We start from the raw sequence: 251,903 nt of genomic DNA, 5'->3' as shown, positions 1-251,903 counted from the left end.
ATGTCTTTATTTCTATGCAATGCGACGTTCAGGCTCGCCGCTGAGGGCAGTGCGGTTTCCGTGATGGTGGCACGCAGTAATCACTGGGAGCTGTTTGCGTTTCGTGGAAAGAGCACCTGTGCTGTTTTCGTCGCCGCTCGGCACATTAACACATGAACAGTTAGCTTTCCCACAGAGACTCTTTGATGGCGTTCTTACCCCTGCGCGCGGGAGCGTAGTCACATCCTAATTTATTGCGGCAGCAAGTATCTGTATACTTCAGGCTTATTTTAAGCGTCGCCGTGATGTTCTGCATAAAGTTCAAGTATGATAAGATGCTATCGCGCCATGCGTGTTAATATCTGCGGGTGGGTGATGCGGGGGCAATCGTTCGAGGGTGAGCTGAGAATGATGGTTGCTTGATGCGTGTCTTTTTCATGCGCGCAGACTGCTGGGAGCAACGGGATCAAGTGCACGCTGAGTGAGGGAGGGGGGGGGGGGGCGGTGCAGAGCGTCTCCTCCAGCCCGGGCGTGGCTGCATGTGGCTGTCCTCATGGCTGGGCGCATACGCAGCCCACGCGCCGTAGTTTTAAGGCAATCAGCGGCGGGTGCTAGTTTAAGGGCGAGCCAAGGTGTGGCTGATGGCTTCATGTGCGCAATATTTCCGCGCGCCTAGTGTTAGAGGTCGTGCAATAAAGTTTTCGAGACGTGAAGCTAGAGGCAGCACGAAGCGTTCGCTCCCCGTTGCCGGCGCTTTTCATCACGACAGCGTTCTGACAACGAGTGATCGTCGCCACTGGTTGAGATATGTTCATGTTTGCCTCTGCTTGCGGGAAACCATGCTTGTTAACGTAATTAGCAAGCGAATGCTTACTGCTATATATGTGGCCGATAAAAGCTATGAATCTTGCCATGTGTAGTAGTCCAATACTTTGCTGTCGTTATCAACAGTTTGTTTTCCCGGCAAAACTGCGACATTTTTTTCATACTTCGCCGGCTTTCTGTCTTTGCCAGGAAACTTAAACACGTGATGTGTACCTGGAAACACCTCATTTTGACGTCCCTTGTGATTCTCTACAACTGCCTCATTGACATTTTGACAATCATGCAATTAAAGTGATCTGGTTACTTCCATTAAACTAGTTGAATCTGAGGAACTAAAATTGCTGATTGTTTCTCGAATGGAGTTCGAGAACTTGGTTTTATTTACCTAGAATGATTCGAATATTTTTAAAGTTTCATGCATGATAGCTGGAACACCTAGCATATGTTTATAGCTTCTCACGGGATATGGCTTCGCCATATGTTATGAGGCTCTCTGAAGTGGTCCCTAATCATTGCACGCTCTTCGATGCTTCAGGTGGACCTTCCTACGTCGGTCTTGTATTGCTGGCGGTAACAGTGATGTAGAAATCATTACCGGCGAAAACCATTTATCGGTACACTCACGGCTTGTTCGCATATTATGGTGCGGTGGCGTAACTTGGCGTTAAATACCAGCTTAGCCATTAACCAAAGCAAGGAAAATGCGAACTTACCACTTAGGGAATACAATGCAGAAGAGTGCTATAGACACATTTCTCCGGCACAAGTACACGGAAACCAAGCCACACGCCCCCGACGATCTTCTTTCACGTCATCATAGTCGCCGTTTGCTGTTTCTGCATCGCCGGAACTAATGCATCACCGGGACTAACACGTGTCTTCTTGTTCTGACGCGCTCTAGGCCAAAGTGGGGAGCAACGCACCGGCGTAGAGTCGCAGGGAAACCCCAACGAGTTCAGATTGAAGCACCATGTCTTCTGATCGAGTGAGTGAAGCTCTAACACAGTTTCCATATAGGCATGTTTATGCTACCCCCCCCCCCCCCCATTCCTACCCTATATATACCTATATACCCTGTATATACCCATACCTACCCTATATTAACCTGGGGAGCACAGAGCGAAACATATTTGACCAGGTCATCGTGCCGCCTAATGCACCACTGAGGAACACTTCCGTATCAGAGAAGCGCGAAGTGAAGCGCCTGTGCTATCATGCCCGAGACTTACACTGAGCAGTGTGCGACTTGCCTTGAGCATGCGTGGCATGTTTTTTTGACATAACACACCTGTCCTTTGTGCATAATATCCACAATTAAATATTCATGCAGGTTAGCGATTATTTTCTTCTAAACCTGGTGAAGGACACAGTTGGGGCGGTGTAACTTCAAAATTTAGTAGCTCTGAACCTGTAACGGCGAACACTGATAAACGAAGCGGATACTTGAATTAAGTTGGTATCAGCGATGCCACAGGTACTCTCCGAAGGTATGAAATGTAGTGGGATAAACTAGCGTGCCAAGCGAAGGAGCAGACCAATACGACCTCCCTAGGGTATTGCAGCGGCTGGCAGGGTGCTGCCAGCCGCCGTCATACTCAGCCGGTCGCTATTTTAGTCCCCGCTTCATCTGAGACGTCCGCGGCGTTGCCGCCTCTTTGTTGACGCACCATGCAGCGCCAGCGGCTCTTGCAGTTTATCGAAGGAATTGTTAGTGACTTTTGCTATAGAATTTTGAATAGAAAGCACCGAGGAGCTTGAGATTCCAAGCGCGTTCCTTAATATATTGCGACGCCACGAGTGAAAAGGAAGGAGGAAACATGTCACTCGCAGCAGGCAGCACTATACTTGAAAATTACATGCCGGCAAATTCTCCGCTCGAGAGTCCCTTACCAAATGTAGTCTAGAATTGGAGTTTTCAAGGCGGTAAGGTTAGTTTCTAGGGCTTGCATTCATATGTGCATCGCAATACTGAAGAAGACACAACCACGAAGAGAGAAACGAAATACACTGGACAGGCGCTGGTCTTTTGTAAGTATGCGCGCAGGCGTGAACATTGTAAGAAGATGGCGAGTCGGGCTAGTTGGTCGAAGTTTAAGTGCACCGAAAGTTGGGCCGGTTGGTATTTATTCATGGTTGGAAAGATACAAGGCAGTGCGAAAGAAAAGCAGGCAAATGGGCAAAGAAACAGACAAGCTTGTCTTGCCTGTTTCTCTGCCCCTCTGGCCGCATATTGTAGTTTGCTTGCTGTTCGTGGCTTCCCAGCCATGGTTGAGAAGTCAGCACAGCGCTTCATTCACAACTGAAACTTTCAATTGCAAGTGAAGCGCTGCCGTGTCTTACTTTTCCATGCTCTTTTTGTGTGCGTGTTGAATGAGCTTCAACATTAGTCCATTATGAACGAACATTGTACACGAGTCTGAGCTTACGGCGAACACAGAAACAAGGATTGCACGCCTTCACTGATGTCCATTGCAACATGTAGAAGACAAACGGAGGTGACTGACGGGGTTTCAGCAACCTTATTTGAGGCTGCGCACCATCTATTCTACCTCATCCCGCTTTCCTGTACACGCAGCTCACCCTTAACTCTCCATCTCAGAGTCACACAGAAGTCAAAAAGAGCTCAATCACCTTCCTCCTAAATATCCGATGCCCTCGCGGCAATACAAGGTCACTTGCCTCCTCGTGTGTGGGGTTGCATGAAACTTTGGTCCATCTCTAACTCGGCACGTTTTGTAACAAATAATAAATGATACTAAGAGCCTAAGAGTGCGCTGGACCGCCTAGATGGAGTTCGCGCTGACCACGTGTTCATGTGATGTCGCAGGGTGACTTCAATTCTCTGGAGTCCCTCATACAGGCACACAAAGGTGATGCGGTAGACGACAGGACGAACGGGTGTGACCTACGCTAGCTTTTTTCATGACTACCTTTCCGTCCTGAAGAGCCTTCTTTAGCCAACCCAAACTCCAATGTCGTTCGAGCAAGTCTGTTTGTATCGGCGCCGACTATACATAACCGCCGATATGTGAGGTCGGCTACTAGAAAATTAGGGCAAATTCAATGCCGGGTAATTACTCAATTGCGTGTTGTGCCCTTGTCATGGTACAGCTCTGGTCGTAATAACTGTAGCGCAACATTGCTGTCTGAATGTAGAGTAACAGGCTGCGGCCGGCAGAACTTCGGCTTCCCTGCTTCAACGGCAACACTGATACTCTAGGGTATATAACTTGACAGCGTCGGAATTTGGTCTCATCAGCAAAGAACACCGCTGAGAAATAGTATCACATATTCACTTCAGCTTCCAGACGGCTACTACTCTTGATGCACTTTCCTTGCCAGCAAAGCCATCAGTGAATAAATGGAATAAATGGTGTGCATTATGTCAAAGTGATCGAGCGCCAGATATTTAGCCTCGCCACGAATGTAATATGCTTGACCCGAATTTTAGGAATATTTAAGGGACATTGAGAGCTCTCTTGCGACCGCGAAGGCTCCTCGTGTGCTACACATACTTCTACAAGAAACTCAGACCAGGGATGCGGAGAGTGCAGAGTGTCAAAAATGCGTGAGATTCACTCCGCCTCCGAAGCAACTGGAGAAGGGCTTTGCCTGAATCAGACTCACTGAAACGGAACAACTAGAAAAGCAGCTTTCAGATGCGAGGAGATGAATGAACTTGACGCCAACAGCTGTAAGTGGCATGTTTGTCAGCAGTGGCAGCATTGACTGTACATGTGCTAAATGGTTCCTTCTTCACATTGAAGGTTTGCCTTCCACAAAAGTACGAAAACCGTATCAGCATTGCGGGTGAACTGGCCTACAATAAAGGTGACGAGCGACAGAGCAGGGCAGCTGCGCAAAGCCGGATGGCTCCGGCTCAGACGCAGCCGGACGCCGGGACCTCTTGACCAACGTACAACAATGATCCAGGGACACATCATTTGGCGGCAGTGACAGCACTGACTGTGCATCTGTTAAACGGCTCCCGTTTCACATTGCAGGTTAGCATACTCTTTTTCCTATTTGAACCTCTTTTGAAAGTTTGCTGCCACTGCTGCCACGTTGTACCACAGTGTCTTCTGTAGTGTTTGCCCAGTTGTGTTGTGAAGTTTGCAAGTGTGCATAGTTAACCGCAGGAATGGCTTCTGGCAAGACTGACGCTCTGTCGGATATTGCTAAGGCCTTGGTTGAAAAGGCGCCAGCTAACATTAAACAGGTATCAAATGTGTTTGTTGAGATGGCATCTAAATTTGCTGAAGCAATGAGAGACCTAGAAAAGAAGGTGAACAAGATTGATGCGACGAATAACTCAACGAAAGCTGAACTCGCTTCCATCAGGCAATCAGTCGGATAAATGAAAGAAAAATTTGAAGAATACCACAAGGAAATAAAAGGACTTCGACTTGAGCCTACCTAAGGGAAAAACCAGGGCCTTGAGTGCAGAAAAGAGAACGTAATAACATAAATAAGGAGCTGCAGGAAACGAAAAAGCAGCTGATTGAGTTAAAGCAGTACAGTAGGCGCAATAACCTTCAATTAAGAGCTATACCAAAGACTGCAAATGGGGGCGTCCTCGGAACAATCACAAAAGTCACATCTTCCTTGTACGTCCAGCTTTCTAACGGTGACATTGACGTGGCTTGCCGCGCCCCATCGAAGGGCAAGGCGCCTCCAAATGTAGTCGTGAAGTTCATATCCAGATCAGTTTGGGACAAACTATTGAAGACAGCTAAAAAGGAGCGACTGAATACAGCCATGCTGGGTTTTAAAAATAGTGATCCAGTATACATAAACGAACACTTGTGCTTCGAAAACAAAATAATTGTAAAGAGGGTTTATTCGAGTCGCAGAGAAGCAGCGACCAACGCAGCAACGGCAGGTAGGGCGCAGCCAGAGAGCGAACTGGGTATGAGCCCCGCGATGGCAACGGTGTTCTTTAGCCTGCCGATCTTCTTCGTCACACATCCAACAAAAATGCGAGAAAGGATGGAAATATGCATGGGCATCTGAGGGAAATATACTAATGCGGAAATCCAAGAACTCTGGAGTAGTGCATCTAACACGTGAAGAAGACTCAGCGGAAATAGTTTAAGTGTTTTCATAACTGTACAGCACACTCCTTAACAATCGCTTTTTTTTTTTATTGCGATAAGGCTTGCCCTTAAGGCATAATTCTTGGACTGTATATGTGTATTATATGTGTGCTGTGAGGCCTGTGTTGTGTATGAATTGGAGCATTGTTTTGTGGAATCTGTTGTCATGTATCCAGCGGTCATAGCTGGTTGTCACACTGTAGCGGAGGCCGGCTTCCAGTAGGAGACGCGAGCGTTCCGATTGTAAACCCGTACATGTCCATATTAGGTGGTATGCATCTGATTCCACCACAGGAACGGAGCAGTATGGACACGTAGCACCCAGTGGTAAATGCGACCAGTTCCACCTTGAGACAACAGCCGGTGTAAGGGCCACCCCGGCCCGAAGCCTCCTAAGCACAACTTCCTCCGCCCTAGTAAGGTGAAGGGGGAGGGAGCAGACACACGGTGGGATAAGAGCGCGTGTGTCCTGCCGGAGAACATTTTTACGGGCTCGCAGCGAGTTACGGGGTTGGGGTGGGAGGGGAATAGGTGGAGGATCAGGATTAGGAGGGCAGTGTGCCTGCTGGTCAGCAGCAATGTTGTGAGGGTTCGCTGAATGGCCTTGAATCCAGTGTACCTTGACGCATGTAGATGTCTTACTATTCATAGTGTGTATTGTCTCGCAGATTTCCATCGCCTTATCAACCTTCTTGAGTTCCTGGATAGCCGCTAAAGAATCGGTGAAGATATCTAGTTGCTTGATGGTAGGCAGCTTAGATGTCGCATCTTGCACAGCGTCGTGGATGGCTTGAAGTTCCATTACTAGAGCGCTGGCTTCTGTAGATAAATAGCGCTGGTGGCCGCTGATGAAATTATGCGTAGTACTCAGGAATGATGTCCTTCCGCCGTCTGGGAGAATGGCAGCATCCGTATAGACTTGGCAGGTGTTAACGCATGATGCATCGACGATGTTGTGTTCGTCAATAATACCTGTTGTATCGCGGCGTCGTAACCTCGTTGGCTTATTAGTTGTGATGCTGGTGAATTCCCAGGGAGGCATTGGATAGGGCTGATTGTCAAGCCGAGAGCCGCGGTGAAAATGAGCATGCAACGCAGCGACAGCCGGAATAAGTTGCTTTTTAATTTCACGTGCTTTTTCACGTTGCAAAATGAGCTCAGCAATTGTGTTGAGCTGGGCATGTTCCTGTAAGGTTGGTATCGGAGTGATGCGGGGCAGTGCTGTGATTGTGCGCATAGCATCACGATTAATCGTCTCCAACTGTGCCAGCTGTGCCAAAGTCAGCCGTTGAAATTGAGCTTGATATAAAATCCGTGGCTGCAAGACTGCACGCACCAACCGTCGAGCTACGTCAGTACGAGCTCCAGCGGCTTTTGCTGCAATGCGACGAATAAGGTGAAGTGTTTTTGTCGAACTCTGTCTGGTTTTACGGAGCCAGTGTGCACCACTGCCGGATTGGTGAATATCGAGACCCAGTATGCGGACCTCAGAAGCCTCAGGGATTGTCACTGCGCCGAGTCTAAATGTAAAGGGGTGCTGCGTGATTCTTGTGCGTCCTTTCTTGTTGGCCACCACAACATAGCTTGATTTTTGGGCGGAAATGTCCAATCCTGCTTTCCGAGCGTAGTTGTTCAGCACATCAAGGGCTTCTTGAAGCTGTTGAGCTTGTCTAGAGATATCTTTATGCACGGACCACAAAGTGACGTCATCCGCATAGATTAAGAACCTCACATCTGGAATCCGATGCAGTTGCCAGGCTAGAGGTATTAGAGCAACGTTGAAGAGAAGAGGAGCCAGAACCGAACCTTGTGGGACTCCTCTGTTCGATGTGAAGTGTCCTTCTTGCCTTCCATCTACTCTAATCGCAAATGTGCGATTCTGAAGGAATGAGTAGATGAATCTTATCACCCGCGGTGGAAGTCCCAGGTCGATGAGGTTGGATATAATGATTTCATGGTCTATATCTGTTCAACTAAAAAGATCGCCAGTCTTTGTAGAGCAAAATCTACTTCAGTTTTTCATTGCAACGTCCGTAGTGTTAATAAAAGCGTAAACTTCCTTTCTGCTTTCCTGTCGCTGCATGCGCATTCGTTCAGTTTCATTGCTACAGCTGAGACGTGGCTGCAAGAAAGTGAAATAATCAGTCTTGCAGGTTTCAGAACAGAATCAAACGCGCGCGACTCAAGTTCACGCGGGCGTGGCGTTGCATTGTTCGTAAAAGGTAATATATCGTACAGTAAAGTTGCAGCGGGCACATATAGTTACAATGACATTGAATTCCTTTTCATTCGGCTTGAGTATGAAGTCATTATTGGTGCAGTCCATCGCCCCCCAAGCGGCAGCCTCGTAGGATTTCTGAGCTGGAGTCAATTTTCTGAGCTGTTTCAAGGCACCTAAATGAACCAGTGGTTATAGTAGACGGCATGAACATAAACACGTATAACATGGATAACCGTGACTATAGCTATTTGTTGCAATCATACAACTATCGTAATTTAACTACGTCACCGACGCGTATAACTAAGGCATCTTCGTCCTTAACTGACCACGTATTAACAAATCTAGATACGCGCTTTAGATTCTTCAACTAGTACCAAGCGGATGAGAAATAACATTTTAACGAAAATAGATTACAAGATATTACGAGAAGAAATTCTTTGCATTAACTACAGTGAAACATACAACGAGAATATCGATATTGAAATAACTAACCTAATTACATATATCAATATTGTTGTAGAAAGAGTAATCGCAAGGTCTCGAAGGGCCGACATGATAAACCCATGCGCCCTTGGATCACAGAGCAGATACTTCAAACACTTAAAGAAAAAGAACACTGGCATCACAAATGGCACCATGAAAAACAAGATATACTACTCACAGCAATTCAATGTACAGCGGAATAAATCTGTCGCTGATTCGATCGCGCAAAAGGGCGTATTATACTCACCTAATTACACAGACCGCTGGTAAGACAAAAAAACTGTAGGAAATTGTAAACAAAATCATCGGAAAACAACGTAAGCTAACTGTACTTCCCGAAACTACTGATGAAGACGTTGAAGATGTTGAAGCAAAGTAAATGAAGGCGAATAAACGTGCATCAAGGTGTATTAAAGTGGAGTAAGGTGGATGCAAATGTATTAAGGCCGTGATACAAGTTAGACAAAGGTGGATTAAGGTGAAGCAAAGTGGATTAAGGTTTGTACAAATGGGAGCGAAGTAGATTAAAGTTGATTAATTTGGTACAAATTAGAACAAGGTGGATTAAAGGGGAGCTTTAATTTGAGGTGATAATTTAGACAAGTCCTCATGCTTTCGCCTTCAAATGACGTGAGGATACTTAAGTGGCCGATTTTATCTCGCTATTTATGCGAAAACGTCAAATAGTTCATTCGGTGAAAAAAGCCGCCGTCAGTCATCTGTAGCAGCGAAACCGCACGCAAACTCCCAGTGACTGCGATATGTGACGAGCGCGCCTCGGCGGAGTTCCCACGTGCTGCGACACCACGTCACGAGCGTGGCTCGACGTAGCAGAGCGGGCGAAAGCGAACATCTGCAATTGCCGGCAGCAACTGCAAGGCTAATCCCACCAGTAGCCTACGACCACTCAACTCAACTCAACTCTGCTGCCGGGTCAGCGCGCCAGGTTTTTTGAGGGGAGAGGAGATCGCCGCGACGCCACGTCACCCTAGCTCTCGCTCTCGCAAGCCTGTGTGGTCTGCATGTTCCTTGTCCGCGCAAGCTCTCGTTTGCGCCTCGGGGAGGCCAAATATGAACGCACCAAATGTCCGAACGCGCTCACTTGCCGTCGAAGAGTTCTTAACTCGAAGGACCGCTCAGCGGCAGGCGTTCAGTTGGACATTAATGTTTTCGCATCCACAACTCAGAAGTGCTTAGGGTTCCTCGGACTTTTTATCTTTCATCCCTCATCGTCTCACCTGGAGTAGCACGATAGGCCTCTCCTCCTCCTCCTCCTGTGGGAAGGCTCACTCTCGATATACAATTAAACTTTATATATATATATATATATATATATATATATATATATATATATATATATATATATGCGACTCAAATGGCGACATTAAAGAGGATTGAAATTGTGGGGGGTTTGCTATCATAGCTGGAAACGCGGCCCCTTGCGTGGGTCAATCTCCTGTTATTGTTTGGCACTTTTCATACTTCAGTCTGAGAAGAGCTAACATAAAGGACATGCGCGGTCGGTGTTTACATTACATTACTCATTATATTTGTCTGTGGGCTTCCGTTCTCAAAATTCTGAGGAATAACTTTGCAAAGAATGCAGTACAAGGTATGAGCTACTTTGGTGGTAGAGGAGCGATTGGGCATGCGTGGTTCGGAATTTGGTTCGGAATTTGGTTCGGAATTTGGTTCGAAATTATTTTTGCCGAAACGACGTGCAACGCCGACGCAGGACGCCATCGCCGGATTTTCTGCGATACGGGGTCCTTAACGCTGTCGCGTTAAACAATGCACGCGCCTTTCTGCGACGCGTGGCTGCTGCCGCACCATTGAGTTTCTCGCTATATTACTGTGAGAAACTCTGTGGCCGGCACCAAGTAGAAGTGGCACGCGTTCTAAGACGTTTGCAAAACGAACAGAGGCCTTCACGTACGGGGAAGGGTGGCGTGTCCTTGCAGCCTGTCAATCACGGTGAAAGAGTAGTTTAGGTGTTGTCACTTGCCTGACGCTCTATCATGATCGTTATGATATGTTGGCGTCCCCTGTGAAAAGGGGCAGTGACAAATATTCACCCAGCCTGCTTGAGCTATTCAGATATGCTATACATGCTTTTCAGTCTAACATTTTGTCTTAAATCTCTTCAATATTTTTTTACCTTCCTTAAAACTTCGGCATCTACCTTGTACCGTTCATTACCTATGCCTCTAACGAATCCAGTCCTATCAATGTGTTCCCTGCTTTTTTTCTCCACCGATACTCTAAACGTCGCTTGCTTATGTCGACTGATGACCAGTTAATGCTTTCATCCGGTTTAAATCCCAGTGCGTATGGAAGGTGTTCTGTAATAGCGTCACTGACACTGCTGCACTTCCTCCGGTGTCCGTGGTCGGCACCTGTACCGCGCAGCGTCGAACATATCAAGGTGGCGGGTTCACCTCCCTGTGACGTTTGCAACAGTTTTGTGTGTGTTATGCACATCCACTGCCCATCTCAGCGCGTTAACTTAAGCTTCTCGTATTCTATGTTGTGGTCGGTTTGCACGTGGAAGTTTTGTTTTCTTTTTTTACTGGCTTCTCAGTCGCGGTTTGGTACCATGTTGTTTGCTATGCAAGCTACAAATACAGAGGCACTTAGGACTCCTGACGTGCACTGATCGTGAAAGCATTCTAACGCCCGATACTTTTCACTTGGTCATGTGTTCCAATTGGGCAAAGTCAGTTTTGAGGAAGGGCCACCGAAATTTTGGCAGTGGGTCAACTCAATTTTGGGTGTGGGCTAGCGAAATTTTGGGGCGGGTCAAGTCAATTTTGGAAGTGGGCCGGGTTGGTTTGGAACGTGAGTAAAAATTGTCGAATTGGGCAAAGTCAATTTTTTGGGTGTGGGCTACGGCGTCCGTCCGACGCCGTGGATGTTCACCGTGGGATTTCACAGTACGAGCCGCAGCAGGTCCAGCGCATCCAGCGCTGGGAACGTGACGTTAGCACTTGGTCACGTAAGCTTTATTGCCATCGGATGTTAACGCCGGACGCTCGCCAGATTTACCGCTTCATGGGGAATATAAGGCATTTGCCTTAATAACGACGTACGCCGAGCCTGTGTGTAGTTGTCGCTGTTTATGCGCCTGGTGGCTGTCAACACCTAAATTATTTTTCCTACATTGTGAAGTGAACAGAAAAGTGTTGACTTAGCCTGGTTAGCCAATATCCATGCTGTGTATGATTGTGTTGTCTACTTCCTCGTCTTCCTGTCTAGTGCAGTTCACAATTTTGAGAAAAAGAAACAGTGCCTAGTCCCGTGTTTTACCTTCCTTTTGAGCCGTGTCTTTTTTGCGCCTACAAATTTGCCAAGAAACATCGCACGCACATGCAAGAAGATGGGAAATAAGCAAACGTTGTTGGTGTGCGTTCAGTTATTTTGTTTCAAGTAGGTTTGTCGCTGCGATATCAGCTTGTGTCTGTGTGAGAGATAAAAGAGATAAGAGCACCCGAAGTGTCAGCGCCCAATGTTTAGAGCAAGATTTATTCGTCGAGCATGCTTTGTAGAAGCAACGACTGATAACCTATAGGAAGAACGTGGGTTTCCGGCTGAACGGTGTGGGCTGTTTGATAGAGTGTAGGATTGCCAGAAGTCGAAAGCCAGTGATCGCTACAGCTCCTCGACCGGAAGCTTTCAACGTTCACGTCTTCGCAGTTTCCGCGGCATCTACTTTACTTTAAGGGATCAAATTGCAGAGCGTTTTCTTCGGCGAGATTCTTCAGCGATGACGAGACTCCGTTCGACTCCGGCTGAAATCTTCCCGATGCCCTCTGGGCGTTTCATGCGTGACCAGCGCATCGTTCCTCTGACCTAGTGGCCTAGCTTCGCAGCGAGCGGCAGCGAACACGGGCAGCCTCTCCGTGCCAGGAGCTCGAACCTCCTCCGCGGTTCGCGTGCGCGGCGCGCACGCGCCCTGGGTCGGTTGCGCCGGGTTCCCACGTGACCGGGCCACGTCACGGACAGCACTGCAGCGTCCCCTCGCTCGGGCTTCACTCCATTCGTCGGTTCGCCTCAAATTTTTTGGAGTCTGGCCAAAATGGCGACGGCGATGGCAGCAGGCGCCACCGCCGTCGTCGTCGCAGCGAGGCGAGCTGCCGGCCGTGCGTTGAGCATCGTCGTCGTGGCTGACTTGCCGTCGTTGCCTCGCCGCTGCGCTCCGAGGAAACCCCGCCGGCTCGGCCGTTGCCGCAGCTGCTGAGGGGAGTTTTGCTCAGCCGCATCGGGTGCAGTGCAGACCTCCGAAGGAGGCGCAGGAGCAAAGGCGCCCCGTGCTGTTGCCGCAGCAGCAGACACACACACACACGCGCGCGCAGGGGACAGCAGAGCGCTCGGCGCAAGTGCGAAGCAGTGAGGGAGTGAGCGCCCCCGGGATATAGCGGCGGAGGGGGGCGGCAGTGGTGGAGATCGCGGCAGCAGCAGCACCAACGGCGGCGCGAGAGCCGTTCGGCTTCTCGCCTTCGACGTCGTGAGCGGTGAATCCGCGCGCGCACGCGCGCGTTTTCTTGGAGTATCGTCGTCGCCGTATATGTTGGTGGCCGCGTCGTGCTTTGAAGGCCCGAGGGCGCCGCGGCGGTCGTCCGTTGCTCATCGGCGTGAGATCGGCGCCAGCGACTACGACGGCGGTCGGCCAACGGCGCGTGTGTGAAGCCCAGCAGGCGACCCGGTGCTGTGTCCGCCGCACTGCGTGGGCCGCCCCCATCGGCGGCGGCGACGACCACGACACCCGGGCCACCACGGTCACTACTGTGTGCTCCCCCAAGGCTGGATTATGCGGGGCTGACGGCGCTCTCCCATGCCTCCACAGTGTGAAGTATCGGGTGCGTGAAGCTCATTTTGTTGGCCTTTTCTCCTTCTTTTATTCCATTATTATTTAATTTTCGGCTTTGTTGCCTGGCGGAATCGTAAGGGTAATAATTACAGGGCGTTGTGTCTAAGAGGCAGATCAAAGCAATTGAAATTGTTAAAGCTGTTCGTCATTCTTACCCAGCGGACCTGCCGCACCAGTTATCTCGGCAGAATGATTGTATGTGTAACGAAGCGCGTGGCATCGGCTTACAGCCAGAGAAAGGATGATGCAGCTCAGTTATTAGCCCCGCTACAGTCGATCGTGATTACCAGGTACTAGACACAAAGGAGCGGCTATAGTAATACATTCATAAGGTGGCACACACATGCACACATGCGATAAGTTACAATATACATTCAACTTGCATGCCTCTTGACCTTTTTGATGTCATTGATAGCTGTGCGACAAGCAGCCGCAATTCGTAGGTGTGTTGAAAACCCCGAGAATTAGCGCCCTTTTGAGGGCCATCGTCGACCTTGGAAGACTACCGAAGCGATGAATTCAATGATTGTGAAGTGCCCCTCTGTCGTAATGGTTATAATTTTGGTTGACAACTTTTTGAGTTCGTAGTAAACTACTTTTGTTTTCAGCGATCACCTAGGCTATAAGCACGGGTTTACACTGTAGTGTATTGATGTAGTGCAGGAAAGCTTTAAAATAATTCAGTATGCGTGTTTTGATATTTTCCCGGATGTGACGTTTGTCCTTCGTATCCAGATGGCTTTGACATTTTCATCCCAATTGCATACCAACCTAGTGCTTAAATGGGGGGGGGGGGGGAAATGAGACACCCACCCTATCGTAGCAATTGCTACATTTTCCCTTAATTAATTACTTCTCTCCACCTTGCGGGCTTCCGCAGAACTATATATTAGGCCAGCCTAGTGCTTGTGGCAATAAATTGTCATCTCAGGGTAATCGTCGAGCTTTAGTTCTTGAACACACAACATTTCGTTAGCTAGCATATAGTAATGCTACGACGTCATAGCTTCACGGAAAATTTTGCAGGCTAGAGGAGTCTACATCAGACCGACGTTTCTGCCCTTTCCTTAGTAAATTTTTCCGCTCTTTTTCACTAGGCCTGTGAGTGATGTCATCGCATGCGTTAGCGGGCAAAATTAGACATGCTTTGCCTCATCCCGTGTCCCCTACATTTGTTTCAGCCCGCGATTTGAATTCGTGCGAAAATCAAAAACCGGAAAAATAAACAGCCAGCGTAGCATAGTTGCTTGAACTGCGGCGCATTGCCAGGTTACAAGGAACGGGGTCAAGGCAACCGACTACCGTCGCATCAGCGTTACGGCGTGCATTTTAAGGGATGACGTAAGAAGGAGAACAGGAAGCTTGCTTCTAGTTTGTCGGCTTCTTGGCAACGTAATCGCAGTTCGCGGCTTGGAGGCGTACAGCTTGCATCGGCACCTCGAACGCTCACAACACACCACGGAACAGCGTAAAAAAGATTACCGCCCCTTCCAGTCCGTGAAGATGGTCGAACAGCGAAGCTGCGTTAGTTAGACCGAGTGTTGCACCATGGAAAGTCAAACTTCGCAAGCAGTCTATATTGTAAATCTTTCGTTTCACCATTCTTTCACCTCATTTTCGCTTTTGCATGCTTTGCGTGGTAAGTATGCTTTAGAGTGCTCTTTTTTTTTTTTGCGGTTCGCTCAGTGTTTTCTTTTTTCCTTTTTTTTCCTTTTCGAGCGTAAGGCAGGCCCTACGACGACGAGCCCATTCACGAGCCAACTCTCGCTGACGCTCGCGGTAGGCACCTTCTTCCTCAGGAATGCGCACCACTCGTGGTCTTCCCATAGTTGTAGCTGGGATGGAATGTGCGGAACCACTAATACGAAGCTCCGTATATAAGGCGCGAAGCTCACCACTGCAGATGCGGGCGCTGCAATCATTTTGACGATTGGTTGGATTGGTTTGACGATTGACGTCTTTGTGTTTCTTAATGAGGTTACACACACGTTCGGCTGCGGCGGAGAGAACGGCGTCAGTGACGGTATGCCCGCAGTGCGCCGTTGTCGCTTGCTTTCGATGTCTCGAGTTTGCTCGGTGGCGTGGTTAGCAGCGTCCGCCCGGCAATGCTGCTTGCGATTCTTCAAAGTTAAATTTGTCCGTCGCGTGAGACAATGGATAGCTCATACCCCCTCAAGCAATTACTCAAACCCCCGTAAACGTGGCCTCCCCTTACGACGACAGAAGTGAAATTCTACGCTGGAATGACGAGCGGCAACGGAACCCGATGTGGAAGATGACGACGGCGCTTGAGTCATTGCTGATGATGATAGTTTTAGCGAACTCCGACAACGACGGCACAGGGTCGGCATAAACAGCTCCGATGAAAAAAAAAAAGGAGGAGAAAAGAACAGAAGCGCCGTCTCGCGGTTCTCCTACCACTGCATGTATCTTATTTATACGTTTTTCAGAGTTTACTTTGCCCAACAGATTGCGGTAAGTTATATTCGACGTCCGGAGGTGGTGAATGGGGGAGCTGTTTATTCCAGGATGGCAAGGAATGCGTATTGATGGGCTCATTAAAAGCGAGAAACAGGGCATTCATTCTGGACGTCCTCTTGCAGGCGAGATAACGGTTACTAGGAATTTAAGAAAGAATAGCAGTAGCATAAAGCACAGTCACAAGAATTCTGCACGTGCCAATATGCAGGGTGTCCCAGCTAACTTTAGCCAGGGTTTAAAAATATGCAAATGCCGCGTAGCTGAACAGAACCAAGGTAATGTTGTTTGCCGTCGCTTGGAGACACTCAAATTACTTTTTCATTCCACCTAATTAGATATTTAGTCCTAATTCGTTAATAAAATTCTCAAATATTATAATTAGATGAAAAGTGTCAATAAGAAAACTGTAGAGCCACATGAAATAATCCCGATGCAGCTTTATGTTGCTCAATACGTGCTACATAAAGGTGTTTTTCTGAGCGTGAAAGAAGCCCGCAAATGCACGCAAAATTGCTCGGCGACCGGCCGCTCGAGACACTTTGCGTGTATTCGCGGGCTTCTTTTAGGCTCGGAAAACACTTTTATGTAGCACGTGTCGAACAACAGAAAACTATATCGAAAGTTTCTCATGTTGCTCTACAATTTTCTCATTGACACTTCTAATCCAATTATAACATTAGAGAAGTTGATGCATAATTAATGCTAATTATCTAATCAGGGGAATGAAAATAAATGTTTTGAGTATCTCCAAGCGACTGCAAAAATTACCTCGGTTCTGGCCAGGAATGTGGTATTCGCATATTTTTAAACCTTGGCTAAAGTTAGCTGGGTCACCTTGCATAGGGTACCTCAACTAACGTTACCCAAGCTGTTTGTTTCATTTGTTTATTATTTTTCCTAATTAGTCAAATAGTAAGCATACAAGAATCACGTTGGTGGCGAAAGAGGACAGATGACCGTTTAACTGTATGTTGTAGCAGCTTCCCCCCCCCCCCCCCTTCTTTTTAAGCTTGCCTAACTCAGCTGTGTTTTATCAGGTTTTCGCCACAAGTGGTAGATAATGCTTGCTAAAACGTGTAAACTCGTCACAAGCTTTAGAGCGTACGTGTGTGGTCCAACACGTTACTGATACTGTGTGGGACAAAGGTCCACACTCTATCGCATAGTGAGGAATTGGATCGCGTATAATGTGGACGGCACTTCGTGGGCCGACCTGAATCATGTGTCGCTGACATAAGAATTGTCTGGTTGCTTATACACCCGTGCCACCAATGCCATTAAGTCATTAAGTTCTAGCTCAAGGTCTTCATGTAATGGCTGCGCTCATTATGTCTGTAGCATTTGCCGAATAATGAAAGCTTGCGAACCATTATGTGCCGGATTTTACCGAATAAAAGGGGCTTGGAACCGATCGAGTGACCGAATTCAAACTTGTATTAAATGAAACAGAGATTCAAGGCAAATGATAAGCCGCCTATATAAGCACATACGCAACAAAATGTACTCGACACGGAGTTCTTCGGTTAGAGCTGCCGTCACTTTCGCGTCGACATGACAGGTGCCGCGCTGTCAGAAAACGCACGAGATAATAGCGATCGCGCTCCAGGAGCCTTGCGCTTTTCTTGGGGCGGGTCATTCCACTAAACAGGTTTGTGTTTTAGGAAAGATATGAATGCGGTGAGGGGGGGGGGGGATCATGCGAGACAAAATGGGATGAAGTCATGGGGTGTCGTCTCTGAATTACAAAAGGAAGAGCTTTAAGCATGTGCAGCCGGTTTGTGGAACCCACCAGGCCACGCTGAGGCAGAGAAAGTGCGACTGTTTGTGTTCGTGCTTGTGCGGGAGTGAATGAAACGCAAAGAAATGAAGAACCGAACGCACAGAAAAGGTAAATTGGGAGAAAGACAGAGACGGAAGCAGCAATTAAGAACTCTCTCATTGCTTAAGGGTTCGATTAACTCAATGCAGCTCTAAACAAACACGCACGGACATGCACGCACAGCTACCTGCCACTCCTCCCTTCCTCCCTCCCGAAAGCATCCCCCAGCAACCAGCGTATGGCGAAGGATGGCGAAGTGAACCCCATCAGAGAGAAGTTACTTTTTTAAAGAGAAGCTCTGCTTTCTCTCTTTCCTCCGCTATGTGTGAGCGGCTGTGTGGCCGACAACGACGTGGTTAGTGCTGTCGAAGGGTGGGCCGACTTGGTGGGCCGACGTTGACACCAGCGCGCCGTATGTGTGCTCGCAAATATTTCAATGAGGATTGTAAGCTCACGCTGATCCTACCGGCAGTGCGATGTCACAACACTCGCACGCCTCACAGCGTCAATCAATAAAGCTGACCAATAAGCGTCTCCAACGACATGTGTCGGCACGTCTACTGGGAAGCTATTTCTTGGTTTCGACAACTATTTTAAGATTACTATGATTTATTATTGAACGCACTTTACAGGTCCGTTCAGTGCATTGGGTAATGGGGGTTGAACGAGAAGCAACATGAAACCTGTAATGTAAAGTGTAAAAATTCTGCTGTAGTACACAGCAGAATAGAAACACGATTATGCAAATCAGTAAACGGTAACAGCTTCCGTAAAGATACATACAATAAAAATGAGAGCAACTAATTTTATTAGACCTGATAAAATGGTTAAAAGTCTAGGGCGCACGCAAGCAGCCTTGTAAGCAGATTTATTATTTGATATATCTTACAGGTCTGTTCAGGGCACCGAGTGAGCAGTGCCCACAGTACTATTAGGAGAACGAGGAGCAGAAATAATACGTGTAAGTTATATATAACGGAAAAGAAACATAACTATACAGTACTTAGCAAATAAAATACTTATTACAATATTTCGACGCTTTCTGCAAACTCTCTCTCTCTTCGCGCAACCATGACAGCCACCGCAGGTCACGGCAGCTCCGTAACGTAAACGTCACAGAAGGCCATAAAATGCAGGCACTTCGTCAAAACAAAAATATATCGACTGCTGCGAGCAAGAGTGTCTCAGTTACGCCCTATTACGGCACGAGTTAGTCATGCGAAGTGAAACATGATTCCCAAATGGCTGAAAGTGGTCCCGGGCGTTCGTACGGCCGCACAATGGGCTGCCCCGAGCAGCTGACAGCTGCGGGGAGAACGAGCTTTGCGGTCCATCGATGCGAGCGCAGAGACGTTCGATTCGCTTACGGCGTGTTCCCGGAAGCACCGTGCCAGCTGCAGACATTTGATGGCCAGAGGGAAGGCAGTCTCTCACATTTTTTCCCCCCTTTTTTTTGCCATTCGTTGCATATACGTATATGCACAGGTTTCTTTTGGGTTGACTTTCTATCGGCGATTCGACTACGTTTCAGCCTCTCTGCTTCCCGTTTTTTTTTCTGGCCTGGCTGCTCGCCGAGCGCAGCCCGAAGAATACAGAAGATAAAGGAACAGCACACGTAAACATAAGTATTGTACGCTGACGAGGAAACAAGTATTCCGAGTTCTGAGAGGTTATTGCGTCGGGTGCGCCAGAAAAGCTGTGAGGTTCTTCGCATGGCTTGCGAAATAATGCGCCAGTAGAGTCTTTTATCTATTCACACATTACGCTGACAACCTCATTTAATTACTCGCAACCCTCAACAAATTGCCTAAGCTGTCATTAAATTTGACAAAACTTAAGGAGTGAATGAAAAACAAATGTGCCACCTATGAAAGTTGTTGCCTCCGAAGTGTTGATGAACATTTTTGGGTGTTTTCCTCATCTTTTTTACAGCGAAGCTGTTAAGGGCTACTTTCTTCATTATCGTGTCCGCGTGTAGAAAGAGAATCCCGAAGATAGTGCAGTGCCGGGCCGACCCGCGGCAGAGGTGCAGTTCGCCATTAAGGGACCCACATACACAGCTTCGCTGGTCATTCTTCTTCACAGAGTGGAAGGACACTGAGTTTTTTTGTTCTGTTGCGTGATTAGTCATATGACACACAAGTGGTTTCAAACACAGTGACACGTACCAAGACAAACAATAAGTATAACTTATTACGGCAAGTAAACTTTAGCGTGATTACGCATATCTGAGGCTTCAGACAAGAGAATTCACAACCATTGCAAGCACTAATTATAGCATCCTATCACTAATAGAACGATAACTTGCAGATTGGTGTTTGGAAGATTGATTCCCTACATTTCATTTCTTGCCTCTTCGGTGACGGCGATTTGTTTTTGAGCAGGTACCGTCCTTCTCAATATAAGTTGCAACATGGTATTAATCTGCCACTCCTTCTCAGCTGAGAAAAATTACAGGTACCATTTTTCTTCTAAATGGGATTCCATTCTGCCATTGGATGAAATTAAAAAAAAAAATTCTTGCGTTACTCCTGCTATACATTCTCGAAACTCCTTCGGTAATGGGCTCCCGCGTTGCAAATCATACTGAGCCCGCTAATATATAAAAAAACACACACCGGGAACTTAGTCTAAAGGCGGAAACTACGCGCAGCTCATGACAGTCAAATATTCGGCGCGGGTTTCCAGTATATTTTCTGTCATGACGCGCTATGTTGACACGTGAGGTCATGACAGTGAAGGATTACGGCCTACGGCCACCTACGCGCTTTTAATATTTTCGATAGCTTTGGTGTTGGCATAAGACAGCAAGCACGTTGAGTTTATCTCCGTTGTCAATCCAGGGTCTGACATCTCGGGTCGTGAAGTGGACACGGCGACTTCACGAACCGCAATGTAGGCGTCGGCGCTTTTGCTGTCTATACTTCATCTATGCATGCGTATTAATTTGCATTTTCTTCTAATAGACGTGTTTCACCAACTAGCCCAACAAGTAGTACTCCTACGGTGTCGACCCTGTGAAGATATGCCAATTACAGGGTCGTCCACATTTAGGGGAAGCACCTTAGTACTTAAGCGTTGATATCACAAGTAAACTAGAATGTGTGCCCCGTAGATCTTCGTGGCAATATTTTTCCCATGACATTTAATTAAAAGAAAGTTAAAATTGATTGCAATTAATACTAATAAAACGTTTCCCTTAAAATTGGAGGTACCCACGAGTCAGATGTGGTGTCCGCTTCAGCCGCGGCTTCTTCGTAAAGCACCGCCGAGGAACAAGGGTGGCTTTCAACGCTTGCTATATTATTATTATTATTATTATTAATTAGTGTTTTATAGCGCAAGGGCTACAACGACCAAAGAGCGCCAGCAACGATGTTGAGTAGCGCGGTAGAATGTTATAAACATGTCAGTGGGTATAATGGGTTGCAATGCCTGTGATGTACTGCGGTGGCTGTAAAGGCCTAGGAATTAAAAACATAAGGCTTGCATTTCTTGGGAAAATTTAAGATGATTATGTCGGATTTCGGGTAGCGTAGGGAAGATGAGGTTAAAGGCGGTAAGATATATTCTTCGAAAAATTAACATCATTAAGATAACTTAACAGCCGGTCGAGGGGGAACATCGGCTCAGCCGATAGGAAAAATGCAGGGTGCATAGGTAAATTGGTGCGGTAAAGTTCAGGAAAGTATTTTTTCGCGTGGCTTCCATGCCAGGGCATTGTATAAGAACATGGATGACTGTGAGTTGATTTTCGCATCTAATGCAGACCGGTGGATCAGTACCGGTTAGCAAGTATGAGCGTGTTGCATGTGTGTGTCCTATCCTCAGTCTCGACATGATTACTTCCTCCTGTCTATGCCGGTGTACAGGTGTTTGGGTAATGTAGGGTTGGATGATGTGAAGTTTGTTATTATTTTCTGTGTCCCAAGCTTCTTGCCATGCGTGACGCAGTATTCCTCGAACGACAGGTTTCATATCTGTATATGGAACATAACTTACATCTATTTGGGGCCTTAGACCTGCTAAGGCCGCATTTGCGTCTGCCGCTTCATTACCAGGTATACTAGTATGGCCAGGTACCCAGCAGATTATAATATGTAGCCCTCTCTTGTAGGCTAAGGTTAAGCTGCTGATGAGAGTGTTTATCACCGGATTCTTTCTTTGTTTTTCAAGGTGTATTGACCGGACCACACTTAAGGCATCTGTGTATATTATCGATTGATTGATCTGTTTTGTTATTTCTTTGACGGCGAGGAGTATAGCTTGAGCTTCAGCAGTGAAGATACTTGTGTATTTGTTTAATCTTAAATGGGCTACAAAATCTGGACCGATTGCAGCACATGATGTTGTTTCAGCAGTTTTTGAAGCATCAGTGTAAAATTCTGGACACTTGTACTTACTCTGTAGTGATCAGAAGTGTTGTTTTATAGCTTCTTGGGGTGTATGCTTTTTGTTTGTTTCTGTGAACGAGAAGTCAGAATATATGGTGACTGATTCCCATGGTGCTACTAACTCGTTAGTGTTATGCAGGTGAACGTCCGACAGCAATATGTTGTTTTCTTGACATAGCGACAGTGCTTTCAATGGAAATGGCTTTGCTAATGATGGCCGCTTTGCAAAGAGGGTTTGCGTTTCTGTGCTCTTCAACATTTGGTAACACGGGTGTTCTCGGTTGGAACTAATCTTAAGTGCGTACATAAAACTACAATACTTACGTTGTCGGTCTAGGTTCCACTGATTAGCTTCTACGTGCAAACTTGGAACAGGGCTAGTACGGAATGCACCTAGGGCTAGTCGCATGCCAAGGTTATGTACAGGATCCAGAATTTTTTAAACAGAACGTGAAGCTGATTGGTAAACAATGTTCCCGTAATCGATACGTGTTCTAATCAAACTGTTATACAGCGAGAGCAAGCATTTCTTGTCAGTTCCCCACGACTGGTGCGAAAGAATTTTGAGGATATTCATAGTTTTTAAGCATTTCATTTTTATGTTCTTATATGTTGCACAAACGAGAGCTTATCATCCAATATAACGCCAAGAAATTTTTGCTCCTTTTTTACACTAAGCACATACCCGTTCATCGTAATATTCGGTTCAGGATGTATGCCTCTTTTCCGAGAAAATAACACGCATGTCGTCTTTTCTTCATTAAAGCGAAAGCCATTCTTGTCAGCCCATTTTGAAAGCCTGTTCACTCCCAGCTGAATCTGCCTCTCGCATATGGACAGATTGCATAGTTTAAAGCTTATCTGTATATCATCTACATAGACATAGACTCCCATCATATAAATGATGGGAGTGTTTTTTGTAGTGTGTTCATTTTAACTAAGAATAGTGTGCAGCTGAGCACTCCTCCTTGTGGTACACCGTTTTCTTGCACAAAGGCTCTCGACACTGCAGTTCCCACCCTTACTCTGTACTTTCGTTCGGACAGGTAGCTTTTTATTATGTTAAACATGTTGCCTGACACGCCACATCCTTACCGACTTCGCGTTGTCAGTATGACACGGGCTTCGTAAAAGCGGCTGCACCGTAGCTTTTCTGGGAAATTCGCAATGACGTCAGTTTGTTAGTGAGTACTTATAGCCAGAAAATCACGTTTGGAAACGTCTCCAGTTATGGATTTGGCAGCTTGTTGCAGCGAAAAGGATAGCCTTAAACACAACGCCCTCTCATTGTATTTGTAATTTATATCGAAATCAAACAATAACAAATTGTAATAGAATGTTAATTACTAGGATACCGAGTAACGGCTGCCGCAGTGCTATAATTGACACGGCAGACTCGTGTTTACTATAAAAGTCCTTCGGATGGCAGTCCCTTTCGCTATGCCCGGTATTGTAAATACCCTGGAGTAGACACATGCGCGATCGCTTTCTTTGTAATGTATCGTGTTTTTTATATTGCCACACTACTGAGCCGCTGTATTTTTGCGCCATTAGTGAGGCTTCACAGCTAGAGCACGGCTGGATTTCTTTTATTGCGATAGCAAATATATGGACACTTGAGGCGTATATCCTCCGTTTTCGTTGCTATTGGTGTCATCGTGATGTTCCATATAAAGTCCGAGGACGATAACATCGTCGCTGGGCGCGGCATGCAATATGTGTGATTGAGAGCGTGCGACGGTAAGCCGACGATCGTGCCTCAATCTTGCGCACGCAGTGGAGGAAAGCGGGGAGGAAGCGCGCCGTCTTCCGTCGTGCGCAAGGCGCTGGGAGGAAGGGAGGGAGGAGACGGGGGGGGAGCATTCTACTGCGGCGGCGGCGGCGTATGGCGCAGCCTTGCGGGCCTTATCTTCAAAGCGATCTGCGGTGGAGACAGAGTACGCCAGGTTCTGAAAGCTTCGTGTGCGCTGGGTTTTCGCCGCTCAGCTCGCGTTGAAGCGAGAGGCAGCACGAAGGTCAATTCACTCGCTGCTGCTGCCGCGCTTCCTCACTCCAGCGTTTTGAAAGCGGGTATCCGCAGTCATCGAGTGAGATTTGTTCGTGTTTGCAAGTGGGCGCTTTACACCATGCTTGTTAATTTAATTAGTAAGTGAACGTTTACAAGTTCATACGGTTGATCAAACTACTATCCTTACTTCGTATAGCTGTCTACTAATTTGCCGTGACAATCGATGCTTCGCCTTTCGGGTGAAACTGCTACTTTTTTCGTTATTCTATTTATACAAACTGTAGGAGCACACTCCTAGGTTTCATCATATTACTTTACCTTCGCACAGTCACAAACGACTGACACATTTTCCCTGATACTAAAGTACGCGTCACAGAGGCGGACGTATCTTCCGTGTCCAGCAAACAGTGCGTAACTTTCGCGCGAACATTGACCTTTATTTTTTCTTCTTTCCTCACCTGCTCTGATGAAAGCCCCGGGACGCCATACAGAATCCTTTTCTCAAGAGAAATCGCCTCTACCCTCAGCCGGCTCCTCTGAAGCATTGTAACGCCCTGTGGAGCTTCCTTAATATTGCTTTTATTTGCGTGACGGGCATTTTTCTCTGTTGTTGACGTTCTTGGGTACTACCTTATTATTACCGTCAGCGCACCGTCTTCGCCAAGCCGGAAGAAGGGGACGCGGAGGAAGGAGGAGGCTTTGCCCCGTGTCAGGGATCAGGAGGCTTCGTGACGCCAAGCCGCACGGCAGCTCAGTTTTGGCGGGTCAGCGAACCGCGAAGAGCATTTTGTCTTCGGCAGCGCCGTGCCGCTGACTTGCAAGCTCTAGCTAGCTGGCGGCCTGCCTGCCTGCCTGCTTGCCTGCCTGACCGATTGGAGGAGTGAGGTGCCAGCAGTGTATCGACACGGCATTTGACCGTTGGCCATTTGGCATCACTCTAATAGTCGCCGCTCACCGTGTGTGTTCTTGTTTCTTACATCCCTCGTCCAAATCCACCGCGTTAGATGCCTTAGGTCTTTGTGAGGTCGCGTTAACTCGTTCCTATTTTTCCGTGTCTGTAGTTGCATCTGCGGGACTTATCTGCTGAGACTTTTGGGGTTTCGTATACCGAAACGATGTATACACGGTGTGGCTGCGTTCTTGATATCATCTGCATCCTGTTCGTTAAGGTGCCTTTTTCGGTACCCGACTTAAGCAAGAAGCACAACCTAATTTACGTGTTCTGCTACGTTGTGCGATACGTCGTACACGGGAATATACCCTCGGCTCGCGCTGTGCTCTATTTATGAAGCCTATTATGTGGCAAATACGGCATCTGTTTTCTTTGTTTTTTTGTTTCAGCGCTTCGTTCTTTTCTCCCATACACATCTCAAGTCCACACGATTTGTGCAGCTGCCTATTCGCAATATCCTACATCGTGTCCACAAATGCGTGCGGACAATAGACAGCTTTAGCTGGGCGTCCGCAACAGCTATGCGACCGCAGGAAGCCCGCAGAGGCGACAGTGCGCATGCGCAATACGCAGGAGCACGCACGTAATCTTGAGTGCGCCCGCAGATTTTCAAAAGCTGCGTAGCGTCCGCTGCTGGCTCTGCGGGCTTTGCAGATCGTTCTCGCGTGATGTCGTGTGTCCACGAGAGCGAATTTTACGATATGGCTCCCGTAGAAGATATGACTCTGGCTTGCGGGTTGACTTCGTGGCGGCTGATATTGGCTACAGTTTCAGAAGCTGGCATATGGCGGCACTGAGTAGCACACTACCGGCTCCTGCGCATGCAGGTCAGCAATCCCCTTCTCTAGTTTTGCGTCCGGCCAGCTATTTGTGCGCGCGCCTTTCGCTACGTACGCACGACCTCACACGCTGCGTGTGTTAGTATCGCACTTTGCGTAAGGTGCGCCGCGTATTGTGTGCATTCTATACTGCACAAAAGAGTGCGTATCTTATGAGCGACGCAAGTATATAGCATCAAAGTATCCACCCTCGTATCCCACCGTGAAATTTCGACACGTGAAACTACATAATTTAAGTTTGGTGTTGGGCTGCTAAGCACGAGGTCGCGGGATCGAATCCCGGCCACGGGGCGCCGCATTTCGATGGGGGCGAAATCCGAAAACATCCGTGTACTTAAACTTAGGTGTGCGTTAAAGAAGCCCAGGTGGTCCGAATTATCGGATTCCCCCACTACGGTGTGGCTCATAATCAGATTGTAATTCTGGTAGGTAACATTCCAGAAAAAAAAATTTTAAATAACTTAATTGTCTTACGGAACGCTGGTGGGCTGTGCTTATCGTGGCTGTACGTAACGTCAGCCCGCGACTTGCAGTCTTAAAGGTAAAACAAAAAGCCCTATAAAACATGCTTTTATGCTCATTCGAAAAAAAGAAAAAGAAAGCAGAAGAAACTGCTCACGAAATTTGAAAGCTTTGTAGATGTATGCCAATCTGAGCAATTAATCTGAGCAATCTGAGCTGCGACGCGGAACCACGCTGTCAGCCCGTTCACCGCCGCAGCCGTACAAACTCCTAGTAGCCACCTCCAACATTGAGCCGGCAAAACGTGTTGCGAGAAACTGGCTGAAAATAACCCCGCAGGAAGAAAGTTATCGCCTATTCGAGTGAGCTATACGCTAGGTAACTTTTATTTTATAATAATTGATAATAGCTTCTCGAAGCAAAAAATTCGGGACTTAGACGCGGGTGGCGTTGCTGCCTGTTCTTTGATCGGCACGCCGGCCTTCATCGGCGCACTTCAGCGGCGGTTTTGGTCGCACGAAAACCGCTTCGGAACTCCCCCCAACAGCTCTTCTGCAAAATAAATGAATGAGTAAATAAGTAAACAAATAAAAGAGAAAGTCTGCACACGCGTGACGTCATTCGCCGACGGCGCAGCAGTTTGTGGAGGACGCCCTCTCGTCTCAAGTTCGAGTCGGCTGCGATCGACCCCCTTCGCAGCCCCGCAGTGGCAGGAAAAGCGTATCGACTGCTCTAAGGCGGAGTGAGGGCTGTTTTCGAGCAAAGTAGCTAAAGTTGGGCGCGCTCGTCGCCGACAGACCGCGTTTGCGTATGCGCAATCAGCGCGGGGAGCCCATCGAACTTCGGTCGGTACTCGCGATGAAGGAGCTCGTTCTTTCACACTCTGTGTCTTTCTCGTTCGCACGATAGCGACTCAACGAGCGAGATCCGAGCTGCGCGCGTACGGTAGACGCAGGGACAGGTTTGACAACGGAGTGTGCGCTGCTAATACGAGGCACGCGAGCAACCAAGTGTGGTTCGATGAGCGCGGCATTTCCGACGACACCTCGACTTCTCCGCTCACATACCGCGATATCCGGCATGTTATCCGAGAACTTAACGTTCAGGTCTGATTCTCGTACGAGTTGTATACATGGGTGCTGAAGCTTTGAGGTATTTAAGAACTTATCGATTTTCGACGACGATATGATCATCATCACCATCATCATAAGCAAACACAACAAGAAAGCACGTAAGCACGTGAAACGTACTTTTAAAAGTTGCCTTATAAGCGGACAGCAGTTAATAATTTTTTTTTTGTTTCCACGGCCCCCTTTATCCTCTGTTTCCTACATTCAGCACATGCGTTCGCGAAGCAGTACGCATGCTGGGGTTGTTCATAAGGGCAGCTGCCGCCGTACAGCGCAGACACTATGGCTATGTGCTGCTCTGCATAAGGTCACGGACACGATCCTCGGCCTCGGCGCCCGCGTTTCGCTGGCAGCTATAGATACAAAAAGGACAGTTCACCGTACTTTGGTTGCGCATAAAGATCCACGGGGGGTCAGCTTGGTTGGGCCCCGCTGTTTCTGTGGTGTGTTAAATACTATGAATGAATCTATCGGTGTCGGCGAGAGAGCGAGACAAGGAATGTATAGGGAGGCACAGAGGTTAACCGGAAGTACGTAGGTCCGCTTTGTTGTCCTACACTGGTGCCATTGCTCCCAAAGTAACTCGGCGCAGTTCATACGGTCTGCGGGCCTACGGGCCTACATGACAGACTTTGGGAACGTTACTTGCTCCGGCTGTATTCTGTGCGCGGGGCACTACGTTTTTGCTCCTTTCTCTCTCACTTGTGATGCCAAACACTTCGATTTTTTTTTTTCAAGGCGACCGGCAACCGGGGGACCCTATATACTTAGGAACGAAAAACTTCAGTTGACTCGGCTCCTACTTCATATTACGTGCGAATTCTTGCGGTATCTATGCACTCCCTTGCTTACTTCGTCTTTTTGTTTCTCTCTTTGCCTTCTTCTTTCTATCTGGAGCGACCGGCGACGGCCGCCAAAGTCCCGGGAGCGGTTGCAGCGCCCGGGCGCGCGAGCCATCGCCGCACACGCTCGTCGACTCGCTGGCGTGCTCCGATCGATGCTTCTCTTCTCGTTTCCCCCGTACTCGCGTCCGCGAGGTGTAGTGCGAGCAACTGGTTTAGCGATAACGCCGAGTCGATCACGCAGGCCTGACAACTTCGGGACTCACGGGCCGTCGCGTACGCGAGCCACCCCTCCTTCCTCCCCATTTTCCCTTACTGGAGCGAACGTCGGCATCGACTGCGCCACGTCGCCCCTTTTGTTTCTGCGGGAAGGATGGAAAGGGTGAAGGAACGCTAATGCGAAAGAAGCTAAAGGAAGAAAAAAGAAAAGAAAGGAAGAAAGGAAAAGGAAGACACGCTTCCTTAACTTCGTTATTTCGCTCCCTTTTTCATCATTACCGCGCATTACATTATTTTTATGCTTTATTGCTTGCTGTTTTTGCTACAATATGCGAAAAGTGTACTCTGAAACGCCGTGCACCTATATTTGTGTGAGCCTAGCGCTGTTATCTTTCGTTCTTTCTTTTTGGAGGGGGCGGGCTTTTCTTTTTTTACTTTCTCTCGTTAATGAAATCCCGTGATTATCGCTCGCCCCGTTCATTCCAGAACGCCGCCGGTGAAGAAAACAACGATGTATGGGATGCGAAAGGTTGGTTGGTGACGAAAAGGGGTGCTAATAATGTACGAGCAGCCTTATTACCTTCTTTAGGCGGCGCAGCATGTAGTCTTACCTCAGCAAAAAGGATCCTGTGCCAATGGTGCGGCGATGATCTAAGAAGGAATTCTCCATAGCACAGCTTGTCAAAGTTTCACACAGTGTTTTGACACCATTCGTGCTCCCACTATAGCTTCCTACACAGCTCCTCAATCCCCAACTTGACAAATAAATCTCCAACGCCCTCATTTATCTCCATATACTTATACAACTTGGCCTTTGCACTGGTTCCTCAAGTGTCTTGTCTGAAGCCTCTTAAGCGTCATATGTGCTTTCGAGGTGTGGGCTTATGGCTTTTTGCTTGTGATAGCAAGTGGTAACATAGCACAAATAGAAAGCAAAAAAAAAAAGAAAAGGGGGATATGAAAGGCAGAGATGTCGGCCTGAAGTAGATTGCTCTAGACAACTGCTCTGAGCTGGCGAAATAGGAAGAGGGAAAGAAAGAGGAGCATGATGGGGGACAATGACAGTAGAAGGAACATGCAAAACACGTGCACACCATCTTAAGCCTAAATGAAAGCCTGGGCCTGTACATATTAATAGGTCGAGTAAGGACAGATCCTCCTGCAAACAAGATATGCAGTCACTCCAAGGGCCCAATATTATTGCCTCTGACAACAGTTGGCTGTCCAGGCAGGCGAAGTCATCAATCAACCTCTGTCCCTCTCCCACGTACTGAGGGAAGCCACATAGTACATGCTCTATAGACTCACACATGACACAGCTCGCAGTCTGCAGAGTGGGTGGATCACATTAAGTGCACGTAAGCACGAGTAAACGCCACTTCCAGGCTAAATATCTGCAAAAGACTGGCATTACTGGGCCATAGCGTTCGTGCTCGTTCGTGTTACCTTATCTATGCAGGAAGAGGATGCTGATAGCTAACGGTGAAACTAGCTTTGCGAAGACATGCTGGCAATCGCTCCGTTCGGACATCCCCTTTTAACGTGTGTGTAAAGATACCGTTAAATGTGACGTAAATGACAACGAATTTTCTGGACCGACGCGTTTCACCTGCAGCTGACGTTTCTGAGACACTGATTTGGCTCAGCGATTGGTACCGTGGTAGCAGTATACTTTCCAATCGTCACCAATAGCTGTGAGTGTGGCGCGAACATGAAGCAGTGGAGGAATCAAACGTTCGCGTTGATTAGTCACCTTGTATATGATTTTGTCTGAAGCCTCTTGTGTGTCATATGTTTGATCACACAAGAAAAAAAAATGTGCCGGAAAAGGACTCAAAATCTTTCAACAAAATCATGGTGGCAATAGCCGTGTATACTAGATTTAGCCACAATACCGTGCCGCATGCGTACGTCAGCAGCACCGTGTGCAAGATTGACCTGAACTTGCTATCCCAAGTACTTTCAATCGCAGATTTGTACGAATGACCTCTAGTGTTTTTCTTTTCCCGTTTCGACATTTAATGGTCTAGTTCTTTTGTGACTAGTGACGACCCAATCCTTCTATCAGAGGGCTTTTTTTTGTTAATCTCTGACTGCGAACGCTAAGAAACGAGATGTGGTACATAAAGCAAATCGGCTTATAGAGCCACAGATGCTGGTGACCGGCGCTATTGTATAAGGAATTCAGCAAAGCTACATCATACAGTACTTAACTATTCTCACTGCGACAAATATGCGCTTCCAATCGCATAAGTCGTTTAATTAGGCGAAGCCTTCATTGCCTTCCTCCCTTGGGTTTGGTGAGCCTGCTCGGGCTGTTTCTCACCCAGTAGTGAGACAGCGTAATCTACTGTCACGTGGTGCGGCCATTGCGTATCATGTGCCGCGCTTTACAGGGTGTATCGCGCACTGTAGCCCTTGCTTCACGTTTTTGGTGGCTTATATGAAACGCGCGTCAACGCAATTTCAGTGGGTTTAAGAGACGTTAGCGCTACCTTCGACAGTCGTTGTCACTGGAACTTCTGTCGCTTTTTCTTCCTCGTGCGGAGAAGGTGGAGAGCGGGATTGTGCGTATGCGCTGCGGAAGCGCACAGTGCTACTAACTGTTTGCGTGGATGCATATTAACGCTGCAACAACCATAAACGACGAGACAGCGCGAATGACGCAGACGTTGAAGCAGTGCAGTATTATACAAGGGCCCCCTGCTGCGGCCTTTTCACGGAGAAACATAAGCGAGGCGTCTTTCTCCGACGACATGTAGGCGGGGATGGATCGGCACTCCGGCGGGCGCATGGCTCCGAGTTTGATGGAAAGGGTTAGGCGGGGCGCAAACGATGCGTTACGCGGCATCACGCCTTCGATGCGACCGTCGAAGGCACCGCTACCTCCCGCCATGATTGAACACGGGCCGGTCTTTGTCTCTTGCGCCGTCTGGCGCCGGTCGCGAGCGCGGGGAGCTGTGCCGGTCGTTAGAGCGCCGTGCAAGTGAGCAGAAGAAAAAAGTGTGCACCGCGTTTGCCGTCGCCATATATGCTCAAGCGAGAAAGAGAGATTGGTGATGCGCGAATATGTACAGGACTGTTTGTTCCTCGTAATGTTCAAAGACGAAATGAAGAGCTAAGTTAGTATAGACTTATACATTGCTGTTTCCCCAACTACTTCTGCATTTTTTTCTTTTTACGGTAGAAAATTGCTCGTCTGTCTGCAAAAAAGAACATTTGGGGCCGCATTTTGTAAAATTTCTTTTATACCCGCTCTACTCATTTATCATCATCTGTCTCGTGTAGTGGCTGATCCTGGCAATAGCAGGTTTCGGCTGCGCGCGGACCAATAAGGAAGAGCTAGCTATGAGAAGGGAAAACAAAGAAAATAATCCTGACGAAATACGGCCGACTGACTTTTTTTTTTCTTTTTAATTGAACGCCCAAACCGCAACGCCTATATGATATCTTGTTGAAGTCAAGGACTCAACGATGCATTCGCGTATTTCAGCTCATTCTGCGCAGAACGCGAGCGTGAGAGCTGACAGTCCGACTGTTTGTTTGCAAATGTATTTGAAATTTGTAAATGTAAATGTTTGTCGTCGTTGTAAAAATAAACCCGGACACCCTGCTCATCGTACCTGCTCTTACGTAATTATTTCGGACGCGTTTTCTTGCACACTGTGTATTGCGTGCTGGCGGAGCACCAAAAGCGTTGCAGATGTTTCTTAAACCTGTACTTTCATAATTTTTTTGGTTGTCATACAATGCGCTGCGTTGCAGAGAGAGTGAGAGAGAGAAGGATAGGTTGAGTGAAAGAGAAGCTCTTTAATTTATCCTGTAGAGAATTGCCTGGCAGCGGCCTCCGAGGTCACACCGGCGATCACACATCTTGGAGTCCGTGGCCTCCAAGATCGCCGGTAGGAGTGGGGAGAAATTAAATAAGCAAAGTGCACATCAAAGACGCTGGACGTGGGCAAAGTACATTGCAGCGCACAACGTACAAACGAGTTAAAGTATCTCATTGAGACCAGTGTCTTCACTGGAAGGTTGAAAATGCCTGCGTTACGCGGGACACACAGGCAGCGCAGTTCCATTGGCCAAATGCACGTCGTAGCTCAAAGCATATTAATTTTCGCAGGAGTGTACGACTAAACGCAAGGACTCGAAGTAACTGGTCGACAAAGAGTTGTTGCGCAATAGTGTCATGAACCGATGCTGCTTGTCTACAGAGGTCAGCTGGCTTAAAAGGGGCGAGCAGAGATAAGCGTTTAAGCAAGGTTAGTAAGGTGAAATTTTTTGTCGTCTACTGATCTAAAACTGCGAGTAGGTCAGTTTGGAAGTTGCGTGGGCGCTTGGTGTGCTGCGAATGATGCGATAACGACTCAAAGTTTCTGCTCGAGCTAGTTGCCTGAGACGCCACATATATATATATATATATATATATATATATATATATATATATATATATATATATATATATATATATATATATATATATATATATATATATATTGAAATACCACGGTCGAGAAGACGCTTTATTCCAAGAAGGAAAAATGGCGTCGATGCAAAAACGAACACGAGCCGATGATTGATGATGTCTTTGTACAGAAGTCCGCATAAATATTTACACTAATTTCCCCTGTGGACGGAAGCGGCCAGCCTGGCCGCACATTAGACAGTGGAACGGAATTAAAGGGCTTCAGGCGGGAAACGTGCACGATCTCTGTTCCGCGGCAGCGTCGGTCAGTTGGGGCATCAACAGGTGTAACGCGATAGTTCACCGGCGAGGTATGACTTTGTAGGGGGCAATATATCGAGACTCAAGCTTCTTACATAAACCGGGTGTTCGTGCAGGTGTCCATAGGAGCACGTCGTCACCAGGGCGGTAGGAAACGAAGCGGTGAGAGGCATCGTACCGATGCTTGCGATCGTCTTGGCTGGCTTCAGTGTTCATACGGGCGCGACGACGACATTGGGCGAGACGAGACACAAGCTGGTCGCAAATGAATGGTGAAGCGGTGACGGGGCCAGAGAAGAAAGAAACGTTGAGTGATGAGGTTGGGTGGCGGCCGTATACTAAGAAAAACGGAGAGTATGGGGTGGTCCGTTGAACAGCCGTGTTGTATGCAAATGTTACAAATGGGAGAATCTCATCTCAGCTACGATGGTCAGGTTGAATATACATGGACAGCATGTCGCACAGCGTGCGATGAAATGGCTCTGTTAGGCCGTTGGTTTGAGGGTGGTAGCTAGTCGTTGTCTTGTGCACGGTGTTGGACGCTTGCAGAACTTGATTGAGAGTAATTGAAAGAAATGCCTCGGTCGCTCAAAAGAACGTGAGGCGCCCCGTGACGTGAGTAGATAGCCTGCAAGAAGAAGTCCGCTACATCTGAGGCAGCTCCTGAACGTATTGGGGCTGTTTCAGCGTACCAGGTCAAGTGGTCAATAGCAGTGACGATCCATCTGTTGCCGTCTGGAGTAGGTGGGAGTAACCCGAAAAGGTCAATGCCGACGACAGAGAAGGGTTGTGCTGGACAAGGAAGTGGTTGTAGCGTCCCGACCGGCGCAGTAGTAGGTCGCTTACGGTGTTGGCAAAGCGTGCACGAGGCAACATACCTAGCTATGATCGCGGAAAGACCTGGCCAAAAAAATCGGCTGCGTATGCGCTCGTGTGTTTTGTGGTAGCCCAAGTGGCCTGACGTAGGGTCATCGTGTGAGGCCTGCAGAACAGCAGCGCGAAGAGAGCGCGGTAGAACAGGAACCCATCGATGGCCTTGCGGGTGAAAATGTACCGGTAGAGCACGTTGTCTTCGAACTTGAACAGTTTGAGCTGTTTCCGTAGCCTGGCATTGGGTGGAAATGAAACACCGCTAAGGCGCTTGATGATACTATGGCAATAAGAATCGGCGGGCTGGTGAGTGGAAAGCACTGAAGGGCGGTTTGATGGAGTCAAGGAAGAAATCGGTGTAATACACGATGCGTCCTCCGTGCAGCCAATTTGACTAGGCGATGTGACGTGTTCCGATGATGGTGGTAATGGTCATCGTGAAGTAGCATCGGCATCTTGGTGCTTCCTTCCGGCCTTGTATATGACGTCGAAATTATACGCTTGTAATCGGAGTATCCGGCGGCCAAGCCGTCCAGACAAGTTTTTGATTGTCGGCAACCGACATAGGGCATGGTGGTCGGTCACAACCGTGAAATGTCGACCGTGGAGATATGGACGAAATTCCTGAATGGACCAGACAACAGCCAAACACTCTTGTTCGGTTATCGAGTACTTCTTTTCCGCGGAAGTGAGAACGCGGCTTGCATGTGCAACAACCTTTTCGCAAAATTCGTGGTCGCGCTGCAGCAGTACGGCACCAATGCCGTGACCGCTGGCGTCAGTATGCACTAATGTGGGCGCCTTGTCATCAAAATGACAAAGAACAGGTGGGGATGTTAGTGCGCGCTTGAGTTCTTGGAACGCGGCTTCACACTGATCGTTCCAATTGAAGGAACTTGAACTAGCAAGGAGGTTGTGGAAGGGCGAGGCAATGCTGGCGAAGTTCCGGATAAAATGTCGAAAGTATGAGGCGAGTCCAATGAAGCTGCGCAGTTCTTTTGCACGAAGTGGGCGTGGAAAGTTGAGCACTGCGGAAATTTTGTCCGGATCGGGCTGTATGCCGCCTTTGCTAACGAGATGACCCCGGACTTTAATCGTTGTGCTAGCGAAACGGCACTTAAATTCCTCGTGTTTAGTTGAAGTCCGGCATTAGAAAGGCATGTGAGCACTTCATCTAACCGTTGCAGATGGTCAGTGAAAGTCGAAGCAAACACGACGATGTCGTTCAGGTAACATAGACAAGTTTTCCACTTGAGGCCGCGAAGAACAGTGTCGACCATTCTTTCAAATGTGGCGGGAGCATTGCATAGAACGAAAGACATTACGTTAAACTCGTAAAGACCATCCGGAGTAGAAAAGGCGGTCTTTTCTTTGTCCGATTCGTGCATTGGAATTCGCCAATATCCGGAGCGAAGATCAAGGCTGGAAAAGTATTGCGCGCCTTGCAAAGAATCGAGGGCGCCATCGATACGGGGCATCGGACATACATCCTTACGGGTGATCTTGTTTAGCGCGCGGGAGTCAACTCAAAATCGTACCGATCCATCCTTCTTCTGCACTAATATGACGGGTGATGACCAAGAACTGGCGGAGGGACGTATGATGTTTCTTTTCAGCATATCGGCGACGTTCTCCTCGATGATTTTGCGTTCGGCCAAAGAGACTCGGTAGGGACGACGGCGTACAATATTCTGGCCATCGGTGTCGATACGATGGAAGGCAACGGAAGACTGTCCGAGTGACGAAGTATCCATATCAAAGGAGGCCTGATGCTTCGTGAGCAATTTTAGCAACGCTTCACCCTGAGCAGCAGTAAGGTCAGGACTTATCACAGAAGCAAGGGCAGATGAAGCAGATTTGCCCTGTTGAGGAAGAGTTTGCGATGCGGCAAGAGGAAGCAAGGAGACTGGTTGGGTATCCATACAACAGGTCACTGCGGAGCCTTGAGGTAGGAGGATTGTCTCAGTGGTCGCGTTTAACGCGATGACTAATGCAGAACTTTCTTTGAACCGCACCAGGCATGAAGCGAAGACAATCCCACGGGCAAGACAGCGGCCGTAAGGAGTGATGAACACGTCGCCATTGGTGATGTCCATTGAAGAGAGACTTATGATTTGCTCGTGGCTGGGAGGCAGTACAGAATCGGCAGCAGTGAGAAAACGCAGTCGTGGCTCATCGGCACTCCCGCTGCAGTGAACAGTCTCGGTCATGTGGACTACACGTTGACGGCAAGAGATTAAAGCGGACTCTGACGAGAGAAAGTCCCAACCTATAATTAGTTCATGATCGCACGGGAATAAAATCGCGAACTTAATGTGATGACGGATACCATCAATGAAGACGCGTGCTGTACGTTGGGCTGATGGTCGAATGATTACTCCATTAGCCCCAATCAGGGATGATCCAATATAAGGCATCTTCACTTTCTCCAGACGAGAGCACAGGTCCGCCCGTATAACAGATATAGTAGCTCCCGTGTCAATCGGCGGTAACAAACGCACAACCTCCACAGACTCCAATAACATGTTCGTAGGACGTTCAGGAGAACTTGGAGCACTTCGCGGCGATGAAGTTTTCCCTCCAAAAACTGCACTCGTTAGTTTTCCGGTCGCTGGACATGGAGTTGGGAGACAGGTAGAAGTGGCGCAACAGAACGTCGGAGCGGCGATGGGGAGCGGCGTCTCGAGGCACGTGTGTTGTGTGCGGTGTTGGAGAAGTCGGCTTGAGAATGGGGGGGGGGGGGGGGTAGATCGGTGAACGGGAGGATTATCGTCGTAAGTGCGGTAGACGCGAGGAGGTGGCTCATCGCGTTCAAAGGCAACGTAACCACGACGTTTGTCTTGCTGGCGGCGTCGGCACAACCGGAAGATATTTCCTCGGAAGCTGCAGTAATAGCAGACAGGCCTCAACGAACGCCAAGTAGAGTAGTAAGGCGGGTTCGGAGCTCGGGCGACTAAAGGTGCCAGGTGATCGTGAAAAGGCGCAGGTGGTGTGATTGGAGACGGCGTGGCTGGTATTGCAGCAACCTGGGCGTAAGAAGCCGGTTGTGGGCAAAGAGAAGCGTTGGTATGATGGGCGTTCTGCAGGGAGGCCAATTACTCCTTAATGCCGCGCATGTCAGCAGAAGCAGGTTGGACGGGAGCGCTGCTGCCAGCCATGCGCTTGCAATTCCTCGCGAATTATGGCTCGTATGATAGACCGGAGCTCAATACTGTTTGCCAGGGGGTTGTCGGAAAAGTCCGGTTGCAAGCGGATTGATTGCAGGGCATCGAGGCGCTGACAGACGGAGACGGCGTCCGACACCGTCGACGAGTTTTGAGCGGCCAGTGCGTTGAAGGCAGTAGATCCTATACCCTTAAGAAGGTGTCGCACGCGGCCAGTTTCTGGATGTCGCTGTCGACACGGCAGCAAAGCGCGAGGGTGTCCTCAATGTACGAGATATACGACTCGCCATAGTGCTGGACGCGCTCAGACAGCCTCTTTATCGCAACTTCGGAACGAACCGTGGGTGTGCCAAAAATCCGCCGTAGCTGCTCCCTGAAAGACGACCAATCACGGAAGTCCCTCTCGTGAGTCAGGAACCATGTCTTGGCTACTTGAGAGACGTAAAATGGTACGTTGTTTAACCTCGATGTCTCGTTCCAGTTGTTGTATTCGCTGACACGATCGTAGTTGTCGAGCCAGTCTTCAACGTCCTCACCAAGCAAGCCAGAGAAAATTTCAGATCGCGATACCGGTTGTTGGCAGGGCTGGGAGGGGGGGAGGTGGCTGGCACTTGAACCGAGATCGTGGACGCTGCGGTCTGGTCTTGCGACATGGCGGCCTCTTGGCGTAAGCGGCGTCCCAAACGTAGCTCCAGGAGAGATCTTGAAGTGGATTGAGGTCGAAGGGATCTTAAAGCGCCTCCACCACTTGAAATACCACGGTCGAGACGACGCTTTATTCCAAGAAGGAAAAATGGCGTCGGTGCAAAAATGAACACGAGCCGATGATGACTTCGTACAGATTAAGTCTGCATAAATGCTGACAATATATATATATATATATATATATATATATATATATATATATATATATATATATATATATATATATATATATATATATATATATATATATATATATATATATATATGACGTAGTAGTTCTGCGGAAACCCGCAAGGTGGAGAGAAGTAATTAATAAAGGGAAAATCAGACATCCACTCGTTCGTAGCAATTGCTACAAAGGAAACCCATACGAGTTCCTCGAAAGAAAAGCCTCAGAGTCGTAGAAAAATTCGTCCTGGTCTCGAACCCGGGACCACCGCCTTTCCGGGGCAGCCGCTCTACCATCTGAGCTAACCAGGCGGCTAGTAGATGGCAGGGCGAAGTCGTATTTGTCGACAACGCACGAAGCAAACGCAAGTGTTTGACGTAGCAGTTCTGCGGAAACCCGCAAGGTGGAGAGAAGTAATTAATAAAGGGAAAATCAGACATGTTTCTACCACTCTGAGGATTTTCTTTCGAGGAACCCGTATGGGTTTCCTTTGTAGCAATTGCTACGGACGGGTGTCTGATTTTGCCTTTATATATATATATATATATATATATATATATATATATATAGCTTGTGGCTGCGTCTGCTCAAGACTGTTCAGTTCTTTATGGAATAAATACAAAACAACATTGCATTGTGCTAGAGTATAGCAAAATAAACCAGCCTGGTGAAATAAAAAAAAATTCGATTATGCGGTTTTGCGTGCCAAAACCTCGATTTGATTATGAGGCACGCCGTAGTTGGGGACTCCGGATTAAATTTGACCACCTGGGGTTCTTTAGCATGCAAATAATTTTAAGTACACGGGGGTTTTCGCATTTAGCCCCCATCGAAATGCGGCCGCCGTGACCGGGATTTGCAACATTTGTGGAAATTTAACTGCATAGGACAAATGCCCTAAAACAGCGCAATGCCTGTGATGTCAAAAAGACGCCGTCAATGAAGTCGCTCGGGAGCAACATTCAAACTAGGGACCCGTGGCTGGGATTTTCACCGCAAATAATCAATTTCCTTTCAGTGAAGATGCACACACGTATTTATTATAGAGTAATCTTAAAAGTCTAAACCGACGTAAGCGTTCCCTTTTAGCATTCGAGCTGTTCAGCGTGCCAGGATATAATATAGTAGCTTAGCATGCCGCGTAGACTCGTAATGCATAACAACGTGCAAGATCGGGAAAGCTGGCGATCTATTATTCCTGCTGCGGAGAGAGCAACAACGCGGACCGATGGAAAGGCGACGTGTACGAGCGATAACACGAATAATTGATCACCAACCGACGCATTCATGGACGTAGCTATTTACACAAGCTGTAGCGCTTGCGTGTGTCGTTGAGTTCCGTTTATCCTTTTTGCTGCTTCTTCGCCGTGCTGCATGCATTAACAGTCGTGTTACCCGACAGAGCGCCATTCGGCGTTTCACACTATAGATCCATTAAAAAAATCCGATATGAGCGATAGTGTTTGTGTTCCCATTGCATCATCTCGCATTTCTGTTCATCTTGAAGTGCACATGTGTACAGATAAATACAAGCCAGGGCGAAATGCCTCAAACGAGATGGCCGACGCTTCGACAGCTAGACCTGTGTCTGCCACCCAGGGCCTTGTCGTCCTAGACGTATTAGTTTTACGTAGTTAGTGAGGTGACGCCGCGTGGTGTCACTGGAATGGTGATTAATTAGTGTTGCTCAAGGACCTGAGAGAGAATGCATGTTTTTGTGCTTTTGAGAGACGGCCGTATCCACCGTCGACATCAGGCGAATTTCCTCCATTAACCACGCTGCGCTATCATGCCGACGTTGACCTAGGCGCCTTTTACAAAGAAGACGCCACCAATCAAAATATTGGTTTGCCTGTACGAAGCACTTCGCCCTGATTCGTCACATTTTATTCGCAGTCTGTTTCAACCTCCCGGATTTTATAGCCTCACTTATTAGTTATTCTGATGGTACTTGGTTGGTGTAGCCTGAATTTGTATTTACGCATCTCTTCCTTATACCATCATCATTCATCAGGCCTTTCCCTCCTCGTCCCTTTTCCCGAGTGTGGAGTAGCAGGCCAGAGCAAGTTATAGCTCAGGCCGACCTCTCTGCCTTTCTGTAAATAAGTTTCTCTCTCTCTCTCTGTTAACGAACACTCCATTTTGATATTGCGTGCTGCCATTACGTATCCTCCCTTCTGTGATGCTATTCGCGTCATTTACTATTGGCCAGCTTGCGAATAAGGGGAAGTTTTTTTCAAATCGTAGTGTGACGCGAGCCTATACTTTCCGTCGGTTCTTTTTTGAAAAGCACGTGTGCTAAACCCTAACGAAAAGCCCCGTATGCCCTATATGCACCGTACAAATTATCTTACATGATCTTATAGGATCCTGTACGAAAGGCTCTAATCTGTATGAAAGCCTCTATTCTAAACATTATGGCAATGTAAACTCCTTACAATGACACGTTTTCGTGTTGTAGGTCAATGACGGCTGGTCGACTGCAGACCTGAACGCCGCTTCAACGGCCGTCAATTTAACCCGTACGCGTCACTGGTGACATATGAGTGGCCCGTAGGAACATTAGAGGCGAGCTTTTTGCGACAGTTTGTGGTCCGTTATCACATTGGCGAGCGGCGAATTTTCGTCACGGCTACGGCATTGGCCACACTGTCAAGCCCGTTAGGTCTAATTGGAGACACATCGTCGGCTGTCGGAGGCTAAAGTTGAGGTTTTATACCGAATCAACGGCACATCTATTCACAGCGGTCACACGAACCTCAGAAAGGCGACAAGCTGCTTCGCCCACGAAAGCGGCCGGGTGCATGGGTTGACCGTTGTTCACGGCCGCCATCTTTGTAAAATACAGTGTACGGTGGCCCCTCGTTCTAAACTCCGTTCGTGGGCGAACAACGGTCTCTTTTCATAGCTTCGAGCGACCCGTGTTAGGGTTGGCGTCTGATACCACGTGACGGAAGGAATTTAAACCGACCCTCTCACCCTGCCTCGTCGAAATGAGGCGTGACTTCGCCTGCTATTGTGAGCGTCCTGATCCACGTGCAGAAAGAACTTTCTCTCACCGGACCTTTTACCAGGCCTCGTCGAAATCAAGCGTGACTTTCTAATTCGCCATGACCGTTTCGAGTGTGCCTGTCTGCCGGAAGCCCCGCAGTGTACAGCCTCTTTTGTGTGTGTATGCGAGTTTAGAGAGGCCCTTTTCTCGAATTGGACCTAGAAGAGAACTTCCACGAACCCGCAAAGCGCAGAAGAGGCGGACAGGCGTCTACAATTGCGGAAGGCGGGACGACTTCTTCCTTTCAGCAGGCTCGGTATAACCAGAGGAGGAGGGGCCCTCTTTCCGTGCCGGTCACGTGACATCGACGGAAGCAGGATCCCGCCCACGATTGTAGAGAGCCTATTTAAGGGGCTCCGAGATGTACTTTTACTGACTTCATGCTCTTTTCATTTTCTTTGATCTACCTTTGAATAAACTGTGCAAGTTTCGCAGTAGAAATCGTCTCGCCCTTGCTTGGTCGCCATGGTCTACCGGATCCCTGCAGCCCACCGACAACGCCACGCTACCCAATAAGTAACGTCGGTCGAGCTTCGATAGGCAGGCGCCGCTACTTCTCGGCAGCAGTACCACACGCTACCCTGGAGTACGCAACACCCGTCACAAAACTATAGCTTTGGATTTACATGGCGGGCTCGAAAATATCATGTGACAGCACGTTGACCACTGGCTGCAGGCGCATTTACACAGATGGCCGATGGATGCGCACCAAAAAGAAATGAGGGGGGGGGGGAAGGACGGGGTACGTCGTGCCATCTTGCCGTTGCCGTGGGCCTCCCGATGCGTGGAGCGGTGTCGAGTCACGTGATGCGCATTCCCCGCTTTTGTCTGCCGCGCAGATTGGTTTTAGCGAGCTGAGGATAACCCGCAGAGACCACCTGCCATAAAGATGGAAGAAGCGTCCTGGTTTGCTCGAGAACTGGAAAGAGAACCTTTTTAAGCAACGGAAGATTGCCAATAAGCACAGTATGGCCCATTATTAAGCCGAAAACCACACTGGTATTTAGCAAAACTTCACTATTTCTTCAGCATCAGTGGGACAAAAGAACTTGATTCTATTTGGCAGACATTCTATCGGTAAAGAAATATTTTCCCGACCTTCGTGTATGAACCGATTTGTTATTAAATCTTGCAAACTATTTTGATGTTCCGTTTAATAAGAATATCATGAGAAGCCAACAAACAAGGAGGAGGAGGAGACAAAGGGCAAGAAAGACAGGGAGGTTAGCCAGTGGAAGTACCGGCTGGCTACCCTATGCTGGGGAAAGGGGCAAAGGGAATAAAAGGAGATAGAAGAATCGGAAAAAATGGAAACCAGAAAATTCACATAGTAACGCGAAACTACGCGCTACAACATTCAAAGGCAGTCGCACAATTCGCGTGTCCTTAAAAACTTCAGCAAAGCCCTTAAGGCCTTGAGTGCCGAAGCCCGTCTGGACCAATGTCCTAGAGCTTTTTCCTCTGTAAAGGGGCGATTGTCCAGTTTTTCGAGCGCGGTCACGAGCACTTTTCTAGGCACTTTGTAACGGGGACAGTCACAAAGGAGGTGCTCAATTGTCTCCTCGCAGCCGCAGGTGTCACAAGTAGGGCTGTCGGCTACTCCAGTGCGGAATGAATAGGAGTTCGTGAATGCCACGCCGAGCCACAGGCGGCACAGAAGTGTTGCTTCCGCTCGTGGTAACCCTGATGGTAGGCGGAGTTGCAGACGTGCATCCAATCTGTGGGGACGTGCGTTCGTGAATTCACTGGTGTTCCACAGATTCTGCGTAAGCTCGCGGGCTAGGGAGCGAACATTTGTGGCTTCATCTGTTCTTGACAGCGGTATGGCTATAATCTGGGCACCATCATGGGCCGACCGGGCAGCGTCATCCACAGTGCCAACAAAGAGACACCAAGGAAGACATAGGGGAAATTACTTGTACTTACTAATTGAATTAAGGAAATGATAAATTAATTGAAAGGAAAGTGGATTCAATTAGTACGTATAAGTAATTTCCTCTATGTGGTCCTTGGTGTCTTTGTTTGTTGGCTTCTCTTGACAGGATTAATAAAAAATCGGGCCTCTCCGATAACGCCCTTTCTTCTCATTCTTTAATAAGAGCAGAGCATACTGTACATCTCGATTCATAGGTATCCAAGTTACTGATGGCTAACAAGATTCTTGTTTAGTAATGTGATTAATAATAATAATAATAATAATAATAATAATAATAATAATAATAATAATAATAATAATAATAATAATAATAATAATAATCGGTCTGTTCACGCCCACTGCAGGGCAAAGGTCTCTCCCATACTTCTCCAACTACCCCGGTCATCTGCTAATTGTGGCCATGTTGTCCCTGCAAACTTCTTAATCTTAAAAAAAGTAATGTGATTAGCGTCCGGCAAATGCGCGGCGCTGTGATTTATGCACGAAAATTTGGAAATATAAATGTTTGTGTCAAATTTTCTGATATTCGATATTCGGCTTTTTTTCTCGATTCGAAATGTGCGATTCGGTATTTGCACACCCACAATTATAGACCTTAATATCCGAAGTCGTCGCCGAAGCCACCGACGCACTTAGTAACTTCCCTGTGTGTATCAACAGAAAAGCTACCAAAACGAGCTCGGCCGAATACTGGACACGACTAGAAATTGCTTGATAAAGCAATTCCTCAAGCAGCGTTCCTCAAAGTTTCATTCATTCATCGACCCGAATGAGGCACCATGCTGTGCGTAAAAAATCTGTTATATATGGTGCAGGTAATCATAAGTGATTGAACAGGTGAAAATAGGATCCTCGCAAAAGTCTCTGTAAGTTTGCTTCAGTGTTCACGGGTGGGGTTCTTGGAGAAGCGGGGTGATATCTCAGCGTCATTTACGGAATCAATATTTTACAGGAAAAGGGCTCAGGCCGACAGTTCGCTTAAAGACTCTGTCGTTTTCTTGCGAATTCCGAGAGAGATAGAAAGGGAGAGAGATATATAACTGCCCCTTTTTCCTCCCTCTCCTCATTAAAATAAATTAGAGCTCCTCCATTCCATGACGTGTTTCAGAGTAAGAAAATATTTTGCGTAGTCGGGGAAGAGAGAAAGAAAATAAACTTTATACAGAAGAACACACGAGCGCAGGTAGCTCCTCTGCTCTGCAATGGGTGGTCCCCTCAGTCCAGGAGTCCAGCGACCTTAGCTGCCCTTCTCGCTCAGTTGACCAGGTTGAACTGGTCCGTCAAGTCGGAGCTGGACAGCGCTGCCTGCCGTTGCCGTGTGGCGGGGTGTGTTACTGGTGCGAGGTACTTGCGCAAGCCCATACCATGTGATAAAGCGTTGCGCATTGATCGCAGTGTGGGCATCTCAGGACGTCTCAGGACGCAGCGTGCCGCTATTGTGCGTTGTAGGCTTTCCTTATGGCTTACCTGGTGGGCCTCTATAATTTCCCGTGCGTTGTTGCACACACGTACCCTATAGGAACACAGCGCAGGGTGTATGGCGTGGTAGACACCGAAGTGTGGATATCGGTTTATTGGGAGCTTCCGCCATATTGCGGATCCCTCTCGCGTCAGAACATTATGAGGCGGATGGTAGTGTTCTTCATGAAAGGCGATAGAGTTGTAGGATGTGTGTGTAGGTTAATGGTATGGGCTCGGCATGGAACTTCTCGGCGCTTCCTTCTCGCGGCTCCAGGTGTGCATGCGGTCGGGCGTAGGCGTGTGCCTGCTCAGTGCCGCGTGAGGATTCATGCCCCGGAGTACGCACGATTTGTATGTGGTGCGCTCCGCTCAGGATGCGATGTGAGGCCCCGAAAGTTTCGGCCCCCGAAAACATTCTGCATGCCGTTTGAGGGTCCGTCAGAACTATGACGCACTCCCAGTGACGTCTTGTCGTGATGGCTAACGAAATCTCTAGTTCCTCTGCCTCAGCAGCTCTCGCTTTGGAAACCAACAACGCATTTATTTCGCTCTCGTGATTGCCGACTACGCTGGGGACGAACGCGGTGCGTCTTTGCGATACTGGCCGCGTCTACGCATACAAGACATTGGTGCGATTCGCATGCTTCCTCGCGAGCGCCTGCGCTCGGTCTTGTCGCCGTCCGATGTGGAAGTTCGGGTGCATGTTGCTGGGAATCGGTCAGATGTGCATAGTTTCCTGCATTCGTGTGGGGATTTTTGTCGATGCGCTGGTCTTCCGTGTGGAATATCCAGGACGTCTCAGGACGCAGCGTGCCGCTATTGTGCGTTGTAGGCTTTCCTTATGGCTTACCAGGCGGGCCTCTATAATTTCCCGTGCGTTGTTGCACACACGTACCCTGTCTCCTCGAGGTGAAAAGTGGCCGTTCGAGGTGGGAGTCCGAGCGCTTGCTTACATGCCTTGCGTATCGGCCGGTCGAGTTCCTCCACTTCCGCATTGCCGAAATTTAGATATGGCGCCGACTACATAATGCGGCTCACAATCAAAGCCTGCACTACTCGGATCGGGTCCTGCTCCTTGAGTCCCCTCTTTCTGCTGGCAGTTCGTTGCATCATGCGCAAGATCTGCGCGGTGGTGTGTTTTAGCTTCTGTATGGCGTATTCTCCGCCCCCGTCCCGTACCATCGAGTGAGCATTTTACCGGGAGCAAATTTAATTTGGTGGGAAAACATCGTTTATCAACGTCTTTTCTGGTAAGCGCTAGCTGCTTGTTATCCTGCAGCGACGATGGCTGTTGTCGTGTCGAGGCTTGGCACTCGACCAAGTTACGAAGTGCGGGCTTCCCTCGGGAAGCCCGGGCATGAGTGGTACATAACGTGACGTGATTGTGTGCTCTTTTCCTGCAAGGGATTAAGCAATAAAAGCATAACAAACAAGACAGACATTTTACAATACGCGAGTCATGAAAAAGAAATACGTTGACACAGAGTTCACAGTTTTACCTATTCTACGTCTTCGTTTCATTTCTGTAGTTCTTATAAGCGCGTTCCTACAAACACCGATCCTTGGTCCATCCTAATTGTTGGTACAGGCGATGTCTGAGGATGATCATCATAATAATCATTATCATTTATTAAATGCATGAAAATTACCACCATCATAATCATCATTATCACCCTTTATTGAATGATAAATTTTCACCTTCCCCCAATCCTAATTTTTCTTCACAGTAATACTTATTTATCATTATTCATTGCTTATTTGTAAGATTTAACACTAGGGCTCTTTGAGCATTTAGCTCCTAATTTCAATTTATACTTCTCGAAATTTCGTTTGGCCCTTGGGGCCTTCCCACCACCCACTTTCTCAGCCGATCTCCCAGAAGTGCTTGCGCCATTACATCGAGAAACAGGTAATCAACCAACCAGCGAAGCAAATCGTACGGACATACGATTGAAATCGTTCATTTAATTTCTGCGCGAATTACCTGCAATTTTAAGATATCTGCTAAATTGTCTGGCAAACAGCACGAGACGTTACTTAAACCAGTTCCTAGAGGCCTGTATCCTGAAATTATACCTTTTGCTGTGCTGTGTTGTTGAATGTGGCAATAAAGAAAAAAAATAGCGATCGTGGTCTAATGATTGCAGCACTGGGTTGCTGTGCTCGACGGCAGAGGTTCAATTTCGCCGTCGGTCCCACATTATTTTTTTAATTAAGAGCAGGTGAGATAGAAACCTACCTACCCGACTCGACCCGACCTGACCCAAACCAAACCGAACAGAACCATGAAGCAAGGAATGCTTCACATTAAAAAGTAATGTTATTACCGTGCGCATTTGCGAGGAAAAAATAAATAACGACAGCAGACCTGCGCGATCATCGAGAATCGCACCTCAATTTCCAGCGAAGCTGCTTATTTCGAACAGTTTCAATGAAAGTGAAAGTTGCGTTGAACATTTTTTTTTAATTATGAGATTTTACGTGCCAAAGGCACGATCTGATTATGAGGCACGCCGTAGTGGGGGACGCAGGAAATGTGGCCCACCTGGGGTTCTTTAACCTGCACATAAATCTAAGTACACGGGTGTTTTCGCATTTTTCTCCCATCGTAATGTGGCCGCCGTGGCCGGAATTCGATTCCGCTACCCCGGGCTTAGCGTAAAAAAAAATTATATACTGTAACACGTTGTGTATATACACAGGGTGTTTCATATAACTTGGGCCAAACTGTGAAAATATGCAAATGCTACGTATATGCAAATTGCCGCGCGACTGGACGCTCGAGGCACTTTGCGTCTATTTGCGGGCTTCTTTCACGCTCGGAAAAATGCTTTCATGTAGCACGTATCGAGCAACAGAAAGATGTATAAGGAGTTTTTCATGTTGCTCTACAACTTTCTCATTTGACAGTTTTCATGTAACTATAATATTTGAGAAGTTGATTATTTAATTAAGGAAAATTATCTGATTTGGCGGAATGCAAAAAAAAAATAATCTGAGTATCTCCAAGAGACGGCAAACAAGATTACCTTGGTTCTGTCCAACCACGTAGCATTTGCATATCTTTTAAAGTTTGGCCCAAGTGAGACACCCCGTATATGCGACTGGTCCGTTTGAAACCTTGCCCACGTATAACGAGTTCAGGCACAAGTGAAGGGTTTTTTTTTTCAGAGGCCGTAACTCATCGGCGCACATTTCGCTCCGTCAGGACATTGGCCGCAGTTACGTTGGCAAGCTTACCAGGTGGATCAACGTGTATGCGACGACAGCAGCAAGAGGACGACAACGGCTACAGTACGACACAACGACGAGATGATTGCGCTGTCTGTAGGATGGCAGCTGGGCCGTGTAACGGCGGGACATGTCGGCAATATCACACACCGAAACTACACCGTGGTCTATCCAGCTCGCGGTTAATCCTATATAGCGCGCCGGTCTTTCCTTGTCATCGCAGTCACGCTTTTCGCGTGGCGCTCGGCAGGCAGGCAGGCAGGCCCGCCCGCGCGGGCGTCTCTCGTTACAACGCCGCGCGGCCGCCGTCTTTCTCGCGTTTGCGCGTTTAACGCTTGCATCGCGCCCTCAAGAATGCTCGGCACGTGAACGGTGCCGGCGTAGCCGGCCGCGCCTAACCGCCGACGCGTCTCCGGCTCGAACGGAGTTTACGCTCTGCCCGGCTATGTAAAACTGTGCAGTGCTTGGGGGCGTTACATTCCGTCCGCTGCTGACTGATTTGCCCCTCGTTATATATTTTTTTACCTTTGTTTCTGCATCATCCATATGCAACATGGAGACAGTAGTTGGATACGCGTGGAGCGTGGACTAGTTCCGCCTCTGCGTCCGGCACTACGAAAGCACTTAACTTTTTTTTTTTCCTCTGGGAGATAATGGTCTCAACGAGTTATAATTTCTGCATGTTGCGTCAGGTGCGTGTCTGTAGTATGTCGTTTGTGCGTTATTAATTTTGCTATCGTATTCATCTCGAGTAGCAGGCTAGACGTGCCGTCTGGTGCCACTCTGCAATTTTCGTTAAAGAGTTTCTCACTAGTTTAAACGTCTTTCCCTTCCCTTACGTAGAGTAGCAGGCCAGATGCTCCCATTATCCGGCCGACCTCTCTACATTTTCCAGTCATTAAAATACTTCTTCTAAACGTGAAAAGCCAATGCAGCATATTCCGACGTGCTTTCTGCAGCGCGTCGTAGCGTCCATTTTACGTCTGACTACGCCGTTAACGTTGCCGATGAGGTATTGGTTTTATCGCTAACCGTGCGGAACAGAGTTCAGCACTCGTACAGTGTGAACGTTGCGCGCCGTAAGAATAGACGCAGTGGTGATACGCCGAACTACGCTGTAAAAATATATGTCTGATATACACTCTATGTAATTAGCGCGTTGAAGTTTATAAACTGCTTAAATTTATTTTTGTGAAAGGTGTTGAATTATGCTACGCACTTTTGTGGAGAGAAATCGGCCCGACTAAAAAGGTAGCATATACTACATTTCTAGGACTTCCTGAGGATTGACAACACACCCGCCGTGTTTGCTCAGTGGCTATGGTGTTAGGCTGCTGAGCACGAGGTCGCGGGATCGAAACCCGGCCACGGCGGCCGCATTTCGATGGGGGCGAAATGCGAAAACACCCGTGTGCTTAGATTTAGGTGCACGTTAAAGAACCACAGGTGGTCAAAATTTCCGGAGTCCTCCACTACGGCGTGCCTCATAATCAGAAAGTGGTTTTGGCGCGTAAAACCCCATAATTTTTTTTGAGGATTGACAAAATTGATCTTCGTAAGATGGCGTTTGACTAAAAGCGGTCCATCTGTCACGGTCATTTCCGTGGATCAAAGACGCGTGATCTGCAGACGCACTGGCCACTCAACAAGCACCAACGATAACCATTTGTAGGAACGCGCACCGCGTCAGTCCGGAACTTTTTCTTATTAAGGGGAGGGGGGGGCGGAGGGGCTGATATTCCGAACGTGCGTCAAATTGCGCAATCTTGTCCGATTCGCCGTCTTATCCTTCCACGATTGGACCACAGGCCTGCTATACGACTTAGCTAAGCATCTCAAAACGTCACCGTGTCGGAATTTCGCAGCGTCGAAATCAACGTCACCGAGACTCTTATCAGTGCTCGCGTATTCACTGAGGGCAGCCCGTACGCGTATAGCTGTCACGGCGCTGCACCGTTCTTTCGCTATACGGCTCACCGAAGAAAGCACGCGGCGTCTTAAGAAGGCAGGGAAGGCAGGGCGCAGCAATAAAGCGACGACAAAAAAAGCGAAGCGGGCTGACGGGGTTCGCTCCGCGCAAAAAGCTGCGTGGCGCGCTAGGCTTCGTGGCTCGCTCTGCGCGTCTTGCGCAGACACATCGTCGTCGTCGGGGAGCCTAGCGTGCCGGCGAAGCATAGCGCCTTCCAAGCAGGCGGCTCAAACCCAGCTTGCCGCCCGTCGCGGGCCTTCGGCAGTGCCCCCCCCCCCCCCTTCTTCTTCCACTCCCAGCCGTTCCACTCTCCTCGCCCCAAAATAGCGGGGCGCCCTTGCTGCCCCAGTCAAAGCTCTTTTGTCTTGTTTCCCGTGGTGCGCGGCCATGGAACGACAGCGGCCTTCCTTCCTGCAGTTCCTCCATCGAGAAAAAAAAGTACTAACGCTGTTATGAAACCAGCTAGGAACGTAAGAATGGGACGTTGACCACAAACATAAAAATGCGCGAGATTTTTTTTTTTTTCATGGTTAACGATGTGGCAACCGGATGAGCATTTACGTTACGCTTTGTCTTAACCTGTTTTACTTTGTAACCATTTATATACCGGTGTAAATGGCTAGGCACATGCTCGGAACACTTGCCTTAGGGGTGGAAGAGGGAGGAAGAAACAATTTTTGCCATGGAACACATAAGAAGCCCGTTTTTCTTCGCCCCACGTTTTTTTCAGTCTTTTTTGACGTTAAGCGTCTTTATTTCTGTCGGCGTAGTGTGTCACTTGCTAAGGCCGCATTTAGCGTGACATCTATGTAACGAAAATATACAATGCTAATATCGCTATCTTTGCAACCGCACTATCCACGCGCCTTACATCGGTATTGTCGTGTAGAGGAAAAAAGCCCCTACACGATCATGCTTGCGTCGTGTGCATAGATGGCGCCATTATCGCACTACGCACGACTCAAGCGGCGCTATATTTAGCCTCTCGCTCGGCGTTCATAAAAACGTAGCTCCGCAGTACGTTTGTCGATTTGAGCGGTACTGAGAGAGCTCACTGTGGCATAGAGATGTAGTCTATCGAAACTCAAACCTGAGCTCATCAAGAGTTATAAGGCTCACGAGAGTGCAGTTTGTTATAAGGCCTTACAAAATTGCAGTTTGTTGCCGAAATTTCACGATTGCTCGGGATACGGCTTCCCCCCGCGTTCGACTTGCAGGGTCCAGAAACTAGCGTGAGGAGGCTCTGTGACAGTGGGATGCCAATTCCCGTTCACCACGTTTGACCACGGCGGGTCCAGTGCAAACAAAGAGCAAGCACGATTGCAAAATTAGACCGTAGGACCGCTACAAGCTCTATCACAAGTTAATCGTGCAAGCTTTGCAATGCGTGGAAAAAGTTACTTGTGTATTTGGCGGCGTCGTACGAGTATCCTAGTGCCATAAGACGTTTCGTGTGCCCCACTGGGGCTGCGTCCCAGACGCAGCCTGCCCAGTAATATATATTTTTTTAAATTTTACGTGGTCACACAGCTTCAGGAGCCTATCATGCTACGAGAGTTAAAAAGCACTGGCCTGTTTTGGATCGCACCGCTAGTACGATCTGTTGGGAACTCGGCGCTGACGCCCGTGGTTGTACCTGGGTCGCAAGCCCCAAGGGTAGCGTTGGCCTGGCGGCCTGGGGTACAACTGGAAGCATCCGAAGGTCCCGGCAAAGCAAGAGTCGACTGGTAACAACAAAACAACTTGTTTATTTTAACATCGCAAAGAGTTGGCGGTCAGGTTGACCGAAGAAGAGAGACGGGAGAGCACTTTACTCAACAGAAGAAATCGGAGCCCTCCTTTTGGCGTCCGGGGGCAGCTGTTTTTATACTCTCGCAGTTGAGGGCAAGAAGGAACCCCTCAAAAGACGAGCACGTGAATGTACAATGGGCTAATGGTGACGCACACTGTCGTAGCGCTGCCGTAGCACCATGTCGAGCACGATCTCGTAGCACCCTGTCGTAGCGCTGCCGTAGCACCATGTCGAGCACGATCTCGTAGCACCCTGTCGTAGCGCTGCCGGTCGGGCACAATGACTGTAATGAGAGGATGATCCTTTGCGGTCGCATCGCCGCAGTCGCGCCTGGAAACACCTGCCGATGAGCGTTGCGGCGACGACGATCGGGCCAAAATGTCTGCCGCCCCGCCGCAGTCGCGCCGGCAAAACCACGTGTCGCAGGCGAAACGCAACAGGCCGCATGGCGACCGGCGCTTTTTGCGTCACCGGAGAACGCTCGGTGAGCGCTTCGGTGACCACATGCAGTCACAATGCATCACAAAGGCTCTCGGTTTTATTGTATACCACAATGCATCAGCTCGGTGTTCCCAGCGCCCACAAATGGCGTAAGAAGCGCCGTCAGCCATGCGCTCCGAGTATATCTTTTCAATCGCCCGAACACTTTACAAAAGACCAAATTCGTGCTCTTATACAAGATTCTCCGTATTGCTTCACCTCCTACCTCGCCAAACCGGACGTCTAGAAAAAAGAAAAACGGGATCGGAATCAGTCCCGTTTGATCATTCAGAGAAGCTGCGTTCGAAGTGGCACAACCGTAGACGGCTGCCTTGTTCACGCAATTCTAAACGTCTAGCATTGGTGATTGTGGCATTGCGGTCTGAAGCCCTCCATTACCTCGTCCATCATAACGCACTGTGTTGTTTTTGGGACATTAAACCACGCAATTTGAAATCAATAAACCAACCAATCATGCACTAAGCTATCGGTCACGGGACGCCATCGGACAAAACGACGTTCATCCCCCCCTCCCATTCATGAGTGGCGCTGGCTAACGTTCCCTGGGTCAAATATTGTGCACACATAAATACCCAAAGGTGTACAATACACGCGTAATTCACGTGCGTCTGCGTGTTGTCTTTTCGTTCGCTTTCCCGTCCTCCTAGCTTATGTATTCTTTATACGTTTCGATTGAAAATATTAATAATTTAATTTCCCCTATTCTTTCCTTGACTTCATTATCTGTTGGTTTCATGTAGTTGGCACTAGCATAAATCGGGACCCTCGATTCCTCCTTCTAGTTCATTGTTAAACTAATCATTTATTCAGTGAATCAAAATTGATAGTCGCCTAAATATTCTTACGTGATTTCAATGCGAAAGCATTAGGACTTGTCTAAGTTACCACCTTAAATTAAAACTCCACGTTAATCCACCTTGCTCTAGTTTGTACTAACCTTAATCCACCTTAATCCAATTTTGCGAGTATGCCATGTCCGACGCCGTGGGTGTTCACCGTAAGACTTCGCAGTGTGAGCCGCTGCAGGTCCAGCGCCGGGAACCCGACGTCGTCACTTGGCCACGTGTGTTTTGGTATCATCGAATAATGACAACGGATGCCCGATTTTCCTCTTCATGGGGCATATAATGCTTTCGCCTTAAGAGAGAGAAATTTATTTACAGAAAGGCAGAGAGGAAAAAAATACGTAGATGTGAGTAGCAGTACCAGCAACGTCTCCTTCAAACATCCGGGCCTTACTTCCGCGCTGGTTCGCGGTTTTAGGGGCTACAGTGTGCACGGGCGTAAAGGGTCCACGGAAGACCGAGCAAAAGAACAACGTAAACTAAGAGAAGAAAGTCAGCTGAAGACATTCCGCTCATGCGTGTGCTTGGCGCCGAATGTGGTGTGGTTCGCAAACAATTGTGCGAAAGGGGTGGGGGAGGGAGAGGGGGCGACATTCGCGGCGAACGTCAGCGGCAGACATCGCAGAGGACTCGATACCGCCGTCGCTTGTAGTACATTGGAGGAACGCAGCCAAGCGGGTTTCAGAACCGCACTTCCGCGATTTCTCAAATGCAGCATTGAATGTTATGAGCAGAAATCGCCAAGGCACGATCACTAAACTTACCCTGTTGAAGCTGCCGTGCTTCCTATTTCTTTGCAATTTGAGCAAAACTCCCTTACCTTTTCTTTTTTTTTAACTTTTGCTTTGGCCTACATACAAGCTCCGTCCGCTTGTAAACAAAGGGACGCTTTGCCGCATAGAAAAGGAAAACTTCTACATAGGGATACTTCAAGTACAATGGAGTGCCTACACTCTAAAAACGGTTGCACCCTTCGGGGTGTATATTTCCCACACAACAATAATCGTCATCCGTCTTGCTCGTATTTCCTTTCTTTAACGCTGCGAGCCCGGTACTTCCAAGTCACTAGCGGCATGCGCGTTATCAGCATGACAGAGCATTCTCGACAGGAAAGTAACGCGCGCAGCGTTTTCAAGAATGGAAATACGGGCAAGACAGGTGACGATTATTGTTGTGTGGCAAATATACACCCCAAGTGGTGTAAACTTTCTTTAGAGTGTAAAACTCCTTAAAGAGGGAGTAACTGCAGCACTGTCCAGAATTTGCACCGCATTTTCGAAAATTCCGCCTTCGCTAATATCCGTGACGTCACGATTGACTGGACTCTGATCTTACGAGCTGTGCCAGCGTAAAAGCCGTCCGCGAGGCGCCCAATCCAGGCAGAAAATGCTCCATTTTGCTGTACGAGGGCTCTCGATAATCAATTTTAAATATGGGATAAGAAGTTGCACTTGGGGGAAAGAAGTCGTTAGCTTTCCGAGCATGAAGTGCGCGTCGTTAAGGGTTGGAGAAGCTGAGTGACTTTACGTCTACAGCATTGGGCCGCAAGAATTCGAGCGTATATCGGATGCCATCCACGAAAAAGGCGAGTTATGCACTGTTCGCCGGAGTTAAACCATTTTAATAAATTTCGGCAAAAGCGCTAGGCTGTAAACATTAGGAGGGCGCACATGCTTGCTTTACTTTCTCTACGCGTCACAGTCAGCGTACTTTAACAGTACTTCGTGTAACCTGTCCACCGGACTCTTCTGGAAAGTCCGCCAATAACAATTACAAGGCTGGACGCAGTTTTTTTTTTTCCTCCAGCGTTTCGTGTATAGTAGGTGTTCCCCTACTGCTATATTATATAAGCTGCTGAGAAAAAAAGTAGGAAGGCAAAATCCATCGAACTGCATAGCCGGCGCCTTTCAAATAAACCTCGCTAATGTGCTTGGCCGTGCCCCGGGGGCGTCGTTTAAGCTGTTGCAGGCGTTTCGGGGAGGCTGCTCGCTTCTTGTTTTGACAAGACGAGTCGACAACCGCATTGAAGCCGTCCCGGTCGCACCTCTTTGCCGCGTACCCTCCCCCCCCCCCCCACCTTCCCCCGAGTTGTCTTTGTATTTACGGATGTTTCTTTGTAGGTTGACGGGCTAGGCGAGCGGGAATATTTGCCTTCAGCTTGAGTTGTGCCAAGTCGGCCGGCTGTTGTTGAAGGCTGGGTTTATTTGCCGAACGTCGGCTGCCGCTCACCGTCGCCTCGGACCGAGAAGTGCAAACGTGTTGTGCGTCTGCGGCGTCTGGGGCGCCTCGCGCGAGATAGTGTTTATTGTTTCACTCCCCCCCAGGGGTGATAGGGTTTTCGGTCATTTTCTTTCTTGTTCCGCTCGCAGTTATTTTGCCTCTCCACTCTCGGGCACTTTCTTTTTTGTGGATTCTGGCCATTTTTGCTTGTTGGTTCGGAAAACGCGTGGTACCTTTAGAGAGCGGCCGTAGAGAGGCATGGTCAGCATGCTTAGAAAACAGTTATATCGTTTGGTGGACGCTGTGGCGGTTAACGAGTGGTCTACCCTTCTGTTTTCCGCGTACAGTTAGCACACCCCCTATCTGAGCGCGTTATAGGGGTTGTTGGGCGCATGCTGACCGTTTACAACCTATAAACTGAATGACTGTCGAATCGCTATCGATGCACACGTGAAAAGAAAGAAAATTTGACCATAGGTGCGCGCCGGACTCTTCCTTTGGGCGGAGGGGGACAAGCTATATTGCAGCACTCCCCCCCTCCCCCCCCCCCCCGCTTCCCATTCACTTTCTTTTCACGTGCTACTCAACATGAGATACAACGCGGACATACAACTAGAACTGAAAAACCACCACAGAATATCTTAATATTTATTCAACAATCGCTTATCACCCTTGTACATTGTCGAGCGTTGCGTTGTTCTGCACTGCATATATTGTCAACATCCTTATCTAAGCGACCAGCAGCCATGCGCCAGCCACTATAATGCAAGCTGGTACAAAGAAACGATAGAGAGTTTACAAGGTGTTGATTGTCGCACATCCATAAATCTTCCGTTTTCTTTTTATTTTCCGCAGCTCTCCTTAGCACTCACGCACTCACAAAATTTCTGAAAAGGGGAATCTTGCTAGAAATAAAAAAAAGAGAGAGAACTCCACAAGTATTCTGCATTGTACTTTTCAAGGCTGTAGGTATTAACAACGCAGGATGCTTACATGGATAGTCTGATTGAAGATTCTAGCGCTCACACATTCTGTCCTCTCCTGTTTAAAGCAACAGCCTGCATTCTTCTGACCAATGCTGAATATTCGAAGCATTGCCGTCAGCGCAATACCCTGCTAACCGTGGAAGACACTCATGGAACATGGAACTGACGACCTTGCACTCCTATGCGTACGCGTATACGAATTTGATAATGGTTCGCGTATCGTTGCATAGATGCCTGTCTGAGAGACGTGAACGGCGTAGTTGAATTGCATCGGCTTGTTTGTTGTTTAATGATTGCTTCGGGGACGGGAAGGTGCGCTACGTCAAAGTCGACTATCCCAGTATACGGTTAAGATATGGAAGCTTCCCCAATCCCTCCTAATACCCGCACAAACCCTACTCATTTTGCTTAGTGGCTGTGGTGTTGGGCTGCTAAGCACGAGGTCGCGGGATTGAATCCCGGCCACGGCGGCCGCATCTCGATGGGGGCGAAATGCGAGAACACCCGTGTACCTAGATTTAGGTGCACATTGAAGAAGCTTAGGCGGTCCAAATTTTCTGACTCCTTCACCACGGCGTGCCTCATAATCAGATCGTGGTTTTAACACGTAAAATCCCATAATATAACTTTTTAGTACTATTCATTACACAGACAAAGAAAGATACTAAGCTTATTAAAAAACGAGTAATAACAAACCATATCTATATCTACAACAAGCGCTTCATAAGCATCCGCATTAATTAATAGAGGTCTATGCCCACTGCGTAATTAAACCACTATTATGCGCGCAAATGAATGAAGAGCATATTGTTCTAGTAGTGATAAAAGGAAACACTTAATCTAAAAAGAGTTCGCAAGAAACTACAAATCAAAGGAAATGTTTAAGTGCCCTAAAAAGAGCTATTTCGAAGTTTTCTTTATTCTTTTTACATGTGGAATGGGCGTGTATACATCTATAGAAACAAGCACACGAAGGGGGAAAACGACAATTATAGAAAATGCAAGAATAAGTATGAATAAAATGAATACACGCAAACAAGAAACATACGGAAACAGAATAATATAAATCATACAGCCCTACAGCCTTGCGCTTTGGGACCTCCTTCTGTATATCTTGTTACTGTGATTTTATTTTCTTGAGTGAATAAATAAAATTCTTCTTCTTCTTCATGAGCATATACAGGGTGTTCCAACTATCATGTACCAGAGATAGAGAGAGAAAGAAACGCTTATTGTTCGAAACATTGTACCGAGCGAGGCTTGGTATCATTCCGAGGTGGGAAGGCTTCTAAGTCCAGGAACCCTCTGGCTTCGACTGCCCTCTTGGCCCTGGTTACTAAGATTTAAAATATGCAGATATTTAAAAATATACAAATACCCTTTTTTCTTGGGGGGGGGGGGGGGGGAGAGGTTTACGTGCCAAAACCACTTTCTGATTATGAGGCACGCCGTAGTGGAGGACTCCGGAAATTTTGACCACCTGGGGTTCTTTAACGTGCACCTAAATCTAAGCACACGGGTGTTTTCGCATTTCGCCCCCATCGAAATGCGGCCGCCGTGGCCGGGATTCGATCCCGCGACCTCGTGCTCAGCAGCCCAACACCATAGCCACTGAGCAACCACGGCGGGTCAGTCTGTAATGAACGTGCCCGTTGTAGAATAAGCATTGCCTGTTCACACCTGGGCACATAAGAAAGGTACTATTAGACTATTACTGCGTGCTAAGGCTTCAAATGTGGCGCGCAATGAACACATTAGCGGCCCTGATTTCTCTTTCGTATCTCTACCCGATCTATCGTACTGAGCGGCCATGATAGCGCATAATCTCACTTTCACTGTCTTATGCCCAAGCGGATAATGAACATAGCGCCCTCTACGAGGCTCTACGCTGATTGCAACGGCGAAAAATACTATCACGACCGAAATTTAAATAATAAGAGAACTTTCCGCAAGCACGGTAGGCGCTAATCCTGAAACGGTCACTTCCATTTAAAGTCAGATCGCGCTGCGGGCCCCGATGTTTGTCGTTGTCCGAAAGTTTGTTGGACGGATGAATGGAAGTATAGATTGACAACTAATAGAAAATCTCCCGCTGTCTATAGACTTTAGTAACAATATCTACAGATATACTTTGGAAGCGGATCTCCACATTTCTGTCGAATATAGCGTACACATGTCTAGAAATCAACTGTTTAAGAATCCTCTGGTAGACCGTACGACATACATTTTGAAGATGTCTGCATGTATGGGTGCGCTGAAATTTTCATTTATGTCCATCAGAAGAATTGAATGGGAAAGCAATAACGTCATCAAGAAATCCCCAGAAAATATTTGGAGGACCTACAGAGCTTGCAGAGTAGTGTTACAAGAAAACAAAGTGGTTTCCTCGCGCCTCGCTGTCAGGTGTTTGGCATGTCGGAGAGCAATCGGCGCTTATAGCGTCATGATTTCTCTCCGGCATGAGGAAATTCACGTTAACCCGTTAGAACAACAGGGGTTTAGCTTCCGTACAGTCGCAGATTTTTTCGAGTCGGCGACAGGTGTGCAGGTGGAATCAGTTCTCCACGGGTGCACATTGCTAGATTACCCGCTGCGGCGCCGGACAACGACAAACATCGGGGCCCGCAGCGCGATCTGACTTTAAATGGAAGAGACCGTTTCAGGATTAGCGCCTACCGTGCTTTCGGAAAGTTCTCTTATTATTTCAATAATATATCGCGTCCAAGAAACTGCGGCAATGACGTCATTGGTTTCCAGGATCTCGGCCATGACAACGGAGTGCCAAAACGCCGGAAGCTATGAGCAAGTCAATGCGTACTGGGAACTTTGTCGCAGTGTATTATAGGAAGCCGGACAGTGCTTTCTAAAAAAATTGCCTGATGCTTCTAGCGTTGAAAGCGTTAGCAAAGTTTAGATTATCGATGAAGCTCTTCGGACGGTGTTCTAAATGTGCCCGGGGCGACATGTTGGCTTGTTGTACCTGGTGTGTCTTGCACGTTGCCTCCTGCGTGCTGCGTCCGGCGTGTTGCACCGGTCATGTTGCATCTGTCGTGCTTGTGTCTGACGCGTCTAGTGTGTAACGCTGTTTATGCTGGGCGCAGAAGAAACGCCGCCCTGTATGTGAAATAGCCCCATCCCGCAGACAGTGCTACAGTAAACTGAGTCGCTCTCAGAGGTCATGTAATCAAAACTGCACCGATTCTGGAGATGGTGTGATCAAAACTAAGTCAATCCCGAGCATTGTGTTATCGAAGGGGGTGACTCGATCGACCGATCCTTTCACCAGTGCAGGATACGTGTGCCGCGCAACGGTTTAAGTGTGGTTTGTATCGCGAGCCTCCCGCAGGCAGTGCAGTAGTGTTGATAATTAACATAACACTACTGCATTACAGTCGCTCAAGTGTAGCGTGTGAACCTGGCTTCTTTGACTTTGCCTGCGGCTTTGATGTCGGCGTATCGCGCCACATGGACCTAAAGGCATGTCTCGCACATAGCTGTGAAGTGGAGAGAGAAAACACGAACAGGGCAGAAGAGGCAATGAGAGAGAGAGAGAGAGAGAGAGAGAGAGAGAGAGAGAGAGAGAGCGAGAGAGAGAGAGATGAATACAACGGAATGCCAAAATTTCGGAGGCTATGAGCAACATAAAGCGCACCGAGAACTTTGTCGCAGTGTATATAGGAAGCCGGACAGTGCTTCATATATAAAAAAATTGCCTGAAGCTTGTAGCGTTGAAAGCGTTAGAAAAATTTAGATTCGCGATGAAGCTCTTCCGACGGTGTTCTACAAGCACTCGGGGCCGTTGTCATGGCCTAAATCCTGGAAACCAATGACGTCATTGCCGCAGTTTCTTGGACGCCATCTATTGTGTAAATAATAAGAGAACGTTCCGCAAGCACGTTAGGCGCTAATACAGATACGCCTCCTCCATTTAGTTTTTCTTTATTTATTTCATACTGCAGACCTAGTTCAGATCCAAGCAGGGTGGTTAAACACAACAATCATACAATGCATTGTTCAATCAAGCAGGGTTGTAAGACACAACAGTAGTTTAATGAATCAGTCAATTGAAACAGGCAACAACGAGTTATTCCAGTCTGTTATAGTTCGGGCAAAAGGGATACTTGAATACATCGGTCCGTGCAAAATAAGGTGTTAGTGAATTCGGAAAATGGTGTCGAGTAAGCCTAGTGGTTGAACTAGACAGATAGGATGCGAGATTAATTGATAAGTCTCCATTAAAAAGCATGGAAAGAAATCGAATTCTTAAGTGTTGCCTTCGCTGCTCAAGGACTTCGATACCATTATCACGCATTATTTGTGAGGAGGAATCATATCGAGAGAATTTTGAATATATGAATCACACGGCTTTCTTCTGTACCCTTTCCAGACATCTAATATTTTGTTTAGTAAACGGTTTATAGTCAGATCGCGCTGCGGGCACCGATGTTTCTCGTTGTCCGGCGTCGTAGCGGCTAATGTAGCAATGTGCACTCGTGGAGAGCCGATTGCACCTGCACACCTGTCACCGACTCTGCAAATATGCGAATCTACGGATAAGTCAAATGCAGGGAGGTTAACCGGGACTGGGCCCGGTTGGCTACCCTGCGCTGGGGGAAGGGGAAATGAGAGGTATCACGTGACCTGTCGTTGGCTCGCAGAGTCTACCTACACGCTGTGCATGACCAGTTGTCACATAAGACATAAAAGCTAAGAACATGTTGAAGTACGGATCCAGCCAGCAGCCGAACTTCAGACCTCTCGATTCCGAGGTTGGCGCTTTATCAAAAGGACGACAGTCGGGCTAAGCGTCACCAGAGTTGCAGGCGCGTCTCCTGCTTGCGGCCAGTTTCGGGAGGGAGTCAGAGGAAGATGATGGTTGAGCGACATTGCTGAGCGACTTTGCTGAAGCTTGAAGCAAGAGCGCGTGTGGGTGGATTTGCTAGAAGATTGAAAGACGGTGAGAATTTTAGGCCACACACGAAGGAATAGAGTTTTGTGAAGATTCATAAAAGGAAGGCGATGGCGTTGGTGTGTGGTTTACTAACAGCGTTCTTACTGATTTGTAGTTGGAGGAAAAGTTGGCTCCTCTAGTGGCGCCGGTTACTCCTATTCGCAGAGTAAGCAAAACTAAGAGCACGAAAACATTGAGACAGTCGAATATCACGAACATTGGCATCATTCATTGTCTGTGAATGTGATCAAGTCAATAGGAGAAATCAAAGCAAAAATGGACAAATGAAAAAAAAAATTAACATGCGCGAACATGCTGGACATAACAAATGCTAACTTGTGTCTCCGGCTCGTCATGGTTCGGAGAATCGCGCGATATATGGGGCTCCGTCAACTTACCTTTGTAATCTGGTGCTGTTCTGCAAAGTGTTTCAGACCGTATTGCGGTTGATAGGTGGTGTTCAGGCGGAGCGATTGCCGGTAACTTTTGCAAGGCTAGGCCCGCCTGCAGCAAGCAACGTTTTCCTCATCCTCCTACTCCTCCTCTCTGTTCGTTTATTCGAGCAATGTAAGCTGGTAGTTGGGAGGTTAAAGAAAGGGGGCGGGTTTACTTTTGCACAACGGCGTGCTCGTAGTTAAGGGTCACTTCATGTTTACACATTTACATAATTTCAGGTACGGGCGCATTTGGGATGCATGCGGGATGCTTTGTACATCAAATGACTTGATGTGGCATGTCTCCTGTGCGTCTTTAGCAATTCGATTTGTTGCTAAATTGCTTGAATGCTAATCGCATTAACCTCGACTGTTATCGTGGAATTGCGTTCTGCTCGAGGTTTTTCTCTTTTTTTTCGTGATTTGCAGCATCGTTTCAGTAAAACATCCGTTTTCTTTTGGCTTTTGCCGAACGCCATGCAAGAGCTTTTTTAGGCACATCTGCTTGGATATGACGGACATATGCAAATAAACAACGCTTCCGACGTTCCAAACCGTCGCAACCTATATGCAACAACATGTCGTGTCTTTGACACTCGAAGCCGCCGTTTTCGCTCACTGAGCTCAGTTGTTGTTTTATTTTCTTGTTTGTTCTTTTTTAAGGAACGTCACAGAGAGAGAGAGAGAGAGAGAGAGAGAGAGAGAGAGAGAGAGAGAGAGAGAGAGAGAGAGACGCACACAGCGTGTCGCTCTCTCGTGTCCTTGTCTTTCTTGCGCTGTGTCCATTTTCCACTGAATCACCAACACGCCGAAGCTTTCACGCTAAGTACTTCGAGAAGCTCAGTAGCGCTTGCGCGGCCTTCTGATGCGATGTTAAGTCGTGCCGATGTTTCAGAATTTTTTCTTCATTCGTCGTCCAACTGGTTCAGCACAACGGAAAGCGACGGTCCCTGCACACTGTACTGCGGGCACTGGCAAAGAACATGACGAGTCGTTTCTGCGTCGCCGCAATCGCCACATGCTGCGGTATCGGCCATCCTTACAATCTTAAGAGCAAGCTTTAGCTCGGGTGATCCTATTTAAATACATGTATAAGGAGAATTAGTTTTTCTCCGCGACCACTTAACCAAATTTTACGAAGTTTGATGCATTTAAAAGAAAAACTTGAAATCTAGTGACTGTTGGTTTCAAATTCTTGACTTAGGTTGGCAATTCTTTATTAAAAATTGGGAGAAATCGCAAATTTTCACAAAACCAAACTATGAAGTTTACAAATCTAACTAAGCAATGAGAAATGATATCACGATTGGGTGAATTGCATCTAATAGTAAATCTAAAGTGGAGAAAACTGATAGGTTAATTGCACATGAATCTGAAAAAAAAATTTTAATACGCAAATACATCGATCGTTTGTAGAACCCTTGTACACATCGTAATTAATTCACGTAAGATGCAACTTGACGCACCCAATTTGTCCGCTTTAATTGACCGAATGGATGCCGTTTACAGAACCGGGCTATCTGTTCTTGATCTAGAACTACTAAATTGCGAACTTCGTGCTTCTATTTTTTTTCGAATTGTCAATTTTTTAAAAACTTGTTGAAAAAAATTCAGGCCCTAAATCAAAATTGCCCTTAGAGCATGCACTAGAACTCAACTTTTTCTTTCAAATGCAACAAATTTGATTAAAATCAGTCCGGAGGTTATCTAAGAAAAGCATTTTTCCATTTTACATGTATTTGAATAGGCCGCGTCAGAGTTGGGCACGAGCTAATCATCATCATCATCATCATCATCATCATCATCATCATCATCATCATCATCGTTGTCGTCGTCGTCGTCATCATCGTCATCATAATCATCATAATCATCAGCCTGGTTACGCCCACTGCAGGGCAAAGGCCGTCCGATCTTTCGAGCAGTCGCCGAGCTCAACGACATGTTCTTCGACATCTGGAGAAGCTTGACAGACAGCGTTGGAGGGCTTTCTGTGGATCCCTAGATCCAAGATAGCCTCTATCTAAGATATGGCGGGTCATACGAAGTCTCCAGGCAACTCCACAACAAAGACACCCATTCCATGCGGTGGCTCTACATCAACGCCGGACCGAATTGGAGGTAGCAGAGGACTACTGTAAACTGATTGTGGACGCATCTAATGCAGTGACTTCATCCCTTGTCACCATCGCACCCCCGTCACCTGATGAGCGGCTCGAAGTACCGTTTACGATGCAAGAGCTTGACGCTGCGCTTTCAGTTTCTCGACGCTCCTCGGCACCAGGACCAGACGGAATCACGTACGCTGCACTCTGCCATCTTGGCACCGAATCACGACGTCTTCTCCTATCTTTTTATAATACGACGTGGGAGAAAGGAAATGTTCCAGATGGTTGGAAATGCAGTCGCTTTGTAGCGCTGCTTAAACCGGGAAAGTGCCCCAACGAGCTCTCCTCCTACAGACCGATCGCCTTAGCCAGTTGCGTCGGCAAAGTTATGAAAAGAATGGTTTTGTCAAGACTGGAATGGTTTCTAGAGAGAAATAATTGCTTTCCTGATTTTATGCACGGATTTAGAAGAGGCCGTTCTTCGATTGACGGAGTTATCGACTTGGTCTCCACTGTTGAACAGGAAAGAAGTCGACGTCGGTTAGTTGGAGCTGTCTTTCTGGATATTAAGGGTGCATACGACAATGTACTCCATTATGCAATCCTTGATGCACTGGAAGATTTAGACATCGGTGGCCGACTATATACATGGGTTGTTAGCTACCTCAGTGGCCGCACGGTGTATATGTCGACAAGTGATGGCGACACCGGACAGTACCATATACATCGAGGTGTTCCACAAGGGGGAGTTCTCAGTCCAACTCTTTTCAATGTTGCATTGATTGGCCTTGCATCCGAACTTCCTAGCACGGTAAAGATTAGCACATATGCCGACGACATATGCATATGGGCATCTGGAGCCACCCGTCCCCAAATGCGTGCTAGGCTTCAACGTGCAGTGACAATCACAGCTAAGTATCTTCGGCGTCAAGGCTTCCGACTCTCAACTGAAAAATGTTCTGTGATTACGTTCACGCGAAAACGAATGACCAGGTATCCGATCATTGTTGACGGCGTAGCGATACCTACGGTTACACACCACAGATTCCTTGGCTTAGTCATAGACCGGGGATTATCTTGGTCAAGACACGTCGCCGCACTGAAGTCAAAGCTGAAGAGTTTTGTTCACGTCCTTCGCGTCGTGGAAGCAACAAGATGGGGCCCCTCGGAGTCGTCATTACTCCAATTGTACCGAGCACTATTCGTAGGGTATGTACGGTACAGCAAGCCGGCGGTCTCAAGCATGGGACTTAGTTGTGTGCGCGCGCTGGAGAGCATTCAAGCTCAAGTATTGCGCACATGTTTGGGCCTCCCACGATGCACGTCAACCAATGGAACAATAGCGGAAGCTCGTGCTTGTCCTATTCGGGTGTACTTGCTCTGCGAGCCTCTTCGAATGTACCTCCGCGTGTTGACCCGACACAGGCACCATCCTCTGTCATCGCTCCCTACCACACACCCAGGTTCCAGCTTTTCAATGACTATATCGCGGCATCAGAGTGTTTTGCCGACGAGATTCTCTCCCGACTGTATTCCGAGAACACCCCCATGGGTTCTGCCTAAACCTGTCGTTACATTGCAGATCCCTGGAATTACTAAAAAGTCTTTCGTTGCATCTATTGGCCTCAGGCAACTCACCCTGTTGCACATTTCTACAGAGTACGGAGATACTGTAAATGTGTATACCGATGGCTCTGTCACGCCATATGCCTCCACTGCAGCCTTCGTCATTCCACATATGATCATCGCTCGCCGGTTTAAACTAGACCATAGCTCAACATCAACTGCCGCAGAACTTGTTGCTATCCGGGAAGCACTTCGATTTCTCTCCGAGGAGCGTCCTCACGCATGGACGATATTCTGCGATTGCAAGCCAGCTCTGCAAACGATTGACTGTGTCCTCAGACGGGGCCCGTATTATTCTATGGCTATAGAAATTACAGAGTATCTCGACCACGCAACAAGAAATGGCCACAATGTCACCTTTCAGTGGATACCATCACACTGTGGCGTGATAGGGAACGAACAGGCAGACGCTGAAGCAAAAACTGCTTTAGATAATGCTTGTGAAGTACGCATTCCGTTCTCACGAACAGACACAAACGCCCTACTTCGTCGCGTAAACCGCAACTCTACGTTGGAACACTGGGCCCAACCAGATCGACGACACAAGCGATTACACAAATGGGACCAAGAAATGAGATTTCGTATGCCTCACAAGTTTAATAGAAACCACACGAGCATGGTGCACCGGATTCGCCTTGGTGTCGCATTCACCAACCGTTATAGAAATATGATAGGTGCGAGTGATACTAGCCCAAACTGTGAATGCTGTGAGGTGCCAGAAACACTTGAACATATATTTTGCGTGTGTCCCGCGTACGCGCAAGAACGACAGCAACTTGTCTCTTCCATAGCAAACATCCATGAGAGACCGCTATCGGACGAGTTTCTTTTAGGTCCTTGGCCTAATGCAACCAGCGTAGCCCTGGTAACAAGGGCCGCTGTAGCTTTCCTCCAAGCCACTGGGCTGGACGCACGCCTTTAGAGATACCACAACTCTGTGACTTTGTCTATACGCATCTCTTCCTTATACCATCATCATTCATCAGCCCTTTCCCTCCCCGTCCCTTTTCCCCAGAGTAGAGTAGCAGGCCAGAGCAAGTTATAGCTCAGGCCGACCTCTCTGCCTTTCTGTAAATAAATTTCTCTCTCTCTCTCCGGTCATGTACTAATTGTGGCCATGTCCTCCCTGCAAACTTCTTAATCTCATCCGCCCACCTAACTTTCTGCCGCCCCCTGCTACGCTTCCCTTCCCTTGGAATCCAGTCCGTAACCCTTAATGACCATCGGTTATCTTCCCTCCTCATTACATGTCCTGCCCATGCCCATTTCTTTTTCTTGATTTCAACTAAGATGTCATTAACTCGCGTTTGTTCCCTCACCCAATCTGCTCTTTTCTTAACCCTTAACGTTACGCCCATCATTCTTCTTTCCTTAGCTCGTTGCGTCGTCCTCAATTTAAGTAGAACCCTCTCGTAAGCCTCCAGGTTTCTGCCCCTTAGGTGAGTACTGGTAAGACACAGCTATTTATACACTTTTCTCTTGACACGAGCTAAAGCTTCCTCTTAAACAAAATTGCACCCTTTGGGTCGTATCTTGCCACAAAACGATAATCGTAATCTGTCTTGCCGGCATTTCGTTTCTTTAACGCTGCGAGCCCAGTACTTCCAAGTCACGAACGGCATGCGCGTTATCAGCATGACAGAGCATTCTCGACAAGAAATATCGAGCGCAGCATTTTCAAGAAAGGAAACGTAAGCAAGGCAGATGACGACTGTCGTTGTGTGGAAAATATACACCCCGAAGAGTGTACATTCGTTTAAGAGTGTATGCGGAACGCGTAGGTATTGGTAAACGCGATGCCCAAACATAGCTTACACTATTGGGTCGCGTGTCTCTGGGGGAGTCTTGGTGGAGGTCGGAGGCTTAAGGTTAAATCCAGGCTGCATAAACGGGCGTGCATAAAATGTGGTTTATTCCACTCTGACGTAGTCAATTGGCGTGCAAGTATTGCAGCATCTGTACTAGACAGCGGGATCGATAAGCGGTTGTCTTCTGCATGGGCTGAACGAGCAGCTTGATCGGCACGTTCATTGCCGATGATACCACAGTGACTCTGTAGCCACTGAAACATTATTTCATGTCATTTCTCAGTCAGGTGGTGTATGGCTTCTGTGATTTTAAATACCAACTGTTCATTCGGACCGCGCCGTAAGGCCGAAAATAAACACTGTGCTGCCGTCTTCGAGTCGTAGAAAATCGACCATTTGTGTGTTGCTTCGTCATTAATAAAATGTAGTGCGACTCAAAGCGCTGCGAGTTCTGCTGGCATCGACGATGTCAAGTGAGATGTTTTCAACTTGATAGTCGTGGCTTTTGCTGGAATGACGACAGCTGCGGTAGAGCTCTTCGGCAGGACGGAGCCGTCCTGAGGGTGTAATACCGGTACTTCTCATATAATAGGAGTAAGGTAAGCTGTTTTGGGGGAGCCGGCGATGACATGTCTGCATTATCCCAGACGCCAGCATTTTCCCTGATGCCAGGTATTGTCAGGTTGTTCTTTGGTTGAATGAGACACCAAGGAGAAGTCGAAGGTCTCGCGGCAGGTGTGAAGCAAGGTGGTAGGGCCTCGCGATGTGCGAATACCGTTCGGCAGAACGAGGCACGTGGTCTCTCCGCAGGTAGAGAGGATATAGATGATGGCAAGGAGTGCGGGCAAGGTGTCTTACGTGCATTCTTAGTGCTTCCACTGTGATGCGGGTCTTGATGAGGTCGTCTCTAGCGATTGCAATAGTTGCCGCCGTTGACTCACTTCAAGGAAGACCTAGGCGAATTCGGTGCACCTGGGCCTGAACACTTTGTATAGTACGTAGGCATGTTTTACTTGCGTTGGCTAATGCTGGTAAGCTGTACCGCAAAAAGCCGATAAAAAGTACCTTGTATAGTTTCAGCATAACGCTTGTGGACATTCTCCAGTTCTTTCTAGTGAAGGACGTGAGAAGGTGACAGATGCCTGTAAACCGCTTCTTCATGTACAATACGGGTACATGGGAGCTCCATGAAATATCTCTGTCAATTATGACACCCACGAATTTGTAAGACCGTACAAATGGTATCGCCTGCCCACCGATTAATACACTGTAGTGCGTCATGGGCTTACGCGTAAATGCCACGAGTGCATATTTATCCTATGAAATCTCCAGGCCTTGATTGCGGAGGTAGAGTGTAGTCTGAGTGGCAGCTTTTTGGAACCTCGCGCGCAGCTGTAAGCGTGTCACTCCGGACGCCCAAACGCATATGTCGTCCGCGAACAACTTAACTGTGTTTGGAAAGTGATCAATTAGGCCAATCAGGATCGTCACAGCTCCGTTATTGAATAATAGAGCTACCATCAGCGTATTTGTTTGTACGGGAAGGCAGGTCACGCACAAAACTCTGTCAGGAAAAGAAAACAACAACATAATGAGAGAATGAGAGAAACGGAGAGAAACAAGCAAAGGCAGGGAGGTTAACCAGACAGACGTCCGGTTTGCTACCCTGTACGGGGGAAGGGGGGATGAGGGAGGAAAAGAAGAAAGGAGCACATGTAACACAGTGTTACAACGTGGTGGCGCATGAGTATCGAAACTGTTCCGTCGTCGGCACCGGGCGAGGGTGTAGGAGAGATTGGCAAGGGTATAGGAGAGATCGGGGGTCACATATGGTGTAGGATAATGGGCGCGTTCTCTGCTACAGATGTATTTTGAATTCGAGGTAATACGGGGGTAGGGCTTCTAATACTTCAGAACATTGTGGGAAGCATTGGTGAATGACACAGCGTTGACAAAATGGTCACAGTCATTGCAGTGAAGTTAAATGAGAGACAATAATTAAAGATACTACATCGTGATGATACCGCAGCTTAATTTGTAGAAAACCGCACGCGTCATACGGATGTTGCGGGTACGGCTTTCTTGATCAAGATTATGTAGCTTGTCGCAAAATTAACCCTCATTCATGCTCAACTCGACATTCCAGGCAGCCGGCCGTGGTGGCGTAGTGGCTTTGGCGTTGCACGGCTAAGCCCGAGGGCGCGATCCTTTATTGGCGTCGGCTACTACTCTTCACCGGACAAGCAAAGCTGAAAGCACGAATAGACAGGCATGCATTCCGGACAATCAAATAGAACGAACATGGGCGATGTTGCACGCGAAAGTAAAGGAAGGCACAGACGAGAGTAGAATGACACTCAGAGTTCTTCTTTACATGGGTTACGGTCAAGAGAAAATGAGTAAAAGAACGGGCTCCCACATTAGAGTGCCTAAAAATCATCTTGGCTCAGCGGGCAGCAGGAGTTCCCAGCGAACTAAGTAGACATGGCAGTCTGGAAGCGCGGGGCGCGATGGGAGGTGGCCCTGCTCAGCTTCGAGCTCGGCGATCAACTGTGGGCCGTCCGGCACGCCGAGAAAGCCTGCCGTGTCCAAGGACTCGAGGCCGTCACCTAGGATGGGGAGCTTATGGCCCCACCTCGCACCAAATCGCAGGACATTTTGAATAAAGTTTTCACTCGCTCCTGATTCTTCTCGTTTCACAGTACACTTTAAAACGAATTTGACTACGCGAGGATGTAACTGCACGTGTGTACGTCTCTGTTGGTTCGTGGCGCGCTTTGCATCCGAGCTGCATTGAACCCTGTCAGCTTCCAAAGCAAAAATATGTGTCCCTGCTAGGGAAGCACAGGGGCGAGGTTAAGTGCGGAGGGCACGCTGGCTGCCGCTTTATCGGGCCCGGGCAGCCGGCGGCCCCTTCGACGCGCCCTTGCACCTCGCCCCCGTGACCCGCCTTCGCTCGAAGCCATCGATCGCCGTGGCTCGGCAGCTCGATGTTAAAAATTACTAAGCGGATATGCGCGCCGTTATCTGTAGCGGGACGAGATAGAATTCGATGTCCCGCCGAGTGTCTCCCCGTCCTCTCCTTTATTTCCGTTTATTTTCCTCGTTTTAATTACCGAAGCGTGTCATCTGTATGGATTAGGTTTCCGTTAGCGTAGAGGAGGCAGAGTTCTCGCTTCAAAACGGAACCTCTTACAATATACACCCTCCCTCCCAGCCTCCTCCCAGCCTCCTGCCCCCTCTCCTTCTCCCACGTCTCCTTTCGCGTCCTCAAGTTTGAGGTAAAAAGAGATATAAAGAGACGACGAAGGCTGAATATTGGAAATGCGTGTCACTCCTTCTTTTTACTTGTATATGTGAGCAGGACTGCAAGATCCTTTCGGTTTTCTCTGGGCTAGTTCGTTTTTCTGTGAACTATTTTTTTTTCTTTTTCAAGTGGTTGCCGAAGTCATTGTGTAAGTTGTGAAGGCATACTTCGCGATGTGTGTTTGAAGATATAAATGCGAGTTGAAAGAGCTTTTGAGTGACTCGTGTTCATTTGGATTAAGGGGAAGAAGAAGGAAATTGATCGCGCTCGAAGATGTTTGTTTTTTGGCAGTCAGCGCTGGGTGGAAGTACACCTCCACCCCTGCCTGCCTTACTTTCTTTCTTTACTTTTGTCCACATTATGGGCCTGTCGCCTTTTACTTGTGCAACGCCAGCAAGATGTTATAGTCTCATCGGAACGGCGGACGCGTATGCCGTTTAAGTTTCGTTTTTAGCTGTAAAAAGATCAAGCTGCGACAATTACGTACTTGATCGTGTGGACAAAGAAAAAAAAAAGTCTGATAATATTCGAGACCGTCCTCAGAGATGCTTGCCTATCATCTGTCGCTCGTTTAGTCAGTCACTGAAATATTGACGGTGCTGACGTTGGCTAAGCGGTTATTTCCTCTGTGTCCCTTAGCGACCGTAGTCATCACGCGTAATGACAGAGGGCAGCTCTGTTTGACTGTCCTCTCTACAGTGCACAAAGGCCGCACTCTCAACCGCACTAGCTCGATTTGATCGCAGCTCATAATCGGAAGGTACCATTTTGGACTGCCGACTTCATAAGCTATCGCAGTTGAGGGCGACGAAGGCACTGCTCCAATTCCCAAGGACATCAGACCTGCACAGACTGCATTAGGCTGAACTGGCTACTCGTGATCCTGGGCTGATAGAATGCAGTGATCGTGACCGGGTGTAATCGCGTGCGTGTGTGTGTGTTTCTCTCTCTACTATCCCCTTATCTTTCTGCATCCTCAGCAGAATGACGGCAACCCGATGTATCGGCGGGGCACTTGCTTGTACTTTCGTGTCAAGGCGCTTTGCTGCACACAGTGCAGCGTGCACACCCAGTGTTTCCTCAGTCTCTCTTTCCCCTCTCTGTCGTCCGGTTTTCTTCCCCCAGTGTAAGGTAGCAAACCGGACGCTCGTCTGGTTGACGTCCCTGCCTTTCTTTCCTCGCTCTCTCTTTGTCTTCTACGTTCTCCTCCCCCGTCGCCCGGTGTCAGGTGGCAAATGGAGAGAATGATTCTTACACGGTTAGATTGGTACTTGGAATTTTACAACGTCTATTCAGATGTAATGGCTGGCTTTCGACGCGGACGCTTGTCAATAGATAGCGTTATTGACCTCGTAACGTATGTAGAGCACCAGAAACATCTTAAACGGATCACCGCGGCTTTATTCCTTGGTGTTAAAAGTGCGTACGACAATGTAGATTATCATGCAATTTTGGACGCCTTAGAAGCTGTAGGGATTGGTGTACACGCCTTTCGCTGGATACGCAGCTATTTGAGTGGAAGAACTTTCTTTATTTTGACTGAAGACGGCCAACGCCGTATAGCCATACCAGTCGTGGTGTATACCGCAAGGCGGAGTACTCAGCCCTACCCAATTCAACCTGGTGTTCGTTACCGGAAACCGTACAACTTTCCACATAGGCAGACGACATTTGCATATGGGCTTCAGGAGTGGCACGTGTACAAGTCCGCGCACGACTTCAGTAAGCTTCAACGGCTATGTCAATATACCTAAGAAGGCAAGGCCTGGAGCTTTCACCTGAGAAATGTGCACTCGTTGCTTTTACTTGCTAAGCGATGGCCCTGTATGCTTTGCGGATTAATGACCAAACTGCGCCATATAAACGAACGCACCGATTTCTTGGCGTCATCATTCATAGAGACTTGTCTTGGTGCCCTCACATCTCCTACACAGCAAAGCGTTTGGCCGCCATTGCGGACCTTCTCGCGTTTCTCGGCGGGCAGTCGTGGGGCGCAAACTACCATCAATGTTGCAACTATGCAAAGCACTATTTTTGGGCTTCCTGCGGTACAGTTTACCTGTACTAGGAAATACCTGCACTACAAATATCCGCAGACTCCAGAGTGTGCAAGCCCAAGCACTTAGAACTTGTCTCGGTCAACCCAAAAACTGCGTCATCGATTTCAACAGTGGCCATTGCCAGAGACGCACTTTTGACAGTCTACATTGCCACAGATGTCCTGAGAGCACACATCTGACACCTGACTCGGATTACCTCACACCATCTCACTTGCTTGCCAGGAAAGAGGCCACATTTAACATTTGGCAGAAGTATTGTAAGACATCAGTCCTACTTACCATCACACTTCACACCCGGTACACCACTATCCGGCCCATTGTGGTGTTTGCACCGGCCGCAAGTGCAATTGACAATTACAGGCATCAGAAAGAGAGCTGGAGCGCCGTTGCAATCTTTGAAACAAGCAACTTAGGAACCCATTCACAACGTGCAGATATTCCGGCAACATGTCTACACAGATGGTTCGGTAAAACTCAACAGCTCTGCTGCTGCAGTCATCATCCCGGCAAAATCTGAAGAAATCAAATTAAAAAATTCATGTGTGACCGCATCGACGGGTGCAGAACTTGCGGCACTCCGTGCTGCACTTTATTTCGTTAATTGGGAACTACCTCAATAATGGACAATGTTTGGTGACTCCAAGGCATTCCTTCATTACATACAAATCCTAATGCGCCGCGTACCCAATGAACAACTAGTCTCAGAAATTCGACAGATATATCATCGCAGCCATGACACGGGGCACAACATAATCTTTCAATAGCTTCCAGGACATTGCAGCATCAGCAGGACTGACCACGCCGACGAAGCCGCCTGATCTGCACATGAAAGTGGTCAACGTGTCTTGATTCCGCTTTCGCGAACAAACGCTGCGGCTGGGCTGCGATTGATGTCCCGTGAATGTACTTTGCCTCTGTGGGACTTGAACGTTTCCATCATGTGTCGTTTGCGTTCGTTATCTCCGGATATACAGATGCACCTACCGACTGGGTTCCCACGACGTGAACAGACCATGCTGTACCGTCTGTGCCTAGGCGTTGCATTTATGAACGCTTATGCCTTCCTTAATGGAGGGGCGAACAGCCTCACGTGCGACACATGCAACAGCGATGAGACGCTCACACACGTTATCTGTGTTTGCCCGCGATATAGTGCCCAGAGACAAGTGATGTGCAGAGTGCTGGACTAGTTGTACAATCTTCCACTATCAGAACTAAAAGCTTTAGGTCAGTGTTTCCAAAGAACATCCGCGCTGGCCTTACTCGTGTTACTAAGGTTCCTGCGGTCTACGGGCCTTCATTATAGACTTTAAGAACGCCGCCTTCCACCGCTCCATAGTATACGCGGTTTATTTGTGCTCGTCTCACTTTCTCTCTTTCCCCTTCCACTCTCTTTCTCTTTTTATCCCCCTTAAACCTTCTCCCCGCTCAAAGTAGCCAACTGGAACTACTTCTGGTTAACCTCCCTGCCTTTCCATGCATCCTTTTATCTCTCTCTCTCTTTCTTGTCTCTCTCCCTCTCTTTCGCTCTGGATCATATGATTGCTTTTAGCTGCGAAATCGCTTTGTCGAAAGAGTATGACGCGTTATTATGATACGTATACTATTCGCCTTGCAACCCGTGTGACTACATTTCTATTATGGTACTTAAATACGGTTACAAGTCGAACAATATTGATGTGTTATAGTTCCAGTGGAAATGAGCGTTTTCTTAGTACGGTACAAAATTCACTGAACCCGTCAAAGTGCCCTCGTGCCGCCTCGTTCTGCCCCCAATAATAAGGCGCATTCTTTCACTGGCGGGTTTCGTCCAGTTCTTAGATATCTGTTTGTGTGCGTTCGCTTTTCAGTGTCGTATTTTGAGGAGTGCAAGGTCGCAAAACCTCGGCTGGAAAAACAGAGAAGGAAAGACGGAGATATGGGTAGGAGAGAAAAAGATATAAGAAAACCTGAAGCATACATCAAGTTTCCGCAGCGCTGATCGTAAAGGACTGCGTGTTTTCCGAAACCTTTCCATTCCTGGGTGGCCATTACCATCTCCTAACGCTCCTTGATGGCATGTTTTTCTTCTTCCATCCTTTTCATTCCGTCGTTTTTTTCCGCAGTTCTAGGGATAATGTGACCCTGGATAACCATTCCACCTTCCTCATCTTGCCGACGCTATCCCACCTCCCTTACTCACGCACTTTATATTGCAGTATACATTTTGTTCTCGCTATAACGAAATTGCCTCTCAATTATTTTTGTTTTCCGCGTCTACCGGATAGCTGTGCGCTAAGGAGCGGAGACAACAGGAAAAAAAAAAGGCAAAGTAGGATTAAAGAATGAACAAACATTGAATAGGCAAGGAGGCGAGCTTTATGTCTGCTAATTTGCATAAAGAAATGCGCGCGCACACACACGCGCGCGAGCAGCGGTGCGATGCAGATCTCGCGGGGATAACAAGAATTAAAGCAGAAATAACGATATTAACCTGCCAGTCTAGCTAAGAGGAGGCAGTCTGAAAACACCGAAATGGGGGAGTCGGCGAAGCAGGAGGAGAGGGGGGGGGTGTGTTACGGGCCATTCCTTTGCTGCACTATATAGCTTCGACGACGGCGCAAGGCGGTGCCAGCGGCGCTTCGCAGCAACGGCAGCGGTATAAGAGCAGCGACCGAGAGCCCGTTCTCGCTGCGGAGCGCAGGCGCGCTGTAATAAGTTTGCGCAGACCTTGTAGATTCGGTAGTCCTTCCCTTGCATGCCAATACGCCCGCCGCGCTCGTTTATGAGCGCCGGTCCGGTGTCAGCTTTTTCTCTTAATTGTTTTTTCCCCTTTTGTGTGTGTGCTTCTTTTTTTTTCGCAGCGGAGGGTAGAGCGTGCCCCGTTTGCCAAATCGAGTTCCTGGCGTAACACGTGGGGAGCGACTGTGTGTTTAGCTCTGGGCTATTTTGATTGCTACCACTTTTGGCACGCTGACGGGAAAATGATTTAAAGTGCGTCAGAGTGTATACTTGGTACTCACTGGCAAAAGTAACTCAACGGAGTTCTCAAATACTTGAATTCGTAACGCCATTTAGCGAAGTATATTTAGTACTGAACAGCAAGAATTGAACCCGTGTTCGCAAAATTTAATTACGCGAGAACTATTGGAAGAGATGCCAGCCAATCGTGTTGGTGGACATAATGTTGGCGAAAGTAGCCAGCCAGTGGCAAGCAACACTCACGAGCAAAAAGCTTTGCGAATTCGGGCCCCGATGTTTTTATGTTCATTGTTACCACAGTTGGGTAGGCATAGGGTTTAGTGGAGCCTAAGTAGAGAGGTTGAAATCAGTACGCTACATTGTTTAAACTATACAAAAAGGATTCGCTTTAAATATAAATAAATTAAAAAGAAAGAAAAGCAAATAATGATAACAAAACGAGCCTATAGCACGCGCAAACACTAACACATGCACGAGAGAACGAAAACACAAAAAAGACGAGACATGACCGACGAAGCCGTGTCAATGAATAAAATAGCCCCTAGTAATTCTAGCACATGCCCGCACTTATAATGAAGTCGTTCACTCCACAGAAAGCTGTCTGTTCTAGGCCGCCAAGTATTGTCCTAAGTGACTGCAGATGATTGCCCAGAGCCTTAAGTTTTTAGCGTACTTCGCGCTTTAGTCGGATGTTTACCAGGAGTAGTAGAGTCGTAAGCAACGTTAGCTTAGTGGTTAGGCGCGCGTCGTTTATTTTAAAGCGTTTATTTCGTATCTTTTCAGCTAATTGGCTCTCCCGCGAAAGCTCAAGCGTCTTCTGAGTATTTAAATAAGCGAGTGCAATTTATTTATTATGCAATCATTGGATGCTGATTATTCAAGTTATAATAGTAAGTGTTGTTATCTGAAACAAGTTCTAGCGTACTACGCTAAAACGAAAACATTTAATAAAATATACTTATTTGAGCAAGTCATAACAACGGATGCAATCAAACAATTGCATTCCGCAATGCAATGTGTGCTCACATACCCGCTATTAGCAGGCGGTGCTATGCAAGCTGCCACACGAAAAAATGTCGAAGAGTGGAGGTTTTAATTGAGGATGTGTTTCCCGCTTGCTATATGATATTTCTGCGTCCTCACAATGCGTGGAATACTCGTTTCGCGATTGCGAAAGAAAGAGAGAGAGACAGAGGAAAGGGGAAAGGCAGGGAGGTTAACCAGAGTGGAAGATCCGGTTTGCTACCCTACACTGGGGAAAGAAGGGAGGGGGAGCTAAAGTGATAACGAAGTAGAGAGAAAGAAAGAAAGGATCAGAGACATACAATCACAGTCGGTCACTGTCGCCGGATACTGTCACCGCACAGCACAGTAGCGCTTGCATTGCAGCACTATGAACATCTGTTCATGCTACAACCGCTTGTCTAATCTGTTGCCCTTAAAAACTGCAACAGTGCCCTCGTAGCCCTCTGCTGCGACGGCTTGTGATGGCGGCATTCTAAAATAAGTTCCTCTGTTAGAGATCTTCGGTCAAAGCGTGCTATCGCGTTTGCGAGCGATCGTCTCTGTAAATTCTAGAGAGGGCAGTCACAGAGAAGGTGTTGAAGAGTCTCCTCGTTACCACCGTTATCACACGAGGCGTTGTCGGCCCATCCGATTCCGAAAGCAAAAGACTTGGTGAACGCCACCCCTAGCCATATTCGACAAAGCAGGATAGCTTCGCGACGGCAGACTCCAGCTGGAATGCAAAGGCGTAGAGAAGAGTCTAGGTTATGCACCCGGTTGTTTTGAAAACTTCCTGCATTCCACAAGGAGAATGTGATATCACGGCTGAGCATTCGAAGTTTTCTAGTGGCATCTGTCCTTGATAATGATATCGGCTCCTCTTCGCGTTGAAGAGCCGACCGAGCAGCGTTATCGGCATGTTCGTTCCCTATGACGCCGCAGTGACTTGGAAGCCACTGAAACGTCACGTGGTGTCCTTTCTCAGTCAAGGTAGGGATTAGTTCTCTAATCTCGAATACCAGTTGTTCGTGTGGTCCACGCCGCAGGGTTGATAGCAAAGACTGCAGTGCTGCCTTCGAATCACTGAACATTGACCATCTTCGAGGTTGTTCTTGGCTGACGAGACGAAGTGCAGCCCGAAGAGCTGCAAGTTCTGCAGCCATCGGTGTCGTTGGGTGACATGTCTTGAAACTGATGGTGGTGGCTTTCGCTGGGAAAACCATGGCTCCAGAGGAACACTGGAGAGTTGCCGATCCATCAGTATAAATATGTACGTGGTGGGCGTACCTCTCGTGCAAAAGGAGCAAAGTTAGTTGTTAAAGAGCAGGTGATGACAGCTCAGATTTTTTCCCGATTCCTGGTACGGTGAGGTGCACTGCAGGTCGAGCCAGACACCATGGAGGAATCGATTGCTTAGTTGCGGGGGTGAAGCCTGATGGAAGTCAGCTGTAATAATCCGAAGCCGTAGTACAAAATGATGCCTGCGGCCTTTCTGACGGTAGTGTCGCCAGATCGTGGGAACGGGCACGGGAAACGTGCCTAATGTGCACTTTTAACACTTCCACCGCAATGCGTGCTTGTATGGGTTGGTCACAATAGTCGCTGCTGTCGATGTGCATTTCGGCAAACCAAGACAAACCCTGAGAGCACGAGCTTGAATAGCCTGTAGAGCACGAAGATTTGTCTGGCAAGTGTTGGTCAGTGCGGACAAACTCTATGTCAAGAAGCCCAGAAAAAGAATCCTGTACAATTCCAGCATTGCATGCACTGATATTCCCCAAGTCTTTCCGCCCAGAAACTTGAAAAGCTGGGAGATTGCTGTCCGACACTGTTTCAAGTAGGTCACGTGTGGTCACATTTGGTCATGAGAGATTTCTATCAATGATTATTTCAAGAAATCTGTGAGTTTTCTCGTAAGAAATTATCTGGCCATTTATTGAGATGGCATAGGGTGTCATTGGTTTGAAAGTGAATACCATCAGGCACATTTGTCTGACGAGATTTCAAGACCTTGGTTGCGGAGGTATTTATCTGTCAGAGTAGCATATTTTTGAAGTCTTGCACGTATCTGAGGACGTGTCACGCCTGAAGTCCATATATATATGTCGTCTGCGTACATTGATATCTTGATCGCTGCTGGCAGATGATCAACGAGAACAATGAGTGTGAGGTTAAACAGGGTAGGGCTTAGTACACCGCCTTGAGGAACACCTCGGTAGGTGTAGTGTCGTGCGGTTTTACCATCGCCGGTACACACAACGAAAGATCTCATAAAAAGGTAATGAGAAATCCATTGGAAAACTCGGCTACCTAAGCCAACCATCTCAAGAGCATCCAGGATAGAATCAGAAGATACGTTATCGTGTGCCCCCTTGACATCCAAGAACAAAGCTGCAGATAATATTTTGCGTGACTTTTGATGCTGGACATAGGTAGTGAGATCAACAACACTGTCTGCCGATGAGCGATCTCGACGAAAACCAGCCGTGCAATTTGGTAGCAGGTTGTAGTGTTCCAGGTACCACTCCAAGCGGGCAAGGATCATCTTTTCCATTAGCTTTCCCACACAGCTGGCCAGCGCTATTGGGAAAGGTAGCGAAACAGCTCGCCAAGGAAAGCAGTAACTTTTTAGAGTGTGATTTGCACATGAAATACGTGTTCATAGGCTCGAACAGTTAGAGATAGCCTTTTGTTGGCGTGTTCTGATTAACATTCTCTATCAGGTATCCTTTGGTTTACTTTATTGAGTACCTTGTGCTACAATGTTCTACAGAGGCGTTCTTCGCCATCATAAAAAATGACGAAGAATGCGCGCTTTCCTGCTGAAGGCGTCGTAGACATCAACGCTAAGAATGACGCGCCATCTCATTATCGCTAATAGTTTTGATGGCCGCACGTGTACCGAAGTGAACCACCCGAATGATCACCTCTGCTGGACGAATCTGTCTCTCCGAAGAGATATTAAAGCACGCGCTATCCGAGTGGACAGTACGCGCTTTCATAATTTTATGGCGGGTGTGCTTGAACATTGAACAAAAATTGCTTTATGTTTACTAATAGTCTCATGAGATTTTTTTTTCTAGTTCCCATCTCATGCACGATGCCGAGGGTACGCACGTGAGCCAAATACAAAATCATGTGAAGGAAGTCAGCACATTGGCAAAGTGGCCGACGCTACGGATCGTCGACAGTTCGACGTGTCGTGCATATGAATCTACCTACGGGGTTCCAATGTGTCCGTATTACGTAACTCAAGTCCGGGGTGGCCGGGCTGAACTTAATTAGGAGATGCTCAATACCGCTCCGTGGTCAACGACCGCGTATCTTCTTCTCATCATTTTTTAAAATCTATATGTGTCGCGTTATTTTATTCTTCTTCTTTGTATATAATTCAAAAACCCGCTTCTTTGCATATACTTACAACACTTTTTGGTTCCTTGAGCCGGGGTCTGCCTTTTAGCGATTAGAGCTATATTCGTTTGCTTAAGTGAGTAGTCGAAAGTATCTGGCGGATTTGGCCCCCGCGAATGAAATTGGATGACAGAAAGAAGTCTTCAGGGTCTCGCATTGAACAAACGGACTGAAAAACGGGGTGTTTAAACGTAGACGTGAAGCCTTGCGCTGCTTTCCCAATGTTTTTTTTTTTTTAACTTGAGCTTCGATATTTGTATCGTTGGCCTGCTTTCTTATAGGTGTTTGTATAATATCGACCTGCCGGCTGTGACACTGTGTGACTTTCGTGTAGTGGTTGTTTTGAGGTTGGTTGCTTAGCATAGTTGTTCTGAGTCGCAGTTTTAGGTGGTTCTTCTGACTCGTGACTAGGCGGTTAAATAAATTACCACCTAAGGAAGTAAGCAGATGCCTTGGCGAATACAAAACATTAGACATCATCGCACTAGTGGACTACTTGAAGTGCACCGGTTTAGGAGACCGCTTATAGCGTCCCTGATCATCATGCCACGTGCAATCAGGGCTCAATCTCTGCCTCTTTTCCTCTTTCCATTCACCCTTTCCCTTTTCCTTACCCCATTGTAGGGTAGCAAACCAGGCGCTCGTCTGGTGGACCTCTCAGCCTTTCCTCTCCTTGCGCTCTCTCTCTACCTCTCTCTTGCCATTAGAGATCAAGAGCTTTTGCCAAGCCGAATCACTTAGTACGTGCCGCGCATTTTGGCACTGGCTCTCGTTTAGTACTGTCTGTGCTAGCGAGGAGAGGAGGAGAAAGCGCTAACGTTTTCGTTTTCCATCTGCTGAAAGTTTACGAAGCCTATGGAAAAAAAAAAAAGAAAAGCCGTCACACTTCTCCTGGAATTATACGTAAGAGCGCCGCGCTATTCTGCCTTAACGATTTCGTGATGGTGTCGCCGAATTTCTCCGCATTCTTCTCGATTACTTCTCAGCGAAGGGATAAAAAAAATCATCCCATCCTAAAGCGCGCGCATTTATCGAGCCACCCGCTTTGGCAACACGTTACAATGACCGGATGAAAGATAAATTTTAGGACTTAGGGCCGCGGTCCAGGCAGAAAGAAAGAAAACCTAGAAAGGAAATTACTGGAATAGACACAAAGCAAGAAGGCCAGTTGGTATGGTACGAATTCGGCTGACGACGGGACCAACTCCTTCCCTCTTTTCTATCTTGACTCGTGCGTTGTCTCACAAACTGCGTGCAGCAAAGCTCGAGCTACGGTGCTCGTCAATTAATCAGAAACGAGAACCGGAGAGAAAAGGGCCTCGTTCATTTGCCGCCTCTAATCTCCTTGCGAGTGACGCCGGCTGATAGGAAGGATCACGAAAGGATTAACGGCGCACAATCGACACGCTCCCCTTCTTTTCTTATTACACATGGAGCCGGATTCTCGTTTCTGATAGGCTGAAGCGAGACCTAGTCTTTCGCTGCCGTGCACGGAATTGGAGAGTATGAGCACAGTTTCGGTTCCTCTGACATCGGAACGCAAAAAGGAACAGGAAGGAGAAGAAAGGTGGGCACCGAAGGAAAGGACTGGGGATGCGGAGTGCAAGGGCTGCGTTGAAAAGACAAGGCGGATGTGTTTTCCAATGGCCGGGTCGCTACATCTGCGCGCCGCGACGGTGAGCTTTATATCGAAGACGGGGACAGCATGGCGCCCCTTTTCTTTCCCGCTCCTACGGCACTGTTGCTCTGTTTTCTTTTGTCTTGTTTCTTGAAGCTAAAATGAATTGACTTGACTGCGAAGAGAGAAATGATCGAGCCCCAGTCTCTGAGCGCATGGTGCAGCGCTCATCACATTCGTAAGTCAATGCGTCTCTCTCTCGGGCGCTGCCTTTAAACTTTCTCTCACCCACAGCCGACTTCCCGCGCCTGGAGCCGTTCGCAACAAACCAGAGGTCGAACCATTGACGACGGACGTTAAAGTCGATTCCATGCCTTTCCCCCCCTCTCTCTCTCTCTCTACTTTTCTTTCTTTCTGCTTGAACGTTGTTTCCTTACTTTTCACTCTCTCGTCTTTAATCTTCCTCCGTCTTGCCCATACTCTTTCTTTCGTTCTCTTACTTCTTTACCTGTTCGCGTTGTCCCCACCTTCTTCCTCTCCAAGTTGTTGCACCCTTAAGACTTATCCGAGGCGCGCACGTGAGCACTCCACGGAATTGCGCTGAGTCATTCCGTGCCGCAGTTCCCAGGGGAAGCGTCTCCTTTCGGAAAAATCGAGGCTCGAATGCCGGCATTCGGTCTTCAACGCCGCCCCCTCCCCCCGGTCCCATCTCTCTCCTTACAAGCCGAGCTGCCTCTCGGCTGTCGTCCAGAAAGACACCGGGATGTCGCTGGGCTCACGACAAGAGCCCCGCGTAGCCCCACCCGCTACCTCTTCTCGTTGTCCTTTTGTTTCCCTTTGTGTCCAATCAACCTTGACGCTGTCCGTCGTAGGATGCCTGTCTATTATGTGCGGCGTCTTGTTTCCGCGCGTGTCGAACAACGTTTTCCGGGATGAGACAACCGTGGACCCTGATCGCGTTAGAAGTGTCCGCCTCATTTTCTTGATGCGTTGTTGTCCGCGGCCACCGACGCAATTCACGCTTGGCGCGCCACTGGCAAGAGCTGAACTTGGCTGCGAGCAGCACTGCAAGCAGAGTTACTGGAATTGCGGGTCTCATTTTTTTGGCACAGTGTATACTCGTGGAGTGGAAGTGAAGGAGTTTTTTTAAAAGGCAGGTATCAGCGCATCGCAACAGTGTGTATATTATCCCGATAAACGCTCCTAAGGGTAGTCACGGAAGTAATTTTGGTCATTTACCTAGTTAAAGAAAGAAGACATTTCCGAGACTGCACTTCGCCTTTGTCGAATACGCTGCATGGGTACAAAATTGCCGTCAATTCAAGCACGTGAGAACATCACAGGAGCGTCGTTCGCATTTAAAATAATAGAAACTTCGTGTCCATTGACTTTTCAAGAAGGCCCCGCCCCGATTGGGTTCGAAAGCGTCGATAAGTTGTCACTTAGTCAGTGGTGGCAGTTATATTACTTCTATGGAACCTGACCAGACGAGCGCTCCTTCAACTCTTGGCAACATGACTTGGGGTATATTTTGTGGGCATCGTTTCTTTACTTACTTTTTGCAGGGACACCACGTGAAGACCAATCACGATAAAGGTAAAGCGGAAGGCGATGTCGTCGTGCTTGCTTCCTTTCACCTGTCTAACACCTCACACGTTAGGCCGAGAGAACGGATAACCGTGCACACGCTGTAGAGGGTGTCCCAGCTAACATTAGCCAAGCTCTTAAAAATAAAATCTACAATATACGAGGACACAACCAATGTTATTCTGTCAAAACTGACGTGTACCGCACCAGGATGATTTTTTTTTCATAATCCAACTAATTTTTTTTTTCGACTACTGGTAATTAGATGAGATTAATGAACTAACTTTTTCATTACTGAATTGAGGGCGCGATTTTTGACAGCAAAGTAACAATTGTGTTTTAAAACGCTCGGTTCAGTTGTTTTCTGTGCGCTATGTCTCGCGTAATTTTTTTGTTCCGCGTTATAAAGAAAGCACGCGAAACATGCGCGCCGCGCCGCGACACCAGCGGTCCCAAGCGCTGCTCCGAACGATCAACTCTGCTCACTGCTGTTGTCCTCCTCCTCAATGCTGCTGCACACTGCATTGGCTTCGCGCTTCATAGGCAGCTCGCAGGTTGCGCTGACGAACCCCAATACCGATGCCTCGCCACTTCCACGTGGCCGCCGCGAGAGGCATTCAGCTGAGTTCGTATGTTCTACATTTTATTTTTAAGTGCTTGGCTAACGTTAGCTGGGACACACTGTATAGGCGTGATTTTGCAATTTGTGCGTCTTGATTTGTTAGCATTTAGACAGAGCTTCAGCCTACGGCAAGTATTCGGGCAAAGTGTTGTCAAACTACGCGCCGGAGATGTTAGCCCAAACGCTTCGTGGTCCTCTATGTCTTTTTTTTTCTTCGTGAAACTTGCCCTGGTGGTATAGTTGTTTACAGAAATTAAAGCATGGAGGTCCTCTGCCTGCAGACCTTGCAGTAGGGTTCAGCGAAGTTCTCGTCCATGAGCTAACGCCTGTAACTGCCTGATCTTCGTTATCTGATTTGCTTATTTCCATATAGTGGTGGGGGAGATTGTCGGTGCCCCCTCATGACGACTACCGCATGGCAGGCGCGCAGTGCTTGCGCAGGGTTAGAAGAAAACGCACACTCGCCAATGCAAAAAATAAGAGAGAAATGCAAGGCAGGAAAGGGAGGGAGGTTAACTAGATTATTACATGTGGTGATGGGGATGGTACAGCGAAAAAGTTCGCCGATGATTACGATACTCCGCAATGGGAAATTTGAGCGCAGCATTGCGCGTGTTTTCACTTCGCGATATATTTGCTGGCGCGAACAATCTGTCTCGTGCGGCACGTTGCAAACGGAGCGAAGTGTGGCCAGACTACCTCGCTAATCGGAGGTCGCGAGAGGTATCGCGGGGGTGACGCGTGGATGCGCGATTCACAGCAGCCGCTGCAGACAGACCTCTGCTCATGCAGCGCTTTGTTTTCATATGTTGGCGCGTGCTGCTCTGGCGCAATCTCGTAGCTATCGTTCCCGCAGAGCCTGTCCTGCGCGGCACTGCGCTTTCCTTCTCACCAATTCACCATACCCTCCTCCTCCGCTTTCCTTACGGCGCTCTGTTCGCTATCGCAGTCTTTCGTCACCCACTGCGCTCCGAGTTCGCTCTTTCATGATTCGCTGCGCTCGTTCGCTCGGCTACGAGGGACTCCGAGGCACGCCGACGCTCAACGCAGGATAGGAGAGAGCGCCGAAGAGCTGCGCTGTAAAATAGAGAGGAGAAATAAGTTCAGAGATCAACCACGAAACTTACGCAAGGCGCAGTGTTTCTACAGTCGGGCACTCGTATATGTCCCCCTGATATATGAATGCAGCAGTGAAGAATATATTGAAGGAGGGGGCCCTTCGCCTGTTTATGCGTAGATGTTACGTCATTCACTGCGTATACATGTATAAAGGTGGTTGCTGTGCATTTTGCCGCTCTTGTGATCAAGGCACACGTACTGCATATCAATACGTGAGTTATGCATATGTTTTGTTTTTGCATTGACGAGATTTCTCTTCAATCTCCTGACTAAAATTAACATATTTGGATCATTTGCGTGTGTGTGTGTGTGCATGGGCGTGCGTGCGCCTAATTTGACAGCACGCACAGTCTGCGTCAAATGTTTAAGGAGTGCGGGACCTGAGAAAAAAAGTTTGAATTACGCAGGAGTTTTTGACCGCAGCGCATAAAACAGTACGACATTAAGTTGTTGGCTTATGCTGGTATACTGGTTTGACGAAATGAGTACCAGACTGCGTGCTGAGGCTTTTGACGCCGACTAACGTCAACTATTGACGCCGACACTGCTTCGTTTAAAAATCCTGCCTTAGACGTTAGTCTCTCAAGTCTACGAACGCGCGCTGCGAGACTGTCACACTTTTTGACGTTAACACACGCCAGCGGTTCTTACGGGTGGGACCAAACGAGAAAACATCGCATCGTCTGTGCCGCTGCCCGTTCTTCGAAGCTCAACAATGTGTTCTGCAAGCTAGTCTCAGCCACGTATATGACCAAGCGCTTTCGGAAGTGAAGATCTTTAGGACAGATGCCGAATTACTCCTGCTTGTATGCACAAGGTCACAAAGGCGTTATTGCGCTTTTTTGAAGGCTACCGAACTGCGCGACCGCCTACTTCTAAGTTAACTTATTAAAGTCGTGTCCTTTCGGCTTGTCAAGCCGAAATCCGGTCGAGAGGTTCATGGTAAAGCTATCGGGTTAAGTAAGCTGAGCGGGCCTCGACGCGAGTTCGGTCAACGGGGTGGGTCGATTCGCCCGAACCGCGTGCCGAGATACACGTGAATGCCGTCGGATTTGTCTTGGTCAGCTCGACATCTGTCTAGACCAACTTGTTTCGACCTAACGAAAAGAGAAGCGTTAGTCTTTCAGTGAACGTTCATCTGCGGTTGTGTCCACACCGACTGCCTCTTTTCTTTTCTTCTTCTTCTTCCGATGTGTTTTTCCCCTTTTTATCATCTTTCCCCCTTTTCGTTCTCCAAGTTTAAGGTAGCAAACCGGACACGGGCTTGGTTAACTTGTATTAATGGGTGCTGGTTTAGACAAGTCGGTATCTGTATTCCATGACGGCACGTTTTGCGAATAAGTTATAGCGGACGATAGAAGCTGAAGTGACCGACACAAGTGCACATTTCCGGAATAATGTTGTTCGTGGCCAGAAGGAAGTTTATATTGCTGCATCTCTTCTACGTCGGTGACACAGACACCGATCGGAGTTTTAGTAGGCGTCGTCTTGTGCTTCGGCCTAGCGGAGATTAGAAGAGAAAGAAATCATCCCTGGGCTCAACTACTAAAACACGCTGTTCTTGTTGTATATGTCCTCGTCTCATATCTTCGTTGCGCCGTGACGATATGTATACAGACACGATATGACGTCTACTTGGTTAGGATACGGACACGACATGATGTGCATAAAATTCTGTTGAATGTTTACCCTTGTGTCTGTCTCCACGTGTTATTGTCCCCTAGTTTCTGCGCGAAACCTGCCGTCACGATTTGGTTAACCTCCCCTCTATTTACTTCTTCGTTTCTTCATTCCATGCCATAACACTCGTGTGCCCTTGCTTTTTTTTTATCTTGTTATTCGATGTAGATACATGGGAAGGTAAGGCTATGCGCCCTTGCTGTGCACTTGGCGATGCCGTGCCACCTAGTGAAAAGGGTGAGGGAGTTGCGGACTTACCTCCCTCCTCTCGGGCCTCCAATCGATCGAAGAGAGCCGGCGAAAGGCACGGCTCGGTCCGCAGTCGTCGCTGTCGCCGTTGCCTAGGTGCCACTTGCCGTGCCCAAAGAGTCCCGCGCGCTCCTCCATCGCTCCCAATTATCGGCACGGTTGCGAGATGGGATGCCCTCCCTGGCGACGACGACGATGGCGAATGGCGCCCCCATCCTAGTGCGCCTGCCGCTGTCGCCGGGCTTCGACCTGCTGTGCTCTGTCTCGCGTTACCGTCTGTATGAGCAGCTGGCGACGATGTTCTCCCCCCAGCTTGCTGCAGCATTCGACGTGGGATAGTCGTAGTTGTTTCGTTTTGATCATTACTTTACTGGGATAGTTGGCGCATATCGGTTGGTTCAGCCGGCACAACGTTAAGCAGGGACGACGGAAAGAAAACAAAAACACCGCTAACGATCAACTGAATTTTATTGATGGGACGCAAGAACTTATACAAAGTGGGAAAATGAATTTCCGGCAGCGTATCTAAACGATATTCCTATTTGAAGCGTGTGCACGCGGGAAGAAGATATTCTGGGACAGTATTCACACATTTCTTTTACGATAAAATTGTTCTTAAGTGCGAAATGCAGCCAATCCACCTTTTGGTCATTATTAGTGAAGGCGGCTGGCCAATGTAAAAACACGTTCACGAACGAAAAGTCTTTTGGAACGAAATCAGCTCATGTTTCTTGTTGCCCTGTCTCACGTTATGCTAGCCAAAACAGCCAGTTAATTTTTACGCTTAATATAACATCGGGTGTATCGATTGGAAGGTGACTGGACGTAATAATGCTTCGTCTATTTTTTTGTTATTTTTGTATGTGTACGTGTTTGCGCTTGCTAAAGTGACCTACTTATTATCATATTTATTTATTTTTTGAAGCAAATTTGTTATTTGTTTTTGCATGGAAGTGAAATGGTGTAGCCGCAGGCGTACTACTTACAGCCTTTGTCCGAAGCAGGAATGGCTCTTGCCCATTTCGATGAAGAATGAATGCGATATCAAAAATGCCGTATCACTATGTACGTAGGTCCTGCATACTTCAACTAAAAAAAATACGACAAATATATTGCGTTGACGTATGGACGAAGTGGGGGCCGCCACACGGACCTGTCTCAAACGCATCCTCAGAAGTAAACAAAGCGGGCAGTATTTGTCAAACGCTGGCTCATTGCCCACATACTGACGACACACTTCGGATACTTGTAGTCATTGCCGAGGAACTCCAGTTGCAGGGTGCTCGTAGACCATGGAAATGTGCGCGCTTCTTCCGCCCACCACTTCTTTCGCCCCTCGTTATCTCACCTGGAGTAGCATACCACGAGCCGATCGCTAGGCTAATCCCCTCCATTGCCCATTAAACAACTTCCTCTCTCCATTTGCTAGCGCCAACGGTCCGAAGAAAAGCGTAATTTCCTAGAGATTCCTTGTCTTTGTTCGACCACTCGGGTTTATTGGAGCGGACGGCAGCCCGTGTGTCGTTTCGTAATGAGTTCCTTGCGCTTCCGGTGCGCCCGCGCTTCCCTCGGCTCGTACGAATTTGCAAGCGTTGATGCACTTTGGCGACGGGTTGCTGATGTAAGAGCTTTGTTGGCTGCCGCCGCCGTCTGCCTCTATATCCGTCCTTCAATGATGGGCAGGTCTGAGAGAATTTGGAGTTTGGCAAGAAATTGCGCAAGCTGCCACCATCGGGCAGGGCTAGATTGGCCACGTGTCTGCTTTATATATTTACTTATTTCCTTTTTTTTTTCTTGGCGCCGTCTCACGCAAGCAATTGCTTGCGCATTTACGCGTGAGATATTCAACTGATGAGGTGCAGGGGCTGCTGGTTTCTTGCGGACCTAACCTTTCTAGGATTGTCAGCGTGCAGGTATTTTTACTCATATTGTGAAAGTCTCCAAGAAACAAGGTGGCAGCGTGATGACACTAAGCTTCTGATGTTTACCTTTATTCGTAACTTATTATATCGGCTCATGGAAAGTAGGCGAGTTACCTGAGCAACTCTAGGTGCATCGGCTGCAACTGCAGTCCGCGATTCTTCCGTGCCAGCGTCACCTTTTGAACGTACTAGCTAGAAGTCAAGGTAGCTACGGCTTGCGATGCATGTACGTATGTCGTCGGAGAAAGACGAAAAATGCAGCCAGGAACTTGGTAAGTTCTATGTGAATAAAAAAGAAAAGCCTGTTCCGCTTAAATTTTCCTAATCGCGCGTCCGCGCCACCCGGAGCTCACGAAGCACAAAGAAAGTTTGCATAGTTGGCATCACTTAGGATATTATGCAGGTGTGGTGTCGTGTCTCTCCTGAAGGGCTTTTGACCATGCGAAAATACCGAGTCATACGTGGTATTATAGGGTGCCAACCTAGCTTTGGGACGTTGTTAGTCATATTGCACTGATTCCATTTTTGTTTTCATATAACATCTGTTTTGTCTACGTTTTGATGAATTCAAAGAACTTTTGCCATTACGCATGCGTTTGATGCATGCGAACGACATTTATACACGGTTTGTACGGATGGACGCTTTCAACCAGCATTCATGCTTCGATATTTTAGTGTTTTATGCCCAATCATTTAGGCGTTTCTTTTGCGGAAACGCAGATGAAAGACTGTGCTGTTGTTTGAAATGACAGAATTGAGTACAAGTGAGTAAAAGCGGGCTAGTTACGCCTGAAATCTGCTTGCAGTGATCGGCCAGACACTGGCGGTGTCCGGTGCGAGTTTTATTTGCCAGCGACTGGACTGGTTCGCTGGGCGCCTTCGTGCTTGCGCGCTTATTATCTCTGGCGCGCCTGCGGCCTCGAAGACGTGTTGTGCTTGTGCTAGAAGCCGCGTCCGTTGACTTTTGTTTACATCAGCTGGTGTCTCAGCTTTGTATTGTCAATTGCCGTTCACGCGTTTCTCCAGCGTATGTCACCCGCTTTCTTCTGTGGTATCAGCAACAAATTTGTGTTTTGTTGTGAAAGTTGAGACTGATGAAGCCGCCTCATTGCGCACCTGTGCACTAATGTAACTTAACTCAGTCTTAGCTAGCTCAGTCTGAATCCAACCGAACCCAACGCGATCCAACCCAAACCAACCTAACCTAACGTAACGTAACCTAACCTAACCTATGCTAACATAACCTAACCCAACCTATGCACTACATTCTAAAAAAATTAACGTCATACAAGGCTATTGTTATATCGTGCTACGACTGAAGAAGCAAGTGTTACCCGTACTTTCACATTTGCACTCGGTTTTACTGACAGATTCGTTATAAGGAACTTTGTCAATCCAGGGCTAACCTCGCACACGTAACCAAATACCCAAGAAATTTGACAGGAGCGTGTCCACACTGGTAGCTTATTTGTTAAACCACCACACGCGCACGCGTAATCCAGAAATTGTCTATTAGGATCCCACCCACGCCAAGTTATCTTTTCATCCGATATTCGTTTGCCTTTATCTTGATATTTCGACATTTCAATGAAATAAGACAATTAACTTCCCCTAATTTTTATATAGGTTCATTGGCTATATTCTTCTTATAGTTGGGACTAAGAACAACAACAAAAAAAGAATACCGACCCTCTCGGATCCCGTTATTTTTCTTGCGCTGTGTCAAATTTTGTATCTTTTATTCTTATGAGGAAGATCACGCACTCAACTGATTGCTCATTCAATCACATTACCTAGATCTCTAGGTATCTCGACCAAAATATGCTGAAGACGGTGTTCGCTCGCAGGTCAGGCTTTCTTTACATGTTCCCCAGACGTCATATTTAAATTTTATTTTGAGGTACTTCGAACGTTTTCTTTCTTTCTTTCTTTCTTTCTTTCTTTCTTTCTTTCTTTCTTTCTTTCTTTCTTTCTTTCAAGAGTCAGAGAGTAATACTTATTTTTTTTCTTTTATTGCTAAGAATTCGAACGAGAGATTGGCACCTTTAGTAGCACTGGATGCTTCTTGTCCTGTAGGTCAAAGAAAACTAAAACCACGAAGAGCATTGAAAAACTTAAAGTCGTTATCACGAACATTTTCGAAGTTCATGAACGAGGACATTTAACCTTCCTGTAAAGCGTGCTTTGCCTGTTAAGCAGTGTTGTAATACAGTAAAACAAACCACTGCTTAGAACAAGCTAAGTCACGTTGTCGTCGTAAAATCTAGTGAAGAAGGAGCGAAGGAATTTATATTCGAAAACGAGAAAAAAGAAAAAAATTTAAATAACGTGGGGGTAGCTTTCTGGTTTTATGACTTTAGATATTATTTCAGCCTATCCTTCAGTCCGTGTTATTGGTTTGTTCTTCCCTTGCTTCTGGCCATTGATTCATGCTGAGTGGCCTTCAAGACGGGACCGTACGTTTTAACACCGCATTCTGTTAAACGTCGCATATACATTTAACTTGTACGCATCTGTCACGAATCTCGTATAAACTAGTTGATGCGCTCTGCGCAGTGCAATGCGTGCTATGTGTGCGTCTATTTAGACAGAGTGAGAAACTGTATTTCATGGATGTTGATTATGTTTGTCTTGCTAGATGCTTAACAAGCTACTCCAGATCACGAAGGTGACATATGAAATGACGCATTCATACATAGTACACACACAACACACACAGGCGCACACAGTAACAGGTAACTATAGTGTTTGGCCAGTGTGTTCGAGAAAGACTAAGAACGCTTTCGTTTTGTACAGAGCACCACCAGCGCTGCTAAAGATTAAGTACATGGTTCAACAACTCTAATGAGCTGCCACGTAAACTTAAAGCAGGTTTTAGAGTAGCGATTGAGGCTCTAAAGCGTGTGCAGACGCATAAAACACATGTTTCTCACTCTGTCTCTCATTGTAACGGATGACGCGAGTTTTAGTTCGCGAGGTTATACAAGGCACTGCAAGCATCTCTTCAAACGGCCCCTGTGCGAACACCCTCGTTCAGTGTCATGCTAGCCCGCATATCCCACAGCTAACGCTGTGGCGCAAAACGTCCCGGTACTTCAATGGTGGCCTTTCATAAGTTCGACCATTTGACACTGCCAGTATAATTTTAATGGCGTTAAAACAAGTCACTGCTCTGTACAAAAGAAAGGCAGAGTGTAGATGGTGGGTTTGCGCACAGTGCATGACGAAGCGCCCCCGTGCTTATAAACATTTTCGGAATGATGAAACTGGGAAAATAGGTGAAACGCTTACGGCCGAAGTACGCAGTGCCTTAAGTTCGGAACGCGCTGTGTAGACACGTCACTCAGAATTAGAACGCACTTCTCGGTTTCGGAATGGCTTCGAAGCACTAGAGATTTTTCGGACGTTTAACATTCCCGAAGACTCGACAGAAGGTGTAAGGACGCCTATAGATGTGCCTCCTCTATGTAGTCGGAATGACGCCCTTAGCATGCCCCATCACGCGGCAGGAGTCTTTACGAGAGGGGTTTCTAGATTAGCATCCTGAATAAAAGTACATCATAATTTCACCCATTCCTTTCGAGTCGAAACGAGGAGCCGGAGCGTGTTCAAAGCTTTGCGCATACCGTAGGTGGCAGAAGAGTACTTCAGTGGCTCAGTGCTACAGCAGCGTCAAACAGAGTCGTCTGAATGACATCTCTAGCAATCGATAATGATAATAGCCATGCATAACCGCTACTTTTTTTTTGTTGTTGGATGTGCGGCTCACATAAACTGTTCATACTTGGTCCTGTGATACTGGTGAGTTGATTGCATTTTCGCTAACGGACGCAGCAATTGAGCTGCACTTTACGTCCCATGAATGTACATTGCCCCGGTTTTTAGACTCGTGCGTTTTCCGCATGCCTCATTTTCGTTCATTGTGTCTGGACATACAGTTAGTCTACCACCTGGGTTACCACGACACGAACAGACCATGTTGCATCGCTCGTGGCTCGGCGGCTCATTTGCCAAGTCTTATCATTTGCGGACTGACCGGAGGACCAACATAGGTCACACGCAGCTGTGACGAGACACTCGCACAACTTATCTCTGTCTGCGTGCGGTGTAGTGCCGAAAAGCAAATGATGTGCACACCGTGCCAGATAGAAATCCTTCATTGTCGAAAACAAAAAGGTCTAGGTTAGTGCTCCGAAAGATATCCCGCGCAAAATGGTACATCTGTGCGGCTAAAGGTCCTGAGGTCTACGGGCCCACATAATAGAGATTCAGAACGCTGCGTGCTAGCGCTTGGCAGACGCAATTTAAAGAATAGTGGTGATTCCTGATTAGATCGCACGTTTGTTTCCATTGTAGATGACCCTCCTTCGCTGGGCGCCCTATTCACGTTTGAACCTAGCAAAGGCATAAGGTAATTTTCTTCGACGCATAGATTGAGTCGATGGCCTCTCGAAAAAGGGTTTACTTCGTTGCTGCCTCGCCAAATTATCCGCCTTTGCACTTCTATTCGAGGCCGCTGGGAAGTGAACGAATTTAGGCAACGTCGCCGGTTTTCTGAATTGCAAACCTTTGGCCGGCGGGAGCGAAGAAACTGCAAGACTCGGCCTAAATCTTGCAATCAGATCACCCTAGAGAAAAGTTAAGAGAAAATTCGGCTTTTGCTTGGGGGGATAAAATATGAATTCAATGGTACGATTTTGTTTTTCCTTTGAGCATAATACAGACTGCTGAAGAGATGCAATGAAAGCAGACGGAGTGTTAGACTTAGTCTGTTAAGGATTTGTCAAATGAAAATAAAGAAGGAACGGAAACCAGTTACGTATTAGCATCCACTTTATTTAAGCCTTCCCGATCAGTGTTTCTTTTTTAATTTTTTCCGCTCAACAGAATACCTCGAGAGTTTGGTGCAGAACCTGCCCGTATTCCATTCAACACGCCACATTGACGTTTTTTTTTTTTTTTTTTTTTTTGCTAGGAGGGCAGTAAATAAACTGCTTTTCAGAGGTCCGTTAATGCTCAAAGGAAAGAGACTAAGAAATAAAGAAAAAGAAAGACAGCAACGATCGCCGGGGGGTGGGTGCGCATTTGAAAGAGGGGCACTTAAACCCTTTTTCCCAATCCGCTTGCCTTTCAGCTTTGGGAGGCTTTTCTCCGCTTCACAGGTGCTCCGTCCATTTCTCGGTTGGTCACGTTTTTCGCGACTGCTTCAAACATGCACACTCAGAATCCATGCCGAGGTGGTCGGGCATCGTTATTTCGCATCGAAGCAGAAATGAAAACAAAAATCAAATAAAACAAAAGTTCCATTTTTTTTTTCAATCTTCCTGAAGACCCGACTTCTATGCGATGTTCGATGGACCATGGCGAACTGTCGACGCAGTCGATTCGTGACCGTAACCTCTAGGCTCCCCTGGACCTTACTGCACGCCATGCGCACAGTGGTTCTGTGTCTGAAATGAGCAATTTACTTCGTTTTATGCGCGTGGCATCGTCGGTTTAGCGCTTTGGACTTATAAGGGGATGAAATGCGGGCTGTTCTGGGAACCATTATGAAGGATGTCGGTTTACGTTAGGGCCCAATCTACGTCTGAGGTATGCTATAACAAAGCTTCAAATACTCCTCCTGGCGGCGACCTAGCCTTCCTGAGGAGCCGATGAACTAGCTCCCCACTCTGACGAATAAAGTTGTTTCTCCTTCTCTCTCTCGACGTGTATCCTCCATGATTCGAATACGTCATTGTGTATACATTGTGTTTTATCAGTTTGGTTAACCTCCCTGCCTTTCCTTCTTCCATTCTCTCTCTCTCTCTCTTTGTGTGTGTGCGTGTGTGTGTACATAAATAAAAAAAAGGAATCGTTTGAAATACAATGTAGCTCTATGATATGGATTACGGAACCAAACTAGTAAAACTCATTTTTCCCCCAAACTTAGTAGGGAATGTCGAAGCGCCACCATGCACAGGTATCATCATGGTCTCGTCAGAGTCCAGGCCAATATAGTTTTTCTTTTCTTTTGTCTGTTTGTGTATGTGTACTCCTTATACTTTCTATAGTGCATTTGCCGCGTGAAGAATAACACTTCTGGAATTTTCAACGCGTAGCACAAGATACCTTTATTGCAAACTTCGAACATATTGCGATGTGAAGGCAATGTGAACGCATCGCTCGGCTTTTAACGTATAAACATTTTTTTTTGCAGTTCTGGGCCTCTATTTACGCAAACAGGTATCACGCACGAATTGTTCGTAAGAGCAAATTCCAGCCATTCCTCATGATGGACGTATTATTTAGCGAATGCGACCAGCCAATGCCAAGAAAAGAAAGTACTCATAAATGAGAAGCTTTGTGAATTCGGCCAGCTGTGTGCGTCTATTACAAGTGCATGTTGCTATTTATAGTCCAAGGACTAAAATGACGCTGCTTCCGCACCAATCCAACCCAATCGAAGCTGGTCTTGTGCTTGTCCTGTGCGGTAGAAAAGAATTGCGTGCATAAAATGCAAGACCATCCAGCAGGAGAGGAGACTGTTAGTGGCAGGTTGGTTTGTTCTACACCTTGCAAGCTTGAAAAAATTTGCAGGACGGTCTCACCGCACAGTTCGCGAAGGAGTGCATGCAATGCCAAGCATGTCACGAAGTTTTGCACGTATGATACCTGTGTTTTGTGTAGTATTCCGTCGAAATGTGGAAAAGAATTCATAGGGCAAACCAATCACTGTGTGAATGATCGGATGCGTGAACATGCTCAACGTGCTCCTACAGGCATGGGTGGCAATCTTCCGCTACAATGTAATCAGTGCTAACGCATTCCCGTCTTAAGCCACGAGTCAGACGTTAGAAAGGCCAAGACGAAGCAGAAAAGAACGTTGATTGAAGCATATTACATCGCTAAACTTGGCCCAGAAATTGCATAAGCACGCCATCGGTGTTCCTAACGAAGAAAGAGCTTGACTATCTTGAACAGTGCTGCCGTGTATAGGTAAGGTGGTTACCGTGAATTTGATATGCTGTGCCGCGCGCATGTTCAGTTCATACTGGGGAGAAGTTGTTTTCAAGAATGAAGCCATGTTGTTAGTACAGCCACCTCCCTGCTGCTTTGTCTATCCCTGCCTCTAGAATTCCTTTCTCTTCTTTTTCAAGTTTGCTGGCATTCTCCGAGTATAACCATGCACCAACAACCCAGCAATTAAGCCACTCTCATGAACTCGCCAACTCCTTCCCCGCGCCGTTGTAACGTACATTATAGACGTTCTCTACCCCCTTCCGACACGACATGCCAAACAGCAGCAGCAGGTGTGGGAAAGTCCCAGAATGAGAAAAAAAAAGTGTTTGCTTATAAAAGAAAGCGGGGAGAACAGAGTGTGCGCGCATGCGTGCGGTGGGGTTGAGCTGTCACAAAGGAAATATTTCATTAAATTATTTCGCTAAGAATATATCCTTCTTTCGTTTTCACAAAATTAAATCATTGTACAGTACTGTCCATCTAGCTCTCTGTACGTCAGACATCATAATCGTAATCATCATCATAAACATTATCATCGTCATCGTCCCCGTCATCATAGTCATTATCGTCACGGTTTGTACGCCGAGTAGAAGCAGCATCCAGTGCTTCTCGAGATTGCGGCCGCAGCTCCCAAAGACGGGTGCCTGAACTTGCCCCACAATCCGTCTTCGCAGGAGCGCCCGGTCTGCGGGCGACGTGGCGCCGCAGCTAGCGGCCGTCGGCGGCGATGCGTCGGCACCGGAGCCCCTACCCGGGGTCCCGGCTGAGCGCGCTGCGCGGGGACCCCGGCCCAGGTGGTCCACGGCGCAGGGACGACGACGACGGGCCCAGCCCGCCGCTCTGCTGCAGAGACCGCTCCAAGTCACGCTCAAAGTCACGCTCCAAGTCCCGCTCCAAGTCCCGCTCACCGGAGTCCCAGGTATGAACACGCCCAACTATGAGCCTCTAGATCTTGAGATTTACATGGCGTTGCTCAGTATTTGGTTTCTGTTCTTAGAAGAGGCTGAAGCTGACGTCTTACGAAAAAAAAAACGAAAGACGGATATTTTAGAGCGACAACGTTACGCAGATAAGCCTGTCGAAGAAAACAAGTTAGTATGAACGTCTTCGCATGACGGAGCGTATTTATTTTCACTTTCCTAATGCTCGCACCTAATTTTCATTTAGAGATACCCGGACGCAGCATTAGTATCAGCTTCATCCTTTTTATCGCAAATGCGTCTTCGCTTCTCTTTTTGGGGTCACATTTATTGATTCAGAAGCAGCCCTCCATTAAAGGACGCCATTGAAGAAAAAGTAGAAACAAAAACAAAACACGCCTAAGTTATCCTATGTTCCAGCATCAGAACTTCTCGTAGCATCCTGAGAAGGATTGCTGTCGCACGAACAGTAGTTTTTGTCGAAGTAACAAGCGCTTGTGTAGCTTAAGCTGAAGCCACAATGCCGCACTTAACCTGTTTCTCTTCGAGCGACAGAATTTTCTAATGTGTAATCAAAGCCTTGTCTTAACACAAATGGTACAGTTGTTAATACAAAACAGTTGTGTGTCCTATTCTACTAAACATTTGTACCATGACCACTTCCCTGCGGTCTAGTGCATACAACCCGACAGTTAACCTAGTTAACTCACCTGACATTATCGTCTTTCTTTTTCTTTTACTTTCTCATTTGTCTTATTCACGTGGAACGCTGCTGTTTACAACTTGAACGTGCAAATTCTGCCATAACATAGCTTTTGTGAGCAGCTGTGCAGAGTTAAAAAGAAAGGGTTTCTTTGAGGGCAACCTGATGCGTAGATTAAAGCTTTTATGACTGGTTGCAAAATTTACGTCACTACATGCGCGCACTTTCCACAGTAGTATTGAAATACACAAGTAATGTCTGGGATTATTTTACGGCGGTATGCCGATTTCTTTATTCACTGTTGCGCGCCCTTGCATCGCTGCCCTTTCTCCCATCAAGCGCATCATCATACAGCCGGCGACATTGTGCCTCAAACATCAGCTTGTTCTTAAGTTAGGATATGCACAATCTAGACGACCTTGTGGCATAACGGATGCTGAAGCATCATCGTCTATACAACATGTGAACTTATCATCTGACGCGTACAGGTGCAAAGCTCTTTGCGATCAGAAAGTTGGAAACTATTTTGCAGCACTCTAGAGGATTCTCCTTGATGTCCTGAAAAAAAAAAGCAGGAACAGTCTGAACAGAGAGAACGCATGCAACTGAAGACTTCCCTAAAGAGCGGAATATTTTTGTCAATTGAGAAAAGAAAAGGTGAATGATGCTGAAGGAATGAGGGGCGCAGGTGCGGAAGTTTAGTAAAGAGTGGCGATTGCCTTGGGGGGGGGGGGGGGGGGGCAGTAGGCATGAGGGACTATGCAGAGTTCAGCCGAGCGACTCGAGAAACAAATAGGCGTACGAGCGTGAACCGGCACGTAGGTAAACGTGAAGAAAACAAAAGGAAAGAAAAGACAGCGATAAAGAATTCAATAACTGAATGAAGGGGTGCTACCAAACAAAACAGCCCTAGGCATCCGCGATATATACTTGCCTGAAATATACCGTTTTTCCCTTTGGCGTTCCGGGAGAGAAATAGGGAAAGCGAGAACGCAGAATGTGGCTCGGGCAAGTTCGCACTTTCCCCGTTATTGTCCGGCCCACTAGCGCAATGCGGGGGAGTGAATGAGCCACCCGAAGCGGCAGAAAATTGCCCCGGGGCCATGTAGCATATGAGCTTTCCGCCCAAGCACCGCCCGAATTCTTTCAGCGCCCGGCGACGACATTATGTCTCTTACACCGCGAGCCAGTGTTTCTCACGCGAGCGTAACGACACTACATCAGCGCGAGAAAGAGCAAACGAGTGAGCGCTTGCGCTGATAGGAATAGAAAAGAGGCACTGAGCAAAAGGAAAGAGCGAAATAGAGACAGAGAATGAGAGAGAGAGGGGAAGGAGACTACATGGATGCCAGCTCACGCGAAATTGCATTAGCTCTCGAAAAGAGGACTTTGCAGGGTCTCTTTATTCAGAGACACGTCCGCTTTCTGTACTTTCGTATTCATACCCGTCGTCTTCGTCGCCTCTTCTCTCCTTACTGGACGAAAAGCACCCCCCCCCCCCCCTACTGTGTAGCACTTCGCACCGGAAGAATTGTTGCGCCGTCGTCGTTGAAGCGGGGCAATGCCTGTATTATTCGCGTACTGTTGTCATTGTGTGTGCTAAACCGGCGCAGTCATTCGTATCCGCGCTTTGTAGTGGGGTCGGACAGTTTGTCGTCCGTACGTTGTTTTTTCGCGTCCCGCTGCCGAGAGCCAACTTGTCGGGCTCGATTACCGGTGGCGTCGGATGCGCTTCCGTGAGGTCGGAAGTAGAGAAACGCCCGCTCGCTTAAACTTCGGTGGCTGCTAAACTGTCTAAGAAAAATGCTACATCGGTTAGGCTTATGAAGTATTTTCTAAGGATAACCGATTTAGGGGTTAAGCTTCATTACTGGAAGAGGAATAAAAGGATTAAACCTTGAGTGGCTTTTCACGAATTTCAGAATATTTGTTTTTTCTCTATTGCATTCGCGCTGTTTGTCGAGCAGTGGAAAATTTAGAAAGGTGCTTTCTGACTTATCAGGCCTTCTCTCACGGTGAGAGTGACTGTATATTTTTGTATTGCAGCAAGATAACGTACTAATCTAACTCAACATAATTTTGGCCTTAGTATCGGTTTAAAGAACCAAAGGTGGTCAACATCTTAATGCGCTTGGCGTCCATTGTAGTCCTGATGTAGATTTGCCAAGCAAACCTTATTAGTCGTTGTCGCTGCTTGTTTCAAGCCTTATACACTGATTTGCCCGTAGAAAAGCCTGCTAAAATTGGAAGTGTTACTCGAGGACAAAGGTGATGCGACAGATAATCAGCGCATCGCCGTCAACGCGATGTGACCAAGTACGTAGCACACACATCTGCATACACACACGCACGCACACAGACACACGCACACTCATATAATCAAGCCGAAGGCGTGCCCACCTCAATAAGTGAATTCGGGGCTCCAGCTGCGAAATGGCCGCCATGGAAGCGGCCCGAACATAACTGTTTTCTTTTTTTTTTTTGCGTGTGCTCACGATAGTCTCGACGGAAATTTAGGGCACATGTTCCTTTCCCGAGCGTATCACCCTTAAGAAAGCCAAACGCCAGGCAAGGGTACACTTGTGCGCATTTGAACCAGTGGGTGCCCAGTGACGGTGGGAATCGAACCCACAGCCTCCCGCAGCCTCCCGCAGCCTCCCGCAGCCTCCCGCAGCCTCCCGCAGGCTCCCGCAGGCTCCCGCAGCCTCTCACAGCCTCCCGCAGCCTCTCACAGCCGAGGCGCTATGGACTGTCGTAAATAGGCATGTGAGACTTGTAGATCCAGAGGGCTTTGTCGTCCCTAGTGAGGCTATCAAATACGTTTTTCCATCGCGATTTTTGTGAGATGGGGAGGTGCCCTTATCCTTATAAACAAACTCTATGCCAAGAAGCCATGCGCTATTTATTGCGAGTTTTGAGCCCATCACATTAGGTAAAGGAGAATATAATTAGTGATATAATTAGTGACAGAAATATAAGCAAGACACAAAAAAAGGGTTGCCAGTACTCTGCTAAAGCTGCTCGCGCTCACTGTTCACATTTTGCTGAAAAAAAAAAGAAAAAAAGAATAGACCTCATCTATCGCTAACTGACCGTGTATGACATGTTCATTTTTGCAGAAATGAGGAAAGTGACCTTGTTCTAAGAAAATGAACACGTAATATCAATTTCTCAATAGTGATCAGTCGCAAATAACATAACGTTACAAATACTTTTCGATTCCATAAGTGTATAGCTAAAATACTTAGAGGAGCTAAATAAGTAACGTAGCGAAAGAACTGCATAAATATAATTTTTACCTTACATGACAGTATAATATTTTAACCAATTAGGTTGCGCAGTCATTGCAGAAGTGCAAAAAAATAAGAACTTAATCTGTGCAAAAATTTTTTAAGGTTCTTGATTTTTTTTAAAAATTGGAAGCTTATGCGCAATTGCAGAATCAGAGTTAAATATTCAGTGAAACTGTTTGTTTGGAGCAGTCGTATTAACAATTTCAGTTGAGCGTATATTTAACCACACTCTTTACAACATTTCCCGCATATAGAACTTTCAAACATTTGCTCGAGCAATTTAGCAAAGGCCATACTTCATTCACACACCTTTACTTTTCGTGCGCATCAGCCATTATGTTCCCCACATTTTCACCAAAATGAACGTGGTGTCCCATACAGTTGTCTCTGGAGACTGGGAAACAAGCGGTCAACGGCCGTATAACACTTTTTCTTTCTCCTCCGAATTCCGTAATCAACTAAAGCTCTGGAAACTTTGCCCGCACATCACTACTGAATAATGAAAGTCCTATGAAATGGCAGCTTTGCGGCAGGCCGACTTCTTTCAGGACATTGGGAAAACCTTCTACGGGGTTATAAGAAACTGGCACGCTAAAACTGTTATGATGGACCTATCAAGTGTGAGAGACATTCAGGCGTACGTTCCCATGACAAGATGATTTGCCTCGTCCCAGAAAAGGCTGCTACGATAAGCCTGGACATCGACCTGTCAAGTGTGAGAAGCGTTCAAGCGGGCGCCCTCATGTCGACATAATTGCCCTCTTCTCCGACACAACGTCACCCCTTTTTTTCCCCAGCTGATACAAAGGGAAGGACGAAGCGAAGAAAACCCGAAGGGCAGCAGCTCGTCGACGGCAGAACCTGACGAAAGCACTAATACTTCCACAGGCTCCCTAAGAAGACGTCGATGACCACAAGACCGCAAAGGGTTATTTAAGGCCGCCCTGGCCCCTGTATTAATCAGAACCGCCCGAGATTCGGAGGAGAGTCACAGCCATGTAGCCATGAAGTGAATACATTCTTTTCTACATTTTTTCTTCATCGCGATGCCCCGCTTCGTCGTCGTTTCCTGATTGTTGTGGTGAAGGCCCACTCACCCGGTCGAGATCGTATCAGCTGGTGGCAGTGGTGGGATACTCCACTCTTCGTCCTGGCTTCAGCACAATGGTGAGCGCTTGACTTTCTTTGAGAATTTGCCAAGTTTTAGCTCGTGTGTTTTCTAAAACTGCAAATTAGTTCGTGTACGTGCGGGCTCCTGTTGAAAGCTTGCTCACGTCGCGGGAGTGTAAGGAAGTCCTAGTTCGGAATCGACCATGGATTTAAGCAAATGGAGAAAGCCAGAATTGTTATTTATTTGTGAAGAGATTAGAATTGAGGTCGGGAAAAGACAGAGAAAGCCGCAGCTTATTGAGGCGATTGAGAAGTGCGGCGCTCTTGAGGACGAAATTTCAGAACCATGGGAAGAGATAGAGAAACGAGCTGAAAAAGCTGAACAAAGAGCTGCTGAGGAAAAGCAAAAAGCTGAGCAAATCGCTGCTGTAGAAATACAGAGAGGTCAAGAAATGAAGCCAGAAGAACTAGACCTGCAGCGGAATCTGGCGATGCAATCGTCAAATTACATCTAAGTAATTGAAAGTCGTTCAGGTGAAGCAGGAGTGAAAATAAGGGATCGCATGCCATCGTGCAAGGTATAAAATGACATTGGATTGTTTCTCGTTACTTTTGAACGACCTGCAAAAAAAAAGAAAAAAACGGGCTGGCACTAGAGAATTGGCCACAACACATTCTGACCGTTCTTCCCGGCGGAGCAACCGAAATAATTTCAAGCCTGATGAGAGACGACGCAGATGACTATCATAAAGTAAAAGCTGCGTTGTTAAGGAAATATAGGCTCTCAGCGAAAGCTTTCCGTGGTCGTTTTCGGGAGACAGCTAGAACGCCGGGCGAATTTTTGCAAGATTTTACTTATAAGCTGAAAGGCAATTTAAATGAGTGGCTAAAAGGGGGAAGATGCGTTCGGTTGACACGACAAGGTTGTTGAGTTAATCTGCATGGAGCAGTTCTATGGGTCCTTGAGCGAAGAGACGCGCCGGTGGATTCAAGATAGGTCGGGCGAAAAGGGCTTGGAACGTGCTGCAGTGCTAGCAGATGAATTCGCCGCACGTCACGAATCCGAGAAAATGCGTGTCAGGCCACTCAATAAATTCAGCAAAGAGGAAAACAGGCGCCCCATTCACTACGAAAAAGCTGAAGGTGGGACAAAAGACGTGCAGCTCGATAATTCAGTAAAAGACGAAAGAAAAACAGAAAAAGCGTTTGAGGCTAGGAAACGGGTCGTCTGTTTCCGTTGCCAGGGGCCTGGACACCTTGCGACCGGCTGTTGGAAGCCTATAATTGTTTCTTTTTTTCTTTCGTGAAAGGCGCCAATGACAACTTGGTCCTTTAGAATCCTACCTTCTCGACCTAGTATTGAATGAAATGTGGTGTAAAGTACTTAAAGACTCAGCTGCGACAATGGACATTCTTCACCCTGAGTTTGTGAAACCTGAGGATTTCAGTAGGGAATATGCGTGTATCCGGCAGGTAGTCGAGAAGAATAGTGTTTGCGTGCCCGTAGCCAGTGTGAAGATTGAAGGGCTGTTTGCACTATTGCTGACTTAAGCAGTATTATCGCTAAATCTCTCGAAACACTATCGCTACTTATTTTCAAATCACTTGGAAATGATGTTGAAGAAGAAGGGCCTGAGTTTTGGCGACCATACAGTCCAAGCTCTCACGCGTTCCAAGGCTCGAGAGATCGCGGAGGAGATAAATCATGCAAGGAAGCCAAAAATATGCGTCGTGACAATCAGGAAGCACAGCACATAGCTAGTGAAATCAGGGAAAAGTGCGCTAGCGAGGAGGCATCCGGGTCAGTGAGAATACCGCAGCAAGGGCTAGCAGACGAATTAGAGACTAATTTGGCACTGACACATGCGGAACGCTCTTTAGACCTACTGAAGGTTGTTAAAGACGGAATCGCGAACGAAGAAGAGAGCAATTACGTCGCGAAATTACAAACAAGGACTATCCGGGAGCACGCTCCTTGTGGAGACGGGACCAGTCTGAACAGCCCCAAAAGGTTCAAGGAGGCGCTGAAAAACACCCTCCTACCTCCGCACTTGGGCGATTCTCCGGAATCGTCAAAAGGAGAGGAGAATGCCAGGGTGGTCCAGCAGGGCAGGAACCCGACGCTCGGAAACTTCAGAGGCGCATTAAGCGACCGCCAGGCATGGAAAAAATTGGTTAAACAGCGCAAGATCAAGCGATCCAAGTATTCGGCTTGGCGGAAAATAGAGAAAGTCGCCAGATCGCAGCCCGTAAGACAAGAGAACAGACCATCATGCAGAACTTCAAAGGGCTCGTTGGGACGGGTGAGAAAAAGGAAGCATCCCCTAAGAACAAAACAGAACGCGTCTGTGCGAGTAGCGGTGTGGCTGAAAGGTTCGACCGGGCTGAGATATGCGTGTACGAACAGGGCCAGTCAGACTGTCACTGCAGTGGAATGCGCCGCGACAGTGAGGGAAAAAGGAGGCTGGCAATTCTGTCCGCGTTTAAGGCCTCCTTTTCAAGGGCGAAAAAGCAAGCCGCGCGAGCACAAAGTAGCAAGCGATAACAGAGGGCAGGTATGCCTGGCGCCCTTTGTTGCCTTCGGCAAGGCCCGAAGGCCTTTAGACAGCGATCCAATCAAGTACGCATTAAGAGGTAATAATTGTCGAATTAGGCACATCTGTAAGTTTTTTTGTTTGTAAATAGAGCGCGATACAATTTTGTTCGTTTGTTAGTTATCAATAGCTTATTAGTTTTAATTTCAATGCGTTCTCAGCTGTGGCTTTCTCAAGAAAAAGAAGCACAGAAACGTTAGGCATTAGGTTAGTTGAAATACGCATTGAAGTATGGCTTTCTCCGTTAGTTTTCACAAATCTCGAACCATGGCTGCTGGTACGCTTCTGATAGGGCTTTATGTGAATAACGCGTGAACTTGGCAGTTCTCGCGGTTAGTTGGGTGCTCTCTGTTTGTGGTGCCTTGAGCTTGGCGTGATTTATTTCTAGAAGGTGTCACCTGGGCAGGTCTTGGAACGATCTGCGAAACGAAGCAGAGGCACGAGGGTCTACCGGTCTCTTCGATGTGTTTGGATACTGCAACCCCTTCGAGACCTCCTGTGGCTGAGAACGGGCTGTTATGATCAACCTGTCAAGTGCGAGAAGCATTCAGGCGTACGTTCCCATGACAAGATGATTTGCCTCGTTCCAGAAAAGGTTGTTACGATAAGCCTGGGCATCAACCTTCCAAGTTTGAGAAGCGTTCAAGAGGGCGTCCCCATGTCGACATAGTTGCCCTCTTCTCGGAAACAGCGCCAGCCCTTTTATTGCCCGAGCTGACACAAAGGGAAGGACGAAGAGGAGAAAACCCGAAGGGCACGGAGCTCGTCGACGGCAGAACCTGACGAAAGAATTAATACTTCCACAGGCTCCCCAAGAATACGTTGACGAGCGCAAGACCGCAAGGGGATACTTAAGGCCGTCCTGGTCCCCGTGTTAATCAGAACCGCTCGAGACTTGGAGGAGAATCACAACCATGTACCGAAGAGGCGAATACATTCTTTTCTACTTTTTTCTTCATCAAGATGCCCCGCTTCGTCGTCGTTTCCTGATTCTTGCGGTGAAGACCCACCTCACCCGGTCGAGATCGTATCAAAACACACTTCTGAAGCTCTGACACACCTGTATAAGTACTTTACTGCAAAGGCTGTACATAATCTACACAGTCAAACATTTCTGTAATGGTCATCCATAACATGGCTCCTATTTGCTTTGAATATAGAATATTTGTCGTTTTCGGTTCTCCTAGAGTAGCGAGGAATCTTTGCAAGCGTTCGATTTAACGCCTTTAAAAAGGCACAAAACGTGGATATCAATATTCATGTAGCATCTAACGTGCCCCCCCCCCCTTCGCACCGTTTCCTATATATATAAACTTGGTAAGCGACGTAGTTCTTCGAGAACATCGCGAAAACACGCATATAACATTTTCGAGGATTTCTGTAGGCCCACTAACACCTTCGTTGTTTGAAAAGCAGATAGCTATGCAGTGCCGACAGCGAGCAGACTCGGTAAACATCGTGTGACATATTTAATAAAAGGACTGCTGGGCTAGTCTGCGCATCTTCATATCTAAATTCCGGGCATGAAACCGAGCGCTAGAACCAGACGGGACAAGAGAGTAGACTGCACAGATGATCTTCAGGTGCTGAGCACCTGTCTAGTTGTCACTCTCGTCCCGTCTTGTTTTCTCAGTTTCCACGAAGCCAAAGTTTACATGAAGCCACAATCGTGCTGCAGAAGTAACAGCAGTCTCTGAAAGTGAAGAAGAACAGTACAAACTGCAACACGCGTATCGGACGGCTTAACCAGTTCGATACTCTTCCTGAACACAGCAGATGCCCTGAGCACAAGCAGTATTCTCCACGTCAAGCCGACTCTGGGCACAGTGTGCACTAGAGCCGGCGATGCGCGCAGTTCAATGAGCCACTCAATCAGTGTGGTAAGCCATGTGAGTGTTCTTGAAGCAACACACAGCGCGCTTCACCGAATTGACGCAAGAGGCGTCGTCTGCGTTTGCAGCACTTTAGCAACAACATTCCCTGTGCTGGACCTGTGGTTGAACCAGTCCTTAATGGCTCCTGCGAAAAGTTCTGGTTCAAGTTTGATTGCAAGATGGCAAAAAAAAAAAGTTCGTTTCTGCTTCGATTCAGCGGAACATAACAGTTCTCGTATTTGCGGTTCAGTTTCGGTTCGCTTCGACACCCTGGTTCGAGGAGCGCTAGTTGCATCTCCCGATCCTCGCTGGCGAGCCAAGTCTCCCACTGCTCCCTTTGAGCAACATGGTATTCCCATGGCCAGGCAGACATCTCCAGCATTCATTAAGCATGACGCGTCTCTCTCTCTCTCTCTCTCTCTTTAAATAGAGCAATGCCAAGCCAAAGCAAAGGGCAGAGTTGGCAAGGCGCACATTAGCGAACTATTGAGACAATACGGCAACAACTTATTACGTTGTTATCAGCTGTACAGCACACATTATTCACCGAGTGATCCGGATGACCCTTGAGTAAGGTAGTACGGTCTTCACTATAGCTCGTTCATGTTTTACATCGTTGAGTCTGGTGTGGATTCTGTGTTATTGGGGTGGAGCCGAAGTAGGACTCTGAGGTCAACCTTTGGATGAGTACGTTCACAGCACCGACTATATTGGTAATTTCGTTTTGATCAATTGTGTCTCTACACAAGCTTTTCTTTGAAACACAAATGAATGCACGATTTGCAGCAGAGAAAGAGAGAAGGAAAGAGTAAAAGCAAACAGTGAGTACTCGGGAAATTTCCAGCGTGCACGGTTCATTACGCAGCGGGAACTGACGAAAAGAAACAAACGGGCCGCGCGTTTCTGTCCTTCTTTAATATTTCGATGGCAACTCATCATTGCTCTGTAAGCTGCAATTATCCGATTCATTGCTTTGAAACCCCCAATTGAGCTCTCCGCAAAACCAATAGCTCTGTTTTTTTTCTCAGTTTATTCCACAAGTGTAGGGGACGTACAGCTTAACGACCCTAATGACCTACGAGTCTAATTTCAAGATTGTTGTAAGCTTCGCTTAAGCTCACAAGGAAACAAAACAGCCGCTAATCGTCATTGCCGAGGGCAGTCCGTGAGCTTCTTTCTTTATCTGTACACTGCTCTACATCACAGCGAGAAAGAACTCAATTACGCTTTCAAAAAGGAAAAAAAAGAAAAGATAATGATGCAAAAGAGAAAGAAGTGGAGCGAAGGAGATGGAAGGAAAGAGAAACGGAGCTTATGCCTTCGCAGACCGTGATCCGTTTTTCTTTACCGCTATAGCGATCGCTTCGGCGACCGCTCTAAGTCGTACGAACTTCAAGGAGAAAGTCTTAGACCAGAGGTTAAAACGAAACAAGGAGAAAAAAAGCAAAGGGCCGAGACGTCGCATCGGCTTTAGGCATCGCGGAGAGAGTCCCGGAAATCAGTGATGCGCGCGTTTTCGTCGCAGCTCCTCCAGCGACGGCGCCTTTGGCAGCAGTGTCAGCGGATGAAACAGCAGCGCCAGCAGCACTTCATGAAAAGATTTCTCGGCTCTTGAGCATTGGATGGCATCGGTTCTGGTCCGCCTGCGCCGTTCGCAATGTGGCCACACATCAGGCGAAGTGGGCGAATTTCCGGAGATTTCTTTCTTTCTTTCCTTCTTTCTTTCCTTCTTTCTTTCTTTCTTTCTTTCTTTCTTTCTTTCTTTCTTTCTTTCTTTCTTTCTTTCTTTCTCGCTCATTTGTGAGGTGCGAGAGATCAGCTACTTGAGAAAAAAAAATAAGAGAGGAAAGATGGGCGACCGAGCGAGGCATAAACATTTCCGGCAGCGGAGCTATTCTACAGCACGAGGGCAAGGATCTTAAAGTTTGAGGCTGGCGAACGTATGGCGCCTGTCTGGGTATGTGCGCATTCCGGCGCCGTTCTTTAGTAATCCTCAAATACGCTTGAATAAGAGATCGCGCGAAACTCAGTAGCGGGCGCTGCTGATGTCGTTGCTGTTTACCTCCGTCACTTTGTTCGCAAAGATAGTTCTTGTATAATAACTTAGCTACGCCCGTTGAAGCTTGCGTAGTAAAGAAGACAGTCGGTAGGACAGTCGGAAGTCGGACAGTCGGAAAGCATGTGCAACCATTTTTATGGGGTTACCTGGTTACCTCCCTATTGTGGTGAGAATGTTATGACCTAGAAAGCGAAGAAAGGAAAGTCCTAATGAACAAAAGCATACAGTGCAACATCAGTTTTAAAATGTAGTAGAGAGAGAATAATATAAATGATGTCCCGAGGTCTGTTTGGAAAAAGGGGTGTGACGAGAAAGGAGCTTAGTGTGGCTCACTATGGACCTTTTACATGCGAAGCTCCATAACAAGTGTCTCTTTGACGTTAGTCCATTGCCGAACACAATACGCGGTACGTTGCCGAACCCACGCTGGCATGCAACTTAGACTGAAGTTTGAGTTGCATCTAACTATGATATACGAATTCATATGTACTTTGATGGGCGCTTCTTCTAGAAGAGAAAACACATCTCCGTGCTTCGTTCATACTCGTATGCGTGCGCAAGAAATAGCTCTATGCAGTGATCAAGAGTGCATGGCAATGTGAACATACAGCAGTTCACATTTTCTGAACATGTCGAATGGACTAACGTCAAGGCTTTTACACTACATCACTGGCCATTATACTTCCTTCGCACTTAATGATGACAGCTACACGCAATTTTTTTTCTTCGTTGACATGCAGGGAGACAGTGAATCTTCGACCGTATGGCTGTTAAGATTGATAACTGTCTCTCTCTCTGATTCAGGCACTGATAATATATTTTTTTCTGTGTTAACTAGATCGTCTCTCTCTCTCTCTCTCTCTCTTCTTGCTTTTCTGGAAACCATTTCATAGGACGTTCTGGAGGAAGAAAGTATCTCCTTTCATGAAGGGGTATTTCCTTTCATTGAGATTTGATATTAGCACACATCAGCAACACGAATGATTACATGGTAGTACGGGCTTTATAGAAACACGTTTCATGTAGAAAATTCGTCACAGGGACGTTTTGAGAGTGTATGTGCAACGCACACACACGCACACGCGCATACGTACATGCACACACAGCACAAACACGTGCACGCATGCACAAGAACAACAAGTCGCCATGTAGTATTAGTGCAGATAACCCTTTTTTAACATAGTAAATCAATTGATGGCGCTTATACTTGAAGCTCGGTAAACGTCGAGCGTACGAGGGCTGCATGTAGTTTAAGGTCATCCTGAGAAAGGCAAAAATAATCAAGCGTAGCTGGCATAAGTGGTTGTATATTATTTTTGCTTATACCGTGGGAAGGCCTACGCCTACGGTGAATTGCAGACGCAATCAATATTGGGGAAAGAGGTTTGGTTCGTGAGCTAACGGGAAGTAATCAAAACGTTGGCGTAGGCGTACGGTGCTGAGTCGGCTTCCCCCTATTAATTCCCTAATATTTCAATCAATGGGCGTGAAGTTTTCGTGTGTTTTTCTTTTTTTTTTCGCTTTATCCGGTATTACTCGGTACATTCTTGATGACTGAAGGGGCGGTTTATTCCGTTTGCTATTATTATTTTCCCAGTGTTTTATGATATTTTAGGCTACGACTCAATTGAACCACCGATTAATCAAACTGCGTTATGATCTGAGTTATGATTTGGCGAATTTGTAGTCAATAAGTCCCCGCACAGCTGGAGAAATCTCCATCTCCTTCCCTGTTTACACGTTGCACTGTACTGCCGCTGTAATAGGAATGAGATGGTTTTAGTTGTCATTGCCACAAAATACAGGGTATTGCAGCTAACTGGTGCCTGTCGTAATTTAAGCACGCCACTCGAAAGAAACCGACGCAGTATTGTTCGCTGTTCTCGTAAGCAAATTTGAATCAGTGTATTCTAGTGGATTAAAGAGCTTATCACGACGCAATTTCTTGCGTCTGCCAACACCGAGTAGCGTGTCGACAAGAAAAAGAAATCATTTTATTTGTTTTAAACATTATTCAAGAATTACCTAGTGTCTTCACTGAAACGCCCAGTGTAACAAACGCTGTACAGAATCAACTTGTGAAACCCGGATCGATACGGTACGGCTTGTCAGAAGCAATGGGTTTTCCACGTTGGATTTAAAATGAGGACATGAAGGATGACATGTCGGCGTGCCTCTCACATGTCTGTTACCAAAAAACAAATGAGTGCTACCTCGTTTTACCTTGATTTGAGCACTGCTTTATTATGCCTCCGCTATGTTTCCTTTCTGCCTCTTTTCTTTTTCTGTTTTTTTTTTATCTTTCGTTCTCCTACATTCCATTGCTCACTGGAGTTTATTTCCGATGACTGGGATAGCCAGCCCTTCGGTGGCCTTTTTCCCCGCTGTCGCATCATTTAATCAACAACAAACATTAATTGCGTGAAGTTAAATTAAAACGAAACTGTGGAGTCTGACGTCCATAGACTGCACAGTGGGCTGTGCGGCACTCCGTAGGGGAGGAGTCTGGAATAATTTTGACAACCTTCGTGGCGTTCTTTAACGTCCATCCGAAGCACGATAACCGAGCGTTAAGGGCCCCGTGTGGCAGAAAATCCGGTGTAGGCGCCGGCGTTTGCCGCCGAGAGAACCGTCACGCACCATCGTCAACCACGCAGGCCCTCCGCGCGGCGCATAGGCGTTGCCGAACTAATAGAATTTCTGAAAGCAAAAAAGCGTCAGAAAATTCGTAAAGTACGACTTACGTACAACCTACGGACATGATAGCGTCATATTGTAATTTGAATATACGAGAAAACATTATTCCGGTACGTGGAAACTCAAGCACAAACCCATTTTAACTCGATATTCCGGCTGCTTGAGGTCTTTCTAAAAGTAAGAGCCGCGTGGCCCGCTCTGTTCCTTCAAAGACCACCAAAACAGAAAGCTCGCCTTCGTGCATAGCGTTGGTCGCCAGCGTTTCCAGGAAAACGTTACGTTTACCTAACCTGCAGTTGCCGGGAAGCGTGAGAAGCAGTCAAGGAGTTTTGAATGCTATCGCACTCGACTTTTAATGGCAAAGCTTAAGCGTCCTCCCAAGTTTTCTTTTTTTCTTTTTTGATTCCGCCTTCAGTGTAATGAGGCCATCGTGACTGGGATCGAACCCGTGACCTCATTATAAGCCGCGCAACGCCATAGCCACTGTGCTGCCACGGCGGGTGCGAAGTGATTAGATTTATGTGTGAGCAGAAGATAACCAGGCTAACTGCTACTCTTCGGCGTTATTGTTCGGCTCCACGAAACAAGCAGGGCGAAACGATCTCGCATCTGCCTACTTCCGAAGCGAACAAGAAAGAAAAAAAAAATTATGCAGAGCCCACGCACTGTGGGCATCGATGTTTTGGGAAGGATACCGCTGGTAACTGGTTATACAGCATCGTTTGGGGTTCTTCGAAGAGTTACCAGATGAACCAGCGTGTTTGTGTAAAGCGAACAGTTGTGCATGTTCCGCGAGACTGTGAGCGACGACAGAAGCAAGAAGATGGCGACGGCATGACGATAGGGTGCTTTCTATGTATTTCTTATATATTTTTTTACTCCAAAGAGGAAACATTACAACCGGTTCCGTTACGACATGGGCAATTCCTAAGGTGGTACAGTATTGTACAGCGCCTCCCTGTAGCGTTATCTGCTACGAGGAGAGGACTGTTAAATGTAGACCAATCCCGAAGGTTGTGCAGTCTAACACAGCGTCTCAAAGCGTTAGCTGCCACGAAGCCAGAATAGGAGAAGCCGGCACGTTCCCGCTCGTGACACAACGGAAAAGAAAGTGGCAAGTTAGTGGCCGCGCGGCAACTGGCGCCTATCCCCCACAGTGTGTTTGTACCATCAATTGAGGCTTCATCATCATCATGAGCCTGCGCACGTGCCCTAGCTCACGCTATTTGACGTGTAGCATGGGTCAGTCGTCTCGAAAGAGCTATAATTGGATTTGGCACGAGAGGAATATGCACGTGCGATTGTGGCCTAACCAACGTAGAAAAAAAAATGTCGCAGTTTCGCCCGAGAGGGTCCACCATCGATTGCGATAGCAAATTAGTAGACGATACGATACGAGGTAAGCAGAGTAGGTTTATCGGCCGTATAAACTTGGAAACATAAGCTTACTAACTAAATCAACAAGCATGGTGTCAGCGCGCACATGCCAACATGAACACATCGCGCTGGACAGTCGCTGTCAAAACGCTGGTGTGAGCAAATGCGGCAGCAACAGCGAGTGAAGTTACCTTCGTGCGGTCTATCTCTATGACGCAAGAGCGGCGAGAACACCGAGCGCACGAAGGCATGAGCCGTCTGCAGACCCCCTTTCAGTATGCGGCGCGCGCGAAGTATGCGCGTCTTGGCGGAGTCGAAGCCGCTCCTTTCCTTCTCTCCCGCGCTGCCACAACGCTTTGCGAGATTAAGCCGCCATCGTCAGTTGACCTTGCGCCCGGTCGCTAAATGCGCAGTTGATGCCGGAACACAACGCTGCCGCCCTTCCCCTCCCTCTCTCTCATCGACCCCCCCCCAAGCCCTTTTGCGCAACGGAAGACGCCGCGTTTGCTCTCCGCTTGCTTCCTACGCGCGCGCCAGATTGAGCCGCGATCTTCGGCTTCCCTCGCGTGCGTTCACTCGCACAAACAGCGTACGATGCGCGGCGACGGTGTTATCGCCCTTGGACTTGGTAAAGAACATCACGGCGACGGCGACGGCAAAAATGCGCCTGGAGTATTCATATAATCTCTATCGCAATAAAAACAAATTGTGGCCTTATGTTTAGAGCACTGGGTGTATGTGCTGGGAGTTGGATGTTCGATCCTACCGTCGAACATACGAATTTTTTTTTAATGGAGAGGCCCTTAACGAGGCAAAAGAGCAACCTACATACCTACCGCAAAGTTTCTGGGACGACTCAAAGAATGCGTCGCCTGAAAAACTAAATTGAGAGCGAGCAGACTGACCGAAACTGACTCAGTGAGCAGACTGCTCACTGAAACGCCGGGAGGCGCTGACCGCGTTCGTCGCTTTAGTCGCAGGAAGTGCGCGCGCGCAATTAGTCATTCTCCCAGCAACCGCTTCTTGGGCGCAGCAGTCGCGTGGCGATGAATGAATTATGAGGCGAAACGATTTGTTTGCATCGAGCCTGTGTATTGCACGGCCCCCGGCCACTCTGCGTTGCAAGAGCGGGATAACGCGTTTGCCCGCCCTACCGCGTGCACGCGCTCCTGCGGCTGCTCCGTAATGCCGTTTCAACTGGACGCTCCGAATGAGCGTCTGTCTATCTTCGCCCGGTCGTTTCGTTTTGTATCTTTCTCTGATGTGTGTGTGTGTGGTGCGCAACAATTTGGCGCAGGCGGCATCGAATTTCAGCGCGCGCGCGCACGCGCGGTGTACGCGCGGTAAACTTACGCGAGGGTGCGCAAAGGAAAGGGACTACAACATCGCGGCAGCGAGCAGGCCTCGTTCGAGCAGCGGTCACGCACCATAAAACTCGCGCCGCCGCCAGCGGCCGCGCCCGCTCGCCGCCTCCTGGTCGATGCGGACGTTCGCGCGGGGGGGGCTTTCGTTCGCGGGCGCGCGCGATGTTTCGCGTGGCGCTCGCGTCCGGCCAATGCCGCTGGCCCGAAACGCGATTACCGCCCGCGCGCCAAGCGGGGGCTTCTGCAGTCCACAACGTCCTCGCCTCGGCCCCGGAGGTCTAATAATAATGCTTTCTTTTCACCCCCTTTCCTTCCAAACCCAGCCTCCCCCACCCCTCGACCTTTTACTTCCCAGAGAACACACACCCGCGTGGGAGCTGCGACCTCCCTTCCTCCTCTATTTGCCACCACCCTTCCCTCTGCTTTCCTTCTTTTCTCTCTCTCTCTCTCTCTCTCGATGGGTCTCTATGCTCGACGACGCCGACGACACTACTCATAAGTTTTGCTTCGAATAATTAATCACGAGCCTTTTAATTACCGCGCACACACGCACGCGAGGCGCGTTTGCGTAGCGAGCTGCGACTGGAAGGTGAGCCAAAGGGAAGCCGGGGAGGAGGGCGTTCTTTTATTGCGCTCGTATTCAGTCTCGACCGACAGAGGCGGCACGCGGACGCAAAACTGCGGGGTGCAATGCGGCGCCTGCAGCACTTGGCTCGCGCTGTTCGCAGGAAGCCGGGGTGTTGGGGGGAGGGGCTGTGTGGACACTGGACCGTTAATAAAGCCCGCGCAACGAACGAAACAATGAAAGAAAAGAAAAAAAAAAGGATGCCAAGATGAAAACGAGAAGGGAGGAGCGCGGGTGCAGGACGAATAACTCTGGCGAGCGTTTTGAGCGTGGTATACGTAGGATGAAGCGGTTATCAGCGCGTCAACCTTGAGTACCTGCAGACGCCGGTCGTGTGCGTAGTGTTATAGTACGGCCGGCGCGAGTGACTTCGTGGAGCGCTCCGCCAGCGCTGCTGTCATTAGTTGCTCTCACTTTTCTTTTCTTATTCTCGTTTTTTGTTTAGTAAGCGTCGTTGTTCTGCCCGCGAAGCCTTTGTGTCGGGTTTTCGATATTGAGAGAATTGCGCAGTGATAGCTATTATGGAAATTTTTCCCGCAGCGGTCACAGCGTTGCCGTCGCCCTAGTCCGTAAAATTTCCCGGAAACTCTTCGACACCTTTCTCTAATCCTAATTTTAAGAATAAGAAAAAGAAAAAAAAAAGCTGTCTCATAGTTAGCATTCGTGGGCTATCTCATAGCGTGAAAGGAGCCCAAGAACACACGCAAAGTGCCTCGAGCGGCCAGTCGCGTTGTAAATTTGTGTGCATTTGCGGGCTTCTTTCACGCTCGGAAGAACGCTTTTATGTAGCACTTATTGAGGAACAGAAAGCTGTATCGGGAGTTCTTCATGTCACTCTACAATTTTCTCACTCACACTTTTCATCTAATTTTAATATTTGTGAAATTGATTGATTTATTAAGATAATTGTCTAATTAGGCGGAATATAAAATAAATAATTCGAGTATCTCCAAGCGACGGCAAAAAAACATTACGTTGGTTCGGTCCAGCTACGTGGCATTCGCATATTTTTAAACTCTAGTTAACTTTAGCTGGGACACCCTGTATATGCAGGCCCTCATGTAAGAAGTGAAGCAATCTCTTATGGAACTTACTCTCTTGCACTTATTCTGTTGCAGTTAGCTCTTTGATGTGCTCCTAAACACTGCTATTTTTGCAATGCGACTTGCTCTTGCTTACGGTACTTAAACGATGGTGAAAGAAGTCATTAATCAAACAATGACGAAATGAATAGCCCAGTAAACGGCCTTTGATTTAAACCTAAAATAAATATGCATCATTAGTGAAATCCTTATTCACTTGACAGGTCCGGCAGGGTGACATTGCGTCACATTGTCAGAGAGTGCACTAACGGCTAGAGGTTCCCCAAACCGAAAGCATCCTACAAGAGTGTTGGCGTTGGGCTAGTCGGTAGAGCATCAACATCCTGCAAAACAGCGCTATCTACGGTGTCACGGCAACACGGACAGAAGGCATTCTTTTTATGCCAGCGCGCTTGGGGTCGCATTTGCGAAATCATCGCAAGACAACCGATCCACTGAGAGCACGTGCTGGTAACCCTAGACTGCAGGATAGGATTGCTCCACGAGCTTGCATTTCGTGTGCTCAAGATATGCATAACAGAAGCTGCTTAACACAATGGATGGAGCGTTTCCTTCGAAGACTCCGTCTCTGCGAACGACTGCAACACTTTAGTGTCCTTATTTTTCTTCGCGCTTGCGTAGTGCTTGCGCTGGTGGTGTACTTTCTCTCTTCTTTAAGAAGTAAATACTTTTTAAAGCGACACTTTCTTTCTACCCTCCCGAGCTTGGCGTGGCTGCTGTTTGCTGCTGGGCAGGTCATTATTTTGGCGGATATGTTCGCGGATATACATATATTCGAAGTTTGCATGTGCGCCGAATGCTAGCACCAGCTAACGGGCTTGAACAACCCTTGTGCGCTGACCGACGAAGCTGCTCGCCTCCTGTTCCGCGTCACAAATGCTAAATACTTACATAAAATCTGAACGTATGTTTTCTGCTTTAAGCACACCAACCTGTTAATGGAGTAGCTTCGTCACTACCGAAGAATTTTTTTTACTTACTTGATTTTCTTTAATTTAGTCATTCGCTATGCGCCATTTCGTGTGCGCGCACCATTGGCCAATCGTCCAGAAGGGGTATGTGCCACTGTGACACAAGTGGCCAATAATCCTTAAATGTAGCTACAGACGTGTCGTACCTCTGTGTGCATACGCCTGTCATGCACCATTCTTCCCGCGACAAGCGTCATACGTCGCCTTCAGATTCGTCACATCGCTGCACAGACGTCTCACGCTCTGCATCCGCCTGGTTTGGTGTTTGCATTTCGGCCTAGCTTGTGAGCGATATTGTGCACGAACATTAAAGCTTGCGGGAGGATAACGCTGTGACCTTTGTGGTGGATAAACATAAACATTTGCACAGATCTCACGTTGCGCAGGACGAAAGTAAACAAAACTGTACGGATCACCGTTAGTTGTATGGCATTTAATTGACCGCTTCAATAAAGCTTCGATCGCTTCACGTCGGTTTTAACACTTGCGCTGGATCTGCATAATCTTTATCTACCCTCTTTTCTCCTTCCTTAAGGCAAGGTAGCAAGTGGAATATTCCCGATCTGGTTAAACTCCCTGCATTTTCCTGAACTCTCTCTCTCTCCCCCCTCTCTCTCTCTTTCCAAAGTGAAATCAAAACAGTTTTACTGAGAAAGATTCCAAGCTCCCATGTTTCGCTACCGCTTACTTTAATAAAAGGCATGTTTGGCCATCTAACCATGTCGGCTTGATTGACGATTGATTGACTATTGATTGATTGATTGATTTATGGATTTATTGATTTGAGTTTACTGTCCCGAAGCGGTGCTATGAAAGGCGCCATAGTGGATGACTCAATATTGATTTTAACAAAACGGTCCTTTTTTTTTATCTCGCGCCTGAAACTCGATATGCGAGCGCTTTTTAATTCCTCTCTCATCTCCAAGCGCCGTAGCTTCTTAGATACCACGGCCAGATGGTGATGTTAGTAGAAGATGTAGAGGTTATTTCTCAGTGTAGAAGCACACCATATGTTATAGCGAGCAGCGCGAACAAACATGCGTAAATGCAGAGAAAAAAGAACTCGGCGCCCTTCTACGCTGTTGTGTAGGATAACCAGTGAAGCTGCGTATGTGGGCGCCTTAATGGCGAACTGCACCTCTGCCGCGGGTCGGCCCAGCACTGCACTATCTTCGGTATCGGCCCACGTTTGGGGAGTGCTTGACGTCTGCTTCACCTCCACCGCGGGTCGGCCCGGCATTACACTATCTTCGGGGTCGGCCCACGTATGGGAAGTTTTGTGTCTACACATGGACACCATCCTGGGGAAACTAGCCCTCAACAGCTTCGCTGTAAAAAAAAAAAGAATAAGCGGAATCATCGCAAGTCTTAAACCATGCCTCGCAAAACCTAAATTCCACATTCTTTCGTGGCTTCTCTGAGGCGGAGGCAACTTTTTTGCGGTCGTACGGAAGTAGCATAATGCCACGTCTGCCTTTCAAACCATCGCCGACAGTATCGGTTGGCTTGGTTTCTGGAGACATACAGAAGGACGGCAAAGGTGAGCGAGTTGGTAAGGCTTTGTGGTTTGAAAAAGTGTGGCGCAGAAAACACAGAGGATGTTCGCCGCTGTTACAAACGTGATGGCACATATACTTACAGCGTCACGCGAAGGCGCGTGGGGCCTTGAATGTGACGGCGTGCGATGGACTCGCCGTTCGGACACATACCTAGAGCAGCTCCCTTGAATTGCTTCGTGCACACGTCCTGAGCAGCATTTTTCCTTCGTAGCCGTGGCAGTGGCTCAATCATATTTTTTTATTTCGATTCACTTGCCACGCGGCATAGCTTCAGTATGAAATTAAATATAAGCATGTTGGACCATTTCATGCAGATACTGCAAAATCGACTAATAAAATGTGTTGTATATGATCAACTCTTCATAGGCTGCAGGTTGGTCCCTTTTTAACTTCTCACTCCTAAGTACGTTTTTTTTTTTGGACAGTATTTGTCCCTGGGCACTTCCTGTACACTTCGGGCATTGTCTTCACATAATTGACCCCAAGCACAAGTGATGGCTGGTGTAAGAGCCAAAGTCTGCAGAGAGGAACTTCCTCCACCTAAACAACACCGTGGTGAAGGGAGCAGATACATAAGGGGAGGGGGAGGTGTTGCGGTACGCGTGTCCCACCGGAGCCATGTTTTAGGGCAGTGAGAACACAGCTGGGGTCAGAGAAAAGGGAAAGAGAAGGAGTTACGGGTGTTGGTGAGAAAACGAGCATTGCGGTTCGCAAGGTCACTGTTGCGGTCATGAACATGTGCCTGCACCCAGTGGACAGTAATGTGCACACGTGAAGACTTCGTGAATCTTCTAAACCTGCTCACAAATGCACAACGCTTTTATTACTTGTTTGAACTGCTTGACTGGCGCTGGTCTTTTGAGTGCATAGATGGGAGCTCCGTTGGCGTTAGGCAAATTGGCGGGACTTTCCATCACGTCGTGTATAGCGGCAGCTCGAGGGATCTGAATCGGTGGCTCAGTCGGTATGGCGTTCTGCAGCTGGGCACGAAGCCGCGGGTTCGGTTTCATTTCGGCCGCATTCCAGTGGCGGAGGAACACAGAGAAGAATTTCGGGTGCCGAGCATGGGCTATGCACGTTGAAGAACCTCACGTGCTAAAAACTAGGCTGGAATTCTCCACTACGGGGCTTGTCATAGACACTGTATTGCTTTGGAACAAATAAAAAGAACGTAAATGAATTATTCCCTTTGTCGAAAGGACGCGATACGAACGCCCGGTGATCCATTTGTCACATATATCTGCACGCCACACAGGCTTCTCATGGGAATGAACGTAAAATATAAATATTTATCTTGAAGACGTGGAACAGGAAAGAAAGGAAAAAGGGATAAATGAAAGAAAGATCAGGCTGGCAACTTCAACTAGAAACGCGTTCAGCATCCACCTGCTTTTCAGTGGACAACGAAGAGAAATAAGTAATTGAGAGAAAGAAGAGAGAATATAGGCGGCTCGCCACAATAAGTATAAATACATGTAAAGTGAACCAACTCACGGTCACACGTTCCAAAATAAGCGGGCACCAAGTAACGCGGCAGTTTGCTGACCTGCGTAACGCAAATAGCACTGCGCAAATATTCTCAAAGCAGCGACGCCTTCATCTTTGGGAGTTCCGTTAGCTGACATGATTGCATCATCGCATTGACGACCGCTCGCACGCGTACGTTTGGCCTTTTGCTGCGAAAGAAACCAGCTGATCACTGGTAAAAGTATACGCAGGTTTATTCCAGAATCCTCCCTTCCTGGTTCTCTCCTCGTTAGACTCGAAACCTCAAGTGCTTGTAGTAAAATATCGTCCCCTGGTTCTGTTTTCGCGCAACAACGCGAATTATTTACCCGTTATCGCGTATACGCTTTGCTGGATCGACTTTCGCTTGGAGCCTTCCGAATACGGCGAGGCGTTCGAGCCAACGCTCATCCTTTGTTTGTTTTTTTTCTTTGCTTCCCTTGCGTTCACTTGTTCCCCTTGGCCACACTTTCGCCGCCGCTCTGCCCTCGCGCGCGTGTATCGACGACAGTGATAAAACGGTGTCGTGTCGCACCACTTGGCCACTCGCCCCCCCCCCCCCCTGCCCTCCCCCAAGATGCGACATACATCGCCGGCCTTAGAGCGCGCGCGGGTTCCGTGGTCCGCCGTTCTCTCCTCGGGCTCACGGCACTGAACCACCGAGGAGGACGACGTGTGCGTAGCGGCTGACCTGGCCCGCAGTTGTTCGTGGGCGGCGCACCCTTGTATACGCGAGGAGGGGAGGAGGGCGGAATCTCTGATATCCGACGGACGCCAACGAATAACGTAGACTCCTCGGGCGATGCCTTTTCTTTCATGTGGCTGAACAGGGCAAAGGAAACACGAACGCGGGGAATAAGGGACAAGACAAGGCTCCGGCTTACGACTAAAGCTTATTGGCAGGTCTGCCAAATATATAAGCAGCGCGACATCATTATCACAAACACACACACAAATAGGGAAAAAAAAAACAAGAAAGGCAAACATAAACAGCAACATGCAAAAAACGAGAAATCGAGTCTTATCCAGCTACTGACTGATTTGTTTTTTGCTTGTTTCTACTTCAATGCGGCACTAAGAGCAGCCGCGAAACAAAATACACACATCCCGGCAAAGTGTAACACATTGTCAACACAGTGTTCGTTAAAACGTGGGTACATGCCCTATGAAGAAATATACTTCTATACCGAGGATTCTCTCAGGAAAGTGATTGAAGCTTTCCAAGTCACGTAGAATTAATAGCTATTGTTTTATAGATGCTCGCATTCCTCCAGGAATATAAAATCAGTTTGTAGTTAGTGCCGATACTGGCCAGAAATGTGCCTTTTTTGTCCACGTTTTTTCGCGCCATGATTCTTATATCAGTATATCTGATTAATTAAAGAAAAAAAACTGTGCTGTAAAAAATTATGTGTGGCTCTGCTATCGCAAACACCGCAGATCAGCGCAGCTGGGGGAAGGCCAGTTAAATAGTGCAAAACCGCACGCAAGACACACGAGCGCCGGAAACGCCTCCCTACGGCGTCCGCCAAAGGCGTCTACTATGGCGTCCGCGATTCGCGGGGCCAACGCCGTAGTAGACGCCGCAGTTGTCTCCACACTGTACGCAGCGGCAGGCGAGGAGGACATTGAGGCACCCTAGCAGCTGACGGTGAACGCCCCTTGTCCCTCGCCTGACCCAACACTTTCTAAAGAACTTAAGGCCTTCTGGCTGTTCCTTCCCCCCCCCCGAGCTACGTCACGCAAAAGAGGCCCAGATAGAAGTTCCGTGTAGCGTGCTACGAAGCTACGAGCGACGCATGAGGCGCGGAAGACTGAGTGGGCGACGACGGCGTAACACTTCGATTAGTTCTGGGAACCCTGCCGCTCCTTGGATAGCTTCGTGGTTAGTCCTGGCATGCTGCGACATGCTTCCGAGCGCACTTTTTTCTGGACGTGAACCGTGCATGTAGTCTCTGCGCTTGTGCTACGATTGCGGTTGTATGTCCGGCAAGCCTTAATTGCCGCAGAATGTCGATTACGTTCATGCCAGGATATGCCTAATAGGTGCTGCGGGCCCAATTGCCGGAGAAATTACAAATCGGGGCCGAAAAATTATATGTTCATGTTTCCGCAAGATGAATGACAGCATATTGGATGCCAATGCTAAGGCAAAGAAGAGAAAGGCTGAAACTCTGCGGAATAAGGCAGCTGTTTCCTTGTAAATAGTTGCACGAATGTTTTGTATCTCCATTGCTAAACTCATTGGAGGTGTTGTAAGTATGTGGACTACGGTACTGTATGTAATAATACCTCGAAAGCGAAATTATTCGTTTAAAGCCTAATCTATACTGGAATAAATAGTTGTGTCCCAAATGTGAAGAAGGACACACAAGCGAAGTTGTCATGAGATATGTGTTATGGTGCAGCGCTAACGTTTTGTTGAAGAACTTTTGTGGTCTCATGCACGGCAAATTCTTTGACGCCGACGATAAATCAAGGCAAAGAAGCTACTCTGAAGAGGGCAGCACTGTGACTTTTCAATATCAGCTATGCTCCCTCTCATCATGTAGCGGAAATTCGTTCTCAGTCCTAAGGTCGAACCTTTCATTTTTGTGGACTGGCTTTTTAATAATGCAGCCCGTAAATAGTTTTGCATAAATAAAATAATCTTGGTACGCCCTCTGTGCTCTGCGGGCCATCTGTTCAACTATGCCTAACAAAAAACAATAACTGCGCTCCGGTTAACGTCGCACGTAACTGCGCAATCTCTTCATTCAACTCGTATCCCCGAGCACGCCGCCGGCCTCCTCCCCGTGACGTCACTCACCGAGCGCTCAGGCCTTCTCGGTGTTGCCTGACTCCTCTGCCTCGCGCGCCACAGGAGAGAGCACGTATCCGGGCCGCGTTCCTCGCTCGCGTGCGCGTCGCTCCTTTTCCTCCGCTAGGCTCCGCCCACCCTCGCCGCGTCGCTATGCTGTGCGGTGCTATCTTTATACTCTGATTTCACTCTCTCTCAGCACTCTCTCTCCCAGCTCACAGAGGCTTCGGAGCTCACGAGAAACACCGCGAGGTTCTAGTAGCTCCACTGTAAAAGTTACTCGCTTGAGTGACTGTTGTAGTCCTGTGCATCCACTGCGTGCAGTTCTCATCCTTTCCCTCTTTTCTTGACCTATTTCCCTTTCCTCCGTGTGGGGCACCAAGCCGCACTTCCTTGTGGTTGACCTTACTTTTCCTGCTATTGCGTGTTTTCTCTCTCTCTTCACCTAATTAATAAAGGGAAAAATGAGACAGCCACCTAATCGTAGCAACTGCTACCAAGGAAAGCCATACGCATTCCTCGAAAGAAAAGGACTCGCAGTTGAAGGAAAATTTATCCTGGTCTAGGACTCGAACCCGCGACCACCAGCTTTCCGGGGCAGCCACTCTGCCATCCGAGCTAACCAGGCGGCTAGCAGATGACAGGGAGAAATCGAACTTAACTGGAAGTAAAGGAAAGAATTCGACGAAATAGTTCTGCGGAAACCCGCAAGATGGAGAGAAGTAAATAATTAAGGAAAACTGAGACATCGAGCCAATCATAGCCATTGCTACAACAAAAAGCCAGATTGGTTCCTCGAAAGGAAAGCCTCGCATTTGAAGAAAAATTTATCCTGGTCCAGGATTCGAACCCGGCACCACCGCCTTTCCAGGCCAGGCGCTCTACCATCTCAGCTAAACAGGCGGCTAAACAAGCTTCGAGTTGTTGATAAGTTCGTCTTCGCCCTGTCATCTGCTAGCCGCCTTGTTTGCGCAGGTGGCACAGCGGCTGCCCCTGATACGCGGTGGTCGCGGGTTCGAGTCTCAGACCAGGGAGAATTTTTCTTCAACTGCAAGGCTTTTTCTTTCGAGGAACCCTGACGGGTTTCCTTTGTAGCAACTGCTAAGATTGGCTGGAGGTCTCACTTTCCCCGTTATTAATTACTTCTCTCCACCTTCCGGGCTTCCGCAGAACTATTCCGTCGAATTCTTGCCTTTGCTTCGAGTTAAGTTTGATTTCGCCCTGTCATTTGCTAGCCGCGCGCCTGGTTAGCTCGTAAGGCAGAGTGGCTGCCCCGGAAATGTTTTGGTCCCGGGTTCGAGTACTAGGCCAGGACGAATTTTCCTTCAACTGCAATGCCTTTTGTTTCGAGGAATACTTATGGGTTTCCTTTGTAGCAAGTGCTGCGATTGGGTGGATGTCTCATTTTTCCATTCATTAATTACTTTTCTCCACCTTGCGGGTTTCCGCAGAACTATTACTCATCACCTAAAGTTAACATCACATTTTCCTTTGTTTCTGTTTTCAGGCCTGCCGCAGCTATAGGCTCCGAACACAAGGATAAAATTTGCGCAACGATCATTTGCTTTTGCTTTTCGTTCAAAGAGCTCCCGCGCTCTCTGTCCGGATGTTCCATCGTGCTAGACAGACTATTCTTTAACGCTGCCGAAGTGAACGCCAGCAGATCATTATAAGAGCGCGTGCTTCTAGCTCCACATCCCCAGCCCGCGGGCGATTCTTTTCAGAGAACTGCAATTGTTCGCGGTCCGTTTTTTTGCTGACGTTATGAAAAACACGACAATACCCGTGAGGCTGAATGTTGTACTCCAAACAGAACACGAAAAACTCGGTGGTGCTCTATGAACGCAATATATATGTATATATATATATATATATATATATATATATATATATATATATATATATATATATATATATATATATATATTTTAAATGTAATGAAGAAACAATAAAAAAAGCGATATAGTAATCACTATGAAAGGAGGATCGCAAGCAGGTTGAAGAGGCAGGTATGGATTGTCGTAAGTTGTGTCACATAAGGTTCCAAAATCGCGTACTAACGCTGCTTTAGAAGTCTGGAGCGCCTAGAAGGTGATTAACAGCGCTAAATAATGCTTACAGAAAGGCACAGACATCAGTCCGAGCCCGTGTGCTCTATCCTAGACTACTCTGCGCCAGTTATAGAAGCAACAACGACAAAATGTGGATGGAGGATCACGACTAAATGAATAGTGTTGCCACATGTTGGAGGTGCACACACAAGCATACTTCAAGCCGTATTTTCAGTCAGGTGCGCGCAAGAATTGTACTGCACTGCTATGCCTGTACTGTTACGTACAATGAGCGAGAAGAATAGGGGAAATCCGAGAGACTCGATTTTTTTTTTTTTTTTGTTAGTCACAACCATGGGAAGTGACGGACAGTGAAGCGAACGAGAGTAAACTCTCCTTTTCCGTTTAGCCGATTATCTAAACGTTTCGATTAAAGGTGACAACAATTAACTTCCCCTGCGCTTTCTCTGTTTCCGTTGTTTCCTAATAATCAACCTATTACCACGAAATTAACGAAAAAGAGTTTGTGAAAGACTGCTTAATAAGTTCAAACTGATCTAACGCTTCTCTTTAGTGCGCCTTTGACGCTAGTCCTCTTTTCATGGTCTAACCGTACACTTGTGGATGGCTCTTCGGTCATGTTACAATTAAGCGAACAAAAGCGGCGTCTATTTGGAAGGAAGAGCGAACACGAATTTTTATTCTTTTTTCTCCGGTGGAACCTCCGCGAGGCGGCCAAAAATACGCGCCGAGCTGCTCGGGAGAGGAGGCACTGCAGGTGGTGCCCGGGGATAATAAAAACACCTAAAGGAGCAGCAGCGCTATACGATCGATATCGAATGGTCGCGACAGTCACTGCGGAGCTTCTGGCCCCGGCACCGCTGTTTCTCGTATTTGTTGTTGTTGTTGTAGTTGCTGTAGTTGTTGTCGTCGTTTATTTCGCTTATGCGTTACCTCCGTTGTTTTCATCGACCTTAGCGACGTCGTTGTTCTTGTCGTTGGGTGCCTTCGCGAACTCGCCGAGTTTGCGTTCTCGGGGAAATAACGAGCTTGGAAAGAATACTTGCTTCTATTTGACGACAGTTTTTTTTTTTCACGATGGTCTCGGTGGTGGTTGGTAGGCTCGTTTCGTTTGTGCCATTTGGAGATGAATTTTGCCTGTTTCCCCCGCGGGCAGAGGGCGAAAGATCGACAGGAGGTCGCGCTACTGGTTTAAACTTATTGGTCGATAAACGCGGAAATCCGCTCTTTGTTTGAATTTGAAGTTGAAAAAAAAATCGCGCATTTGCGTCGTGACTGGCTGCCTGTCTACCGCTATAACCGAGTCTGCGCGAGAAATACATGTTCCAGTATAGAATACAGGTAAGAACTTAAACGCGAATATTTATGGGACGCGATGCTTCGTTCAGAATTGACCAAATCGCTTCAGATAAATCCATAGATTTCAGCCATTGCTCCGGCGCTGCACTCGTTTGCATAGACACCGCCTTATTACGAAGAACGAGTGCATTTCTTTCCGATGTGCAGAGCGGCGCTTTTGTCCGTTACAGTATCGACTGCCGTGGCCTCTGAGATGCGCGCACAAACGCCACCACTCTCGCAGTCCGTGTGGCACACAAGACAGCCGCACTACCAAGTGCAGACATTGTGCCAAGGCCTCCGAAATCGACCTGCGCACGCTGATTTTGGAGGCCATAGTTGTTCTCAGTGGTTAGCGCGTCTGCCTCGCAGGGACATGAACTGGAACCCCAGCGGCGGCGGCGTTGGTTCACTAAGTTTTTTTTTCTCCTCCATGTGCTGGGGGTCAAGTTTATAGGGTGTGGAGGTGACCTCGCGACGACAGCATGAACTTGACTTGACTCATGGGATTTAATTAACGCCCCGAAACTGGCACGGTGGCTTACGATGACGACGTCGTAAGGGGACAGTGGATTAATTTAGAGCACGTGGGAGACCTTTACCGTGCGCCCAAAAAACGTTACACGATCGTGTTTTTTTTTTTCTGTGTTCCTCTCCCATCAGAATACGGCCACTGCGGCCGGGATTCGAACCCTGTGGCCTCGAGCTCAGCAGATCAACGTCATAAGTACACTTGGCCGCCGCGACGGGACCGCACGACGATGTCGGCTTAATGAAAAGGACAGATGCGTGAAACACACGGACGCAGCACACGCTGTTTTGAGCTCTTAAGTATTGTTGCAGTAAAATTCATTGAGCGCGACAGGCGCTTCTCGCGATAACGGCAATCGGCAGGCGGTTGTTCGTAGCCTTTTCCTTGTGTACATTTTGTTATCACGCTTACTTTAGTTTTAAGAATCATGTCACCAATACGTCCTCTTAAAGCGTCTAAAAGATGTCTTCCTGGAGTTTTTGACTGACCGATAGTCGCCGTTTTTAGTCTGTCTTCACTCTGCATTTAAGCACCGAAATAACACCCAGGAACGAATGAAAACGGTGCATATTTTGGTAGGTTTACTGCCGAGTACCGGGGGGGGGGGGGGGGGGAGCGTAGGTATTCTGTAAGAGTCCACCTAGTGGACTGTCCATTTCGGCCGCTGCTGATTGGCTAGGGCCACTCGTCTCCTCCTCTCTCGCACAGCTGCATCCAATCAGCAGCGGCCGAAGTGGACAGTCCACTAGGTGGACTCTTACAGAATACACCCCCACGTTGACCATGCGAATCGCAGTAGCGCATCGTCACTTTAGGTATTCAAATAAAATAATAAAAATACGTGCAAGACCCCTTAAGTCGGTTAAACGTCAGAGCGACATACTACGTAATGCTTGCATGACATCTCCTAATAATTTCACTGCCAATCTGTAGGAGTAGGACACTCAAACGTGTTTCAGTTGTGACGTAAGTTCCTTTTTTGTCTTTACAGAATCTCACAGTAAGTTAAGGGCGTGGTAAGGAGTAGGTGCAGACGGAGTGGAAGCTTAAGCAAAACGCGCATTCGCGTTGAAAATCTGAGCAGCTATACAAAATGACAAAAGAAATAAGAAGTACTATGAGAATCTCTGCAACGTTTCTTTTTGACGTGTCTCCGGTCCATTATTCGAAGGAAAGTATTTTTACAAGAACGCTTCCAAAATCTTGGCTTGAATTTGTCTCTTCCGGTAATTCTTGCCTTTAGGGCTACCGCAAAGCCACAGAAACACTTGTGAAGCCCTCTGCAACTTTCTGCACTAGACAGAAAGAGTTGCATGCTAAAATTTTTCTTTTTACTTAACACTTAGATATTTGATCATACATATCTGTAACAATAGATATTAGTTAACGTTCACGAGATAGTTCATTTCACCTTATTTCCTAAAAAAAGACAACACTTTTTTCACCGCCCGATTCATGGCCGATCCCCCGAGTTGGTTCTGCCATTTCACGAAGGAACAAGAACAAGAACTTATGCATATGCATAGAAATAAGTACGCTGCAGGGAAGGTGCCTCAAACCGTCATAGTTTGTTCAAATCAATCTAACTTCTTTCATCGATATTCGAGGAACGTTTACGAGACAAGCAGGCTAAGTCATATCGGCATCTTGTTTCAGAACTGCATTTCTACTGCAATGAGATGAGTAGCATTTTATTACGCACTCAAGAGACACTGTTCCGTGGCACTCAGTCATATTATGTAAACCAACCTAATTTTCTGTTGAGTTTCTATGTGTTGGATGTGCTCCGTAGAAAGTTATGTATTTCTACATATTACCTCATAGAATATTTTGTTTTTTTATATTGTTTCGTGTCTTCTTCATCCAGTATAGGTTCTAGTATAAGCCTTCTTTTATTAACGGTCTTTTACCTCATCGCTCGAATGACCTGATATTTAACTGATAAATTCCATGGGCTATGGTTAGTGATCCAGATGCACTAACAACAAAGATGTCTGTTATAAATATAGTAAATAATTACAAAGTATAAGTACTTGAAGTTCGCAAACACGTCAAGTGAAATTTTTAATATAAATGTAAGGCTATTTCAGAAAGCGCTTAATGTCTCAGGCTAAAATATTACTTTTGGTAGGATATTACTATTATGATAACTCATAAGGTTTCCCAGAACCTTAAGTTTCATCCCTAAACCAGTCACTAAAGGACACATATCGGGGATGACCTATACAGCGAAATTATCAAAGCTGAGATGCAAGCAATCAAAGTGAACGGATATGCCTGCAAATTCTGTCCTTTAGCATACCGACGGAAAGATTCGTACACGCTACAAAAAAAAGTAAGCGATTACAATTACGCTTACTTCAAGAACAAAAAGTGTGACTGATTACGGTGACGAATTACTGCGCCACGAGACTGATTGAGGGTTTACTAAAAGTTAATTTGATTACTTCTGCGTGAGTTCCCTGTCAGCATTTTATTGACGCTGCGCAAATGCTGTAAATACAACGAGCTGGCCTGGCGGTTTAAGACCGTCCCTCTGCTGCGCTTCACACATCGTTTAGTTTCGCCAACAGTTGCTTTTCGAAATTTGTCGGTCATCTTCCCTCGATCTTGTTCCCGTGAAAACATCAGCACAACAGTGGCACTGAGAGGTCGCTCGATGTGCGCGCTGGATGGAAGGGTGTTATCTTAAGGTGCGTATACGTTGCGCGCAAGATTGTAGTTACTCGCGCACGAATTTTCTTCGGCGCAGTGGGCTTCATTGTCGGTGAGGCTAGAATAGATGGCGCTCCCGGTAGGGTCAATGCTTGGGCGTGGTTGCCACGTCCACCCGATACAAAGGGTTGGCCACATCATCATCATCATCATCATCATCATCATCATGACAGAGCAGGACAGAAAAAAATGTCCGTACGTGATTTTTTGTAATGGACGTCCTAAACTTAGGCCATATACACAAGCACCGGTTCGATTTGTCGGCCAACGTCTGGTGGAGCGTTAAGGTGTCGAAACAAATGAGTGACCGGGTTTTGCGTGTCTGAACATGCGAATCCGCCGGGCTGCGGCCGCGGGGTACTGCCGCCGGCGTTCCACTGTAGTTGCCATCAAATTCAGCGGCTCAGAGGTTTGTAGCCTGTTACATCTTGTCTCGTCAATAGTGTAAATGGTTACATGTGCTTCGTCACAGAAAAAAAAAATTACAGAGCGTTATCGAATTAAGAAAGTAACCGATCAAGTACAAAATTTTATAAAAATTATGTCATTAATTACATATAATTGATTACATGCAAATCGTGGCGTATAACTCTGCTGACGACAATACAGGTGTAACCCTATATATGTTCCTGCAAAATGAAAGCGTGGGCGAACTTGTGAAAATGTTCTACCAGGGCAGCTTAGGAAAACACGAGCATGTGGTTATTCTGTGTCAAAAAAAAAAATCGCAGTTTTGCCCTACAGGCAAGCAATGACCAGCGATAGCGATGCGGGTTTTTATGTGTTCAGCCTTACCGACGCTCTCGGGCCTAACCGACCGCAAGCCGCCTCCCCTTCCCCCCTCTCTACCCCCCCCCCCCCTTCCACAGAACTCGGCCCACATAACACACACGACCTCGTCTCCAGTATATGCCTAGTTTTGATTATACCATCTCCCGGGATTGGCCCGAAGCCGGGATAGGCGAGAAACCGAACGAGCAGACACTCCAAACCATGGAGAGGAATGTAAAGAAAGTTACGCTCGCCTAGAGCCGGATATTTGTTGTGATACGACACTTAAATAACGTTTTTTTTATTGTGCAATTCCGTAGAGGACAAAGCTGGTCAGAGGCACATGTGTACGGTATTTACAGAGGGCCCTATGAGCTGATTCGTCGGCATCGCGACCGTTAGGTCGCCTACGCGATGAGAAACGCACTCACTCACTTCAAACCTCTCGCTCTCACCACATTTCGTGGACAATCACATGGTATTAGGTTAGAAAGGTTATCACCAACCAACGACCACGGAAAGTGGCTGAAGTGGCAGGGAAACTGTCGCTCAAAGCCTTTTGGCCTCAACGTATACGCCAGTGGTGCGCGAACAATCATGTTTACGCGGCCTCTTGATTATGCTGTCGTTTTCCCTCGCTCGTAGTGCGTATTTTCGTTCTCCGGACACGTCTTACACAACTTCTCTTATCCTGCCTTCCATAATTAATCAGATAGGTTTAAAACAGCGTATTTCTACGCCACGTGCCACGCCTGTGAAAATGCTTCGGCGCCATGTTCGGTGCTGTCCCAATGAATTAACACACGGCGCCGGCCCCCGGGCTAGCGCGACCGATTACCTCGCCATTTGGTGAGAGCGAGTGAACCACGTGAGGATTAAGAGCTCCACTATCAAGTAAAGTGCCTTCAACGCCTAGCGTTCAAGCTTCTAAAAAAAAGAAAAGAAGAGGAGGGGGAGAAAAAAAGAAGGCAATAGCGGCGCCGTGACTGCACTGCCCAACAGAACTGTCCCTCCGTTTAGAGCATGCACGAATGCCCGGACCCGTCCTCGAGTTTGCGCCAAAACCCCTCTAATGCTTGCATCTAATGACGCAGACTTGAGACTATGACGCCAGCGCCAACGACACTTCCACCCCCATCGCGCTTATAATTTATTCCGAGAAACAGCGGATGCAGTAAAGCCGGCGTTAACGCTCGTGTAAGCAACGTTCGACGACGACGGGCAAAAAAAAAAATATAGAATAAGCCAGGCCGCTCGCGCCTTGTGCTCTGGACGGGAGACCCCGTTGCGCGCTCGCCAGAAGCGAACGGTGAATTCTTTGTTTCTTTCCGAGTGCGGCGAATCTGTTTTGTCTTGCCCCGCTGAGCCTCACTAACGAGAAAGGCGCATGCGTTTCCCTCCTCCCTGGCGTCCAGAAGGGTCCACGGCTCCTATATGCCCTTGTTCTTCGTTTTGTGCCCTTTGATCCTTCTCTCGGCTGCTGTGTGCGATCGAGCCTCGGACAGCGGGGAACCCCGTAATAAGCTGCGGAGCTGCGCGCGCGCGCCTCCGCCGAAGGGGGAGGAGGAAGAGCGAAGACCGGACCTCCTTCGTCGTCGTGCGCTTCGGACGCGTGTTTCTAATCGCTCGCATCCCCCGCATAACAGGCCGCGCATGCTAGCCCCCGCTTCCTCCACTTTCTTCTGCAGAAACTCTCGCGTAGAAGAGTGCCGACGTATGGGTGTTTCTTGTAAGAGAACCCGCGTGGCAGCTAACGCTTCCTAGATAAAACCACAAGGTGTGGGAACTTGCAGCCGTTCCATCATTCTACTTTGCAGGCAGCCCTTGCTCGAAGCGTAACGCTGCCAACGAGCAGCGTCATTTTCGCATTATTTTCGTTGCTGCGTGCTTCAAAATGAAAACTTTAGTTGACTGGCGTGCCGCCATGGCTTCGGAATTCAAGATATTCCATTACGTGGTAATGGGACACTAGTATCAGAGGCTCGCGTCAGCTAATCAGGAATGCGACCGTGAAAATACCAGGCCCGCTACGCAGCGTACTCGTCGTGTTTGTTATTCTTCGATCCTTCCTTTATTGTGGACACGCATCGGTCACGCGTTTCTGTAGCTGTTGTCTCGTCATAAATAGTGGTGTCATTCTACGCTAACATACATCTTGAGCCCCTTGTATTCTGTGACCTAATCTCTAAATTTTATGCAGCTTAAGTTGGCTCTTCAAGTTATAGAGTTATACAAGGAAAATGAGACATCCACCCGTAGGTAGCTAATTGCTACAAAGAAAATCCATACTGGTTCTTCGAAAGAAATGCCTCGCAGTTGAAGAAAAATTCGTCCTGATCCGGGATTCGAACCCGACACTTGAACCCGGGACCACCGCTTATCCGGGGCAGCCGCTGAACTAACCAGGCGGCTAGAAGATGGCAGAGTGAAGTTGGCTTTATCAACAACTCGTAGCAAGGGCAAGAGTTTGACGTGATAGTTGTGCGGAAACCCGCAAGGTGCAGAGAAGTCATTAATAAAGGGACAGTGAGACCTCCACCTAGGCGTCGCTAATTGCTACAAAGGAAGCCCATACGGGCTCCTCAAAAGAAAAGCCGTACAGATTTTTGTTTTCACTTTCTCCCTGCCCTCGCACCCTGTCGCTCGCATGATTCTGTACAGTACGTACTTACTCCAAGTCGTGCACCGTCTAAGCAATGTTTTCACGTACATTCCTTTTTTATTTATTTCTGCGAGGACACGTGGAGGAAAAAGAGAGAATCTGGAAAGAAAAAAGAAACCCCCGAGAGAAACTGAACGCACACTCATACACAGTGTCGAGCATTACGCGAGAAATGAGTCATGACTTCTTCAGGCACATGCTTATTGCGTACAGTCTCGCTTCTCCTTTTGTTGAGCGTAAAAACGTCTAAGAATAAGACCAGAAAAAATAACAGAAAGCAATGAAGAGAGACACTTCTTAGGTCACCGACAAGTGCTCAAGCCTGAGTCTGTTTCTTACGCTCCTTCTCTCAATCCTAAACCCTCTGTTTATTTCCTGCCACCGTTGTTGTTGCCGCGGCTGCTTCTTCAGATCTTACCTACATCCCCGTTATTTTTTTGCTTATTTCCCTCCCCCTCGTCTTCTTTCTTTTTTCTTTGAAGCCGTCGGCTTCCTCATCGCGTGGCTCATTCGCGAGACGACCTCCGGCACCAAAGTGCGCGCGCAACGACAGCGCCGTGTGGCGCAGTAGCGGCCGGCCATCGCCGCACATGTGTATAAAGAACAGCCATAATAGATGGCGCCTGGAAACGGAGACCCCCCCCCCCTTTCTCCTCTCTCCCCACCTCTCCGCTAGATAATAAAGCAACTTCGCCCTGGTTCCTCTCTCTCTCTCTCCAGGATCCTCTCTTCCTCAACTTCCTCATTTCTCTCCTCTACTCCTCATTTTCGTCTTTCTTTCCTCTTCCTCTTTTCTCTATCATCATTTCCATTTACTTGTTCTCAGCCGCCGACCGCCCACAACGTAAGAAACACCACAGTTGTGTGTCTGCGTGCGTGTGTGCGTGTGTGTGTGTGTGTGTGTGGCGGTCGTTGGCTGTTGTGAGCTTGATTGTCCCGACGACTGGAAGGGTTTGAAGGGGTGAGGCGGAGAAGTCGCAGTGCGTTCGGTTGCACGCTCCTGTACATGAGGCAGGATCCTTCGCTCTTCCCTCACCCTGCATACTCCTCCCCCAACCGCTCCCTTATATTGTGCCGTGCCAAGTGTAGTTCCCGTTCTTTCTCTCTCGACTTTCTCAGATGATTGTCCGCTCTCCAGTGCCGTTTCTTGGTTCTTCTTCGCCTGTGTCTTCTTGAGTGTGTTTGTGCTGCGATTGTCGTTTGTGGAACGGATAGGAACCCCTAAAAAAAAAAAGAAAAGAATATGAAACAGGCAAGGCGCAGAGAAAGTATTCCCCCCTCCGACACGTCTTTTATGGGATGGTGGCATTCATTCAAAACACTTGCCTCTTGTGGCTCCTTTTTTTCTTCTTTTCTTTCTATCTCGCTTTCTATGCTCGCGATCGTGATCCCGTACTATGGCACTCTCTCTTGTTCTTCAGCTTCGTCTCGCTTGATTCGTGCGCCCTTCTTTGCAACAGTGTGGGCGGAAGGAGATGAATAACAATATTTCGGCGCGCGAATTATAGCGCCGGCGACTTGAATGAGCGTTTCATTTTTATGTTTTGAAAGCTGTACACTCCCCACCCCCTCTCCCCCAACTTGCCCGACCGCCATATGGGCGCGATGAATGACGCAGGCCTATGTAGAGAAGTGCAATGCTGTGTTTCTTTTCTCCTTATTCATTCAGTATTTTTATCCGCTAGGAAATGTCCTTCGTTCCTGTTTTTGCGCGTTGGGCGTATTGTGGTGCTTGCTGTCGGTTATGCAAGCAATTCGCCGCTGTTATCGCGACATAAGAGGCCTCAAAACGAGTGTAAATGGCATTCTCAAAGCGCAAGGACTGACCTTTTTTTTTTCGTGTGAATTGAATAGGAATAGCCCAGAAGGCCTTGTGCTTTCTTCAGGAAAAGCGGCAAGTTCGTACTACTCATCAAAGTTATGTTCTGTATTTTGCAGTGTGACATATATTCTTATTTAAAATACGTAATGCAAAACATTTACTGCTCTGCTTCGGCGGCGACAAGAGGTATTTGTTGTCGAGACAAAATCGGTGACGCGTACCCCATGTACGGGAAAATTTTAATGTCCATAGACAACAGCTTTCTCCTCTTCTCTGTGAGTAGCATTATGCTTCAAACCTTTAACACCTAATAGCACGGAGCTGATAAGAAACATACGTTGTAAACATTATAAGGCAAGAAGTTGCTTGACGACTGAATGAGTCGGCTGTTGCAGAACAAAAATCATCTCCCTATTATGCACTAAATATGAACAGGGATGCTAGTTGCGTGCTTCTTCTGAATACAGGAGAGCCTGTAAAGGCGGCCCAGCTGCTTCCAGGCGTCTTTCGGGGGCACTGGGGTGTTCTCAACGTCTTCCAGGAAACCCGGGTGGTTTTCTTCAAGACCACGTCTAATAATTTGAGCGCTTCATTATGTCGGATGCTCATAATCGCGCTCTACAGCAATTGAGTTAATGTTGCGCATTTCTAATAAAAAAGGACGGGACCGGAGGGGGGTGGGGGCGCGGTTTTGGCGCAGGCCTAGTAAAGGGGAAATAATGATTAGGAATTGAGTTAAGGAATGCAGGCACATGACGTTTGGAGATTTTTGTACATGCACTAGGGTAGCACAGAATACGCACACCAGCTACGCGAGCCATCCCTGATTGTCGCAAATCACCATCGCCTGCACAGCAGCCGTCCGTTGGCAAGTTCCAGTCGATCCGATGACGTGACAGCTCCTCGTCCGTCATGGCCACGCGAAACGATGGCATCTTTCGCTGAAGTTTTTACTGCACGCAAACGCGACAAATACGGAGCGACGCAGAAATTCACGTACCTACGTCTGGTCTTCAGCCTCCGAAGTGATAAGATTATTTACTAGAGGGAATTGTGGCGTTAGTGTCTACGGGTGCTGCAATGCAAACAAGGCAGTTCATCCAGCACGGGCTTGATGTGCAGTACATGGATTTGCCTAAACTTTGTGCTTCTGGCTTTAGAGATGGCTCCGTGACTTCGTAAGGGGGTCATTTTAAAGAAATTCCTGCATTATAAGTGATTGTACATACATTATAATTGTCCGACGGCAGGATTCGAACACATGACCTTAGTGCAGAAGCCCAATATTGAAGCCATTACGCCGCGTACGCATGGACAAGCTGAACCACTGGGATTATAGCTCTGATTATGCGTGCTTCCCGAGTCTAATTACCTTCTGCATTGAAGAAGGCATAATGTGCTTGGATACTTTGGCCAATTCAGGCCCAGATAAAGCATGATAAACGAAGCCACAAGAACGTTTGAAGCAGCGAGCATGAAGGTAAGACGAATCCATGTACTACCCATCATTCCCATGATCGCTGCGCCAGAGTTCCCTATAGTAGTTGTAAAAACTCTATAAAGAGCAAATATTGTATAAATAGGCTCATTTTCCCTCTAAGTAAATGTCGTGGTTGTGTCGGTCTATCTGTACGTGTCGTCGTTTCCTCGTTTCGCCTGGTGATAGGGAAGAGAACAAGCAGGACGGGAGAGCAGCACCGATCGGACACCAACGCCGCTGCATTTTAGCAATAGTGTACACGGTTGCGGTCATGGTCCGCCCGATCTTAGAAACGCAGGTGGCGTCGAAAGTGAGAATGAGCGGCATCGCGCGCGCGGCCTTGATTCGGATAACGCGTAACGTATACTGACGCAACGCGCCGCCCCGAAGACAAAGAGAGCACTCTCTTTGTTTCGCCTTGAAAAGGGGGTGCACACCGAAAGATAGAGAGAGGGTTGCGAGGGAAGAAGTCAGATGAGGGAAGGGTTGCGCCGAAGCCTTGTTCTTGGCGGTTATGCCAGCCGCGAAGCATCCTGCCGACAGTAGCGCGCGAGGCCTGTGTAACGGTCTCGCATTTGGAAAGCGCTGCGAGCTAAAAACACGCCCCCGGCGAGATGAAGGGTGGCGGGGGTGGGGGGGGGGGATGGGGAGGTGATGGTACAGAAATTGGGAGAGGGCGGGAGGCGAGATGATGCGCCTGCCATTGAGGCGGGAGTTGCGGTGGGTCGAAAGGGGCGCATCAAGCTCGCAGAGTAAGGGATGGGGGTACGGAGGCGGAGACGATCCTCGAAGGCCGCGGTTGCGGTGGTGCTTATAAATATTTGACGCACGTAATCTGAAGTGCGAGCACGCCGACAATAGATGCGCGGCGGTGGCGGCGGCGGGCGTGCCTCACCGAGCAGCCTCCTTTTTTTTTCTCCGCACTTCGCGAGTGATGCCTCGCTGACGTGAGCGGAAGCCGCAAGGCCCGTTATTTGGCCCAATAAAAGCGCCCGCCCCGCTGCCGCGACGATGCCGCCGCGGTCGTCGTTGCATTCCTTCTCATCCGGCTGTTCGTGCGATGTTGCTCGTGGTTCGTGTCGCCTCGTCGTACCCGCACGGCACGCGCTTTGCCTTCGGTGCTCGTCGCACGCGGCCGCTTCGACGACGAGGCGACGTGTAATACGTGCTTATTTTTTTGCCATTGTCGGTGTCGTTTATTGTTCCCGCTCGCTCTGTCTCTCTTTCTATCTCTCTCTTTTTGTTGCCATGTTTCACTCGCAACCGTCAGAGAATGCACGCTTCAAAGAGAGTCTCGGACCGTTATTTTTCGGACGGGTACTAAGCGCAAGAATGTGGAAACGAGAAGAGACGCCGGGAACTACACGGGGTGTATCAGCTTTCGTGCACATGATCTCTCGAGCTTACGGTGAACGCGTCACAATCCCCTCGTTATTTGCGGTCAGCGGACTGTAGCGCTTCTTTACCATCAAATATTTCACCGTTCTTTGTCATACCCGCAGCTCTCTCTCTCTCTCTCTCTCTCTCTCTCTCTCTCTCTCTCTCTCTCTCTCTCTCTCTCTCTCTCTCTCTCTCTCTCTCTCTCTCTCTCTCTCTCTCTCTCTCTCTCTCTCTCTCTCATTTTTGTTCACACACGTCTCCTCCCGGCAGATGAAACTGTTGCTGCAGAGAAGACCACAGCCCCTCTGTACAAAGCGATCGGTGATAGAAGCTTCTTCATTCCCGCTCGCCCTCCCCCCAAAAAGAAAGAAAGAAAGCGAGAAAGAAAGAAAGAAGAAAAGAAGCATTCTCACTTTTTTTATTACCACTTGTACGTGAAAATTGCAAAGATGGTCTTTTACTTTTTATTCCTCCCGTAACATACCACATAGTCGAAACGGGCTCATATCCAGGTAAAAAGCAAGCTATTCTGGTGCCCAACAACGTGGCGACTCTGACGACACTATGCGCGCGAAGGAACATGAGATGAGTAGCCCATGCAGATTGCTCAACTCAGATCGCATGTAATGCGAGCATCCTAATTATGCCGTTTTCCGGGTGGGGGAGACCAGAGCATGCGCTGCTGCTGATGCTGCTCTGGTATGGGCTGATATATGGCGTGTGTGACAATAGTGTCTACAGCTTGAGTGTTAAAATAACTCTTGCTAACGCTCTGGAACCTCGGGAGAGTTGTAACTCTGCTCACACTGCAAACTCTTATAAAGTTCATTCTAGTATTCTATTCTAGTTCATTCGTTAGCGAGCCGTTCCGCCGCTTGAGTGAAAGACGATCGCTTACTATACCAAAAGGGGTACAGGGCAACAAGGAAAGGAAGAAACAAACCAAGCCGGGCGCCAGATCCTCAACCCTAACGATCGCTTACGCAACTTCTTGGTCGAAAGTATGTCGGTTTAACAGATAGCGGCGATAAACTAGCACGATACGCGCCCACATGCACATTTCGTCGCAATGCAAGCGGTAGCAAATCGAGGCCCACGTTTCTAAAGCTCTCCTCGTGGAGATCATAACCAAATATGACGGCGGGCAAACAAGGACAGAGAAACGTCTTGCCGGGATTCCAGACCGACAGCGGGATATCAGGAGTGGGTCTGTAAACAGAATGCAACTGAACGCAGTGGTCAGCGCCTGGGCCGTTATCTGGCCATTGGCAGGCAGGTTCTAAAGGGGGAAATAAAATACGAGACAGAGAAACGGGATAGCCGCGGTTGGCAGCGAGTGAGAAAGAATCCGCCAGTTCATTGAGCGCCCTTGGCCTCATTATTGTGACGAGCAGATAGAGAAGGAAAAGGCAGTGCAGAAACAAGCACAGCCCGCGCCGGCGTCTTATTCAGGCCCGAGACGAATAGATGAATGGTCGTCGTGCTGGCGAGACGGACAAAAGAGCGAAAGGCGGCCGGCAGAGGCGACGCTCCTTTTGAGTCCGAACAGTCCAATCGGGGGGTTCTCGCGCACGGCGTGCGTGCAGCAGCATTCTGCCCCGCTGTGACGGAGCGCCATTTATCAGAGGCGGACCTCGCTGACCAGCGACCGATAAGCATTTATCGGGCTCCGCTATTGGGCTGCGAGGTTGGGCGGCAGCGCGCGGAAGAAAGAGGAGTTGGGCGTCGGGGCTCGATGGAGCGAAGACGTCGTAGGGGAGCACGTCTCCCCGCTCTCGCCCTTGTGTCCGGCATACGGCGTCGGCGTGCCCGGAGCCAATGTCAACCCGTTTCCTCTGCGGGCCGCCCGTGTTAGTGCGCGCACCGCGGCGTTCGCGGAGGCGTCCTTTGTCGCCGCCCTTTGTTCTGCGGGAGCATTACTCTTGTACGCTCGGTCGAGCCACCACCGACCGGTCTGCTCGGTCGGCATCGAACGATGCGGCGACTATAGACTTGCACCCTCCTTTCCCTCTCGAATGGCAGTCTCGCGCTGACGGCAATGTATCGCACGCGCACCACGTGGGCGTGCTAGGCGCTGTAGCGGGCGCCTCGGGTGAGCTCCGCGTTTCATTAGGCACACGATGTCGCTCGGGAAGAGAAAACGTTGCGTGGGTGGCCTTTTGTGTGTGCGCGTGCGTGGGATGTCGTCGGTCTGCCTGCGTCCCAGACGGGCGAGGAGGCGTCATCGCTGTGTTGTTCCTCCATAGCGTAGTCGCGCGTCCGCGACAGTGCGCGGAAAGGCGAAAAGGTGTCCGCCTTGGCGAGTGGGAGGTGGCGAAGAAACGGAGTCTGACGACCGGCTGGTCGCGCACCTCGGCATGACCTTTGCGGCATCGCGCCGCCTTGCTTGGTTTGCAATGAACAGCGTCGCCGAGCGTGCGGTATAACAGTTTGCTGCGACCGTCGACGCTGTTTTTGTACGTCGCTATCGCCGTTCGTGGGCGCAATATATAGCCAATATAACTGCGGGACTGGTGTAATTTACCACTTCGTAGCTGGTGCTGATTCTGGACACTTCGTGGAACGCCGTTTAGTCGAAGCCGTCTCACCGAAAGTCAAACATTCGAATGCCACCTGATGGGAACACCTTTGATAGAATCGTTTGCTCTGGTTACGTGTACCGCCCGCAAAGCGCGAGAAACAACAATCTGCGAATATTATTATTCCTGCCGAACTGACCACCTGACAGACTTGTTAGCTCTGTAGTGAGGCGGTTGATTAAGTTTGGTTAAGCCGAATAGCTGCCTTATGTCGCAAACCCTTTGCGACATAAGTACAGCTATAGCATCCCTTGATATTGCCGAATTGCAGCGGTGGCTAGTTAGGCAACCAGAAGTGTAGGACATTGTTTATTTAGACAAATTTTCCCCTGAACAAAAAACAAAAATAAAGCATTTTGGTCATCTATCCAAGCGTAAGTTCTCTCGCCTGTCGACACTTGAAATGTATCACCTGTAGCTACACTGAATAAAAATGAAGTAAGATGGGGCAGACTGCATGATGTATCGACAGATGATCTATCTTTATCGGTACTGTGGATATACAATTGACAAAGCAATGTTTACCTATAGAAAACGTCATCTAGCCTGTCTGACGCATTTATGCTGGTTCACTCTTTTTTTATTCAGATTGTTTTTCGAACTAGCGGCATTTGCACCTTTACTGTAGAGGTACAAATGAAATCGCTTGCTATTTAAAGACGTTTTTACAATGCTCTTGGTCAAGGATGAGTACTCTGATAACGTGAACTTGCTTTTTTTAAGGGGGCTTACTTCATGCCTGCAGCGGTTGAATAACGCTCATAATGAACTCGTAATCTTGTCCTATCCCAAGTGCACGCATACATGAAAATGCATTCACTGTCAAAAGATGCAACAAAGCCCCATTTGGTTCTACAAGAGCACAGTGACATCGCGAACGTTTCGCGAAAACATTTTTTTCTTGAACAAGATACCTTAGGAGAGAGGAACGTTACATTGAAACTAAATATAATTTAGAGAAATTGTAACGTTATTAATTGATAGCAGGCTTTGATGTAATGCTCTTGTTTGTGTCATTAACAATATTCAAGAAAATAAAATTAAAAATAACAAGTAACAGATGGTAGCCGTTTGCACAGCCTCTGCAAGGAGTTCGTCGTGTGTTCTGGGAAGTGAATGTTGGATAGCCTCTCGCAAAAACTGTTTCATAGTTTGTTTGAGGCTATTATTCTTTGATACCACCTTTATTGGGGCCAGTACACTACAAGCGAGTGAGTGAGTGGAATGTAAGCAAAGAACGTGAAAATGGTCACTATGACAATGTCTGTATTGTCTAGAAATTTTGAGGACGACATGCGGCACATCTTAAATGCTTGCTTGGGCGATGTCCTCTTTGCAATACTGAAACCCTGACCGTAAACTTCCTTTTAACAAAATGGTGGGGGGAGCCACCAATTTACACTAATCTTTTAAAAATAAAAGGCTGTACGCCCGCACAATACATTACAGGGCTGACAGGCTGATCGGGCGAGCTAAAGCAAGGAAGAGGGCAGGTTGGTTGTCTCTATCTGAAGGGTCATTTGTTCAACTGCTTACGGTATCGACGGATGAAAAGCCACATAGCATTTTTTTTTTGTTTCTTCTTTGTTTTTCTTTTTCTGCTTGCGTGGTATCAGCGCACGGCATGGAACGCGATCGCATCAGTCTATACTTGTGGCGGGACGTCAGTATAGGGCATCGCACTCTGCCTTTGCGTGCCGGTCGTAAAAGGAAGTAAAAAGAAGAAGAAGAAGAAAAAAGCTTATTTATCCGGGAGCGTGGAAGAATGCTAGTCATTGAAGCCGCTTGTGACGGGGGAGGGGGGCATCAATCTTAACTATGGGAGCACCCCAACCGGCGTTCTCCGCACCCTATACGCACGCCGCGGAAAGCTTTCCCAGCGTCACTTTTGTTGCTGTGCTCGATGGCGCGCGGTTTAGCGTAATTCGCGTTAAATCGAGAGCCTCGTCTCTTGGAGCATTCGGACCAGTGGCAGTGCATGAACGCCAGAAACTCCGTGAGCTTGTTGCTTTCGAAAAAATGTAGGAGTCTATGGAACCGTCACGTTACACTGGAATGTTGATTTCTCTCCTTTCTTTTTCTTTTGTTATGTTTCCGTTGGGCCCTGGCAAACTTTCGCAGCTGATTGTGCAGCAATCATCGCACCAGTGCGGGGAACAGGAACGGTGTGTCGCGAGTGCCCTTGCATTATCTACTGAGATTCTTGTGGTGGACACGATTTGTTTCTGCGAGACTAGTGTTTGATTGGGAGGCCACCGCTGGCTGCACTGTCCTGCGGGCAACGAAGATGGCTCCGGTCCCGATAAATAGTACAGACAATGCGATAAGGCACGGTTACACTTTGGCGACTTCTAAGGGTTCGCCTGGCGTATACGTGATCGATAAAAGGGAGACGTCAAAGCCAATTGTACAGAACATTTAAGAGGTGTTTCGTAGCCAGAATTTTATTTCGTACAAGGAGGGAGGAGGTCTGTTTCAGTAGCCTTGGTTTCCTTCCAACCTTTTAGGGAGCGCTTTTAGAGAGATTATTAGGGCACTGTTATATCATATTGACCGAAAATAAAGACGGGGACAGCGGAAGAGAACACAAGAACTACACGGGCGGCATTTGTATTCTCTTCCCCGGCCCCCGTCTTTATTTGTGGTCAATAACGTATGCAGTAAATACCAACTAGGCCAAACTGAAGTTCTTCTAGGGCACTGTTACAATGACCAGAAGGCTGGCCAATATTCTGGTAACCAAACGTGTGTCTGCAGTAGGTCAGCAGTGGCGCTTTCGCTCTGCAAGAACAGGCGTTGTAGGCATACCGTAACTTTAAAGATAAAAATACGCTACATTTATTACAGCGAAGTTGTGTATAGCTACCTTCTGGCGGTGGTCGATGTCCGTCCGTTTATACGCGTCGCGTCGACACGAAAAAAATTTTCATCTCCAGTTTCTCGCAAATGCTCTGTAGCTATCAATCCACTGTAGTTATCTTGGTAAAAATTATACTGAAATTGGCCGCTAAGACGACTCTATCATTACGCCGAGTTTCATTAACTTGTCGTAATTAGTTCACTGTGGAGTTCTAAACGTTACAGAATTCCCATCTGCTGTCAGTATACATGACCGTCTACGGAGGGAGTGCGGTTACAGAAAACGGTTGTAACTCTTGTTATATCAAAACTAACCCGAAACATAATATATGACTATTAGCCGCTAAGACGAATTTAACATTATGCCCCGTGTTATCTACTTTTCCTAATTGCGTAATTACCCGCCGTGGTTGCTCAGTGGCTATGGTGTTGGGCTGCTGAGCACGAGGTCGCGGGATTGAATCCCGGTTATGGCGGCCGCATTTCGATGAGGGGCGAAATACGAAAACACCCGTGTACTTACATTTAGGTGCACAACTAAGAACTCCAGGTGGTCAAGATTTCCGGAGTCCCCCACTACGGCGTGTCTCGCAATGAGAGAGTGGTTCTGGCACGTAAAACCCCATAAATTAATTTTCAATCGTACCAAAAGGCACGTTTATTGTGTTCGATTATATTAGGGGGGGGGGGGTTCAATTCTCGCCCTTTATTATCTTTATCCCAAACTTCATTGCCCACTGCGACAAATCTCGCATTCCGAGCCGGGAATGAAGTCACCACAAATAGTTGCTTGCAATATGATACAACTCGTCCAGTACTGCGCGCCTGTCCGAAAGCAGGTGGAGCTGATAGCGGCTGTAGTGAAGCTCTCGTCCGAAAAAAGAATTGAATAACTAAGCGACAAGCTGCATCACTCCGGAGCTCGCGGGTTCGTGCTGAGATTGCCGCCTCAGAGATTCGAAATTAGCCGCAACTAGGGGTCTTGTCTCGGCCAGAATATCTCGAACGAAATGAACAAAACGAACCTGCCACGTGACACGACTCCCTTGAAGCATTTGGAATAAATATGCACTCTTGGTTACTGCGAATAGGAACACTCGCAGTGTGAATTCAAACATCGATTCTTCCGAATGTACGTCAAAACCACGGTCGCTGCGATTTGCTGTATAGTCATCTTGCTGAAGGAACTGCCTCGTGAAAATTCCTTTACTGAAGCGCTGGAAGGAAGAAAATTACTGGATATAAACGAAACTCGCCTTCGTGACTTTGTGGCTTTGGCGTTGCGCTACTAAGCGCGAGGTCGCGGGATCAAATCCCGGCGGCATCGACCGCATTTCAACGTAGGGGAAATGAAAAAAAAAGAAAAAAGAAACAAAGAAAAGCCCGCGTACCATGCACATAGGATGCTCGTTAAAGAACTCCAGGGGACGAAATTAATCCGGTGTTCCCCACTACAGCGTGCCTCGTAATCGTATCGTGGTCCTGCCATTTAAAACCCCAGAGTTTATTTTATCTAGACGGAAATGTAATGTTCGCCCTCTTTCACACTGGTGTACCGTGTGAACTCCTAACGCAACGCTTATGGTTTTTTAACTATAGCAGTTAATTATAAACGCCCTGACCGTGAACGAGAAGAAGAACCTAGGGGCCCTATTTTTATATGTCCCCACCACGTGAAGTCAACAAACCATGAAGGCAATGCAAGCATAAGGGAAATCAGTTGCGGTTCTGACTGAAAGGTAAAAATAGTGATATATATATATATATATAATAAGAAAGAAAGAAGAAAGGAAAATAAATGTTTACAAAAAGATGACAGGCAGCAGTTGGATACATTTTGCGCGCAGCGTGTATGCATTGCGACATAAAGTGGCGGCGTAAGCCGCACTTGCGTAGCTTGGATACGGTTTTAAAGAAAACGAGTGAAAGTTACGCTTTCAAGGCACTTCACATGATCAGAGGGAGGGAGATCGAGAGCAAGTGCATTTAAAAGTCGATCTAACGAAACACCATTTTACGAAGTTCCCGATCTAACGAAGAAATTTCCATTGCCCAGCAGTGCCCATAGGGCTCAGTGTTATCAACCCGAATTAACGAAACATACTTGGTCGAACTCGATTTAACGAAGTTTTCCTGAAATAAATAAGTTCAAAAAGCGGTGATTTCTTTCTAATTTTGACACAGACAGGTTATTCTTCGAGCTTGCGTTCTAAAGCTACCGTGTTAAAACATCTAGGCACCATGGTCACATCCCTAGCTTTAATTTGACGAGGCTGTCGCCGCGCCCATGCACCGAATAACCGACTCAACAACGCCTTGGTGGGGGCGGCGGTGGTTGCTTTCGTTATTTCATTGTTTATGCGACAGATGGCTGGATTAGCGCCAAATACAATGCCGAGGAAGCTTTTACGTGTCGCTACGTTACAGTTTTAGGTTTAGATAGATCGCAGAATTCCTTTCTCGATTTTACGAACTTCCCGATTTAACGAAATAATTCGAGAATAGTCACCACTACTTCGATAAATCGAGTTTCAACTGTATCTGAATGACTTTTTTTGTTTTTGGTAAAAAGTGGCTAACAACATGTTGTTTGCCAAGAATGTTGTGTGCATACATCGTTGTGCGTATACAGAGTTGTTCGCGTACAACGTTGCTTGCGTATAACGTTGTTTGCGTACAGCGTTGCTTGTGTACGACATTGCTCGCGTACAACGTTGTTTTCATGCAGTGCTGGTGCAGCATGTGGCCGATTTATGTTTGAGCCTATGATGAGCAGTTGATCTCTACGAGGCCTTTACGAACCTAGCGTTCTCTTATCGGCATCGTTTGCTAATGGCTCTTCTTTTCGCACTGGAGCTGTGAGAACCTCGCTGGGTTTCTCTTGACGTTCGCAGCTTCGCCGAGCTGGGGGAGAGAGAGCTGAGAGAGAGCGAAAGCAGAGTATAAAAATAGCATCGCGCCGCATAGCGACGTGGCGAGGGTGGATGGAGCCTAGCGAGAGAGAAGGAGCGGTGCGGTGGTTACACAAGCGCAGCAAAAGTTAGACTAAGTGTGTGGTTTGGCACTTCTTTACTGGCCTTCCCCCAGCTCCACTGATCTCTGGTGTTTGGGATAGCAGAGCCACGCATAAATTTTTTTGTTTTAGTTATCTTTTTGTTCTTTTTTAGTTTTTTGTTTTATTTAACTTTTCTCTATTTCTAGTGAAACATTTGCTCGCATCGCAGAAGTGACATAAGGTATTGCCGCATGCTATATTGTCGCCGCGGGTGTGTGCCAGGCGATAAAAACGGCGCTGAAGTAGCGCGCAGGTTGAAAAACAGAGACGACAACGAAGTCGCGTTGACTGCTCTGATAAAGTGCTTTCATAAGTCCTATACACCGGCTTTCCCGTCTCTTACTAAGTCGTGACAATATCACACTGTGTTTTTGTCGTACTTCTATTGTTCATTGGCATGTCACTGTGGAACAGAAGACATTAAGTTACCCCGAGCAGGAGGTTTTCTACGCTTGGCCCCAACACGGGTCATCAATCATTCCCGTGCGCGTGTCAATACCACGATGGCGTGGACATGCCGCCTTAGCCACCTTATTTGTCGCCTTGACTCACGTCGATCCAAGCATTGCGTAGAGGGCTTCTGTGAACTAGCTGCGATAATACGGCCTCGTTCTGTAAAACTTTGTGAACATTCATTACTTGAAATTTGTCCATTGCATATTTTTTTCAGGAAGTATAATCATCAATTATTCATCCAATATCACTACACCCACTAATTTGAAGTCGACTCCTGAACTCTGAAAAGTATTCCAGGTATATGGCGGACAAAATCGATTTTTTCATGTGAGCTGCATTCGGACAACACTTCACCGCAATATAATTTTCCCAAACAATATTATCACTTTGATATGGACAAAAAGAACGGCTGCACGAGCATAAAGTGACGTTGTCAGTGACCATGAAGATGCCTCATTTCCAGCACTTTTTTTGAAACACGTCGCGCATGTTAACAGATTTCACACCACCGATCCTATGCGAAGTGTCTTGTTATGCCTTCAAAGTAATTATTTTACTTCATGCTTGCGATTCTAAGACATTATCGCAACCTGTACAACTGCATACACAGTGGCTGATGTGTGTATAGTCAATTCCCAACTGGTCCATGTGGGTTATCTGTCAAGTTTCTGCAAGCTCACGTCAAAACAACGTCACCACATACAGGTCGCGCACAACGTTATCAAATTGTTGCCTATTATCAGAAGCTTATATGGTATACCGACAAAAAAGAAGAAACACATGAAAGCAAAGTATATAGTCTGCAGGATGCCTGTGAATAGACTTTTCTATTTTCTCAAATTACGTTAACGCGGAGGGAACGTTGCCCAACTGCCTCACGTGCGCCTTTCTCTGTCTGTGTTGTGCAGCAGCAGCGGCCTTCGTCGTCGGCCAGTGCCCGTGGCGTGCTGAGCCTGGACCAGGAGGTTGGCTTGAGCGACGCCCTGCTCCTCGAGCCGCCCACCGAAGAGGCCTTCATCGCCAACCTGCACCAGCGATTCAAGAGGGACCTCATATACGTACGTCTTCGTTGCTCCATCGATGGTGTCACGAGAGTGGGGACAAGAGAGGAGACGCGACGCTTGTCGGCCGAAAACGTGAAGCAACGATGAAGGTCTTGCTGCATAGGCGTGATGCCGACTTTTCAAAAGCCGTGTAACCGTGTGTTCGAGCGTGTGTTGTAAACAAGAGGAAGAGTATGAAACGTGGTGTCCTTCGCGACATGGGGAACTCATCCTTGAGTAGCGATGTTGTTTAAAACCGCGTGAATGAACAGGTCCAGAATTGACCTCGACATACGCGTGGAAGTGTTGTTATTTGCAAATTATACTGTTGTCACGCTCAATTGACCGAAACTAGCGGAAAAGCGCTTAACTAAGCCGTTCTAAGTCAAAACGTATAATATTTCGGTCGGTATCGTCACACTATATACGACATAGAGAAAATGTTCTCAGACGTTCTGTACTGAGGTTCATCGTTCACTTTGCTGTACTACTCTTAGTATTCTTCAATGTTGCGCATTCCAGATGAAGCGACAGTGAGCCGATAAATGTTTTCTTTGGCCTGAGTAAAATTAACGCACTGCAAGACTGAAATACGTTTTCTAACGTCTAACTGGTACCTGCGGTTGTGAAGACATTTGCAACGCAGAAAGTATTCAATGCCTGAAGCTGCCACGATGCTCATTCTGAAGCCTATTTTTTTGAACTTAACATTTCATGTTTTTTCTTGACGGCCGCCAAGAGAAAGCTCGGCAGTCTGGATAGAATAACCTACGCATTCAGTTTGTCGAACTCGGCGGTGATCCCTTCAAAACAGCGAAGAGAGCGCTCAGGGGTAGAATGACGCCGTGGTAGAAGCGTGCACTTAAGGGCGTAATTTTTTTCCTCACTCAGCGCCTGCTTGCATCTTGCACCTACGCTTATCGCGCCATGAAACCGAAGTCAGGCTGCTTTATGACGCTGGCGCTAAAGCATTGGCCCTTGCTATAGCTCCGCTTCAGGAAGCTGACTGTACAGTGGAGTAACTGTAGATACGAAGACCGGATACGTTTCTTACCGCTTCCGCATGCACTAGCCAACCGTGCTTCCTTCCGCCTGACCTCACGTGCTCGGAGGGGATGTTCCTTTTAGGGCGTCTTTGTTACGCTGTCTCTGAATTGACTCTCTCAGTGCACGTTCGGCTCCTCTTTTCTTAACGCTTGTCTTTGTTTTCCACCACTGCTGGCGATAGACAACAATTTTTTTCTGCTAATGACCATCAGATGAGCCCGCAAATGCTTAATCGTTGGCCCATCCTCGACGTTAACGATCAGGCAGTTCCGTATGTACACTCGCGAAAAAATACAAGATATCATCTTCTATTTTCCTATGTTAAGTCGTTGTCAGGATATCGCAAGTATACAAGTTCTGCTGCACTTTGACTGCGAAGTTGTGCCTTATTAGCGAAAATTTTACGTGGTCGCCTTTTTATGAATGTGCGTGTTCCTTGCTGTCCAGGAATTTCTAATCAATTCAAGGGCGCGGCTATTTTTTTGTGCTTCTTGCTCTTTGCAGACCTACATCGGCACCGTGGTAGTCTCTGTGAACCCGTACAAGAAGCTGGCCCTCTACTGCCCGGACGTGATTCAGGCCTACGAGAAGTGCAGCATGTTCGAGCTGCCCCCGCACATGTGAGGATAGGCTTCTACATCCCGCTGTTGACTGGTCTTGGCCTTTAATTTATGCCGGGAACCCAAAATATAATATCATTTCTGTTTTACTGGCACACGTTTCCCACCACTTTCAGTCTAAATTTAAAAAAAAATGCCAGTGTTTCAAGAGAGGACTTCAACACAGTTCAGCGAGGCTAGAAATTTGTAAGGTTCCTTCCCAATTGCAATGATGCTATGCCAAAAGGTCTTGCATACTGTTTGACGTGGCAACGACCGCATAGAACTAAAAAATCTACATGGTTAACTTTAAAGCTTTCATATAAAACGTTGGTGCTAGAGAGGTGCATTCTTTCCTTGCGTTCTACTTAATTCTTGGGCCATCTTTTTTTCTATGTTCGTCGTGAACCGTATCGTTGGAACGCATTTGTAGCGCTCTGATCGGGTGACAATTTCTGTCTATAAATGTTCAAGGAATGCGAGAAGAAAAAAAAAAGTAACTTGCGGCATGTTGTGACAACATTTTTACTCCTGACAACAACGTCATCCAACCAGACACCATTATTGGTCGTAGTGACATGTCCATCGATGCCATTAACGCTACCGAAGAAGGTGTTCTGAACTTAATATTGAAACTTGATATTAAAAAAGTCTGTTGGGCGTCACGGCATTCCAAACTTGTTTTTGGTACGGTACTCATTATGCTATCTTACTGTCCTATTTCTCAAGTCCCTGGCATCCTTTACAGTAAGCTCATCCTGGGAAATGCTCAAGTTCTTCCTTCATTCAAGACCGGCGACGAACACATTATAGCCATTTATAGACCGATTTGTTTAACCTCTCTTTCGCGTAAAATACTAGAGCACATTCTTACAAACACATTATGAAACACCTTGAATCACATAAATTGCTAACTAATCTACAGCACTGCTTCATACGCGGTTTCAGATTATTAACAAAGCTAAGTTAGTTTACGCATGAAATTTGTATTAGCTTCGATGCGGGCAACTAAGTTGGCGCAATCTTCATTGACTTTTCAAAGGCATTCAATACAGTTATTTATTGGAAACTTGACGCCATGCTTAACAATCCCCGCCTTGTCAGCTGGATTTCTAGTTTTCTTTCCCATCTATCTCAACATGTGTCCTTTAACAGAGCTAATTCCAGGATGGCAGAGGTACCCTCGGGAGAACCACGATGTTCCACGTTGGGCCCGTTGCTTCTCTTGATATTTCTAAATGATTTTCCTCGTCACATAACCTCGAATTTACGTTTCTGTTCTGATGACTGCATATCATATAAGAACATTTTCTGTTATTATATCCATTTACAGATTCAAAAATTACTTTCTAGCTTCAGCTCTTGGTGCGCTACCCGGCAAATGACAATTACCATTCGTAACGCCATCGTTATGACTTTCACTAATGAAACGATGCCTTCCGCTTTTTGTTACAAAATAAATAATACTCCCGTTCAGAGCGTTGGTGAATATAAATACCTATGTGCTGTTTCCACACCCAGTATGTCTCGGTCCAGACACATAGACTCAATAACTGCAAGGACACTGAAAAAGGTTATCTGCACCGCACGTTGACCACAGCCCCAGGGGAAACTAAACTAATGATTTTTAAATCTCATATCCAGCCTCTAATAGAATATGCTTCTCCTGTCTGGAATCTGCACAAATAATGCGCATTAATCAAATTGAGGCCATCCAAAAGAAAGCGATTCGTTTCATATGCCGCATGTGCGATAGGAATTTTGCACCTTCCACAGTGCTTCCATCCCTAAGCTTGCAACCGCTCTCAGATCGCCGACGCAAGGAATCGCTCGTTTCTGCAATGCAATAACTCGTTTTTGCCGGATTTCATCAAATAATTATCCAACTCCTGCTAAACCATCTAATACTAGGAGTCACCATCACCTAAACATCGCGCCTTATTTTGTCCGTACAGACACTTTTAAATACAGTTGCTTTCCCCGTGTAGTTGAATATCGGAATTATTTGCCTTGCCCTACTCGTTCTCTGCCTTTAAACTTATTTTTTAGCGACTATTGAACAGGTAGTTACTATTTTCATTTCGTCCGTATTGTTCACGTTGCCTGTATTATTTGTCATTTTACTGCTTTTCACGCCCAGTCCTACAATAACCCAACAGGGCTGCCCTATGTACAAATAAAATAAATAAATATATTGTTATGTTGTTTATTACGTCGCTATTTGGCTTCACGTTGTAGCACTGGTCGGAGCTCGATTGCTTATTCCTCCGTGATATATTTTTTTTTCCTGCCGAGCGCAGGGAAGTGACGTAATAAACCGTGGTGTGCAGTAGCTGAACGTTCTTGCAGGAAGCCGCTGCAGAAAGTGTTGCGGGGTATCAGTTCACGTTGGGAAATGTTCACTGAGATTCTCCTGCACTGACAAAACTAAATATATGAATTCTGAAGAGCACGCAGCCATGAGGAGTAGCCACTTCCTGGCAAGGAATAATCGATGAACATGAGCCACCACTTTCGTTAGGCAATCGGTCGTCTGGCAGAGAGCGACACAGTTTCTTAAACGTCAATAAGTAAACAAAAAGGAACAAGAAACGCAGCACAAACTATTGGCTCATTGTGTGTTCATGGTAACACCATGATGACAAAATATGTAAATATGTAGCATTTTGCTTCTGACGTGCATCCGCAAATTACGCGCATTCATTTTTTTTTTTTTTTGCAGCTATGCACTAGCGGATAACGCATACACGTCCTTGAAAGATCGCAATCAAGACCAGTGCGTCATCATCACCGGAGAGAGCGGCGGAGGAAAAACAGGCAAGTGTCCTGGTTCTTGGCATACTGTTCGCTTTCCTAAACGATGACTTCACGTTATTTTTTCGGCGTTTATAGACTCTTGCGCGGCTATCCCTGTTCGTCTACTAGAGGTTCACATGTCGAATCATCGTAAATTTATATACTCGCTGCTGAAACAGTGCGGAAACTTGCGCAGTCTTACGTGCGATTCCAGCACTCGTCCCCGCAGGCCTCACACACATTACCTCATTAACACACACTAACGTACATGAGCCACATTAACTGCTCAATTATAGTCAGTAGCGATTAAGTGGGCTCCTTGTGCCGTTATAAATATAAGAATAAGTGAACCGTGTTACGATACACCTTGCTGATCCGTTCAAGGCCTAATGCGTGGTAGCGATACGTCCTTCTAGATATTTCCTTTATTATGAGGTTATCCCGGAGACAAAAGTGGCGTTGGTAAGCCCTGTAATACGCGACAGAGATAAGCGGCGAGTAGAAATGGCTATCAAAAAAGAAAAAGGGGGGGGGGGTGAGAAGGCGGGATGGCCGATTGAGCGTTTCATGTAATTCCATTTATATATGATATTATGAGGTCAACGTTAAACTTGGCGCTGTGCAGAGGCAAGCAAACTGGTCATGCAGTACGTGGCGGCCGTGTCTGGCAGGGACGAAGAGGTGGGCGCCATCAAAGAACACATCTTGAGAAGCACGCCTGTCCTCGAAGGTGAGAGGGACGGAATTATACGCTTGCTCGCTCAGCTTTGCACTCAACATGCTGTGGTGACAGAACGCCTGTGTTAAACATGGAAGTTATGTGTACATCATTGATTTACACCTACAGCTTGTGCTGGGCACGTTTCGTGTGTGATTTCGCAAAGGTCAGGTAGAGACTAGGGCAAACTCAGGGAAGGGTCCTGATTATAGTATTTCATTGATGATAACGACCCATGTGAAGGACTTCAGCCCAGTAACTCTTTAATTGGCTTCTGTATAACACCATACTAAATACTTCTTAACAATAACGGTGCGAAACGATAGGGTAGATTCGGCTTGAATGATAATCGGTTACTGTACGCCTGGTCAATACAGGACGCAGACATTTCGGCGATGAACCTAGAGCATTCGCGTAATTGGTAGTATTCACTTTTTGTTCTGCGATCAGTAAGAGTTGCTCGTGCTGAGATCCTTTTCTTTACTGCAATCAATATTTATTTATCTCAACCAACTCGCTAGCTGGCAAGCTTGGTGCCCTAATTAAACTGATAACCAGTACGTGTCAACGCAACGCAGCAATTGATAGAACAGCGCCTCCTTCGGTCCCTCCTTTATATTGCCTAAATTTCCTTGCTCGCTGAATAAAAATTCATCTAACCAAACGCGTCCCTTTTAGCATCCTGCTGAAATGGTGTTTTTTGCACGACCTGATTAACTCACCATGAGCAAAGCGAATATGCGTAACAGACGTTTCGATGTTTTATGTTTGTTTAGCCTTCGGGAACGCCAAGACACACCGGAACGACAACTCCTCAAGATTTGTAAGCGACTGTTAAATTTAAATTGGCTTACTCGCTTGCTCCATTGTGATTTCAGTGACTGTGAATGTTCCTTTCTCGTTTCAGGGCAAATACATGGATATAGAATTCGACTTCAAAGGGGATCCGGTCGGCGGAGTGATTACAAATTGTGCGTAAACGTTACACGTCTTTATCGATATGTTCATAGACGCATAGCCTGTTGCGCTGCACATGATTTCTGCTTGCAGTTGGCCGACTATCACAAATGTCTGGCACCCTTAAAAATAAAAGAAAGCTTAATTATTTAGCGTATTGTGAACTATAGGCACCGACCAAGGGGAGAAAGCTACAGAGGCATGAACAATACCGTTGCTCTATGACATTCCTCGAACGTCATTGTTCAACTTTGTTTCAAGCAGCGTTACTGAAACAATATTGTATGAGTGCGCAAATAAAGGTTACGCATGTTATATAGATGCTGTAGACATAAAATTTAGAAAGGTTAGAAGGCTTGATGCACATGGCCATGCAACTAACACTCTGGTTTGGGGTCTTTTGCAGATCTGCTGGAAAAGGTGAGATATGCTATTCTTCCTCTGTTACAGTCTTGAACGACTATCTATTTGTGAGAATGAAAATGAGTGAGAACCGTAGTACACATAAAAGAGATGAGATGCTGAAAAAAAGTGTTTATTTCAGCCATAGCAGAGAAACGTAACCGTCCTACACCATGCGTTATGGAGAGGTTTGCCTCTTGTTTTCCTTCTGCAGATCAAACGGCTTTGGCAGTTCGTGCTGTACAACGAGTAATGGCTCCAGCAGGAACATTGTCAGTGTTTTTCAGAAGCGTTCAGGAAATATCAATGCCGATCGAAACACATTCGCGTACTACGCGCACAGTGAAATATTAGAGCCCCTTATTGCACGTCCTCCAGAAAACATGACTTAGGTTTATCGACCTGTTACTTTTCTTGTTATGAATATATCTCGTATTAGTTTGTTTTGGTTGTTATTAAAAAAATTGAATAAAAAAGATGTGTTTATGCTCAAAATCACTTTTATTATCTCTCCTCCTTGGTGACAGTCTAGGGTAATCAGCCACACTCAGGGAGAGCGCAACTTCCATTTTTTCTATCAGTTGTTGAGCGGAGCTGAAGTTCACCTCTTGAGTAAGTATATTATTGTCTCTGGTAACAACTCTATTAGACTGATTTTGGACCCATAAGATTTTGCCGCACGTTGAAAGACTGGGTAACAAAACGTCAGCTCTGCGTCGTGATAATACGTTAAGGAAATGGATGGATTGAGCCAGTGTATATCACAAAAATTAAGTGGAACTCCGACTGCGTATGTAGCGCCCAAATGGGAAAGATGCCTTTCTTAATACTTGTGGATGCTACTCGTACTGTACGGCTGGCACGCTGCACGGCTGTCGTACGGCTGGCATGCTGTACTTTCCGACATCGCATACAGCCAAAAACAGAACACAGTGAAGTGCTGTTTGTGTCGTGTTTCGAAGGGTGTGTAACCACCTCACCATACAGAACTTTGGCCATTCACTTAGCTAATGCCGTTTAGACAAGCCATTCGTTTTACTTTTGTACTTTGTCGCTTTGGTCATTTTCTAAGTAGTATCGTCAACCATAGGGCTGATAGCCATGCAGTAACTTTGATGGTGGTTCGTTTTTTGAACGGCTGCACTGAAATGAAAATGTAGGGCGACGACCGAAACATGGAGGGTTAGCAAATTTGCTTCAGTGAAAACAATTCTTGGAATCACATTCCTGTGAAGCAATCTTTCGTGATCTTGTGGTGACGAGCGGCAATATCAATAACGCATAAGGCGATAAAGTCCGAAAAACACCCAGTTAACCTTACATATGCGCGTATAGCTGTGCGAAAAAAAAAACTGTGAACGACCTTTTTCTTCCCCATATATAACCGTCTAAGGTAACTAGCCTGTTTCTTCGTACTTGGGCCTCATCTACACACGCCCACCTCTCTTCCTCTTTTTTTCTATTGCTTCTAGAAAGTCTAAAGCTGCAAAGGAACACCGAAAACTATTCCATTCTCAAGCACAGCAGATGTTCCCAATTGGAAAGCATGGACGACAGGAGTTATTTTGCGTTGACCAAGGTGAGCATGCTGCAAAAAAAAAATTTTTTTTTTGAGTGCACTCGCGCTAAGTATCCTAAAATTTATAAGAAACCTTAAAAAAGAAACATCAAATGAGATTTCAGTTCAAGCTGCAGTATTGCCTAGACGTGATGGGTTAAACGTTTGAAAGCCTACACGCCTTTAGCGTTGGGCGCGCACCCGTGCGCCCTTTCCAAAAAAACGTGTTGACTTAAGCTATTGAAAACATTAAAGCTCTCACAGTCCGTTACATTGTGTGGAACGCGTTAAAATGAGCGTATTTCAGCGGCTGCGGTGGCGCGTTTATCAAGCACGGTTTGTCGAACATCGAGGAGTTCCAGCTCGCAGCCATGTCGTGACCGCCTTTTCTCTCTCTTATTCCCCGCTCGCACGCGATTCCCTCGTTGCAGAGGTCGATGGAGGCGCTGGGGCTGAGCCCGTCTGAAGTGCACGCCGTGTTCCAAGTGGTTGCCGTCGTGCTCAAGTTGGGAAACGTAGAGTTTCAACCGCGGGCGAACATCGACGACACGGAAGGCTGCGCCCTCCTCAACGAGTACGGTGAGCGATGATGCCTCTGTACCTTGTCTTCCTATCTCGTCGCGATCATTAATCTACGCGCACATGAGGAGCCTTTTCGGGTATCACTGCGCGATACTTCGCCAAGACAGGCCAAAATTGAGAACCTACAGCAAGTTGATTTATATGTTGATATCCTCTCGTCTATACGGTGGTGGCTGTCGTCGTCCCAGAAGTTCTTCAACGAACTTATTAATCTATATGGAACGACTGATCTATTTCTCACGTCATTGCACTAGGTACGCGTGAATAGGAAGAGCAACACGTTGAAATGGACTACGAGTGGGCTAGACTGAGAAGACAAACGTGGAGGGGAGGAGATAAAATGTGAAAACAACGTCGTGAGGGCCGAAGAGCAGATTCGGTTTATGTGTAGCGGTGCCAAGCGAAGTGACTCCTGCTCGACGTGTGACAAAACACTCCGTGTTTTCAGGACTCCACCCTTCGTTCGGGTCACATCGCGGTTCTAGAATCAGTGTTTTTCTTGCCCAGCCGTCCGCGGCCTTTGCCTCGGCATAGAAAACGGAGCAGACGATGTCGATGCTGCAGAGCAAGCGCTGCATCTTTGCCGGCGTCAGCAGCGCGAGGAAACCCCGTTGATTAGGAGACAGTTACCAGCCGGATGATTCATGGCGTCACCGATGCCTAGGCCGCGCTAATAGAGTAACACAGTATAGTGACTTAACAAGCCTCCGCTGCGGGTTACTCTAGCAGGTGTCGTTATTGGCCAAGGACGAATTTCCCCTCGAAGTAACGCTGTGGGTTTCGGTTTGAGCGTGGACAAGCCAAACAGATTCTGTTGCGCATTTTTGAAACGACTATATCAGATGTCAAGTAGAATTCACTCACGCCCTCTTTCTCTCTCTGCAGAGTTGTACGAAATTTGCGAGTTGCTCCGGGTGGACTTTGCATTCCTCCATTCTGCCTTGACCCAGAAGATGGTGGAGACGAGACACGACGTGGCCGTCACCGACCTCTCAGCCAATGAAGTGAGCTTATCTCTTATCTCGCTTTTCCGTCTTGCCTATTGTTAATCGAAATGATTTGTATTGTGATGAACTGGGATTACTGAAGAGTGTGTGAAACTTCATCGTAATAAGTTAAATAAAGACGTGAGCATGATTTTCGTTTACCACTCGAGACATGTCCTTATCCTCCAGCCTATCTATATGAAACCCTTGGTCTATTGTTAACGTCAATGCACTAGTTACCTGAGAATAGGAAGGATAACACGTTGGAATGGACTACGAATGGTGCAGATATCCTTATTGCCACTTGATTTACCGGCTCGGCAACTGAAGACCTAATCAAACTGATGACGACTAATCAAACTTCGCACAGACGCATGCGCTATGGGCTACGACATCGCCTGGACTAGATGTTGGCTGTCGCCTAAATTCGCGACCATGTCGGTCTTAGGGCGTGGAGACGTCGCCGGGGATAATAGTCGGCGAATATATAATCGACAATTGACGCACGCGTGTAATGCATGCAACCTTAAACACTTTGTTGTTGATGAGTTGACTGAAAGCAGTATATTGTACAATACCAGCACACTATTGCACTAGAAAAAAAACACGTATTTACTTTGCGACACAGTTTAGCGCCGGTTGCAACGGTCGCTATTAACAAACGTTCACGCTGCCGCAAACATGGATAATTTATTCTTCGTGTGCCTTTTTGTATCTTCTTTCAGGCCACATATTCCAAGAATGCCTTATGCAAAGCTTTGTACAGCCGCCTATTCACGTGGTTAGTAAGCCGAATAAATGATAGCATACGGGTAAGTGCCAACCTTTCATATACCAGATCATCGCTTTTGGAGCAAGCTAAACATCCACCTTGCACGTTTGTTCTCCAGGCGAAGCGCCTAGGAAAAAGAAAATGTCTCGGAATCCTGGACATTTATGGATTTGAAGTTCTAGAGGTAACACGCGACACTTTTATTGTATTTGTGCGCAAGGGCGTTATTATTGGTCTCCCCCTCCTTTTTTATTCTTCTGCCATTAATATTTATGTAACACACTTCGCGTGTTCTCATGTGGGGTCATTTTCTCCACCCGTGTCCTTCAATTAAGTACAGTCGAACTTCAACATAACAATCACGGGTATAATGAATTATAGCTTTTAACGAACTAAATCTAAAATGTTTTTCGCCAATATGCTACACTCCCACCCCCCTTCCCCCACCGACGTCTAACGAATGCATGCATATAACGCATATTGGTTAATGAAAGTATTTTCGTGTGAGCTGCGACTTCGCTATGACGAGGTTCGACTCCACTTTAACTTCATGTGTTGTATGTGGCGTTGTTTATTGCGCGTTGTGTGTCTGCTGTATGTCCTGTGGGCTCCATTTTATTTATCATAGCACCCACCTGAATGATCACGCTAGGCGTACCGCCAGGCAGACCTCTCCCGTTTTCACAAGAGAGTCTCTCTCTCTCTCTCTCTCTCTTATGCAGAAAAACTGTTTTGAACAGTTTGTTATAAATTATTGCAACGAGAAGCTTGAGCAACTCTTCATAGTACTTACGCTCAAACAAGAGCAGGAGGAGTACGTGCGTGAGGTAAGTAGGCTCTCGTGCTTTTTCTGAACTTCCACTACTTTTTCGTACATCTCCGCCTCCTAATGAACAGCGTCTTTCATTGCAGGGTATTCAATGGGAGCACATAGACTACTTTAATAATGCAATAATTTGTGACCTCATTGAAAAGGTACGTACGCCAGTACTGCCTCGCAGTCACTTTTCGTGAACGTTTTACGATGTTTCTCTCTATGAACGGTGGTCTCTATTGCTGCGGTAGTTGCTCGCTATAGGAACATGGAAAAACTCTCGTTTTCTATTTTATGCACACGCGGAAATGTTGTATTGCTGATCGCACTTTAACAGGATTCACGGCAAGCGTGTAGGCAGTGTCAGTGACTGCTTTTCTTTTCTTCTCTGCATAAACTGCCACTGCTAGTTTAGTAACGGTTCTAGATACGAATCTGGCACTGCTTTCGGTTCCGGTGACATAGAGATGTGATTCAGTGTTCCGCTTTAATCAGACTAGAGTGAAGAGGAAAGGGCTACTTCCGGGTCATAGGAGTTTCCACCCGAACGCGTACGAGCAGTGTCGGGAACCCGTTCTCTCTCTTCGTACTAAAGGAGGCCCTGATAACTTATTGATGTTTCCATATCGGATAGAATCAGGCACCTATTTCGGTTCCGGTAGTAGATGTGCTTGAGTCTTCTGCTTTAATCAGCCAATAATGGACAGGAAATAGCTACTTACGGGTCGCAAAAGTCTCCCACCCGAATACGGGTGAGCAACGCCGGCAGGAAACGTCAGCGCCCTGCTCTTTGCTTCGTTCGCGGCAGAATAACCACGGCATCCTGGCGATGCTGGATGAAGAGTGCCTTCGGCCGGGGCCCGCCACCGACGAGAGCTTTCTGTACAAGCTGACCAAGGTGTGCCAGGACAGCCCCTACTTCGAGAGCAAGGGATGCAAAAACCTCACGGGGACCGACGTCTCGCTGCCGCCACAGTGCTTCCGTCTTAGGCATTACGCCGGTGCTGTGAGTAGTGCCCTCTTGCACAGAGCATTTCCGAAGGAATTTCACGAGTAACTTTTCGCTCTTTTGACTGAAACGTGCATCCTTCCATTTCTGTTTTAGGTTACCTATTCTGTTGTTGGTTTTATTGATAAAAACAATGATCATCTCTACCGTGACCTGTCTCAAGCCATGTACAGTTGCGATCATCCCCTGATGAAGGTTCTGTTTCCTGAAGGTAAGCTTATTGCGTAGATGCATTCTACCTGATCGCAGTTATTATTGAGTTTGCTGGCTTCAATTATTTTTATGCCTTGAAAAAAAAAGACAGAAAGCATAGTGATTAATATGAAGCAGTCGAGAACAAAAGAAATATCTAAATATCTCATAAACTCAGGACATTTTCGGCGCCTGACGCTGATGCCTAAGTATGCGCGGCAGCTAATATTTCAGTAGCTTGTTCTTGCAGAACAATTTCTTTGACGTGCTTTGCTTTTCATTTCTGCACCCGCAGGGAACCCAAAGCGCACGACGCTAAAGCGTCCAACAACGACTGCCACACAGTTCAAGATTTCCATTGGAGCACTTGTAAAAAATTTGCAAGCGAAAACGCCAAACTACGTACGCTGCATTAAGGCACGTGTCCACACAATCTTCTTTGTCAACCCCGCTTTGTCGAGTAATTGTTGGGCCTCTGTGTTTTTTTTTTGCATAACCGACGGTGATAACGCTATTTAGAAAAGAAAAAAAGCATTCTGGCAGTTACGAGCCTGTCTTTAAACGCTTATTGTTGCAGTAGGCTCTATTCCCCAAATGCCTTTTGCAGCCAAATGAACTCAAGCAGCCGATGATCTTCGAGATGGCACTGGTTCAGCATCAAGTCCGGTACCTCGGGTAAGGTTCTATTTTCTTTTTGCTCCTGTGGCGTAACTAATTAGCTTAGGTATACGATACAATGGAGACAGGTATACAGTAGAGAAGTTGCACTTGCACAATTTCTTTTCATGCAATTCGCGACTGGTTTATTTCAATTCATCTTCACTGTGTGAGTTAACAACATTGCGCATAGTCTTTGGACCCTACAACCTCTTGCAAGGGTCGCCGTCGCATCCTCTGCGCACTAAATGAAGACATTGATAGACGCAGTAAATGAACACATTGATAAATTACTATAATCAACATTGCAGCTTTTTCAAGCTTATCGTGCATGTAAAGTGCACAAATAGGATGGTGCAAATTAGGCCTCGCGGTGCAGCTTCTTGCAAGCTCCTTCAAGATGCGCCTGCCTTTGTTTGCCTGCAGACTGATGGAGAACCTGAGGGTGCGTCGCGCGGGGTTCGTCTTCAGGCAGGACTACGTGGCATTTCTGGAGCGCTACAAGTTGCTCAGCGTTCGCACCTGGCCCCAGTGGACGGGCCTGCCGGTTGAAGGAGTCACCCTTCTGCTCCGAGACCTGCCAATCCACCCTTCGGAGTACGTCTTCGGCAGGACCAAGATATTCATCAAAAGCCACCGGACGGTGTGTATTATTGGTGCTTTGCGCTTTGGAGAGAGAGAGAGAGAGAGAGAGAGATAAGCGATAAGAGAAACGCGGGAAGATTAACCTTGTCTGAGACAGGTCGGCTACCCTGCACTGGGGAAGGGAGAAAGGGGACTAAAGGATAAGGTGAGACATTCACACTATGCATGCGCAAACATGTAATGGAGCGTACGTCGCTCAGTTCGTCACAAGCAATCATGTGGGTTGGCGCATCTCAAGAAATGCAGCGCTTCTGCAGAATTGCGCGTTGCAGACGTACGAGGCCATGGTCACAGAAGCTTGTATCCGGTATAAGGCCTGTTGTCTGTTTGCCCTAACGCTGCCCAAAATGTAAGACTCAGATCTTGCGATGGGCATTCACGCAGGAGGTGTTTTAAAGATTTATCTGTGTCAAGTGTGTTGCAACTGGCACTGTCTGCAATTCCAATTAGTCATTCAAATTCCAGTTTATTGCAGCTGCCTTTTATATAGGTTAAGATGCGGTGATATCAGTCGCAGCTCAATTGATTGGGTGATCACAATCGCAGTGATGGTGCGAAGGTCACTTGGAGTATCGTCGTCTTGTGTGGATATGTGGTATGACAATGCTTTTCGAGTCATTGTGAACACTGTGCAGGAGGCGTGGGCTCAGAAAAATTAGGAAACTGCGAGTCATTCTCTTAAGATTTGTATGCTAGTTGTGAGCATCACAGTTTCGCACCTGCAAGGAAAGTTGCTAAGGCAAACGATAGCCCAATGGTCTGTTTTCTCTGTGTAGACTTACCTTTCACGGATAGGATTATCAATATAAGCAGAAAAAAATCTTGATTTATGCCATTTATCCGTTTGCGGTGGCGGGCACCACGGATGGAGACGTCTATTGGGAATAAGCCAATCCAACAACTAAATAGATTCGGCTTCATTGGGTCATGCTCCAGGATGAACCAGCGGTGTGCCGTGGACACTACGGCACACAACAACGCCTCAAGCAAACACGTCTCGCTGTGAGTTATGTACACTACGTAGATAAACACAGTCGATTCCCATCCGCATATTATTGTTTCAACTACCTTTGATATCTCCATCTGAATCTCAATACAATTGGCTGGAAACGCTTAATCGGCAAGGCTTTAGAGTGACCTTTGGCATACCATAAGCATACCCTCCGCGCAGGCCTAGCGGTTGTGGCGTTGCGCTGCTAAACACGAGGTCGCGGGATCAAATCCCGGCCGTGGCGGCCGCATTTTGATGGGGGCGAAATGCGAAAACGCCCGTATTTCGTACGTTGGGGGCACGTTAAATATCTCCTGGTGGTCAAAATTAATCTGGTGTCCACCAGTACGGCGTGTCTCATAATCAAATCGTGGTTTTGGCACGTACGACCTCAGAATTCAGTTCAAATACCACAAGCAAAGTGCTTTACAAGGTTCGGCTACCACCGCTTTGTGTCCTCGCTTCTCGAAGATTATTTACGCAGTTATGCAGACCAAGCAATCCTAGAGCGAATTGAGCTCTCCCAAATCGTCTTTGCAACGAACTGAGTGGCATGTTTTAATAGCGCTCAACATTCTTCATCTTCTAGGTCTTAAATTCCCCAAACGAAGACAGCCGCCTGAGCGACCATGGTCGTACGTAAATCTTGACTGCCAGCTGATAATTCAGTGGATACACAACAAGCGATCTATACACGTAGCGGAAGCACAATCGTTGGAACAATTGGAGAAAACGTATGACCAACATTTTAAAGCATTTGCCTACGATTCTGCTAGTATCGAGTGCGAAGCCAGCGCAACAGCGTTTGTGATTCCGACCCTGAAGGTGTCCTGCGTAGTCGGACTAGACTACGCCGTCTCGTCGACAGTATGCGAGAACACGCATGGACATTGAGGCAATCTTAAGGAAACTGAGGTCCCACAGGGCGCGGCGCGTTGTAATGCGGTCAGACAGCAAGCCTTCTCTGCAGTTGTTACAGCGAGGGTTTCCTCTGGAGAAGTCCACACAATATTCGTTACGCCTTCTCAAAGAAATTGGAGAAAGCTTGAGCTTCGCCTACGAGAGTGGAACGCGATAGCATTCAAATATCCCTGACTGCTTCTCACGCTTCCCGGCAACTGCAGCTTCTGCAACCGTAATGTTTACCGGGAAACGCTGACAACGAACGCCATGCATGAAGGCGAACTCTCTGGTAGAAACGCCGCCTCTTGCGTGGCCGATCCCGGAGGTAGTGCACTGTCGCGCCAAACCTCAACCGGCAGCTGGGAAAGAGGTTTGTGTTTGAGTTTCTGCGTAAGGGAATTATGTTTTCTCGTATATTCAAATAACAGTCCGACGCTATCATGCCTGTAGGGTTTGCGTAGTCGTGCTTTACGAATATTCTGACACATTTTTCTGTGATAAATTCAAATAGTTCAGTGACGCCTATGCCGCACGCGGACGGCCTGCGTGGTTCGGGATGATTTTTCTCTCGCGGACAACGCCGCCGACGCCGGCACCGGATTTTCTGCGTCGCGGGGTCCTTACAACGCTATCGCGTTAAAAAATAAGCAGCCTCCGATTTGCTATATAGTTTGAATGGCTCCTCTCGCACGTAGGCGCAGGGGGAAATGAGGTGGCTGATGGACTTGCTAGCGATGCATTAGACCTTAGGCCAACAAAGGAGGCTCCTAGAGACACTCGACACCTTCCAAATCAAGCAATCGCGAGTCATTTTCAGTCTTTATGGTCACCATCTCACCAGTCCTGTGCGAAAACGGGACTGAGCAGGCCGCACGAGGTCAGCGCCAGGGGCGTAGCCAGGGGGGGGGGGGGGGGTGCTTATGGGGCTTCAGCCCTCCCCGAAATTTTTTCGTGCTGTCCATGCACAGCCCACCCAAGCAATCCCCGGTGCCGGAAATCATTCTAAATTTTCTCTAGAATATCTTTTTCACGCTCGAAAAGACATTTCACCGCGAACATTGCGAACTCGGGCTGCATTTCGCGGCAACACCCATGCACTGGGAGAAACATAACGCGAGGAGCCCCATCCGAGGGACAAGTTTCAAGGACGTTTTGATGGCGAACGAGCGCGCCGCGGTACCTCGCTGAGGCCGCGGAATCTACGGAGCGCATGGATGTAAATTCCGAAACTTTATGGGTGTAAATTTCACATAAACTTTTGATGGAAAAGGCGCATTGACATTTCCAAAGTTGTGCTTTAGATTTTCAATTGCGGAACTTTGTGGGTTTAATGTTGTTATAAACATTTGACGCCAAAGGTCCATTGAGTTTTCTAAAGTCTTACATCGAAACATACAACGAGACAAGCCTAATCAACATACTATCAGACAAGTTGACAAAGCACGCAGCGAGGTCCGATGAGACGAAGCGTTGTGGTGGATCATTTGCACCGTCATGTCACATAAAAAAGTGTCAATATTTTTTTTTTGCACCTACGCCAAAGCATCCATGTCAAGACGCTAACGCCAGCCAAGGTAACTACGTTCTTATCTATTTTTCTACTTTGACTTTTAATCGCGAGCACACATTGAGCCCTTTCAATTTTTTTTGCTCTCGCTACCCTACCTGCGGACTGCCAGAGCCAGCCAGAGCGCATGCGTTTTTCACGTGTTGCCCCGACCACCGCGCGGCACACTTCGGTGCGCGTTCGGTTTGCTCTGGCCGAGTGGATTTTCACCTGAAGAGTTTTGGACGCTTTCTGGCTAGCAGACGAGAAAAAGAAACAATGGTCGCTCGCCGCCATCACTGTGGGGACTAGACAGATTGCACCGCGTTTCCTTGAGCGCAACCTCTCCGGAAAGTCTTGTCTCGCCGGTGTAGGATACCGAGCAGTATGCGCATGGTTCTCGGTGGACCAAGCGTCTCACGTTTTCTTCGATATTCCTTCGGTAGCCACATTAGGTGCCCAAAGTAGGCATTCGATTGTGACAAACATACTTTCCCTTGCGTTTCTTTTTCATTTGAGTGCCCCGCTCCACAAAAGGAAAAAAAAAGTGCATTGCTGCGGCGCAGTGAATTGTGGCAGGGTGAAAGTTCGATTTTGTTACTTCTTCTTTTGCGGAAAGTAATTAGCCACGGGACGCTTCAGTTGCCGGGTACTCTTATTATATTATTGCGATAGCAATTATATGGACACTCATGGCGCATTCCTGCCGTCGCTGTCGCCCTCATGTTTCGTATAAAGTCCAACGGCGGTAACATTGTGACTGCGCGTCGCATGATGCATGTGTGAGTGAAAGCGTGGGGGCGGGGAGAGGGGGGAGGTGGAATGGGTGAGCCGACGATGGTCGCTCAGCCTTGCGTGCACAAGGGAGAAAAGCGGGGAGGAAACGCGGCGCCTTCCGTCATGCGCGATACATCGGGCGGAGTGGATGGAATGGGGGCGAGATCTAGGATGTTGTGAATGTGTGATTGCGCATCATGTTTATTTGCCTTGCTTGACGCATTATATACACGGACTTTTCCTTAGATAGATCAATTTATTGGAGACTTATATAGTTGAATATCTTGTTGCCAGGTTTTGTGTATACGTGCAGTGAACTTTGTTTCTAGTGACACTTTATTGCCCTTTATCAAGCTGTATCTTCGCATTTGTATATTCCATTGTATCTTCGCATCTCTAATGTATGAGGCCGAATCAAATGAAAGTGAGCCTACCCACCCCGCGCAATTATGGTTCTGTTCATTATCTGCAAGGCCTGCGCGTAGCACACAGGCATCTCTCATTTACAAAAGTGACACGCAGGTGTGAGGATAAATGTTCTTTAATGCTCTCATACACTGGGTTGAACATGGCTGCGTGCCGTAACGGACGCTCCAGAAGTTGAGCAGCGTGGTGCCGTGAGGCTTTTGACAGATAAAGGCGTTTCCCAAAAAGAAATTAGTCGCCGTATGGTGTGTACATTGAACATTGCATTTCATTGGCCACTGTGAAGCGTTGGAACAAACGGTTCAAAGAAGGACATGAAATTTGCAAAGACGATCCCAGACCGGGCCAAAGGCATCGTGCAATCACCTTTAACATAATTGCAAGGCTTGATAGGATAAGCATCGATGAACTGGCACAGCGTGTGGACATCAGTCACGGTTCGGTTCACGCCATGATTCATGAACATCTCAGTTATCGGCTTGTGGGTCCGCAATGGACGCCCAAGATTTTGAACCACCGCCAGAAGACGGAGAAGTTCGGTGCTGCCTTGGCTCATCCGGTATCATAATGAGGGTGACGACTTCTTGTCTGCAATTGTCATCGGGGACGAACCATGGTACCACTACTACGAGCCTGAAACACGACGGCAAAGCTTACAGTGTAAATATTCGAATTCACCACCCCCAAAGAAAGCAAAGGCCGTCATTTCCGCCGGAAAGGTGTTGTTGAGCTTTTTTTTTTTCAATCGTCAGGAGCCATTACTGATAGAATTTGCTAAATGTTGAGAGACTATCAATTATTTCCGATATTGTGAAACGCCGGATCGGCTGCGAGTCGCAATCAAGGACAAACGACGTGGAAAATTGACGAATGGGGTCTTCTTGTTCCACGACAATGCCCGTCCCCACGTTGATGATGTGGTTAATATAAAACTTGCAAAGTTCAAGTGAGAAACATCTGCCATACAGCTCAGACCTGTCGCCTTGCGACTTCCACATTTTGGGGCTACTGAACAAACAACTCAAGGGAGCCAGATTCGTGCCGGACGTGAAAGAGTCAATTGCAGGCTTTTTGAAGCAGCAACTCAAGGAGCTTTATGAGGTGCAAATCACGCGACTCGCTAGTCAATGGGACAAATGTCTAAATGCTCATGGAAACTACTTTTAAATAAAGTACCCCGTTTGTCATGTATTACCATTGGCTCATTTTCATTTGACTCGCCCTCGTATATTTTGCAGAACTCCTGCTTTTTATACGTGCTCTCTGTTGCGATTATAATTTCGGTGCAATACTCACGATACACGACCGGTGACAGCTGCTTCTGCCTAATATATTCGAACAAATGACAGCGTCATTGAGATTTTTCACAGGCCGTTGGATATGTACAAGAATGGGAACAAGGTTCTTGAATGACAAAGTTTCATTCACACATGTGTCCTCAACTTGTTCATTTCATGGCCTTTACATTTTTCATATCAGCGGCATGCACTGCTTTGCTGGTTTCGAACTGATATAGTTCTAAAGTTCGTGAGATATTGTGTTTACTTATTAGATAGACAAAAAACATGGAAGCATTGATATCAGGTATTTTGGGCACAATATTTGGCACATACGAGTATATTCTTTTATGAAAAAAATATACATTTTACTTGTTTTGAGGGGGTGTAGCGTTCAAGAATTCGTTTGCAGCATCTTTGGCAATAGTAATGCAGTTATTATTCATGTATTTGATTCCTCGACAAATTGTATAAGAGGATGCTTTAGCTCGGGCCCAACTACGATGCGGCCTATTCAAGTGCATGTAGAACGCAGAAAGGCTTTTCTGAGATAACCCCTCGATCGCGTTTATTGAAATTTGTTGCACTTGAGAAATAAAGTTAAATTCTAGTGCCTGTTGGAAGCTTAATTACGATTTAGAGTTCGAATTTTGTTTAAATATATTGAAAAATTCTAATGTTAAAGAACATAAAAGCAAGACGTTTAAAATATAATAGCTCTGCATCAAGAACAGACATCGTGGTTCTGTAAGGTATCCATTAGACCATTCAAAGCGGACAAATTTGATATATGAATTTATATTTTACGTGAACTTGGTACGTTGTGTACAAGAGTTTCGCAAAAGCTGTATCTCCTTATTACTAATATTTTTTAGGCTCATGTGTGACATATCAATTTTGTCCGCTTTAGATGTACTATTAGATGCAATTCACATAATTGTGATCATTTTTCATTGCTGAGTTACAGAGTTGTAAACTTGATAGTCCCGTTCTATAAAAATTTTGGATTTTGTCCCAATTTGAGTAAGCAATTGAGAACCTAAATGAAAAACTCGAAACCAAAAATCAGTAGAATTTAAGTTTTTATTTTAAATGCAACAAACCTCGTCAAATTTGGTGCAGTGGTTGCCGAGGAAAACGAATTCTGCTTCTACGTGTATTTAGATAGGAGCACCCGAGCTAAAGCTTCCTCTTAAGGAGGAGGCCGAGCTGCAATGTGAGCCCCCCCCCCCCCCCCCCCTCGAACAAAATTTCTGGCTACGCCACTAGTCAGCGCGTACTCCTACATGGCTAAACAAGGTCAGACTTGCGGCGTCGCTGTTGTCTGTGGCGTGTTAGTCTCCATGACATGTTGAAACACATTTGTTGCAGGGTTCTAGACTCACTACAGATGATTTTTTTTTTTTGAGGCGCTTCAGCATTGAGGCGCCCCACATGCTAACGTAGACATGTTTCTGTGAGAAAACTGAACATGCAGGCTGGAGGTGTTTCGGCTCCGCTGAAGTTGTTAGGCTATGCGGATTTGAACTGTGATAGCTAACGTGTAGCAGACTCACTTCGGCTCGTTGTGCCTTGGAGTGGGTGAGCCGGCCCGGAATCATGCTCTGAATGGCTCACAGGCATTTACGTAGCCAGGGAGTGGCACCTGCATATGTGGCCACAATATGTCGTGTTTGACTTTTTCTCTGCACTTTCACTCGAAAGCACTAGTTCAAGGAGTGCAGCAATGTAGGCTCGCACAAAAACTCAACAAGCCAGGGCACTTGGTGACTGGCAGCCCAACTGATGATGTGCAACATTTTTGTTGCTACCAAATTTGGCATGCGAGGGAAAACCTCACATGATCATCCGCTAAAATGATGACCTGGCGTCCGGCCCCTGCTCAGTGTAGCTTGTTTAGTGGCTCTAGGGGAGGCAAGTTGTGAAGGGTGAGAGGAGTAGTCTTCAGAAACAAAAGAATGTAGCCCGAATATAATCACGTAGCCAAAAGAAAACTTTTGACGCCAACTTGGGACGAGAAGTATCCAAATTTGGCTATTAATAGTCCAACCTGGTAACCCTCGCATTCGCTCCTTAGTTTTCTTGCGCTTATTTATTACCAAGTGCACAACGTGTGCGCGTTCGTTGACGTGGTGATTGGGGAGGCCGTGGTGAAGAGCTAAAGAGAGGAGAGACTACCGCAGCTGGAAATGCGAGCCGACGGGGATTTATTGGGATATATACGACGCGCCGTCGGGCCGTCCAAGAGATCAGCGATTAGCAACGGCGCAATAGGCAGCGACATGCGGCGTGTTCGGAGCGAAGATAATCCTCGGGAGGATCAGAGGCACCAGACATTATATCCCGGTCTTTCTGCGGCTTCGCTCGTCTTTCGTTTACGTTGATAAAAGAAATGGCCTCCTTTTTGTCTCTGATGTTTTCTTATAGCTTTGGCGGATATGGCCTCGGCGCACCACGGACAGTAAGCAGCGCGCAGTTCGTCTGAAAGAGACGAGCTGATAGCATGCATAATGTTTGCGTCGGCAATATAGGCAGCTGTGTCATGGGCATCCGAGTTGCCGCCGTCCTCAATCGGTCAACGCCAATCAGCCGAACGCGTCTCTCTAAAGAAGCCCAGACCATAACTGAGTTCGCCTGTCCGTGTCGTTTCAGTCGCCCGTGTCCTTACTGCTGCGCTTTAATTCTGGTCATAGGCATGCGCCAACTAGGCCAGGGACGTGTTCTATTAGGCACATTAGCCGGCTGCCTATGGCGAGATACGTTCATTTAACGACTCGAAACTATTGTGCAAAGGTGACGTTATCCATGCGTTCTCTTACGAACTGGTTTTGGCTGCTGAGCAACCGCGGTTCCCCTGCAGCAGGGTCGTTCGGAAAAGTTTCTAATAATTGCATCGCTGTTTCTCCCTGCGAATTGGAGCAGTCGTTGTTGTCCCTCATAGTATTCGAACGAAACGAATATTGCGCCCGCATTCGAAAATTTGAATATTCGCACAGCCCTACTACTAGTCATTACTAAATATTTCGACCAAGGAGTGGAAAGTTATTAGAAGCAACGCACAACAACATAGCAGTACGCTCAGCGCGCGCCGCTCGAACTCGCAACGGCGTTGCGACTCAAAGGCACCGGAGACCCACGGTCGGTGAATTACAGAAAGAGCCCGTGGCACCACCTCGCGAGCGGAGGCCGTTCTAGAAGCTCTTCTTTCGTTCGACGACAGGCGGCGCGAGCGTAGGCTGAAACGGGAAACGGGAAAGGTGGGCCGACGGCGAACGGGGATCTCCACAGTAGCTCCACAGAACGCGAGGCTCAAGGCTGCTCGAGATAAAGTGTAGCTCGTCGCGTTCTTGCGAAACGAAACTCTCGTTCGTGATGGTTTACTCGCCACCGCGTGTCGCTTCGTCCGACTGCGCCCTGGTGAGCGTTTAGCGTACGTTTGCAGACTGCGCTTTTTGCGAACTATCGGAATCTGCGCGGCCATGACCTGTGCGAAGGAAAGCCCGTTTCTCTCTCTTTTATGTTGTGTCGTTGTCATGGCGCCATACTTGTTGCTACGAGCTAAGTAAGATCGAGCTCCAATTGTGGATGAAACGGCAACGCTGAGACTTTTCCCGTCGAGTTCGAGCCTTGTCTTCCCAACAAATTGTGCTCGTCCTTACTAAGCTCCATATGGGCCCATATGATGCTCAGATACTTTGCTGTTACGCTTAAGTTTGCAGGTGCAGCGGAAAGGGAGTATACTGCTGAACTTCGTGTGCCCTATGAGATACGTTAAGATACGTTATAGGTTATGTTCGAAGTGGAGTCGCACTGTACGCATTCTACGAAAGCGTCGCAGCGCATATTTAGCATGGAAGCTGCTGCTCAGTATAGCCCATGTGGACGTGATTTGTAATCGAAGTCAAGGCATTTGCAGCTGCACTGCGAACCCAGCTTATTGAGACAGTAGTGTTGTTTACTACCCTGCTTTTTGCTGTTGCTATGGGCCTCTCAGCATCGAGCGCCTTCAATGTAATATATTACACCATTATTACCACGCTATTTATAACGCAAACCTCAATGTTACTGTAGCATCAAAATATTTCCACAATCTGCGCCTCAGGGTTGCGCTTCGGCATCTCAAAACTTTGGCGTCGCCTTTAAAGCGTGCTTTGCCGCAATATGATTCGCAGCTAGAAGAAGCCAAATGTACAGGACGGAGCGCATTCTCGAATATGGCACATCATTTAATGCAAGTCTTGAACGATATTTCTATACGTTATAGCGCTGATTGCTGATAACGAAGTAATAGTTTTTCACTGCTAATGCGTAAGTGTAAATCACGAAAAAATTTGGTAGAAGTGCATGTGTGAGAAAAACATCAATCGGCAGTTTTGTATAAATAAAGTTTTGCCTTCTGCGCTCTTCTAGTCTAGTTATGTAGAAAATATTTGGCCTCACTTCACCATGTAAGCAACGCATTGCGGCATTCGTTCGTTGCACACATTTTTTTATTGTTGCTTTTTTTCTTGTAACTTCGCATAGCAAAATATATGCACAGCTTCGAGAACCCCTGTTCGTTCTTGTAGGTTTGCGAACTGGAGGAATTCCGGCGCGAGCGGTTGAACGAACTGGCCATCCTGATCCAGAAGACCTGGAGGGGATTCGTCATGAGGGAGAGGTTTCTGCGCATGCGCGAAAGTCAAGTCATCCTGTCTAGCAACTACAAGTGCTGGAAGGTGAGTTTTAACTCTTAGTACGGGCGCTGCGCTGCACGCTGCGCTTGGGGGCACGAGTGACGTCATGAAACTTTGCCTCAAAGCAAACGCAGAGACGCGGAGGCACGAAATATTATGTTTTGTTCTCGTGTTCTTACGTTTTATGTTTTCTCTGATTTTCCTTGTTTCGTTTCTTTTTTTTTTCTTCTTTCTCTTCTTTCTCTGTCGGTAGGCTCGTCGTGAATTCTTGCGTAAACGGCAAGCGGCGACCACCATTGCTGCCTATTATAGAGGATGGAAGGTTGTATGCCAATAATCAGTTTCACCTTGTTCGCTTTATGTCGTCCCACCTTTGTTGTTGTCTCACTTGTGTCTTATAGCGCAATAATTTTCATACCGGCAAATAGACAAAACATGCGCGAGAACTGGCGCTACTATCTGTTTGTTAATTCTGTCTTTGCTATCAAATATTTTCAATATGTTTTCTTCTAAACCATGCCATTTACCGCTTAGTTGCTCTCTAATTCAGTTTTTTTTTCTGTTTTAGTGCACAGGGTAACGTAAACTGTAACATGTTCCGCTGAGTCTTCGCAGCTGCTGGAATACTGGAAACACTTAAATTTTGTGATCTGAGTAGTTTTACTTCAAATATTCTTTTACTTTTCATTTTTATATAACACGCACTCTCAGCTGCGATGTGCAAGCCCTTTGTAACAAGGTCCTAAGTAATGTTGTTTAAGGACAATTAAGCAACAAAGTCAATCAAGCCGTAATCAAAGTGGAGTCCAAGTCATCTTCAGCTCGGTGTACAGTTTGTGAATCTTTCTGCTGAAATCAATGCATGATCATTATCTTGATTTGCTCACACGCGTTATTTTACAACGCCTGTTGATTTTTTGAATTTGTTCAGTTGTTTTATGGCCTATTTTGTTCTAGGCAAGGCAAGAGTTCGAGCGCCGGAAAAATCTTGTGGTAATTTCAAATTTTTTGTTCCTCCTCTTCTGTATTTATGAGTAGTACGTTTATTGGTTGGATTCTTTCTTTCTGTTTTGCTTTTTGTGTTTACAGTATAACATAGTAACAAGTTCTTTCATCATAGTGACATGTCTACTTGGACACTACTGTGCTTGAGAATAGGCTAACCTTATGGTTGCACGTACTCTAACTCTATTGAAAAGAGTGACAAATGTTTACAGCGTCAGAAAACTATGCCATTAATGGGCATGTGCTCTGTCGTGTTGGGTTGGTAAACAAAGAGGTTAAGCCGTCGCCTTTCCTACTGAGTGCTATAGATGCCTGGCGAGAAAGGAATTGTTGGTCAAGTACCAAAACTTAAACTACCTGACCGTGTAAGTTGCCTTGTGTTCAAAATGTGTTGTTGTAATGCAGACACCGCACGTGACTGCACAATGCACAGCATTATGCTTGCTACAGTTCTTTTGCTTACGTGGGCCTAGCTTATTTGTTACTGTTACTTATAATGCAAAAAATGTTTCCGAGGGTAAAAAAAGAACGATACGATACGAAAGAAAGACTGAAGTAACTGCGTCTTCTAAATATTCATGAAGCAACAGCGCTGTGTAGGGCTATTTGCATAGCTGCAGGAACGGAATTGGGCAAGCTATTATTACGAGTTTGGGTATGCTGCAGCAGCGCGTAAAAACTTTAGCAACAAAACTGCTAAAGACAACTTTCGCATCTCAGAAATAAATAGAACGTCGTTGCTTTTACAGTTGTCAGGTTATTCATTAACAGCACGCAATAAAAAAAGTGGGACAGAATGTTCGCCAAAGGAAAAAAAAATAAGCAACCAGAAAAAGCAGAACGAACTGGAAGTGATGCATCACTGAACCTCTTTATATTATTCTGAGGCAGTTTCTGCTGAAACCTTGCTGCATATTTAGGCTTCATGGCAGTTGTACTTAAGCTTCACCCGTAATCCAGCGATTTCCAAGCCACTCGTCTTGGTTGCTTTCTTGTAGTCACATCCTAATGAAAATATTTTTTTGAAAATTCATTAAAAAAACTGCATCTGCTGTATGATTCAGTGGGAGTACGTCACGTTGTATGAAAACATCTGCAAACGTGATATTTCGCACTTTTAAACATGCCGCAACAAGACAAGTTGCACATCTTTCCCCTCATTAGTTAGCTGCAACACTGCATCATGCAGAGTACAAGCTGGCATGATGGAAAGCACGCTGATATATGCAGCTTAGAGCTTGTCCGATCACTTAATCTGACATAAAACCAGCGCTTCATCGTCAAACTTTCTTTGTGCCTATTAAAAAGGATGTGTGCGTCTTGAGTGAGAAAATACATGCACTCAATTTTGTTGAAAAGGCGAAACTTTAGCTATTGAAGTTTTTCATTAGAAGACATTAAATTACTGTTTATTGTAGTTCTGTGCAGCCTTTCTCATCATATTAAAGCTAAAACGTGCAAAGACTTCGAAGACATAAAAGCTGCATTTTTTTTTATTTTGCATGAGCGAGCGATTAATAGATTTTTTTTCTGCAAACTGTGCATTTGAGTTCGTGAACTGAACAGTGCTGTTCCAATTTATGTGACATTGCGAGATGGATCTTGCTTACCACCAGAGATGCAATATATTCGTTCTGACAAACAGATGTTTGCTCAACGCTTTGTCACTTCCATCATCATGCTGGTAAACAATAAGTCGATGACTCGCCATGGTAGTTTAGCGGCTATGGTGTTGGGCTGCTAAGTACAAGGTTGCGGAATCGAATCCCGGCCTCGGCGGCCACATTTTCATTGAGGGAAAGTGCGGAAACACCTGGGTACTTTGATTTTGGTACACGTTAGAGAACCCCTGTTGATTTAAATTATTCCGGAGTCCCCCACTACGGCGTGCCTCATAATCAAATCGGGGTTTCGGCTCGTAAAGTCTGATTACATAATTGTAACTTTTTAAACAATAGTCAAAGTCAATTTCAACGCTTTTGAATTTTATCGACAATAACAGACTATTGCTCAAAGCTTCTTCCTCATCCGAATGCTTGTAAGCAACAGCCAATGTAAACTTTGACTTTTTTACCTCGATAAATGCACCTTCAAAGTGCTGATTGGCTGTGCGCGGTCTGCTTTGGTCGCGTTGGCCACACCTAGTCTATTAATAAAACGCGCGGAGGCTACCGTTTTTTTTTTGGAACTGCATAATCTAATTTGCTCAAGCAGTAGAAACTTGATTCTGAGCCATTTCATGTGGAATAAACATTTTTCAGTTGTGCAAGCATTTGTCCTGGTCTTGACAAGACTGCAGGATGAATCTCTTGGGAACACAATTCGCCTAACCATCGACTTAGAATTCAGCTTGTCTTCTCGACGTTTACTCGAGCCACAATATCACATAACCTGATGCAGTGTACCTCATAACCTCAGTGCAGTGTACCGACGATGACGACAATTTTAAGGGGGACGATAACGAAGTAGCTGCAAGAGTGTTGCAATTTCTCTTCGTGCGACAGCAGCAGATTGCGGCGGCTAAACGGCGTCCCACAGGCCAAGAACGACATTCTCCGCACTTTCCTTGCGTAGAACTTTCTTACTGTTTACAGCGTGATCGACGGCTGCGTAACGCACAGGTTCAAGGTGCACCGTGTGACACTGCTGACCTCGCAATATTCACGTGACCTTGCGTTCTGCTTTGCCTTGCTGCCCGTGCTTTTGTTTCTTTTTGATGCACTTGCCCCGCTTCAAAGCGCACTGCACTCTTTACGGCGCGCTAAGTGCACAAATACATTATCTTTTGGAGCACAGTAGCTATTGCAGCACGCGCCTGCGCACAAACGTTTTGCACGGGTCGCGTAAGCGACGAAGGATCGCGAGAGAAGCGAAGAGGGCGCAGAAAAAGGCGTAGTGGGGTGCATGCCTTCGTTATTGCTTGGTTATCCTCTCAGTGGCGGTTGCCGTCTCAGTGTGTGTCGTCGTGAATCCGCAGCGAGGTGGGGTTATGTTCTGTGTGTATATGTGTGCATGACGGACGTTTGAAGACGAGGGAGGAGTTCCACGGCGTCAGGCAGGCGAGGAAGCGGGAGTGTGCGGCGCGCGTCCTGGGCAGATCCTACCGCCTCTATAAGGTGAGCGGCCCCGCGCGAGCCACAAAACCCGCCACCAGCGCGATGTGAAACCCCCTCGAGTGCAGTTCTCCATTCGTGTGTCCTTGTCCGACGGTCGCAAGGCTGCGCCCGGCATGTCACCTTGCATGGTTGCTCGCTACTGGCTGACTAGATGGAGATGATCATGGCTTGGCTACGTTCCCTTGATGCATCCGGTAATAGCTTCACATGTGCAGCCAGGAATGTGAACTTGAAGGTTGTGAACGATACCTTGCAGGAGTTGGAAATGTGCATTCTTCTAGGCGTGGCACATCGTGCAGTTCACCTGAAGCAAAAGACGTCGAAGAAATGTGCGCAGTTTAGCTTAACCTTAGTGTCGACGTCTTACTTTATCGGTTCTCCGGTAAAGCTGTTCAGACCATTTGGTTTAGTTGTTTTTTTTTTAAAGCAACTCAACTAGGTGTCACCAAAACCACCCAGGTGCACGTGAACCGCAGTCACTGCGAACCTGACATACTTTTCAGTCGTTAGCGACCGTACCACATGTTCAGTCAAATGTCGTAGACTCTTGCAAGCTCCAAAATTGTTTTCTCACACTTGCATAAATATTCGACGTATTTCTCCGCGCAGTAAAACAGTTAATATTGAAGGGGAGGTGAGAGGGTTAGCTGCTACAGCCGCAATCGTTACCATCAGTTTCTTCTAGTCATGCCTCCCTGCGACACATCCTGAATTATACATCATTTATACAATGATACAAACGAACTACCAGGATTACAATCCAGTAGCAGTGTCTTTGATACGTCTCGCTTGTTTTCAGCGCGCATTACATTTTGCCTCGATCTGACTAAGTAATCTTTTGTGCGTAGCATGGAATAACCACAAGAATGTGGGGAGTGAATGCGCCCTGCACAAGAACGACAGCCTTATTTGCTAACGAATCTCTAACACAGAAAGATACCTTAATAACCTTTAATTATGCGTCCAGCTCTGGAAAGACGTTAACAGCCCCGCGCTTGGTTTCTTTCTTATTTGTGTAGATATATAGGCATAATCTCTACGTAGAGAGTGAACCTGTATAATCGTGCACACACGTTTTCGTCAACATGCTTTGGGAGACTGCCCTTCTCATTTTAAGCTATGTTTCCACGCTGCCTTACGGTACCATTGTTGTTGTTGCTTCCGTCCCAAAGCTCTTCGTAAGCGGGGCAATAAGCTGCAAAACTCTCGCATTTCGGAGACAAAGGCATTTCGGAGACAAAGACAAAGGCATTTTGAATGCTTGCTCATGTCGGTTTTGTGCTTTGTGTGAGGGCGCCTTTGTCTTGGTGTCTTAGTATATATGCGTGTTACTCAATACAAAAATCAGTTGGAAGTCAGAGCTTGTCTTCGTCGTTCTTTTGGTCCCTGTCAATGTGCGCGCTGTGAGCGATGTTTGAAACAATAGAATACCAACTAGCCCGCACCCAAACCCTGCCTCGGGAACACCTGGACGCATCGCATCCAGGTGCACTTGACCGCTTCCCGCCACATCTGAGCGCACTTGAACGAGAGTTAAAACGTTAACGCTGACCTGAGCGACGCCTGCAATAGCGCGTTGACAGCGCGTGCGCGTGCGCGCGCCTTGAGCATGTGAGGCTTGCCGGCCGAGGGCTTACAGTGGCGACTCTCCCTGGCGATGCCCTTCCTTCCCCTTGGCGTTTGCAGCGCCGGCGATACCTGCTGTGGCTGGCGCGAAACTTGCCGTCCGACTCGCCGGCGGACCGCTCGTGGCCCCCGGCGCCCCGGTTCTTGCAGCATACCAGCCACCTGCTGAGGAAGTTGCACCACAAATGGAGGGTGCGCGACGCACTTTTCTTCTTCTTCTGTTATTGGCTGTTCTTGTTAAGGAGGTATTGGTGCCTGAGAGCAGCGCCGTCTTCTCTCCCCTTCTCGGACATGACTGTCCGCAACAGGATGCACGTGACACGAGTAAAGAGCAAACATCACTTCCAAAGTTCATGAACAAAAAGCGGATGTTTCTAGGGAGTTCACATATCACAAATGTTCCCTACTGTGTGGATTATTGTTCACCAGGAAATAAGGCAGCAGCCTTCTAGTACCATGGTTTTACGATGTCGGAAGTGCCCTTCATAGATAGACATGCCAAGCATGTTTAATTGATTTATTAGCGACGGATATAGGTAACAACTTTCTCTGGTAGAAGCCGTGAGGTATGTGCCCAACAAAATAATGACCATGCATATGCAGAACCACTCTCCGAGGCAACAGGTAATCAGGAACTGAGCGCAAAATGACATAGCAATTTGTCTCGATTTGTGGAGCTTAGGCCTACAGCATCACAGTTATTCACATTAAGCAAAACGTAAGTATATGTAGTCTTGTGGATTTTGGTGAAAAGGTACAAAGGTCATTTTGTCACATACAACACAGTGCAACACAAAAAACGAGCATGAAATCAGCGATTGAGAAAAGACGGCAACGTTGCTATATGGCACAGAGTCAAAGGAACTTTTACTTAATACATAGCGAATTTATTTTCTTAAACGAAATAAACGTATCAAATGCCAAATTATTAAGCTATGTTTTCATGTTTCCTTTCTCTTGTCCATCTTAAATCACCACAATCATCCTTTCATATTATCTTGAATACTTGTGTATTCACAACCGAATCATTGATATGCAAATGACATTTCGCCACTATGAACACGTAATAGAAGCATGGATGTTGCCACGGCTCTTTGTTGCAGTGTACACGGTACAAGCAGAAACTCGACCAAACTGCTCGAAATCGCATGCGAGAAAAAATGACTGCCAGCATCATCTTCAAAGACAACAAGGCCTCCTATCCGAAAAGGTAAGCGGAGCCAACGGATTGCTTTGCAACTCCACTCAAATTGCACAAACTCTGTGTGATGCCCCTGCGCATAATTTCAAATCACGTGAAGTACAATTCGAGATAAAGGGGCACAAGTGTGGAACGTGCCACAGCGATACCTCATGAATGAATCGTTAATTTAGTGTGGGGCGCTGCGGACGCTGAACTGCCGCATTTCCAAGTTCCGCTCTTCTCTCAGCCTGTTGAAGGCAATGTGCAGAAGAGGTATTGTTCCTGGAATTGTTGATAGGCTTATTGTGATCGTCCGAACAGTACTTCATTGAGCGCCACGCCTGCGCAGTTAAGCCATCTACGAAGGTCAGGGTCGTCTGCCCGCGTATCGTCGAGGAGCAAAACAATAGCCATCACGAATATGTCGAACACTGGACTATAGCGCTCTGCAATGACCTTTTAGTATATATATATATATATATATATATATATATATATATATATATATATATATATACGTAATCAGCGATAATCTCCGTAGTCTTCTTTTTTTCGACACTTCGAACGCAGATATATTCAAGCTTATATAGCCATGATACCAGAAATGCCTGCAGATAAAGCTTATGCGGTAATATTTTTTAACTGGAAAGCTATTAGCTCTTGCTCATTGCAAAGTTCATGCGGAAGTAACATTTGTTGTTTCTGTGTGACAGCGTGGCCCATCCGTTCCGGGGTGACTATGTGCGGCTGCGCCAGAACGTGAAGTGGAAAAGGCTATCGGACGAGACGGGAGACCAGTACATCGTTTTCGCGGACATCATTAGCAAGATCACGAGGTCTAGCGGCAAGGTGAGTTTCGTAGGGACGGCGCGAAAGCTACATATCATCGGCCTGTTTTAACTTATAGTTAAAAATGCAAAAGCATTAAATGCCCCATCACGCGAAAATCCGTCGGCGTAGTCGGCGCGACCGGTCGATGGTACCAAACATGTCCGATGGCTCAAAGAGTAAAGACACGTAAAAGACTCTCGGATTGACGTCAAATTTCTCAGGGAGGTTCCTGTAAACAACGTAAACTACTGGCTTTAAAAATAAAATTTGGTACATTCCGGTCAGGGTGGGAATTAAGCCCGGACCACCGGGGTGCGAGATGAGCACGCTTCCCGGACGCCACGGTGGCTCCGCGGTTCTGGCTGACTACAAGTGGGCCTAGTGCGTGCGTCATTGGCCACGTGACGGCGCAGCCAATGGGGAGGAGGTGGCGCCACGTCATGAGTGTCTAAAATGAGCGCGTTGCATTCCGCGCGTCACTTGCTCTTCGGATTTCATCGGTGCTGTGTCTACTGCGAATGGACTCTCGACGCCATGTCATGAGCGTATAAAATGAGCCAGTCTGTAGCCACTGTATAGGTAAACACACACACCGAATCAATAGAAGTAATTTTATTGAGTGTAGAAAACATCAATCGAGAACATTTCATCAAAGGGACTCTAGCGCTTTCGCATTCCCGCACGCAATCACTCTTAAGTGTCTCTCCCGATGTCTTCTTTTCTTTTTCTTAAGCAACAAATGGGCTGGCGATATTAATATGGCTAAACTTAGATAAGATCGACATGCCTAAAAAGAAGCAACACCCCATATGTCGTCGCCGCTCTCCCTTCTATTTTATGAAGTACAGTATAATAATGTAAGACTAGTAGTTACGCCAAAGTGCTTACAAAGTTTTTTTGGAACAGCGAAGCCTTGCAAAAAAAAAATGCCATATCCGTGAAGATGTGACCACCGGAAGCACCTCTCTAGGAGAGGTGCTTTTGACACCCGAACTTAGGTGTCGCCTGGCACAAGCACCTTCTGGTCGTACTCCCCCGTCAAAGGCCACGCTGCATGGCCCTGGGAGATTTGGCGGCGCCTGCAAAAGACCACGCGGACTGCCAGATTTCAGAAGCCAAGCATCCCGACATAGCGGGAAGCACATCGTATACGCCGTCGCCTGTTTGCGTGGTCAATGTTTTTGAGCATACCGCAACGGAGTTCCCGTCATGTAAAACGTGCTGATGCTTTGAGCTTTTATTTCTCAGCGTTGGTAAACGACCTGTTCAGGCTGAAGCGGATGTCTTTTTTTTTTTGTCGCTGCGTGCAGTGCGTGCAGACTCTGTTCGTGGTGAGCACCAACGCGATGCTGATCATGGACCAGCGGACGTTGCAGATCAAGTACCGCATTCCAGTGACCGACATCTACAGGATATCGCTCAGTCCTTTTCTGGACGACATCGCCGTCTTTCACATACGCACGGTAATGCAGTATGAGCAAGGCCCTTCGATTTACTCCTTTTTAGCTTTTCTATGGCTTTTTTTCTGGGGTCTTCGCTTGGAGTGCAATGCAACATGCACAAGGATGACGGAGAGCTAGTTGATAACTGGCATCTATGCTCGATTGATTGATTGATTGATTGATTGATTGATTGATTGATTGATTGACTGACTGACTGACTGACTGACTGACTGACTGACTGACTGACTGACTGACTGATTGATTGATTTATTGATTTATTTATTGATTTATTTATTGATTTTTCCAAAGCTACACGTGACCGCGAGATAAGACGTAGTAGACGGTTCCCTTTGAATTTTTCACTCCTGGTGCTTTTAGCTTTCACCGGAATTTTATTACACGCGTATTTTTGTATTTCACCCCATGGGTATGCAGTCCCCGCTGCCGGCAATCGAACCTTTCAATATCTGTGTTTGTTCATGCGGTGTGTGAGCGTGTGTCAACGCATTAGTCTGTCTCAATGAGCCTGCAAGAAATATGAGCTCACTGTCGACGAGTTGTTCAGACGAAACGCGCGACGACATCAAGGGAATAGAATGGAAAATTTCCTCATACATAATGGGCCTAATGTACAATGAACCAGTGAAGGTAAACGCGCCGTGAACTTCGCAAACGTTAGAACCATTCCATAGTACTGACTTCTCTTTTTTTTTTTTTAGTAGTAGTTGGTTGTAGCTACCCCCAACACTGGCTTTTCATTTAAGTGCGCTATCATTGACCTCGATGTCAGGGGTGCAACTCCTGACTACAGCTCAAGAACAAAATAGGGCAAAACTGCTGGGTATACTGTTTGGATGGCTTGTCGCTCGCGATGCGTACGCGTTTCTAGAATTGTACTCTGACGATCCTCGCCGCTTAGCCACGTCTTGGGACGTTAAAGACCCAAATAACTTCTAAAAAGAGAAATAAATGGAGTTATTCGGTTGTTTGTAGCCCGTTTACCACCACGCGCAGATGCCTTATGGGTCACTTACCTGTGCTAGATTGTGCAAAAAAAAAAAGGAAACATAGCAAAACACGAAAGTTATTTCTACACTGTTATTCCGTAGTGCTAGCTGTAAAAAGTGATGGTTCAAGAACGCAACGACCGACTGTGTATATGACCTGTCCTTGTTTTTTTTTCTGTTCTTTTTAATAGACTGAAGCGACAAGAAAGAAAGGGGATTTCATCTTCGAAACTGGCCACGTTATCGAGATTGTGACCAAGCTCTTTCTCGTCATACAAAACGCCACTGGGAAATCGCCGGAAGTCAACTTCTCGACAGAGTAAGTGCTGCCTCTGTAGCAGAAACCACGAACGTTATTCGTCGCCGGACGGTATTTGTTTCTTCAATTCTTTCGCCAGCACCGCTAGCACTACTGCCTCCTAATCTGGGGAATCGCATTGCAATTGGCGAAGTGTAGTATGCGACCGTACAAAGACGTAATCGGCTGTGCATGTCCTAATATATTCTGCCCTGAAGGTTGTCCTGGAACTGCTGTAGAACACACAGCCAGTCACCAACTCAATAACGTCTGTGGCCTTCTTAGCAGCTATCCTTGCCGCTACCTTGCATCCCAGCTTCTGCCTGGCCGTTCTTCACGTCGCGTAGCACGTGCACTACGATCGCACTAGAGCGCTCGTGCTCGCGCGCCAGTATCCAATATGCTATGGACGCGGGAACGAAACGAGAAAAACAGTCAGCATTAGCCCTGGCTTTTCGCGTCGCATTTCTCTTGCCACACGTCTGTCGTCACCGTTCTTTCCCTCGACAAACGTGACCTACGTCGTCGTGACGTCACTGCATCTACGTTTCGCAGTGTGCGTCCGCATGAGAGAGAGAGAGAGAGAGAAAGATAAAAACATTTATTCGGACCATCGAGGTGGTTGCTCTTGAGGTCGAGTGGGTACTGCACTTTGCATTTCGGCTTAGAATGCGAACGAAAAATTAACATGGCGTCCCTTTAAAGTTGTGACCGATGCGTCGCATAAACATAAGCATTGCATGAGGTGATGTGTTTTATAGGTGATAATGAAGCCTATTGTGCGCATGGCATTTAGTTTTGTAGCGTTCAAGTAACCGCTTCACGAACGCTTCGATTCGCAGAGATTCCAACGCGCGAGTTGGATATGCGCAATTTTTTTTCGTTTGTTTGCGTGTAAACGAGAAAGTATTGCGGTGTGTACTTTGTTCTGCATCCTGCACGCAGGTTCGAGGTGAACTTCGGCAAGGAGACTGGAGTGCTCGCTTTCCGGTGCACTACGATGGGCGATCACCATCCGGGGCAAATCAGGATCTACCGCAAGGGAAACCGGATGGAAGTGTTGTTATGAGGATGACTTTCTTAGGGCACTTTTTTCCAATTGCACTTCGAGACGGAGGAGGGGCAGAGTTGGCGTTCCCTCGGCGAGCATCGGAGAGGAGCGGCCGAGGCGCGGAGAACCCGTCATGCACAGAAAGAACGCCGTTGTTCTACTCGTTTGCCTACGCCTATAAGCAGAGGGATGCCTTTCCGTTTCGGGGCGGCACCACCGTTCCACTTGTGTGCGGCCGCGGAAGAAGAAGAAAACTACTGCCTTTCGAGAGCTGCCAACTATTCTTACGGCTGCCACGCAGTTGCTTCCTTTTAACGGGAGCCAAGGTGTAGCTAGATGCGTCTTTGGCCGGCGGTGGTGGGACTTCGCTAAAGTTTTTCAGGTCACTCGAAAGAGTGCGTGGATGCGATACGCTTTTCTTCTGCACGATAAGAGCAAAAGAGAGGAGGGACACAGCTATGGTCGGTGCCTTCGGGGGTTCTAGTTAAGAATGCGCCGTTTAAGTAACCGTGATGCAATGAGGAAAGGTTAAACGCTCGAGATCCGGGGTATCGTATAACCAGGCTCGCTAAAGTTGCTTGAAGTGGAAGCAACAAAATTGTCCTTGCCGCGCATCAACTACGACGTTGTCAGGCTACGGCTTCCATTTCGTTAGACACCGCTCTCAATGGCAGCACCACGTATGACCTTCCACATTAGTGGGCGGTGATGTCGAAAACATTTCTTGTTGCCGAAGTCGTCTCACGTGACGCTGAAGACTTGGCGGTGGTGCTGAAAGCGTTTGACGGAACTTCAACTAACCACGATTACTGAGATAAGCTTCTCGCCTGCGCTTGAAGCACTCAAGCAACTTTGGTAAGTCAGGTTGTAAAATGCGTCGGCGCTTAAGCCTAGAAGCCATGCCATTCCTGAGATCCATTACTTTTGTGTCTCAGGAATACTCATTGCATTATGGCGGTCATGGTTATATTGAAGAGCTGAATCACTTGCAGACGGCGCCAAAGCGTCGATAAATGAAACACGAGTGGTCTCCAAAGGAACGCCGTTTCAAAGCATTTATCCGCCTTCGCAAGCCTTTCTTTTGAACTACGGATACGTATGATTTGTTAATTCACGTATTTGTCGCTAGTTATCCCTCGACGCACTGTTTCCTCATTAAATAGGTCCACAAGGTTTTTCTGTTCTTGCACGGAGAACCTGTCTGCCGATTAATTTTCACCGATATGTTTACCTCTGCGTAAGGTTTCTGACACCCTAACTTTGTTGTTATTTCGCAGTGCAGTCGATGCCAGTTGCTTCTAGCTGCCAACTTTCTCTATGCATCACAGCCAATGCTTTCACGGCAGATGACATAAGTTGGGAAGGCGCTCAATAGAATATGTTTTTCTTTTTTTGCGCACGTGGACACAACTCAGAGCAAACAAGCATTCAGGAGCGAAAAAGCGGCTGCAGGAGTTAACGGTCTATTGCAGTGGTTCTCAAACTTCTAGGCATCGCGGACAGTTGGACATGCTGGCAAGCGATTCGGGGACCTGAAATAGGTGTCCCCCCCTCCCCCCCCCCCCCGATGCATAAATACGCACAAAAACGCATGCGATGTTAAGATCAGTACTGAGAAAGTATCATCCCCTTGCAGATATCAGCTTAATTTGTACCTAAATTGTGCAGAGTTTAGCGTCAGTAAGGTAGCCTGGTATCTATGGATCGCTCCTCCAAACTGCTTGCCTGTTTACGCTTAAATTTCATTCACATTTGTCTCTTCGAAGTGCATTTTTAGTATCATGTTTTGATTCAGTACTGACTTAAGATAGAGCCAATTGAAATTACATACACGGCCTCATTTTCTGCGCCAAAAAAAAAAAAGCAATTTCCTCAGCGAAAGGAACAGTGGCGCTGTTTGTCACTAGTAGGTGGTGTCACCGTTCCTTTCAAATGAAAAAAAAAAAACATTTCTTTCGGTACTTGTACTTTCAATATTTTGCTGAAGGACTAGGCATTTAAGCGCAGCATTCAAATAGCATTAAACAGAATACACTCGCATGAGAGCAAGAGGCTGACACAGAAATTTCATTCGTTATGTTACCTTCGCACTGGGGTCAGTGTGAAATCACTGTGGTGCTTTCTGGAATTTCTGGCGCTTACTTGGAATTACATCTTTCCAAAGGGAAGCTCATGAGAATGAAGAGCGACGTGACAGGCTAGCATTTCTGCGTTTTTCTTTATCTTTCGCCACACTAAGTCCAAACGCAATGTGCCAACAGCCCCTGAAAAGATTTTACCATAGTAAGGGCGCTAACGTGAGGCTCAATTTAAAAGACTTGGAGTCTCAATTCCTGGTCAGTGTCAGGGCTGCTTTCCCACGTTGCCGATTTTATTCGTGTCCATGTGCAAAAAAATTATGCAGTTAGCTCACTCAGGATATCTTCAAGACATCCTTTTTTTTTTTGCCAGAACATATTTAAGATATCTTCGAGGCGAATCTTTTATTTTTCAGAATGGCACCCGAGGACTCGATAATTCTCTCCAGACACACTGGGGTTAGCGAATCAGAGTTTGGGAAACACTGCTCTATTTTGCAAGAACGTTTAGGGTTCAGGCGTTGTCGCTTCATTTTGACAGAACAAGAGGAAATTACCGCATACTGTGTATCTGCGAAAAAAAGGAAGTGTAGAAAGACGTACTAGAAATGCATCCATTGCTCAAAAGGAGAAAAAATACAAGTGCGTAGCGTAACAAAGCGTGTATTTAACGATTTTCACTTTATCTGTAAATACAGCATTTCACTTTAGGTAGACCTTGTGCCATTTATCAACGTTCATGAACGCTCGTCTTTAAGGAAGGAGCGTTTCTCCCTCAGACACATCCTCGATGCTCGCAACAACTCTGTTGCAAGCATATTTTTTTTAGGCGACTGTCATCACGAAAAGCGTATTCTTCACTAAACCATTGTAAATACTTCACGCAAACATGACAGTGAGAATAACAAATAAAAGTTGGAGACATTAAGAGAGCCGGTCACTTGAAGCAGACATTTGTCTCATTAGAAAAAGAAGTATATACTCGCAGGTAGTAGTTGACAAGCTTTGTGGCGCGTTCAAATATTTCGACTTAGACGTTTTAGGCTGCCATGTTGACGCGTTGCATCGTGTTATTTCTTTTATTATTTCGCTTACGTGTGAGTTATATGTTCATAAACAGTAAGGCCACTGACCTTGCATCTTCAGCCGACGATGTTGTTACGAGCGCTGGCCCGAAAAAAAGAAAGGAAAAAAAATCGCCTCTCTTGCGTGCAATGTTCAAACTTATTTTCCTACGTACTCGATTATGCGCTAGCATGTTATTAAAAGCAGGGGCATGAAACGCTAACAGATGGCTGATGCGCAAAATTACCAGTGGCTTATTCTTGCAGGTCACAATTATACAGGGGTTTACAATCATATTACAATAAACAAAATTTAACATAAACGTAAGAAGCACAGTGAGCTTCATGGACTATCTCCTGACGTTGGACAGTCCTACAAGCTCAACAGTTATCGTGCGCATTAACCGCAATCTCGATTACAATTCGAGTTAGCTGGACAGATGGCATACTTGCGCACTTTACTTGCGTTTGTAGACAGCGTTTCCTTAATCTCTATAACGTATTTATCAGTCCCACGTGCAATCAACTCAGTTTCACCGAAAAGTGCTGTGAATGCGCATCTCTTGCAATGCGCCACACCGTGTCCTGTTTCATGTAATTGGCCACAAGCATATTAATGGCCACATGCAAAGCATGCTTACAGGAATGAGTGAGGGAATTCTAAGGGAAACGAATATATATATATATATATATATATATATATATATATATATATATATATATATATTCAGAAAAGCTGTCCTGATACCGTATTCACACAATATCTCCCACCGAGAAAGAGAGAGAGAGGGCTCTTTATTAGAAAAACAGAATTTTTGCCGGCGCGTATATAACCGCTGTCATGCTACTCTGTATAGGGATGGGGAATGGGATTAAAACATTCCAGAAGAGAGTGGGAGAAAAAGAGGATAAAAATGAATATGAAATGTCCGAGTGGACCTGATACTAATATTTGCAGGTGACATGGCGGGTAAATTTAGGCTTTTGTATAGGAAGTGTGCAATTTTTAAAGCTTTCCTATTAGACCAATTTCTGTCAAGTATTTGAACAATAAATCCAAAACCCGTCGCTGTTTTGAAGGGCCGGGCGTTGGACCTAAGATACTCGGTAACGTTAACGGTTCATGGCAAATCATGTCCAGTTGGTGCTCAAAAAATTGTCTTTCGTCGCGGTACGCGGGGCATTCTAGTAATATGTGCTCAATTGTTTCTAAGTTGCGACAGTTATCACAGTATGGGTTAGTGGTAAGTCCTATGCGGTACAGATAATTATGCCACAGATTATGCCACGTTCGGTCGAAGACGATGGCATAATGTCTCTAAGTGTCGAGGAAGTGGTCGTGGAATTTTCGGTCTCATTTCTGGGTCAGTGTAATGCAGGAAGTTATCTTGGTGAAGCGGCAGATTCAAGATGCGGTCTTTTTCTTGATAGGCATATTTTTTGCCATGTTTGAAGCGTTGGCTTTTGTAAAAAAATGTTCTTTTGAACTTGCGGTACTGGAGTCCATTTCTGGCAGCTTCGTCCGCTCTTTCATTTCCGGAAATGCCGGCATGGCCAGGTATCCACTGGAACTTTATGAAATGCCCAGCAATCTTAGCCCTGTGGTGAAGATAAGCAATGTCAAATGCTGCTGGTTGATTATTGCAACGCTTGTGCCTGTTCCACATACTTTGTAAGGCTGCTTTTGAGTCTGTGAAAATCACCCATGTCTTTGGCGGCTGCTGTCGAAGTACATAAACAAGGGCCTCCTTAATGCCATATAGCTCCGCTGAAGTAGATGATGTCGCTCGCTCAAGACGAAACGAGAATCGTTGCCCTGTAGAGGGAACAAAAAGTCCACATGATGAATGATGTGGAGTTGTAGAGCCATCTGTGAAAATGTGCGTTGCGGCTGCGTATTCTTTGTGCATATATTCCAAAACTATCTGATAAGTAGCTGCTTGAGGCACTTTCTTTTTCGCACTGATTCCAGGTATATATGGCACGATTTGCAGTGGGAATAGTGTCCATGGTGAAATGTTTCGTGGCATAATTTGTGACACCTGAGCAGGAATCGAAATAGATATGCTTCCGACGGCCTGCCCAAAGCTAGATGTAGCACGGGTTCTGGAGATATCCTTTAAAAAGTGAGTCTTCGTATGAATGACGTGGCGGAGGTGTATCCGAAGTGTCTCCTGCGGAGATAGCACTTCCAGAGGCAGGCATCCAGCTTCTGCTACAGTTCCTGAGCGGGACGACCCCTTCGGAAGGCCAAGACATACGCGAAGGCAGTTGTTTCGTGCTGCCTCGAGTTTTCTCTTGCTTGTGGGAGACATTTTGTGCAGGATCGGGAGGTAATATCGTAGCGTTCCGTCGACGTAGGCATCATGGAGGAGCACCATTGATAGACAGTTGCTGCCCCACTGTGATCCGGCTAAAAATCGGAATACGTGCGACGCCGAGGAAATCTTCTCACTCAGTTTTTTCACTTGGGGCGACCATGTGAGGTTCCTATCGATCGTCACTCCCACCGTATCTCCCACCGAATCAAAAAGATATCCGAAAGGCATGTGGTCACAGTATTGTTTACCGCGCCTCGCTAGCTTCAAGGCTTATGCAGCGCCGTAAATGATAACAAGAACAAGAAAGGATGTACAATGCAGCACAAAGAAGCGTTTGTACAATGTATTGAGAAGGTTACCTACAGAGTGTCCCTTACACGTGGTAGAGAGTACATCGACCCACTCGGGCGCTGTATTAATGAGCGGCTACGCGAACATAACTATGATTGTGGCCAATTACAGGGAGCAGGGCACGCTGTGGCGCATTGGAAGAGATGCACGTTTGCACCAATTTTCGGTAAAACTGAGTTAATTGCACGTGGGAGTGATAAAGACCTTGGAGAGATTAAGGAAGCACCGTCTATAATCGCGGGTAAAGTGCGTAAGTATGCCGTCTGTCCAGCTAACTCAAGCTAAAATCGAGTTTGCGGTTAATGCTCATGATAACTGTTGAACCTATGTCATCGCCTAGCTTCAGCAGACATGTCCACAAAGGTCATTGTGCCTCTTACTTTTTTGTTCAATGTTGTTTCTTGTAATCTGATTGAATCCACTGATATAGATGTGACCTGACAAGAATAAACCAGTTGTAAGTTTGCTCATCAACCCTCTGTTAGCGTTTCGCGTCCATGTTTTTAGTAACGTGCTAGCAGGTAAGCAAATCTGAAGAGCCACCAGCGAGAGCCTTTCATAACGCTCTTGTTTTCCTACTTGGCCATCTACCTGGTCCTCAGCCCATGACAAATCTATATTGCTGAGCAGCAGTCGTGAGCGACGCATCGCGGTTGCAAAGCTCATTCAGATTTGCTTCAGTTGTCATGGGTCATGAAAAGTGTGGCGGTTCGGGAATAATTGTTATAAAACTTTGTTTGACATACATCGCTGCTCATTCGTGGCTTGATCATGAATACGGACAAGTGAGTGCGCATGTAATGAATGGCGCGATTTTAATCAGCAATCTTACTTTATGAGGCTTAAACTTTCATGTTGTTTTTAATGTTTCATGCTCACTATAAACGCTAATGCGTTGTTCAAAGGTTATAGGGCAGCTGAAAAAAAAAACACTCTCATTTAGTGCGACAGGGTTTATACATTGCTTGATGCAAATACAGTATTGGCTGGACTTTTTGTAAACGTTTCATTGAAACGTCAGGTTTACAGTGGGGTACGTCGGGACCCAAAATATATCCACAAGCAATTTTAACCACTTTATTCTCCTTTCCTAAATGCGGACTCTTTTGAACTAACACTTTTTCTTTCTCTTCGTTTTGTGATGCAAGCTGCAACGCACATCAATGTTCGTTTTCCAGATGAGTCAACATCCAATGGATAGTGTGTGTTGACAATCTTCCCTAACACAGGTGTCGAATGGTGCCAACTTTCACTGCCAGATGCACTCTACGATACGAAACTAGTTGCTTCTTTCTGTGACTTAAGTTTTACGTTCAAAGCTACGTTTTATCAGACTGTCGAGCACTTAACGTGTACTGGAACACGGTATACTTCGCGTGCCTTAGTTCTATGACACCTTTGCATCACTACGGCAATTTATTACGTCAGGACTTGAGGATGCTAGTCCTTAAGAAGAAGACACTGATGGGTTAGGTGAGCGGCGTTACAGGTGTTCGCGATACCTGCTTCACCGATCCGCTTGAGAGGTCGCAGAAAATCAAAACCCTAGAAGTTGTTGCCTCAGAGGCGCATAATAAGTCTGTAATTATAACTCGGTTTATTAGGTGCGCTTGATTCGTTACTGATGCGGAGATTTCACGGTTACAAGTGCGATGTAGTCCTTGTTTGTCGTAGGAGTTCTAGCTGAGTACACCAGGCGCCTTTTAAGAATAATTATTTCGTGACTTTGGCTAGAATGCAGGCAGTCTTCTAGTTGTTGTTCTTCTTGTGGGCAGTTGTTGGAGGTTAGATATTATGATAGTGATTTGTACAGCGAAATAGCCTCTGAGAAACCTCTATAAATATTTATATATAAACGCACCTCTCACTTCGTCTCAAGTTTTAGGCCTGTGTATTTGAATGAATGCATTTGTCGCCCAGTAAAGGCACTGGAATGCACGCCGTCATATTTTCGTTTTGTTTGCTTTTGCAGTTTAGGTGTTCTCTCCAAATTAAATAAAAGCGGTGTATGCATCCCAAACTTCGTTCAAGTGAATTAGTCTTTCAAGCTGTATAGTGAAAGTAGACACCTTGAGTATTCGCGAAAACAGCCTTACATTAAGGCTGTTTAGTTACGTGTTCTCACATTCGTTTCTATGTGGCTGTTTCTCGTTTTGATCACAGCGGTTACCGTATGTTGTTATGTTGTTGAAATCGCGCTGTGCCGGTTGCATACGATACGCTGAGTACTTTGTGTCGCAAATGACCACTTTTGTTTTCCAGTGCTAACACTGATTGTTGGCAGCCTCGGTGTGTTTGCTTTGTATGATTGAGAGTGCGTTTAGAACATAAAAAAAAGAGTGACTTTATCTGCTTTCATGTCTTACATAGGTTTCGATTAGAGGAAACGAGGCGCACAGACGTGGCACCGATGCGCTCTGTTTAGTGCGCTGAATAAATGTGTGCTACAATAAGATGTGCACATACACTACAGTTAGCGCCATGGCGCAAGGTATTCTGTACAGGTCTAGTTGACGTACTACAGACAATGCTGCCTGCGTTCGCTGCACTATAAAAAGTAATAAGAAGGAAGAATAAAAAGAAAAGAAAACAACTCATCACGATATATGGCACTGAACGTTTATATATGCTGAACTGTTTTTCATACTGATTTTTATAATAAAACAATACGAAACGTTGACGGATTGTGCTTCTTGTTAAGTTGATCGGTTATTAAAATTCAAGTGGAAATAAATAGAAAACCTCCTGGTTCGGAAACACGACCTATTTGCTAGTAGAGTTACAATGGCATTGTAAATTTCTTTAGTAACTTTATCTAAAACACAGCCGAACTTTGCGCACCAAGCGGCAAACTGAAATGGAACAATATATTAACACTTGACGAACGATTACACTCTCTGCGGGATTAAGGAGCTCGCCCATTAGCTTAATCCGTCGCTGGTGCGTCGCACGGCGATACAATTCAACCATCAAATTTGTATTTTCATTTATTCCTGCGTGCACCTGCACTTAAACGATTTCAGACAAGTGCCATCACACAGCATCAGAAGAATTTCACTGTTAGCGCAGAAGCCTTCAGTGTATACAACAGCTGCCAATATTTCTAATTTCATCCAAGTAAATCAACAAGTCATCGCACTGTTCATCCCTCATGGCGGTAAGAACTGGAAGTGCAACGTCATTAGCGATGGCGTTTTAACGTAGCCGTGCTTTGAGGTCTCATTAAATATATCAAGCAGGGAACCAAATAATCTAAGGTGGCGGAGAAACCTATTGAAGCCAACTGCATTTGCCGAAGACAAGCTGCGGACCCTGTCTCAAGTCAAAATGAGTTCACACTTGTGAGCAAAGAATACCTGTGAGTAGCCGAGTAAGCAAGGTGAATGGAACTATGCAGACTGTTAGCAGGGGTCGATGCCGAAAGACACTGGGATCAACAATGGAGAAGCCGAAGTAAGGCACAATGTACGGTAAGTGAATTGTGTCGGTGAAGGGTCCAAGTCTTCATCAAATTGTGGCGAGGTAGAGAAGCTATGATTATAGAAAAGCTGGGTAAGCTGACCTTAAGGTTCTGTCGTTATTAACCGCACACAGTTGCTTCGCAGACAATTGCAGATAACTGCCGACAGACCTTTAAGGTTATGCGTTTCTAAGGCTATATACGGCGAGAATGTACCAGTGTTCCACCACATGGTTTTTCCACAAACCTTAAGCTCAGGGGGGCGGGGGGGGGGGGGGGGAGGCAAACCTACCTGGAACAAGAATGTCTCTCGGCGATGTTTGGGAGACCAATCTCGAAAGTGGTGTGGGTCTCGGGTTTCTAGTAAATTTTTGTGCCCTATTTCAGTTTTGAAGTTGCAATGTATGCGCTAAAGTCAAATGAGAAAAGCAGTTGGATAAGTTCGCCTAATAAAAAGAAAATTGGAAGAATAAATTACTTTTAAACAAAACGAAGACAAAACTGGATCAATTTTAAAAGGAAGCATTAGTATGAGCAAAAATAAAGAACTTACTGGCCAAAACTAACGAAAAGAACAGCTAGCAGAAAAAGAGGCCGACTGATCCCACATGGTCGCTGTGCCGCACTTTTGTTGCGTGGCTCAATGTAGAAGTATAAAAGACAACCGAGCGTGCCGGAGGAGGACCAGAACGTCACGACGTTCTGCTCCCACGTGACCACCTTTTGCGTCAGACTTCCCGACAAACACACACCTTCCGGAAAATGAAACTAATTTGTAGAAAAACTAATATAGTAAAGCTATAACGCTTGCCAGTATATTTTTCTAAGGTTTGAAGGTCCAGGAACTTCATTCTACAAAAAATAAACTTAAGCTTAAAATATGCCTACATTAATGCTATCATTTTCTTTTTCATTTCTTTCCCTTGTCACTTGCTTCCTCTCTTACGATCTCGTTTATTTTTATTCCATACCCCAGAATGAACCAGGCGGTACCCCCCCCCCCTTCTTTTCTCAATTTTTGCTGAGCCTATGGCTTGCCGCAAAATTTGAGACAAAGGACCACTCAAAGGAATTGTTGGCGCGGTTGTGACACGCTTTTTGAACTCCGATATCCTTTATATATTTCGCAAAATTATCAGTCCCACTCTGCAGTTACAGATTACTGCATCACCATGAGTCTTCTTTCCTGCGACATATTCCAAGGAATATTGCGGTTATGTAATGCAGGTATTCTCAGTTGGGTGTTCTCCTTCAGATTGGACCTTATACAGTCGCTCGCTATATGATGTAAACACTGTCGGCTTACCTGAGCTGAAATAAAATGGCAGCTCGCAGCTCATTTTCCCGACATGAAAAATATACATAAATTTAATTTGTCTTTAACCTTTCCACCCTCAGTGTCGCCTTTCCAAGAAATGAAGTCAACGTCAAGCCACAATAGACCTCCTATTTTTGCTCCACTGACGCGTGCCCTATCACGCGCGACTGCGATGCCAGTTCTTTACTAAACCCCTGTATTTTATTTCAAGAAAGTCCGTGCGTCGTTTTGCCGTAGACGACAATTGTTCACATACCCCAGCCACACAAGAGCGCATTGCAGCTAGCTCTGAAAAGAACAAAGAAAACAGTGTGTGTGTGTGTGTGTGTGTGTGTGTGTGTGTGTGTGTGTGTGTGTGTGTGTGTGTGTGTGTGTGTGTGTGTGTGTGTGTGTGTGTGTGTGTGTGTGTGTGTGTGTGTGTGTGTGTGTGTGTGTGTGTGTGTGTGTGTGTGTGTGTGTGTGTGTGTTACAACACTTTATTTTTAAACTTATTATCGATTTCTGATACACAGATTTCTCTCCAGTATTAAAATTCGAGATCGAAATACCCCGATTCAAAGGAGAAAAACGTAAGCACCGATAAATAACCCCCGATTTTTAAGATAAATAAGTACAGGAAATTCGGATCCCTAGCAAGTAAGCTAATCTGCCTTGTATAAACAGGCAGAAGTAAAAATAACTTAAAATTAATCATTATACTTAAAGTAAAGGAAATGGTCGGACTGATGAGTAAGTAATTAAGATAAACTTTGCGATGACCACGACGTCGTCTTCGTCTGCCGTAGTGGGCTTGATGTGGCCTCCGAAAATAGTGCACAAATGTCCCCATTCTCAGAGTCTGTGTAGCGCTCTCAATCTCTCACAACTTGCAAATTCGCGAACGTTGCATGCTGTATCTGCAAATGTTAGGTCGTCGGGTTCCCAACTGCACATTAAAGCATTGGCAAAAGTTCGATACCCGGTGGTGAGGAGCAGCCGACTTAGATGGCAATAGCATTTATCGCATTAATTGTCGCACCAGTTTTCGTTTTAGCTAGCTAGCTATCCCAGCAAAATTGTGGCCGGATCCCGAAGGCGTAGTGCAATCTATAGTGTGGGATGTTCACTTGGGCATGTGTTACTGGGTATGCGCCGCTCTTCAATGAACCTCATTCAGAAGAGGAAGCGCCAACAGAGACAGCACACTGTCCTGTCTTTGTGCATTCTTAGTGTACTGTCTCTGTCGGCGCTTAATCTTTTGAAAGCTATGAAACAACTAGCCCCACATCGTGTTTTACTTCAATTAACCTCTTTTTGCACCAAATTTAGTTCACTGTGTGTGTGTGTGTGTGTGTGTGTGTGTGTGTGTGTGTGTGTGTGTGTGTGTGTGTGTGTGTGTGTGTGTGTGTGTGTGTGTGTGTGTGTGTGTGTGTGTGTGTGTGTGTGTGTGTGTGTGTGTGTGTGTGTGTGTGTGTGTGTGTGTGTGTGTGTGTGTGTGTGTGTGTGTGTGTGTGTGTGTGTGTGTGTGTGTGTGTGTGTGTGTGCGTGTGTGTGTGTGTCACTGGGTATGGGCGGCGCAGCGTGTCCAGAGGGAAGGGCAATAGCGAAGCCCAGCTGCAGTACACGCCTCATACGTGAAGTGTTTTGACTATTCGCATACTTGTGTAGTTATCGTAGATTAGTGCTGCCTAAATTTTTTCACCTTTTTTTCGCTATTTTATGGCGCTAATGATGAGAAAGTAGCCTGATGACGACAGCGTTACGAGAAGGACAGAGGAACAGGTCGAACCATGTTTCGGACTTATAGCTGAAATAATAATAATAATAATAATAATAATAATAATAATAATAATAATAATAATAAAACATCTGAGCTCTTGTTTAATGTGCAGAAAACCACGCAGCGATAGCTGAACGTGTGCTTCTTATAAACCACTGCACTGTTTTGCACACATGCCCTCGGCTACGTTTCGTATGCGCTTCGCACCTTCGACCAACCAAGCTTGAACATTTGGTGCGTAGCCATGGTAATGTCGTACGCAGTGCTGCGGAAGGTCTCGCCGCAAGAGTCCGACATTCATGCGTTCACTTTCACGAAATGTATCGGTAAACATGCAAGACTATTTGCACAATTTTGTGGGCCTCTAAGAGTATAGAGTCTTACACACGCCACCTAACTAAACCAGATTGCGCAATAAAAATTTTAATGGCAACAGTAAGAGCACAAGCACAATAATAGCAGTAAATAAGTGAAAGAAAATGTGTGCAATTTGGAATTGGGGAACATGAATGTACAATTTGAGTCTGTTTCCGTTTCTTTCTTTTTTGTAAAGAGAGGAATCTGAATGCGTTTTAATCTTGAGGTTAATCTTCAGTTCTTTTGAAGCCTGAATGTTGCAAGAAGTGCCCTAGTCACACTGTGCGCAAAACTTCAATGCCCGAGAAAAGTATAGAAACTAGAATTAGATGGCTGAATAAGAATGAATGACTATGTTATATTTAAAAAGCCTACTTATGATATTCTGCAGTTTTACGTAACACAACCACGATTTGATTATGAGGGATGCCATAGCGCGGGACTCCGGATTAATTTTGACCTCCTGGGGTTCTTTCACGTGCACCATTTGCATGGCACACTGGCGTTTTTTTTTTAAACCTACTTGTACCAAAGTGGGAAGAGCTAAACTAAGCTAAGTTAAGGAAACTAGGACCGCGCAGCCCCCGATGGGAAGAAAAATAATGAATATGATGCTTGGAGAGAAAGGTAGCGGCTTAGAGAAAGAGGTGAGAGATAAAGAAAGGAAAGAATAATAACCATGGTCGCGCAGGCTTGGCGACCCTCTGCTTGAGGAAGGGGAACGGTAGAAAGAAAAAAGGATAGTCAGCGAGCCCCCACTTTCAGATGAAGGTGAATATCTGGCCATAAATGAGGGAGTTGGCTTTCAGGCTATCCGACGCCCCATCGAAATCCGAGCAAACCCGAGGTCAGACGAACTGCGGTCACGCGGGTGCGGTGACTCTCACGACGGATTTCTTCTTTTCACGGGCATCGCGGTTTCGTGGCTTGCGTGCCTTCCTATTCTTAACCAATACCGTCACGCTATCCCTCCACGCCGCGCCCGCTACAACGTCCGCGAGAGGGCGTCAGTCTCATCAGTCTGGTGGCGCAACCCACCAAAGGGGACGCTCATAACATCCATCCATATAGAAGAAAGTAAATGGGCTGGGGGAGTGCTAAGGTATCTGTACAGGAAAAAAAAAACATTGATTCACAGTGGAGGAAAAGAACTAGGAATCTTACCAGCAAGTATGCGGCCTGTAGGGTGGGCAACACAGTAACAAAGAACGTCAAGAGGAAAGTCAGAGGCCGAAATAATCTCATGGGTGGCGGCAATTGAAAAGAAACTTGCCATGAGTAACTACTTTAGAGGAAAAAACGAAATCAGGAAAGAAACAATTCATGATAACTCAAAGGGAAGCTCATTACTTTTCGAAGCGAGATCGGGATGCCTTAGAACACGCACCTATGAAGCGAGGTATAAGAAGGAAGAAGACGCATGTGCTTGCGGCGGTAAAGCTAGGGAAACTATGGAACATGTTTTATTAGAATGTGAAGACGTCTACCCAGCGGTCGATTTAGGCACCACTGGCCTCCTTGAAGCTCTTGGGTTCAGCGAGAGCAGTGGAAAAGTAAACAAGTCCGCAATAGGGATTAGTAAGAGGCGATTGGAGGAGAGAGATAGAGAATAAACATTTTTATTCGGTGAATGCAGCTTTGGAGAGGCGTCCTCATTCCAGAATGCCTTGAGCTCGAGCCGCGTCCTCGGCCCTCGCAATCAGCCGTTGCAGATCCTCGAGGTCGAAGCTGGCCAAGGCTCTCTCCCAAAGCTCGTTAGTGGGGCAAGGGTTCGGAGGATTTAATGGTGCCGCTCTGCAACCTCCTACTATGTGCCTGAGGGACCCGGGCTCTGAGCAGAAGCGGCATTGCAGAGAGAATTGTGTAGGGTCTATGAGGTGATTTCTGGTTGGGTGAGGGAATGTATTAACCTGTAGAGCTCGGAGGAATCGCTCCTGCTCTCTAGGTAGTGACTTGTGTGGGGGTGCATATGTTCTGCGGGTTAGCTTGTAGTGTTGTGTGATGTCTTGGTAAGAGACTAGAGGGTGCATGCGCTCGGTTTCAGATTCCTCGGCGTCGGCTCGGTGGGTCAGATCTCGAGCCACGTGGTTGGTGACCTCGTTGCCAGGAATGCCTTGATGAGCTAGCGCCCAGATGATCATGACTGATCTCGTTGGCGGCTTTTGATTGATGATCCGGAGCGTAGTGGTATAAATTCTGCCGCTAGCAAAGTTGTGGCACGCCTGTTGGGAGTCGGTCACTATGACTTCAACCTCTGTTTGGGAGAGCGCGAGGGCTATGGCCGCTTCCTCGGCTTGGAGGGCATTGCTTCGTGTGAGCGAAATGCTGCTCCAATGTTCTGTGTTGACGACTACGGTGGCTGTTGTGGCTGCGCGTCTGGAGTAAGAAGCCGCGTCCGTGTAGGCTGTAGAGGGTAAATTCCCGTATCGCTTGTGTATGGCCAGGGCGCGGGCCTCCCTTCGCTCTGCGTGGTGCACTGGGTGCGATTGCAGGATTGGTGGAATAAAAGTAGGCAAACGACAAAAAATGGAGAAGTACAAAAGCACAGTTAGCAATAGGGGATCAAAAAAATTGGTTGTGGGAGTTCATAGTGTTTTTTTTCTTTTATTATTGTTCAACCTAGGTAGGACATTAAGCAGTATAATAGGAAGAGTTTGGTGGCGCAACCCACCGCCCCGTTGCAAAGGGGACGCTCATAACATCCATCCATCCATCATTATGTTTTCTGGCCCTAATCGGTTTAACTCTTTTTCTACGACTCACTCGCCCAGGCACTCGCTCATTGACTAACCTATGTCTAACCCATGCTAACCCATGACGCGGAGTAGCTTCGCGGCCGCGGTGGCAACATTTAGATGGAGGAAAAGATGCAGCCATAGATAGTCGACATTAACCTGGAGACCTTCACTACGGTGCTTCTCGTAGCACCATGCGTTGCTTTGAGAGGGTCAACCAAATGAATCAATCAGTGATCGTATATATTGTTAGGATCGGCCTGCAGGGGTACTGCTCTGCAAAACTATCTCCGCCCGCTTCAGGTGCTTCGATCGACCCGCAGTGGTGGCGCCCTTCAGAGAACCGGCGAGGACAACAGCGCCAACCGACCATGAACTTCCTTCTGAGAACTGCGGACTACCGCAGCGGTAATCCACCATGCGTCTCGTTCGGGGAATCGGAGACGGCAGCAGGGCGGGCCACGTTAGGCGACCCGTGTATTGTTGGTTAATTTGCCGGGTCTTCATGGTCAATGGACAACGGGCGGCCACGCTGCGGGGGTCAGCTTGGGGAATAAGACGCGCCTTTTAAGACGTAAGCCCCGAGTTCTGCGAAGCCCGTCTCACCTCGGAAGGGGCAGCGAAACCTGTGCGGAATGTGTGTGTGTAAACCCCCTCCCCCTTCCCTCAAAGCTGGGCCAGCTACGATGACTTGAACGTTTCCCTCACCTAGGGATCTAGGGAACACAGAGTGCTTATAAGCAGCTGTTTGTCGCTGCTAGTGTGTGCTCTGTGATCGTGCTTTTGAGCTTTGTGCTCGTCCTCGTGCTCGACCAGCAGTGTGCTGGGTGTGTTTGGAGCTTCGTGCTCGCATGCTGTATGCTTCGTCTTGCGTGCTCCATTTGGGAATCACGCTAGACTTTCGAATGTATCTCTTGTTTAAAATGTAAATATATGTAAATAAATCCTGCTCGCCTAGTCCGGTCCCCCCTCCCCCCAAGTTCCCTTCTACGAGACGACCTACAACCCTTACAACTGGATGCCAGTGGTGGGATCGTCCTCCAAACTCTAATAATATATATATATACGTCTCTCTCGCCTAGACGCGTAGCGCGATATGCTTATAATCAACATGGCTTATGCCACGTTTCCGAGTGGTACCTTCATTTCCCCGCAATTGTCGTTTCACACATCGCAAACACATTTTCATGCAAAGTTGGATCTGGGCTGAGCAATTACGTGATATTATTTAATTATTTGTTTTCGTTATGACCACTTATCCCATTTATGTGACCCATTTGTGTAAATATTGACAATCCTTTCCAACTGTACGGTACATCTGTGCAAAAGAATTAACCGCAACGTACCAAGCTTTGTGTCTGCAGCAGTCATTCGAAATCGTCGAACAAGTTGCAGAAGCCAATCACAGGACGGACTATAGGCCAAAGGCACGTACGCGAAGCCATCAAAAGTTTCGCAAACATTCAGCTTCCTATTCCCTTCCGGTAGAGGACAATTAGTGCAGAGGAAGTATGCTTATAAAAAAAAAGAGCAATAGACATTTACAACTTTCTGACGATGAAGTATACACACACAGCGTGGAGGCATATTGCAATAACTTAAACGCGCTCCTGCCTCGTTGAATACATCGCTGTAGCTTCCACCATGAAACAAATTACAATAAGTATTTTTCATAATAAATTCCTCGTTCAGAAACCGCCAAACGTGTACAACGTTCGGCTATCCATATCTGGTTACTTCGAAAAAAAGCGCATTTTAAAACAGCATTTTTATGTGAGCGCCAATTAATTAGTATAGTGCCCCACGATTGCATACAAAATACAACAAAGAATGCCTTTTCAGCGGCCTTTTGTCCCGAAAGAAAACCACAGTTTGCGGCTTCGTACAGGTAAGCTGGAAAAATGTTTCACTGCTTCTATTACCGGTGTTGGAATTTATTATTGTTCAGCTCACCATGAGCCAAATATATTGAACGAATTAACCAAAGCTGTGAATAACCGACTGCTGAATTATCGAGAGTGGATAGTATTTGCTTATCAGCATAGTCGTCTTCAAAAAGCATAGACTCACTTAGGCGCTCGTTGGTAGAGTTGTGCTTAAACCGGCGTTGCTCCAGCTTTCGTCTGGTTTATAAGGAGAACCGAGGGCTATTTATTGTGCCGGTTGTGTTGTAGCAAGTGGTACTAAAAAGAGATGCATAAGATTGGTGTGCCTGAAAAGACGATCCCTTCTGATTTATGGTAGTAACTGTAAAGCTTTATAATAATTAACTATTGTTAAAAATGTAATAAGATATCATACTTTGCAACTGTGTGTGTGAAACCGCTTATTTAGAACATTTGCCTACCTGATGACATAGAACAACTGCTATAGTTTCCCTAGGTTCGAAGATACCTTTCGGAGTAAGCGTTATTGGCTGTCAAGGTAGGTAGACTGTTGCAGGGTGTTGCACCAATAAGAGTTGTATTCAACTAACAACGACGGCAGACATGTCACTTTTAACCTGACGTTCGGCTACCTGAAAGTTAGCTTTCTTGCTAGACAGTTTGCCCAACCAATGGCGACGTTGTCATTCTTGCGAAGAGCGTGTGCAAGCACAATTTGCCTGTATCATCACATGGAAAATGTACACATGGCTTTCGTGGGGAAGCCGTGCGCAAAAGGCAAGCCCCCGCATCTGCAGCAAGCACTCCGTCTTCGTTTAAACGATGCCCGGTGTCGCCATTACTTGGGCGAAAGTGCAGGGCAGAGAAGCGTCCTTGCGAATGAGTAAATATGTCGAATGCGGGCTTTGAACGCAAGTTTGGTATTCCTGTAACATTGACCGACCCTTGTATACTTCTGAAATTGTACCTAACCAGAAGGTACTAGCGGGTATGCTGGAGAGAAACGTACTGGCATGTTTTGATCATGCGTGACAGACATTACTATAACTTATGACGATTATCATAGCCGAAGAAGTGGTCGAAATGGTAAGGATACTGAAAAAAAAAAGCGGCTGCAGACATAGAGAAAAAGAAAATACGCAACCAATAAACTCGCAGGCGCATTTGACCGCGTCCTTCTGCGTCTTCGCTTTGCCTGCATGGCTTACGCACGCGCGCATCCGCCCGTTTCCGGCCTGCTACTTCCGCTCGCATTCCTTCTTCCGAATGTGGGCACACGTCTCCTTCGGATAACGGATCTCGCGTGCCGACCAGAGTGGACGTTCGCTTTGGCACGGCTCCCCGTTCCCTTCCGGGAACGGGGAGCTTCGCGCACCCCTTCCTTCCATATACTCCGGGTTTCGCGCGCGATACCTGACACCGCGGCACGCACACCCCTTTGGCGAACGCCAACCGCGGACTGACAGCAGTGCTTGCTCGCACGAATCAAGGTAAAATCGCCTTCTCGGCAACCGTGCGACCGGTGAGGGCCGATCGTCGTGCGGACGGCGCTCTCGCGGCGCTCTTCTTCGACCGCGCCGCGCAGTCGAACGCGGTGCCCCACCGCGGAAAAAGTAGAGCCGACGCATGCGCCGAGCGCGGCTCTCGCTCCCGGGGTTTGCGGCCCGAGCGCCCCGAAAGCCCAGCCGCCGCCGGTTCTCTCAGGCCCCCGGTGCTGCTGGCCTCGACCGATTTTTCCTTGGCGCTCGTACTATTCAAGATCAGGGGATACTGCGGCGAGCCGTACGGACGAGACGGTTACCGCCCGCTGCGCTGGTAAGGTTTCGCTTCGCCCTTGTTCCGCCTGTAACTCCTGTGTTTCTGTCCGGTGATGGGATTTTCCTTAAAGGGCGCAAACACGGCTACACCGCTCTCCCCCTTCTCCTTCCCACTCTCTTTCGATTCTCCTTTCAATGCTTTCCCTCCTTCCTTACTCTCTTTATGCTGTCCTATGGTACACGAGATAACGATTTCATGCCGTTCCATGACGACCCAAAGACGCCTGTTATCGTGAAGAGACGGCGCTGACAGGTTCTATTCGTCTTGCTTTACAGTCCTTCCGGACTTAGAAGGCGCGTTGTTGTTGATTCAGGCGACTTAATTTATTAATTTTGCTCGTGTACCTTGTTATCTGGTCGCGTAGAATTACAGTAATAATGCTCTTCCATCGTGCCTCTCGCCACGAGAAGACATCTGGTTAACAAGCAGCGAACAAGTTGGCAGTGTACGACAATGCAACAGCGCTAAGGGTGTGATGTATGGGCCGCCCTAGAAACCGATATTTTAAACATGCGCCTAGGTATGGAAGAGCGAAGCAATTACGAAAAAGGTCGGCGTGAAGCTCAGCTGTAACGGCAATGCGCGGAATCTCTCTCATAAAGTATCGATACGTGGCGTAATGCTTGAATGTTTCTTTCTGAGGTATCATACTAATTCTTCAGTAATTTGCCAAACACCAAGAAAGCGCAGAATAACCACGAATATTCGGAGTTTCGGGCCGTGGTTATCACATTTCTGAAATTGCATGAAACGAGGCGTGTACTGAAGGGGCAACAGTCGCAATTTGCTGGGCCGCGTAACACAGTCTCGCCTCATCTTCGCACCCATCACCTTCGGACATCTCATCTTCGGACGTCGACGTCGTTGCATGTTCTTTTTTTTATCACAGTAATGCCCATTCGTATGAACAGAGATCCTTAAACAAATCCGCTATTGCAGCCCACATTCCTTTATACGAAAACGCTCCTCGCGCGCGCCATTGCCAAGCGCTCACCTCCCCTCCTTCTTTTTCTCTCCCCCCTCCCAGTCTTCTTACGCCTTGAGCTCTACTTACCGGTCTAGTCACCCGTACCATGGCGTTTGCCAGTTGGAAGCGACAAACTAAAATTGGCCGAAGTTTCATCGAATGTCGCCGGGCACTCCATCTGGCATACATTCATTGCCCGATAAATAATTGACAACCTGGGGTTCGATCGTGAGCGCAGCGAGGCGCCTGTCTCGCTCGCCCACTCTCTCTCTCTCTCCAGCGCCCAGGCGAGCGCCATTGCCGCCTCCACGCCCCCTTTCCGAACAGCCAATGACGCCGTGTGAGCACGCTGTTCGCGCTTTGCTGCGTCTGTGCCCGGAAAACTCTTTTGCGACAAGATACGCCCGGGAGAGCGTTCGAGGTCGCGTGATTTGGAGACTATGTTCACAATGCGAAGACAATGGCTGTTACTACGCATTTGCGGCACTAAAGTTCAGTTCGTGAGTTTCAGGTCGCTGGCGTACACTCAGGTGAAATATAAAAGGCAACATTGAGTCAGTGTTCAATCAAGAGACACTTCACAGCTGATAGTTCGTATGTAAATGAATGCGTTGAGATGTGCAAAAGCTAATTTTTTGGGGGGGAACAGCAAGTAACATAGCACGAGTGTGTTCGAAGTAGACACTAACTATCAATGCAGTATTATCCGTACCCTGTTATATTGGACGTTATTGTGCATCTTTTAGTCAACGCATACCGAGGTCAAAGGTGATACCAATTAATTTGAGAACCTGGTATAGTAACCCCATGTGTCCATGTTTTGCGTATGCTAACGGTAAGTTATCAGAACTTTTCACAGCCTCGAAGCGCCAAACGTGCCACAGGGCCCTCAGCAACAGTGGTGGTCACGTGTTTAGTTGGTTTGAAATTCTTTACCAAGGTTGTTTGTGCTGACGTAAGGTGTTCCTGATCTCTAAACTTTTGTAATAATTTTGTGTCATCATGGTGATCTGCGCTTAACCTATCGCGCGAGTAGCTCGGAGCAACTGAAAGTCGTTTTGTACTGCTTCCCATTCTGCACTTTGTCGGTCCAAAGGAAGCCAGTGCAGCATTCTGCTTATTGCGTACGTGCGAAACGTGCAAGACTTAAGTGCGCCCGACTGAGTAGGCCACGGAGAGTTGTCGAGCAAAACACATGACACCTCATTCTGAGAGTGCCCACTTTACTGCACATTTCTTGGTGATGATTACTGAGCGAGTTGTAGACCTTCTACCATAAGGCTTTCATGTTTCTTGTTATCGCCCTTCTCTTTTTTTCTCAGGAACCTCGACCTTAGACCAAAATGTCAACCGTCTTCCGTGTCATAGTGCAACTATGTTGATACGTCTCCAACATTAAAACTCTGCGGTGTTGCTTCAAGCAATAGAAATTCTACTGCAAGTGACGTTCTGACAGTGTGTGCCACAATGGTCCGGATGAAAAGCTTCGATGATGAAGACGGCAGTGGTGCTAACAGAGGCCCACCGACGGGGCCACCCGCGAATTCTGAAAGAACTGTGTTGAATACTCAAAGTTATCAACACCAACAGCAACCAACAGAACAACCGATTCCCGCGCAGCCGTTCCGGCCACCGCAGAACTTTGTCGAGGGCTTCCTAACCAGCATAAACCAAGACCTGCTCGTGTCCAAGACGTTCTACTTCTTCTTCTTCTCCGCGTTCGGCTCGCTCTTTCCGCTGCTCGCCGTTTACTTCAAGCAGATGGGCATGAACGCCACGCAGAGTGGTCTGCTCATAGGCATCCGGCCCTTGGTCGAGTTCATCAGCGCCCCCATGTGGGGCGGAGTCGCTGACCGCTTCAGGAAGGGAAAGGCGATCCTGCTCTGCTCACTCGCCTGCTGGATCATATTCACGCTATCGCTGGCGTTCGTGCAGCCTCCCGCCGCCTCGTGCATCGACTACAACGACACGCACCACGTCTTGTACTCCCCGGACACTGGCGGCAACGACCGCTACCGCCGGAGCGTGCCTATGGTCCAGGAGGACCTCTGGATGGACGTCGCCGCCGAAGAAGAGCAGTCAGTTCCGCAAATCCTCGATTCTTTACGGCAGCTGCGCACTAAGAAGAGCCGCTCAATCACCGAGGCACCGTCGCTGCCTCAGGTGGAAAAAGGGCGAAGCAAGGCTAAGCAGCTTCCCCCAAACTACGTCGTCGGCAAGTCGCCCAACACGGTCGAGTACACCCTCAACTACAACCAGGAGCGGCACACATCTTACATCTCGCCTCCTTTTAGCTCGATCGTGTACAAGTACGAAGACGTGCAGGAGGTCTTCTTCCTCCTCCTGCTGCTCATCGTGCTCGGCGAGTACTTCAGCGCCCCGGCCATCACACTGGCCGACTCGGCGACGCTGTCCCACCTCGGCGAGGACACTGACAACTACGGTCGCCAACGCATGTTCGGCTCGCTCGGCTGGGGTGTCGCCATGTTCTTCGTGGGTATTGCGCTCGACCACTCGACCTCTTTTCCAAACCACCCATGTGGCCCGTACGAAAAAGAGCGGAACTACACCATCTGCTTCGCCACCTTCTCGGTGCTCATGGGCTGCGCCTTCATATCGGCCACGCAGCTCAAGTTCGAATATGAGCCTGACCTGGGTGCGCCGGCCGACAACATCGTCATGAAGCAGGTCGTGATGAACAGCGACGCGAGCAAGCCCATCACCATCGAAGACATCGCGCCGGGCATACCACAGGCTCGGCAACCACCCAAGCCGGAAGAGAAACAGCCGGAGACGACAAAGGTGTGTCCTCACCTCCTTATGGTTTTTCCAGTGCAAAAAATTACTTAAAAAACAACAAACCTGTGAAGTATTTGATTAACGCAACAAACCGGTGGTATATAGCTCTAAAGTAATGGTCACCAAGGATGGGAAACCAACTGGCGGCAAGAGAATAAGATGGAGTAGTGCAGTTTGAAAATTCGTGTGTATCGGTTCAGTGCCGCTGGCGCAGAACAGGGTCAATTAGATCGAAAAAGGAGCAGCTTTTTCCTGAAATGGCCGAAATTTAGCTGGTGATAACGATGCATATAAAGACAGCTTCGTGATTAGTTTTAAAGTGCGTGGAAGCCGGCAGTACATGTTGTGTTTTCAAACTTTTTTTCATTCGCATCACGCTTCCTTCTTTTATGCCTCTAGTTTTTCTGCAGTAATAACTGCTGACACGCATTATCGCGATGCATTTATTTGCTGGCACATATGCCGGAAATAAATCAGCGCTTGTCCTTTGTCCTTTTTCTTAGTGTCACCATTCCCTTTGAACTTCCGTCATAGTAAACTTGAAGCAACTGGCCCAAGTTTACGCTATATTGCACTAAATATAAAACCATCACCAGCCCTAGGGAAAACAGAAATATGAATGATAAATGAGATCATCACCTATGCATGTTCATTTGCGAGTCCAATACTGCATCGCTGGGCAGCCATCTGCTAAATTACGCTGAGGCCTGAAACTACGTGCAGAAGTTTAGTATTGTCATCATTTGAGCTTGCTTGAGTAACATCGCGAGGAATAGAAAAAATACAGTGCATTGCCAGGACTCATAAAGGTGGGAAAGGCAGAGCAGTTTGTGCCTACTTTCGCATATTCCCCAAACCGCTGTTTTCCAAGTTCAATGCCCTAGCCTTAATGATAGTGTGAGCGCAATACGCGATTTCTATATTCTTCACCTACGTGTTATTCATCACGCGTAAATTTTTCTCGCCTCTACAGATGAGAAACAGCCCACTCTACCGAACGCGGGAACGCGAAAGACGACTTCTAGCAATGCGCATACAAAACGTTATTCGCGTCACTTTTTTGTTGTTTACCCCTCTATTAACATATGCAGTCTTTGTTTTTGTTTTTTTCTAGCTAAATGTTGATATGCAAACATGTATTTTGCTGTTGTTCTTGTAATACGTGAAATGAAGTTTTTTTTTTTTTTTACCTTCTGCACGAGTCAAAACAAGATGCCGAATACGCAGTGTTCCTAACGTGTTTTTATAAACGCCAGTTAAATTGGTCTTCTCATTGACTAGGAAACTTGGGCAAGTTGGTGTGCGTTCATGCCTGACAAAAACAGTGATAACGCTGTTGAGGGCGAATAAGTTAACTTAGGCTCACACAACGAATGCTGACCTTCTTGCGTTGGCCTTTCTGGTAGTCACGCATTCTGATCGCGGAAATTCGGCGCAGGTGTGTGAACCTACCTTAATTTATTCGTCCTCGTCTTCGTTACCGCTGTGTTCGTCAAGCATGTCTGTTCATACCTGTTGAGTCCGTCGTGTTCGTTTTGTAATTTATTTCAAATGTAACAACGATGATAAATTCTTGCTGATGTTTCTCAGTGTCATGAACTCGTAAGAAAGTCAGGTGCTGCGGCAGTCCGGTCTCTGGCCTTTACTCCCATCTATATTTTTATGCTAAAGAATGTGAATGACATATCGTCGAGGCATTTCTTTAATCTAGGTGACGAATTGGAGAAACTGGGGCGCTTATTACAGCGGGACCGATCCACAGTGCGTGGGCATACATTTTACCCAACTGAAACATGAAAAAGAAAACAACCCAGAAAGCTCCCCCGCGATAAGTTTTCTGAAGATTTCTATATACATGGCATGTTTTCTTTATAAAATAGGTGAGATATAGTGACAGAGAATGATTAGAAGGAAACGCAGTGATGTTAACTAGCGCGGCGCCCTACACTGGGGCACAGCAAAAAGTAAGAAAGGGGGAAAAGTAAAAAAAAAGAAACATTACGAGGAAGTGAGAAAGCTCGGAAGTAAATGAGCGCACGAAATACGTACGCGGATTTTGTGCGAACGGTACTATGGCTGGTAATGAAACGAGTAATTGACGCTCTGCACATCCGCCCGCCTCTCCCCGCACAGAGCACGGTGTTTGCTCAGACTACGCGGAAGCTCCCGGAGTTGTTCGCTGTGCTGCGGTCATTCGCGACGGTTCGCTACGGCGCCTTCCTGGTTGTCACGTGGTTCATGGGCTTTGGCATCGGTCTCGTGTTCACCTTCCTCTTCTGGCACCTGCAAGACCTGGGCGGCACGCCCACTCTCTTCGGAGTCGCCTCCGTCATCAACCACGTGTCCGAGATATTCGCCTACTTCTTCAGCTTCCGCTTCATCCGGCAGATTGGACATGTCAAGGTAAGAAGGAGACCCACGTGTATGGCATAGCACACGCCCACGCATGCCTTCCCATGTTTCTGTTCCTTCCTTATGGTGTCCATTCAAACAGATAAAGCTGTTCCTTTTTCATGTTCCTTTTCATGTTCACCGACTTGGACCTTTATCTGCGTGAAGCCATGCAGTCAGATATAACAAAAGGATTTCAGGGTCCTTGTCTGTGCAGCTTTGTTCCCAACCTCCTCCATCTATTTTTGTGCAAATGAACATCAATAATTAAATCAAAGTTCCATGTTAATTGCATTCGTATGCGATCACGATAGTTATTGCAGTTGTTGTTGTTGTCGTCGTCGTAGTCGTCATCATCGTCGTCGTCGTCGTCGTTGTTGTTGTGAGGCCAACCAACACTGCATTACGGGTTATGAAGTAATATTTGTTCATTGGCACTTGTTTAATGTTAATTAGAAATATATACCTACGTCTTTAATTAAAGTAACTTTAAGTAACACCTCTCACGAACGTGATTTTCTACGCTGCTTAATCCAGTGATAGGCTACACGTCATAGACCTAACGATATCATCTTCCATCAACCTTTCACAAAGCAATGATCGAGTGAACACATTGTTATGGCGAAAAAAGCTGCTAAAATATTGGCTGTTCCTACAATTAAATTGAATGGCAGGATTTGAAATAACGCACGCTGCGAGTTGTTAGTACAGATATGGGCCTACTAAGCAGACAAAGCCATCTACTGTTTCCGATAACGCGTGATCAGCTCAGGCAACCAAGAATACTTAAATTTCTGAGCTTGATTTCTTTAGTAGCAAACCTTGGTAGAAAGATCGTATCATTTTGCACCTTTAGGTCGTTGAAAACATGCCCTCTTCCCTGTTTCATTTTTTTTTCATGTGCAAGAATTGGGCAACTAAAATGCGTTCGTGAATTTATTTTACAGAGTACACGTTGAAATCTTTTTGAATGAAAGGAGGAATATGTTCCACGTTTCTGGTACTCTACATGCTGTGCGGAATATGCAATACTACTCCACCCATAACTTATTTAGAAACATTGAACTGAATTGGCAGTTGACATGCTTGAAATCTCAAACCTAAAATTAAGCGGGATAAGTGCTTTTAAAGCCTTCTTTTAAGTAAAATATCACAACTAAAAATAATCCGAATCACCGTCACAAAGCAATCTACAAGATAGGAGAAAACCCAAATTACCTTGTCTGTGCGTTAATTCGGACACGTAGGGTTCTTCAACATACTTACATGACAGTTAACGTCCCTGTAAGATTTATTTGCACAGATTTCAAAGCACGGCCTTTCCTAGGAGCTGCATAATTCTTTCTCCAATTTTATGCAATCTTTTAGTGCACTTTAAGTTCCTTGCGAGGTGTCACATTTAAGTTGTCACATACTAGCAAAAATCTCAGTCTTCCATTCAAGAGATTCTCACATTATCAGTATTCTTATTCTCAATTATATTTTTCACAAGCTTTGTTGTAACGTTTGAGACGCAAATTGGGTATGTTCGCATTGCAACCCTCTGGTTCGTAGAAACAAACATTGTTTGTCTTACAACTGGTGTATGCTGTTGTTGTTGTATACTGTGGTAAACAGTCTGTTGCTGTGTGCTAATTCTGCATAATCAGCCGTGACATATGTCCTTCATGTTTAGAGCTTTCTTCTACTTTTTCGTTTAGTTCTCACTTTACGTTTCTTCATAAGTGTGTTGTTTTGCTTTATTAACGGTGAAACTCTGAGACAGCCGGCTCGAATGTAGCTTGTCTCATGACAGAGTCATCATATCACAACCCTTGTCTCATTTGTTTTTTTTTTCTCCGTCTGGTTTATGGCTTTATACCTCGCCAAAATTTATTGAGGACAAAATTTTTCGAACCTGTAGTTGTTCAGGCGCTTTCCCTTCGACAGAGCAAGTCGTTATCTCGCTGCTCGGTATTGCAAGCCCGCCGTCAGCGATTAATGAATCGCTGACGGAGAGCTTAAGCCACTCGATGAAAGACCCGACTTCATGTGTGCCTTTACAACCTGCCAGATAATAGCTGTGAAATGGCGAGGTTCAATGTAATTTAGTCACATTTCTCTTAACTCTGCGACTCGAAGATGTTGAGGAAGATGTTGCAACGATGAGGGTGCAGGGATCTTGTGTGGGCTTTTATCTGCCTACACGTCTGTGCATTTGTCCTTCCTAACACAAAATCTAAAGTTGTATCTACACGCTCAACTCCCAAACAGGTGCTTTGTATTGGGCTCATCGGCAACGTCTGTCGATTCCTTTACATCTCCTGGTTGAAGAACCCCTGGTGGGTGCTGCCCTTCGAATTCATTCAAGGTGAGTGTGTAAGGTTGTCCGTTGAAGAAGCTAGTCCTGAGAAAAACAAAAGTCCGTGGCAATTTAGGTCCGGAGCGGACTACCGTAAGCTATATATATATATATATATATATATATATATATATATATATATATATATATATATATATATATATATATATATATATATATATATATATATATATATATATATATATATATATATATATATATGCTAACACATTGCTAACACAATGCTAACACATTATATACTTCGGAGATAAACAGCAATTCCATTAAACTGATTTTAAAGGTTAGGAGCAGGAACCATGGGTCCTATGAATGAATGAAAATGACAGCACGATTGCTGTTCGCTCCTCTTGGGTCAGTATTTTGTACGCTTAACCTTTCGAAATATAAATCCTTACGAACTAGCTCAGCCTTCTGTAGCTGTAACCTTTTGAGGCTGCAGTCAGTGCGTGAAGTGTAGCTTACGAAGGGCCTCGCAGAGAAAGCAGGAAATAAAAAAATATCATCGCATATTTTGAGATATTGAGTCGGAATATTTGTAACCGAATAACATGTACATATATATTTCACAAAGAAAGCATTGTTTTTCTCTATTGCAGTGTACCTAGCATATAGACGAATACTCCCACGCCGGCCATATTCTCTGCGTTTAAAGAAAGAGCTCTCTCTTTCCATTTTACGCCCTTTTAAGTTAGCGATTGATCGCTAGCTTCCCTACGTGCGCGATATTATTGCGTTATTGCGTTATAGCTTCTTGCGTTATAGAGACAGGTAAGCAATGAAACGGTCGTTACACCGATGACTTGTGGCTCAGAAAAGAATAATTGTTGGCTTCCCAGTGAACTTGCTACTGTAGCGTGAATTATCTTCCGATACCTTGGCCTTGAACTTTTAAACCCCGCCGCGGTAGCTTAGCGGCTGTGGTGTTGCGCTGCTAAGCACGAGGTCGCCGGATCAAATACCGGCCGCGGCGGCCACATTTCGATAGGGGCGAAATGCAAAAACGCCCGTGTCTCGTGCATTGGAGGCACGTTGAAGATCCCCTGGTGGTCAAAATTAATCCGGAGTCCCCCACGACGACATGCCTCATAATCGAATTGTGGTTCTGGCACGTAAAACTCGAGAATTCAATTGAATTCACTTTTTCATCGCTTTCGTTCCTCTAGAACGCAAAAGAATACTTAAGGTCAAGGTACCAGAAGATAATTGACATTAGAGTAGCAAGTTCACTGGGAAGCCAGCAGTTATTCTTTTCTGAGGCCCGAAGTCATCGGTGTCCCGACCGCCGGAACCCATGGCGTCCAGAAGAACTTTGTCGTTACTGCTGTAGTTGTTTTACGTGACTGTTATTCTACCTTTAGTTATCGCTGCCTGAGACTGGAGTGCTTGCGAGAGAACTTTAAGGTCGGCAGAGGACGGCACAAACAAGTCAGGGGCGACACTGTTACGGGAGCAGTTTTTCCTTCACCGTGCGGATTCCTTAACGGAATTATCAAAAAGCGCTTTTTGGTCCTACCCGCACGGTCAGTGCGATCAATCTACGCGCTACGAAATGCTTCGTCTCGTAAAAAAAATAAACATCATAATACTGCTCCCGACATTTACCTGCATAGGAAACAGATGCTTTATAAACACCTGCTCCGCGAGGCAGTCTGGGCGCAATGTTTGTTTTGCACGTCGTAACGCGAACTGGAGGCGCTAAGAAGGAAAAAAGAAACAATGTTTGGTGGACTAACGATTCGTGTGAGATCTAAGAGAGCCCACATTCTCGGTTGTGATACGATTCCTATTTTTATCCTTCCCGATTATGCGGACTCGGTGTGGGCTTGTCGTTCTTGCTCAAGCGAGGTTTTTCTTACTTTTGAATAACAAATGTCATAGGCTGAGCATTTTAAGTGAAAAAGAAAACACGAAGATGCGTTCCTCTATTTATTCAAAACTTCTTGAGCGCCCTTGATATTGACCCTATTGTGCGTCAGAGCATATTGCACAAGTATTCCATGGATCTGACCTTCCACTTTCCCTCGAGCATTCAGATGCAATTATTCCGTTCCCAGAAGCAACGCATGTCCGCCTCCGTACTTTATTTCTCTCCTGCCGCTCGTGTGTTTTCTTTTTCACTTTTTTCTTTCGATAAATGCAGGTAATAAGATTCAGCTATGCTGGTGACAGATTTCTTAATAAAATCTTGGCGCGTGCTCACTTGGTCCCATCGCGTAATATTGAGACGCTTGACGTTCTCTCATCCTACTATCCCGTTTTAAAAAAAAATGCGTCTCAAGAAAGGAAAAGAAAGAACAGTGAGAGACTCGCGCCCCGACAGCAAGGCCTTCACCGTAACCAAGGAAACGAACTCGGTCACAGCGCCATCGCGGTTCAACTTTTTATTATTATTATTATTATTTGGCCTTTGCTGTTTTCGTCTTATTCGCTCTAGAGTGAATACCCCGCTTTCTTTCTTTCTTGTTTTGCTTTTTTTGTGCGTTGTATTCCGAGTTGGTTATGGAAGAACAGATTGCAAGCGGGTTATTATTTTTAGACGTCCATGTCGCAGCCTCAAAAAGAGCCGGAGGCACGCAGACAGTTTAGGATCGATATCTCTTTGTTATATACTTCGTAGAAGAAAATAAAAAATAACACTATTGTGCCGAATGAAGCCCTCAAATGCCTTCTGTACAAAGTTGTTTCTTTCGTATTTACTTCCTTGTTTTTATTTGATATAATTTATTACGTTGTACCAAGACTCAACGACGCCGTTGAAAGCTCCCTCGTGCAGGAAACCAAACTATCGCGCGTTTCAGGGTGTTTGATTAGTCTCAAAGTACACGTTTGATATCGCCCGTTCATTCTCGATCATTTGAGGCCCGCATTGGCGGTAATCTCGAAGGCGGCGCACATTTCCACACTGGAACCATCCAGGACTTATCGATACGATTCATTGTGATTTTATACATTTCGAGGAAAGAAAAAACAGAAAAGAGAAAGCAGATTCCTCTCCGCTTCGGATGTTGTGAACAAGCATTTATTCGCGTCTGTGGTAGGTGCCATCGTCACAGAAAATCCGATCCCCTTGCAAGAGATCCATCAGTGCGCTCTCCACTTCGCGCCCTTTATTTAGGTGGTCTGTCCTTTCTCGGTGGCGGAATGGGGCGTAAGGGACGAAGACCGCTGCTTTCTTCGTTCGTTCTTAGCGAGCCGTACCGTCTGTGTGTTTGTATCTTGGCTTCGCCAAGAATGATGAAGTGCTGATCCTTGAAGGCAGCATTGTATTCTGCTGGTTCGCCGGGTGAAACGTTTCCTTACTCTTGAATTTTTTTTTTCTTCGTTCGATAAACAAAACGATACGATGGGAGCCAAACGCAGAAAATCGAGAAACGCTGAGAAACGTGACGATCATGGGTGCAGCTAGCGTTATATATGTTAACATGTTGTTCCATATATATATATATATATATATATATATATATATATATATATCTTATGGACCACTGGTACCAACCAACCGCTTAATGGAAGCGGTTGTGGAAGACAGCACGTAGGCGCCTACGTGCTGTCTCGTGTCCCCCCTTCTTCGGGTGTTGTTTTATTCGGCGCCGTCTTTGTAATCATGCTTAACCAACTAGCCCACCAACACATGCTCAGTTGCTCCGAAAAGTTCGAGTGTCCTCCCACATGTTGACATCGTATACACACTCCCGTTGGGGCCGTGGAATGGCACCTAAATGAGTTCTTTGGAATACAGAGGCTCATTTTTCGTCGCGCAGCCTTTCTTTAGTTTATTCAGTAAAAAAATTCGTCTCATATGTCTGTACTCATCTTTCCTGTCAGGTGCGCGAAACAGCCTCTTTAAATGTGGGAACTTCGCTTTTATATAGCGCTGACACCTTTCTTTCGATGCGACGAGGATTACGCCTTCCGGGCTAGCGTGCCCGCCTCCTTGTCGGCGCTTAGCAATTCTCTGAAACTCGAGTATGCCGAGTCATGGTTTGCACGAACGTGCATTGCGTCAAAATTTCTTAGTTTTTAATGTCTTACTTTTATTCGTACTCGGCGCCCGCGCCTTCCTTATTTTCTTATTTCGCCGCTCCTATGCGGCATCGAATTGCTCTCCTTGGGTATACGGCGCTGCTGTGCATACGCAAGCATAATTTTTTTTTTCAGGGCCCTTAAGATGAAGCGTCCTGTATTTGCATGATAACTGTCGAATATTTCCTCCCGATGTCAGCTTCTGTTTCCTTCCATTTATTATGGTGGTTGTTAATACTGACGTGATGACCACATACATCTGAAAAATGCAGGCACGTTGCAGAGGGGAAAGCCTCTTGGAAGGCACCTAGCTGCGATACGCCGAAAACCTCGAAACGACTAGCTGATAAACGTAAGCGGTTTTTCAAAGGAGAGAATTACTTCTCAACGCACTCTTCTTTTTTTCTTACACCGTGATAAAGAAACAACGTGAATATCTATCTAAATGGCTGCAAAGCTTTCCTGGTAGCCCATTTCTCGCAGTATTCAGAGAGATAGCAACGCAGATAAAAACCGTGCATTACTGCTCAGCACAATTTCAAGCCAACTAGCATTTCGTGTGCACATGTTCGAGACGCTCTCAATGCGCATCAAACTGTAAACGTCAAGAAACTCGGTCTCTCGGCATGACGTGTTAACAGGCGGAAATGCACAGGCAATAACAAGCGGAAGAAAACGGCCTGCGGCGCTAACACATTACACGGTATTTTTTTTTTTAGTATTACAATCGCAGCTAACAATGTATTATGATGTCGACATGTTTGCTAAGGTTCCTATTTTAGAAGAAGACTACGTGTGCCCCTCCCTCCCCTCCCCCTACGACGAGCGCACATATCCTAGCCTCTGATTTTCTATAACTTTCTTCTTGATTTATTTCTTTTTGCCCGCATACCCCCCCCCCCCCCATTCCATTTTTGGGAAATTTATTTATGCAGCACATAGAAAGTTACAGATGCTGTTACGGGAACTATTGTGTATTCAGACATTCAGCTACCTTAAGGCACGCGATTCCTTGGACAAGTGTCTGTTACCTTTCTGCTATTAATCCACTTGGAAGTGTATGGATCACAATCGACCAGAGAAAATAGCTTTAAAGACGTCTACCTTGAGACAGGATGTAGACATTTCTGCAGGCGATCTGTAGACTGCACAAATTTATATATTAGGAAGTAACGGAGGTGTCTTCGGAGGCTTCGGGCTGCAATGGCCATGACAACTGCTGTCACCTAGGATTGGGGTTGTACAACTGAAAACCCTGGCACGTGTCCTGCGAGCTCGGCTTCCGCGTCCAGGGCAGATACTCATCACCTGTTGTGGCCGTGTTCGGATATTCCGGATATTAGAGACAAGATGCTAAGGGAAGCCAGACTAATGTTACGAGGGACCGTATCACTCAGATAGCTCAATGCTCACAACAAGTGCGTAAACTCGTGGTTGCAGTACCTGCACCACACGGGGCGGCATGCGTTTATGTGGTGTCCCTTTTTTTGTAGCATTTGTACTGGATACGCCTTGCGTCAAATCCCAGAATAAAGAGGGTAACACTCGTGTTCATTTGTAGAGCGCGGTCTGTTCCGAATAAATACCGGGAAGAGTGAAAGCGCCTAACCTAACGTGCTCTATTCCATTGTACGTAGTTACAGTGAGGGTACTACAATCACAATGTCATGGGAGAAGGTAAAACTTCCGCTGACGGCGATAAAAGCGCATAAGAAGGGATTGCCTAAAAAGTGAAGTTAACTTCCTGCATAGCATCACTGAACAAAACTGGCTTTTGTCTCCATAAAAATGGAGCGTCACTCGACAGAGGAGAACGCCCGCGCAAGTAACTATACCGAGGATGGACGAAATAAAGCTTCGGTGAAAGCTTTTATAACGAGCCGCGGGCCTAGAAAACTGCAAACTGCCCAGAAAGTGGCTCGGGACTCCCCCGTAGTGGTGGCACAAACAAAATAGTGGCGCACCAACTGCCATCTGCAGAGCCTGGAAGCCGCTTTGCAAGTCGAAAGTTTATTTTCATTTTCTTCTTTTGAACTTTTGTCCTCGCCCCGTCATTTCGTTCTTATCTGCACCATACTCTCCCTCTCTCTCTCTCTCTCTCTTTCTCTCTATCTCTCTCATAAGCGGGCTTCGAGGCTTTGAGAAATAGGTCCATGAATGAGATGGACGCGTTGATGAAAAGGAGGTTTCCGGGTCCCAGAGCACCGTGAAAGAAGGCAGCAAAAATGTAGAAGAAGAGCAAAATGAAATAGAGCATATAGCGCAGGAGAGGCTTGGGATAGCAACTCCTGCTCTTCTTTTCGTTTTCTCGCTTTGGTCGCTAAGCAACGGTGGAGGCACTCCTCTGCGGAGTCCGTTCGACCTTCGGCGAGAGAAAAAAAAAAAAGCAATGAATGCATCAGGCACCGTTCCCTGGTTTTTCCTCTCTTCTTTTTCTTTTTTTCCGGCATTGCGTTTAACCTTATTGCTTTGTTCTCGGGATACTGGACTTCTTCACGATAGCTCGAAACTAAGCAAACCAGCCTAAATGCACTCTATAAGAGGAGAGGAAAAGAGAAAGGGAAGGCAACCGGGTGAACGGTGCCTGATGTGCTAGGATAAAGGTAGTCGTCGCGCTGCGTGCGGGAGTTCCGGCATTCCCCCTTTGGTTCCCGATTTCTCTGATGACTGCTCCTAGTGCTTTCAGGAAGAAGTAAAAATCCCAGCAGTACTCTATGCGGTAGCTCCGGAAGAGATGTTTGTTCGGGAGGCGAGCTTTATGGTTTACGACACCATGAAAAGAGGACACCGACGGCGTATGGGGCAGGGACGAAGACGCCTTTATGGCGTGGTGATTACCTGCCGGGCACCTCGATTATCGCAGATTTGGATGGCGATAGTCGGGCCAGTTCGAATGATGCTGAATCACGGGAGCTACAGAAAAGCGAGACTGTTCTCTGTACTCTTGAAGTACGCGTCTTCGTAAACGTATTCGTGTTTGTGTGGGCGTGCATGGCGCGTGACAACCGTACAAAAATTTTAGCGTAAGCCCGTTTTTCATTTTCTTCGGCTAATCCGAACAGAACGGCAGTAAAGAAATGGGTGCCTACTCTGTCGAATTATTCTGTTCGCCGTGCCATGACGTTTTGATTGCCTTTGAGCCACTCTGCAATCTGTATAATAATTTGCAGATATACTGATGTTGTGTGGTGGATGCTCTCTATCTCTCTCTCTTTCGTTGTGTCTTGTGTTATTGCTGTATATGTACGAATTGGCAACGAACGCTATCCAGTGTTTGTCTTTCTGAGCAGGTGCTTAAATATAGTATGCGGCCTTGTTTGTTTTGCCTTTACTTCCTACATAAACGTCTATATGCGGATGTTTCAAATTGGTACTACTAAATTGTGCTACGCTGTTTTCATATTCGCGCATCTTCAATGTCTACATCTGGCAGCACAAGTTCATAACCCCACTGCCACCGTAAATGCCCTTCATAGGAACCACAGTCGCCTTAAAGCATCGCAGTAGCAACCAGACTAAACACAGCACCTTTAATGTATTATGTCGAATGCTGTTCGCATTGCCATCAACAGTCAGCGTGAGGTGAGTTCTGGCGTAATGTTTTTTTTTTTTTTTGCGTTCCCTAACGGTGCTTCGTGTGTGTTTGGCACTCGCTTGTCCCGTCGTTTCCACTATCTCCTTAAAGAGACGTTGTCTTACAACCTTCCTTGGATTCAGACCTTAGTGCATTTATGGTGTTCTGCTTTCGCTTTTGAAATTTGGTAAGTTACGTCCCTCATTCCGTCTTTGCAGGAGTCACGCATGCGGCTGTGTGGGCTGCTTGCTGCTCCTACATCACCCAGGCGACGCCAGCCAACCTCAGGTCGTCGGCACAGGGTGTCCTGCAGGGGCTTCATCACGGACTCGGGCGCGGCTGCGGAGCCGTTATTGGAGGAATATTTGTCAACTACTTCGGTGCGGAATTCTTTTCTTGAATGTTGTATGTGTCACGCGGAAATTTTGCAGGTGAAACGCAAAGCGTGTGTGAAGCTAGACACTCACAGTTTCCTTCGCAGCTGGTTCTGATGCGTTTAAATTTAAGTGACAAAACAAATTTGTTGCAATGTAGGGACGTATGCCGTCGGGAGAGCAACTGTCAGTGTGAGAGACACGGAGGGTGGGAAGAGGAGCAACGGAGCGGTGTGACGTAGGGAGGCACGTGACAGGATATGCAGCGGTGGTTTTACGGGTGTGCGGCAGGCCGATGCGGTGCGCTAAATTGAGCGATGCTCTCCACCGCATCGCTGTGCGTGGATGTGTTCGTGATTAGTTGTGCCTTACTGCACGCAACTGTGATTCTCATAGTTATACGTATGTGTGCATGGTTATATAGAAAGAGATATGGTACGTGTGTAATAAGACAGCTGCATGGTTTTGTATTTGGCAATAGCGTATGTAGTCTGCTTAAAGGGACACTAAAGCGAAACAATAAATCAGTTGAGACTAATAAATCATTGTTTGAGAACCCTGCAGGCAGTAATTTCAATATAATAGCTTGATTATTAGGTGAGAAAATGAAGGTACAAGTATACGTATTTGAATTTCGCGCCGAAACCCTGACGCTGGTACGTCAGTGTGACGTCAGTGATTCCAAAGTATGTTTTCGCATTAGGGCCGCGTTGGCTGAGTAAAGGTTCCCGAAACTTGACATATTTAATATTTAGTTCCGTTAAAACACAATGTAGTCAATCTGTACCGCTATATAATTAAGTAGGCCCTAGAAGATGTCATAAAAATCCATGACGTCACAGCGAGCAGGTGCGGGAACTTCAAGGAGGCGTCGCCACCCGTCTTTCGTTCTCGCGCTTTTTCTGGTTTACCAAAGGGCTTATTGTGGTAAGAGTGGTGTTTTTGGTGTCATAGAAAGGTAATTTACTGATGCAGAAGCTATCACTTTTTTTTCTTTAGTGTCCCTTTAAGAGCGAAAAAAAGCGGTTCTCGTGCCGTTGCCTTTAGGTTGACTGTGGGTGATGAAGATTCGTAGACAGCAGTAGCAAATTATATTCTCATATTAATATTGTAGATGACTTTGAGCTAGTAGGAGCCGTGCGGATTTCGACAGACAATCGTCGACTGATGGTATCTCATCTGAGTTTCATTCAAGTCAATCTGTCCGCGAGTACGAACCACGATTAGCGCATCCGCTCTACACAGTTTAGATTGCACATTATATGGGCAACGCAGGTCGCTTTTCAAAACTATTTGACGTCCACTGTTTGGCTTCCTTCAGTATCCTTATATAGAAGGTTCGCGTAGGTGATCAGTACGGGGAAGACTTAGTAAAATTACCTTCTTTCCACTGCACGGCACTTTGGCGTAACCGTACAGAGTCACAGCTGTCGCAGGGAAAGCAAGTTCAGGTGTAATTCCCCACCCTCGCGCTGCGTACAACACGGCTAGCACAGCCCTGTGCAGCTATATATACAAAGTGAGTAGTAATAAAAAAGTTTGAACTATTTTAAGCACACACATATCAAAACTCGAAACTGCACTAATTAGGAAAATCAAACTGCTGCATACATCAACGGATAACTTATATGTGCTACTCATGACCAGTCTTCCACAGCCGCCTTAGTGGGTCTGGTTTTTTCCACCGGTTTTCAGCAAACACTCCGTGTTAATTCATAAACAAGCATACTAAAAGCCTTCTCCTTGATGTACGTCATTTGTCTTACTGTGTTATGTTACAAAAAAAGTGGATGCATTGATAAAGGTATTTTGTGCTCGGAGCTCTCAGCTCCAGCCGTGTGCATAAGTGCTCAAGACATGGAGGCAAGACTGCCGATAAGCTAGCTTTGCCTCGGAGTTTCGCTTGCCGACATCGGGCAAAAGTCGCCGCTGAAAACGCTCATGATGACCATTGGTGTGAAAAGCTGTTGGCTCACAGTACGTCCCCGCCTATAAAATTTTATGGTTAAGACCTTACGCATCCTTTGTGGGCCTTTGACTTAGGACTACAAGTTTCGGCTCGTGGTATCATCATCATCATCATCATCATCATCATCATTGTCGTCGTCGACGTCGTTGTCGTTGCCGTCGTCAGCCTATTTTTATGTCCACTGCAGTACGAAGGCCTCTCCCAGCGATCAGAATTGCCACTGTCCTGCGTTAGCCGATTCCAACTTGCACCTGGAAATTTCCTAATTCTGTCTTTATTTAAAGTTGGTCTCAGGGCCTTCAGTCGCCTCCATCTCCCGCAGCATAAAATCCAGGCCTGACTCCATGATGTAGGTGAGCTGCAAGCTATGGTGAGGACCGAGCACGCATACTCAGAGTAATTATCGGATTACTAGACGAGATGTGCGCTCGAGGAAGGTTTCCTCTGATGGCCTCAGATCCAGAGCACTTCCGTAGCAGATCCGTTGAGTCGACATCTTCTTTTGTGCCATGGCACATCGGGCAAGCAAGCCTTTCTGCCAGTTCTTCGGCGTCTCGGGCAGGTCGTTGACGCCATCTAGCGCCTGAATACTGGTTGACTTGCGACAATGTAGGGAGGAAAAAAACAAGAGCACTTAAAGAACATCTATCCGTTACTTTCATCGGCAATGTCACAGTGAACATTTTGCTCCTCGTCAGATTGCCGAAACCGAGAAGCGCTAGGCTCGGTCAGTCCTTGGGAGAGAAAGTACGCTGAACGTTAATGACTCCTCTCACAGAATCCGCCTAAACTGAGCCAGACACGCTTTCTGGAGCGCCAGCAGTCTAGCCCCTCATTACCCCCTGCTTTGACATACGAGAAGTAAAACCAGAAATAGTGGTCTAAGCGAGCTTGTATCTCCTGTCGCTGTGATTTTCGTGCCTATAGGCACGAAATAGGCATGCGCAGTATGAAATACTGGCCAATTTAACTTGTGCAGCATAATGTATATGATCTAGAATCGCGCAGTAAGTTTCATTTACTCTGATCATTCGTTCACCGCCATTGTTACTGAACCTCAATCACAAGCCCAGCTTTTATCACTAGAATTGTACTAAAGTAGCCCGACTATGCCTGTTTTATACGTTCTGCCATTTCTAGTACAATTGCTCGTTCATCCAGCACACTCACCTATATCTGTCATCGCGCATCAGCCATCATAAAGTGGTTCACCAACTTTCGACGCGTACTGTTGCACAACTGCATTTTTGTTTTGCACAGACATCAAAATACTGAAACTCACTTCCCTCTTGCGTTATGCACCGTTCCAGCCTTCTTCATTTCGCGACAGCCATCGAAAACATCATAGATGAAGTGTTAACAACCCAACCCTCATGCAGTACTCTGTTGGCGTGACATTTAAAGAACATTACATAAATCCATACAACGCCAACTAAACCAAATGATCACACTTGTGTACTGACTTGCAGCACCTCAGATTCACAACTTCACTTGATAGGTATTATTCCGCTTTTCTTGTGGAGAATTAACGTGACTGTGGAATTTCAAGAGGAAGCTTTAGCTCGGGTGCTCCTATCTAAATACGTGTAAAAGGAGAATTCGTTTCTCTCGGCAACCACATCACCAAATTTGACGACGTTTGTTGCACTTAAAAGAAAAACAAAGTGTAGTGACTCTATGTTTCGAATTTTCGTTTTAGTCGTCAATTCTTTATAAAAATTTTGCAGAAATTGCACTTTCAGAAAACGACACTACAAGTTTACAACTCTGTAACTCAGCCATGAAAAATGCTATCACAATTCTGGGAATTGAATTTAATAGTACATTTAAATCGGAAAAGATGGATTTGTTACACATGAATCCCCCCAAAAATTTGTAATATGGAAATACAGCTTTTCCAGAATCCTTCTACACAACGTAACGAATTCGAATTTGGTACGCTTTCAATGATCTGATGGATGCGGTTTACAGAACCGCGATATCTATTCTTGATGCAGAACTATTAATTTGTAAACTTCATGCTTCTATTTTTTTTTCGAACTTTAACATTTTTAAAAATTCGTTAAACAAAATTCAGACCATAAACCGAAATTTCGATTCCAACAGTCACTGATTTCACTTGCTCTGTCAAATGCAACAAATTTCATTAATATCGGTCCACGGATTATCTCAGAAAAGCGTTTCTGCGTTTTACATGTATTTGAATAGGCCGCATCGGAGTTGGGCCCTAGCTAAAGCATCCTCTTGAGAGATATTTGCTAGGATATTCACATATGCTTCCTGTACTCCTTGATTACGCAATGCCTCTATGACCGCTGGTATCTTTGCTGAAATAAAGGCGTTTTCGTAATCTATGAAAGCTGTAGAATAGAGAAGTTGATAGTACCCCGCAGGTACCTCAATAACCTGATTGATGACATGGATGTGATCCATTGTAGAATACCCCTTCCTGAAGTTGTTTTTTTTTTTTGCCATGTGTTTGTTTACTGCTGCTGCTGTCACGAGAAGGATTAAGGACTAGTCAAGTTGCTCTTTTGTAACTTTTTTCCTTATATCCTCCATAAACTTGCATATTTATGGAAATAAATTCATTCATTCAAGTAAGCCTGTTCTCTTGTTTGACTGAAGTCGACTGTTGCCCTGGTTCTATTGACAACTACAGTGATGAATCTTAGACACAATACAAAAAGCAAGCTAATAGTTATCCAATTCTCTAACGTCTCCCTTCTCATGAATTAGTATAATGTTGGACTTCTTCCCATTTTTGGTATTCTTGAAGTCGTTAAGCATTGCGTATAAAGGGGTGGAAGCTTCCCAGCTATGATATCTCCTCGATTTTTTTTTATTTAATGGACAGTTATTACGCGTTCTTCTGCCGCTTCTCCCTCCACATTTCTTGCAAAGCTATTCTCACGTCATCGCGAATACACATGTAGCTTCTGTGTCCTGTTAGTCACTTCAAGGTTGCGTGGCCGCCTCTTTCGTGAAATGCGCAAAAGTAGGGGCCTGTGCGGGTTCGTATGTTGTGTCGTGGCCTCCCCTACGTTACACTGTGTGACTCACCATTCATTGGTTGAGGCTTCGTGTAGCCTACACCAGCAGTTTCTATATTCAAGATCGAGCCACTCGGTTCAACAATGTGTAACTAGTGTTAACTGCCGATGATATTGAGCTGTGTCACTGTGACTTCCATAACAACGCGCTGTTAGCAGCAAAAACAACTTTACTTGTGTGTACATAGACGCAATCGGGCTAGGGATCTTTTAAGACCCTGGGACAGGAGTGGCAGACGCAATCCGAGCTACGACAGCCCTTCTGTTATACTTGCACCAGTCAGGTCTATTACTAGACATTTTTCGACGATTTGTTAGTCGTCTTGGTTTATTCCTGGTTTTCTTATTATCTATTTATTTTCCAATTTTGTCTTCTGGTTATCTTACCTTGAACACCTCAACTGTCCTGAATATAATGTTCAGCGACAGTCCCTGGCATCCGTTCTAGCGCACCTTGACACTAGACCATTGTCCCTCGACACGATTTTCACATGCCGCTGACAGAAGACATCGCAGAGGAAGGCGACGAAGGGACTACTTCGGTTTTTGAAAGAGACGGGATTGGACAAGCGGCTGTGACAGTGATATCACGTACCATGCCAGATTGATGGACTCTAACGGCCGATGTGTGTGGGCTGTGCTATGTGCTCTCTCTCTTCCCCTTCCCCATCTTTCATCGCCCCCATCCCTCTCCCATGTGTAGGGTAGCAAACCGGTTAAGCTAAACTGGTTAGCCTTTCCTTCACTTTTTCCTTCCTTCCTTCCTCAACTAAAATAGCAAGCCATGCACACAGCAGGACTGCACACCCTTCAGCTTCCGTTTAACTCTTTCTCTCTCTGTCGCCGAAACTGTCGCCCTTGCGCAATGACTTGTCGCCACATTCCGACGCTAAGTCTCCGCGTGTCGTCGCAGGCACGCAGATCACGTTCCGTGGCTACGGGTTCGCCTGCCTGCTAGTGCTCGTCGGGTTCGTGTTCGTCAACTACTACCGCAAGGATCGGGGCTTCGTGGCGTTTCGCGACGACGACGACGAACCGCACCTCGTCGTCGAGGAGACCTCCCACCTGGCGCCCCACGGCGTTCCGGCCAACCCGATGGCGCGTTCGCTCTCCAAGCAAAACCTCGGCGACGGCCAGCAGCCTGGCGGTGGCCAGCAGCAGCCACTGCAGCCGAACGCTGGCGTAACCCAGGGGCCCGGTGGCTTCCTTGGCGTGCCAGGAGGTGGAAACCAGGGATCGCGAAACAGCAGTCAGCCAGGCAAGTGCGCAACAACTGCGTATTAAAGCGAGGTTTTTTTTCTTCAGCCTTCTTCCCCAACTTAACGTGGACTGTCGTCGGGCTGAGTGAATCGGGACGATACCGGAGACAGTGTTATCAAAGGCGGTGATACAGTTGGGCCGGACGTAATACCGCTGCACGATATTGCCTTCGCAATTTAGAGATTTATTGTGGTTTGTAATGGCACGTCGGTCCGGAACGCGAGCTGTTTTGTCGACCTCCCTACCTTTCCTCTCTCTTTTTCTTCCACCCTCTCCTCCTTGTCTATTCAGCCTGGTAGCGAGAAATAAGGAAACTGCAAAATTAGGAATTATATGCGAAGGAAGCGTGCTTCAGCCTCCTACGGACATCTTATTGCTTTGTGGTTAGTCCGGTGGTGGGTGAAGCCGACACTGGAATGCTGCTCAGCAGCACAAAGTGAAACACGCCTGAATTAAGCGAAATGGGCGTTAACAAGCGGCTTGAGAATTTTCTTTCTAGAATGATTCTGTATCAAGCAACTACAGGCTTCATATCAAAGTCTAAGCCAACGTCCATGCTAGCTGGAATGAATGGATTTTCTTCCTTTTGGCGTCTATCTTGATTTCGATAATGGCAGCTGCCGAATTTCCACGACCTCTCCAGTCATTGTTCAGTCTTCTCTGGCACTGCAGCATAACTAGAAACTGGGAGAGTCGGTGTTGGTTCATCTTTGGAACAGCGCGAAAAAATACAAGACGTGCAGAAAGGTGACACAAGACAGGGCTGTCACATCTCTGACGCTACACTAAACGTTGTGTGGAGAAACGTTACTAACAATGCCGCTTACCTTCCAGATCAGTGGGGGTACAGGACGAACGTTGTGAGCCAAGCCTACTCACCTGAGGAAATGGGAAGAAGCTACGGCCGGACGTCCCTGGCGGCTGCCTTTAATCCGAAAGGAATCATGGCCCAGGCTGTCAGCCCCGACAGCGCATATCAACTCGACCACATCAGAAAGGACTTCGAGGTGGGTCGCATCTGTCGTCAGCTTCTGTCCATTCCTTGTCAGCTCCTACGAGAAAGCTTACAAACGTCCCTGCTCTCGAATCGCTGCCTTGAATTGTGCAAGTTCAGGGCAGCGCCGTCCCTCGAATAAACGTAGTCACATTTCGGCAATAGTGGTCATCGGCTTCATTAACGCTACCGAGGCAACAAATAGCCTAAAATTGTACTTGTCATCCTAAACCAGTAGCGTTCAAGCAAGTGCCAGAAACAGGTGCTTGGAAAGCCCCTGCTTCTGCGCCCTCGAGCCGGCGCAAGAAGTTTCTTATAACATATATTAGAAATTGCCGAGGAGCATCTTTTTCTGCCTAATATCATTGTTGAAGAGCGCATGGCGCTAGAAAGCTTTGGAAGACTAGTGGAAGCGTCTCCGGAGCTCCCAAGCAGTGCCGGTGCCACAGGAGAACGACTAGCTGCAGTCATATGCGCGTGGTAGCTTCCCTTCACTTAGGCGAAGTCTTCACCTAAACTTGAGACCCACCTACTTCACTTCACAAAAAGACCCACCTACTTTACCTAAATAACAAATAAATAAAGAAGTAGTGCAGTTCAAATCAGAGAGCGCAGGTTACACGTCCCGCCTGTTCATGTTAACATTTTTGCTCGGCAGCGTTACTCTTTCAAGCACTGCAGTGCCAGCTCAAATATGAAACGTGAAAGAATACACTGACTCTCTGTTTACGTCGTTTTTTTTCTTCTGAAGGCCTACAAGGACGTGACGGCACTGAGGGACTACGACAAGGATTCGGCAAAAGAAACCAACCCGTTTGCGTCATCTCTGGTGAAAACCTCGCCGTTCGCTCCGCAGCCGAGTCGGAGACAAGTCGCTGACGCCTATGCGTGGTAGAGGCAACGCTAGCATCAAAAATAGCGGCGACATCGAAAGCGATGTGTCAACCCTGTTTTTAAAGTGGAAGTAGTCGAATTATTTTGTTTTACGCTCGGTCTGCGAATTCTTTGAGGGCGAAGTACAGTACACCAAGATGAAGGAATACTACAAGAAAGAACAAAACATTAGGAGTTTGTTTTGCGAAAATGTTACAAAACGTGCAAATGTAGTCATACGGTGTTCAAGTACAGACTACGACGTACGTATTTTGCACTTGGAGACAATGCAGTCCCAGCGCCGCATACAGGGTGCTTTATTTGTCTAATCTACGCAAGTTGAGGTGAACGATGCGGCCACTGCGCAAATTTCCTTTTGTGCACTCTCTTTATTTCGGTTCTTGAACAGGTGCCACTACAACAGTGCTGCGGAGGTGCTGTTATAGTGCACATGGAAGTACACACATTGTGAGAAATGTTGAATGAGTGGTAATTCACTTACAGCCGCCTATATACTTATACAACCACATCATATCCTTGTTATGACAAATGCATTATTTTCGCAGACATGTCATGTATCTTCCATCACACCCAGACATGTATGCATTTTTGTTTACTAAACATGCAACCAACTTGATCTGAAGCACAGTGCTTAGATGGATCGGTGGCAGGTGAATATTGGCGGTTGGTATAATAACAATGATGTTTTTAAATGACGGACTAGTTCAATAAGCGTAGAAGAGCATCTCGGTGACTGTTTCACGCGTTTATGAAGTTGAATCCTATTGTCTTGTGCTGTATAATTCATACGTTTTATTGTGTTCAGTTTATAAGGGAAGGCACTATTCAGTATTGACTAGCCATTCCTTTCCCGTATATATAAAATTTGCTTACGTCTGTGAGACATTAAGCAGGCAAACGGCACTGTGTAGCTAATTATATACACATTTTTGAAGTTTCCGTTACCTGTGCACAAGTCCAAATGATAAAACTGCACAAATGGAATTTGTGTAAGGGCTATAGTAGTGTTGTGTTATGAGGTAAATACAGATCGTAGCGCCCTGTTAATTACTGACCAAATGTTTTGTATGTTTAGTACACTTACTTCATTTGCATTCATTTATTTTAGTCATAAAGCTTATTTCCTTTTTATTATTGATCATTGACAAATATAACTGCAGACAACATAGCTCGAGAGAGTGGCGGTAAGCTGTTTGTTTGCCGGTTGTGATGCGTCTTCGCACAGTGGCTTTCGTGGAACGTGCGATCACATAGTACTTAGAAAAGACATTTTTCGGTAACCGGCTTGGATATACCTACAATTTAATCGTAACAAAGAATAATGGCACTCGGATGAAGATATGGTCATTGCATCGACGTGGATAGACTCGTAAACGAGTTACGCTAAAGCCCACCCGCAAGCGTTTTGTGGAATGCAACCATAAAGCTCACAGTGACGAATGTAAAATGTGAATACACTGGCTGTTACCTTGTGCGGCATAGTTTTCTGGACGTTTTGTGAAATGCATATTCGCTCTAGAGCATCGTTTCTAAAAGCCATATCAAAAGCATATGCTTGCAATAGTATTCACTTCCTGCAACATATCTTAACAAATATGCTTCTTTCGAATCTATTCTAAGGAACATATATTAACAAGTATGCTTCAGAAATTGACTGAATTTATAGGATTTTGCAGATTTCCAGGTGGTATATTCGCAAAAATTTATTCGAAGACTACCAGATGGAAATCCGGCTTTACATCACTTCTTGCGTGACCATTTCCCTTGATCCATGATGTGGTTTATGTGGGGATAGTATAACTATCCGAAGCCGACACTTTGAATTCGCTGGGACAAATACGTGACAGGAGCTGCGCAGTTGTATCGTGGGTGAGTTCATCTTGGCGACATATCTTAACCTATCAGTACAGCTCATCAAGTAGGCTTCAGGTACCAACACTACATCTGTGCATATCGTTTTTCGGCTGTTTTTCATCAGTCGTATGTTAACCTGAAAGGGTTCTAGTCATCACACAAGGGCCTCACCAAGGCTAATGTGGGCCTTCTCGAACAAACTAGGGAGTTCAGTGAACAAAGAAGTAATAGGACCGTCATTTATTTTCACTTGTTTTGCAGTCCACTTGGTAAAGTTGATCTAGCAAGACTGCGAGTAACTTTACGACATTCAAAGCTGTGTGAAAGATAATTTGTGACACAAAGTTAGTGATTAAGGGTCCTTCGAAACCCCTAGTGAAAACTGATCTCACGTTAGCGCATTTGTAGCACCAGGATAATTTCTGATGTGTCAGAAAAACCGTGCTGGCGTAACAAAATCGACATCAATCTGCGAGACACCGAAATATATCAATAAGAATGTTTCATGGCTTCTTCAATACTAGACTCTCTAGCTTGTTCGAGAAACAAATGCAGGTGTTGCCATTTGTTTTGACAGGTACTGCTTGGAGCTCTGGCCAAAATGGCTAGAGCCATTTTGCGCCTCTAAGTTGTGCTTGTGTCTGAGAGAGTACGTAGCTCATTGCGTGACAGAAGATTTCTAGATAGTTCGAAGCATGAAGCACAGTACCTTGTTGTTTACGTAGCATTGTAACCTCGCTACTGTGAGAGTGGCGCGAAGGATTCTAAAACTGCCCTTCGAGGTTCTTGTTTTATGCTAAAACACATGCAATACGCTCGCTACTGCTGTTAAGAAGAGCTGCTGATAAGTATTGCCTTTATGTCTAAATGTATGCATGTGAGTGAGTACATTATGTGCCGAATGCATATCCCTGCCTGCGTAGTTTTGTGCTATCGTATGCGGGAGTGCAATGAGCCTCTTGGAGTATAATGCGAAGAAGGCACTGCAACTGCCTGCAATAAGAAAGGAAAAGGAATGTTATCAAAATTACTTAAGGAAACAAGACCTCTCAAAAACGTGTGGGCGTTGATATTCTCATCAAGCTTGTTAATTGACCACTGTTATAAGAGAATGCGTTTTGTTATTGTTGTAGCTTTTGTAAAAGCATACTCAGTATACGAAATGTTGTTGTTCCCTTTATCTCCGTGCGAGTGCATTGTGTAGAGCGCCGTTGGGTGACTGGTTTCTCTGGTATGAAAAGAAGGGAATAGAACAGTATGATACGAGTGAATATTAGTAACCTTACCCCTAGTACTCAAGCCCAACGTTTAAGGGGATGGTCAGTTTACCACGCCAGTGTTCGTCGTGACCTAAGCAAATTCCTCAAAGCCTGTTTCACATAACAAAAAGACTTTGACGTAGGCCGATCAGCGACCTGTTACTAGATGTCGTTTGATTCAGTCTGAACGAAAGTCATCTAAATGTGAAGTCTTGCTGTTCAAGCCCTCTTTGTGATTTGCGTACGCATGAATTAACGCTTGACTGTGCATTCGTTGGCAGGATGTCTCGCTGGTAGTTACGAGCCACTGGGAATAACTGCCTCGTGTCGACTGTTGTGCCGTTCGTTCGCGTGGAGCTGCGCAAAACCTGCCCGCGAAAGATGTCTGTGCTTCAGCGTTGACTGAGCGGAAAGGAAATTGACGTTACGCCTGGAGTTGTTTGTGCGCAAAACGTGAGCAGCGGTTGTGCCTATGTTTCTATCTTTTTTTTGTGTGTGACGATATCTTTGTCTCGCATCCATCACCGTTGCTTACAACTTGTGTACAATCACGAGTCAAAGTCTTTTTCTCGGTATCTCTCACGTTACGTGTGAAGGAACCTATCAGTTGTGAAATCGTAATGTTTTGTTAAATACACGTTTCATCGGATGAATGTTTTCATTTTAGGTCATTTAGAGGTTAGAGGCTTTCCTTCGAAATGAGCACTTGGGGGATCCCTACCTCATCCTGTTCCTCTTATCACGCTCCGGGTCTTTTAGTAAAATAAAAAAAACGAATGCGTGTCGTTTCCAGAACATTGAAGAGCTTTATTTCCAAGAATTCCGTGGTTGTCTGCAGCGCAGCCCTATGCCGCGAATCTCCAAGCGCTTAAAGTGTGTGCGTGTATTTGTGTGTATGCAAACGGCGTTGTATCGAACTCCGGACACGCTGCCTTTGGAGCCCGGAGTGGGCTCGCACCCTTACCAATGCGATGACAATCAGTCTTCTCTGCAGAGGCGAGAAACTACGGAAAGAGAGACACGGCGAGACCTCGACAGATAAGCAGAGCGCCGTTCAGCGCTTGCTATTTCTTTGCTGCAGTAGTGCTCGTCGTCACAGTTTGTTCAACGCGCTCCTCAACCTTGAGTGGTGATACAGCGCTCCTGCTTCGTTAAAGTATGCTGTATATTTTTTTGGTGTGTCATAGAAATAAATTCACCGCGAAAGCAGTATATTTGTGTGAGTTTCCTTTCTTTTATGGGCAAGCGAACATATTAAATGGTTTTGCAAGCTACCGAAGAAAGATGGATGTAAAGGTTAATTAAAGACCTGTGCATCTATCTGGTAAGTATTCGAATTTGAGATCTATTTTGTCCCCTAAGTCATACTAAAATGCATATGTTTTAGCCTTTCGTTAGCAGGGGTTTGTGTCAGAAATACTTCGAAATGATGATGATGATGATGATGATGATGACGACGACGACGAGGACGATGACGATGATTGTGATGATGATGATTATGATGATGATGATGATGAATCAGCGCCAGACAAATAAAACTTCGACTTGGTTCCTGCGTGATCACGACCATTTGCTTGTCTCTGCATTATTTCTTAAATTTCCTCGAACTTTTTTTCACTCCGTTTTAAAAATAAACCAAATTTACTGGTTTTCCTCCTAGGATCCTTTTCTCGGTGGAGTCTCTGTTGTCGACGCAGCTGCCCGCCGTCTTCACCGTTGCAATCGCCACTGTCGCCGGTTCTGCCTCTTTAAGCTTAAAAAGTCGGCCAGGACATTCATTTGGAAGCACGAAGCTCCCACCACCCAGAAAGTCAGTTCAATACATTAGCGTTTCGAACTACGCGCTAGCGTACCGCGATACCGAAAAGTCAGCAACAAATTGATAAGAAAATCATCCGAACCAAAAAAAAATAATGACTGCTTTGACACGGCGGGGCTTGCCATGACGGCGACTATCTTAGGGCCTAGTTCGTTCAATAAATTTTTTAAGAGAGACACTTCATCTGTTCGAAAAAAAAAAGAACTAACCGAAATTACACCGTCTTCGCAAACTTTACGTTTACCTTTACTGTTACCAAATAATACTGGAAACAGGAAAGTATATTATGATCTCGATGCAGTTTCGCGCCTTACCGAAAGCTAAGTATCTGAACTCAATTCTTCATCATTATTAGTTCTTTCGCGTGCAAGCGGGCACGTGACGCATCAGAAGAAGAAAAGAAGTTTGCAGAGCGCGGCGGTCGTTGCGAACCGTGAGTGCAGGTTATTTCATTTTTTTCCACCGTTTCTTTCTGCCGGGCTCAACAGCCTACGTTATCACACGAAACATGATGTAGAATGCCCTCGATCAACGTCAAACGCCTTTATTGTTTTAGTGAAAGGCCTCGAGAGCTGCCGATGCGTGGCGTGGACTGCGCCTCGTTCCTCGCCTGACGCGTTGTATCCCACGGGTCAAAATTCACATTCCTGGACACTCTTAAACTTAGAATTAAGCCAGTGGTCTACATCCTAGCGCCTTCTGCAAAAATGACGAACTTATATCTACTGTCCGTTTTCGAGAAGCCCACAGTGTGGCTTCGAAATAGATACCGTAATAAGCTTGCAGAGGCGATTATGGATGCGAGCGGCCGGGCTCCTACTGAGGACGGCGGCGTCCCTAGTCGACTTGCTACATTGGATTTAGGCCAGGGATGTCGATCGGGTGTGCCCACGTCCATCTGGAGAGCTTAATTCAGTTGGCCCGAGGCCACCGACATTATGCTGCTCCGTTTACTCTAGGCGTTTCTTAAGTGTGCGACAGTGTAGTATACTCAATATTATCGGAAATAATGCACGACATTGACTTGCCTGAATGCTCTGTAGCGTGTTCTGCTGCGTTGTTGCCGGGCAGCAAATCCTGCAACCTACGAAGTGAGATTTCATCGGGAAAATACAAACGAACGCGAGGTTTTCCCCAAAGTGCAGTTTTATCCCCGCTTTTGTTCGACATCTTGCTCAAATTTCATTCCTTGTCATGACAACGCAAACACGTACGTTTACACCGGTTATACAGCGTTCTTTGCTTCGGCAGGTGATACTCCGTCACTGTACGAGTGCTTAAAGAACACTTAGACGCTTTATAAGGATGACCAGACGGTATCCGCTTGACCTTTAATGTCAGCAAGAGCGCTGTCCTTGTCGTTCCTATATAAGACCCAGTGTATGTGCCCCCTTTCATACTATCATGCAGTTATTCCACAAGTTGAAAAAAATTGAGTATCTTGTAATTACGTATGACTAAAAGCCTAGCGGGGCGTCTGCATATTGTAAACCTAACTGAAAAGCTTCCCGCGCAGTGGATATATTGAGAAGGGCCAGCAATAACCGATGGGGCATGCGGAGACACACATCGGTGATGATTTACTCTATGTACCCCATGGGTGATGGTTTACCCCATGTACACCCATCCTAGACCAGAGTTAGTATGTGTCAGAATTATCAAGCGCAACTGCTTAAAAGCTACGGAACGAAAAGCGCTTCTCTTATATCTGGAGCTACCGAAGTTTGTAGCGATCACCGTGCTCTGCATGGAATCACAACTTTCTTCCCTAGGAGTTAGATTTGAAATGCTCGCTGTACAAATATTCACAAGGCTATATGAGTGTCCGCTGAGACCATCCCAATCAATAATTAGTTAGTCAGCTTTATTTCTGAAGTATCATGGTCTCGCTTTCACACTCCGCAGGTTATTGCCGCACACTCGTTATGGGATCCATTAAATGTACATATCTATGATTTAATCACGGTAGGCAGTATTTCAGTTTCATTGGTAAATAAACGTGATGATATATACCCACACAATGCAAAGGAGCTTCCCTGGCATGTCCTTAAATTCTTACTCCAAAACCAGTTAAATCACCTTCACACAGACGTTACAGCAACTACTAATGCTTCACAGTGGGAGGAGCAGGCGGAAGTTGTCATCTCTTCGTCGTCCGTGGAGAGGTCTTTTTTGATTCGGCTCCCAGGCTTCACTTCAATATTCCTGGCAGAATTCCTAGGTATTGTTCTAACCTTGCGTAAGATATATTCATACTTCGCCCGGTGATTGGCATATGTTAACTCTATGCATACTGGTTCCATGTCACTTGCAGAGTTTGCGGTGAGTACGGATGCCTGGACCCAAAGTTACCTTTTTTGAACGAACTGGCAGATAGTATGGTTAAGGCTTCCCTTGCAGAGCTTGTGCTTTCTCCTTCCAACGATGTGTTATATCGATTCGGTCAGTTTTCGTAAGTGCATCCTTTTGACGGAAAAATCAGGTATATCACATGCCCTACTGAATTGCAGCCTTTACAGCCCTCTTCGATTAGGAAATTTTGCAAAATACGTCAGTTCGAAGTTACAAAGACGAGATTTCGATGACCAGTCTCGCCCCTACTTTGGCGATTTCTGCGTCCTGCTACTTTTGCAACGAATTTGAAACAATGGATCCCCACTTACTGGACTGCAGATGTATCTCCTCTCTGAGGAAAAGGACTTTGTAAATTACACAGCGGCTGCTTGACCTGCCGTTGGGCTCTCTTTTGCTGCTGTCTTTCGGGGATCCTGTGCTGGGACACTCCCACAAAGATATGTACATCGCCGTAGAAAAATTCATTCGCGAATCCGATAAATTTCATTGTCAATCTCATAGGCCATTTGTTTCTTCGCTCATTCTGTTTTGCAGAATTCTTCATTGTTCCTTCAGAAACATTCTCTATTCTAATTGTCTCTCTTTATAATAATTCCACCTATCTGAATTCATACCCCAAGTATAGAGATCTGAAATCCGCCCGACTCTCGGCAAATCCCCTCGAAGGCGTAGGTGCCACGACCTTTAAGGTTATCATCGTCATCATGCAAGCGTACAGTTACAATGCTCGGGATCATTGGCCACACTCACCTGCAGGCATCGCCTCGTTCCCGTAACCCCAAGAAAAAAGGAAAGCATGCGGCGATCCTCCTCGGCGGATAAGATGCGGCGGCTGCGGGGCGATCGCCCCCAGTGCAGCTACACCATCGACACGCCGAGCTGGGACGACGAGAAGAGCCGCTTCCGCGCCTTTCGCAACAACTATTGCGTCGGGAACCGTAACGTCACCATCGCGCTCGTCGGCTTCGTCGGTGCCATCCTGGCCATCGTCGGCGCGTTCGCCTACGTGCACGGCGCGGGGCGAGCAGCGTACGAGCCTCCCGTGAACGACGACGAGGCGCCGACCGCCGCGGCCGAGATTCCGGCGTTGGTCGCCGTAGCGCGCGAAACGACCGGCCGGCGGCCGTCGCGTTCTACGCCCCATCTCGCCGCGGCGCCCCTCCTTGTGACCAAGACGCCTTCGCCGCCGCGGCGGCACCCAGGCGCTCGTGCGGAGCGACGCTCGCCGAGACGGACGCCAAGGAAGCAACATCCCGGAAGGCGCACCGCGCCTGCCACCAGGCATCCTCGGAGACGCCAGAGGGTCACGACGACAAGAGCTGGGCGGGCGAGAAGGATCACGGTTCCAGAGCAGGAAGAAGTGGTCACCGCACTATCGGGGCCGCTGCAGAAGCGGAAGCAGCAGCAGCCGCAACAAACGCGATCGCAGACGACACCGCGCATCGCAGGTGACGAGGACGATATGGAGCAGGAGGACAGGGTCGCGGCGTCGACGCCTCTACCCAAGCACCTGGTTCCGCGACACTACAGCGTGCTGCTCCATCCGCACAACGACGGCTCGCGCTTCGTCTTCACCGGCGTGGTCAAGATCACCGCCAAGTGCGTCGAGAGCACTCGCCAGGTAGTGCTGCACGCCGCTGGAATTCAGGTGAGGGCGCTGGCTATACGTGCAGCTTCTCGCAGGTCGACAGTTGCTTCTAAATCTGTACCATAATTGCCACACTATCAATGCTCACACTGCCATGCAAGAGCTTCATGTATTTATTACTGCCATTGAGATGAAAACAACCACCAGTTCGCTCTGCATCGTATATATTGGCGCGGAACGACCAGTGCGCCCTGGTATCCATTGTACCATTGTTCACCATCGTCCCCTATACGTTGGTTAGAACGCTACCGGTAGACATTTTGCTTTCTTTCTCATTCTAACGACGCGCAGTTAAACATGTTCGAGATACCAAGTCCTGCAGATTTGTTCGCATATGGCCCTGGCTTCGCTTCTTGTTCGCGGCGCTATATACTCAGTTCTTGTGCATCATGCGTGTACGCTAAACGCGAATGCCAGCTCTCCCTTTACAGCGGAGGCGACTGTCTCGCTTGTAGTGCAACTCTTGGGCGAATGGTCTTCACAGGTGAACAATGCAAAGGTGTCCTTCAACGTGGTGGCGGCCAACAGAAGCGCCGTTCACGACATCCAGGTGCGTCGTGTCGAGATCAACAATAGCACGCAGCAGGTGACACTTGAGCTGGCGAGTTTCCTGCACGCGCAAGTCGTTTACAACATCTCCATCAGTTACGTTGGAAGGGTGGGCAGCTGGCCTAAAGGGCTCTACAAGGTGTCCTACAAGCACAAGAATGGGTCAGAAGGGTGAGCTTGCGTAATATTGCGTTTTTTTTTCTTCCCGTAAAACAATACTCATCACCGATCTGAAACACTTGGATATCAATGTAATTTGGCTGAATACAGCTGCAGTTTAACGCCACTGTGTGAACAAAAAGAAAGTGTTCGAAAATCACACAATACAAGCCTTCTAAAAGGCTGACTAACGGCTTACAGCCTTTCGAAAAAATTCAGACATATGCGTAACCAGTAATACGAAGCAATACACCAGCATATTACTCCATCAGAAAAAAAAACAGATTTATAGAAGTTGATTTTTGCTTCTGGAATGAACTGACAGCGGGGTGCCTCTCGTATGCGAGTGCGCTATATGGTTCGAGTTCGCAGCCTTGATGTGTGCCAATATACTAATTATTTATTTTATGCTTAATTTCTGTTTCGCTTGTAAGCAATAATTGACGTTGTGGGGCTTTCCTTGTTTCCCACTGATGAAGTGTTATCATTGCGGTCGTCGACATCATCATTATCAAAGCGTTTTGGTTGTAAGAGCACGACGTTGTCATTTTGTCTCATAACGTTACCGCGTTACGTATTTACCCCTCTCCTTTCCACATTCATCGTCTAGCTGGATGGCTCTCACGCGCATGAAGCCAATGTACGCGCGCCGCGTCTTCCCGTGCTTCGACGAGCCTTCTTTCCGGGCCACCTTTGATGTGGAGATACTGAGGCGCAAGGACTTCAGCTCCATCGCCAGCATGCCCATATTCAAGATTGAAATGAGGTACGTCGTTATAATTGTTGGCACCGAGTGCAGAGCGACTCGGGAGAGCGTAAAGCAGCTCGTCGTGCAATGATACATGATCCGCACAAGAAGCACACATTGCTTCTTGTGCGGGTAATGTTGAACCTCTTTAAGAATATACCGCACTGCAACGTTGCTCGCTCAAGTTGCCCTTTAACTTTTGTGAGTAAGAAATGAAGTGGTGAACCACAATAGACAGCGTAAGCAGACCTCGCCTCGCCTTCCGCCTCTTCTTTTTTTCTATTTAGTGGCACGAGCATCGAGTGACACCCTTGTTTCTTGCGCAGCACTTCCGGCTCACCTCCTGAGACGACTGAGGACGAAATTCAAAATAAATCAGAAAAAATAGACAAACAAAAGCACAGTACAAAATTTATGGGTTTCATTATAGGTATGGTATCACAGCATAAGTTGAGCTACAAGATGAGTTACTGAAGTGTCTGGAGTAATTAGAATTAATTCAAAATTACTGATTGCTGCACACCATAGCACAGAATCGCAGACTCTTAGAGACCCGCCACGTGGGCACTACTTTGGCGAAATTCCTGCAAACTCGGAACTAAAAAGCGGAAGTAATGACGTCAGTAATGACGTCAGTCAGTAATATTTAGCCGGCTAATTAATGGAAAGCGGCTGCTTCCGGGTTCGGTTCGCGCGTTGCGTTCGTCTAAAGAACACCAACGCCGAGGTGCGAGTGCCACTAAGAGGCACCTGAGTCAAAGATTAGGGTGGCCTACCATTTTTTTTTTCTTTTTTATGCAAGCGGTGATACAAGTTTCACCGCCTCAAACGTACCAGAAGCGCCGCGCATAGTAGGCGCATGGGATAAAGTGTGTTATATTTTTATACATGAGCACATCCGAAAACTGTTTACTTAATCAACGTCAACAAGAGATGCATGTCTTTCTTCAATAATGTCTCAACAAATAACCAGCGACGGCCAGGTGCAAGCGCACAGAGCAAACAGCATTTTCTGTTAGGTTATCCCACTGAGCTCTACGTATCCCCTGCTGCTTATTTGCGCACACACGCACACACACACACACACACACACACGCACACACACACACACACACACACACACACACACACACGCACACGCACACGCACGCACACACACACACACACACACGCACACGCACACGCACACACACACACACACACACACACACGCACGCACGCACGCACGCACACACGCACACACGCACACACGCACACACGCACACACACACGCACACGCGCACGCACGCACGCACGCACACACGCACACACGCACGCACGCACACGCACACACACACGTAGTATCGTCAGACTTGTTCACTTGTTTTCTTGATCATTCACATGGACACATTCCCGCCCCCACGCACGCATGCGGAAAAATGTCGGTCGCCGCCACTGTATTTCCTTGTCGGGCATTACTTCTACCTCTCTTTTTACTTAGTGCCAACCACAACGACTATGTCAACGATGTCTTTGTTCGCACCCCTCCAATTCCGACCTATCTGCTGGGGTTTGCTGTCACCGACTTCAAGAACATTGGAACAGGAATCGTAAGCCAGTTCCTCTTTCTACCGTGGAGTAACCTAGTGTAGGTAGATGGTTCGAAGTGCGTTTAGTGCCTTGAGTGACTTTTGCTTTTGCGGGGCTCTTTGAAAAGACGTGGACTTTCCCCCAAACTTGTTGCACAGCAACTTAAATTTGCATCCCCTGTATACTCCGCTCTTTTCCACACGTTCTGAATAAGTTCGCATTACGCTGGAAAAAAAGCCAAAATAAATGGATGCAGTTGTACAGTTATGTAGCTGCAGTGGCTACCATAACCCTAGCTCTTGGTTTAGACTCTCTTTATTCATTCAATACGATCAGTCCTAAGGATTTGTTAGGCCACATTCGAAAGCAAGTGTTCGCGGAGAAGGGTATGGAAGCTGACACTATTCCCGCTATTTGGGCGAAGTGTTTGGAACAGAGGCTTTGAGTTATGTTGTCGTGAACATTTAGAGGAAATATCAATTATCAATTGGTCGCAGGATGAAAGACTTCGAGGACTTGTTTTTTCCTGAAAGGGTCGTGCCTGCAGATTCCGTCCCTGATACTGCATTTCGCTGCGGCGCTGCCTACGAAATCTTTGAAAGAACTCCCCTAAGAATTTTGGCCGGTTACTGAGTAATATTACTAGCACAATTTCCAATCCCTTGCCATATTTTATTTTTTATGCATGCATGTTGTTGTTTTTTTTTGTATTGCCACCGGAAGTCACAATCGCGTACGTCACAGGTCGCTGTGACGATGTTAACAATGTTAACGAAGTTAACGCGCATAAACTTTTTTTCCAGGCGAAAGTGTGGTACGAGCCATCTTCTCACACTCGGGCAGAGTTTGCCCTGCAGACTGCCAACACCTGCCTCGAACTCTACGAGAAGTATTTTCGGACTCGCTACCCGCTTCCTAAGCTAGGTACGGACGTTGCAGCAGCTCGCCTCAAAGGCAGCCCCCTCTAACCTCAGCGAAAGAAAAAGAAAAATGCTCGTATTTCTTTTCCTTGACGAGCAGTGATTCGCATATCGCATGCTTTTTTGTACCAACCATATGAAGTCGAAAGCCTCCGGTTATATATAGAATGCTTCAAGCGGCTTCATCTTCGCCGTCTTCATATGATTAGTAATCGTTGAGCCACTCAATTGCTCTGTTTTTCTCGTTCAGGACTCAAACGCGAGCACAAAAGTTCAGATATTGTTTGGTAGGGGGTTAGATAATGACACCGTAGAGCTTTTACAAGAAGTGGTGCGCCGTGTGGCTAGAATTTTGAATAAAGAAGGAGTTTGCTACGTTGACACACATAATTAATTCCACGTTCGTGTAGCACTTGTCCGCAGTAGCCTGCGTTTTAGAAAGCGCCACCACCGCTTACTGGCGGCACCAGCTGGTCAGGCGTTGGCTTCCTCTGCGGCCTTTAACGCACGCCTCTTTGATGCAGCGTAAATGGAGGTTTATTGCTCTCACCTCTATATATTATTGAATGGTGCCTTGGGAGAACGGAACGGCGTATCGGGCTCCCCATCGTTTGCTTAAACATTTGACGAGGCCATTCCGTAGGGAAGCCGACAATGGCCTCGTCACAGAGCATTCACCGTCGTCATCATCGTCGTTGTTGTTGTCTTTGTTGTTTATACTGAAGAAAAATTACATAGCATCACGTTGCCTGCCACGTGCATTTCACTGAACAGTTACAGAGGAGAAACGCGTAGCAATATTGACATATCTGTATAAATGGGTACAACAAATTTACGAAACTCATCGAACTTCTTCCCTGGGTCTCGTAGTTTCAGTTATTGTTAAATTCCTTGAGGGCTCACGTAAGAGGAATATTAAGATGCAAAACTAGTCTACGCTTCTGCAATAACAAAACAGCTACGCTTACGATGATAGTAGTCTTGTTACACCCAAGTTTGGCGTGTATTTTTTCCTGAAATATTTAACTTTTTTTTTCCCCATCAAATGACTGAAAAGGGGGTTGTGCGTGGATACTTCCCTGTCTCAGCTGATTTAATGAACGACTACGGTGTGGTCACTTACGTGCACTTTCTTGCGGATGAATGTAACGATCGTGTCTTCGTTTTTACAGATATCATCATAACGCCGGCCGGAGCAGAGCCCTGTGAAAGCGAGGGCATCGTGTTTCTCCCAAGTTCATACCTGACACGTTACAACCTTTCCTTGGACGCGAGGAAGCAGGCCGAGTCGATCGTTTACAGACACGTCTTAAAGCAAGTGAGTCGGGACGTTGCCAGAAGCCTTTTTAGCTCTCGAGGTCTGTTGGTTTCGCCATTCTGAGAACTGTTGTTTAATAGTTGGCACAGAGAGAAAAGGGTAAACTCCGCCATATTCTGTGTTACGTGGACGTTCACTTATCTATACTTGACCAGTCGCCTACGCAAAGCGCCTAGGGAAGAAAAACTCGCTAGCCGTTTGCTTGTTGTTAGTAGAGGCAAACTAGAACCCTTTCGCTCCCAGATAACTACAACTTGACTGTCACATTTTACGGTTGCCTTACTAATAACCTATTTGAAACTCGGAGCGTAAGAATGTTTTATGCATGATGCTTACAATATTATAAATACCTGTTATGTTCATCAATCTGTCATCATAAGTCTTTGTAGTTGCAACGAATGAATGAGTGAATTCTGCTCCAGGACAGACCATGTACGCACTTCTTTTATTTTTTTTCGACAGATAAGTTTTTGAAAAATGGCGCGCCCTATGAGTCGAGACCACGAGCTTTTAGGATATGTCACAGTATTGAAATACCCTTCCTGTTTCATTCGCATGACAACGCGCGGCCAGTGGATTGGCGGCCTCGTCAGCTTCCACACCTGGAGAGAACTGTGGCTGGACGCGGCCCTGGAGGCTTACATCCTCTACGCGCTAGCCAGAATGCAAAACACCAAGTCCGCCGAGGTGCGTACGGGGCTCCATAGCTTCTCTGCCGACCTGATCCATACGCGACAAAGTTTAACCCTTTAACTGTCAAGAGAAGAAAGACCTGACCTAGAAAGTTATTATTGCTTTATTTCTTCTTTATATTGTTCACATAAATATCAAATGATGTATGAAAGGGTTTGTCTGAATATTAGGTGAGATACAGTGGGACGAAAATATTGTTGACCAGCTGGTGAGAGGCAAATTTATGGCCCATAACTTCTGTTTGGTACTTGCTTTGACAAGGTAAATGTGAGTTCTTGAGATGCACCTCAATGGACAAAAAATAACTGCTTTCTTAAACAAAAAAAAGTTTCGCGTTAGCGATAATATTACCGCCACGCACGCTAAGACGATACGGACGAGGTCTTCGAGTTTTGTCACCAAAACAACTGCTGCTGGTCACGGTCGACATTTTTGTGACTACCACTGTTGAGCGGGTAGATAAATTAAGGTCAATTGAAAGGCATAGACTAATGTTTGTTTTTGTATAGTGTTTGCAGATATTTTTGCAATGTCAACAGTATTGTTGAGCTGCCAGTTAGAGGATTAAAGGAGCACCCTCGTGCCACTGAAAGTGCTGGTCGGCTACGCAGCTGGCTGACATAGACCAGAATCTGCTGCGGTTGTAGGTGCCAGCCATCTTTTGCCGGGAACTGCATGACGTGGCGGATAGCGCTACGGCGATAACGCTTAGCCCGTTGGTATCGCATGCTTGTCGCCGGGGTTCGCTCGTCTTGATTTTGTCGTCAGCGGGCCTGTCGTAATATAAAAATTGATTAGGTGACGCAAGCGATTTGCATAACGAAGAACAGAAGGTCTGCTAGATTTTTGCTGGGACACAAGTGGCTTGCATTTCATAATCTAAAACTCTCTGTTGACTTCTCACAAATTGTGTAACTGGATCGTCTATAAACGTTGTTGCAGGACGACGACAGGTTTGAAATAAAGATGCAACAGATGCTCAGTCTGGAAGCATCTCAAGACATCCCTGCTCTATCCAGAGATTATTTCTTGCTGGGCACCAATGCAAGCTTAGCTGTTCGCAAGGTAAACTCATATGAAAAATACAGCTAAGGAAGGAATGGTAAACGTTGCTTGCAAAAGGAGCCACGCTCTGGTTTCAATGTTCTGTGCTCATTTATGTTCTAGGGAGAACTGCTGCTCCACATGTTTGACAGTGCTGTCGGTTCTAATGGCATTCGGAACGCCCTGCAGGTGACCAAGCTTGTGTTATCTACTTTGAATTACACTACAGGTTACTCCCAGCGAAACGAATCGGCTTCACTTTTTTTTTTCAGGAGTTGATGGTGAAATGGAAGCACCAAACTATAACTGAGCAGAACCTGTGGGAGGAACTTTATAATGTGAGTATTATTTTTTATTGCGATAGCAATTATGTGGACACTCCAGGTGCAAAAAGAACGTTCAGCACTGCCACCTATGCTTCGTTTTGGAAACCCTTGTTTGCTCCTCTTCGCGACAGAGGGCGAAGAATTATCGCGGCTGAGTATTACAGCTGCTGCGCAGCGCGTGTAAGATCGACACATCTCAAGCACGGCCAGTGCTATCTTCTTCGCGGTCGAGAACGCAGGTTTGGCAGTGTACAATATTTCTACTTTCACACCACGTCGTACGTTTATGGTTCCAAGAGCTTGGTATCCAGTAGATGCATTACGAAAGTAAATGGCAACTTGTGGAACGGGCGGCGACGAGTAAGGTGAGCCAAGTAAAAAGAAATGAATTTACTTTATCATTCAGCAAGACATAGAAAGATGGGAACAGAAGCACGCACAAGGCTTTGCGGCGTCGTGAAGCAATGCATGGATTTTTGGGTATCAATGTAGGGATAACACGGCACACTGAGTTGACAGCACTGATTGTCACTCATCTTTCACTTTCACACCAGCATCTCGCATATCGGCCCTCGGCTTTCAACGAAAGCTAGTGGCAAACGTGTGATAGGCCCTGCTTAAAATTTAGTTTTTGCTTTTGTTTTAGTTGTTCTTTTGACCATCGAAATACTTTCGAGAGCGCTGTCGTCGTGCAGGTGAACAACGAGAGCTTTCCTAGTGCCCACGTGGCCCACGCGTGGACTCACAGCACCGGATTTCCGTTGCTGACGATCAGCCGAGTGTACGGCCAGAGGGTCGCTGTGGCACGCCAGGAGAGATACGGACAAAAGTACGGGCCCGCACCTGCATACGCCGGAATCACTACTTGCCTTATTTTAGTTGTTAAGCAGTGGGGTGCGTCACCTTCAACGCTCAATGAAGGGCTCGTGTCCAAACCGTGCTCTAACCAACGTACTGCGTATTATAAACGAATCAAAACGGGGACATGCTAGTTTTACGGAGCAGGTCGGGTGACGACGTTGCTGCAATGAAGTTCATTATTGGGCTCAATTTAGCGGCACTGTTTTCCCGTGCGGTCTAAACCGCTGTACTCTTGGTCTGATCGCTATATCTGCCTGCAAATGTTGTATTCACATGCTTCTTCGTTCCCTGTCCTTATTTATGGCAGTGTCTTAGCATGCGCCCATGTACATATTCGAAATAACAAATATTACTCTAGGCGTTTTTACGCTCATTTGAAAGTTGAATAATCAATAACTTCGCATACATTTTTGTAGTCCCTTCATTTAAGGCGTAGTACATGTGCCCCTACAAAGAGATTATTGTCGACACGCTAATTTTCTTTTTCATTTTCGCATTGCTTTTGGCAGCGCATCGAAAACTGTGTGGAGTATCCCGGTAACCTACACTGACGGAACGAAGATGGACTTTGACAACACCGGCAACATTTTTTGGCTGACGACCAAAGAAGGTGGGTGCATTAGGGACAAATTATGGAGCAGGCTGGGAACAATTAGTGGCGTTCTAGCTTTGCCTTGTTTTGGAACGAGGCGCAAGAATACCAGTAGATGGTCCCGCACAACGCATTCGCAATATTCAGTTCTAGTGAGCGTTCGCCATGAAGTTGTTGAAATTTCGTTTTTTTGCCTGCGTGCTGGCATTTACGCTGACGAGCATCGATTTGCTATTACTACTGGCACGAGTTCAGGTTGTGGTCTTGTGTAAAATGCTGACCCTGTCACTCTGGGCATTTAGCTAATAGTTAGCTAATGTATTGAACTATATGTAGTTCTCTGTGCCCACGCACCTCTCCTCACAATTTCTTCGAATAACATCAAGCATAATCTTTGTCCTCGTGACATCGCTAAATGGAGGCGGCGTTCCTGTCTTGGTGTCTTGGTTATATATTCTTGTTAAACGAAATAAAAATTTAGCTGGAAGTCAGCGCTTGTCGTCGTCGTTATTTCAATCCTTTTGTCTACGTACACTCGGCCACAAAATATTACGGACCATGAAATCTGAGAAAAAGCTGAATATCTCTGCAACCTCACAACGGAGCCTGGTATTTACATTTCAGGACTCAACTAGGATATGCTAACTACATTGTCGTATACAGCTTTACTGGCTACATCTGCAGGCCGCTCAGGAATTGAACGCTTTCTGAGATCCCCTGGTCCGTAAACTTTCGTGGCCGGGTGTACGTGTGGTAGCCAAGTTTGCAATCGCCACATCGACGTGTCACGCGGTGCATCCGCCCGATTTCGCGTTTGCGTTTCGGCATAGCGTGTGAACGGTGTACTGTACAAACATAAGCACTGCGCGAGATAACGTGAACTGTGCGGCATTGCACCGTAACGTTTATTCGACGGGGTACAACAAATCAGCTTTGATTCCACTGCCGTCCCGTCGTACTCTCCTCAACGTAGTCGTATTGCTGCTGTCTTCAAGCATAGGCTTGCGTCACACATGTTTGACCGTCTGGTAATGCGCTGCAGAATTTCAAACTCGGTTAGCTGCAGAGTGCTTCACATAACATGGATTCCCACAGTGCTTGGGATATGCCTAAAGGTATTGCAGGCATTTCTCGCAGAATAACGTTGAATTAAGTTGAGCCCAACTGTTTTGCAGCCAAGCTTCCTAGTGCTCCAAAAGACGACGACTGGCTGATTGCGAACCTGCGTGGCTGCGGTTACTACCGAGTTAATTACGACCCCCGGAACTGGAACCTCATCACCATGGAGCTCAACACCTACCACACGGTAACTCGTTCTTCACCAAAGTGCGCGTCAGCGATCCTAGCATTGCCGCAACTCGACGCGTTTTTCCTGTGTACAAACCCTCACCGACAAACCTTCTTCTGAAAAAAGAAATAAGTATTGGCATTATTCGACAAATGTTCCGAACTAGTGACGTTTTCAGCTGGTTCGCACGTGACGTTCGTACAGCCACACCTCTCACAAGTTATGTATTCTCTGTGAATAGTATGTGCTCCAACGTTAAAGTTTGTTTCAGTGGTCATTTAATGTAAGAGAAGTTGCCACGTAAAGTAAAATATTATGTTCGAAATTACGAATCTTTCCCATGATTTTGGCACCAAGCGCAATTGCAGCTTAATAAAAATAAAAATCACCTTCGACATTTTGTAAATTTTATACAGGTTCTAAATATATTTCAGCGCCTGATTTTTTTTTTATTTCTGTATATCACGCTGTAGCAGTACGTAAGCTTGAACAGTGAAAATAGGCATCAGCTCAGTTGGTACCGGAAATTTTCGAACGACTTCCGAACTCTTATCTCACTAATTGTGGTCTTATCTGACGCAGAATATTGACGTCATCAACCGGGCCCGGATAATTGACGACGTGTTCGAGTTGGCTGAGTAAGGCTGCCAACGAATCCCTTATATACTTTCAGTTTTGCGTTAAATTGATTTCTGAACCTGGCACCTTTCAGTCCTCTTAGAACAGCTCTGCCTGTAATATAAATCACTTTACCTAGGAACGTAAGAATTTGTCCGTTTAAAATTAATGCTGTCTGCCGCAAAAGGCTCGATGCAGTAATCTGAGAAACTTTCTGCTAGGCACATCGTTTTCAGCGCTGTCACTAGGGGCAGTGACGCCCTCTGTTCGCACCACGTGCAGGTGGTTAGTTAGTTAGTTAGTTAGTTAGTTAGTTAGTTAGTTAGTTAGTTGTTTAGTTAGGTGATAGATAGATAGATAGATAGATAGATAGATAGATAGATAGATAGATAGATAGATAGATAGATAGATAGATAGATAGATAGATAGATAGATAGATAGATAGATAGATAGATAGATAGATAGATAGATAGATAGATAGATAGATAGATAGATAGATAGATAGATAGATAGATAGATAGATAGATAGATAGATAGATAGATAGATAGATAGATAGATAGATAGATAGATAGATAGATAGATAGATAGATAGATAGATAGAACGACTCCACATAGAAAAACACTCAATCGTTCGTCCAATGTTCTCCACTGCCGCATCTGGCATATTCCCGACTGAAGCCTTGGGATTACTGCCAATGAATCGAACGCGTCAGTGCACTTGTAATCAGTGGGTAAACAAAGCGTGCCCTCCTGCTGGCTTTCCGCATGGCGTGCCCTTTCTTCTAAGCCTGGGTATCGTCCCGTATGGCACGGCTCTCCATGCGTCCGAGTACCTGCGGCGGGAGAAGGAGACCCTGCCCTGGACGACGGTGCTCAAGCGCTGGGAGTACCTCGAGGCTATGCTCGGCACCGGAGTCGTGCTCGAGAAGTGGAAGGCGAGTGCCGCTTGTCTCCTGGTTGCTTGCAGATTCTGCCAGATTTGCGACATGACAGGAACTGTATCTTGTAACCATCCTTTTCATTTTTCACACTCATTGTTTTTGTCGTTGTCACAGACATCGACGCGATACCACTATATCTCTGTCGTCGGGCGCTTGGCGAGGTTGATAACAAATTGCTAGAATCCGAGAAAGAAAGCGCTACAAGATGGGGCTCCAGGACAGGATATGACAAAACACGATAAGAAATTACGACAGCGCATAACTATAAAGAAAAGTTTTGTGCTAACGTATTGTGCAAAGAGGAGAGCGAGGCGCAATTACGACAAGACCTGACACACCTGTAAAACTGCATTTATTTGGAACATGAATTCGATGATGCTCAGAATGTATTGTGCTTTTGCGTAACGTACAGTGACTCACGGCGGCCGTAACAGGTGTGTGCGTTGATATGCTCTTGCTAATTGCATCCGCTGCGATACTGGACTGCGCTTAAATTGCGTGTTTCCGGTGGACCTAAGTACGTACGTACGTATTGAAAAACACACACACACACACAAACACACACACATATATATATATATATATATATATATATATATATATATATATATATATATATATATATATATATATATATATATATATATATATATATATATATATATAGTGCGACACGTAATCGCTCTGTAGCCTTGGCGGTATTTAAGCATGGAGTAGTCCATAGAGTACGTTTTGAAGTCTGAATTAAACGATCGTCACAAATGCAGGAACCTGGAAACTAAAAGTAAATGCATTGCAGTAATTTCGAACTTGTTCGGGTTTGAATTTCTGCTGATAGTACTACGTAAGTCGTCTCCGACGACTTTTCGCCGAAGCTGCACAGAAGTGACCAAAAAAAAGTCTCTCTTTACAGATCACGGCAATCACTGCGTTCCGTCTCCCTCATGTTTCCAATCTGGCAAAAAAAAACGTGAAACACCTGCTGTTCTGAAACTGTGCATTAGTAGCGTACTTATGAAGCATAATCATCGTGAAAGCACGAGTGAGTAAGTGAGCGAGTGAAAACGACTGAAAGCTCTAGTAATTGTGTTCTTCTGCGGCTGGGGCGGATTCTTCAGGGGAGCCTTCCTCCTTGTGTCTTCCCCGGAGGTCTTGACCCGCTGCTTCGTCCGTCCTCTATCGCAATGGGCTACGCTGGCTTCTGCTGCCCGACGTGCACGCCACACTAGACCTAGGTGGTCTTCGCAGCGGTCGCTGGACAGCAGTTCCTCCCATTGTTTCGCACTTGGGTGTGATATGATCCTGACTACGTCAGTTGGTTGACATGCCGATGTTATGTGGTATAATGTGCGTTTCTCACTGCACCATGGACATTTGTCCTTATGTAGTGTGGGAGGACACTTTCCTCACCACTCGGCTGGCGGAAAACGGTCTTTAATCTTTCGCCAGTTCTCTACTTGCTGCCCTCCTCAAGAAACTTTGAATGGCTGTGTACTGCACCTTTGAAGCCTGCTTTAGAGATGCGTGACACTTACCGTTTGTTTGCTTTTCTTGCTTCCAGCTCTTCATTATTCGGATTCTGATTCATCACATCCACAGCTTCAAGTGGTCCTACACGCAAGAAGACGACGACAAGAGGTGTGCAAAGTCTCGCGTGTCGTTGTGGCGCTTCTTACGCGAGGTCGCTCATACAGCAGTGCGTGAAAGCGTTTCGCAGGCAGCTGAGGATAATACACTACCGGTGGGCCTGCAGATACAGGTACGGGCCGTGCCTCATTGAGGCGAGGCACGCCTTCGACAGTTACAAGTCGCCGCAGACGACATCGAAGCCGTAAGAAGTGTTTTGTCCACCTACTTCCTTTTCTCTGGCTCTGTCTTAAAGAGGTAATCTTGAGTGGAGCAGCTCAACGCAAAGTTGCTATTAAGATGCATTCACTCAAGCCGAGGGCACCACATAAATGGCTAGTGCCTTTTCTCCAGTCGTGCTAGTATGAACAGTATCAAACTCACCAACCGGTTTGAAATCGCTATTCACTGTTGTGAGGAGTAAAGCTTTAGTGTTGCGCCAGACGACTAACCGGAAGTGAATTTAGCTAATTAGACGACGAAGGGGAGGGGGGTTGTTCACTGCTTGCTTGAGAGTAAGAGACAAAGAAAGAAAGAAAGAAAGAAAGAAAGAAAGAAAGAAAGAAAGAAAGAAAGAAAGAAAGAAAGAAAGAAAGAAAGAAAGAAAGAAAGAAAGCAATTATTGTGTTAATTTAGCTAGCAGCGCGGAAGAGACGTAAGCACAATAGTAGCACAGGAGTCAGGTTCTAACAAACAACTGGCATCAAGAACGGGAAATATGGGCAAAACATCAACCCACGCACACATACTCTATGTTCAAGGCATTTTTTCCCAGACCTATTTTTAGTTCAAGAATGCAATAAGAAAAGACCGACACCCAATTTCCTGATGTGGAACGCTTCCACAGTCTCACGTGCGCTCTAGTATTTGTACTGTTATCACACATGTGCGTTTAACGAAATATTTCGGCCCACACTGCTCAAACCATTGGTGACATAGTTTGTAGCACTCATTCTTTGAAACAACAGCCCATGTCTGCCAAAAGTAAACCTTTCCACAACAAGTTGGTGCACAATATACCCAACAAATGTAACTTGCACTGAGTGTATGCCTGCGCAGATTGATCGATAGCATTTATTTTTCTGGTAAACGTGACAATTCTTAGTCGGTGCCCGTCCTGCATGCTTCCATCCCCTGTGCTGCAAGCAAAATGAGCGCCAACTGAGTGGCCCAGCTGTCCAACTTGCTACAGATTATACGGGTCCATTGCCGCCGATATCACTCGCTGAAATGCGCTGGTTTTAGGATTTCTTGGATGACGTTACAGCTCATAGGGTGCAGGCCATCTGTTGTCTAGCGATTTTGACTCCGGCAAATTCTCATTTTACTGCTTCGTGTCGGCGTGCTGCTTCGGCTGAATGTTTCATCAGGATCCTCTTGGAGCACCAGTTCACCGTGTTCTGCACCGTCATCGAGGACGGTGATGAAGTAGAGTGGACGGTGCTTCGCACGCGCCTCGAACAGGTGAGCGATGGCGTCGAGCGCAGGAACATCATCCTCGCCCTCGGATGCACTAGGGACAGAAACCGGCTCCATAGGTATGTATATAGGGCATGGTCTGTCTGTCTGTCTGTCTGTCTGTCCTGTCCTGTCCTGTCCTGTCCTGTCTGTCCTGTCCTATCCTGTCCTGTCCTGTCTTGTCCTGTCTTGTCCTGTCTTGTCCTGTCTTGTCCTGTCTTGTCATGTCCTTTCCTGTCTTGTCTTGTCTTGTCCTGCCCTGTCCTGTCCTGTCCTGCCCTGCCCTGCTTTGCCTTGCCTTTCCTTGCCTTTTCTGGTCTGGTCTGATGTGGTCCAGTCTGGTGTGGCGCGGTTTGGTATAATTTTGTTGTATATGGGCTTCCAGCTGGCAAATAAATTTGTTTCTGTAAACGTGATTAAGATAATTCAAAATTTGTTAAGCAGCAGCCCCTCCAAAAAAAGAAGCGTGTCTGTATTCACGTTTATTCTAACCAAGGGGGATAAAAATTAAGCTTTCCCCTGAGTTGTTCGGTGTCACCACAGAAATCTCCGGACAATGTAGAGCAGGAACTCGATTTATGGGCTTCACTTGCTGCTGGCTAACGAGGGCGAGATGACTGGTAAGGTCGTGGATTAGGACAAGAAAAAAAGTTAAGACACGTGTCGTGTTTTTCTGGTTCACTCTCCTTGTACTCACGCGCTGTTACTTTTATTACAGCCGCTAATCACGGTGTTTCCTACGTTGCCTTGAAGCATAGCGAAGTCATTTTAAGTCTCGCATAACATCGCATTGCCGTTAAGGAAAGAAAACATGAGTTGCACTGAGCTCTAAGTGCTTCTAAAGGAATCAAACTTTCCTCGTGAAGGAGGAGAGCTAAAGGAACCGTTATTGTACTAAGTGAGGCTCGAAGTCCTCTGAGCGTTCTTAGTCCAGAGGCCCTTAGAGCGGCGTGATGTGTTGGGGCCGCCAGATCAAAGCGATGCAATGTCCCCGGGCCCGTATGGGACAGTGCAACTTCCGATGACGAAAATCATTCAGCAATATTGGTTTCATGTTAAACAGTCACGCTAATGCCACTCATTGCATTATTACCAGAGGGCACGCAGAGCGAAGCTTAGTGTGAAGTCCGAAAGGTGTGGCTGTATGTGTCTCTATATGTTTTTTACTTTATATTTTTATGTGACCCTCTTTGTTCCTTGCAGATACTTCGAGGAGTTCTCGGCTCCCTCTATGAGGATGGTGCCTATTTTGTTCACAGAGGCAGCGAAACGCGGTAACTTTTGGAGGTTGCGGACTACCGAATACATTCTCGCCAACTGGGAAGAGCTGAAAACAACGTGAGCACGTTATTAATGCGCATTACTGGAAACGATAACCTTACCACTTGTACTAAGGTACCCCTCTGTCCACCGTCTAAGCTTACAAAATTAAATTATGTGGTTTTACGTACCAAAACCATGGTTTGATTATGAGGCACGTCGTCATGGAGGCGCCGATTTCATTTTTGCCACCTGAGGATCTTTAACGTGC

At 46.8% G+C, this 251,903-nt stretch overlaps 3 protein-coding genes across 4 annotated transcripts in view; all 3 read left to right on the top strand.

Annotated features, from left to right (window-relative positions):
* Positions 1-12,532: 12,532 nt before the first annotated feature.
* On the top strand, positions 12,533-185,276 carry LOC142582728 (unconventional myosin-Ia-like). The gene is made up of 32 exons (XM_075692718.1): positions 12,533-13,460; positions 96,386-96,630; positions 146,896-147,045; positions 148,582-148,697; positions 151,399-151,493; positions 152,098-152,202; positions 152,967-153,013; positions 153,098-153,161; positions 153,554-153,567; positions 154,077-154,161; positions 155,022-155,128; positions 155,539-155,686; positions 156,575-156,693; positions 157,401-157,487; positions 157,566-157,631; positions 158,170-158,274; positions 158,360-158,422; positions 159,070-159,267; positions 159,367-159,481; positions 159,758-159,879; positions 160,070-160,137; positions 160,546-160,762; positions 171,253-171,402; positions 171,614-171,682; positions 172,318-172,353; positions 175,395-175,481; positions 177,168-177,299; positions 178,211-178,317; positions 179,004-179,139; positions 180,432-180,584; positions 181,762-181,889; positions 182,814-185,276. Exons 2-32 carry the CDS (start codon positions 96,439-96,441, stop codon positions 182,935-182,937), a joined length of 3,405 nt encoding a protein of 1,134 aa, XP_075548833.1. The 5' UTR covers positions 12,533-13,460; positions 96,386-96,438; the 3' UTR covers positions 182,938-185,276.
* Positions 185,277-201,917: 16,641 nt separating this feature from the next.
* On the top strand, positions 201,918-231,051 carry jef (major facilitator superfamily domain-containing protein 6 jef). The gene is made up of 8 exons (XM_075692716.1): positions 201,918-202,063; positions 204,356-205,835; positions 207,966-208,235; positions 210,477-210,573; positions 218,401-218,562; positions 224,492-224,836; positions 225,673-225,845; positions 226,584-231,051. The coding sequence occupies exons 2-8, from the start codon at positions 204,501-204,503 to the stop codon at positions 226,725-226,727; spliced, it is 2,526 nt and encodes an 841-aa protein (XP_075548831.1). The 5' UTR covers positions 201,918-202,063; positions 204,356-204,500; the 3' UTR covers positions 226,728-231,051.
* Positions 231,052-234,779: 3,728 nt separating this feature from the next.
* The window catches only part of LOC142582726 (aminopeptidase N-like), a 21,897-nt gene continuing 4,773 nt past the window's right edge, over positions 234,780-251,903 (top strand). For both annotated transcript variants that reach the window (XM_075692714.1, XM_075692715.1), the window contains exons 1-19: positions 234,780-235,661; positions 236,146-236,381; positions 236,980-237,135; positions 238,598-238,706; positions 239,490-239,610; positions 240,779-240,924; positions 241,498-241,611; positions 242,560-242,682; positions 242,785-242,850; positions 242,934-242,999; positions 243,683-243,816; positions 244,358-244,458; positions 245,616-245,746; positions 246,311-246,366; positions 247,135-247,282; positions 248,850-248,926; positions 249,006-249,119; positions 250,285-250,452; positions 251,576-251,710. In XM_075692714.1, coding sequence (XP_075548829.1) covers positions 234,810-235,661; positions 236,146-236,381; positions 236,980-237,135; positions 238,598-238,706; positions 239,490-239,610; positions 240,779-240,924; positions 241,498-241,611; positions 242,560-242,682; positions 242,785-242,850; positions 242,934-242,999; positions 243,683-243,816; positions 244,358-244,458; positions 245,616-245,746; positions 246,311-246,366; positions 247,135-247,282; positions 248,850-248,926; positions 249,006-249,119; positions 250,285-250,452; positions 251,576-251,710 — 3,053 coding nt within the window. In that variant the 5' untranslated portion in view covers positions 234,780-234,809. The remainder of the gene's footprint in view (positions 235,662-236,145; positions 236,382-236,979; positions 237,136-238,597; positions 238,707-239,489; positions 239,611-240,778; positions 240,925-241,497; positions 241,612-242,559; positions 242,683-242,784; positions 242,851-242,933; positions 243,000-243,682; positions 243,817-244,357; positions 244,459-245,615; positions 245,747-246,310; positions 246,367-247,134; positions 247,283-248,849; positions 248,927-249,005; positions 249,120-250,284; positions 250,453-251,575; positions 251,711-251,903) is intronic.

The sequence above is a fragment of the Dermacentor variabilis genome, chromosome 5 (assembly GCF_050947875.1).
Source record: "Dermacentor variabilis isolate Ectoservices chromosome 5, ASM5094787v1, whole genome shotgun sequence".
Taxonomy (NCBI): Eukaryota; Metazoa; Arthropoda; class Arachnida; order Ixodida; family Ixodidae; genus Dermacentor; species Dermacentor variabilis.
The sequence above is the reverse complement of the archived record's forward strand: the minus strand, read 5'-3'. Positions and strand labels throughout refer to the sequence as shown.

Excerpts from the sequence above, each read along its gene's own strand:
- jef (XM_075692716.1), top strand. The coding sequence starts at position 204,501 with ATGGTCCGGATGAAAAGCTTCGATGATGAAGACGGCAGTGGTGCTAAC. Across the intron at positions 208,236-210,476 it reads GGCAGATTGGACATGTCAAG|GTGCTTTGTATTGGGCTCAT; the intron begins GTAAGAAGGAGA and ends ACTCCCAAACAG. Across the intron at positions 225,846-226,583 it reads ACATCAGAAAGGACTTCGAG|GCCTACAAGGACGTGACGGC; the intron begins GTGGGTCGCATC and ends TTTCTTCTGAAG.
- LOC142582728 (XM_075692718.1), top strand. The coding sequence starts at position 96,439 with ATGCGTCGGCACCGGAGCCCCTACCCGGGGTCCCGGCTGAGCGCGCTG. Across the intron at positions 147,046-148,581 it reads TCAAGAGGGACCTCATATAC|ACCTACATCGGCACCGTGGT; the intron begins GTACGTCTTCGT and ends TGCTCTTTGCAG. Across the intron at positions 158,423-159,069 it reads TTTGTGACCTCATTGAAAAG|AATAACCACGGCATCCTGGC; the intron begins GTACGTACGCCA and ends CGTTCGCGGCAG.